This window comes from Gopherus evgoodei, chromosome 13, assembly GCF_007399415.2.
Source record: "Gopherus evgoodei ecotype Sinaloan lineage chromosome 13, rGopEvg1_v1.p, whole genome shotgun sequence".
Classification (NCBI taxonomy): domain Eukaryota; kingdom Metazoa; phylum Chordata; order Testudines; family Testudinidae; genus Gopherus; species Gopherus evgoodei.
The window spans coordinates 6,726,991-6,974,482 of NC_044334.1; the positions used below are offsets into that span (position 1 = coordinate 6,726,991).

Genomic DNA, 247,492 nt, shown 5'->3' on the forward strand with positions numbered 1-247,492 from the left:
GAATGGAACACTTTTTAAGGGGCTACATGATTATGCAAAGACCTATTGGTGCTGAGGGGCACTGTAAAGAAGGAAATGAGTTCAACAACTCACTGATCTTTCTACAGCAACTTGCGTTGGCACCATTCCGCTGTTTATACAAACACTGAGTAAGACACTCTCCCATGGGCATTACCATACTAATTGGAATTAACACTCTCAAAAAAGAAATATAAAGTTGTTAGGAGCAAAATGGAAGCCCAATTTTTAATCCATCACAAAATAGAATGCTCCCTTCAGTAGGATTCATCCCTGTGGTATATTCAGATATAGTACTTAATTTTAATTGCTATTTTACTGTAAAGTTTTTGTTAATAAACTTTTCCATAATATGCTAAAAGTGGACTATATTAGCGCAGCTTTGCATTACACCGTTAGTGTAAACCTGCCCTAAAGCTAATGTTACCGGTCACAGGAGGATTCCTCCCAGGACAGGGGATTATGGATGGCATAGAGCTACTATGCCAGCTCATATTTCACTCTTCTCCCTGCCTCCTTATGCCATGGTGATTCCTGATTGTCCTAATGGCCCACTGGACCATTAGATGGATTTAGAGCAAAACCATAATGTTGCACTCTGAAGAGACCTCTTCAGGGCAGAATTTGTGATTGATACCATGATGTCAGTCTTAGCAGCAAGTTTACTTAACCCAATCCTGTGTTTAGTGCATTCATTGAGGAGGTCATTGATCAGCAACACATGGTGTCCTTAGGGACAGAGTAAGCTGCTTCCTCTTGAGCTCCAAACTCAGAACTCCCTCGTGGTTGCTGCTTGACTATTGGCCCAGACTTTGTGAAGTGTTTTAATCCTATGGCTTTATGACACGCTGTCATAGAGTTTCAGGTATGTTTAAGTTTATGTTATCTTTATTTTATAATAAATACAAAAATATAGTTTCCCAGGGGTTTGAGGAGAAAAGATGATTACAGAAAATGCATTTCTGGGTAGAAAACTACAAACTCTGTGGCAATTATGACTCTGCTGACTCTATGCTACTCGTGAGTTCATAATTTTTTTCTGTCTCTGTTCCGTCTGGTTCAGAAGTAGGTAAGCCAAGAATATCAGCAGTAAATATCTCTGCTGTGATTTCCTCTGGAATTTCTTCTTCCAACAAAGCTGCTGCACCTGGAGGGGGAAAAAAAAACAACCACCCCCAAAGCAATCAGGTTTCCAGATCAATAGGACTTGTCAGCAGCAATGTGGAATGGAATGTCTACAAAAATACGTGTAAGGGGCCTTATATAGTATCAGTTTAATACTTAATAGGTCCCCTGTCACGGAACAAAAGCACTGATCCTGTGAGGTGCAGCACACCTTCAACTCCCACTGAGAACTAGATCTAAACTAAATGATCTATAGCACTATACTTGTCCATTCCATCTCTGACTCCTCTAATCCTGCACAGCTTTTTTTCCTGTTACTTATCCATGATTTTCTTGAAGATAGTTACAAAGCCATCTTCAGCATGCTGTATTTTGAATACTGTTATTCAGATATCTGCAGACTCCACTCAATTGCTTTAATAACAATATTCATTTTCTGTTTCAAGTAATTTAGGCATAAAAGAACATATTTAGGCCCAGATCCTTATAAAAAATTACTTGGGACCTTTAACATCTCTGCAGAATGGACTGGTCCTTGGTTAATAAGATCTCATCTGTAAAACTCACACCCAGTAAACTGCACAACACTCACTGTATCTACTTCGGAAGGACAAAGTGCTGTTTCTATCCTGCTGTGATTTGATTTGAATCTAGGGTTCCAAGGAATCTAGGTATTTCAAACCTGAGGTTTACACCACTAAGCTGTTCCCTCCAGGAGATGCACCTTCAGTAGGCATACATCAGTTGTGGAAAATCCCAACTGGATGTTATTGTAGACACTTAGGGATTGGGATACTCATTTCAGAAACTGCATGAATATGGCAGAAGTCAGGGGTTCCAATTACAATGGACAACTCTGCAAGGAACTGAAAATAATTTGCATATTATAGGATTCTACTTTGCGTGTGGATCACACGAGTGAGTGAGCCCTCCAGCAAATATCTCCAGTTTCCATTCCTAGACAGGAGATAAACATAAGGTAATGTAGTCAAGGACATTGTTACATTTCACTGGCTATTTAAATATATATGAGTTTCAGTCTGCAGTAGAACTTTTCCCCAATATCAGTGGAAGTTAAGTGCATGGACCAAGGACAGTATTTGGCCCTGTGACTATATTTTGTAATCCCAGCTGAACATTTTTAACAGCTATTGGAGTAACAAGGTAAATAGGATTTGCAGTTTAATTATTATATTAAAGGAACTGAAGCAATCTTATTTCTTTGTTTCATAGAACATTCATCCTGTACCTGAGGGATCATAGATGCCCAGCTCAGATCTCCCACCCTCTGGATTCATGCCCAACAGGGTGGTAAGACACTCTGCCAGCTCCTCCTCTGTCATATGCTCCCCTACACATAAAGCAAAAACACAATCTCTAAGCTGTCTCATTAACACAAACTCAGCACAAACATATCTAGCAAGAATGGCATAAGGACAAAATAGGATGGTTTAGGTTCCTCCGGGGCTAGCCAGTACCACCATTCAGAATGCATGATCACAGTGCAAGAAATTTGATCCAAGAAAAATTTGTTCTTGTGAAAACATTAGTTTTTGGCATATAAATTAGGTTTCTGGGAGGGGGAAAGGCTACTGGATCTGACTTGTTGGGCCCAGTTGCACCTACAGCAGTTTTCACTCTTCCTTTTCATACAAATTCCCAGCTCAGATCAGTGGTCTACTGGCAGTAGCCAGCGCCACAACAATTCAGAGGAAGGTGCAAGAAAACATTTAGTCAACTGTTACAGAATAGCCTGCACATAGGAGTTTATTCCTAACCTCCATCAGTCAGTGGCTTATGCCCTGAAGCATGAGGATTTATATCCCTTTTAAAAATGTTTTATGCTATGTCATGTATTTGTGGATGCTCTCATCATCCATATGTGTGTCTAATCCCTTTTAACTTCCTGGTAAGCCCTTTACCTCGATACCATGTGGCAATGATTTCTACAGGTTGAGAATGTGTGGGTTAATACAGTATTTCCTCTTATCCATTTTAAATTTGCTGTTTTTCAGCTGACTTGGGTGCTGTCTTGTTCTTATAATAAGAGAGGGAATATAGAAGTACCTAATTTACCTTCTCTGTGCCAATGCCATTAATTTTGGATATCTTTATCATGTTCCCTCTCATTCACCTCATCTCTAAACTAAACCATCCCAATCTTTTCAATCTCTCCTCATATGAAGTCATTCCAAACGTCTAATAATTTTCATCACTCATTTCTGGATTCTCTTCAATTTCTATTACTACTTTTTTGGAGATCATGTGAGTTGAACTGAATATACTATTCATGGTGAGGGCACACAATCAATTAATATAATGGCATTATAATATTCTTTAAGATCCACCTTCTTCAGATAGCAGATGGAATATTTGGAGTGTGCAGCGATTTTCAAACAGGAGGATACAATCCAGTTGAGACAACGTATGTGGTTATTTAATTTAAAATTCTAAGACAGATGAGGTAACGTGCCACCTATCGAAACCTGTCTCCAGATAACTTTTCACTGCAATGGATACTCTTTTAAATGAAGGACAGAACAAGCAAACATAAAACTGATGTTAGGAAAACGCTCACCTCTGCACTGAAGTTGTTGCAGTAAGTCTCCTCTGTTGATAACGATTTCTCCATTCTCAGTATCATAACCAAGAACTTGGAAGGCATTTTGTATTTCTTTCATTGACAAGCCAAATGCTGGTCGATGATTTATATAAAGCTTGATAAAATCCCCTAAATTGATATTTGTAACGTGTTTTCCAGTGTGCACGTACTCACTAAATTTGACTTCATTTATCATGTCCTCAATCTAAAAGTCAAGACAAAAGACACTTATACAAGGTGGGTTTCTTTTAAAGCATTGGACCAGTTTCTGATCTCAGGGATGCCAATATAAATCCAGAATAATTCCACTGAAGTCACTGGATTTACTTTGGATTTACACCACTATAACTGTGATTAGAATCTAGCCTCAGATTAGTTGACAGTGTCTCTTTAAAGAAGTTGTTTACCACATCAAAATTACATCAACCCCAGAAGTACAATTCCTGCAATACACTGGGGTCTTTCTGTTATTCTCAGAGAAGCATTTTGTCTGGGATGTAATATACTGGGGAAATCTTTCGTTATAAGATGTATCCAACAATTGACATGAGAGTGGGAAGGAATGATTCCCCCACAGGCCATGCAGTGAAGGCAGAGCAATTCTCTGGCTGCCTCACTGCAGCCCTCATTGCAGCTGTGTCTCCACTCTGGGGACAGTGAGTCCACCAAATGGTGACTCCATCTTGCTACAAACAAGTGTGCAGGAAGTCTCCACGCATGCAGCTGGCTATGTGATATGCACATCATGAATGACCTTCCAAAAGTCTCCTCCTTCCACTCCCGCTACCAATACCCACTCATCCTGTGCAGAAGAACTGCCTCTGGGGCCCTCTGCAACTGCAGAGGACTGGACTTTGCTCGTAGGGTCCCACATCCTGCCCTTTATTTCCCTGTATCACTCATACAGCAGTCCTTCTATTGGGCAGTCAGGCAGTAACTGCCTCTTTGTCACTTGCAGTTAAACAGCTTTCCTGAAGCCTGCTGCTGTGAGTCAGAGTGGCATGCAGCCTTGCAGATGTTTGAGAGGAAAGGCAAGTTCTGTTCCATGCCTTTATTGTGCTCATGTTTAAAGAGGCAGCAGCCTCCTTACAGTTACAAATGGAGCTAAATGTTGGGAGAATTCCCAGTGCCAACACGTACCAAGCATTCTACTCCCCAGGAAGGCAGGCCAATGCAAAGCCTCCATGGGGAGGCTTTTGCATTCAGCCCTGGGCCTTTGTCCTCATGTCACAAGTTTTTCCACTGAATGGTGCTCAGAGAAGATGGAAATCATGGACTTATATTTTTGCCCTGGCAAATGCCATGCAGGGCAAGAACAGAACATTTCACTCAGCTCTAGCTGATCTGGGATTAAGTTTTATCCCGTCCTAGTGAATTACAAAAGAAAAATTCTCCAGCTCCCAAGAGCTCCTGCTAGTGGATTCCATGCTGATTTTTCCCCTCTCACTTTTTATTTAATAAAATGCTCGGGAGGAGAAGAATTTTCATTCTGTGAATTAATATTGTCCCACCTACTTTGTGAAGCAGATCATAGGTTGCCTAGTTTCAGGGTAGTTTCCTTGACTGAAATGCTGTCCTCTAATTTCTTACAGATTATTTATCAGGAGATATTCCTCATGCCTCCTTTAGCAACTGTGGATGAGAGGAATATATTCTCTTTTTCCCCACCAGCAGGAGATGCCAATGTAATGAGCCCAGGAAAACATCTAACTATATACAAAATTATAGTACCAATGCAGGACGCTGCACCAGCTCATCCTAAGATTAGACCAACTTCTGCAGCTCCAGAAGCCCCAAGAAAAGTCTGCTAAGGGAAGGCTGCATTGATGAAAAGTGCCCAGAACTTTCCTTCTGCTGGATCCCCAGAGAAAGAGTGCCACAGGGCTGGTGGGGTGGATTCCCTCAGTGCAGCCTCCATCATTGGGGTTCCTATGGAGCCCCAGCAGCAATTGAAGCTTGTTCCCTGGCAGAAAGCCTGACAGAATACAGCAGTGATGCCACTGCTTAGTCTTCTCCCTTGGAGAGAATTTCTCCTGGATGAAGGGACTAGGCCGGCCCTGAAAGTTGTAATTTACACCTCCTTGCAACAGAGTCAATAAATCTGCTCCAGGTACCTTAATTTCCTTTCTGCCAGGTTGCTGTGCTATAAATTAGGTATGTGTAAATACAAACTGCCTCAGAAATACTATTACAATAGGATAAGAATCATCAACCTTATTAAGGGATTTATCTCTAGCTACAGTACAAAGAGGATTTGAGGCTTAAAACTCCTGAGAAATTTTTGATAAAAAAAAGCCCCCCCATTGCTGCAACCTGACAAATAAAACTTTGCGAGATTTTCATAAGAATTTAAGTCAAACATTTATCAGTTAGTGAAGGATGGTGAGGTCCCTTGCAGGTGAAAGGTGCTTTCTCTATGTAAAAACATTCTCATCATTAATATAAGGCACAAAGGGAAGGAAAACAAGAGGCTTTAGACTATATGGATGAGTCAGTGTATAGAGCTGAAAGTTCCAAAGCCCCATTTGTATAAAACAACACTTAACACAAGCAGAAGAAACTCAGGGTGGGCCCCAATTTGACCTGGAGGGACCCCCTATAGCACAAGTGCTGGAACTAGGGCTGTGAGGGGTGCTGCAGCACCCCTGACTTGAAGTGGTTTCCATTATATGCAGGGTTTACAGTTTGGTTCAATGGCTTTCAGCACCCCCACTATACACATTGTTCAAGCACCCCTGCCCTATAGGATGAAAGGAGAGTCCACTCTTCATGCTTTCAGTTTCTTTTCTGAGGCAACCAACCTCTCTTCTGAGGTGCCAATTATGGGTGTGATTTTTGTGTTGTGAGCACTTACTCTCTGGGAACTGGACTGAGGCCACCAAACACCTGACAGATGAAACTTTTGAACTCCATTTACTTGGGATGGATTTGTCCATCCAATCTAAAGGTGAAAGGTTCCTTTTACCAAGCCTGAGAGTAGGGCAGGGGTGGCCAGCCTGTGGCTCCAGAGCCGCATGCGGCTCTTCAGAAGTTAATATGCGGCTCCTTGAATAGGGTGCTGACTCTGGGGCTGGAGCTCCAGGCACCAACTTTCCCCTGCTCAACCCCAGGCCCTGCCCCCACTCCACCCCTTACTCCAAGGCCCCCACTCCTTCCTGCCCCCTCTCCTGAGCCTGCTGCACCCTTGCTCCTCCCCCCTCCATCCCAGAGCCTCCTGTACACTGTGAAACAGCTGATCGCAGGGAGCAGGAGGCACGGGGAGGGAGGGGGGAGGTGCTGATTGGCAGGGCTGCTGGTGGGCAGGAGGTGCTGAGGGTGGTGGGGCATGGGGGCTGATGGGGGCTGCTGATATATTACTGTGGCTCTTTGGCAATGTACATTGGTAAATTCTGGCTTCTTCTCAGGCTCAGGTTGGCCACCCCTGCCCTAGAACAATCCAGTCCCCTAGTGGTCCTGAATCTTTACTTTATCTCTTACATTTTTTATAAAAGATACAGAGTCAGATTTTGATCAAAGTTACACTAATGTAGTTCTAGACTAAATACATTTAAAATCCATGGATTTATTGCAGATCTAGCCCGTCTGACTGAGATCAGAAATTGGCCGATCGCATACCCTGTAAACACAATCATTCTCTTTGGTAAAAAACAAACCTTTTCCTCTGATGGATAAAACCCCATTGCTCTCATTACAAATGGAACTTCCTCCAAGGGAATATGTGTTGACACCTGTCTGGTCTTCATTGAATCAATACCCTGACTGCGCAGCTGTGCATAGTAAAAATAGTCCTCCAGTTCCTGAGAGAAAATCAAATGAAGTACAACGAAGTTCAGTTTCTCAACATGCATGGCACATAAACCTCTCTGAAGATATACTAAAAGGCATATCAATGAAATTATTGTTAAAGCAGATTTGGACCTCCACAATTTGTCAGACCCGTATAAATTAATTCTAACATATTAACCAGCTGTTACCACACAATGTTTACTGTGACTGTAATTACCCTGAAGAATTCACCATCTCTGCCGCCATCCAAAAGGTTGTAAAATGGGATCAAATCCTCACCGCCCAGAGAAACAGCAGCCTCCAAAGCACTATGGTAATAACAAAAAGATAGCTCAGAAAGGGTTCGTGTAAGGAAAAATGTTCTGTTTCCCTTTCCAGTCATTGCTGCCAGCCACACAGAAACTTATAACAAACAAACAAATAAAATCCGCTCAAAACTCAGAACAAACAGGGAAAGGTATAGTTCTAAGTTGAAACTTATGCTACTCTATTAACAGTCAGCACTTCTACAGCACTTTCTAGCCCAGGATTTCCCAGTGTTTTACATACAATAGCCTAGTATAGTAGGTAATTATTATTGTGTGTGTCTCTGGTCTAATGGAATGAGCACAGGGCTAGGAACCAGGAGATGGGTTTTAATCCTGGCTTTGCCACTGACTTGGTGTGTAGTCTTTGTGTGACGTTTAACTTTTCTGTGTCCTGGTTTCCCCATTTATAAAGTGTGTTACTTCACAGGAATGTTGTGGGCATTAATTAGCTTATGTCAGGCCAGCACAGGTAATGGGCTAGTGCGCAGAGCTTTCCATAGAACAATCAAACTTTAGCTCCTAGTTCCCGGACTCTAACAATTACACACACTCCTTCCCGGTAAGATATTAGGCTCTGTCACTCAGGCGCTCTATTCTCCACAGTGGAAGACAATGTCCTAGATGCATTGTACATGTAAAAATTCCGCTCTAGCTCCATGAGCTGTCATCTAAATTTCAGTTTCATAGGCGGTAGAGACAAAAGAGCCAGATGTGTTAGTCAGGATGCAGAAAAGTAACAGCTCCCACAATGAAAACAGCCCAAGACACTACAATAGCCTGCTATTGCAATAACATCAGCAACATCCCGGTGCATTCATGACAGCATGGCATCAGCTCTGATCTGCACCTTTGGTGTGCTGTTCTCCATTGTGCTATCTGCAAGTTTTATGATTTTTTATAATTAAGTTATTTGACATTAAACATAGTGGAGAGACAGAAAATACCAGAAGCAGCAGTAAAGTGTTAATTAGCTCATAAAGAGCCTTGCTCCAAGAGCAAATTACATACAAATTCAGTGATGCCAGGACCATGGCCAACCATTATAAAGAAGGAGCATTTACATCCTATTGCCCACTCCGACCCCCACCTGATTAAGCCAGATGAAATGGAAAAAGAAAATACATAAATCCACTGCTCTCCCACCAGGGCTTCCTTTGCTGTGGCAGCTCAGAAGTTGCTCTGTGCCCTCACTGCTCTGCAACTGGCTGGTATTACTAGGGAATCATCAGGAGGAGCTCTGTTCATAGTGTGCAGTGTCTGAACTGAATTCTTTGCAGAGTGAGCGTGTTTGAGGAATAAAGCCCTAGGTGCACTCCAAAGGGCAACAAGGTGTTCTTCAGCAATATCTTAAAGCCAGCCCCAGCAGGGATGATGTAGCAGAAATCAAAGAGAGGATGAATTCCCACCTTACATCCGATGGCGAAAGATACTATGGAAAACCCTAAGGCAGACAGATATATAGCTAACCCTCTAACCTAAACCATCCTTCAGTTCTAGCTCTGAGAGTGAGTAAGCACCATCTCCTCCTTTTTCAAACATGAAGTTACGCTGCACTGAAAAGGCTGGTGTCAGAGCATTTGCAGCTGCTTGCTTCAGGTTGCTGTTTGCATCTATCTATCCAGGCATTCATAGCGCGCTTGGCACTGTGGTAGCCTCACCCCACCTTTTGCTCACATCAGAATGAATAGCCCAGACATTAAAGGCAACAAACATGGCCTCTCTTTCTGGCGTCTTTACCAAGGGACGTATAAAAAGGCTTTTGGAGGAGGTGTCCCCTTCTCAGATATCGATGGCACAGCTTTTTGGCACAGCTCTTCAGTTGGAAGCTGACAAAGGAAAGTTCCACGCTTGCTGCCAGAGCAGCACAAAACTGGCACATACAAGCAGTCCTTACTCACAGGAGCAGTCCCAGTTACTTCAGATTACCTACTCATGGGCAAGGCATTAGAGTTGTTCGTCCTAAATCCATTCTGCAAATGCATGGGGGATTTCCTAGACAATACCAGACCATTCCATTTGGAAACTGGATAGTCTATATCAACACTTCTCTATTGTTTTTCATCCTGCGGGGCATTTTGTAAGAAACAGATGCTCCTGTAGACCCACCTCCCTGCCCAAATGTCAAAATCCCCACTGCCTGGCTCTAGAACGATCCCAGACTGTGGCCTCTCAGGCAGGGATCTTAAAATCCATGTTTTATAAATGATTTAGCACATACATAGAACCTTTCATATTCAAAGCACTTTAAAAATACTCATTTATTAATGAAGAAGCCTATGAAGTAGGTAGGTCAGAATGATCAGCCCCTTTTAACAGATGATGAAGCCAAGAGGATAAGAGATATTCCAAAGCTCCCAGAGGGAGTCAGTATCCAACCCAGGATTAGCACTTATGAGTTTTTGATTCCCACTCCTGTGCTCAGGTCACAAGAGCACATCGGTGTTTGCATTCACCGTGGGTGAGATCCTGCAAAGTACTGAGTACCCTAAACTCCCATTGACTTCCATGTGACATAAGGGTGTTCAGTGTCTCACAGGATCTGGCCCTTGGCTGGCGGTGCAGAAGCCTAGGAAATACCAGGATTCTAATAACTTAGTCCAAAAACAGGATCCTTAATTATAAATTGGTGGGAGAGGGAATTGTGGATTCCATTGCCAATCCTCTTGGATGACGTGATGGGTAACTGGACACTTGGGATGAGATTTTCAAGAGTTCAGCATCCTTAGTGATTCCACTTGAGAACACCTTTGAAAATCTGCCCACCTCGGTTAGGTGCCTAAATGGGAGCTGAGCCCTTTTTGAAAATCTTGCTCCAGTTGTGGGTCCGGAGCACGTGTGAAGATCTAGCCCTCTCTGTTTTAACTGCAGCCCTTCTAGCAAACCAACGCTGGATTAGGTAACATTTTAAACAAAGCTGAATGCAGGTGTCAGTGCTGCACAGGATGGTATTAAAGTCACGCTTGCACCAGGGTACCTATATTAATGCTTCTTGTCTGAATGAGTTTTAGGGGCTTCAATGTTAAGCCTTTCTGAAGCGGAATGGTATCCTTTGGGATGAATGTCCCTATATAAGCATAAGTTCATTGCCAGCAGGACATATGCTTTAGCTGTGTTGGTCACAGTTGTGTAAAGGGACAGAGCACATCGCGAGCAATGAGAACAGCATGCTCTGCTTTTCCCTGGTGTTTACTCACTTGACATTAATTTCCCATTTCATCACGATGCAATCGTTCCCCCCAGCTGTAAAGACATGGCATCCGTCGTAGGAACTAGCAAGGTTGGAGACACCTCCTGGATGGCAAATGAAAGCCGAGGACTTGTGGGGGTTACCATCAATGGGCAAAATCTGCAAGCCAACCTACCAAGAAAAAGGGTAACTCCATGGTGATTGGCACTTTTATACAGATTCAGCTCTTTTAGTATTAGACAGTGTTGGTGGCCTGTGTTATACAGGTGGTGAGACTATATGATCTGTAGTTCCTTCTAGCCTTATGCTCTATGACCTATGTGACACAGAGGGGTAAACTCTACCCCCTCGTAGGCCGGCTAGGAATCTGGTCTGTCCATTGTGGAGGGTTCTGTAGTGACAGGAACCCACTCTCAGCCTGCTCTGCAAATACTCCTGCAGCACTGAGACTGCAAGAGCTCATGAGGCTGTGTCCTGAATCTGCATCTTCTGCATGGGGTTCTCAAATCCTGTCCATTCTAGTGCCATGGAAATGCACCGGTTCTGGGGTGCACAGAGACCTCCATGGTAATGAAAATGAGACAAGATTTACCCCAGAAATATTCCAGTGTGGACGAAAAGGCTGACTACGGAAGGGCCCATCAATATGTAAATCTAAAGTTTTACCACACTGTTCCACGAGTCAGTGTGAATTTCAGAGGCGCAAGCTGTGCTGGCCCTAATGACAGCCTTCTACAGATCATCCAACCTCTATGCTATGCATGTAGGGGCCACGTTCTGCTTTCGGATGTAATCACACTGTCTCCATTTGTGTTAATGGATTTCAGGTGCCCATATCAGGGAAGAATTTGCCACCTGAAAATCCAAATCAACAACCCAGGAAGGAATAACTGACATGGCTCTTTCGAGATAATCAAATCCCCAGAGCTGAATTCAGATCTGAGTGGAACCAGGAACCACCTAGTGACTTCACTGGAGTTATATCTGCTCACAGTAGGTCTGAACATGGGCCTGAAGCATTTGCAGCACCTAAGAAGCAGCTTTTTTTTTTTTTAAGTCACTAGTGTGTTATTCTACACTGTTCACCACTTCCGTACAGTAACCACACAGGGAGCTCAGCATAAACTGGTGGGAAACGCATCCATGGATGACAGGGTCTTTCCTCTAGGGAGAGCATGTCTAACAAAAAAACAGAATACACGCAGAAAAGGAAACAGCAAACTCCTGGCTTCGAGTTCAGTCCAGCTCCATAACCCCTGGGCTTGAAGCCAGCCCATCCCAAAAGCATTCTCACCCAGCTGTCTGCCAAGATCAAGCTTATAGCCCCTCCCCTGAGGAGCTGAGTGCAGAGGGGATGCTGAGCTGAGGTTAACTCCTTCTTCACCAGGGACAGGTAATGTTCATATATGGGGAAAGGGGTGGGTGTCAAAATTCAATACCATAGTTATTGACTATTCAAAGTACAGAGAAATACTGTGGTACCTGTGGGGAAATACTGATTTTTTTAAATGGTGACCACTGTGCATAGAAAGCAGTACAACTGACTCCCAAGTGAACTACAACAGAAAGGCTAAACAACTCCTCTGCACAATTCCCACCTCCCATTTCCCTTATCTCCTACTCCCAATTTCTCAGCTTCCAATACCTCTGGTCTCACCCAGCCCCACATCTTTCATTTAATCCCCCTCAATACCTCAGCTTCAGACCTGCACTCTCTTTCCACTTGTTTTGTTACTTGCCTTGCTGAACACATGCAGGACTAGATTACCTGAAACTCAGAACCTCCCACGTTTACGGTGAAACCTCCACTAAGGACCTGCATGTTTAGCAGGCAAACCTTTCTTCTAAGCAAGCACTTTAAAGTATTCCAGAGACTGAATTTTTCTCTCATGCTGCGTAGTTGCTATGGGCAGGTTTCACTATATGCACACACAGGTAGAGGATATGGCGAGGAGCACTATAGAAATATTTGATAGTATAAAAAACAATAAATACTATAACAGAATAATACCTACCTCTTAATAGCACTTTTCATTGGTAAATCTCAATGCAGGTCAATATCATTAGTCGCATTTGACCAATGAGAAAATTGATGCACAGAGACGGGAAGTAACTTGCCCAAGTTCACCCAGCAAGGCTATGGCAGAGCCAGGGATAGAATCTAAGTGTCCCTCATTATAGTCCAGTGCTCTATCCAGTTGGTAACACTGCCTCCTTTTAAATATCTCGTGTGTTTCTCCCTTAGGTACAACTGTACCTAAGGTTGTTCGCAATGTTATGCAAAACAATCCAAAAAGCATATCTGACATAAATATATGGGAACTCTGTACCTTATCTTTTGTAATATAGGCCAGATATCGTTTCTGTGGATCCTGACTGTTTGTTGCTGGAAGGATTTGTATCTTCTCAAGAGGGGACCCATAGGTTGGCCCCAGAAGTGTCTTTCTAAAGGAAAACAACATTTTCATTTATTCTATTCATCTTATCCATTTTTTCACACAAATGTTGCTGTGCACAAGAATGGGATTGGGCATGTGTGTGTGTATAGGGGTGTGAGAGTGTGAATTTAGTGCTGGTGAAAGGTGTCAAGATGACAGCTGTAGAGACCAAAATCTTCTACTCCAATTACCCTGTCTCTCTCCTTGGAAGAGCCACCATTGGGAGTGAGAGAAGAGTTTGGTCTCCATGGCTCAGTCAGTTATTGGTCTTCACTAAGGCCAGGTCCACACTACAGCGTTAAATCAATTTAAACAGCGTTAAATCGATTTAACGCTGTAACCGTCCACACTACAAGGCACTTAAAATCGATTTTAAGGGGTCTTAAAATCGATTTCTGTACTCCAGCTAAACGAAAGGAGTAACCCTAAAATCGATATTACTAAATCGATTTAGGGTTAGTGTGGACGGATATCGAAGTTATTGGTCCTATTCTCTTACTGAGCTACCCAGAGTGCACCACTCCGGAAATCGATGGTACCCTGGGACCATGGACGCACACCACCAAAGTAATGTGCCCTAGTGTGGACGCGTAAAATCGATTTTATAAAACCTGTTTTATAAAATCGATTTTACTAATATCGATTTAAAGCTGTAGTGTGGACGTAGGCTGAAGCAGCCTGGCTCCCACTAGATCAAATATCGGCTTCCCCTTGGGACTCTGCACTTTTGGTTGAAGAACGAACTGCTCAGCTTCCAAAACATCCAGCTCTTTAGACTCTGACAACAATTACACATCATTAAATAATCTCAGAGGGTTAGCATTCAGGGCAAGCTGGCAAAAGGAGCTTTTAAAGAACCATTCTCTTGGATCACTTCTGCAAACACTGTGATTAATTTAGTCACTAACATCCTCGATGGATGGTTAGTGTGTCCTCTGTGAGAGTGCTGGCTTCCATTCCATTAACTTGTGTTATCCAGTGATTAGTCATTTCTACAGGAAACTTAGGGAAAGCTAAGAGCTGAATTCTGCCCTCAGTTACATCCATCCAGGAAAATCTATCTCCAGGTATTTGATGTGCTCCATTAAGAACCTGGACTATTTCGGCTTCTGGTAAAAGGATATTTGGGCAGCTGTAGCAGTGAGACAGGAAAGGTGGATCCCATCAGTCTGGCTCGGAGAGCAGAGCAGAGAGAGGACTTGAGCTGGACTGGATGCTGGCTTCACATTCAGGTTTTCTTTATCTGAAAACCAATACAAGGTCCATCTGGGTTTAAAGACTGCTAGTTAGCTTTGTTGGCCAGGGTCAGATTCCTGTTGTAACTAGGGAAAACCTTCTGAACGGATATTTTGGTAGCTAGCACAGTCCAAGTTGAGGTACAGTGGCCTGATAACACAAGCAGCTTTATAGATGAAATCTGTGAAGCTATGCAGGACTCTATCACAATCACAATTTCCCTCCTCTTTTAGTAAAGAACATTGGGTCCAGTGGTTTGAACAGAGCGCAGGCACTCGGGACTCTGAGCTTCTATTCTCAGTTCTGACTCTCTGCATGTCCATTAGGCCAAATTCTTCAATAGTGTCCACTGATCTTGGGTGCACACCGAGAGGAGAAGATTGGGGGAAAGGGGAACAAGGTTTGACTCACTGTGAAAATAAACCAGGGTTTGAGTTTCCCAGTTACCTGCACATTTTGGTCGTAGCATTATAAAGCTTCATTTTGTACCGATTATTGGCAGTGAGAATAAAAGCTTCTGGAGTGAAGGGAGGGTACCAGGCCAAACACATTGGGATTGCGTTCTGTTCAATGCGGTCTCTTCGCAGGACGGCCAGGTATTCTTTACTGCTGCTGCCTAGATCATACTCCACCTGAATAGAACACAATGAACAAGATCCACGTGAAACAGCTGCACAGACTTGCCAGCAGTCAGGGTAGTCTGCTCCTCCCTAGTACCTTTTGTTTACACTACTGATCTGAATTCACATCCCCAAAAGCCCTGCATGGTAGGAGAGGAGATTTTCTGAGGTTTGTAAAATGTTACTGTTGCAACCTCTGCTCATGTATTCATAATTATTAAAGCTCACACGGATTATAACCTCACTGAGCTGATGCAATGTCAGGTACAGGGAACACAATAAGAACTCCACAGCAAAAGAAACTCAGCTCCCTGCTGACATGCTAAACCCTCAGCCAAAGCTGGAGGTGTGAATCCCCTAGCTGTGGAGGGTCCTGACTGCAGTGGAATTGGTGTTAGTTCACTGGGGGAACGAGTGTGGGAAGAATGTGGGGAACCTGTGTAGGGGTATATGGCCCCCTACACATCACAGGGACGCTGTTCCTTCACAGTAGGCTTTGGAATCCTGTGCTGGTGTATCCGCTGCTACATGCATCAGCTGGCCATTGCCTCTCATTGAGAAGGGTGCAACAAGACCTTGGGTCCATTGCACTCCACCCTTTGCTGCTCTGCAGCTTGGGGGCAAAGGGGGATAAGTCTTGCCCTATTGAAACTTCACAGCTCCAAAGGCAACTGGTATGGAGCCTGGGGGAAGGCTTTTCACCCCCAGTACCTAGACAGGTCTTGCAATATGAGGTGAAGCTCAAAGTGAGAGTCTACCTGGCTAAGAGAGGGAGCAGGTGACAGAGTCAAGGGCCCTTCACTGAGAATGCCCAGCTGCCAACTCCAGACATGTAAAGGGACAAGCCCACTGACTATCAACGATAGGGGCATAGTTGTTCTCAAATGGTGGGATGAAGAGTTGTCTCTCACACAGCCAGGACCTAAGACACACACGATTTCATACATGAAACCCAGCACCTGCAGTGTTATCTGGAAATGTTCAGGCTATGGATGACTAATCTGAGACCCAGAGGAGCTAAAGTAACTTACCCAAGGTCAAACAGCAAGTTGAGTCTGAACTGGGAATAGAACCTAGGAGTCCTGCCACTAAGCCCCTGCTCTAACCAGTAAACTGTACTGCCTTGCATGCTTTTAAGCAGACTTACCAACAGCCTGTCCTCCCCAAGGCTTAAGAGCCTTGGTTGATCGCTGTCTAAAAGGACTCCAAATATTATACTTCGAATTGGTTTATAATGTGAATGAAGCCCTGCTAGGTGCTCCCAGGATCTTTCACCATTTTTCCATATTCTTTTGTAAACAGTCACTGCATATTTTTCATCCTAAAATGACAATACAAATATTTTAGTTTATCTTCAGCCTGCATTTCTATTGTGTTCCCCCAGCTGTCAAGGACATTCTTAGCATTTTTAGCTCATCAGTCTGGCCTACATGCCTTTCTAACTATGTGCTGTAGAAGCCACAAGGAAAATGAGGTAAATAGAATGACAATAATAACAACAACAAACCTGATTGGGAGAAAGGATCTGAACAGAACCAACAAACACTAAAATGTGTTCAGGTTACAAACAAAAAGATATTTTTCTTAATTTCCAGTCCCCATGGGATGTATCATCATCAGTAATTAAGATTCTGCATTCCAAATGCAACCTCATTGCCTTCAGATACTGCCAGTTACATCGGTGCACCAAAATATGAAAATGAATTCACAATCCTTTTGATGATACGTGAGCCAGACCAGACTCCATCTGACTCTCCCATCACTCATACTGCAGGGATCAGAGGAGTAGAGATGTCAACACTTATTTTTGTCACTAGAATCAGCTGGTAGGGCTCTATATAGAGACAGGGAGCAGGTACACTGAGGAGGAAGGTGCCATTTTTACAAAGTCACAGCTTTGAGAGAGCTTTACGAGAGGGCGAGCGTTCCTGCCTGTTCTTCTTTCAGGATCATATCATGGCACAGGCTGTAAGTTCCAGTCCCACCAAAAGGTGCTGCAAGGAGAATACACATATATCTTGAGAAAAACTTACAGCAGTTGCAAGATACTGGGAATCATGAGAGAAGCTTATTTGAGTTACTGGGCCTCTTGAGTATTTGAACTCTTTGCAATCATCTTCTAATGAAATAGAATCAAGGATGTAAACGGTTCCATCAGTAAAACCAGCCGCCAGAAAAGAACCTAAAATAAACATCAGAGAACAATTATTGTACAGATCACTCATCTCAGGAAACCAGATGCTCAATCTTCAGTGAGATCTCAAGGTAAAAATACCTGCAGGGTCATAGGAGAGGCACTGGATACTGGCCCCCATAAAGATTCGGCTAATGAGGTACTTTGTCTGCATATAGTCCCACACCTTTAGCAGCCCACAGTGACTTCCTATGGCAATGAGAGGCTGGCTAGGGTGGCAAGCAATGGCATTAACAGCTTCCTTGGCCTCCTCCATTAATTTTTCCAGTTTTGTCCCCTCTGCTGTAATGTGAAGCACTGTTGCGTCCAACGTGGAGAGAATAAAATTCCTGTTAACATGAAGAAACAAACCCAATTTGATGAATTAGGCAGGTGGACTCTTTTCCCTCCCACTTACACAGCAGGCTAATTTCTTGTCAGTAATGTGGGGAATGATTGCTCCCTAAAACAATGGAAAGAATGGCTGCTCATCCATTCATTCATCTGTGTCTTTCGTGTATCTGGACTTCAGTTTCTGCACATACATAAGCAAAGATATATAAACCAAACAACTGACAATGCATATATGTTACTAAACTCTTATCGGGAAGTGGTTATCAACCATCCTGCAAAGTGAGAGACTGGCCCCAATGAAAGTGCCAAATCGTGAAGTCCTTTCTCAGAGCTCAGTTCTGTCACCCTTTACTGTACTTCCCAGGAATCACTCACTGACAACACACGGATTCTCTGTGGAGTCAGGAACTACTTAGCAAGCCTAAAGCCATGAACTGTGTTTGAAAAAGAGTTGGCATTAGAAACCAGTGGTTCCTGGGCCTCAGTCCTGTGCTCAGACCACACCTCCTCTCTCTAGCATTTGTAAGCCTGCTCTGACTTCCGCTGTGGGGCACGAGAGACTTTCAGTCACTTGTCCTGGCGTGAAGGTTGGTGTGCCAGAGCTGGTGGGGGTGTGTGTATCTGCCTGGCCAAAAGAAGCTGCTGCAATTCCTGGTTAGGCAGAAGGTCTGCAGAGGTTGCTAGCTGCAATCTCCATCTATACATTTAATGATGGGACCCTAAGAGTAAGAGCGTCTTTTAACCTTTCCCTTTGCTTTTCCACCACTTCTTATTCCCAGAGGGGCTGCCAGTGCCAGGAAACTACAGCAATTACTCAGGAGGAGGAACCAGACAGAGGAGATCGATAGGGAAAATACCTATTCCCTGAGGCAGAACTCAGGTTTACAGAGGAGTCTATCTATGCCCCACAGCTCCCTGGAGAACATGTGAAATTTAAAACTGTTGCCGTAAGAGTCTAAAAACTCTGCATAAGGAAGCTCTGTTTCAGGCTGCAGGCAACTGAGGAAGCAAAAATGAACTAGCAGGGGGACAGCCCCTTGCCCCTGGTCTGTGATAGACAGGTTTGATTTTGCATCAAGATGACCAATGTGAAGATCTGCAGCCCTTCCTGCAGAGAAGACAGTACAATGGCAACCTCACCTACCCATCGTATTGTATATTAACATCTGAACCACGTGCACTGACAATTTCACACATAACTAGATTTAGGATTTAAAAACAACAACAAAGAAAATCTGTCGGCTACAAGTTGAACATTTCAACAGTTTCTTATTAATCAGTTGATTAGATCCATCACTGAAGGACTCTCACCTGATAATAAATGGCTGACCATGTATAGTACAAGAACTGGAGTAGTCTGAGTTGTTGTTGGCCAGACTGGAAGGGTTTTTTGAAAAGGAAATGGATTGGATGGGTCCCAGTTTAAAGTGGCTGTACCAGTTCACAAGCTGCAGCTGGCCATCATAGAATTTAGTATGCCCTTTGACATCACAAGTTACAAAATAGCTAAAAGAAAGGACAAGAATCAGTTAATCAAAAAACGTTTTTAAAGTGCTCCAGAAGAACCAAGGGCATGGCTACACGTTTAGTTCACGGCAAGCGAGGGTGTAAATCTACACTGCACTAGTGTGCTGTGCACTGTGTCCCTGTCAACCCTGCTGCTGCACACGAACCGTTCCCTGATGCACGTTGATCTACTCCTGTTTCAAAGCAGATGTCTATCAAAGCACACTACTAAGCAGGGTCCACACAGACACTTGTATGGGGTAGATTTACACTCCAGCTTGCCTCAAACTCTTTGTTTAGACAAGCCCTAATGCTCTGCACTTCTCTAGGGAGTTTTATGAAAGAATACGCTTCACAAGGCCTGATCCTGCTCTCATTTACACTGGTGTAAGTCAAGAGCAACTACACATTGTAATCAGTGGTGTTACACTGGTGCAGAACTAGTGTGAGATCAGAATCAGGCTTTTATATCTCAGAATACCAGGGTGGGGCATTTTCATCCCCATTTTATAGATGAGAAAATGAAGCTGAGAGAGATTACATGAATTCCCAAAAATCACACAATGTGTCAATGACACAGCCAGGAATAGAGCCCAAGAGTCTTGACTCCCCGTCCTTTGCATTAACCTCTAGACACAAGGCCTTGGGAAAAAGAATTAGTATCTAAAGACTCCATAGTAGTATAGCAGCAGCTAAACACATGCTTAACCTACAAACGAATTTCATTACATAAGGTAGTGGCATTGTCTAGAGATCTAAGCATGGGACTAGGAACCAAGAACTCCTGAGTACTAATTCTGACTCTGCCATAGACTTGATGGGCAAATCACGGAACCTCTCTGTGCTTCAGTCCTTCCATCTGTAAAACAAGGATAATGATCCTTAACTCACCTCACTCACAGGGGATGATGTGAGGGTCAGTTAATGTCTGGACAGCACTTTCAAAGTGGAAACAATTAAGTGCTAGGTATTTATTTAGGATAAGTATTAACTTCCAGTTAGCAAGCCTTAAAAAGTACATAGATGGTTGATACATTACTGCAGTTAGAGCTAAGCATCTAGTGGTATCGCTGCATGGCTTGCCAACAAATATTTTAAAGTTGGCAAAACATCCTCTGTGACGTCAGTGTGTATCAGTTCCCTCTACTGGTTGAGATAGGGAAGCTGCTCTTATAATTCACCCGATAGCCCAAATTAATCCATTCTCTGAACCTATGCAATTAGTGAACAACTGTGGAGCCTGTTGATTAGGTATGGGGTGGGAGATTTCACAGATTTTGATAGTGTATAGTAAGTAAGACCTTTATTTTTATTATTCAACACAGTGAATTATGAATTTCTTTTTCATTTAATTTTAGACCATTGATGGTTTTAGGTCTGGTACCTTGTGACTGTTAGGGCAACAAATGTCTCCCTTATCCCACTAGGGGGCAAAGATTTTCAGCTTTCAGGTAATAAGGAGCATTTTGGCCAAATTTACTGCCAGTTAAAACTGACACAACTCAACTGAAGTCAGTGGAGTTTTCCTTCTTACACCAGCAGTGAATTTGACCCTTTTCATCCAGTCCCAGAAGTATGCAAAGCATTGAACCTCAAAACTGCAACACTGGGATGTACATAAAATATAAGTTATATGTTTTTATTTTTAATGATAACATGTCTGTGGCCTCAAGTTCTATACCCAGTCACTTGTTTGAGGTGAGCCACATAACTCGCCATGTATGAGTAATGTGAGAATCTCAAACACATGCCACTAGAACCTTTATACTAGAGAGCCCACACCATCATTTGGCCTCACTAACTAACATGGATATCCCTGATCCTGTGATGTGTCGATCGCCCTGATTTGCCACTGCCTTGCATCTTGTGTCATCACTGATGCTTCTGAAAAGTGGGTGCAGAATATATCACAACAGGTGACAGTACTTGCTTTGCACAGGTGTGATGGCTGCGGAACGTGCAAAGTAGTGGAGAATCGGGTTCTATACATTGCAGGAGAATCCTGTTTTCATTCCAGTTCAATATCCTGAATACATTAAAAGATAACAAGGCCCTTACTCAATTTTTACCTATTCTTTACTCAGGCAAACTACCATTGACTGCAACTGAATGTTTGCTTTGGTGAAGACTTCTGGATTTGGTTCAGTATAAATATATGCAGAACAAACAATGCAAAAACCAGTTTAAACATTGATTTTTCATTTCAGCCATACACATTGGCTTTTTAAATGCCCACATTAGCTCAAGAACAGGAAAGTATTTTATCCATTACCTGTCAGATGCAGTAAGCACAGTGAGGGCATCTTTCTGCACATACATCAGCTTAATAGCCTTCCTATTATGTGGTTTTACACACAAGCTGGCAGACATGGACGGTGGGCAGACTGCATCCCACACCACCAACTTCCCTCCCGATGTGGCCGTAAGAGCTTGCAAATTGCCAAAATGAAAAACTGACTGACTAAAGAGTCCCACCGTCTTGTTGAAAGTCTGCAAAGGAAGCAAAGAGACCCCGTATGGCATTCTCTGTAAAGTATAAACTAACCAACCCTTGCAAATTTTTCACAAATTAATTGAAACTAACAGAGGGAAAAAAATAATCTCACAAATCTGACTGTGGGAAACAAACTGTCTCCAAACAAACTCCTGGTGTTAGAGGCAGTAACATGTCTTGTAGAATGACAGCTCCATTTGCCCTCAAATATCGACAGAGTTCCTACTACATGCTGGTATTCTGGAGGGTTTTGCTGGGTGAAGAAGGAAAACTTCCCCTCATCTACTGGGCTTTGGGTCTTTCCCACATTTTGTTTCCCTCCACACTGCGATGGAGAGAGGAGCATCAAACCCTATGTAACTAATGACTGCAGGTGTGAAGCTCTCTGTTCGTGCCAGGTATTACCGCAGTCGCCTCAGCAGGCTATTGGCAGCACATGCCTCTTCAGTACCAAACGGCTCCCCAGCTCCATGCACATTAGGAAGTGACTGTCCCCACCCCATGGCGGGACCCAGCAGAGGCAAGTCTGCCATGCTGGCAGGAGGAGGAAGGTCCTGCAGCAGGAGATGCAACAGGACCAGCTCTTTCTGGGAGTCCCATCCTGATCTCTCCTCTCAGCAACCACAGACTGTCCCCTCCAGTAGCCACAGAGTTCCCTAGAGAGCCGTGCAGCCTCTCACAATCAACCAATGTCCAAAATGTTACTTTGCAATAACAACCACAAAGTACCATAAACTAGAGACCGGGGGATAGACTGTGATGTGGAGGGACGTAGCAAGGTCACTCCATTCAGGACATTGTGCTTGTTTAGTAAGACAGACTGGTCATCACTGCCAGAAGAAAAGCAAACTAGCTAAAGCAGTGGTGTCCATTTGCAATACTCACTCTGTCAGTTAGATGAGGAGCGCTGTGCTGCAACCCGGTACTGTCCTGAGGAGAAATACAGAGAACTTGTTCCACATAAAGACGATAATTTTTAAAATGGACTTTGATCAAAAAAGAGGCTCTAACATGCCCATCACTGTGTTATCTGGGCACTAACATTACATTATTATTTATTATTACAGTAGCACCTGGTCGCCACACCCAAGATTGGGGCGTCATTGAGGTAGGCACTGTGCAAATAGTAAAAAAGAAATCTTCTGCCCTGAAGATCTTACAGTAAGCAGACAGACAACAGGTGGGAGGGGAAACAGAAAGGTTAAGTGATTTGCCCGAGGTCACACAACTGGCAGAACCAGGCATAGAAAGTAGGACTTCTGAGCCCTCATCCAGTGCCCTTTCCATTAGGCCATGCTGCTTCTCTAGAACACAGAGCCACAATACGTCTCCATCGCTCCATAAGCTCAGTATGCTCAGCTTTTCTCTTTTATGTATTAAAGTAGTGTAATTAGACTGTTGGGATAATTTTTTCCCTCCCAGAATTATCTTATTCTTGTGGCACAAGAACTACAAAATCACATTAACTCCTATGTCTACTTACCCATAGATAAAATATCACTTGAGTTTTACTGTTGCTGACTAGTTCCTTGTGATTTTTTGGATTAAAAACAATGTAGTTCTGAAATTAAAAAACGTTAAAGTTAGGTTAAAATTCACATTGGCCCATCTATGGCATTTACACATCTCAATTTTAATGCTTGGTGGGGTTCTGTGCTTCACAACATCCATTCTTATCAGAAATGTATTGTGTTAATCTGCAGAGAATTTGAACCATAGGGCCTGATGATCAGTTTCACTAAGGCCTTCTTATGTCATTCTGGCAGTGTAATGGAGCCTTAAAGTGGGTACAAAAGGCCTTGTGAGTTGACCCTATGAGTAGGGTGACCAGATGTCCCGATTTTATAGAGACAGTCCCAATATTTGGGGCTTTTTCTTATATAGGCTCCTATTACCCCCCACCCCCGTCCCGATTTTTCACACTTGCTGTCTCATCACCCTACCGATGAGGGATGCCACCTGGCTGTTGTAAAGCTGGCATCAGGGCTCTACTTTGTACCTGCTGCTGAGAGGTCACTACAGCTGGTGCAGAAGGTCATAGGCATGACTGAAGTGCACTGCTCTATTGCTATTCTCAGGGCCTATAGAAGGTCATGGCCAGAAGCAGAATGTAAGTTATAGTGTCCCTGGGGCTGCTCTAACATATACCTGGGGCTGCACAGGGCCCTGCACAACCTCAGAATACAAGAATGCTACAATATTCTTGTCCTCCACCCAGCCCTGTTCCTGCCCCAAGGGCAGGAATGACTTAACACAGGCACACTGTTTAACAACGGTTTGTTTCCACTCTCCTAAGCTCCTTTAACAATTAGAATCACTCACCTGATAACCAAATGCAGGTTGCAATTCTACACTACACATAGGTTTCTTTTCAGGTGAAGTCCACTTCCAAATGCAAACTCTCTGGCCGACAGGGGAAAGCAAAGTGACATCAGTGTGACATTCTACACACTATTGAATTCAGTGAGCCTAATCCTGCTCATTCGAACTGGAGCGACTCCAGTAAAGTCAGTGGGGTTGCATGGGGGAACATGGGAGCAGAACTGAGCCCAGTAGGGTCTTGCTGGTTAGTATGGAATTTTTAAAAATTGATTATATGAGATATTGATCATCTGTAAAGTCACAAATTAATATCCAGCATGGTCAGGCCTGCAGTCAGGCATCCTTTTTGAACTGGAGATCAACAGTTTGGGCTCTGCTTCCCACAGATTGTTCAAAACCATGTTAAAAATCAGTCTTGCTGCAGCTAGATTTGAACCATGTTTAAACCTGGCTCTTTGCCAGTGAAGATTGGCCTGAGGGTGAAGAATAATGCAAGAAGTTATGGCATTAGCTTTTCACTTCTGCAGGCCTGGGTTCTAATCCTGACTCAGGTGAACTCAAGCAAACATGAGTTTGAAGGTTTTCAGTAGTGTACATGGAGAATGGGGAGGCAGTATTAGCATATAGTATGACTTCCCACTAGCTTCAGCCCTGGCATAATTTTGGCATTGATGTTGGATGTGAATTGCATAGCAAAACTGACTTTGCTGGGAACTCTCTTTATAGTGCTGCTAGCTAGGCCTCACATTATACCACTACTCACATACTGGAGCAGATTGACAATACGTTCAGAAACTAACAAAAAAAATTAATGTTATTTTTCTGCCTGAAATGTAAGGTGATGGCACTGGATATTGCTAGCTACTGTAATCAGGTTAACTAAAGATCTGTCAAAGTCAGAATCGTTTATCCTGATTTCTGAACTTTGTTAGCTATAAGATAAATGAAATCCAGATCTGAACTACCTCTGAATTAGTAAAACTAAAACCCAGTTGACATGATTTTGCAAAAGCAACCTCCAACCTGCCCAATTTTACCCAACTCCGGTGCATATCCTCCTCTTAGTTACACGGGTGCAAGTTTGCAAGGTTCAATCTCTACAGGCTGCAACAGAGAAAATATGTTCTTTACCTGTATTTTGCCAGCACTAAGTGTTACCAAATACTTAGCATCCTGGGAAATAGCAATAGCACCAACCCCATCTTCTGGGTGACTATCAAATATCGTATGGACAGGAATCCTGCAGAACAAGACATACACAGTCACTAAGTACAGTAACAACTATTTGCAATATCATTTTTAGCTCTCATCACTGCCCTGAAACCCCCCCACAGCCCATTTCACAAAATTCTATGACCTGTCATTTTGGAAGCTTCCTTTTACCATAGCTGAGGGGTGGGGGAGGTGGAACAACAACCCTGGGCTGTTACAAACTAATTCAAATAAGATTCCAGACACTGCAAGATTAGGAATTGCTTCTATAGTACAGATAAAGCAGGGGAAATTATCTATCATGCTTCTTTTTTGAAAGTATCATCGCACAGGAGTCCCACCCACTCCCCTCTGAATCTGGGGTCCTCTTCTAAGCTGTGGTGTTGCTTTCAAGCCCTGGTTTAGCTTCTTATTTGAGAGGCTTTTCTGACTGTAATTTCTGGACAATTCTCATTGATGGTTGCATGTTTCTAGGATTTAATTGATGTTTCTAGCGTAGCTCCTGCTTCTTGCATATTTGGGGTCTGATTGAGACTGTTCTGGAGGGAGCTGCAGCAGTGGCAGCTGGGAATGTGGGGAAGGGGCTTACAGCCAACAGCCAATGTTGCCGAGCACTCAGAAATCTAAGAACTAGGGCCAAGATACAACAAATAGGTGAGTAAAATTAGGTGCCTAATTATGAATGTAGGAACCTAACCTTAGGCAGAGAAGTTTGAAAATCATGGCCTAGGGGAGCTCTGACAGATCTTACGTTGCCCTATCTGCACTGGAGTGATTTGAAACTGAAGCCATTACTCCACCGTGGGTGCCTTGTCTGCTTGGTCTATTTTTCCTTCCTGCACTCTTGAACTATGTAATTATTTTTGTCTAAACTAAAAGCTGAAATTGCCTAATAACTGTTATATTGGCTCAAGAAGTTTTCCTATGTCTTGTTCTGTGAGTCTAAATTTTGGTTTTTGCTAATACTGCCATGAGAAGGTTACTTGTTGATTACCCAGAATGCTGAGAAAGTGAGCAATCAGGAACATTTGCTACAAGAAAGAAAGAAGGTTCTCAAACAGGGGCTTTCTAAACACCTAGGAACTTACCCTGAGAAGGCATCCCACACAATGATTAGATTATCAGGTCCCTGGTCAGCTGTTGCAATCCATCGCCTGTCTTCACTTACACATAGACAAGAAATAGAATTAGAGTGACCCTAGAGAGTCAAAATAAGAAATGTGCCTTGAAAGATCTAGGAAGAACATTTATTTAAAGCCATCATTCAGCAAAGGCCTAATTAAACTGCACATACTGTACATTGCACCTGTGACAGTCTCCATGTCCATATCTGTCAAGGTCCTTCCTCTCTCTCCCCTTTCAAACCCACCTTATCTAGGAGTACTTCCTTCTTTACCCCATCTATAATTCCCTCAGTCCCTCTCTCTGAATTTGTTGCCCTGTATCTTGTCTTGCCATATTGACACTGTAAGGCGCCTAGGGAAGGAAACAGAACATGACTTCTCTGAATGCATAAAGCGGAGAGTAAATGTACAGTGCTATATACATGTTTTATAATTCATAACAGAATAATACAAATCTTTGAAAGGGCTCTATCTCAGTGCAGATACAATTCACAGTTCAAGTATAAGGTATATGATTATAAAGTGTATTATAGGATTATTTATTACTTATACAGAGCCCAAGAATGCGCAGAGCACTCTGCAGCCATATACACAATTTATAAATACTTCTCTGTTAAGTACAGTGTCATTCTATCAGAAACGTCTGAAGAGCTGTATAACACCAAGTTACAGTAAGGAACCAAGTCAGCTGAAGGTAAACAGAGATTCATTAAAGCTCTCTTGGCTGGCAGAACAGTGAAAATGTAGCTGAAGCTGGGTAGATGTGATAGACAAAAAGGTCACCCGAATGTTTTTTAGATTCCAGTATGAGTCTTCTACTTCCCTTGCTGTAGGTGGAGTTCTGCACCTTGAAGAACAGGGTTCTGAACCTGCAGATAATGCAGCGGGATTCTGGGCCTGTAGGACAGGGTTCTCTAGCAATGGGGTTCACTACCTGTGGGAAGAGTGCTCTCTGGGAATGGGTTTCTGTACCTGTAGATGATATTGCCGGTTTCTGAGTATGTCGTGGATCACAGCAGTGTGAGAGGAAACATATAGGATCACCCTGTGCTCTTCATCAAGCAGGCTGTAAACAGGGAGGTGGCTATTGTAACCAAATGCCCAAGACAAACTCTGTAAGGAACACAGTTACTTTTTTATGCCAAGCATTAACAGAATTATCATAAAACATAATCTCTCTTACTTTTAGCATCTGTGATCCTAAAGGAGCCCAATATGCATCAGTTACAACCCCCTCCATCCCCACTGATATCCTGCCACCCTTCAGGAGAAGGACAGCAACACACAACACCACACTTGGCCAAGAACACTGGAGCAAAACCCTTCTCATAATAAGTTGCCCTATGACTCTTTAAAGCTGTTTTGATTGGCAGAAGACTGAAAAGGCAGCTAATGCTGGTTAGATGTGACAGAGCAAAAGGCCATCATAATAACCTTTGACACTAATTTCAACCTCCTACAGATGCATTATTCTTTTTAGTCGAAAAATAAACTTTAAAATCAAAACTGTGTCTCTCATGAAGCTAAAAGATTACTTCATTTGTGATGAGCTGGTCTTTTTCACTAGCATGAAATTTCCCATTCCCTAGGCCCTGCTTTGAACTCTGTAAAATACTCACAATTGGATGTGTTTTGATGTGCTCATCCTCTTCAAACAACAAGCCAGGTGTGGCTGAGGACACTAGTGACTCCTCCTCAGCTGCAGCTGAGCTGGCAGTGATTGGTGCTTCTAAGGATCCTGCCTCTTCTTGGCTCATTTCAACACCTGCTTCTATGCTCCGGCTTTCCTGATCTGCTAAACTCTCTTTGTCCCTCAGATTTTTCCAGTCACTTTCTTGTGCTTCTTGGCCTATTTGCTGCATGTCCTGCTCCACCTTGGTGGAGCTTGGTAGTCTAGCAGGAACCTCACTCTCCCATTGCGGCACTGTGGGTACCTGCTGTTCATCTTGTCCAATATCTTCTAATGTTCCTGTTATTGCTGCAGTTTCTTCTCTTTCCTCTGATGGCCCTTCAGTGACATCAGCCACCAGTTCCTTAAAACAAATAAAGGCTTCAGTTGTCAGAGGGGTAGCCGTGTTAGTCTGGATCTGTAAAAAGCAACAAAGAGTCCTGCGGCACCTTATAGACTAACAGACATATTGGAGCATAAGTTTTCGTGGGTGAATACCCACTTCGTCAGATGCATGCGTCAGACTCACGAAAGCTCATGCTCCAATACGCCTGTTAGTCTATAAAGGTGTAGGCAACCTATGGCACGAGTGCCGAAGGCGGCACGAAAGCTGATTTTCAGTGGCACTCACACTGCCCAGGTCCTGGCCACCAGCCCGGGGGGCTCTGCATTTTAATTTAATTTTAAATGAAGCTTCTTAAACATTTTAAAAACTTTATTTACTTTACATACAACAATAGTTTAGTTATATATTATAGACTTATAGAAAGAGACCTTCTAAAAACATTAAAATGTATGACTGGCACACGGAACCTTAAATTACAGTGAATAAATGGAGACTCGGCACATCACTTCTGAAAGGTGGCCAACCCCTGGTCTATACGGTGCCACAGGACTCTTTGTTGCTTTTTACAAAAGCTTCAATGTATACTTTGCAGAATGAAAAATGTATTTAATCTCTTCTGTGCTGCATTGTCTCCCTTACCAACTCTGTAACTCATCCAACCTTCAGGCAGTGGATTGACATTCATCTACATGCTTCAGTTCTATTGGTTATTAAAATGTGATCAATTCTATCTTGGATTCCAGCCACACCATAAAATCAGAACCTATTTTAGGGCTGTGGCATCAATCAATTCCTCTGCGTGTTTTTAAAACCCTCCTTGAATTTGCTCTAGATAACCTGATAGAAAATGTCTCTCTTCTCCCCTCTGTGGTCCTTCTGTTCATGCAGTCCTGGCCTCCTCTAGGTCCCTTCATTCAATCTCACTGGTGTTAGTGAAAGAGACTTCTTCTCTGCAGCACCAGTAATCTAGACTAGCTTTCTGAATTCCTGAACAACTCCCTATATCATTTTCAAACTCAGATGAACACACATTTTGCTTTCTGCCCCAGACATTTTATGTTACATGCAGAAACATTATCGATCATGTTTACAGTGTCATAGGTGGCCCCGGTGCTTTGCAGGTAACAAATATCACTCCATGCTAAGGTTGGGAAATAAAATGAAATAAAATTAAAAAATCAGGAAATGCAAAGGCTAAGGATTTGCCAGTAATTTTAACCCGGCTACATTGCATATCCTCTGCACTGCATGCTACACATTTAACAACAGGAAATCTAATATAGTCACATATACATTATTTAACAGGGAAAACAAGAAAAGAAATTTTGCTACCTCACTACTTACCCCCCTTTCTAGAGCATTAAGAAATATATTCAATAGCACTGGATCTAGTTCCGACGCTTGATGGACCCTACCATTAACTTGTTGCCAGGATGAATATTGACCATCTAATTCTACCCTTTGTTTTCTGTTTCCTACAGTTTCTGATCTATGACAATACTTTGTCTCTCACCCAACAACAACTTAAACTGCTTTAGGAGCTTCTTGTGCAGGACCTTGCCACAGAAACATGCCTAGTTTGGAGTTTCTAGCCTCCCCTGTTTTTGAGCTACATGAATGTCAAAAGTTCATGGAAGCATATGGAATAATCTAGGTTTCCCTCACTCATAACTAAAATACAGTATATTCATGACTGGACTGACATGAAGCAGAGGAAGCTTTGGCCTGAAAAGGAATTTGTTTAAGAATATTATGAGTGATTGTAAATGGGGACTGAATGGAAACTCCTCCTTAGCTATAGAATTTCATCTGAACTATAGAATTTTCTACTGGAAACAATCATGTCTCCCTTTACTGTTATTTTCCATTGAACTCTGTGAGCCAGACTCTGTGGAATTGTATGGATGGAGGAGAATACAATCTGACCCTGCTGAGGCTTTAGTTAATTCCATACGAGGGCAGTGTGATTCAGTGAGCATGAAAGACACCATAGAAAATATCACTAATAAAAAGGTGCACTGAATGGAATACACCCTTCTTGTGACATCATAGGGATCCAAGCTGGGGAGCTGGCAATAGGAAGTCTGTTATAGGATATCCATACTCACATGGGGACTTGTCATGCTCAGTTCGTTCTCTTGTGTCTCAGGGGTGGCAGCGTCCACTGAGAAATTGTCTGCTGTGGTTGTTGGGGCCTGGGTCTCCATTTCCAAAATGTCCGTAGATTCTGTATCACCTGCTAGCACATCAGCTGGCATTTCGGTGACCTGCTTGGGTAATTCAGTCTCCTGAGCCCCTTGTTCGTTTTGTGGAGTTTCTTCTGAAGCTTCATCTCCTTCTATACTTCCTCCTGCTAGTTCCTCCAGTGGGGTTTCATTAGAATCATCAGCCATCTTCTCCTACAAGCTTCCTTCCAAAATACACATTATTAGATTTTCTTCCCTGCTATCCTCGGCATTTACCACAAAGGCCCTTTAGATCAGAGGCCATTCCCCTGGAAGGGTGGGGGTATAGTCTCCTAACTGGAGGTATATCAGATGGGAAACCAATAGTACCTTTGATCTTGGGCAAAATCCCCAAGCGAAAGGAGCTGATGATGTAAAATTGGTCCAAAGTATTAAAATTACCCTTACAGTTTGCCATAATTGGCCAGGAAGGGTGGCAGAACTGTGTGTAGGAAGATAGGGGCCTGCTCTACATTAGTCGTGGCATCCTAGCCAAAACCATTCAACCCTTCTCACTTCTATGAGCACTAAAATTCCTTTAAAGTGGAAGACAAAAATGGATACAGAAACACCAGGTTAGATTTCCAAGTCAGCCACATAAACATTTAGAATCCCAGAAGTAGTTCTATAGCATGTGAACAATCACTTGTTCCAGCTTGAATTACCATATGTCCCTCCATCCAGTCCTGCATGTATCTAAAGCCCCTGTAGTTCCTTGGGGCAGAGATGTTCCCTCTTAGATATGTACCTCTGTCACAGTGTCTAATTTAGAGAAAGGGAGATAAAGCTAGAGATCGGCACTTTGTTCAGACCCAGATTAGTTTTAGGCTGACTTTGGGGTCTGGATTCATGGCCAAACAAGGGCTGAGGTTCAGTTCAAAAGCACAGAAACCTTGTAAGCAGAGAGCTTTTGAAGATGGCTGTTCTCATGAGATTTTGGTTGCATCCGCACTAGAACCAGAAAACAGGTCCCTTATGCTTGTACATACCACCTGGACCTCAACCCTTAGAGACAAGTTTATATCCAAGCCTTCAAATCAGAGCCCCATGGCTCACCTCAAAATGAAAAAATGAGGTCTGGTTTTGACCCCTTCCCTAGATAAAACTCTCCCATTAGCGACTGGCATGCAAGGAGTGGGGGATCTCTTCCCTTGGGAAATTTTTTTGAAAATACACATCATTCAGTACAGACTAACGGACAAAATATTTGCTCTACAGACAATGCTGTTGCTGTGTGAAGGATTGGGAGCCATCAGTTAGCCATGTCCACAGCGAGACATTAACCCCACCAGAAGCAGGGAATCCCTCCCCCTTCCCCACCAGAGGCAGGGAATCCCCTGTCACCCTCCTTCAGTTCAAACATCATATTGTACATATACCGAGTTTGGGCACCTACACATGCCCTGTGATGCACGCTGCCTACTTTAGCTCATACCTAAATCTCTGGTTGGTATCTGAGGGCACAAACGTTTTTCTTCCTTTTTTCAGCTCACCACACATTTTTGCACCAGCAAAAACACATTTATCTCCAGCGAGGGTCATTACTGACCAGGACATTAAAGATTTAACTCCCTCTCTGTGCCAGAAGTCAGGATCTGTCTCGTCCTGCCTGTCCCTGAGACAGGAATGGACTTGGGAAGATCAGCTCCAAAATACACCTGCCGTGCACCTCTGTCATTCCAACTGCTCGTGGCCACTAGGGAATATTGTTGAAGAACCTCCCACCTGTTCCTACTGCCTTATCCAGACCCCCCCATCTCTCCTAGGACTGCTGCTGCTCGTTCTTCCCATCCCTCTAACCTCCTCTGACTCTCCAAAACCTTTCCATTCCCTAGGCCAGGCTCCCCCAAACCTTGCTCCCTCCGACACTTACCCACAACCCCCCTTTCCTCAGGCCTTGCCCAAATCACTCTCAGTAGGACCCCCCCCATCCCTCTCAAACCCCCCTCAGCCTCACCTGCTGCAGCAGCCTCAGCCCCAGCTCGGCAGCCTGGAGCTCCCCTGTTCTGTTTGTATCTGAAGCCTGTTCCCATAGTAACTGCTGCTGGTGCTGCAGGCAGTGAGAGACAGGCTGGAAAGAGCAGTTGCAGAGGAGCTTGCTGTGTCGGGGTGAGAGGAGGGGAGAAGTGGTGGACACTAAGGCACTACCTGGCTCTGGGGTATTCCTCAGGGGCCGGGGGATAGGAGGTACTTCCTTTCTTCCACTGGCTGCTCCTGAGTTCATGGTACACCGGCCATCCCCAATCCCCACTGCAGGACACTGGCTAACAGGACCCAAGCAGCTGCTCATCCCTTCACCCTCCTCTGCCCACAGCCAGATCCCATTCATGCCTACAAGAGGTACCCCTGTTGTGAGTTCCTGTACAACATGAACCCAGCCTCTAAAGATTCCCCTGGAACAGATGGACTCACCTTGTAGCAGAAGCAGCATGAGGGATGGTAGTGCATGGCCTATGAGTACCACAAGGCCCCATTTAATTCATTATGTCAAGTTTTCTGTGCCATATCACTGCCTTTCAGAATCACCTGTAATCACAACTCCAGGAGCTGCGGCTTCGAGAAAAAGTTCAAAAACCCTACTACATCCTCCTCCCTCATTTCCCCTTCTCTCTTCTCCCACATCTTCCAACCACTAACACAGCTCTTTGTACCTCCTGAGTGGAGCAAATGGAGCAGAGCAAGCTAGAGAATCTGCCCCAAAGTATTGACTTTTCACTGTTTTACCTGTTGGAAATAAGGTATTTGGTCCTCAGGTTGGTCAGCACTTGCATAAACAATCCACTAAAGGGTCTGTGGAGGGTAATGCTTCTTTTAAAACACGTTTGCAGACATATAGTTTAAAATATCTTACCTTAAAGATAATGAACTTTAAACTCTTTTGACTACGTAGAAATAACAATTTCTAAATCTAAGTTGTTTTCCTTGTGCATGATATGCGTGATAAAGTGAAAAAGAAAGTAAATTTTGCTATCCTTTGAAACACTAAGTTTTTTTTCAAGCTCAGGAGGTACTTGTCTGTGTGAGGTGTGAAGCTACTACTGTATGAGACCCATGAAGCAAAAAGTATAAACGACTCTTGGGTGTGTATTTATGTATTACATGGAATGGGCATCCTATCTCAACTCCTTATAAGAGATAAAATGACTGATGAAAGCACATACAAACAGGAACTGCTGCCTTTAATTTAAGCACACCTGGACACTTGCAGGGCCGGGACCTTGACTAAAATTCAAAGTGAAGCCAGTTTTAGGCTCTATTGAAAGGTTATAGCCGAGATTCTATGCTGTGCCCCCCACAGATGCAAATGGGAGAGGAATTAAAGGTGGCTTTAAGCTACCTCTTCCCCATCCTGCTTCTGGTCTGTTTCAGGAGGAAAAATAGCCTAATTATGCCAGAGATTAGCCAATGGCCTTCTCTAGATTCCCTCGGATATCCTCTGGCTTACAGAACAAGTATGAATATAGTGGTTTGCAGTCAGTCCTGCCTCTTCCCACCCCTGGCACCCCTACTCTAGTCTCTAGCTTCTCTCTCATACCCACTAGCCTGGGGCTTCTACAAGGGCTAGCGTAAGTCCACTTACGGAAAGCCAATGCACTGATTCCACCCTGCACTTTGTAAGTAGTTTATACATCTATACACCACCAGAGAAGGGAGATGAAACCCATTTTATATTTCTAGTGGTCATTTAGTTTTGGTATTTATTAAAATCCATTCAGTTTAGTATTTATTAAAGCCCATTTTATCTCGTTTCAGAAAGCATTATTTTGCACTACATTGGCAGCTTAAAGTAAAAGTTAGTTCAAAACCTGCTGATTATAGGTTGTTATATACTCCCAGCAACATTCATTCCATCATTTCCTACCTTGATCTCATTAGGCAGCAGGGCCAAATTCCACTCTCACTTACACTAGTACAAAAACACTCATTTACACCGGTGTAACAGGTTGGTATAAGGTCCTACTTCTGTTCAGTTCCTCCTCGCTGGTCCCTTGTTTGTGCTTTAAGCAGGGACTTTAGGCCTCTCCCCCTGCACACTATATCTGATTCTGCAAGAAGGATAACCTAGACTTTGTTGATTACACTGGCTGGAATGTATCAATATCTCTGACTGAAGACGTCAGGAAACACCAGCAAGCAGGAAGAATATAGCTGAAAAGCAAATGAGCCTACCACATATGAAGGGTTAATTAATAGGTGTTTTAATAATTAATTGGCATGGAGCCTAACAGATCAATAGGCTACTTATAGCCATGGCTTAAAATCATCTGTAACAGCTTCTACACCAGTGCTTATAATCATACATAATATACTATCCATGTCTGTAATATACTTATAAGATGCATAATTTATTACTCCATTATAGCCTATGGTACCTCAATATTAAAAGGTGTGACCAGCTGATCTCTAGATACCAGTGTTGATCTGCTTCTGTCAGGTCCAAGTTTGCTCAAAATTGAGATTTTGTAAAAATAACCTTTTCCAAAAATTATGACAGCTACAATAAAATCAAGTATGCGTCTTTTTTTTTTTTAAAGAATTCCAATAGAAATTGGTTTAAAAAACAAACCAAGCCAATAAAAGTTCCCTTGCAGTGTATGCAACCCAAAAACTACAGCACAGAAAATAAAATTAACAAGAAACTCAATATAAACCAAATTAGAACTATATTATAGTCCAAGCTATGAGAAAGCATCAAAGCACCCCTTCAATCTCACCAATTTAAGATGGAATAAATTAAACAATTAAAAAAAACAACCTTTCAGATATAGTGACCACAAACGTTTTTGTAACACAATGTTCAAAATCATATTTGTACATTTCTTGAGTGTGTACTTGTATTTCATTGACAATATAAAATGCAATCCAGAAATTGGAGTAATACTTAGAACATTTGTACAATGTGCTGACCTGTTCAGGAAGACTTTAGATTAAAAATGAATGTAAATTATCACCAAAACACCAAAACAAAAAAACCCAGCTTAACTCTTTATTGGTAAATGTTACTTCCCATGAACAAAACAGAAAAAAACACATTCACTAAATGTTACAGAATAATTTGGCATGGATTCTAACTAAACAAAAAGCATGGACCTCACTTTGATCTCACGCCTGATTTACATCAGTGCAAGTGAAGTCAAAATTAGGTCCTATGACTCTACAATCTATTCCCTATGAATCAGTACAATTACTAATCATGACCACGCACAGGTCTGTTGAAAGCAATTCAGGTGCAGTATATCCGGCAGGCTGGAGGTCGGAGCCTCGGAACCCATTATAAACTCTCCACTGTCACCAAGTAGATGTAGGTTGCAAAGTGAACTTTTCAAACCAGGCTGGAGTTCAGAAAGTACAGACTTTGATCTTATTGTTTTCCAAGCCAGTTATCTTTGCAAGGGGAGAATATTGCATCTGAAAAAAATGTAAAGGAATAAATTAGGTCTTCTGCATTCAATCCAGAGTAAGGAAATAGGGGAAAAGATATTCATTTTTTCCTGGCCCCTTTGTAATCTTTGAGCTTACTACGTAAAGAGCTCCATAGCCAGACCCTTCCCCTCCTGTTAACCAAACAGAGCCCCCTTCACCTTCTTAGCCTCCCCAGTGGGGCAGCGGGCTGCTAGACTAAGTCTTCCCCATTCCCAACTTGATCTCTTGATATGATGCACCAACTCCACACTGCTGCAGCTAAACCTTTAACAACTGACTTTTAGATCATGTCTTTCACTGAAGGATCTAAAAGTGATCATCAAATCTGAAAGGGTGATCACAGCAGACTGAACCATGACCAACACCACATGGCAAATTAGTCCTGTCCTTAATGCAGAATCCATGGTTCTGATCCTGTGTGAAAGCCCTATCCACTCTGTTAAGTGGAGAAGAATACTGCACCCAGCTGAACCTGCAGAGGGAAGAGCCTGTCTACACTATAATTCCAACAATTTTGTGAGCCTCAAAGATTGTTTTCCCTGGGTAGACTGAAAAACTAGGTTATAACAGCATTAGAGGATCCAATCTACATTCTGAAAACATATGGGGCCCTATTTCCCTCAGGCACACACATGGTACAAGTAATGCCCACTGAAGTCGGTTCCTGCAGTGAAGGAATTATACTCCAGGGCTGTAACATGACACTGTAGCATGGTTATAACTAGATGGTTTGGGCCAGTCTACACAGGAAAACCAAACCATATTATAAAGTAGGTGGGGCACAACAGGGTGCAACTGCAATGTGTACAGCGCTAGCACTGGCCCCCCTAGCTAGGCAGGTCAGAAGTACCCACTTGATAATGAGCAAGGTGGCACTCAAAGACTTTGGTACTGAGATAGATTCCCAGGGGAGGGCAGAAGGCTCAGGCTCCATTCCGCTCAGCAATGCGTTTTCCAGTTTAAGGCTGGTTAATGACATGACAATTCATGCACTTCGCCAACCTGAACTCAGAGGCTGTGGTAGGAATTGGCATGCCTACCCCAGCAGTCCTTTCCCAGCCCAGTGCTTTGGCGTGAGCCCGAGGTGTAATTTCTTGCCGCCACGGATCACAGTCACACTCAGTGGTTTCTGAAATGCAAAAAAATAAACAGCACCGTCTCTTGTCAAGTTGGCTCTGCTCTCATTTCCCTCTCCCCCTAAGAACATAAGAATGGCCATACTGGATCAGACAAATGGTCCCTCTAGCCCAGTATCCCATCTTCTAACAACGGACAGTACCAATTGCTTCAGAGGGAGTGAAAAGAACAGGACTATTTATAGAGTGATCCACCCCTTCACAATCCCAGCATCTAGTACTCAAGAGGTTTAGGAACACCCAGAGCACGGGGTTGCATCCCTGACCATCTTTTTAAACTCCCCTCATACGGAAGCTGTTCCGTAACCTTAATAATTTTTGTTGCCCTTCACTGTACTTTTTCCAATTCTGATATTTTATTAGATGGGCCACCCAGAACTTCACGCAGTATTCAAGGCACGGATATACCACAGGTTTATATAGTGGTGTTTTGATATTTTCTGTTTTATACATATGCATCCCTTTCCTAATGGTTCCTACCCCGTTAGCTTTTTTGACTGCTGCTGCACATTGAGTGGATGTTTTCAAAGAACTATCCACAACTCCAAGATCTCTTTCTTGAATGGTAACAGCCAATTTAGATCCCATCATTTTGTATGTATAGTTGGGATTATGTTTTCCAATGTGCATTACTTCGCTTTTATCAACATTGCATTTTAAGGCCATGTGGCAGGATACCTCTTCTTCTTACGGAGGAGAGTCAAAAGCAGCTCTTTCTGAAGCTTATCACCATTATTCCTTGATCAGTCAGCAGCAGGCACTCTCAGTAGGACAAAGCATGATGCCTACACACCCTTCCAACTCTGTCAGCCCAGGAAAGAACTCAAATTCTTAACTGTTCTCCACTGGACCCAGTTGGTCTCAGGAATAGTACTGAGCAGTATAGCTACAGGATCAACATTCACGTCAAAAGCAGCAGCAGGATAAGCCTAATGTTTGGTTTCCCAAGTAGGAACCCAAGACCAATGATCTCTTCCAACTATCACAAAAGAAAAAATATGTAACCTTCTGTTCAAAGACTGAAAATAGAACTCAGCCGAAGCTGGTAACCTGCTCACCCCTTCACTGTGCTGCACCACGGTGGCAATATTCTGCAGCGTCTGGAAGTTGTGTGTGTCGACAGAGCCAAACTCAATGATCTCATCATCAACCTGTAATCCCTTTACAAAGAAGCAACAGGAAACTAAGCATCATTTGCCCTCACATACACACAACACTTTGTGTTTATATAACATCTTTCGTCCAAGGACCTTAAAGCACCTGATGAACATTCATCTAGGTCAGGGGTGGGTTACCTATGGCCCATGGGCCGGATTCGGCCTGTTGCTTAATTTCATCCAGCCTGCGCACGGGCAGCAGGTCCCTTAGGCCCCTTAGGAAAGGCTGTGCCTCCCCAAACAGCCAGACATGGACTGACCACGCTCCACTCTGCCCAGCCCCACCCCTCCTGTTTACCACCGCACAGTGTGCGGCTCCTCCAGTCCCCCTATGCTACAGCCAGCGGTCCAGCACTCCAGGGCCACCTGCCTTCCCAGTGCTTCTCTGGGGCTGGGGCCATGTGCCCAGCCCTCCCGGCACTCCTCTGGGACTGGGGGGGCTAGCCTGGGCCGGGCTCAGGGCCACAGTGGGGGGAGGCCTTGGGGCTCCAGCAGGGGGGCAGAAGGCTTTTGATCAGACCCTTGCTTTTAACTTGTGTATGGCCCGCAATTGATTTTTTTCTGTGGGCCACTGGCCCATGACAGAAAAAAGGTTCCCCACCCCTCATCTAAGTAGTGCCTCCATTTAAGAGTCTCAAAGTACTTCTCAAAATTGAGTAGATTAAGCCTCACAACCCCCCAGGGAAATATGGGAGTGGTATTTATTATTCCTTCTATGGAGATGGGGAAACGGAGGCACATAGTGGTGACATGGCCTTACCCAAGGTCATATTGTGTGTCAACTGGTGAGCTGGGAAAAAAACCCATTTCTGATTCCCACACCCATGGCCAACCCATTAGCTAGGTGTTCAAACACGGCTACGGCTCTACAGGTTACAGCAACGCACAGTTTACACTGTGCGGGCTAACGGGAATAATTATGTCCACCAGAAACGTTACAAGCAGCTGGCAAGAATCTGGTTTAAAAACAGCTCAAACCCTGCTCCTGATTGCAGGTGAGTGGGGAGGGCCACCTGCCATATCTGGGGCCCAACTGGCAGAGTTTGCACCATTGGAAGCAAGATGATTGAACTTGCCGAGATGCTGGCAGGAGAACCTGGGGTGACAGCATTCACTCTTGCGAAGGGCTGCGGCAGACTCTGGTTCTGATTCATTGCCTCGGCCTGAGCTTCTGCCTCATCCTTTGCCTGCTTCGCCTTCTCTCGGGCATGCAGCTGGTGGAGAGCTTTTTCCACTTGCAGCATTAGGGCCTTGTGGTCATTCTGCAAACCTAAGGGTGAGAGACGTTAGTGCCGAGAAATCATGTTTTCATTTAAAGTCCTTACCTAACAGATGCATTTCTCTCTCTGGATGAGATTCCTAGCTTTCAATTAAAAGTATTTTGTTCCTCTTGGGCCTACACCGTGAGTGAAACTGTGCTATCAACAAACATGTGTAGCTAGCATAGCTGTTCCTAGCTCAGGTTCCCCGACCGGTGTGGCCACCTGAGAACCATATTAAATCTATGTTAGTAACCCATGCTCCTGACTATCTATCTATGGGAGTTAATCAGTGTTCCCAAATACACTACAGGATCCACTGCATAAGGCTAGCCAGTTACAACAGTCATCACCTAACAGTGCCATGGTTACAGACTGAGAGCTGTTTCACAGCCTTGCTCATGAGCAGTAGCGATATACAGTACACATACACAGCTGTGCGTTCACGCAAGTTGTGAAGAAACAGCCATGTTACAAATTCAGTAAAAAAAATTCATAGACTAGACAGAGAATATGGACTAGGGAGATCGGTTGCTTAGTGTTTATGTGGACATCGAATCACCCCCTACATGCAACACATTGCTAAACAATGACTATTATAATACAAAGCAAGCACTAAATTTAAAAGGCACAATGTCAACTAGTTTTATTTATTTTATAAAAAACACAGGAAGATTTTACAATATGACTGTTCTCATTAATCATTAGTAGGTGCATTAATAATACTGCACACTGCATTTTAAGAGATTCAATTTTATGACTGAGCCAGTCCTCTGGCACTTTTGTAGTACCTGACCAGAGAGCAAAACTGCTTAGAAACACAATTCAAACTGACCCCACTATTTTTATTTTCCAGACTGAGTGAAATGAAAATATTAGGGCTGTCAATTAATCGCAGTTAACGCACGTGATTAGCACACACAAAAATAATCGTGATTAATCGCACAGTTAAACAATAGAATACCAATTGAAATTTATTACATATTTTTGGATGTTTTCCTAAATTTTAAAATATATTGATTTCAATCACAACACAGAATACAAAGTGTACACTGTTCACTTTGTTATTTTTATTACAAATATTTGCATTGTAAAAATGATAAACAAAATAAATAGTATTTTTCAATTCACCTCATACAAGTACCCTAATGCAATCTCTTTATTGTGAATCTGCAACTTACAAATTTAGATTTTTTTTTTGGTTACATAACTGAACTCAAAAACAAAACAAAGTAAAATTTTAGAGCCTACAAGCCCACTCAGTCCTACTTCTTGTTCAGCCAATCACTAAGACAAACAAGTCTGTTTACATTTATGGGAGATAATGCTTCTGGCTTCTTACTTATGTCCCCAAAAGTGAGAACAGGAGTTCGCATGGGACTTTTGTAGCAGCACTGCAAGGTATTTATGTGCAAGATATGCTAAACATTCATATGCCCCTTCAGGTTTCAGCCACCACTCATCAGAGGCCATGCTTCCATACCAATGACGCTCGTTAAAAAAATAATGCATTAATTACACTTTTGCCTGAACTCCTTGGAGGAGAATAGTATGTCTTCTGCTCTGTTTCTCCCGCATTCTGTCATATATTTCATGTTATAGCAGTCTTGGATGATGACCCAGCACATTTTCATTTTAAGAACACTTTCACGCAGATTTGACAAAACGCAAAGAAGGCACCAATGTGAGATTTCTAAGGATAGCTATAGCACTCAACCCAAAGTTTAAGAATCTGAAGCGCAGTCCAAAATCTGAGAGGGACGAGGTGTGAAGAATGCTTTCAGAAGTCTTAAAAGAGCAACACTCCCATGTGGAAACTACAGAACCCGAACCACCAAAAAAGAAAACCAACCTTCTGATGGTGGCATATGATGAAAATTAACATGTTGGTCCACATTGCTTTGGATTGTTATCAAACAGAACCAGTCATCAGCATGGACGCATGGTGGGTGAATCTTTAGTGCAGCTGACATGTAAATATATTGTGATGCCAGCTACAACCGTGCCATGTGAATGCCTGATCTCTCTTTCAGGTGATACTGTAAATAAAAAGCAGGCATTATCTCCTGCAACTGTAAACAAACTTGTTTGTCTGAATGACTGGCTGAATAAGGAGTAGGACTGAGTGCACTTGTAGGCTCTAAGATTTTACATTGTTTTATTTTTGAATGCAGGTTTTTTTGTACATAATTCTATATTTGTAAATTCAACTTTCATGATAAAGAGACTGAACTACAGTACTTGTATGAGGTGAACTGAAGAATACTATTTCTTTTGTTTTTTACAGCACAAATATTTGTAATAAAAAAGTGAGCACTGTACACTTTGTGTTCTGTGTTGTAACTGAAATAAATTTGAAAATGTAGAAAACATCCAAAATATTTAAATAAATGGTATTCCACTATTGTTTAACAGTGCAATTAATCATGGTTAATCTTTTTAATTGCACAATTCATCACGATTAATTTTGCTAATCACTTGACAGCCCTAAAAAATATTAAACAGCACTAGGAGGTTATCACTATAAAAATGGTTGCAATTCTTTGAGTTTTAGTAATCTCTGTTGTTTATTAATAAACTAAAGAAACTCATCCTTTTAAACAGATGAGTTTCCCATCCATAATGTCCCTTTGTGTACAGTTGCCAAGAGAAAAACCAAACCAAACCAGATGTTTGTAAAACAAAGAACCAAACTTCTGAGAAGTGCTGTCTGTTTAATTTAGCTCAGCCCCCGTGAAAGATGACCTTTTAGGACAGAATTGCTTACAGATGATGTTATGCCTGGCTGCACGGACTTGGTACACATCAACATCTGCACGTGGATACCCTTCAGCATCAACCAGCGGCTCGTTCATCCCGACTCCCTTTTGCTGCAGGGCAGAAACACTTTTCATAAAGTGTCAAGTTGCTCCGGTCTCAACAAATTGTTGATTAGGCTGAACTAGCGCGTTAGGAACTGCGTATGTGACGCTGCATTGCAGACACCCCCCCCCCGGCTGACACACATCACACACAGCACAGCTCTTTGCACAGAACCCCCCCCCCCCCGCCCCCGGCAGTGAGCCCTGTGCACGTGAACCGGACAGATCCCCCCGCCCGCAGCCCGCAGCGCTGCACAGACACCCCCGAGCCCGGCGTGCGAGCGGGGGGGGGGGCAGCAAGGTCCGGGTGCCCCCCGCAGCGCCCCGCGCGCGCACTCACCCCCTCCAGCACCGCGTAACAGGCTTTGATCTGGGCCTCGAGCTCGTCCTTCCTGCGGACCAGCTGCTGCACCTCGCGCACGCTCAGCGCGTCGGCCCAGGCCTCCTCCTCCGCCATCGCCCCGGACCTGCAACAGCGCCCGCGCGCGGGTCACGTGCCGCGCAGCAGGATGGGCGGAGCAACGCGGGGAAGCGCCCCGCCTCCCGGGGCTGTGGGCGGGGCTGGTGGGGGTGGGTGGAGCCGGGTGGAGCAGGCCCCGCCTTCCCTGAGCCTGACAGACACATGGGGCAGGTGGGGCGTGCAGGGGGGTCAGTCCCCAGAAATGATGCCTCTGCCACAGGGCACAGAGCTGCCGTGCCTGGAGAAGATACATCTATGCAGAGAGGGTGCCGTGCCCAGACAGAGAGTATCTGCTAAAATGCACCCATGGGGGGCACAAACCAGCCCACCCCACCCCACCCCATCAAGCCTCTCCCTTGTGAGGGTTTCTGAACGGAAGAACTTTGCAGTCATTTGCAAGTGCTTTAAAGGAGCTGTAGTCACCCGGTCACTGCCTCTTGTTATATCATTACAGCACTTTCCGGGCCAGGTGTGTGAACATTTGGAGAGAAAAATCACCTGGAAAAATGCTGCAGAGTTTCACCTTTGAATTGTACTGCTGAATGTTCTATTCCCCTTGCAAGAGAAATTTTATAATGGAAACAGACTTCAGGGCAGCAGGCCCTGTATGTGCTACTGTAGTTCATCATCATGTAGTGCAAACTGAAGAGGCAAATGCCTTCTCAAGATCACACGTACACACAGTTTCACTGAAGCTATTTACATGTTTTAAAAGTGTTTCCTGATCAGCTTTTCCTAGTTTTGTTGCCTGTGAATGTTTGCAGATAGCTTTTGAACTGAAGAGTTCTGCAGTGCTGGCTTAAATCAATACCACGTGGAGGGCTGGAGTGGGGGAGGATGTGCAGGGATTCTTATCTTTTCAGCAAACATGTTTTTAACCAGTTTCATGAGAGAAACACTGCACTTTTGTATGTTCCCAACATCAGCTCCTGCAATAGCTGAAAAAGTGACCAAATGCCATTATGCCATATGTTGTCAAACTTTTAGACCCTGGCTGCTCTGTAGATTTCCACTGTCTAGATTTTGGAATGATGGAGGCTCTTGGGAGCATGTATTTTTGTTTTGTCAAGGTTTTTTATTTGCAAGAAATCTCATAACAAGTATGAATGGAGCTTCAAATACTTCCTTGTTGGACGGAGGAGAGAATGCTTGAATTGATTTGACTTTGAACTGAAAAGGAAAATGGGATTTCAGCCAAATATAATAAATACAATCAGAGATGACAATTTTTTCTTGCTTGTCTGGACAGAAAAAAACATGCTAGAGAAGTGTACTTGAACTCTGGCAGACAGCTAGGCTAAACCATAGTCTGATAGGCCTCTCCTCCCTCTCCAGCTGGGTTGCTGGTGAGCAGGGGTGGCTCCAGGCACCAGCACACCAAGCACGTGCCTGGGGTGGCAAGCCACAGGGGGCACTCTGCTGGTTGCGGCGAGGGCGGCAAGCAGGTTGTTTTCGGTGGCATGCCTGTGGAGGGTCCGCTGGTCACATGGCTTTGGCGGCCTTCCCGCAGGCTGCCGCTGAATCTGCGGGACCAGGGACCTCCCGCAGGCAAGCCGCCGAAGGCAGCCTGCCTGCCATGCTTGGGGCGGCAAAATACCTAGAGCCGCTCCTGCTGGTGAGTGTGGTTTGAGGGAGGGTGGGCAATGAAGAAAAAAGAAAATGTTTTCTTAGGGCATGCCTGACACCAGCTCCAGTGCTCTCACAGGCACAGCTGTGGGACAGTTCTTCTTGTTGGGCTTGAACAATCTGGTCCCTGAGGAGACAACAGTGTGAACTGGTGGAAGGACTCAGCAGAAAAAAACAAACTCAGCTGCAGTCAACTGGGTCTTTCCCTTACAAACAAATCAAACTAAATTAACAAGCAAAAGTGAGAAAACAGAAAACTCCTTAGCTGGGGTTCAGTGGAGTCCTATGACCCCAGCCCTGTCCTTGCTGAAAGCATTCTCTCCTTGTCTCCCAAGCAGCCACTCAGCTCCTGTGTCAAAGGAGGGGACCCATTTTGCTGGGGCCCAAGTTGACTGCCTGCAACCTGTCACATCTTGGTTGTAGTAAGATGAGGCCCTGAAACATAAACCCTTGTATCAGAGGCCTGGTATGAGGTCTAAGGCCTGAACTAAAGTAAATGGTCAAGACTTTGCTAGCATAAAGCAAAGTTAAGCTGTAAGCCAGAGGCAGGCCCTGCTCACAGAAGCTGGCAAGGAAAGAGCTGATGTTGCAAAAATACCCATGTCTAAAAGGTACTGGACACTAGAGATACCAGAACACTCTGATACTTGCACATTCCACACAGATAACAGGAACAGGGGCAAAAGGGTAATATGATGGACAGAGTTGTTTTGTTTGAACCAACATGGACAAGATGAGAAGTGGCACCTTACTGCATAGAGGGTTGTACCTTACTACATAGAGTTGCACCTCAATATGTCAGGAGTGATGTGTAACTTGTTTGCACCTGTGTATAAGAATGCACCCCTGAGTGGATATCTTTGTCCGGTCTAGGGGGCAGTGGGGTGTCCTGCCACTGACTGAGCTGTGTCCATTGTCAGGGAGCACGTATGTACTAGCAAAACTGTAGACATCTGATCCAGGGAGCTAGAGACTGTGTTTGGTTTGGCAATAAACCTAGCTGGGTGCCTTCATACCTTAGCTGAGTCTGTGGTCTTTGGGGGTTCTCTCAGGGTCTGCACACAAAGGGAACATGCACACAGCTGACTGTTATCAACATTGGATAGAGTAGAGCACCACACCAGTGGCGTCTGATGACATGATAACATGTTTGTTTCTGTCCACACAGGGAAGAAGAAACCATATTATAACAGGGTTTCCCGGTTCCATGAGGGTCCTGCTTTTCCTCTAATTGGTGTCAATCAGACATAATGGTGGAAACCATAGGCGTACACTGCACAGCCATCAAGTAATAGATTTTGATCACTGCTATTCTATTCTAGATTTGAAGCAGCAATCTAGAGCCGAAAAGCACCCTTTCCCACTGCCAATTCCTTGAACAATCCATGGCCACTCTCAAATAAGGTTTCTGTTTTAAAAATCTCTCTGCAGCAAACATCTGTAGATTCTGGTACTGCCAGAGCCCTGCTTCAAGGAGATGGTACCTGATGCGTGGTCCACAGACTAAGCTCAGTGAAATCTGGTGTTAATCAGAGTATGGAGTTACTCTAGGTTTACACCACAGTCTATGAGAATCTGGCTCCTTCTTTTAGGCTTTCCTTAAATAATCTGACTCACAGATATGCTGCAGCGTATATGAACTCCAGATATTATCCCTTCCACAGCTCATTTTATCATGTCTTACCCTATGGGCAGAATGATTCAAATCAACTAAAACAATTAAACCAAGTAAATCATTTAGTTTACAATCTAGAGAAGGTGGAGTCAGGAAGGGGCTTTCCCTCCTCCTGTTGCTATAGTAAATGCATTGAAATAGTCTGACTTTCTCTTGGTGCTTTCACAGTCAATCAGGTTACAAAAATGGTGAGGTTGAGAAATTTTTTTTTTAAATTTGCTGCCAACACATTATGGGGGTAAAAGAGTAAATCTCCCACTGTGCTTGTATAGATTACTTTCTGCGTAATTACTCACAGTACTGTTTATGCTTTGAAAAGCTGGTCTTATTAATTTATATGTTTAAAGTAGTTCAGAAAACTTGTTTTCTAAAAACTGACCTGATGGATTACAGTTTTCTGGTGATTAGTGTACATTTTTTAAATGTGAATTTTTCTCTTTTTTTTTTTAATTCTCTCTCCTTAGACAACTTACACAGACAAAGGAGAAAAGGTAAGAATACAATTGCTTGGATTGGGTTTATATTCCCCCCAGCAAAAGACTGGGACTGTTACTGCAACATTGATAATATTAATGTCTTATTAATTGATTGCCAGGTAGGATCAAAAGCAAAAAGGGACTCCAGTTTTATAGTGCTGAAACACTGCTTATATTTATAGTTTTCCTTCTCTGTAAACTGCAGTTAATGACGCAAATCCTTTTTCTTCACTTTTTTGGGGAGGGAGGAAGGAGAAATGTAAGATTAGTGACATTTACCAAGGAAAATCTAACTCTTCCAAGTCTAAACATAAGCATGATTTATTTTATTATTTCTCACTAATGATTCTAAATATATTTTCAAAACTTTTCTCAAATGTAAAGCATTTTTTAAAAATACTGATACATACAGCAAAATTATGTTTAGTTGCTAACTACTATACCATATAACACAGATTTACTTTATGTAACTTTTATGCAAAGTACGTGCACAAATAATTAACGGCGATGAAAAATGACAATACAGAACACAGTAGATGTCAAATCATAGGTAAAGAAGAAAAGCAGTTTATTAAAGTCGTGTTTCACCCAATAATGTTATGAAATACTCCAAATAAATTTGTTAAACTCCCAAAGTGTAATTTGGACCCACATTTGAAGTTGGGTAAGAGCTTTCCTCGGTGAGAATTAATCTTTAATTTAACGAGGTTAACAAACTCATATTGGAGCCAAACAATTGTGAAGATTGTTTGAACAGTGGCACCAATTCTATTTTCCATTATTCTCTGCAACCCATCCCCATTACTGTAACTGAGAGCAGAATTTGACCCATTGGCTTGATTCTGTTCTCATTTGAACTGATTTTACATGTGACTTAATTTACTAAAGTGAAAGTGCTCCTGATTTACAAGAATCTGATCCTTTGTGTCCAGCAGTGACAGATAAAGCAATGACTGAATGGATTGACTGCTGTGTGGTCTTCACTCCACAGGGGACCCCCAAAATATTGTTTTCCAGAATCATGAGGGAAAGAACCCCACTGTAAATTATTCATAGAATTATTTCCCAGCTTTGCTCCTTCCTGGCTTGTGAATATTTTAGTAGCACCTCCCTCACCCACACTGATATTTTTCCTCTAGAGCATGGTTTTAGCCAGGCTGCATTTACTCTGATGACTGGCACCCAGACATTATAAATAAGCTTTTGGTGACTTTGTTTTTAGACAAATTACTGTTAAATGTTTAGAAGAAAAATTAATTGTTTTGCTTCAAATGTATAACACCCACCCTCCCCCGGCCTGTTCAAAGTCCAGCGTTCTGGGGGTCAGCGCCCTGTGACCATCAGAGCTCTGTATGGACTCCTCAGAAAACCTGTGAAGTGGCAGTGCCTCAAATTATTTTCAACCCTGCAAAACTGGTGAATTTCAGATATCCCGCATGTATATTTTATAAAATCCTAGTCTCAGGTTTGTGCTTTCGCTGGTTTTATTATTTCAGATGATAAAGGTGCAACCACACCATGTTTCTCTAACTCAGTGGTTCTCAAACTGTGGGTTGGGACCCCAAAGTGGGCCCTGACCCCATTTTAATGGGTTCACCAGGGCTGGCCTTAGACTTGTTGGGGCCCGGGGCTGAACCCGAGCCCCACTGCCTGGGGCCAAAGCTGAAGCCCGAGGGCATTACCCTGCATGGTGGGGCTCAGGTTATAGGCCCCCCACCTGGGGCTAAAGCCCTTGGGCTTTGCTCCCCCCCAGCCTGGGATGGTGGGGCATGGCGCAATGAAGTTTGAGAACCCTCGATCTAAACCAATCTAAGGATGGCTTAGGTGTAATCATTGCTTCTTGTTAAAATAGAGACAGAGTCAGCTTGAAAGTGTTGCATGAAGATGGCATTAAAGTGAGACCCAAAACCCAGCAGATTAATATTAACTCTTCTTCATTCCATTTAGCCCGAAGGAGGCAAATTTCTGCACTTCCACTCTCTCACATTCTGGGTTGGAAATGCTAAGCAGGTATGTGGATAAAAGTCACATGTGTGACTGTGCTTGTGAGATCTCGGGGTTGGATCATTCTTGTGCACTATCACTGTTTGAAGAACAGGGGCATATTGTAATCTGCCTTTGCTACTGGCTGTCAGGAGGGGAGGGTCTGCCATGTGATATCTGGATGGTCCTAGGGATCTGCATTAAATTAAAATTCCATCCGTGGCTGGCTCTGGTGATCTTGCCAGATGGAGGTGTTTCAGCACTTTTGCTCAATGGAATGTTCTTCAAGGATGGTCTTTGGACCATTATCATGCAACGGTGCTGTTTACATTGCAGACAGGGCACCGATGAGTGTATTTGTGTGGACATGCATGTAAACATTTATCTTCCTAAGTTAGTGGCCATTCAGAAAATCCAAAATAAATGACAATATGAAATCCCAGAAGAGATTTGCAGTGGCACATGTTTAATATGAAAAAAATAAAATAAAGTTCCTGCTGCTTCCCTGACCATGTCCCCATCTCCAGGCCTTTGTGAGTCATTTAGATGGAGGTAGTAGGTATCAATCTTGTTTGCAGAGAGATAAGATATCAGTCAGTTGATTGGACCGGCAGATATAGCATTCCATGTTAAAAGGACACTGGCAAGTTAAAATCCCTCTATTTTAAAAACCTGATTCTTTTCCTCAGTGACATCTTAGAGCAATGGAAAGAATATGTAAAAAGTTCACTTAAATTTCATCATTCATTGTGTTCACTTTTTCACTTACATTCAGTTTGGAAAAGGGTAGTCAATTTCACTCACATTTACACTCAGCTACTAATCCGTTTCTCTCTCTAATTCTCCTACATTAGTCTGATGTTGCAATGCTTGGGTTGCAACTAAAAGGGAAAACATTCCTTGCAGAATAAGCGATTCCCCTTTTAAAAATGGCACGGAACCTTTTCTTTGCTGTTAGACTTTGTAAGAACACATTATAGCCTGCCATTTTGCTGCCAGACCCCTTTTCATGTCAGTTACAGCAAGGTTTGCAGTGTGGGGTTGATTCTTTTGTCTTCCAGCAAAGTGAGCAAGCTCATGTAGCAGGTGCAGGAAAGTATTAAAAAAGGCAATGAATCACTACAAACTGTTGGAAAGACTCAGCAGAAAACCACAGCCACCGTCAGCAGGATCCTTCCCTCAGGGGAGATTGTTTATAGCAGAGCTTTTCAACATTTTCACTTCTGATCCCCCTCCCCCAATGCTATAAAAACTCCATGGCCCACCTGTACCACAATAAGTGGTTTTCTGCATATAAAAGCCAGGGCGGGTGTTACAGGGCAGCAAGCAGGGCAGGTGTCCGGGGCCCCACTCCACAGGGGCCGTGTGAAGGTACATTGCTCAGGCTTCAGCTTCATCCCCAGGTGGCAGGACTCAGGGCCCTGGGCTTCAGACCTATGTAGTGGGGCTTTGGCTTTCTGCCCTGGGCCTCAGTGAGTCTAAAGCCGGCCCTGCTGGGTGGACCCCCCTGAAACCTGGTCACAGTCCCCTGCGAGGGCCCCAGACCCACTGGTTTATAGCAAGAAAAAAGAACAAGTTAACATAAGCAGAAAAAGAATCCCAAACCCAACTGAGACCTGTGATTGCTGCCTATGGAGCCCAAGATTCTGCCTCTCAGATAGTCACTGTTGTGCAAGGGAAGTGGGATACTGAGCTTGATTGAATCCCTTGTTCACCAGGGACCAGGTAGTGCCCTTGTCTTCTGATACATGCTACGGGCCACATTTTCAAAGGGACCTCTAATTCATAATGCACACATACAAAGGGCCACCTGGCAGTCTGGGACATCAGCCCCTTACCAGTCTCTGTGTGCAAGTGCTTGTTTGTGAGTGACTGAGGATTGTGCAGGTGACTGGAGGGTGCAGAAGGAGCATCCCCAAGGCTATCCAGTGTTACGCAGCACTGTCTGGATAGTTGCTCAACCTCTTGTGAGTTAGCTGGAGGCTCTTGCCTCCCTGGGACTCAGCACTGGCCATCCTCCCACCCTGCAGGAGAAGCAACAATTCTGAACAGAAACAGCTGCTGCGCACTCAGGCTGTGCTCTGCTGCCCCAGTCACACTCACAACTCTGCCCCATCCGCCCCTGGCCCCCTCCACCTCGTCCTTGCTCGTGGCTGCTGGCCCAGACTAGCTGTGCTGGGCATGACACAGCCCACGGCAGCTGCCATCTCATCTGCTGCGCTTGGTGTGTGCCCAGCTGAACTGGTTCTCTGACCTCAGCACCACCCACTGCCCCATAAGGGTTTGTAGGGTCAGGCTTTTAGTCATGTAAATGTTCATGGTGCCAAGTCACCTATCAGCCACTGTATCCTGTGACGTGCCATCACATTATCTAGCTGGAGACCCAGCCACTGGGGGGCAGCCTGATGCTCTGACAGCCTAAGTCAGGCCCTGAAAAGCAACATGGTGAATGGGGCTGTGTCTAGCATGGTGGAGCTTTGCACAGGATAGAAACATTTGATTTGACCCTGTGAAAGAGCTGGGTTCATTGGCAGACCCCCTAGACATTTTCAAATGGAGGTGTTGACCTCTTTGGAAATCTTAGACATAGTCTGCAGCCCCCCTGGGAGTCTGCAGGCCACAGGCTGAAAACCACTGTGGTCTCCCCTTCAGATGCACAAACAAGGATTTGCTTGTGCACTAGTAGAGGTCCATATGAAGAGGGAAGTTTGATTTCTTTTAGGTCCATATTTCAAATCATTCAACAGCTGGATCATACTGTACACTAGCTGTTTGCTAGAGACTGGGGCCAGGAGGTGACGCTAAAAAGCTGTCTGTGCTTTGGGGAGTGCTAGTGTGGAAATGAGTGTTACCGGAAAACCAACCTTTCCTTTAACTCAAACATGTTTTCATGTATTTCAAAGGCTGCCTCGTTTTATTGTAACAAAATGGGATTTGAAGAACTGGCCTATAAGGGCCTGGAAACTGGCAGCAGAGAAGTGGTGTCTCATGTAATACAGCAGGATAAGGTAAGCTTGCTGAAGAACACTTTAAGGTACTAGCTAAAGAATAATGTCACTAGTCTGGTAGTGCATCGGGGATAATAAAGTGTTGTTTTCAGTCAGTTAAATCAGAGGAGAGAAGAGGTGAGGTCTAGTGGTCTCAGCACCAGACTAGCAACCAGGAACTCCAATCCTGGCTTTCGCATTGACTCCCTATTAGTTTGGGCACGTGATGTAACCCAGGTGCCCCAGTGATGTCACATGGCCAGCTGAGGAGGTGAACACCCAGGTTCATTTTCTTGCGATGCTTGGTCTTTTTGTCTGGGCAAAGGTAGACGGGTCACATCTGAATTCCAGCTTGTCACATTTTGTGGCATTAAAATAAACTGCATCAGAGTCCTTGAAGCCATTTGGAATAGCCCATTAGTATGGTGATGTCCTGTGAGGCAATGCACCTGTTGCTTCTGCTTCCTCAGCTGGAACTGAGGCAAAAGGCTCCATTTCTGGTCCAGGAACTGACATTTTTACAATGTTCTGATCCTTGGCCCAAAATAAAGGAGAACAAAAAGGGACTTTCTAATCTCCAGTTTCTCCGAGGCCAGTCCTGCATCCTTTCCTTGCCTGTCCTCAGACAAAACTAGGGATTTCAATGGGAATTTTGCTTGAGTCAGGACTGCAGGACTGGTCAGTAACAGAGCAATGCAAAACATTCTGGGCTTTTTTAAACTAGTGCTCGATGAATATTGCATAAAAGCATTCACTAGCATTTATACAAATAAAACATAGACATGGCTTTAATTTACCTATTAGGGTCCAATCCTGCAAGCCCTCCTCTGCACAGATCTCCCACTGACCTTATCTGACAGTAAATAACGTATAATATTCTGCTTAATTTTCAGATCATATTTGTCCTCTCATCTGCTCTCAATCCTGAAAACGAAGGTAAATGAAAATGATCATCAGGGATGACAAAGGACTGCAGGCAGCTGAACCTCCTGGAGTGTAATCTGCACAGGGAACACTACTAAAGGCTACAGCGACTAGACTTCCCTCTTCTTTCCTATTTTGCTATCACGGGGCTATTTATTATCCTATCCTGCAGGAGCTGTGTGTGGAAAGTAAACAGGGGGCAGGAGCTATTTTCTCCTGCCCATTGTCTACAAATCCCTGTTCTCTAGACCCTAAGGAACCCAGCCACCAGCAACAGCTACCTTTGGAGCAGATTCAGGCTGTTAGGGAAGGGGAGGAGTCCTAACTTGTGTGGCTGGAAATGCTCCCTTTCTGAAGCAGTCTCTTCTCAGGCCCTGGGTTACCGGGGGAGGCATTTTTTGCCTACCCTGGTTTAGGAAGGATACAGTGTGATCTTTACCTGATAGACAGGGTGAGCTAGCTCTGAGCAGGCCTTTAAGTGACCGTTCAAGCTCATATGGTATCTTACAAATGGCACCATGGCTGTGAATGGGGATAGAATTTTGTCATTTCACAAATCCAGCTGATACTTTTACTGGGTTACCACTTCTTTAGTCTTCGGATCGGCTCTGATCCTCCCTGAAATCCAAGATGATCCTCTTGTGGAAAGCACTCGCCCCCTCCCCAGCACACCCACAACAAGGGAACAGTGCTGGCTGGTATTTAGCATGATTATTTTACAGACCCTACAGCTCTGCTGGCATCAGATGGTCCAGCTAAGAGGACAAGGTCTCTGCCCCCAAAGGGTTTACACGTGGCTTTCAGTAACAAAGCAGACAAGAGGATAGGGTGGGGGCAGTGAGAAGGAAGGTCAGGGAATTGATTGCTACAATAAACTGATTTGGCCACTGAGGCAAAAGTGTGTGCTCCTGCTGCTGCCCAGCCAGGCGTCCCCATCCTGAACCTCTGAGTTTCCTGTAACCTGAAATTGCTGCTTCCCTGTGAGGGACTGTTGAATTCTCAAGTGAAGTAGGGATAGGGAGTGCTGCAAAGCTGGGAAGCTCGGCCCTGGGCCGGGAGTCATTGTGACTGTGGCTGAACCTGCTCAAGACTAACCCATGCCAAGCCATTACCCGTTCCCTCCCTTTGCGTACATGTGCAATTCTCACACCTACCAAATCAATGGGAAACTTTGGAAACTGTTTCTCACGTTGCTGCATCTAATCAGGAGGAAGGAGCCATTGATGCAAGGCAGAGCAGCGAGCCAGCGACAAGCCGTCCAGCTGCACTGAGATCCATGCCTGCTCTGTCAGGCACTGCGAACAAGAAGTCCCTCGGGTCTCTCTCTCTCTCTCTCTCAACACACTGTCTTTCTCTTTGCACAGAAATGGGAAAGCACTTGGTGAAGCATGGAGATGGCGTAAAAGACATTGCATTTGAAGTCGAGGATTGCGACTTCATTGTGCAGGTAAATGATGTAATCAAAGAACCATAAAAAGGCAGGGCTGCCCAGAGTGTGGGGCAAATGGGACAATATGCCCCAGACCTCGGGCCCCACAGGGGCCCCGCGAGCCGCTTCAGGTTTTTGGCAGCACTTTGGCCAGAGGCAGGTCTAGGTATTTTGCCGCCCCAAGCACGGCAGGCAGGCTGCTGTTGGCGGCTTGCCTGCGCGAGGTCCCTGGTCCCGCAGATTCGGCGGCACGCCTGCGGGAGGTCCACCGAAGCCGCGGGACCAGCGGACCCTCCGCAGGCATGCCGCCGAAGGCAACCTGCCTGCCACCCTCGCGGCAACTGGCAGAGCGCCCCCCGTGGCTTGCCGCCCCAGGCACGCGCTTGGCATGCTGGTGCCTGGAGCCGCCCCTGACTTTGGCAGTGGGTGCTGCCCGGTGAGTACAAGCACCGCAAGCGGTGGGAAAAAAAAGCAAAACAAACAAATGAAAAAAGCTGCAATCGGCAGCATTTACGTTGCTCTACTGCCACCGCTTCATTCTTCGGCAGCAATTTGGTGGCGGGTCCTTCCCTCCGAGAGGGACCCGCCGCCAAAGACCCGGCCCTGCCCCCGGCCCCTTGAATCCTCTGGGCAGCCCTGTAAAAAGGTAGGGCTGGAAGGGACCTCAGGAAGTCATCTACTCCCTCTGTGCTGAGGCAGGACCAAGTACTGAAGTGGCCAAGCCAGGTCAGTTTAACATCTCCAAGGCTTGCAGGGTTAAGTACGCCATGTAGAACACAATGTCACTTTAACCACTTATAAAGGGTGAGAGGATCTCTGGCCCATGTGCAAAAGTGCAGCGACTGCACTGAAGCAAATGTTGACACTGGGGAAACACAGAACATGATGCACCATAGTTTCCATCTACTGGGACGTGAACTTGCCTCCAAGTGTGGTTCTGCTCTGAAAAGTGACTCCATGGAGACAGCCTTGGGAGGTTCCATGAGTGCTGTGTCTCAATTGCTCCATATGAAATTCACGTCATTTACTATAAAGGATGTTTTTTTTTCCTAACTCCCAGCCTTGCAACCACCCCATGGGATTGGACAGTCAATCCAGGGTCTTTCTGGTTCGTGCATTGTCCCCATCAATATTGTAGAATTAGATGTTGTATGTCTTCTCCTGAAGCATCCATCATTGGCCAGTACTGGAGACAGATGAACAGGCTTGATAGGTCTGCTCTAGCATGGCAATTCTTACATCCGTCTGTTCTCTTTCACAGAAAGCTAAAGAGCGTGGGGCAGTGATAGTGAAAGAGCCCTGGGTAGAGGAAGACAAATATGGAAAAGTGAAATTTGCAGTCATCCAGACGGTAAGCCTGAGGAAAGAGTTGTCTGTGTTCCATCGACTGTAATGTTGTGGGCTGCAGGAGTCGGTGCTGCAAGATCACTAATCACACTCACAAGTGGAAAGGGAAATTGATCGGCTGCATGGGCACTTTCTATCAAATGCTGCAGAGCTGAGCTTTTGGGCCCCAATTCCAGGCTCCAGTGCTGTCCCTCTGTGGTGGCTCAAATTGAGTGGCTGGTGTGCTTCAACTATTGTGGGCTTTATGGCAGCCCATTGGTGCCTATAGATAGCTGCTGTAAGTTAGAGCAGCCCTGGGGCTGCTCTAGTTTATGGTGAGGCTATGCCAGCCCCTGGAGCAGGCCAGAATCCTGAAGGTGGCACAAATCCACCTTTGTCTGCCCCCTTTCAGCAGAAGATCCGGTTCTCTCACTCTTCTGAATATATGACTAACCTGAGGCAAAGTGCAGGCTTAACCGAGTTCCCCAGCTACAGTCAATGGAGGCCCTATAGTTGCCCACATCTCCGCTCTGGAAATATCCGCTACAGGACCCTAGTGACACATGGGAAATTTCAAAATACGCAATGACTTCTTTGGAACCTGCACAGTGAATATTTAGCAAAGATCTGCAGTATCTGCAGCCAGCACCTGGAGTTAGCATAGGCTTTTCTAGCACTCTAAAATCCGTGGGCTACTTACTGCTCAGACCCAGTACCACATTCCCTATTACATGTAGGGGAGTCAAAATTGGACCCCTACTCCTGAAAGCAACAGGTGCTGGTAAGCTCTTGGGCATCAGAGGCTTCTGCCTCTCGCATCGCCCTACAGTGAGCCAGTAGTCAGGCTTGGTGAACCTGAAAGGGTTCCAAATACACGTTGGGTTTGATAAGAATCCAGTAGCTTGGAAGCTCTTCTAAACTTCTTGGGTCTGCAAATTGGATTGGCTGCCTTGTCAGATTTGCAGCCCTTGTGTTTCCCATCCTGGCCAGAAACAGCATCTGAATGGCCTCTCTCACTAGGAGCTCCTGGCAGTGGGGAGTTGGGAGGGAAAGAAGCTCATTGGAACACTTCCAACCCACAGCAAGGTGCAAGTTACGTTTTTGAACTAGGCGCAGGTCAAGGTGCTTATTGAACAGTTATTGGATTATCAGAATCCTTGGAGAGGAACAATATTTGTAATAGCAGCAAAGTATCCTGTGCATCCAACAAAGTGGGTATTCACCCACGAAAGCTCATGCTCCAATACGTCTGTTAGTCTATAAGGTGCCACAAGACTCTTTGCTGCTTTTACAGATCCAGACTAACACGGCTACCCTCTGATACTTGACAATATTTGTAATGTTACCCATTTTCTCCCCTCCTAGTATGGAGACACGACGCACACGTTAATAGAAAATCTTAACTACAAAGGTCTCTTCTTACCTGGCTTTGAGCCGCCTCTCTTCAAAGACCCACTGTTGCCAAAGCTGTAAGTATATTGTACAGGGCCTAATCTAGCAGTTCTTACTCATACAAAACTCCCACTGGCTTTGCTGAGTAAGGCATTCATGGTCAGGTCCTCAGAACATAGTTATTTAGCTTCTGTATGGTCCAGTGAAATGTTCAGAGGCTGGGCTGTCTGTATGCAACAGATGTGAGCTCTAGCTAGACCTGTGCTGAAGTCAGGCATTGTGTTTTGCATGGTCTCTTGCAAACGTCTTCTGTTTTTCCTCTCTTTGGGGTCCATCACCTCCCGGTTATGCTTGCAGTTTCAGGCTCCCATGCACCTGAAAACTCAAAAGCGAAACTTGCTCAAAACGTAAGATGGGCCTTGGAATGGAATACCCGTTCAGACACTAGATGGAGCCACCACAACACCTTAACATAAGCTAACACCAGCCATTCCTGGCAGTACATTAAAGCAGGGGTTCTCAACCTTTTACTTTCTGAGCCTCCCCCCCCCCCTGTAAAAACTCCACGGCCCACCTGTGTCACAACAACAATATAAAAGCCAGGGCTGGCATTAAGGGTAGCAAGCAGGGTAATTGCCCAGGGCCCCATGACACAGGGGCCCATAAAAAGCAAAGTTGCTCAGGCTTCTGCTTCAGCCCCAGGTAGTGGGGGGTCAGGGTCCCAGGCTTCAGCCCCATGTGGCAGGGCTCAGGGTTTCTGCCCTGGGTCCCAGTGAGTCTAACGCTGGTCCTGCTTGTGGCCTCCCAGGGGCCTCGGACCTCTGGTTGAGAACCACTGTATTAAAGGATCTTCTGAATGACACAGCTCTGGTGTACAGCCCGGAAAAGGCAGCTCTGTAGCCAGGCTAAATCTGGTACAGGAGTCTGATCTGCTAGCAGTAGCCCTGCAACCTACCCTGTACAAGGTGTGCATGGCAGGCCTGACCCACACAATTCCCATCTGGGTCTGGATCACAACCCCAACTAAATGTGCAGGATGACTAGAGTAAGGGTTTGGTTTGACTCATTTAAGAGACAGGGAACAGATGCAAAATTCAGAACCTAATTTGACTGCTGGACCCTTCCCCCAAAGCTCAGCCACTAGGGGGTGACATGATCACACATGTGAGCAACCAACCAGCAGTGACGCATACACAGGACAATACATTACACTGTGAGCAGTTGTGCTTGTACCCAAATATGGGGCCTGGAGGGAAGGTTCCCCAGGAATTATTGGCAGAGAGTTTTAGTTGTGCTTTATCTCTTTGGCATGGAGTGGGAGTTGTGTGTTAGGAGCAGATGAGCATCCCTCCATGAGACCCTGGTTCCTTCTCACTGGTGACTGTTTTGATGGCACTGGTTATATTTTAAGAGCTGTGTCACTACATGCATCAATGCCAGACACTTTTTGAATGAAAACTGACCTGGTATTTCTTTCCCAGACCAAGTGGCAAGCTGAGTTTCATTGACCACGTGGTGGGGAACCAGCCGGATCTTCAGATGGTCCCTGTGGCAGAATGGTGAGAACTGTAGCAGTTAGAAAAAGCCGCTCAAGCAATTCTCTCTGTTAACAACAGCGTTCAGTAATTTATGTTGATGTTTAACATTCTATTTATTTTATTTACACTGCTGTCTTGCTGACAGGACACTTCACACAATGTTCAGTTAGCTTAGGAAAGTATACTCTGGCTTCCCTGGGAGCAGGGCTGTATTCCAACACAGCGCCCCAGAGGGCACGGGCCAGCCAGTGTGCTGTGGGATTTAGGAGCGTGCTATCCGCTGGCTAGGGTCACGACCAGCCTGCCCACATGTCTGCAGCATGCACGGGTCTGGAACATACATGGATCTCTTTCAGAGGAACACCAGTGAACATCTGCTGCTGCTCCTCCATTCCCCTCTCCTGGGACCCTATTTGGGCAGACAGGATTTGGGCAGCAGAAGAGGCATTTGGCAGCTTCCTTGACCTCACCCAGTGATGGCCAGGGCGGAATTTGATCCTTGGTCAGAACTAGTATAGCAGCTGCCTGCTTTGGGTCTGGTTGATTTTAGGACGATTGGCTCATATCCGATACTGCAGCCACTGTACGTATGCAACCCCTGTCAACGATAGTGACTACAGGATCCCTAATACAAATACAAGGAGAAAAATACACTTTACATGCATATAGCTCAAGTCAACTATGTTTTGAAACATTAGCTTGTTTAACGCAGACTAAGCAGTATTTAATTATTACTAGGGTGGTGGTAGCAATAACATCTGGGATGGGAGGAGTTAAAAACATGACTCTGGATATACTGCACTACATTACATGCCTACTGGCTGACAGTGCTGCACATTATGGAAAAACTGTCATCACCACGTCAGTTTAAATGCTACAAAATCTGAAGTCTACATAATACCTCTCATTTGTATAGTGTGCGTAGATCTCAGAGTGCTTCACAATCTTTAATGTATATATCTTCACAATGCCTGTGTGAGGCAGGGCAGTGCTAGCGTCTCCATTGTACAGATGGGAAATGGAAACACAAAAGGACCTTAAGGGCCTGATCTACACAGCGCTGGCAAAGCACGCTGGAGAGGTGTGATTTGTAAAGCGCTCGAACTGCCCTGTGTAGACCCAGCTGGTGTGGCCTAAAAGGAACCAGTTCGTGTTAACGTACTCCTATGTTAATGCTTGAACTAGGCATGCCAGCAGAATCTATAGGGGACCATGGAGTGCAACACTTTAGTGCGTTTACAAATCACACCCCTCTGGCATGCTCTGCTGCACTGTGTAGACAAACACTAAGGGCGTTGCCTGTAGTCATGCAGGAAGCCTGAAGTTAGTAGAGTTACAGCAGTGAAAGGCAGATTGAGTGTAAATGAAAGTTATTTTGAGTGGGTCCAATTCAGCTCTGCCAGATGATGATGAACTGCCCATTAATTTCAACAGATGAGATGACGTGGTGGCAAGGATGTGTTGTCCTGTGAATCTGCAGGCATTCAACTGCTCACGCCCTGTTAAAGCGGAAGAGAGTTTCATGGGTTAACCCTGACAAATGAGGGTGAAACTATCTTCTTTACTTTATTAATCTAGTGACAGAAACTCACCAGCGCTGAAGTCCACAGTTCTCAGAAGCTATGAGTTGGTTTAAGGGGGAATGAAATCTGCCTTTTCTGTTCCCGGTCAGGTACCAGAAGAACCTTCTGTTTCATCGGTTCTGGTCTGTGGATGATAAACAACTGCACACACAGTTCAGTGCCCTGCGTTCCATTGTGGTCGCCAACTATGAAGAGACCATAAAAATGCCCATAAACGAGCCAGCAATGGGCAAGAAAAAATCCCAGATTCAGGTAAATACTCATGAAACTTGGGTATTGACATCAAGATGGTTATTTCCCCGTAGGGCTGTGGTCATGCATGGCGCTTCCCACAGAAATAACAGATACAAGCTGCTCAGGGCCAGGACCTAATTTCAGGATTCAGGAGGTCTCACGAGTCAGTGCCTACTTATTGCACTAGATGGCGATGCCCCACTGAAGTGACCCTCTGCAGTTATGGTCCGAAAAGTGACTCTGGGAAAAGAGCCTTTTCTTTTTCAACAGAGCTGTTGTAACAGAGCGAGGCACCGGCAGACAAATAGGGGAGCTGCTTGCACTCATTGAGTTTGCTGTCCTAACACTCACAAGCTAGCCCTCTTATTTCACTAGTAAAACACCTGTGAGTTTAATTTCCCATTTTGTAGCTGGGCTGGAGGCAAGACCTTGGTCTGAGCTGCGACTGCTTTTGCTTCTTTTGTTTTTAAGCAGAAAGCCACTTAGAAAATGCACAACAGTTGCAGAGCCAAAAAAATTCCTGCACTAATAGTGTGTGTTTGTTTCTTGATAGGAATATGTTGAATACTATGGAGGAGCTGGAGTCCAGCACATTGCTCTGAATACCCCTGACATTATTACTGCTGTAAGTCTGGCAATTTAATGCTGCTAATGAGTAAAAAGAAAAATGAAAAGAAATCCAGTATGTTGCACAAACTTTTTAAGTCGCTGTATGTAGCAGAGCCCTTAATTTTCTCTGAGCCACTGCATAGTGAGCAAAACAGGCCAGTTCACTTACACAGAGCTGACTTTTTTAAAGCTGTTTCCAAGGGGTTTGCTTAATTGCTTCAGCAATGGTGGCTCACAGAACAACCCACTAACTCTCCTTTGTCGTATGGCTGCAGAGATGTCAACCATCCACTGCACATTGAATTGTCTCTTGCAACATGTGTTAACTCCTTATGCTTAACAATCTGTTCCACGTTCCGTTTAGCTGTGACACTCTGAGGACCTTTCCCAGACCTGATGAAGCTTGTCTCTTTCACCAATGGAAGTTGGTCCAATAAAAGATATTACCTCACCCATCTCCTCTGTCCAATTATTTTGCATGATTTTTGTGCATTCTCCTACTCCAACCAGTACAAGAGAGACACCCATTTCTTCAGTGGCTCTATATGTAAGAAGTTTGGTGGGTCTCAGTTTAGTGTCGACATCACAAAAAACCCACCACAATTGACATTACCTGTCCCCCTTGTCAGCAGCCACAGCAGAGACACCAAAAACTGACTAGGCCACGAGGATTTGCCCTTCGAGGTGATACATCCAGCTCAAGATTAAGGCAGATTGGCAGGGAGCTTTGTGGAGGATGTTCATGTTACCACTGCACATGCTGTACTTGTCGGTTTATACACATAGAATTAGAAACTCCAGGCCTGTCAATCTGACCTATTTCACCAGCACTACGTTCTCTCTCGCTGTCTCTTACACACACAGTTGTTGGGATATTGAGCACTCGTACCCACAGAACCTTGTTGGAAGACTACAGGCTAACTCCTGATGCCAGCTGTCCTGTCCATCTAGGACTCAAATCAGATGGGCTAGAGCAGAGGAGTCTTAGCGTAACCCACATGCCTCCTGGGTGAGGTGTTCTGTCCCATCTACTTGCACAGAGACCGCGTAACGAGAGATTAATGAGTCTGCTACAGCCTTAGCTAACAGCCATGTGGCTTTTATCTCATGCCTTAGAGGCTCATACACTCAGCTGCAGAGGTCCCAGGTTCTATCCCACCCACTGACAACTGGGGTCTGTCAGGGTTACATTAGCATCAGTTAATTTCTTGGAGTGTCTCTCTCTCTCTGTTTCCAGGAATTCAGCAGACTTCTATTGTGACCCTTTAATTCCTTCCCTTTTAGAACGGGTCTGGCTTTTCCCGTTCATTTTTAATGACGTGGAAGTGCTGCTATAAGGGTAGGTTCTGTTACAGCAGCCATGCAGGAAGCCGGATAGGCACTGGTTGTTTATGGCTTGAATGAGTGCTAGCCTAGGAGGGTTGCACATGGACTGGTTTGCATCAGGAGCTGCCATCTGGCTCGCTATGCTGCATGGGCTCCGCTTGACCAGCTACTGGCATTTCCAGAACCTAAGCCCTGACCCAGCAGCGACTGGCCATGTTTTAGCCAGTAGGGTGTGGAAAAGGGTGAGCAAAAGAACCACTTGAATGGATCTCACTCTTGTGTTACAGGTTACCAACCTGAAACAACGGGGCATGGAGTTTATCAGGGTTCCAGCCACTTACTACCAGCAACTGCGAGAGAAGCTGAAATCTGCCAAAATCAAGGTTAAGGAAAACATCGACAAACTGGAGGTCAGCCTGGTTCTCAAGGCATATGCAGACAAAACAATGCAAGCTCTGGCATTTCAATAACACTTTCCAATCCGGAGAATCCCAAAGAGCTCTGCAGAATGCCATCTCCTCCCTCACCACTCGAGCTGGGTGGGACTTTATCAATTGTTGGAACATGCCGATGTGCCAAAACTGAAACTGTTCATGAAAATTAATCGGTTTCATTGATAAATTTGTCAGGAATTTCTCAGGTCCAGGATGGGTGGAGGGAGAGACAGACCCACCCCGTTTGGAACAGGGATTTGAGCATCGGTCTCCCCGATCCCATGTGAATGCCCTAATCACTAGATATTGGCTATTCTGGGGTATGGAGTGTCTCAAACGCACCTTCTCCCCAAAAACAAGCTTAAAACCTCTAAATTTTTCATGAAAACAAATTTTTGTTTTCTGTACTCATCGCTAGAATCCAGCCACGCCTGGGGACAGACTGTGACAGTTATTTTAACAACCCAGTGACATGACAATCATTTAGGAAGGAAGGAAGGAAGTAGAGAGTAATGCATCCACCTGAAACTGCAGATGGAATTTTAGATAACCACAACATAACTCCACAGGTTGCCATTTGACCAGAACATGATTGTGTTTAAATCATAATTTCTAAAAATCCTAATGCCACAGAATTCCAGATATTCCAACTCAACCAGCTCTGATGCAGACCAGACATCTAAAAACTTTTCACGATATAGTTGAAAGATTCAAGTGGGTTATTTAGCACCAGTGTCCAACTTCTCAACAATTCTCCGAACAATCGGTTTTACTGTTTTTCTTTTCAAGGAACTGAAAATCTTAGTTGACTTTGATGAGAAAGGATACCTGCTTCAGATCTTCACTAAACCCGTTCAGGATAGACCCACTGTCTTTCTGGAAGTCATACAACGCCACAACCACCAGGTTTGTTGAGTGTTTGGGGCTTGAGAGTTTCTTTCCTGGCTGATTTAATGGAAAATGTTAAGAGTTTTCATTATAATTTAAAAAAATGAAGCTATGCCAAAAAGCACTGGTAGGCAGGAGCAATGAGCTTCTGGCCCCATTTTGGCTCTGTTTAATGTCCCTGCAACCACACAGGGATTTTGCTTTGAGATTCTTAAAGTTAAAGTTTTGAAAAATGAAAAAGCTGCTGTAGAGACTTGGTTCCTTAGACCAACCAACCCAAAATGGCAGCTGCAAGCAGCATGGTGGAATTTCTCATGGGACCTGTGAGGTGCTGTGCTTTTTAAACCACTGCTAAGCCGTTTTTACAAAAGAAACATTAGAAATCCATGTTGGTCTTGGATCACATCCTAAAGGGACCTTGGCCTGCTCGGGCTATCTCCATGCTGCTGATGAAAAGCCTGATGTTTGGCAGTTCCGGACCATGATTGTAATGGTATGAAATTCCAAAGGGTACTTACCCACTAACTTCCTTCCTTCAGCCAATGATCAGTGTCTTACTCCTTCAGAGCACCGTGTAAGACAGCCGACTGGGGAGACTTCCTCCCAACAGAGAAAATGGCCTGTTTCTGGGCCTCAATGGAGAATTCTCTTTATTGCTCTATTTAGTGCCTATGCACGCTGAGTGGATACACCAGAAATAGAAAGATAGAACCAGATCCAGACCTAGCTAAGAGACTCTCCTGAGTTTGCCTGCTCTATTCCCTTGTCACGCCAGAAGGATGTGCTTAATTTTATTATTATTCTGAGGTGGGAAGGAAAGGGGAGGCATTTTAATATGTATGTCATAAAGTTGTACTCTCGATGGAGCCTTTGGTATGGCTCTGACACTATAAATAATGATTAGCAGCTTGCGTAGCATGTTCCACTATCAAACTTCAATTAATTAATCCTCACAAGATTCCTGGGAGCTGCAATAGGTAAGCAGTAGCCTCCTCAATCTCTACATGAGAGAAACTGAGGCAGAAGTTCGTGGCTTCAAGTCCCATTCCTACTCCACCAGGACACACTAATATTCTGTGTCCTTAGGGAAGGAAGTTCCACTGTATGTAAGTAAACCTCTTGTGACTGCTTGGTTTACTCCTGAGACTCTTGATATAACAAATTCACTTGTCATGTCCATGTGCCAGTTAATGTTCTTTTCTTCTCATATGTAGGGATTTGGTGCTGGAAATTTCAAGTCTTTGTTTCAAGCTATAGAAGATGATCAGGATGCAAGAGGAAACCTTACCATACTGACAGCAAATGGAGAAACTAATTTCATCTAGAGCCTCTCAGCAAGAAATAGGCAGCAGGCACAATTAGTTTCATATATGAAAGTTCCTATACAATTTTTTTAAAAATCCCCAATAAGTTGGGTAATTAGCCCAACACTAAGCATATAAACCAAGGAAATGCACAGTTAAGCATGGGTGGCAGGTATAATAGGCCAGAGGTGGCTAAGCCTCCCCTAACCCAGGCCATGGCCCCACACATGCTCCGCCCTGATGACCTGCCTCTCTCTCCCCCCCACCCCAGATGCTGGTGGGGCTCAGCTCAGACTGGCCCAGGTTTTGGGCCGGCTTGGCGGTCTGTTTGGGCCGGGCTGATTCGGGCTGGGCCGTCAAGTCAGTTTGGGCTGGGTTGGGCCAGTGGGTCAGGTAGGTTTGGGCCAGGCTGGTGTGTTGGGCTGGGTTGGGTCAGGGTGGCATGTTGGGTTGGGTCGGGCTGGCGCGTTGGATCAGGTCAGGCTGGCACATCAGGTCGGGCTGGCATGTTGGGTCAGGTCGGGCTGGCGCTTCGGGTCAGTTCAGGTCGGGCTGGCGCATCAGGTCAGTTTGGTCTGGGCTGCCATGTCCAGTCGGTTCGGGCAGGTACGTTGGGTTGGGGTGGGCCAGAACGTTGGGTCAGTTCTGGTCGGGCTGGCATGTTGGGTCAATTTGGGCTGGCACGTCGCATCAGGCTGGTGAGTTGGGTCGGATCGGGCTGGCACGCTGGGTCGGGTCAGGCTGGCAGGTCGGGTCAGTTCGGGCTGGCATGTCGGGTCAGTTTGGGCTGGCACGTCGGGTTGGTTCAGGTCAGGCTGGCACGTCGGGTCAGTTCGGGCCGGCGTGTCGGGTCGGTTCGGTTTAGACTGGCGCATCAGGTCATGCCAGCACTTGGGGTCGGGCTGGTCAGTGTGTGAGGTCAGTTTGGGCTGGCATGTCGGGTTGGTTTGGGTCAGGCTGCCACGTCGGGTCAGTTCAGGCTGGCACGTTGGTTGGTTCAGGTCTGGCCAGTACGTCAGGTCGGGCTGGGCCAGCGTGTCAGGTCGGGCTGAGCCGGCACATCAGTTCTGGTTGGACTGGCACGTCAGGTCAGTTCAGGTAGGGCCGGTTCGTCAGGTTGGCGCGTCGGGTTGGTTCAGGTCTGGCTGACGCGTCAGGTCGGACTGGGCCGGCACGTCGATTCGGGTCGGACTGGCGTGTCAGGTTGGATTGGGCCAGCATGTCGGCTTGCTTCGGTCCGGGCTAGTGCATCGGTTCGGGCCGGGCCGGCACATTGGGTCACGTTGGGTCGGTTCAGGCCAGGCTGGCACGTCGGGTCAGCCAGCGGTTTGAAGCAGCTGGGGCGGGAAAGCCAGTGCTTGGAGCAGTTCAGCCAGGGCTCCTACGGCAACGGTGTGGGCCCTTGGGACTTCAGTGGGTAAAAGGGGCAGGGCCTTGGGCATAAGGGGCGGGGCCAGGTGGCTATGGTCCCCGAAGGGGGGGATTCACTTGCTACCATTGCAGTTAAATTTAAACTTAAAAGGAATCCAAATGTGACATGGTCTGGCAGTATAATTAGGGCATTCCAACAACCGTAACTCTATCCTTTACTGACATAGGGGGCGGGATTTAAAAATAATCAAATGTCTTTAAAATCAGTTTAATCCAGTCTGGGCTGCTAAATACTAAAATGCCTTAATCAGCACTATAGTGTAGTGTTCAGGTTTCTGCTGAAGGAGGAATTTCAGTTATGAAGAATAACAGGGAGAAACAACCATTAACCCTAGTGAACTATTTGCATGTTGCATACTCACAAGATTTCAGTGAATTTTAGCTATATGAGAAATGCAAAGAGGGCAGAGTTAAGGTTTGGTGCCCTAACTGCATGTCATACCTTAAAATGTTTGGATTTCTTTTACATTTAATCTTACCTGTGAATTTCCTGGGTTTCTAACACTTGGTTTTGGGATAATTACAACGTCCCTGTAATGTGGTTTAACCTGAACTGCCACTTTAATGTAGTTATTGTCTAATTCATTTTAATTCCTAAGCTAATTAACATGTACAGTCTCAGAAAATGTGTTCTGTACTCAAAGAGTATGTGTGGTAACTTCGGGGAGGATGCAATGTATTGTCCATACATTATAAAGGGGTTGAGTCCTATGGCACCTAATAGACTAACAGACGTATTGGAGTATGAGCTTTCGTGGGTGAATACCCACTTCGTTGGATGCATCTGACTAAATGGGTATTCACCCACGAAAGCTCATATTCCAAAACATCTGTTAGTCTATAAGGTGCCACAGGACCTTTGCTGCTTTTGCAGATCCAGACCAACATGGCTACCCCTCTGATACTATATAGGGGTTGAATTCCTGCTTTAGGTGCAAAATTTAACTCAGCCTTTGTGGCAGAAATATTTTTTGAAGTGTCAATGTTCTGATGGGGATAAGAGCTAGGGAATGGGAAGGTGAGGGTTGGAATTAAAGAGAGCAATTGCCTTTTCTCCTAGCTCTCAATCAGCCCCTGGCTGCAATTAAACTTCATGCTCATAAAAGTGGATCCCTGTAACCAGATCTGCAGTTAGTGTCCCCAGCTTCTCAGCCTCTGTCACACACATTCAAAGAAATACTGATGAGAAACAGAGGCCTGCCACTGATGTAGACATATACCGGAGTAATAGCGCACAGATGGCGATACACACACATGGCCAAAAGAGCAGAACAAAGCCCATCTGTTTGCTAAAGAAACATCAAAAAATAAAACATCCCAGAATAAATTTGGCTCTGCCGCCTCCTGGTCTGAAAGACTTAAAAGCAGCAAAGAGAGAGAGAGAGAGGTCGGTTCTCACTCTGCCTTAGGGGAGAGAGCACAACCCTGGGTAAAATTTTCAAAAGTGCCCAGGTGCCTTAGAAACTGACGTCCCATTGACTTTCAATGAGACGTAGGCTTCCAAGTACCTATCGCTTATGAAAATGTTACCGTGTGTGTTGTGATACCAGGCCTCTGGCAAACCAGGTACAGCCAAGAACAGAGTAAGAGTCATGACTATGGGTGTTGTTTTTCTGCAGGAAAAAAATCTGGTCTGGGGACACCCGCCCCCCCCCATGCTTGGAGATCCCGTCCTTAAAGCATGGCTGGGTTAAAGGAAGAGGCAGATAGCCTAAGAGGGGGAAGGGACTCAGGAAATGGTAGAGATGGGTGACTGACTTGGTTAACTAGAGGGAAGGGGCACCAGTTTCTCACAAAGAAGAAGAAAACATCACTGACAGTTTATACTATACACCAGTTCCTAAGATTGCGTTCAGTAGAGATGCTTAAACCATTGTCAGTATCATATAACCAGGACAGTCTACGTTTAAATTGCTCAACGTCATCACAGAGGGGGCCAAATTCAGCCCTAGCGTCAACTGACACAACTCTATTGAGTTCAGTGGTGTTGTGTCCATCTATGCTAGCAGAGAATTTGTGCCATAGCATCGATGTAAGAAACTCAAGGGACAGGGGACCAAATTGTTACTACAACACAAATGCCAATCAATTCCATCTGCGAGCACCTGACCTGGAAATAAAACGGATTATTAGACAATATGGCCACAGTCCTGTCACTGGTTTCCCCCAGTCAGTCCCCACTGCCCACATAACGTGTTATGTTTGGCTCTGCCTCCCCTCAAAACCACCTGCAAGAGGAGCATTGACACAGAGGAGGAGACATGGTCTTCCTGCCCCATGGGCTGGCACCAGAGAGGTGGCCAGGAAAAGTCACTGGAGGGGATTCCAGGCTCAGGCCCCTGCTGGGCAAGAGAGAGGTTAGTTGGAACTGGAACAAGTACGCACACACTCCTGCCACCATTGTCAACAAGAACCTGCAGCCCCCAAATTCCCAGCATTTAGCCCCAAACTGCATGATTTGGGGGGAAAAAAAGTTTGCATAAATAGCTGAGAGCAGAAGGGTGGAGACACCTGGAAGGAGGCAGAGAGGGAAAGGGAGAGAAGGCGACCCATCAAAGGGGGTGGACGGGCAGATGAAAAACAAGTGGCCTGAGGGGTGAAGAGGGACAAGTTATTAGAGATGGGGAAGCAGGGCGGCCAGAACTCAGTTGACTGGTGGGTAGAGGACTATAAGATGGACTATAAGTGGATAGAAAGCTGGCTAGATCTTCAGGCTCAACGGGTAGTGATCAATGGCTCCATGTCTAGTTGGCAGCCGGTATCAAGTTGAGTGCCCCAAGGGTCAGTCCTGGGGCCGGTTTTGTTCAATATCTTCATTAATGATCAGGAGGATGGTGTGGATTGCACCCCCAGAAAGTTTGTAGATGACACTAAACTGGGAGGAGTGGTAGATATACTGGAGGGTAGGGATAAGATACAGAGGGAACTAGACAAATGAGAGGATTGGGCCAAAAGAAAGCTGATGAGGTTCAACAAGGACAAGTGTAGAGTCCTGCACTTAGGACAGAAGAATCCCATGGACTGCTATAGACTAGGAACCAAGTGGCTAGGCAGCAGTTCTGCAGAAAAGGACGTAGGAGTTACAGTGGACAAGAAGCTGAATATGAGTCAACAGTGTGCTCTTGTTCCATGAAGAGTAACAGCATTTTGGGCTGTATAAGTAGGAGCATTGCCTGCAGATCGAGGGATGTGATCATTCCCTGCTATTCAGCATTGTTGAGTCCTCATCTGGAGTAGTGTGTCTGGTTTTGGGACCTACACTACGAGGAGGATGTGGAAAAATTTGTAAGAGTCCAGAGAAGGGCAACAAAAATTATAAGGGGGCTGGAGTACATGATTTATGAGGAGAGGCTGAGAGAACTGAGATTATTTAGTCTGCAGAAGAGAAGAATGAGGGAGGATTTGATAGCTGCTTTCAACTACCTGAAAGTGGGTTCCAAAGAGGATGTATCTAAACTGTTCTCAGTGGTACCAGATGACAGAAGAAGGAGTAATGGTCTCAAGTTGCAGTGGGGGAGGTTTAGGTTGGATATTAGGAAAAACTTTTTCACTAGGAGGGCAGTGAAGCATTGGAATGAGTTACCTAGGGAGGTGGTGGAATCTCCATCCTTAGATGTTTTTAAGGTCAGGCTTGACAAAGTGCTGGCTGGGATGATTTCGTTGGGGTTGGTCCTGCTTTGAGCAGGGGGTTGGACTAGATGACCTCCTGAGGTGCCTTCCAACCCTGATATTCTAGGATTCTATGAATTGATTGCCTGGGGAACTGCTTCTCTTCCCAGCCACGGGGAGAGGTCCTCCCCTTTTTTTGCATCTCTTTCTCCCATCCAGTTTCCTGTGGCTCTCTCCTGCATCTGCCACTGCCCTCACCCCAACATTTTACTGTGCCCCCCCTTTACCTTGAAGAGAAGTGTCTCCCCCCACCCTCCCTGAGTCAGAGGGCAGCCCTTCCCCTCTCAGGAGTGCATGTGTGCTGGTGGGGGAGAGGGGGAAAGGGGTTGGAGAGGAGGGCCAGCAGGCTGGGACAACACATTTTTCTACAAGAAGGGGTGGGGGAGGAATGGAAAAAGCCCACTCCTTTCCCTTCAAATGTACCTTGGGGAGGGCTGGGACAGGCTAGGCCAGCCCTTCCCCACTGAGGCAAAATTCTGAGGGGACCCAAAGCAGTTGGAACAGGGCAAGCATTGGATCCAGAGTGGGAAAGGGAGAGGTGGTTGTGTGGAGATGAAAGTCCTGCCTCCCTCTGCCACTGGTGTGGGGAGATTTGTACCTTCCTCCCCACCCCAGTTGCTTGCAATGAGGAGCACTTAGTGATCGAGAAATGTCACCCAGGGAGCTGCACACAACTTGGCAGTTATGGAGAGTGGAGCATGTTTAGTAGAACATGGAGATCAGGAGGGAAACCGAGGGGAATACAGGTGATGGGCAGATGGATGTCACGTTGTGCCTCCCTACAACTATCTCAGAAGCACATTACTGTGGGAGGAGCGACAACTTCGGACAACTTTGATAATCCACAAGCCCATCAAGTTAACCCCACCCTAGAACCATGCCTTTGGGTGGTTTATCAATGTGTCCAATCCAGCCCTTGCGCCCAAGCACCAGGCTGCTTCTGAAAAGGTCTTGTGCAGCCCCAGGAACCTTAGAAAACCCTTTTAGCCACTTAAACTGCCAGTTTCTCCCTCGGGAGCTTTTGAAAATCCAGGCCATTCTCATCAACTGAAGACTGTGGGGAGGGAGGTTTGAATAGAAACGGCATCTCACCCTAGTGATGAAATTTGCCACTGCCAACACTAGTTCACAGCATCCTTCTCTGCCACGCTGGGCTTGTTTCTTCATCTGTTTCAACTGTAAGCTCTCTGAGGCAGGGACAGCCTCTTCCTACAGACAGGACCCTAGCACATTTTGGGCACTGCCACAAGACTGCAAATAATGAATAGAGGCAGTAGCACTTTAATGGCCAAACAAGGGGTTGAGAGTAAAGACTCCAGGGTTTTATCTTCAGGTCTACCACTATCTTGATGTGTGACTGAGGCAGTGCCCCGTGGCCAAACGGAGGCAGGGGGTGCATGGCTCTGGCTCTCTCAGCTCAGCGGAGCTGTCAGTCTACTCCTGGTGTCCAGGAATCTAGAGCCCCCCAGGGGGCTGGTAGGGGATCCCAGGCTTGCCCACTCCACTCCACTGGGTTCCAGCTCCGGCCCTCAAGCTAGATAAGGAGAGTCAGGGTTGCTGACCAGGACAGAACCCTGAGCTCCTTCCTACCTTGGCAGGCTCTTCAGTCTCTGGGTTTGTTGGCCCCTTGCTGGGTGTTGTCCCTAGGGGCTCTCTAGCAGTCTGCTGACTGGAGTTCCCTTCTCACTGCTCTCTTAGCTGCCCCGCCCATCTGCTTCCCAGCCCTTTTATCCTCCCAGCTGTTGCTAGACTGCCAATCAGCAGTGGCTGGCAGGGCTTGTATTAACCCTTCGGTTGCTGGGCTAACATGGGGTACATGCACCCATGGCAGTGACCTTGGGCAAGACTCTTCACTTTGTGTTTCCCTCTACTGTAAAACGTAGACCAAGTTCATTACAGATATAGCACAATTAAAAAAAATACCCAAACTAAAAGTTCTTAGCTCCCTGCCAACCTTACAGCATAAAGAGTCACAGACAGATAATACAAACAGCCTGCAACAGTATCTCTATCTAAGGGATGTTGAGAGACATGCAGGCTAGATGATCATCATGGTTCCTTAAACTCTCTCAATGGATGTTTAAATTAGTGTGTTTTGGGATCCTGGGATAAGAGCTATAGCTGTGCAAAGTATGAGCCTAATCCCACAAATCTTATTCAAGTAAGTGATCCTTATCCATGCAAATGGTCACGGGTTTACACGTGTGACAAAGGGCGAGAGAATCGGGCTCTGTGTTTGTAGGCCCTGATCCTGCAGTAAGATTCACATGGGTATGTTAATAAAATGTAGCTTTTCAGGGTAGGGACAGTCTCTTATTGTGTGGCCATACGGGGCCTAGCACTATGGGGTCCCCAATCTCAGAGGCCTCTAGATGCCACTGTAATAGAGTAATAAGCACAATACAGTTTTTTCTGTAAGAAAAGTCAGTATATTTATGGTTTGCTTTATAAAAGTTACTATAATACAATGGTACATAGTATTCAATTCACAAAAATATGAACAAATATATACAGCATGACACATCCACAACAAAACACTTTCTTCAAAACAAGATACATACTGAGGACAGAATCTATATGCACAAAACATCCCTAAATTTATAAATTTGCTTAACAAAAGAGAAAGCAGAAATCCTAAATCTTCAAAGCAGAGATTTTTTAAAAAAGAACTTAAAAAAAAAAAGCAGAATTTTCATATATTGCAAACCATTTTACCTGCCTCCTTTTAAAGGAGGCCCTTAATCTTCACACTGTGAATTAAAACAACCTGTTTACAGAACCCATGAAACAGCAAGGAATGAGGGCAGCTTTTTGGGTTTTGTTTTTAAAACTGCCGATTGGAGTAGAGTGTCCTTTACAATGTGTTTCTTTTCACTTGTACAAATATTACAATTGCAATTAAAGAGGAAATTTATAAAAACAAAACATTAAATTGAAAAAATCCAGATGCAGATTTGCTTAAATACATTTTAGGTCGTCTATTAATAGACTGTACATATTTCCTTGCTTGAAATAAATAGATTTTGCACATTAGATTTCAGACTGGCAAAAAAAAAAAAAAGCCTCCACTTGGCATTCTTTTCTCTTCAGTTTCTTAATGCTTCTAATTTCATCTACTTGTTTGACCAAAAAAACAAAAAAAAATTTATACAGAATTTACATTATACAAAGCTTGACACAAGCTGTAAAAGCCACCAGCTCCTTTTCTATACGCATTCTTTCTCCCTCCCCCGTCTTCCTGACATGAGTTAGAGCTGGAATCTTCTTTTTAAAAAGAACTCCAAATTACAATAGTCACTTTTAATAAATTATTTACATGCTCTTGAAGTACAAAGAAATCAGCAAAAAAATTCAACATGTTTCTACAAGAAACAGTGTCTGAAGAGAAGATTCTTAAGTTTGCCTATGTACAGAAGATGCTTTTTTTTAAACTTCAAAATCCTTTTTTCCTTAAATTTTTATTTTATATAGAAATGCACTGAAATGATCCCTGAAAAAGGTCACAAAAACCAGAGCTGAATCTACTGTCTGCATTGTCAGAGTTTAAAAATGATGTTCTTGTAGAAATCAGCTGTTCTGTACAATATAAATATCTGCAAGAGGAGCCCCTTCCCACCCCTTGATAGTTACAGATTACTTATGGGACCCAACATAGTTCTGGAATTGGAAAATATTGGTTTGAAACTGACAGATAAATGAACACGGCAAGCAGGACATGCAGGTTTTTCAAGCAGAGAGGGCACCTGCTATATATGCTGATTTCGAAGGCATTTACAAACATAACTAAAGCCAGCGCATTCACGCTTGGGGACAATAATAAGGCTTGCAACTACATTTCCACAACTTTTGTGTTATTTTCTGGGATTGTTTCACGTAGCAGACACATTAAAGTGATTCAGTTTCAGGGGAGAAAATTTAACAGGGAACACATTCAGTCTATTTGTTTGTTGTTAATGTAAGCCCAAGCAGAATTAAGAATGTGGTCTTCAATTAAATACAGAAAAATACTTCTCTAAATACCCCCCCCAAAGAAGAATGCCTAGCAAGCTTTAATTTTAGTTTTTCTCCCCTCCTTGAACTACCCACATTGCAATGAGCTTTTAATGGCTATGGTAACACCCAGTTTAGCAGGGCATGAGGCTGTGCCAGCCGTGGGCTGATGTCTATACCTTCCACACTACGTTCTCTCCATTTTGCTCTACAATCTCAGATTTTGTAGGCTACCAGCCTTCGTAACTAGGGAAGAGTCATAAAATGCGTAACTGGTACGGCAGCCCAAATGCATATTTGTATCTATAGAGTGCCCAGACATTGCCCAACCAAGACCACATGAGTGACTTGCCAGGAATGAGGCAACCAAAACTAGTACGCATAAAATGGAGGCTATTGCTGCCACCCATTTAATGTCAGCTGAGACATCCTTTGGAGACTACAAGTCCCACCATCAAATACTCCATCCTGGCCCACTCAGAGGCTGCTCAATTCAAGATGGAAGCTTTGCATACTGGGCCCTGCAAGCCAAGATTCTGAAGGGAGACAAACAAACAAACAAAAAAGGAAGCATGAAGTCAGGCTTCTAAGCTCATATTTAGACTCTGAAAATACGTAACCTGGTTTTTCAAAAGTGCTGAGCACTCAGCTGCCCCCATGGAAGCAGTTGGGTGCTGAACACTTTCGGAAGTCAGGGTAGTTATTTAAAAGTCTAAATAGGGATTTAGGGATAACATTTTCAGAAGTGCCAGAGTGATGTAGAAGGTAATGGTATTTCAGCCCTTTTGAAAATTTCACCCTTGGAAACTAGTATTAGTTTCATTTTTTAAATCTTGGCCAGAGTCTCTATAGGCTGCTTCTCCTTAATAAAGACAAAGGCAATTGCATGTGGCCACCCTATCATCCCTCACAATCCACTGGGGTCATCAGTGTCATAGGAATCATATTGTACATGCAAACTGGACAATGTATTTGTAAGAATCCAATGTTGATACAGTAGCTTGAAGGGATGGAAAGGAAGAAGGCAGAGAAATGAATATGGGTTTGATATTCAGAACTTTAGTTCTGAAACACAAAGCTTTAGTGCAGTCCCCAAAGCCTTAGACATGCCAACTGGAGATACAGTATGAAAGGGAGAATCACATTAAAACAAATAAAGGGGCAGTTGGCTTAATTCCAAAATGCCCCCAACAAATCTGTAGTTATAACCAGCTCTCAAAGACAGAAACCACTTGTGCTTCTAATAAATTTACGTCTTTGGGTCACAAATACCCACTGCTGAGGAGACTTTTGGAAAGCATTTACTGGGGGGGAAAAAAAAATCACAAAAACAAAATAAAAAGGAGAGACTATTGCATGTCCAATCTCAGGGACAATGTAACTATCCTCAGCTAGAAACGCAGATAATATTAAGGCAGCTTGTATCAGTCATATATTCCAGCTCCGCTAGGCCTTTTGCTTGAAAATGAAATGAAATATAGAAGTCGACCCCATATTACATGCTACATACTGTAATACAGTCCTGGCAAATACATATGCAGTATAAATAACTCCTAAAAAACTCATTTCCAAGATTCCAACTTCTGATCATTGAAGCATGATCAGGCAGTAATCGTCACTAGACGGAAGAGACCATGAACTCCGTTGTCCAAGTTACTCTAAAGGGAAAAGATTTTTAGTTACTGGGATAACAGTACCAATTTCCCCTCTACAAACTATTTTTTTTTTTAAATGGCTTAGTACAACTAAGTTCCACTTGTAAGCAGGAGGAATTGAATACGGTTTGAAAGACTGATCTGCTTACCAAATAAATATTTCAGATCAAAATAAATACTTGCACTGGATTCTGGCTCATTTGAAATGGAACCCCTAGTATAAAACCGAGGATTTCATTACAACCTACGCTTACAGTGATCAAATATTTTCTAAAAGGAAAATAATGTTTTTATTTGGAAGTTAAACGTCTTAAAAAACCAATTTTCATACTGTACACAGTTTGGGACAGACTCCGATACCCTCACGCACTTTGAGCAGTGCCCTACTCCATAATTAGTCCTATTGAAATGAATGGGACTAATTTCAGGTACTGCTCAGTGTGAGAGAGTGGCAGAACATAGCCCTTTAGTAGTTGAACAAGAATCTCACCTATACAAGCACAGAGCAAACAGTCTGAATGAAAAGTCATGGAAGGGAGGGAAAAGAGGCTGCGTGTCAGGAGGCGAAGTTGGAAATAAACAACAAAAGAAACCCAGCCGCTGGTTTCTTACAGGGAAAGAAATCTCAGTGCCATCTTCTATGAACCGTTCTAGTAGTGTATGCTTAAAAGACAGTAAGATTTCTACAGCATAAACAATGACTGTACTGATCATTTAATTTCAGCTTCAGTATTTTGAATGAAAGAGAAATAGATCCACCCGAAATGAAGATACAGAACAGGCCATTTATCAAGCCACCTTTTGCGAGTAAGGACGAAGTAACTGATTAAACTTATTAATTATGCAGATTGTGGTATTAAATATTTTTTCTGTATGGTAATAGAACTATTGATCCCCCCAAAATACCAGCATGGCATGTGAAAATTAGAGGTGAGCCTAAGGCATTACGTTCAGGTCCATTACAGAGCTGAATATTCCCCTGCTTTCCAGGATGTTTGGGTCAGAGGAATTGATCAGGCCCATCTCTAAGGAAAAGGCAGGACAGTTTATTTATAGTCTCACTGTAGACACACCCAAGCATACTCACACGTGCCTACACACACGTGAGCACGCGCACACTCTCACACTCTCACACCCAAGCCTCTGGCTTGCTCTGTAACATCAACCATACATTTATTTACAGCTTACTCTGAAAAGTCTGTGCAATTTCAGCCAACCAAGCTCCCAACAACCCTTTATGGCATTTTCAGTCTCTGCTTCACATTTAAACGTTGAATGTCTTTTTCAAACAACAAACTGATGAGAAAAAGGTAGCAGCATTTATGGAAAGACAAAGGTTTACAACAACAACAACAAAGGTACCATTATCGTACGATGAGCAGTAATATAGAGACTGAACAGAGAGAAGCTAGTGTTTGGATATACTATGCCACGAAGTGGTAATCACCTTTTGTGTGTGTTGGATCTGACGAGGAAGAGCACCTGAAACGTGAAAAGTCCTAGTTATGCATGTGCGCTTTTTGCTTTCACTTGTGATCCTGACAGAAGTGCGAAACTTGCTTGGTTCTCTTCTCTCTCTTTTTTTCTTTTTTCTTTTTTTTGGCAAAGTGCAACCACACTTGGTTACTGCAGTTCTGACATGGCCGAAGGTGCAAGTCTGACGAGAAGCCTCGGGATTAGTTCAGGGTCCCCCTGCAGTTCTCAGAGCCGCACAGACATGGGATCTTTACATCCTCGATCGGAAACTTGTAGTCGTAAGTAATTTCCTCATTCACGTTGATGTGCTGCTTGGAGTAGATGACAATCTTCTTCTGAGACTCCACGGTGATGACTTTAGCATAACAATTTGGCTGCAGGGGTGACAAATCGGGAAAGGAGTTAATTTTCTGAAAGTTTTAGATTTGCAGGCTTCTTTTGCAGTTATTTAAATCAGCTGAGTTGTTGCAATTATTTTTACAGAGGGGCACAGGTACTTTTCCTGGGGCTGGGGTGTGGGGCTTTCACCTTCTCCTGCCATACTCAATTCCTCATAGCAATGAGAAGATTTATTGGGGGAATTAAGACAGAAAACAAAGTTCAGCCTTCACTATACTTCTTCCAAGGTACAAATAATGACAGTTTGTACAGTCAGCATGAACGGCTCCTACAGGCTTTGGAATCTCAGGTGGGCGGCAGTAATGACTCAGACACCCAAATTATTATTACTTATTGAGTGCACACAGTCTGCCCAGTACTGTACAGAACACAGGTGAAGGCAGAGTCCCTGCCTGGAAGAGACAGACAACCCTGTTCCTACGTGAACACCATTTGGAGGCTGTTTCCGTAGCAGTGCTGTTTTGTTTTAAATACACTTTCTCCAAACCCCGTGCAATAGTGTCTCTCCAGGACCCTTAGATACAGTCGGGTTTCTGGGGCCAAATTCAGAGCTGACTCTAAATTGGTGTAACTTACATCTTCCAGTCCCCTCATACCAGTTCTTGAGCCACATCAGCTTATCAATATGTTGATTACAACTCCTATTAAACATCATCATCTCTGAGTAAAACTGAGTGTCTGGCTGGTTTATCTGTAAGTACAAGCCAACTCTCGGAAGCATAAGCAAAGTGATACTTACATTGCAGCTATGATTAATAAACCTGGCAAAGTTTCCACATTTTGTTGCATCAATGATGGTGTCATGGTCGACCCTGAACATGTAACTGCTCCCAATGCCTTCATCTTCGTATCGTTTCTCTCGCATGTCTGCAATGACCTACCGGGCAAACCAATTGTCGAGTCAGCGTGTGCCATAGAGACAGGCAGTAAAGTACAACGGATTTATATGCAGTCAATTTAAAAGGCTCAAACCAAAACTCCCATTCAGGATTTTAAAAGATATTTACGACCCCAAATTATTCAAGAGAAGATAGGCTTAGAATTCAAAGGACAGGCATTTAGGATGGGATTTTCAAAGATCAGGCACTGAATTTCAAATGGGATTCAGCACCTAATTCCCCTGGACTTTGGAAAAGCCTGCTTTACATTTTAAATCCACACACCACTGAAACCTATATGGAGGACAACACTCGGCAAGGCCCCTTGCTCTACACTGAAAAAGATTGTAAGACTCCAAAAATGCTATGACCAGCTCATGTGAGAAGGAACGTGTATCTAAGAACCCACGTCCCAGTCGCTTGTATTCCTTTCATCACATCCCGCTCAATTTCTGCCTTGACAATACTTCTAAAGTAAAATCGGACTCTGCATGTGGATTTTAGAGAACTTTAAAATTACGCTCTTAAACCAGAAATTTGGTCAAGGCAAAATTTCCAAAAAGAGCCCCTGCACGATACAGGCAGAGAACAGCTTCTGTGAACAATGCACAGCTCTGAAATCTGCCAAGGGTAGGGCTTGAACTCACAGTGCATCGGTGCAGCTGAGGCTCAATGAGTATAACGTGTAACCCTGAGCTGCCTGCACCCCCAGGAGCAGCTCCAGGCACCAGCGCACCAAGCGTGTGCCTGGGGCAGCAAGCCGTGGGGGGCGGCCTGCCGGTCGCTGTGAGGGCGGCAGTCAGACTGCCTTTGGTGGCATGCCTGGGGGAGGTCTGCCGGTCCCGCAGCTTCGGGGGGCAAGTATGCGGAAGGCGCAGGACTGGCGGACCTCCCGCAGGCATGCCGCCGAATCCGTGTTACCTGCACTTGGGGCAGCAAAATACATAGAACCGCCCCTGTGCACACCCTATGGCTTCAACAGAACTCAAGTCTTGCCACACGTGCAATTTCTCTGGTTTAGACACACCAGCTTAGCTTATGCTGACCTGGAGTTCCAAACTTTACTCTCAATAATTTATTCAGCAGTGCTTCCCCACTGCACAAGCTGAGAACAATCCCATGGGACTGTATCATCTGGGGGAAGATCAGAGCATTAGTTTGAGTCCCAGATGTGGGCAACAAAATGTCAAGAGAATCGTGTGATTTTTTTGTAAACAGCTGATGTTTATGGGGTGGGAGGAGCTGTATCTCAGGAACCCAATTGCTCAAATGACCCCAAATTTGGATTTTAGAGCCCTTACAATAATCATCTTTCAAAAAGTAGGTTACTCTCAGCCTTATCTATAGCACAGCTTCTTCATGTCTGTGTCTCATTTGACTTAGAGATTGTATGTTTGTCCAGAGCAGTCAATGGGTAGCTAAAAGGCTGTGTAAATTTATGGCACTCTATTAAAAATAAAAAAAAGACAAAAATTCTGAGAATAAGTCTGGATTTAATCCTGTTTCAAGAAATTCTGCTTCAGACTACATTTATTGGGGATTCTAAACAACTTTTTTTTTTTTTTTTTTTAAAGCACACGGAGGGTTTGCCACTCAGCACTAAAGAGACCATCCAGTTCATCATGGGAACAAAAGTATTTTAAACTTGTCTTATCAAAAATCATAAATTGGAGTCTTCTATCTTACTCTCATTTCCAAACAGATGTGACATAACATCATCAATAGGATTCTCCACAATGATTTTGCCTTACATATGTTACTCTCTGAAATGGTTTCCAGAGAACAGGCAGGAGGAAACAGAGCAAGAGAACTGACCCATGCACAAAAACCCCAGAAGAAACACTCAAGATGTATGCATTATGTGGTATTGAAAGCCTCAAGGAATCTTTAGTGTTTGTGAATTTACAAGCGGGATGGAGAAGATGAATAAAACCAGGTAGGTATGAAGAGCGATGCTACTGAGGACAGATACATGTGGCCTTCCACACTTCATGAAGTAGAGGTCTTCCACTCTGACTGAGTCATGGCAAAGGCCCTGTGGTCACCCATGGGGAAATACAGCTCACCTGTCTGATGTTCTGACCCACATATTCAATCACCATCTCGTCAGCTGCAATGGGCTCCATAGCAAAAAGGCCCCAGTCATGAATGTGACTCTTGCAGAATTTTAGCTTTTTCTTCCGGAACTGCGTACAAAACAACCCCAAACCATCATGAGCAAAAAAGGAAACAGCAATCCGCACAGTACACAACACATACGAAAGAGCATCTGCAGTGTGTTCTATGCCACAAGTGGGACATTTCAGCATGTGGCACCTGACTCTATAGTTAAATCAGACTATTAATTACCTCCACATTAGCTGTGAAAAGGAGCATAGTCTAGTGGTTAGAGAAGGGAAGACGTCTTGATTCTTGGGTTCTACTCCCAGCCCCGCCCCGATTCACTGCGTGTTCTTGTGCAAGTTGGTAGAACAGGCCCTTTTGGGCTATATCTCCTTTGCACTAGTGTCTAATGGGCTGTAGTAAGCACACACTTTTGGTCTGGGGCTCAGCTCCATTTGGTCATTGATTGCCTGGTTCCTGTTTTACTGTCACTGCCTATCATGTGTTAAACCCCCCAGGTTATATACACTGATCTCTGCCCCATGGATTTCCCTTTGATTTGCTCCTTTCCATTCCATGTAGGTGTTCGAACATTAGATCAAAGAGATCTAGCAATTGTATTGTTTGGAATTTGAAGTGCATTTAGTGCTCCCAAAAGTCAGTAATACCCCAGGCCAAAGTACCTCAAACTACCTGCTGTTCTGAAGAGACAGTGCTACTAAGGGGCGAGAAGACAGTTCAGTCTGGAAATCCCTTCCAAACCCTCACTGAGACGACAAACAAGGGTGCCCAAATGTGGAGGAGGTTTTTGTGATGTGAATACCTGTCCACTAGGAACTGGACTGAGATCACCATCTAATTTCACACAGGCTACACAGCCATCAGATGGTAACTGCTTCTGGTTACTACTGACCTGAACTAGATTGGAACCCACCATTTACAGATGAGTCTCTTTGTCCCATTATCAACCCCCTTGTTCATGCAGTTGGACATATTGTACTAAGTAGCTCTTGCTACCAGACATACTGCTAAGGCGTAATACACAGTTTAATGTCATAAGAAAATATATGGCATCACAGCTAGATTTATAAACCACATGTTTTGTCATCGATCTGTGGCTTTTAACGGGCCTGGCCTTAGCTTATTCCTAACCAGCACCCGACCTGTGCTCTCCAATTCACAGAATAAAAATCTGGATGCGTGACCTACCTTCAGTTGGTTAAATTTGAGTAGGTCGCTGTCACAGCTACCAGTGAAGGATGAGAGAAGCCGGCGTTGCTCTGACCTCCTCTCAGAGCCAGCACGGGTGGAAGCATGAGGTTGGGCAGGAATGCTCATTCCCTGCAAACAAGGAAGAACAGTTTAGGAGTTGCAATTTTAAAAGATCTGGGGAAACCCATCTGTACATTTCCCAGAGACAAGTGAGAGATGAAAGTCGAGCCAGTGAGGACTTTGATGCACATCCTCACACATGCAGTACATATCTCATCACAGAATCAGAGTAGAAAACAGAGTAGAAACTATTGGATTAGTTAACACAGTCTGCCCTGGCTAGTGAAAAACCCCTCCCGACAGTATATTTGCAGCATGGTCTACTAAGTAAAGCAGGTTTCAGAGCGTCTGGACTCCTGGGTTCTACTTCCAACTCTGCCACAGAACACAGAAATAGTAAGACTTGATCAACTGGTCAGTTGCCAGTGGTCTATGTAGCCCAGTATTTGGTTTCTGACAGTGGCAACTACCAGATGCTTTAGAAGAAGGTGCAAAACCCTCATAATGGACACATACTGACTAATTTGCTTTTAGAGGTAAGTTTCTTCCTAATCCTAGTCAGTCAGTGGTTGGCTGTTCCCTTGCAGCAGGAGGTCTTGTATCCCTTCTAACGAGATTTTTTTTAATCCTACCTAATACAATTGTGGAGTTTCTCATTATTCATATAAAGTCTAATCCCATCTTGAATACTACACTAAACTCTTGGCCTTACTGACACCTTCTGGAAATTACTTCAGTAAGTTAGTTATGCTTTGTGTAAAAGAATATTTCATTTGATCAGTTTTAGACTCAATAACTTTCAATTTCACAGAATGTCCCCTTGTTCTTTCATTATGAGAAAAGGTAAATAGGAGCACTTGATTTGCCTACTCTCTGTCACTGATCAATTTGATTACCTTTATCACCTCCCCTCTCTAACGAAACAGTCACAGTTTCTGAAGTAATGGGTCTATTACAGGAGAGGGTGGGGAAGGTTCTGTGCCCTGCAATGTGCAGGAGGTCAAGTTAGATAATTGTGATGGTCTCTTTCTGACCTTAGAGTCTATGAGTCTTCAGTATCTCTTCATATACAAATCTTTCCATTCCTCTAATCACTCTATAACACCTCCTTGCCCTGCATCATGATACTTTGGTACATGCAGCCCCAATAAAGTATTTTAGATCTATATTGAAAACCAGATTCCTCAATTCCCAAAGGACTTCCAGAATGATAAACTATACATATACATAAGGATCGCTTCACTTCTGCCACCGTGGAAATACCCCTGCAATAGGGTGCAATGCAGCAGTCACTGAGAAAACACCAGTGACAATGCAGAACAGTTTAGGGGAGGAGATGAAGGACACCATATATAGCTCTACCAGCAGGGACATTTACGTAGCAGAATGCGTTTCCTCATATTGGAATTTGGCCAGGACACAGGGGGAAGACACCCCCACTCTTACAGAAAATAGCCTGAGACCTTTGATGACCTTGAATCAATAGAATCTCTGTTTTATTTCTCATCTGAAAGGCAATACTTCCAACAGGGAAAGCCATACTGGGGCACTGGCTTAATTCCATCTCAGAAAGGAGAGTTACTAACACATTTCAAGACAAATCCAGTTAATACAAGGAAGCAGTCAGCAATGAGAGTCTCCTTACTTGTGTATCAGCTGGTGGCTCCTCTGCAAATGCACGACTATTGTTGAGGTATTTAAGTTTGTCCTTCTTATCAATTTTGTAATAGCCTTCACTTCGTGCACAACCGGTAACATGTTCCCGCATGCCATCATCCCGCTTCTTCTTCTTCGGGGTAGAAAAGCTAGTAGGTGGAACTAAGTTAAGGAGAAACCCAGCTACACATGGAAATCAGACAACAAAACACTCTGCTTGGTATTTGGTTCTTACAGCCATGTAGGCAATTTCAATGCTATTTAAAAAAAAGAAGAAAGAAAGAAGGAAATTAAGACCATTTGCCAGAACAAGCTGCTAGAGAAGTGGAAATCTAACTGTCAGGCAACTGGACACTGGAAAGGTTTGCACGTTTGCTTTTACAGGTTTTAGGATTCGTCAAATGAAAGTGGTTTCCATCTAATGGTTCTGTGGTGACCATGTCAAGTGAGTTTGGGCATCTCAGTCTACTTCTCTGTAGACAAAGGACATCATCACTATTGGCACTAGTTGATAGTCTCCACAAAGAGGCCAGGGATTGTATGGGCAACAAAGACCAAACTAATTGCTCACCCCAAGAGTTGGGTCCCTTAAGGTAAAGGATGGGGCAGAGTGGTAGTGGGACAAGTTAGCACTGCTATTTTCCATGCTATACGTGATCAATAGCTACTGAAAGAACTTCAGCCTCCAGGGCCAACAATCTGGTACCTTCCATGAGCTCAGAAAACTAAATAGTTTTTAGGGCAACCCCACATCCCTACACGAGAAACGGACATTTCTTTATTTGTCACTATAATGCTCTGGGACAGCAAAATACATTAAAACACAGAATAATGAAGAAATCTAATGAAATGGAAGAGAGGAATGGGCCCATCTGTCAAGAAAAGGCTGTTTGGAAGAGGACTTCTGCAAAGTACATGACCATGGACAGAGAGAGAGGAGCCAGCTGAGCACCTGGCTAAGCAGTTTGCTCTGTTTTTATGACATTTCCCACCCACATGTATTGTTCCTAGAACTTCCTCACAACATCTCAGACTTTGGTCAAGACACCACGAACATATCACGGCAGCAAAGAATCATCACTTGATATAGTGCTAGAGAAGGCAAGGAGACACTCCCTCTCTCAAAGCTAGCTCCTGATTAGCCTTAATAGCACAGCTCCCCGGACTTTCACAGGAGCAGAACCAGGTCAAGCAGATATTCCAAACCCCATTCTGCACTCCTAATTGGCCAAGCAAAATTTAGGACTCGTTTGGTTATAATATTAAATGTTCACCCACACCCTTCCTCTCCCTAATATGGACCTATATAGAAAACAGCACTGTGCAGTGGTTGGAGCTGCGGACGGGAACAAAAGATTATATTCTCTGCTCTGCCACCAATCCCAGCTGACTCTGGGTGACAAAATTCACTTCTCTGTGCTTCAGTTTCCACAACTGTGCAATTCCAATGATAATGATTTTTCTCCCCATACAAGGGTATGACAAGGATTCATGAATGTTTGTTAAGTGCTTTGAGGTTCCAGGTCAAGGCAATACAGGAAGACAGAGTATTATTATATCACATTATATTGCAAGACTATTAAAACAGTTACGACACCAACTTTCATTTTCACCAGATGGCCCTAAAACAAGCTCTTCAGTTCAGTAAACCTTGCCTACAAGGATTTATTGTCACTATAATAAAATAGGGAAAGAACAAGTTAAAAATTACTTTGATAAGTTAGATGTCTTCAAGTCACCAGGGCCTGATGAAATGCCTCCCAGAATGCTCAAGGAGCTGACTAAACCATTAGTGATTATCTTTGAAAAGTCATGGAAGACGGAAGAGATTCCAGAAGACTGGAAAAAGGCAAATATAGTGTAATCGATAAAAAGGGAAATAAGGACAACTTGGGGAATTACAGACCAGTCAGCTTAACTTTTGTACCTGGAAAGATAATGAAGCAAATAATTAAGTAATCAATTTGCAAACATCTAGAAAATAATAAGATGATAAATAACAGTCAGTATGGATTTGTCAAGAACAAATCATGTCAAACCAACCTGATAGCTTTCTTTGACAGGGTAACAAGCCTTGCGGAGGTGGGAAGCGGTAGACATGATATATCTTGAGTATAGTAAAGCTTTTGATTCTGTCTCTCATGACCTTCTCATAAACAAACTAGGGAAATGCAACCTAGATGGAGCTACAATAAGGTGGGTACCTAACTGGTTGGAAAACCGTTCCCAGAGAGTAATTATCAGTGGTTCACAGACATCCTGGAAAGGCATAACAAGTGGGGTCCAGCAAGGATCAGGTCTGGGACCGGTTATGTTCAATATCTTCATCAATGATTTAGATAATGATGTAGAGGGTACATTTATAAAGTTTGCAGATGATACCAAGCTGGGAGAGGTTGCAAGTGCTTTGAGAATAGGCTTATAATTAAAAATGATCTGCACAAACTGGAAAAATGGGCTAAAGTAAATAGAATGAAATTCAATAAGGACAAATGCAAAATACTTGACTTAGGAAGGAACAATCAGTTGCATACATACAAAACGCGAAATGACTGCCTAGGAAGAAGTACTGCAGAAAGGAATCTGCGAGTCATAGCAGACCACAAGCTAAATGAGCGTCAACAGGGTTACGCTGTTGCAAAAAAAAAAAAAAAAAAAAAAAAAAGCAGCGGACATCATTCTGGGATGTAGTAGCAGGAGTGTGGTAAGCAAGACACAAGCAGCAATTCTTCTGCTCTACTCTGCGCTGATTAGGCCTCAACTGGAGTAGTGTGTCCAGTTCTGGATGCCACATTTCAGGGATGTGGACAAATTGGAGAAAGTCCAGAGAAGAGCAACAAAAATGATGAAAGCTCTAGAAAACATGAACTAGACTGAAGAAGATTGAAAAAATTGGGCTTGTTTAGTCTGGAAAAGAGAAGACTGAGGGGGGACATGATAACAGTGTTCAATTACATAAAAAGTTGTTACAAGGAGGAGGGAGAAAAATTGTTCTTAACCTCTGAGGATAGGACAAGAAGCAATAGGCTTAAATTGCAACAAGGGAGGTTTAGGTTGGATATCAGGAAAAACTTCCAAATTGTCAGGGTGGTTAAGCACTGGAATAAATTGCCTAGGGAGGTTGTGGAATCTCCATCATTGGAGATTTTTAAGAGCAGATTAGACAAACACCTGTCAGGGATGGTCTAGATAATACTTAGTCCTGTCATGAGTGCAGGGGACTGGACTAGATGACCTCTCGAGGTCTCTTCCAGTCCTATGATTAGTAAGCATTTGAAATAACCACTGAAAACAGGTTACTGTACACATCACTATTTTATGTCTAAAAATTAACAAAAATTATCTTCTATATTTGCAAACTGGGTTAGTTAAAAAAAAAAGTGAAAAATGAAACTGACTGGTCCTAAAGTGTAGCTAACTAGCACAGTTTAATTGTCTAAGCTGAGAATGCAAAAATAAACAAAAGATTAAATTAACAAATTTTCATTTACTATCTACAGCTTGGATTACTAACATAGGTAAGTTTTTTTGCCCCAAAACAATGTAACTTGTCAGTATCCTGTCAAGACATAACGGCCTTCATAAACCTTGATAATGGAGTTTTCTTGTAATAAAATCACCATCAGCCAAATGAAGCATCCTCCCGACGGGTACACATTTATAATGTACTTCAAAAGCAGCATTAACATACAACTGTATTTAGATTGTAGCAGTTATACACATGATTATGTGCACTTCTGGAAGAAGGAATCTGTGTAAAAGTAGAATTCTGTTGTCTGATTGGAAGCATATGTTCATAAACATGTGCATGAAACTCACAACCCTTTAGCTCGATCCAGGAATGCACCCTGCCCTTATATGACCTCCTTCTAATACTACAGGATTGAAGCAGAAGGTCTGGAATTAGCAAAAACAAATGGCCTTGAAAGTGCCCTTCAACCCTGTATTTGATACCTTGTTATAAGAAATCCAAGTCCTGTAGAGTTACTTTTATAAAGTCACCTTATAATGAAATAGGATTGGATACACTGATGGGAAGTTACAATCAAGTTTTTAAACTGTATTAGACAGTGGCCTCAAGGGAGTGTGTTAGAACAGGAATGGGCAAACTATGGCCTGGGGCTGCATCTGGCCCTCCAGACGTTTTAATCCAGCCCTCAAGCTCCCGCCGGGGAGTGGGGTCTAGGGCTTGCCCCACTCTGCGCAGCTCCCAGAAGCAGCTGCATGTCCCCCCTCTGGCTCCTACGTGTAGAGGCAGCCAAGGGGCTCCATGCGCCGCCCCTGCCCCAAGTGCCACCCCTGAAGCTCCCATTGGCCAGGAACCGCGACCAATGGGAGCTGCAAGGGTGGCGCCTGCGCACAAGGCAGTGCGCAGACCCACCTGGCTGTGCCTCCACATATGAGTCAGAGGGGGGGACATGCCGCTGTTTCTGGGAGATGCTTGAGGTAAGTGCTACCTGGAGCCTGCACCCCTGACCCCCTCCTGAACCTCAACCCGCTGCCCCAACCCTGATCCCCCTCCCACCCTCCAAACCCCTTGATCCCAGCCCAGAGCATCCTCCTGCATCCCCAATCCCTCATCCCCAGTTCCACCCCAGAGCCCTCACACACACACCCCCCAGCACCCCAACCCTCTGGCCCAGCCTAGAGCCCCCTCCTTCACCCTGAACTCCTCATTTCTGGTCCTACTCCAGAGCCCTCACCCCCTCCCGCACTCCAACCCCCAATTTCGTGAGCATTCATGGCCCACCATACAATTTTCATACCCAGATGTGGCCCTTGAGCCAAAGAGTTTGCCCACCCCTGTGGTAGAATAACATTTGTTAACGGAAGGAATTTATCTCAAATGTCGCCATTATGCGAATTACCAAATACATCATACACGCACTCACAAAACCTTCCTTTCCAGGACCATCATTCCTACCCTCAGCTGTCCAGTTCTCCTCTTCTTATCCCAGTCTTCCCTAGCAAGTAATGTACTATTAATTTAGATGTCAATTACTTAAATCTTATAATATTTATTTTTTGCAAATGAGTTTTCAAATAAGGAAGACAAATGGTATTCAATAAAGTGGATTTTGTAAAGACTTCATCCCAAAAACTAAAAGGGGTGTGGGGTGCAGTTAATTTTGTCTCCTTCTTGGATATTTTCTATCAATTAAAAAAAATGCATTTTAAGGCTATTATGCAAGCCATAAAAAGGCAGAAAATTAAAAGTTTAAGCCAACACGCTGCCCTTAAGTCATGTCCTTTGGAATGGAAAAAAATAATGAAGAATGAAAAATGCAGTGTCAGCCTGAACCTTGAACTTCCTACCTTTTGTTACTCTGAGTCACATGAACATTTTTAAATGAAGAGGAAACCATGTTTTACATGGAATCAGAAGAGATGGGATATTTTACCCTACTGACTGTATCCATACGTAGTCCTATGAGGGGAAAATTATGATTAAAACAATAACCAATACACTGCCTCTTCCAAGGCAAACATTATGCTTTAGGTTCAATCCAGAATCTCGGTGTGAAAGGATATAAGGATGGTATACCCAAAGGGTATCGTTGAGCCAGTCCATACCATTATCTTGCTGTAACAAGCGATCATACGTGATACACATGAACTTGATATCTTCCTCATCTATTCCTCCATTCCAGATATCATACAAAATGGTCATCTCCTCGAACTCAGAGCGGGGCCTAAAGTGGGGCCGATGGGGAGAATATTCAGGGGAAGGAATCACTGGGATGTCCTCAGGTGCCTTTTTCTGCCTCCGCCATTGTCTTTTAGGTTTCACGTGAATCTCCTCTTCTTTGAAGTCCTCATTCCACTGATTCTCTAGTTCCTTAAATGGAAGTTTCTCTGCTATGGCCTCCGGGATTACCTTCTCATGGAAGCTGTCATTCCTGAAGTCTAGGGTGACTGCTTCAGGATCTTTCAATCCATAAAAAGCATCAGGATGCCCACCCAACAACTCTTTGCTTGCAGCACTTTCAGTCAAAGCAACTGGGACAGGAGGATGTTCTGAAGTTTTGCTGGGGTAGGCCTCCAATGAGAGGACCGAAGGAGGTGATCGTTTCGGCCGGCCTGGTTTCCTTTTGGTGGGCAGAGAGGAAGGAGTAGGAGGGAGAGGAAGAGACACAGTAGGCGCTTCTGGGGAGAGCAAAATGGATTTCACGGCTACCTTGCTCTCCTCTATGGATGTCTTTCCATCCACTGGCACACATGGCAGGGCTGCTACAGATACTGGCTCGTCAGGTGGCAAATCTATGTCTGTGTGGAAATCAGTTTCTGGAGGGCTAGCAAAGGGAATTGGGGAGGGAACACTGTTCATGCTGACCGTTCGGGAAGCACTATGAGGTTCTTTAAAACATTTCTCCTCTGGCTCATCTTCTGATGGTTTCTTGCCAGACAAAAGGCAAGGAAGGTTTGCACCAGGCTCTGGGAAAGTAGGCGTGAAATTAAAATCCCTCCCAGGAGTCCGAGGAATGCCACTATTAATCCCAGGAGACTGGGATGGATATGAAAAAGGGCTGCCTGGGACTTGAGGGGAACTTAAAGTCAAGCTGCTTCCCGTAAGGGGAGCATCACTTCCAGGGGTGGCTGGAATAGTGTCCGTACTCTGTGACTTTGCAAAGCCATGTGAAGACTTGGCCATAATATCCCGCCCTGGAGTCCTAGGAAGCTCCTCTTCCAGAGCTGTTTTGGTCACAGTTAACTGTTCAGGGAAATTTTCTGGAGGGAGTAACGGTTCCTCTTTACTAGGTGTTGTTGGAAGGGGAAGTGTAGAGGGTGGCATCTTATGAGCTGGAAGTATGGGAGTATCAGAATCCGAATGGACCACTATGTCCCGTCCAGGAGTCCAAGGCAGTCTCTCCTCCTCCTCCTCTGCTGTGAGTAGAAGCTTTCCTGTAACTCGGGCTTCGAAGTCACTATCATCAGACTTACTGAAGAAGCGGCTCTTACTGGGTAGAGGTTCTTCAAATACCCCCACTGGTGCTGAGAGACAGTGATTCTCTTCTTCATCTTGAGAGTCAGGCTTTGGACCCTCTAATATCTTAGGCTCCAACTCGATATCCAGTTCAGACTCTTCCACTGGAGAGAAAAACAAAATGAGCTCCATTCAGTTCTTAGTAATTTCCCAGCGTGGGCATGTTAAAGATGCTGCAATTACAAAACCAGCTCATATCCACTGGGAGGCTTTAAAAACTGCCACTTTTCCCATTTTGGAAGTGTAGAGAGGAGAGTAATTAGGACCCAGAAGTGACCACAGTTATCCCGAATGGACCATCAGAAAACATACTTTTAATTTGGGGACTAGCTTCTCTAGAGGCTAGAACCAAGGTTTGCAGCTTACAAAACACTTGGCTTACAAAAAACTTGGCTGGCTTCTTACTTCCATAAAAAACATGAGTGAATTATTGGGGAAAGGCTGTTAGTAAGTAGGCTGTAAGAGCCTTAAGATGTCCTTAGTTTTGTTTTTTTCCAGGAGGTAGTAAATTAACTGGAGAGCCAGCAAGAATGGCAACGGAGCAAAGGGGAAGTGTAATGCTCTTGAACGTAACATGGAAGAAATGGGAGACCCCTGTAATGAAATGTGGATACACTCGGTTGGTATCACTGAGGCAATTTATATGCTGCTCTAGCTGTAACACTCTCATTTGCTTATATTTTATATACCTCCGTAGGGCCTAGGGCCAAAAGGAACTAACACTCCATCTATGAGGCAGTTTGAAATAACCTTTTCAAGAGGAAAAAGGAAGGCGTGTGGAAATGTCTGGCCAGTCAGAGGGTTCTCTCAGGTCTATGCTAAGGAGCTAATGTGAAACCGGAATTACTGACCTTTGCAGGGAGCTCGGACTCATTTCACTCTTAAGCAACTGCATTGGGATGTCTTGATAGGAAGCACCAATGCTATAGATTTCTCCTGCATTCTAATATGCCACCTCTAATGAAGATTCCCTACATTAGCGCAACCTTCCCTGTGGCTGTGTCCAGAATGTATCATAGACTCTCCCTGTGTCCTCTAAGGACAAGAGATTGTTCCAAAAAGTAGTTCCTTCTTTGTCCCCAAGTGGTGAGCCTATGGCCAGCACAGAGCTTCTAGGTCGCACGGCAGCCCAGGAGAGAATGGCTGAGCAGGGAGCAGAATCCAGTCCCCCGCATGGTGGTATTTTGCACAGCCTGTAGATTGTCAAGCTTTACCCACCTCGCTCCTATTTTAATAACAATTAAAAAAAAATCTCCTGGAGATTGTCTTCACACATAACAAACAACTCTGTGAATTTAAGGAAGACACCAGAAGACCAATTTCCTTCTCCTGGCAATGCTGGGACAAATGTTAATTTACACGGGAGCTAAGTGAAAAACCCCTAATGTAGGTCTGCAATTCCACCCCCCTCAAGCCCTATTAAGTGTCTCTTTCCATTCCCCAGCCACACAGCCCCTTTAGAACCAAAGCACTAAAGAAGCCATTTCATGGCTGTCGTTAAATTTAGAGTCCTAGTGCTCATCTACAAAGCACTTCATAGACTAATTCTATGGTACCTCATAGGCCACTTATTCATTCTATACTGTGATAAAACACTCACAGCACTGCGTCTTAGAGCCTGGGTCAGCGGCCTCGGGCTCATGCTGTGGGACTAACAATAGCAGTTTAGATGTTCAGGCTCATGCTGGAGCCTGGGCTCTGACATACAACCCCACTCCCAGCCCCCTTCGTAGGGTCTCAGAGACCAGGCTCCAGCCTGAATCTGAACGTCCACATGGCAAATTTACAGTCCTCCTGCCCAAGCCCACTGATTTAGGCTCTGAGATTCAGTGCCACGGGTTTTTTATTACTGTGTAGACATGCCTTAAGACAGTTATGCTCCAGAAGGACACTGCCACTAACCTGGCTAGAATAAGACTCTTGGGTGCAATGCACAGAGCATTTTCAGCAGCAGAACTCCAGCTGCAGAACACCTTTACCAGATGATCAAAAGCTCAATCCAGACCTCCTTCCCCAGTGAGGACATCTCCAGGATCAATCAATTATTGGGGAGATAAGGAGGAGGAAAGGACAAGAGGGGCACCGAAAATATGCTGTGAGAATACTGTACTTTGATACTACAGCAACAGATGACAAAATACATTAACACACTGTACCTGCTACACATATAGGAGACGGCACTAGGTTTACTTCCTGGTCTCTCTCCGTGACCACCAAACCTTCAGCAGCAGTAGATTCCTCTGGCACTTCACCACTTTCATCTTCCCGTTGCTTGGTTTCTTCCATCTCTTCCTCTTTTACTGTCATAGTTGGTGCCTCTAGTGCCAGGCTTGTTGCTTCCATATAGTCATCCACTGGAAACAGCTCCAGGATGGTCTCTTTTTCTTCATCTGCTAGTTCATGACTAGCAGACTCAAGCTCTATTTCAGCAGCCATGGCTTCTCTATCTTGGTCTTCAGCCGTCACCTCTTCTTCCTCCTCCTCCTCCTCCTCATCCGAGTCAGAACTTGACTCAAATTCTGAGGAGTCCTCACTTTCATCAGATGATTCAGCTTCAGCTTTGGAAGATGTGGGACTCACTACATCTTCTGCAAGGATAAGATGTTATTATTATTACTGTCCTATTATGACCTCATTAAACAATCATGTGAAACTACAGAAATTAATCCCCTTGACAGGGTTTTTGGGGGATTTCTCTTGATTTTCAAGGGTTTCCTTAGACAAAAATATAGCTCACTTTTAGAAGAAAAATCAGTGTGGGAAAATATTTTTTCCTTGAATGAAATAAAACAAAACTGTCTTCCTCTGAAGCTCTGTGCTCCCAGAGAAGAGCTTCTAGATAGCATGGGAAACATTGGTGTCTGCTTGTACCCTGGTAGTGAATATGGATGAGAGCACGTGGGGAAACTATTCTCTGCACTGTTAAAAGTGGCAATTTGCGAGCTGGAGAGGAAAATGGGGGATTTACAGTATATTTTAAAATCAAATTTTATTCTCAATTTTTGATTTGGTGGGATGTTATTGTTATAACCCAGTGCTGTAAACTCCAATACGCACAAACTTAGAATCAGTTCAAGGATAGCAATCCTATTATAGATACTTAAGTGGGAATACAAGCTTAAGAATTAGCCTAGAGGTGAGCAATTCTACTGGAACAAAAGTGTGGACCTGACCAGAAGCTAAAGTTTACTTTGTTTCTAGTAAGACTGCATACCTTCTTCAGAGTCCTGCTCATCTTCCTTTTCGCTTGTTTCTACTCCCGTTTCTTCATCTTCATCCTCTTCCTCCTCTTCGTCAGCATCTTCCTCCTCCTCTTCCTCATCTTCCTCCCCCTCCTCCTCGTCTTCCTCCTTTGGCAGTAAATATTTTAATATTTTAATGACACCTTTAGAAAAATATGTTCATTTTCTGTATTGGCTTTAATAAATACACCAAAATCTCAAATACCACAGCAACAGTAAACAAACCTACACAGACAACAATTCTGGACGCACAATTCAATGAGTATCAGTGCAGACTCTCAAAAGACGTGTCCCAATAAAATCAAATAAAAGGCAAATTAAAAGACAGAGGTGTTTGCCCACCTCTGAAAAACATTTACACATGTTTGCCCACCTCTGTAAAATAAAAGGCAAATTAAAAGACAGAGGTGTTTGCCCACCTCTGTAAAACATTTAAGTTTGTAATATTATACAATGGGGATGGGAAGAGGAATCTCAGGAAAAGTAGCCCATATAATTGTATCTAAGCTACTCTAACTACACTAATTCATAAGTGTAGTGCAGCAATTTAGAGCTGGAGACTTGGGGTTATAATGTGATGCACGGGGGAGGGGCAGGAGAGAAATACCTTGGCAGGTGCTGCTTTCACCAATCCTCCCTCTTCCTCCTGCTCGTCTTCCTTTTCAGAACAGGATTCTTCTTCTTTACCTGAAGTCTCATCTCCTTCCTCCCCCTCACTGTCTAGCTCCAATGGTCTTGCTGGTCTCCTTCGGAGGCCTACTGCTTCTGCATCCTTCTTAGACAGGTCTGAAGTAACATCAGACATGTCTCTGTCCCTTTCTGATTCTGATGGGGGGGAAGAAGAGATGAGAATTGTAATCAAAACATCATGATCTCAAGGATTCAACTATCATGAGTAAACTCAGAACGTTATTAACAACAGTTTTATAGCAGTGGTCAAAGGTTCCAGTCAGGATCAAAACCCTACTCTACTATGCAAGAGATAGTCCCTACCCCAAAGAATTTACAGTCTGATTTAAGGCAAGGCACAACAAGGGGCTGTAAGAAATAAGAGGAGAAAATGGGGAAGGTGAACAAGAAATATTGAGGATCTCAGTCATACCTAGTGACCATCCACATAGCCATTATTAGTTGGCAATTTATCACAGGCTTTCTGTCAGAAGTGTGTCTTGAGGAGTGATTTGTTGGAGGACAGGGGAGTGGCTTTATGAACGGGTTTGGGGCAGACGTTCCATGCGTAGGTGGCAGCGCGGAAGAGAGAGAAGACGCTTGTGGAGAAAAGGGTGGTCACAGCTGACAAACCTGGCACAGCAGATTGGGTGAAGTGATACAAATAAGAGACAGGAGCAGTAAGCGGAAAGGGGACTGTGTTGTAAAGAGCCCTAAAGGTAAGGGAAGAAAAGGGCGGTGGAGAAGAAGGAGCCGCAGAGGGAATCAAAGAGATGAGGGACATGGTCAGAGTGATGAACAGGTGGATATCTGAAGGGACTTAGAGAGGACAAGGTGGAGCACAAAGACCAGAGAGGAGGCAGCTGCAGTAGGGAAGACAGGAGATTGCAAGAGCTGGAACAAGTGTTTTAGGAATGCGAATACAGAACAAAGGCAGGATTCTGACATGTGATGGAAGCAGCAGCAAGATCTGGATAAGACCTAGGAGTTTGGGATTTCAGAGGCCAGAGTCAGTGGCAGCATTCACATCAGCGACTTGTTGAGTAACTGGGAGGGTGCTGGTGCCGTCAACCATGTCAGAGGAAGGGGAGAGAAAAAGGAAAGAGGGCGGAAGAGCATAGTTTTGGCCCTGTTAATTTTACGTGTAGTGGCAAGACACCCACGAGGAGACGTCAGCCAGTTGGAGAGAGTGAAGCAGGTTGGGGAAGAAAAGCAGATCTGAGAGTCGTCAGCATGAAGGTGGTAACTGAAGCCAAGATCACTTCCTGTGGTGAAGGTGTATCAGGGGAAAGAGGGTGGTGGCAAGGACAGCAACGAGAGAGGAGCGGAATAGGAATACCACCATCCATCAAATGAAACCCTGAAGGAAGCCCAGAATTTTGACATTTCCCCCTCCCCAGACACCCTGACCAGCTGTATGTTAAATATAGGAGCTGGGATTTTTTCTTTCACAAGGGTACCATGATCGAAGGGGCCCAAAGCCACCAAAACTCAAAATTTGGCTTCAATAAACATCAGCCTGCTTAATGGCCCACACTCAACCAGACTTTTCTTCCACATTACTTTGTCAACCTTACCCCACTTATCGACTGGATTCCTCATTGAATACAACTGCTGCTGTATTGAATCCATGAGGATCCATGGGCCCTTTGTGCACTGTGCATATAATGTGCATATAATGTTAACCCTTTGTAGGCTGCAGACTGACAACCAGCCTTCTAACCTTTCTTTGGTCTGAAATTTGGAAAATGGAAGCAATGATAGGGTTAAATGCGGGTGCAGCTGATGAACAATACATTGCCACACACAGGGGTTGGGGTTCTGTACAGGGGAAGCCAGAAGGGTCCGTAAAAGGAGGGTTGAAAGCTGCTATCATCGGTAGCAGCAACCTCCTCTGGGTTCCTTGTATTTTTATTGCAAGCATTTGCAGGAGTGCAACTGGAAGAGCACCCTAAAACCAAGCACAAAGCCCCCGTTATTCAGCGAGAACAGAAAACGATGTCTAGAAAAAGCAGGGCCTGTGTTTGTAGGATTGCTGGGAGGCTCCACTCTGTGCAGCAGGGTCTTGCCAAAACTCCCGTTCAATAGGAAGGTCCTTGCGCTAGAGCTAGGGGGTTTATTCTGTCTAGTTCTGACCTGGTTTGCTCCTGCTGCTAAGCTCAGAAAGGGATTAAAGTTTGCTGTGTGCTTCAGAATAAGACCCAGCAGAGGTAAAGGGGTAAAAATAAGGTCTACTATCAAGGGAGGAGTAAAGGTGATAAAGCCCTTTTCATTATGTTAGGGTTAAATACAAGCTTACTGGGGCTTGGAGAGCCTTAAAATGTTTAGCCCTTTAGCTGCCGATGGCTGCAATCTCAATGGTGCTTGAAGGTCCAGCGTTACACTAGAGCACTGGCCACTTATGTACCTGGTGTATGGGGCAGCACACATACTTTGTGTTAAGTAACAGAAGGGTAGCCGTGTTAGTCTGCATCTGTAAAAAGCAACAATGAGTCCTGTGGCACCTTAAAGACTAACAGATGTATTGGAGCACAAATCAGATAGGGAAGGAAGAACCCAAGGATTAATATTTTGAGGGAGTCCTTCCTGTGCCCCTCCCCCACCATCACACGCTAACTGGTGTGAACACATCAAGAACTGGGTGTTTGTTTTAAACTTTAGACTGCATGATGGAATTCTTTGTTTACTGAAACTAAGCATCTGTCCTCACAGGCACCTCTAAAGTACATTCTGGTTCTTAAATGTTTAGAACTACTTAAATAAGCTTGGTTTATAAACCCTCTTCTTTACTTTGGCTGCATGAGCAGCTGTTAGGATCAAGGACCAAGTTTACATGGGCAAGTAAACTGTACATTAGTCTTAAAGAGATCCTCAACTGACCTTTATTTATCATCTTATTTTTACTCTGCACTGTTTGGAGTAAACTTTTAAAAAAAAGTTAAAATATTTTAAAATAGACTTTCCCCTCCAAATTTAACAAAATTACTTTTTTTTAAAAATGAAATCCAAACCAAATTGGCTTTCCCTTACTTACTTCCATAATGGCTTTCATATCGGTAAGATAAACACAGCTCTGGAATGTGCTTGGTAAACTAACCTGAGCTCCCTCTGCTGGCTGACTAGTTCTGCAGCAGTGGAACAAAAATATGGTAAAGTTATGCATAAACTCTGGGTCTTACATTTCCTTGTCACAGTACATTTAAAGGAGCACAATCCAGAGCAGGTCACCAAGCTGATCAGAGTTTCAAGGTCGATTGAATTTTGGCTCAAATTCTTGAATGTGTGTCTAACTGGGAGTTAATGTGCTGCTGAGAAGTTGAAAGGAATTCAGTTTTTGTATGGTTTGCATTCACACTTGTGTATCAATTAAATGTGGATTGCAAACCTTCATCTTCATCATCAACAGACGTGGAGGGCCTGATTCTCTTCTGATCTCCGGCTGAGGCAGCTTCAGGTGGCTCCTTTCTCTTCACCTGAACAAAGAACAGGATTAGCATTTCTAAAAAGGTAGTAGAATTGAAGAAACCAACTTCTCAAGCAGATCCCAGCTGCTTTACTTTGCTAGCATAACTAAGGGCTAGTCTACACTAGAAGTGCTGCAGCTGCATCACTGCAGAGTAGCTGGTGAAGATGCTCTATGCCAAGGGGAGAGCGCTCTCCAGTCAGCACAATAAATCCACCTCTGTGGGTATGTCCACACTACCAGCCCGATTGGCAGGTAGCGATCGATCTATCGGGGATCGATTTATCACGTCTCACCTAGATGCGATAAATCGATCCCCACTGTGCTCCCCGTGGACTCTGGAACTCCACAAAGGTGAGAGGCAGCAGCGGAGTCGACGGGGGAGCTGCGGCCATCGACTCCACGCCGTGAGGACGGGAGGTGTGTCGAACTAAGAGACGTCGACTTCAGCTATGCTATTCTCGTAGCTGAAGTTGCATAACTTACATTGACACCCCCCCCCCCACAGTGTAGACCAGCCTTGTGAGTGGCAGTAGCTATGTCGACAGGAGAAGCTCTCCCATCAGCACAGACAGCACTATGCTGGAGGTTAGCTCAGTAAAACTATGTCACTCAGGGATTTCCCATACGCCCAAGCAACACAGTTAAACTGACATAAATTGGTTGCTAAAGCAGGGAAGTTGAAACAGCTAAAGAAATTTCAAAGCAAGGTTAGCTTTAAATTAGGACTTGAAGACACCCTTGACTCTTTACTTAAAAGTATTGCAGAGCCAAACTGAGTTCAGAAAAGTGAATTACACTCCACTCCTCTCACCAAACCACTGTCCATTTTCCCATGCTTCTGCCTCTTGACTGGTGGCAGAAATGCCATGATTCTTTTGGAAAAGACTTCCTGTCCAGTTTGGTTAACTCAAAGAGGGGCAGTGAAACCTTCCAGGCATTAAGGTTCAGCCACCATAACTACAAAGCATCAAAGGAAATTTAAGAGTTTCAAACTTCAGGAACTTAGGTATGCTCCACTCACTCCATTGCTTTCATCTCTCTTTCTTCTAACATAAGATAGAAATAATAATCTAATAAGATAACCAGCTTGGTCTCACACTCTCTGGCTTCACAGGGGACTGTGCATTTTTCATACTTTGCATATTGCTTGCAGCATTTAATATCCAGACTTGCTTAATCAGAGACGCAGTGGGGCCAGCATATTTTGCAAGTAGTCTTCTAACTCAACTCCTCCACCCCCAGCCACACTTTAAAATTGACACATGTAAGATCCAAAATTGTTTCTGCTAACATGAATTAAAAGCCATTTGCCTGGCAAAAAATGCTTGAACGGTGTTAGAAAGGGACCTAGGCCCAAATTCCACTCTTATGTAAATGGGTTACAACCCACTGAAGTAAACAGTTACATTCTCAACACCTGTGCCAAGTCCACCTCCTGATCTAACGTGATTTAAAGCTGCATTGTCTCTTCCATGCTGACTGGTAACTGCATATAACCCAACCTAGCAGAAACTCTGTTTTTTCCAGCAGTGCTGAAACTTTGTTTCCTAATACAGGTCACTGTCAAAAGGTTAGAGAAACTGACACTAAGGAGTAGGGGTCCCCCTTCCCAAAGATTACAGGTTACGTTAAAAGCAAGGGAGGTTGTTACACAAGAAACAGTAGAAAAGTCAGAGTGTCGGTGGGTGGGGATCTGGATGGAAAAAGGAAGGCGGCATCTATACTCTGATTGCTCAGCCAGGGAAGACTGCTACTGTTTTCTAACTCATACCTTGAAAGATGGCAGCCGAATGGCCCCTCGTAACCCAATGCCCAAGCCAATTCCCTCGTAGCCTAGCCCTTCTCCTTTGTTCCAGTTCTCCAGGAGGCAGGATGTAATTCGATCCTTTGGCTTTGGTTTTTCCTCATCTTTATTTTCGCCAGACTTCACTGGAGTGAGCGATGCCTGCATAAAAGAAACAATATTTAAAGAGGCAACATCACCCTGGTGAGTACGCAAACATTGGAAATGCCTTGAATACCTCAGGGAAGAACCATCACCTATTCAGGCTTTAGCTTCTCGAAAGACAGCATCTTCTGAAAGATGCACCATTATGTCACACATGCTTAAAGCGTGTGTGCGTGTATAGGAATACCATTATGTCACACATGCTTAAAGCGTGTGTGCGTGTATAGGAATACCATTATGTCACACATGCTTAAAGCGTGTGTGCGTGTATAGAAATCCTTTAGAAAATTTGAGCTTTTGTTTACGCTTCCCCGGCATACCAATGCTGAGGCCTATCGATGACAAATACAGAACATACTTGTTCTAGTTTCCATTGGTCAAGCTTGACCCAGATGAATCAGGGATAAGACTTGTATTAAGTCATCTAAGCCACTTCTCTACCAATGCCCCAACCATCAAAGAGTTAAACAAAACAGTGACAGGATCCATCTAAGAGAAACTTTAGGACAACCAACATCACAGTCCAAAACAAGAAAGATAAGACAAGATGCAGAGGAGAGGGGGAATTAGGGGGAATCAGTCTTTGGGAAATTGGGATCGCACGCAAGTGCTCTCAGAACTTCCATCACAACCAGACACTTTAGCATAGATGAATCTCTGATGCTTGTGCAAGGAGTTGCATTCTGAACTGGAAGAATGTCTACCTAAGTTCAAAATCCTTCCTTGGTGGGATGGATGCAGTCATAGACCGGTTAAACGATCTGAGTAGAGGTTTTCCCCATTTGCCATTTGTTATAATTGCTTGACACTGGTTGTCCTGATCCTCTTGTAATGGCATTCCACGCCCCCTCCAATTTATGTATGTGCGTGGACATGGATATGCTGGGTTCATATTGTAAGTTTCCCTCATGCACATTGGGATACACAGTGATTTATTACTGTAGGGCTACTTATGAGAATTAGCATCAAAAGTGATTTAAAAAAATTATATGGATTTACAAACAAAAGGGAAAGAAAAAAAATCAAGCAAATCAGCCCAAAATTTGATTATCAATGTTGATAGTGTCTTTTCAAATTGTCTCTTGCAGATGGACTATATGTTATACACCCAAGAGGATACAGTTTGACATCTGGGAACCATCAAGGCCTTAAAGACTTACAGGAGGGGATTTTTCTTTTCAAAAAGTGATCCACTTGTCAAGGATGTAGAGGCAAGCAACGGTCCATTGCCATTTGGCTGTCTACATCAGCTTCAAGATCCTGTCCAACAGACCGTAACAGACCGTAACACTGATAATATAACCAAATAACCCATGCTAGGCTTCTGGTATGTCTGGGGAGCACTCATGTTTAAAAGGGGTGGAAAAATGACCTGGCTACTCTTCACATGAAGAGAAGTTTTCTTCCATCTTGGCAATTAAGAAGCTATTTCTCTGCACAAGAGGCACTAGCTGCTCTGAGCAATAATGATAGTGGAGCCTGCTGAAAAGCACTCAAGCCACACACGCCTTTTTGGGACTGACCAGGCACCCGATGCCGTACTATCTTCACTCTGCAGCATCTTGCTTCTGGAAGCCACAACATCAGTTCTGATGAAGGAAAGCAGTGAACATTCTCAAGCCTTGTTCCACATACTGTGCCAGATTGAGCCATGCTTTCTAAACCCTGAGTGCAGCTTAAAACAGCAGGAGGCTCCAAGTCTTGACAAGTCGAATGGGCAGTACTACCAAGTTAAGAGCCCATTTTAGGTCTCCCTAATGCCAAGTGCTGGATCCACAGCTCCCATCTTTAGAGAAACTAAGAAGTCAGTACCCACATTCAAATAAAATTGGAAACGCATGTGCAGGAGGAACTTGTGAGTAAAATACACAGCCTAACAAGAGAATACTTTTCTACTACTGAGCCAGAATCTACGATACTCCAAATCATACTCTCTCCGTCAGAAGTCAACAAGCAAGCTAACGTTCAAGCTGCCTGAATGGCTCCTGACCCTGAACAGAACCGCATATGGACCACCCAGGAGGATACTACTCACCTTTTGGAGACAGTTCCATTCTCGAAACAGATTCACTTTCACAGCCCAGAAACCCACAACTGTTGATCTTACTGAGCTGTGTGAAACTACATGAAGTAACTGAGTTACACGTGTACCCGTGAAGGACCAATGTTGCATTGCACAACACTAATGAATTTTAGATGGGTTAGAGAAACCAATGGCCTTTATAACCTAAACCCATTTTATTAGACTTCATTCATTAGCAGACAGAACTAATAAGTGACTTTGGAACTTTTAATTAAAGATTTTCTTTTTTAATTTAAGGCACAATATTATAGTGCAAGGATGATGAGAGTCAAAGAAAAGCTAAGTGTTCATTTTTACTTAGTTGGGTCAAGGCCCAGACTGATAAAAAGCCTCAGAGGCTTCCAAGCCCAGATAATATAGAAACAGCGAAATCTTTAAAATGAAACATATTAGGCACTCAGAGACTAGATAGACAAATCTACAGCCTCACTTTGAAAAACCCAGCTGCAGCAAAGCACAGCTCATCCAAGGTAGGTGTGGATGGGAAAACTCAATCCAACAGGTGGAGAAGAGAATTCAAACCTTTCCAAGGCTGGAGCTCTAGACCTTGTGGGTTGGAAGGGGTCAGGATCAATGTGCAGCTGTCAAAAAGCAGTGACTCTTGACAGCTTTTAAGTGAAGGATGATATAATTTACTTCTGATTGTCTCTTCAGGAATGTGTTTCTAAAATTCACTCTGACCCATTCCATGATGAGGCTTCACAAGCATTACCAGAAGATCAATTCCTTCTACTGCTGTGTTCATTGACTAAACTGGTCAAAGTTCATTGTCCTCATTGAACACAAAATACAAGTTCAGCTCATATCTGCTAATACCAGGAAAGCCTGAGGAGGATATCAAGCAAGCAATACAGGTCATACTAGATTAACTGTAATAGGCCCAAGCTACATCATCAAAATGGCTTGTCTAGATCACTACACCTTGCTGGACAGAAGTTGGCAGGCTGGCTTTGGAGTTCTGGCATAGCATCAGGTTATTAATTAATTATTATTATTTATATTACTGTGGTACTTAGGAACCCCAATGTGTTATATGGAGGCCAGTACAAACACAGAACAAAAGACTGCCCAGGTGAACTAGTCAAATGGACTTCTCTGATAGAATTCAATGTCACTACATAGTAACTGTTACACTGCAACAGAATGCTACTGGTTCATCCAGGGTGGTATCCTGCACTGGCCAGCACTTGAGAGGACGGTTTGAACACCCCATAATTCACCTACCTGTATAATATTTATAGGGAGCAAAGTGCCAACAAAGATTTCTCAGATCCTAACTGATGTCCAGCTCACACCCTGCAGCATCAACAGCCCTGCTCCGTCTGATCCTCGTTAGCGTAACTGCAATTCTATTTTCCTAAGAGTGTAATTTTATTAATTTTACTAGACTATTCAACTTTTCCTTAACCTGTGGCAGTGAGTCTACGCAGATTGTGTTTAGAAATATTTCCTGTGCTGAATCAGGCTGTAAGTTCCAGGACAGAGAAGAGAACACAAGAGCTAGCAGCGGCAGAAGCGTATAAAATAGACCGAGTTGCCACTGAAGAGCTCTGCCACCAGTTGCTTATGTTTGGTCATTTCAGGGTCTCGTTTAAACCAACTTCTCAAATTATCACATTTCCCTTTATGCACCCACTAGCTAGCTTTGTGCTGAACTCGCTCTTTTGTTAACATGAGGGACCTTGTCAAGAAGTGAATGTCTTGAGTATTAATCAAGGAGAAAGGTGTAGTTCTGAATGCAAGACATTTAACCCAGCACTAAAATGCAGCAAATGTCTGGAGTGGAACACGGCAGCTGGAAAGGAAGTGAAGAATACCGTGCCCAGCTCCAAGTAGAGGACGACTCCCTGATGGCAGAATTAACGCCTCTCATCTTACATCCGAAAGTCTAATTTGCAGAATGTATCTGCTGCTATTTTAGTGCAAGTCAACTAGAGCCAAATCCTGGTCCTACTCAAGTCAAATGAGAGTTTTCCTCACTGATTTCACTGGGTCAAGATTTAGTCTAGGATTCATCCCCTCCAATTTAATTTTAATGGGACATCTACCTCTTTCCTTGGAAAGCTATTCCACAGTCTCACTGCTCACCCTTCAGGACCTTTTCCTGATATTCCTCCTTAAGTTTCCTCTAATCTGATTCCCTGCATTTTCGCTTGTTCACATCCTACCTTGGAACACCTTAAGCCCTTCTTCTCCAGATCCATCTGCACAGCTCTAATGTATGAAACGTTAAGAGTTCCTACCTTTGCTAGACGTTCTTTCTTGTCCCACCAGTCATCGAAGGCTCTGAATGCTACCACCTCGACCATTTTCCGGTTCAAGTCCCTTTTCATAATTGCTTTTAATTCCTTCACAATCACCAAGAGGACACCATCCACAGTAGCCTTGTGCGGATCCTCCTTCTTCGGCACATAACCCGGTGGTGGGACTGAGGGGTCAAACTTGGGCAGCGGCGGCCATTGCTGCCCCCGGCCAATAGCTGCCCCCATTGAGAAGGGACGGTAGGGAGGAAGATTCACAAACTGCATCCGGCTTCCCATAAAAGGTGGGTACTGGTACGTGTTCTGCCCCTGCATCATGCGGCTCAGCATCTGAGTTTGCATCTGGAAGGACATTGGCATGCCGCCCCACTGGTTGCCCAGGACATTTATCATATCCACTTGCATGACAGGAAACAAGCCAGGATGGAATGGAGGAAGTGGAGGCAAGATATGAGGCGGTGGGACCCCAGGTGGTGCAGGAAGGGGAGGTGGCGGGACGGTGACAGCTGGATGAGTTGGTGGAGGCGGTGGCGGTAGAGGTGGTGGCATTGGAAAGCCTGGTTGGGGTGGGGGTGGGGGTGGAAGTGGAGGGAACCCTGGTGGGGGCATGGGTATCGACTGAGTCATCACAGCAGAGTTGCTAACAGAGGAGTTCACCACAATGGTTTTGGCACATTCTGCACTGGTGATTGGTGAAGAATTCATTTCGTCGTCAGATATTTCCATGTCCTCCCCTGAAGAATGCTGACCCTGGAAGAAAGGGAAAGAGAAACACATTCCTTTAATATAAGTTACCTTTATACTGGTTGTTTGGAGCAAGAGTCACGTTACTGACATTTTAATCATAACTGGATAAAGGAAAGTGATGTACAGGAAGGTGTGTCCCACTGAGCACATGGAGTTTCATTTAAGCCATTCTGTTTCATGTCAGACTACACATGAAACCTCCAGGAAGGGATAAGCTAAAAGCTTTCTAACAGTGAAACGGCACTAGCCAGCTGAATAGCAAAAATAGGCTTCTATGCAACATAGTAAATGCTGCCCCCATATTTTGTTAAGTACCTACAATCCCACTTCGGTGTGCAACGCAATGTCTTGCTGACACATAGTACTGATAGAGAATACAATTTAAAAGAGTAACTAATCAACCTTACACTCTCCAGCAAGTTAGTGTTTCCATTTTTTAAAATCATAATCCCCAGACTTTGGCAGCTAAATATTGACTCTAAGTAACAGTCAGAAGAAAGATGTGAGTTTCATATTAATGTTTGCAACTATTACAATTATGCCTTATGACAAAGCGCTTCAGACTGAGAAAGGAGCTCTGTATCTAGTTTTCCATTATCTTTGATCCTCACAGATTGAATCCAAAATTCTCAGAGTTGGGGAATGGGGAGAGGCACTGACCCAGGGTATGTCTACACTTGGAGCCAGGGATGTGGAGTCCTAGCTTAAGTAGACATACTGAACTAGTTCTCATCAAGCTCGTGCACTAAAAACAAGTAGTGTAGCCACAGGAGAAAAGGCAGCAGCAAATGTGGGCACTGGGTACCTCCCTCAAGGGCAAACCCACTCAGGTCTCATGGGTCCCTGCCACTGCCTGTCCAACTTTGGCTACGCTGTTATTTTCATCACATTAGCTCAATGAGAGCTAGCGCGAGTATGTCTACTTGAGAAGAGAATCACAACCCTATGTCCAAGTGTAGACAGAGCCCAAGTTTCTGAACAGACACTCTGCACAACCATATGGAATATGGATATAGATATTTTGTATAAAATGCAAAACCTACGTCTCACCCCTTCCCAAACAAACAAACAAACAAACAAACAAAACAAACAAACAAACAAACTCCCCAAACAAAAACAAAACAAAAAAAATCATTCAAAGTCAATGGTGCTATGATGTAAATGGATTAACACATCCAAGGGCACCTGCCTGCTCTGAGGCCTGGGCTACACTAGCGGGGGGGGTTCGAACTAAGATACGCAACTTCAGCTATGCTATTGGCGTAGCTGATGTCGAAGTACCTTAGTTTGACTTACCTGGCCGTCCTCACAGCGGCGAGTCGAATGCCGCGGCTCCCCCGTTGACTATGCTTACTCCTCCTGCCGAGGTGGAGTACGGGAGTCAATTAGCAGATCAATTTATCACGTCCAGACGAGAAGCGATAAATTGATCCCAAATACATTGAACACTACCCGCCGATCCGGCGGGTAGTATAGACGTACCCTGAGATTCATAGAGTACCAAGAACTGCCTCCTAAACTGCATACAGCACAACAGCAACTGATCAGCTAGATCCATTCTAGATAGAGTTGCACTTAGCAAACAAGGTCTCAGCTGCCTATTATATTGGAAAGGCATTTTAGGCTTGGAGTCACACAGGAAGCTGATGTATGCTGTCCCATCTCTCAGATGATTAAAAAAAAATAAAAATAAAAATAAAAATAAAAATTCCAGCAGCTAAATATAGGAAACGGAAGAGACACCCAAATACTCAGAGGCAGTTTTTCTGGTATACTTGATCATGACAAAGCTGCTTATTAACTGGATCTGTTAGGGCCAGTGTGACAGCACCTTGTCACTGGCCCTAAGGGAAGGGAAAAAAAAAGACTTCAGTCTTCATTTTTCCAGCTAGCAGCACTGAATAGTGGGAGCACAACTGATTACCTAATTCCCCTCTGCATCCCCTGCTTGAACACAACTGGACTCACTGGCTTATTATTTCTTGCAAGCAGTTCCTTCTCCCCAACCGCAGTGCATAAAAAGGCAAAACAAACAGCTTGCACATTGCCACAAGCTAGATCAACTACAGAAACCACCCCACAAATCCAAAGACACGGTACCTGCTGAAGACAGTAGTTGTGGCTGGATTTTTGCCACAATAGTCAAGAGATACATGGGTTCTGTGATTTTTGTGGGTTTATTTTTTATTTTTTTTAAACTGGGATATTTGCGCATGGGTGGATGAGCATGTTGGCGAAAAAGCTGAACCGACTGCACTGTGACTACACGGTACTCGCCAACAAACACTATAAAAACATGAATCATTAATCAGAGGACACTTCTGGTACAGCAACTACCACCAGAGAGCAGGCTAAGCACAGGACTTGCAACCGCATGTTCGTGCACCTCTTTTGTCAGGGCCTTCCCTTACCTCATAAACTGCAAAATGATCACACCAGCCAGTGCCAACCCCCAGAACTGAAGCTCTCCATAGCTTGAAAGCTTCTCTCTCTCATCTGGTCCAATAGAAAAGATTGCCTCACCCACCTCATCTCTCTAAGCTAGACCCAACCACTCAAAAGTAAGTGGTTTATAAAAATGGCAAAAAAAACCTGGCCCTTTTTCCTGAAAAATCATCAACATACATGTACTAATACCTATGGTGGGTGCCTTAGAAACAGAGCAAATAATTGATATGTCACTGGCTCACCTGTAACAGCTGAACAAAAAATAAATTTAGGTTCAAACAAAACATTTCATTCAACCAGAAACTTCGGGGGGGGGGGGGGGAGTTAGAGGGGCGGGAGGAGGGTATTTTTTCTTTTAGAACAGGTTTTTGGGTGTTTTTCACCATTTTGTTTATTTAACAGATCGAGCTAAATTATGAAATGAAACACTGATTTTCATTTAGACTTTTCAAAGCCCCTCCCCCATTTTTTATTTGGCTGAAATTTTTTGCCACATTCAACCCAAATTTGCAAATAGATTTGTTTGATGCATTTTTCGGCAAACAAGCTATTAGCCAAAAGAAATGTGCCCAGCTCTGCTTTGAAATGCTTTGTCTCTGCCCACTGTTAGTAGGTTTGCCAATTTTGGTTGGATGTACTTCTGGAGATTTCAGCACGACATAATCTTTAATTAAAGATTAATCTTTAATTCTGGGAGACTCCAGGCCAATCCTGGAAGGTTGGCAACCCTAACTGTTAGCAGAGCTCTACAGAGTGATAGTGACAAGGGAATAATTCTGAAAGTGCTCAGCGTCCTGTGTTAGTAACTCTCTACCTTCACACAGGCACTCTGCGACAGATGCATTTTAAAAATCCGAAAATGACTGGCTAAAATAGAAAAATAAAGTGCGTCTGGGGTCCAAAACAATTACCCAAAGCACTGGACTTTCAGTATAAGTATGATTTCTGCCCTCTTCATCCTGAGCACCTCGTGACTTGCCATCTAAAATTTCCAATTATATTTAATACACTTTACAATCTTTCCCACTGGTCCACTCTGGCAGCTCAGGGAGCTGCAGATGTCTCAGGGACCAGGAAAGCTATGAATGAGGAGAAACCCTGCAGCTTCAACAATGCTTCAGCGAAAGGGGGCAGAGGAAGGGAATGAATAGACAGCTTGTGTCAGGTGTAAGGAAGGTTACTTGAAACTAGACTCATTTTTCAACAAGCTAAGCATGAAAGGTGTTGTTAAAAAGCACCCAGATCCAACACAGGAGGTGCTCAATGTAAAATATCCATTACTGGTTATGAAACCCAAGGGAATCTGGTGTGTTCAGATAACTGAGCAAAGAAAGAAGTGACTTTAAATTAAATTCTGCTGGCTGAGCAATGCTGAGATCTGTAGGGAAAGTCACTTCATCTCCTTCTGGTGGAGGAACAGTACAAGGCAGAGAGACAGAATATGAAGATCCATGGTAAGTGTTGGGGCCCAGATCCACCTAAATTTTCTGTGTGCTCTAGACAGACTGTCTCCCAGTCCTCTCCTTCCACAGGGGAGGCAGCCTAAGCCCACCATAGCAGTTGGACAGCTTGTACTTCACTGGTTCCTGCTTCTCCACCTCTGATATACTGCGCCACCATTATGTGACATTAATCCCAATGATCCTGCTTGAGTCAGCGCCTTCTTTCTGGACACAGGTAATGCTGAGACACCAAGATCAGCAGCACCTCCCTTGGAAAACCTCCACCAGAAGGCAGCCTATTTACCTTATAACTCATAAGACCCACTCATGTGAACAACCGCTACCCAGAATTTCCAAACACTCTTAGAGGGTCGTTCTAGGCAGCTGTCTCAGTGCTGGGCAATCCTGCACAGAGGATGAGGAGGGAAGACTTCCTCTTCAAGGAATGATCTAGCAGAAAGGTGTTCAAAATTATAGATAACAGAAGCCAGCAGGCCTAACCTGACTTCTTTTAAAACTTAATAAAGTGCTTTGGCTACAAATGAGCTTTTCTTTATTCTTTTATTTGGCTTACTTGCACTGAATGGGAACTGCAAATACACACGGACTAAAGTCCAGTGTAAGACTGGAAAGCTGTTGTAAATTATTCTGAGAGACAAGGTGGATGGGTGGGTCTGGCCAGATCTGAAGAAGAGCTCTGCATAAGCTTAAAAGCCTGTTTCTCACACCAACAGAAGTTGGTCCACTAAAACATATTGCCTCACTCACCTTGTCTCTCTAATATTTTGGGACCAACATGGCTACAAAAATACTGCATACAACAATGTAAATTCTTCTGACATTTATGGGGTTGTGTATGGAAGGTCGCAATATTTGCCTATCCTTCCTAAAACATCAGGGGTTGCAATTCACCAGTATCTGGAGAGCAAACAAGATTTGAGGTCCAGTTTTCATCCCATAGGGAGATAGAGAAGACAGGTAAAAGGTAACAGTAGGGGGAGACTGGGCAGAAAGGAAGAGGAAAAAAACAACACACAAGATCAAAAGCTTGGGTTTCAGCTTGGCATCCCCCGCCCAGGTCAGGGGGGCTCGGGCGGGCTCAGGCTTCTGTCCCCCAACTCCTTGGGCCATGTAGTAATTTTTCTGGTCAGAAGGGGGTCGCAGTGCAATGCAGTTTGAGAACCCCTACCCTAGATCATCTGCCCATCCCTCATTTTCTTCCTGAAAAAAAGTGAGTAGGCTTTGTTCACTTGGGAACTCCATTTCCACAAAACTGGGTTAAATCACAGTCCTTGATATTATACCAAAACCAATGAGTCCTGGATTTCAAAAGGATAGTTTATCAAGTGAGTTCAGAGAAAGCCAATCCTGCCACAGGAAAAGGCACTTCTAACTGTATTAATCCGTGTGGCACTTCTGAGCCATCAGTGCTGCCATCTTCACTTTGCACCAATGTGTTTAAGAATTGGCACAACAGGTATTTAATTATATGCATGCCACATTTTTCAAAGGTGTTCTAGAATGCAAATCTGTTTGGATAGACCGGCATAACTGGTTTTAAATGGCCTAATTTCTTGTCAGTCCAAAACGCTAAGTGCCCCATTTGATACTGGTACAGTCAGTTGTCAGCACTGAGACTTCTACAGCAAAGAAAACAGAACGCCACATCCTGAGATCCCACGGCTGATTAGGCTGGATAGCGATGGAATTTGGAGCCCCCCACATCTAGAATAGCAGTCCTAATCCAGGTCAATAATGACCAAAATTAGACACTATTTGTGACCTAAATCTTAATCCAATCTAGTCTCAGTTCAGAAAGGTTCCACATTAGAAAATTCATTAGCACAATCAGTTTCCTTTTCAGTAGTTTCAAGCATTGAGATGAAGCCAGAGAGATTGATCTCTCCTCTGAGCTGTAGGAGTGATCTCATGAACAGGGACGAGGTCTGTGTTTGGAAGTCTGCACATGCTGTATCTGTCCTGCCCCAGGAGAATTTTATAAGCACTAATTTCACTTTAAAATAAATAAGTCTTATCACATCGGTGTGTCTAGATTTCAGCTAGATGTTATCAGAATTTGACAACTGCCTGACACTTTTACTCAAACCTTCTGTTTATCATCAAGTCACACATTTGTGTTAGGCAGCCTGTATCACCAAATGCAAGAGATTACTCCAGTATATCCCCACAGTAAATAGTACTGGGTCAGCAATCCCAGTTGAACCATCAAGAATGAATATAATGAAAAGCAGGTTAAATAGCAGTCAGTGTGATGCAGGAGGCGGCCGTTAATATTAATGAAGAAACAATGAAGAAACATTGCTTGCAAAATGTGGAAACTCCGTTGCGCCTGTCCTAGCTAATGCTCAAAACAAAAAGAGGAGGGAACAAATTTACTTTCCCTTTCTCCCTCCAGCAAAACATGTCCTCAGAAAAGAAAATGTAGCATTAAGTTTTACTTTTCTCGCGATACCTCAGGAAAAGGGAGAAAAAACAGACTCATTACAATTTTAAAAAGAGTGCTCACAGTCAGCACCTAGGTGCATATACAATATAAACAAACAACAATTTCAATTATGCTATATTTATCAACTTGAATGCTCTGTGAGATATTTAAGCCCCAAATCTTCCCTCCTACACACCGGCCAACGAATGGGAACTGTGGAGGCAGAATTTGGCCCTTAAAGCTATGACTAAAAATCTGAGTAGTCCACATTTAAATACCAAAATCTAGCAATTTGAAATGCTGAGAGGGAGCCTGGCAAGAGAGCTAGAAAAGAAGCCAGTCCCGCTTCTCAAAATAAAACATTACTTTATCATAACCTCACTGAATGACAAAATACTGAGCACTTAAACTACTTCACTGAGTTTTAGATCAGGCCCATCCAAAGAGGTTCACAAAAAGGAGCAAGTATCATTAATCTCTTTTAAAAAAACCAACACTCCACTGCCTGTGAAACTGAGGCACCAGAGAAGTTAATGGACTTAACAAAGGCAAATGGCAAGGCAGTGACAGAGTCAAGAATAGAACCCAGGTCCCTCTAACTTCCTAGCTACTAGACTATTGCTGTCATTTATTGCAGGAAGAAGAACAGGAGTACTTGTGGACGTTAGAGACTAACAAATTTATTTCAGCATAAGCTTTCGTGGGCTACAGCTCACTTCTTTGGATGCACAGAATGGAACAGACAGACAGGAGATATTTATACATTAAAAGGTGGAGGTATGCATACCAACTGGAAGAGTCCAATCAATTGACATGATCTATCATCAGCAGAAGAAAAAAAAACCCTTTGAAGTGATAATCAAGATGACCCATAGAAGGTGTGAGGAGAACTTAACATAGGGAAATAGATTCAATTAGTGTAATGACCCAACCATTCCCAGTCTCTGTTTAAACCTAAGTTAATTGTATCTAATTTGCATATTAATTCGAGTTCAGCAGTCTCTCTTTGGAGTCTGTTTTTGAAGTTTTTTTGTTGCAAAATTGCCACCTTCAAGCAGGGGCGGCTCTAGGTATTTTGCTGCCCCAAGCATGGCAGGCAGGCTGCCTTCGGTGGCTTGCCTGTGGGAGGTCCCCGGTCCCGCGGATTCGGCGGCGTGCCTGCAGGAGGTCTGCCGAAGCTGCGGGACCAGCGGACCCTCCACAGGCATGCCGCCAAAGGCAGCCTGCCTGCCACCCTCGCGGCGACCGGCAGAGCGCCCCCCATGGCTTGCTGCCCCAGGCACGCACTTGGTGTGCCGGTGCCTGGAGCCGCCCCTGCCTTCAAGTCTGCCATTGAGCAGTTAGAGAGGTTGAAGTTCAGGGTACATGTAGGGCTCTCTCCTACCACCAGCATGACAGTGTGGTGGTATTCTATACAGAAAATAGCCCAAGGTCAATATGCCCACCATTAGAAGAAAACAATGGCCCATGAATCTATTACATACAAATCTCCTTGAGCAATTTCCTGAGCTGCTTCTCCTGGAAATCTGAAAGAGAACTGAACATTTTAAATTTGTCACTAGATTTCTTACTACGGTGTCCAAAACAAAAAAACCCTCCAAGACTGAGAATGCAGCCTAGTCACATGCAACAGTTCCTCAAAAACACGATATTGCACTGAGAAACATTTTTCTTTTCTTTAAACACAAACAGATTCAAACCCAGCATAGAGATCCTGCTCCAGACACAGGTGGCATAGACGAACACGTCATTATTTTGCTGTCCACCATTAGATGCCAGGGCAGAAGTGCTGTTTTTAAGGGATTTTTTTGTTTTCAATGATGCATTTTGCCTTTCAGAAGTGGAATGATCAAGCAGTAAGTCATGAGAGAGTGGATGCTATCAGTAATTATCTTTTGCCTGGTAGTGTCAGGCACGAGGCTGAAACACTCAAGAGCATATTTATGACAAACTCCTCCTACATTTTTAATTGAGATTATAAAACAGATCTTTCTTTCAATGATGCACATATTGTAAAACAGTGGTTTTCAACAAGTGGTCCGTGGATTCCTGAGGGTCTGCAGACTATGTCTAAGGGGTCTGCGAAAGGTTGGTACTACTATAGAACAGTGGCTTTCAACCTGTGGTCTATGGGCCCCTGGCAGTCCTCCTACTATGTCTAAGATTTCCAAATGAGTTCACACCTCCATTAGAAATTTTTTAGAAGTCTGAAAATGAAAAAAAGGTTGAAAACCACTGCATTAGAAGTTATCTGGACCAAACATGCAAATAGAAGCTACAATTGTTTGTTTACTGTCTCTTCCCCAGAACTTTCACATCAATTAGTCTTGTCCTTCATCTTATTGTAGACAGTGTCAGGGACTCTAACCCCGACGGCAAAGTTCGTTGTCTGACCGCGAGAGAGACAGGCAACACCAGCAAGGTCCGATCAAAAGCTCTTTATTGACAAGTGCACGCATCAATAGAGAGCAGCTCGTCTCCAGAGAGAACCAGCCCCCTCTTTACATCTTAGTATAAGCCTATATAGACAGTTCCATTGCGTCATAAATTATTCACTGGAGCAACCCACCCCTTCTTCTAACAACTAGAAACTAGACACCTTTAGTATACATGCATGCCTAAAGTTAGAAATGTAGGGGAGTTAAAAACAAACAAAGAACAAAACCAGGGAGTGAAAACAAGGAGGCTGGGAAACTAGGGTTCTTATCAGTTCTTCAACAGCAAACACCTGCATGCATAAAGAATGAGGCATCTAGAGACTAACAAAAGTATTTGAGCATAAGCTTTCGTGGGCTAAACCCCATTTCATCGGATGCATGCAGTGGAAAATGCAGTAGGAAGATATATACACACACAGAGGACATGAAAAAATGGGTGTTGCCATACTAACTATAACAAGAGTAATCAATTAAGGTGGGCTATTATCAGCATGAGAAAAAAACCTTTTCTAGTGATAATCAGGATGGCTCATTTCCAACAGTTGACAAGAAAGTGTGAGTAACAGTAGGGGGAAAAATTTAGCATGGGGAAATAGGTTTTACTTTGTGTAATGACCCATCCGCTCCCAGTCTTTATTCAAGCCTAATTTAATGGTGTCCAGTTTGCAACTTAATTCCAATTCTGCAGTTTCTCCGAGTCTGTTTTTGAAGTTTTGTTGTTGGAGTATTGCAACTTTAAGGTCTGTAGAAGTGGGTTTTAGCCCACGAAAGCTTATGTTCAAATAAATTTGTTAGTCTCTAAGGTGCCACAAGTACTCCTCATTTTTTTTTGCTGATACAGACTAACACAGCTACCACTCTGAAACCTAGCAGCATGCATGCGTCTGCAGCTATACAAAAAAATTATTATGATTTATATCAGACTCCTTATCTTCTACTAAACTTCTCCTTCTAGGAGATCCTTTTGCCTCATTTGTCCACATCATCCATTCTTCCATGACACAACTTACTCACAGAACAGCTTCCTGAATCAACATTTGCCATTCCACAAAAAAGGGTTTGTTTTGCAAAGCCAGTGTGCAATATCAGACTAAAACTCCACAACACGCCATTTGCAGTGATTGTTTGTATGGCCTCATTGTGGGTTCAGATTGTCAGCTCTTTGGAGCACGGACTACTGGAAAGTGCCATGTATATCTACAAGCAAGTTATAAGATTACAACATCATGTAATGTAAGTAAATGACTGTTAATACTCTTCAAAACAAAAGTGTTTAATTAGAGAATGGAAGACTGTAAATAACCAAATTTACTTCCACAGTTTTGACACAGCACCTTTCAAATCAAATCATTGGGCAAAGGTTACAAAAAGAAATTCTGCAAGAAGAGAAAGGGAGATTACATCAACAACCAGCCCCAATGCATATGCTGGTAGTGTGATACAAAAGGTAGGATTTCAATGCACTAGAGTTTTTGTTTGTTCATTTTTTAACTGCTCAGTATAAGACTTTGGGTTTCTTTTTATTTTACTAACAATAATAATTATAAGCAATGGCAACACCTCACTCAATGCATGCTGTGTCTTGGCTTGTTTTTGATTGTGTGTTGTTAAACTGGCAGCAATTTGGAGCAAGGACACGTTATTTGTTTGGCACAGACCACCCTCCACTCAGAAAAGTGTAAAACCTACACTGCTCTACAAACAGAGAGACAAAAGCAATTGTAAAGTTAAAGTACTCATCAAAAACAAAGCATCTTATTGGAAAAAAAATCAAACATCACCCCCTAATTTATACTGCTTTGTTAAACGCTCGGAGGAAGCCTTAAGATGATACCGCAAAACACAAAGGAATAGAGGGAGCAATTCCCCAGAAAACGACGGCTCTCTCCTAGGACTATCTGGTGTGTAAAGAAATGCCACTACAGTGCATGTTTGTGTCGCACAATGTGCCAGGCTCAGGTGTTGGTTCCTAATTAGACTGTGCTTCATGCAGAGAGAAACCACAGAAGGGCAATTGAGAATATCTGAGGAAGTCAACTACCTCAGCTCACCTGGGCATTTTAATAAGCAGTGGACTAGCTCTCTCATAGCAGAGAAATGCCTCAGGCTAGTACTGGCAAAAAGGAAGAAAAATCCCCTTAAGAGTCACATTCAGCTTCTTTTTCAACTTGGAGCACCAGTAAATCAGCTCCTGTTTTAACGCCTATGTAGGATCTGGAATCCAGGCCACTGGTCCTCTCCACAGAGTAAGACCCAATAAATTAAGATGAAGGAACCTAAGAAGGTCACAGTACTGTAGACAGAAGAGCCTGAGGCAGAATCAGGTTTCTGGTATTGAACTGCTAGAGGTATGCGTAGATAAGCTTCCTGTGGGTTCACAGATGAACACTGGGACAACCATGAGTGTGCTGTGTGACTCTTTTGGGCACAACGTGACCTTGGTCAAACTATTTCAAGCTCAAAATGGGACAAACCTCTACTTGTTCTCTTCTCCAGAGAATCTCTTGTCAGGAGGAAATGGAACAACAGGGTCAATTCTTGTATTGGCCTATGGCTAATACCTTGATCTTTTGTTCAGGAATTGAGGCAGCCTGTGGGGGACAACGCTGTTCTGAGCATGGGGGATAGATATAGGCAGTAACCTTGGGATGCTGCAGACAGCTCAGTGGTCTGAGGTGATCAGGTCTCCACTGGTCTAGAAAGGTGAGAAGTCTGCCCTTTAGCTCCAGGTCTCTTGAAAGGGAGAGAGGAGGACTCCAGAACAGACAGAACAGGAAGCCTTGAGCTCCCTCTCAGGAAGGGTTAGGGACAAAGAAATAGTTCCTCTGGAAGCTTCTTTCCTTTACTGCCAGGGCCATAAAAGTTAAAACTTGGTCTGTTATAAAAGTTAAATATTTGGGGTTGGCTCTTCACAAGCTCTCGGCATTGATCTAACTGCTGCCATTGGTTCCCACTGAGCACTTCTGAAAACCCCATCCTTAGGCTTTTCCTGACTAGCCACAGCATCTGATCCCTGTTTTCCAAAAAGGCCTTAAGAGTGTGATGGAAGAGGTTCCTAAAGAGACAGCTGTCAACTGAGGCAGAACTATACATTGGACTTGGAAGAAAACTCCTGCCAGATTTGCTCCAATAGGAAGCTTGGAGAGCTTAGCTGAGTTGGTGAAAGGACATACTTTGTAGTGTGTGGGGGCAAGGGTATTTCACCTCATGTGTTGTTACTGATTGTGTTAACTGCCAGGTGAGGGTATGATTTAGTCAAATCTTTCCCTCCTTCACAACTGGGGGATTTCCACCTAAGTAACAGCTGCACCGTAGGCTTGATTTAAAGTGACTTAGTGATACCACTATCAAGAAAGATAAGTTCTCTAAAAGGGAGAATTTAGAGGATCCAGACTCTTCCTCTGAGACATCTTCAGACATAGCTGTCTGCAGGGACAACCCCCACAGGAGAAGACAAGAGAGCTTCCCCAAAGCTCTTTCCCAGCGATTACCTGTTTATTGTGAGATTTGTCAAGAAGGTTTAAGCCAGCTTTATCAGGGTGAGTAGGAGATGCAGGGGTGTGTGTGTCCTGCCCGTGGGCAGCTATTTAACAAGGCAGCCAGTCTCTGCAGACATACTGTTCTGGTTTCCCTATTTAGGGTGGGGAAAGGAAAGGGATATTTTAAGGAGCCATTTGCACTCTTCACTTCAAAGGCTTTAGCCAACAGGGAAGCTAAATCAAGTGGCAAGAGAATACCCCCTACTGACAAAAGAGTCAGGGAATATTCTCTACTTCTCCCAAAGACTTCTATGCAGATCAGCCAGACCTGCTGGAGGTGGAAGATCCAGGTAAACCTCTTGTCCATCACCTCCTGATTCAACAGTTCAGAGTCTCTGGAAACAGAATAACGCAAATCCAGCTGATAGAGGGCCTGCAAAAAGAACATTTAATTGGCTTGCTCTTTGAAGTTTTCTGCCATCTCAGACACTACCAGTGGATTTTATTCTAAGGTTTTGCAGGCTGGAAAGAGCAGGGATTTGAGGCTGCATCTTACTCTCTAAAGAGGCAGAGAAAGACCAAGGAATTTGGGGCTGATGAGAAGAGACCTAAAGTCCTCAGTACCAAAACTGTTATAGATAGGATTGGTGCTACTGCCTCTCATGTGCACTCACAGATCCATTCAGCATTTCACAGTGACACCTTAGGGTCAAAGTTAAAGAAAGGAACTAACTATATTAGATCAAAGTCCATCTGCAAGCAAAAAGGACACAATACCCTAGTAGAGGTCACAGATAGCATACAGTACCAGGCAGCAGCTCAGAAAGCCACTTCCCAAACTCTGCAATTTCCTCTCATATACAAAACTATTAAGTCAAACTAACTCATGAATTCAGTTCTTGCTACTCAGCGCAAGGAATAATAAAGTAGATAAGCCCACAAAACAGCAAGTAACTATCAAGCCAGTTTATTTTTATACAGACACTGTATTCAAACAACTTTTCACCAGTAGATCTAGACTGATTTGACTTTCTTCCTTCACACCTCTCTACTACCACCAAAAATGGATGCAAACATGTGACTATTATTATTACTGCTACTACTATGATGTAATTAGGGAAGCACTGTCTTTGTTCCAGCTGGGAATTTCTGCAGATTTCCCACAGTCAGTAATAGAAGGAGTTCAGTATGTAATAATATATTACTAACTAAGAGAAATGCAGCCCTTGCAGTATGGGGTTTCCTCAGCGAGAATATAATAATACAGGGAGATGGTGGTTTGAGGGCAGTGGGCAAAAAGTAGTATTTATCAAGTCACCTTTCAATTCTACCCTTCTCTTTAAAACTAATGATCCTTCTTTCACATCAGTTTTCTCTTGGAACGGATGCTGTCACAGTTACAGGTGAGTTGCCTTTTAGACACCTCTGCAGTGCCTCTTGAGTGCACCCCTCAAGTAACTGCCTGGCTCTCTTCACCTCTCTCAAGGTTGGAATGCCATAGTTCAAGCACTCTTTGACTGGGACTCCGGGTTGCAGCCCCCATTTCCCAACTGTGTAAAACGACAGGATCAACTGTATTTGGCATCTGCATGAAAATTTCTTGCCAGAAACTTGTGAAATGCACCCGATAAAAGTGAATGAAAACAAAAGTATTGTTTATTTACCCAAAGGTACATAAGAAGAGAAAAGTGTTAAAACACCAAAAGCCTCATACGTCTGGCTCCTACCGAAAACGTATCTTACCTTGCAAGTTTTTGGTAAATTCCACTCAGACCAGGGTGCTTACTTCTGACCTGGGAGGGACAGACAGATCTGCTGCTGTTTCTCTCTCTCCCCCTGTCAGCATCTCTCCCCAAGCAGCTGCTGCCTGGTCCCCCCCATTCCTTTCTCTCCAGGCAGGTTTTAACAGTTTATGATCCTTTTCAACTTAGGGTCCCAGATGGAAAAACAAACTTGTTAACTTGGCTTGAACCAGTCAAGTAGGCATTTCCCAATTAACAGTTCTTCACTGTTCTCATTAGGTCCCTTGGTATTCTCTCTGGAGATACCTTATGTCTGTCATTGCTTCATTTTTCCAACTTCATAAAGGCAGGCAGAATAATATCAAGCCAGTAAACTGACATACATATAATATTCATAACAATAATACAGCTAACTCCCTCAATCCCCATCAATGTCTATAGCAATATCCAGTCAGGAGCATCAGAAAGCTTTTCCTTTTCAAACCTGCCCAACGAACAAGAGCTCTGTAACAGAAGGGAACTTCCTCCTTGGTATTATTCCTCTCCAGATGGTGGGGAGCAGTGCAGGAGGAAGGCTCGAAGTAGAAAAACTTTGTACAATTGTAGCAGGAGATTCTTGGCTAAACTTGTAGCTAAAAGAACCCAAATGAAGGACAACAGGCTTCCCCTTAGCTCTCTGCAGATATTATACTTGCTCAGTTACCTTAATACAGATGAGAAGCAGCACATAAATTACGGTAAGCAGCAGCAAATGTCACAAACTAATGCTGTTTTCAATACATCCCTCAACTGGGGTGGTGTTTCCATTGGCATTTGGATTTGATGACAAACATTTATAAGGACAGCACTGCAGTTCGTTTGTAAAATAGGTAGAGAAGGAAACTTGAATAACTGAATTCAGAGATGGAAAAGGCAGACTAGGCCATCTTATTCTCGCCTGCTGAGAACTTCCATAGCCAGTCTTTGCCCTCTCTTTGCTGATTTGTGCTTGGATAGGCCCAGATTCTTCACTTATTCTCTCCCACAGAAAGTCGCAATCCTGGGATAGTTATTTTCAATGACCACCGTGAAAGTAAGCAAGTCACTGCAAATAGGCAGGTTGTTTATTAATTAGAACAAAAGACTAAAAGTTAGGAAACCTGTGTTCTGGTTCCTGACTGAATTTTGGTTCCCTTTCCTAACTTGCTGTGAGACTTTGGGCCTCTTTGTGCCTCAGTTACGCCATCTGTAAAATGGGAATGATAATACATAAAGGACTTTGCTTAAATTATTGAGATTCTTGACTGAAAATCATTAAAAGAGTGCACAGTAACGTTATTAGCATTACAATTCCAGTCCAGGATCCAAAGAGGATGGGCTGGGAAGGACCTAAAGCTCGTTTCCCTCCTATTAAAATCTCTCTCTGAACAACGCTTTTGTGTGTTCAATATATCAGTTTTAAACATGTTTGAGTGTACATTCCGCAGGCCATAAGAACGGCTGTACTGGGTCAGACCAAAGGTCCATCTAGCCAAGAATCATGTCTTCCAACAGTGGCCAATATCTTCTCCTTCGCCAATATCTTCTCCTTCGCCCAATAAAATCGTCATTCACGTTAATAGAACTATAGATTTTTAGCAGCTAAAATCTTTTAAATCTTTTACAGTTTACGCTTTATGCCACCCCAAGGTTGTATTTTTCTAATGACAATGAAAACCGATTGCTGTGAGCCCTTCAGAACAGGTACTGTCATCTTTGAGTGAGTATGTGCCCAGTACCTAGAATGTCATGGGCAGGACTGGAAAACAAACATCCAGTAGTGAGAAAGATCATTTTGGTTTACAGCAAGTTTCACTTTCTGGTTCTCCTGCACTAGGCTATGCTGCTTGGGTTGCAGACAACGCAGTGGGGTTTTTGTTGAAACAAAAAACTGTTTCCATTGGAATTTAAAAGCAAAAATCTGTTAGACCTCTGTCCTGCGACGGGGCTCTGCATGGGCACTGGCATCCACATACATGATGCTTTTGGAGAATCAGGCATAAGGGTGAGACATTCACACAGTACTTATTTCTGGAAACATTTCTAACAGTCTTAGGTTTTGTAAAAGATTTTTGTATGACAACTTATTTTTTAATCTAAAGTTGTGGCCATCTCTGACTGGATACATCCCTTTAAAAAAACAAACAAAAATAATGTTTGAACAAATTCAAAAATGGATCCCTAGTCAAAATATAGTATTTTAACCACATTTTCCTATTACTACAATGTATGACTCTGTGTAACTTTTCCTTACATTTCACTTGAATTTAAAGGTTTTGGTTCAGTACTAAAGATCTTTGTATTTTCAGAGTTATTTATGTTTTAGGCACAGTAAGAAGCTCATATCACGATAACAGGTTTCTGTGTTTTTGCCCATATTAACTTCATGTTCCCACCAAAACATGCAGTTGGACCCCCCATCCACAACATTCTCAAGCTGAAATGGATATATTTAGTGACTGCACAGCCATAGGAGATGAATGGTGCACAACCCTACAAACTATTTTCCAAACATTAACTTAAACCTGACCTGATCGAGTCTAAAGCCTGCAGCAATATCACGGGTGTGCTCTGGATTAAAATTTAGTGGCTGGAAAAAAACACCAACCACCTGGAATAATAGTCTCTACAAAAGACTCTGGGAGAAGGGGAAGCTGTGAGGAATCTGGTTACCAATGGAAAAAAAAATCAGTCTGTTTGTTCTAAAGGAGTCTTTCTTCATTACTGTATTAACTACATTTCGATCCCAAACAGTCATGTGAAAATAACATATTTCTTGAACAAAAACACAGTTATGCGATCCTTGCCTGAACTTATAAGCTTTCTCCAGAAAGAAGTGTAAGAAATGTCTGACTGTCTCTCACTCCCAGGCTACTGGTTAAAGCTGCAAGACTCAGGACTCCTGGGTTCTTCTCTAGCTCTGCATCAACCTACTTCATGGATAGTAGGTAAATGAGGAGAGCTGCTGGTCAAAGAATCATGCTAAATTGTATTTATCATACGTTCATCACCTCCACAGGAGGTATAAATCTACATTCCATCAAAATCTGCAAATTAAACCTAAATCCCACCAACAAAATGCATGTCAAAATACCAGAATCATAAAATGTGAAAATTGGCAATTTTATTTCAGCAGTATGACCCTTTTGTAAACAAGCCTCCAAACCAGGAGAAACTCTGCCAGCTCCAGGTTCAAAAAGAGAAATGAAACCTAATGGTTTCATTTCTTCTCTCTTCCTGTCTCTGTGCATTGTTCATGCTGTCCTTTATGCTAGAATGATCTCAGGATCCCAACCCACTAACTTCCCTTAACTGAAATCACTCCTAAAAATTCACTTTAGCAAAACCTGTAAGAAGTGATTTTACTATAAGTTAGGGGAGGAGAACATTAAACAATCCAACTCACCATCTCCAGATTTCCTAGTGCATCTTTGTTTTCATGTGCCAGTGTTCTACACTGTAATCTTTTCAGAACAGGGACGTCTTTATTTTTGTAAATTCTAAAATACAATCACATTGCCAAGGCTAAACAAATACAATTTTACAAATACTAAAACTCTTTTTTAGGCCTCCCAATCTTTTATAGACACCTAACGCAAAAACTTATCCCTGGATGGGCACAACATTTACAAAAGACCAACTGGTAGCTTTATAACAAAACCTGAGACAGCAGTCTGGATCAAATGAGTTCTTGTGCACGGGTATGTCACGCACAGGGTTTAATGAACTCACTGGTTTCATTTTGGGTTTTGTCTTTGCTGCACTTGGTACAAACTAAGCCCCAAACCGAAAACCAAATTAATGGGCACAGTCACGACCTGCAGCTGACGGTACATAATTCCTACTCATTAACTGTTTTTTCTAAGGGAACATCATGGAAGGCACTGCAACTGAACATTTGAATATGCGCTAGTCATCTATTGCTCTGTGTGTGACTGACAGACAGGGCACTCTAAACACAGAGGCTATTGGTTTTCTTAAAAATCACTGAGAAATTAATGCTGGCAGCAGGCAGCATAGCACAATATGTCAACGGCAATTATTTCTCAATATTCTATAGATACCTAATACACTGGCATGATTTTTCAATGCCATTCATTTTGCCACACACTTTTACCAAGTAATTTGTTTGCTTTCACTTGGTCACTTTCCACAGCCACCAAGCGCTGAGGACAATTGGGGCATATAACAAATTGGAGAACTGAAGGAATTCTTGGGTAAGGTCTAGATTATTATAATGAAACGTCCCCACTTGCATCTGTGAGACTCAATATCCAATAACATCACAACTAATGGTTGGACTTGATGGAAACAAAGGTCTAGAGAAAGTACTATTTACAACAAGAAGAAATTAAAATGCCAAAAAAACCAGGAGAGCATTTTTAATAAGCCCCTAAGCTACTCTGGGGCTAAGACATATCCAAACTCTGCACAGGAGCACAAGAGGAAAGGGAGGAGAAGGCAGCACGAGTCTCCCCCACTAACCTCCTTGTACGGGAGTTGGTGATAAGGATCAGCAAGGTGTGCTGGGCACAGTCCTCCTCTGGCCCCCTTTACTGGCAGGCTGATTCTGGTACCAGAAGCACAGCTTGCAATGCTTTGCATCTATGCATGGTCACATATGTGAAAAGCAGGATTTAGACATATGTAAAACAGGGACCATTCACCAGCTATTGTGTTGGTCATAAATCCTTGAGGAGCAAGTCTCTGCTTCCTGATATTGTCCCCTATGGGCCATGGGTATTTGAGAATGCAGGGCCACAGCCTCAAACCTCTATACCAACAAGCAGCTCTAGCTGGGCGGTGAAGGACTGCATGTTGCCATCCCCCAGAAAGAGTGACATTTGGGGCATGCTTCTCTAGGAGGAATGCTGGTGGATGGGGACTTGCACTGTATAATGGTGCACCCCCACTCTGTCTCTCTCTCTCACACACACACAGCTAGGGTGACCAGACAGCAAATGTGAAAAATCAGGATGGGGGTAGGTGGCAATAGGAGCCTATATAAGAAAAAGACTCAAAAATTGGGACTGTCCCTATAAAATCGGGACTTCTGGTCACCCTACACACAGCCTTAAAAGCTGCAGTTATGACCTTAGAGTATCAGAACTTCTACAGATTTCACAATGCAAATTCTGAGCAGTATTCTTACATATTATTTAAATAGGAATAATATATAGCCATTTCTTTAAGTGACTGAAAATGCTAAGAAAACCACATACGGTAAAACTGTGAGAAAATTGAATTAAAAGAGGATATATAACCAGCAACAGTGATTTATAAAAGGGTATGAAAATGTCACATATTAGATATGCAAACTTTAAAAGCCTCAAAGTCCTAGCATGACACCAGACAGTGAAAGAAGCACTGGACCTCTCAACCACAACATGCTTTCTATTTTTCAGTTAGACTCAAAAGCATTTCACCATTTCTAGATTTGTTACTAACAAGACACGTGTTTCTTTGTTCTTCTGTTTCACTATCAGGGCTATGAATAAAAATCTAGTGAAATATTTCTACATTTAAAAACATGTTTATTGATGCATATATGTATGTATGAACGCAATACAGTACTTACATAACCAAACTGAAGTTCTGACCAGTCCTATGTAGTTCTACTCTGAAAAGTGATTGTAAAAAAATGCAATTCTGTGTTTGCCATCTCCCTTCAACTCCATATCCGATGTGCTCTGTTCATAAGCAAGTTACTATTTTCCTAACTACCCCCCCTGCAAATGCAACCATGTATGTGAGAACCAAGTTGGTCTCTCTCTCACACCATCACAATAATATGGATTCTACAGAGCAAATTATGACAGAAGGTAACAATTGTGCAACTCCTTTGCTTTCAATGAAGTTTCATAGAAGGGACAAACTGGACATTAGAAAACAAATCCAAGCCTGTACAAGGAAGAGAGCCCGTCCATTTCACTCTCTTAGCCGTACTGGCTCTGCAGGTGTATGAACCAGTAACAGCCCATTTTCGTTACTCAGAGCAGCAGATAGGACACCAAATCCACAAAAGGTTGAAATCCTGTGTGGGGCCTCCAGGAGGCTCTGGGGGAAAGAAAAGGTGGCTTTCCTTTAAACAATTTTTGCACCCTCAGAATTCTGCACTGTTTCAGGAGCCAGTGCAGCCCCCAATTTACAACAGCCTCATGAGGGCGGCCTCTGGTTTGCTCTGCAGCCTGGAGCAGTCCAAAATCCACCCCAGCACTTGGGGGCATGATCCTGCCCCTAGCATGCTCTCTACTCTGAGGTTTAAAGGGTGGTCAGGGTACTGAGTGCCTGTGCCAGGATGGGGGTGGGAATTCTCCTACACCCTTTGTGGTTCCTATATGCTGCTGCTGTGGCTCCTATCCACATGTGGTAGGGTGACCACATGTCTCAATAGTAGGGGCTTTGTCTGATACAGGCAACTATGCGCACAAACACCCCGAGAAAATAGTGCCCCGATTTGTCACACTTGTTATCTGGTCACCCTCTACATAAGAGCAGAACCTGTCCCAAGGAGCACATTCAAATAAAATGATTACACATAGTCTGTTTTCACAGTAGACCCACACTTGGAAATGAACAGGCCTCTGAGGATTTGAAAGAGACAAATTAATGTCCTGTTTAAATAATCTTTTAATGGATTTGGTCATTTGCCTTCCCTTCAGTAACCTTATACTCTTAGGGTCCAATCCTCCAGTAACAATATCTTCTAGGAGACGCTTTCTTTGAGTAAAAAATGGCAGAACGGAATCCATAACTTAAGTAGTTCTCTCTCACTGCTTACATTGCACAAGGCATAAGTGACATAATCCATACATACAACAGAGCTACTGTGCCAGACTCTGCTACACTGACATCGGCTGGCTGCATAGATGGAAATTAATGGTCACAACACGTACCTATTTCTTGAATTTCGATTATGAGCAGGTTCTGTGAAGCATGATTGCAATCTAGAGCCCTCAGAGCTCAGGAAAACGCCTGCTTTATTTGAATCACACAAGGTGTGTTTATGAGACTGGGCAATAAGTTGCAGCTCTCAGGGTTTTTTCATCTTTAATTAACACAAAAATTCAGTGCAACTTTCCCACACAACTACCTGGTCCAGAGATGATGGTTCCTATTCTAGCTGTAAATGGGGTTCCAGGTGCGCATACAAATAATGCACATCCATAACAGTTCACACCCCTGCTTATGGGCAGGAGGGCTGAAATACTGCTACTGTGGAAACCATAGTTCTGAATTTCCTGGCTCTTAGGTTTTAAATTCTCAGCCTCAATGTGCGTTTACATTGCTTTTTGCCTTGAATTAAAACTTCTGTGCCTTACAGAAAAGGATATGTCCAGCCTCAACAAATATGAACCGAATCATCATTTGAATTCTTTTATATGGCACTGTGTATTTAAAGGATCCCCAAGCAGTGAACATATGATGAGCCAGATCATGCCCTGGGTTGAGTGGGAATGAGAATGGGGAAAAGATGACTGGGGCGGGGGGGGTGTCCTCTTCCACCCCACTCAGCAGCACTTAAGGATCTTAACCTTTTGAACCATAGGCAGGGGCACTGGTTCTTGCCTGCACAGTGCAGCCTAGCTCCAAGAAGGTATGGGCCACACTCCCTGATCAAGAGACAGCTTCCCAGGCAGCTCATGCATCCTTTTACAAAGGAGCAGCAAGGCATAGCTGGCTATGAGTGCCCCGTGGCACGATGGTTCTAGTACTAGAAGCACAGATGGCATTGCTCTGCTCCCCCGAACAGTCACGACTGTGAAAGGCAAATTTAGATGGACGTTTAATAGGAATCCATTCAACAGCTACTGAAATGCAACCAACTCTAGGGTGCAATATGGCTGCTGTCTGACATCACATAACTCTCTGCAGTACTTTAGAACAGGAGGGGAGGAAGAATGCCATATCCAGTTAAAACCACGGAGGGGAATTAGGGAGGTAGAATGGAACTGGCCTGTCTGATATTTTGACAACGACAAGATGAGTGAGGTGAAAGAGACACGTTTTCGAGCACACACAGCTCTTCTTCAGGTCAGCTCCACAGGAAATTTTCCAAAGTCTAGGCATAACTATGGAGGAACAAAAGCTCAAATGCATTTAAACACGTAGGGCAAATTCATCCTGGATGGAACTCCAGTGACTTCAGTGGAGCTTAAGTAGGGATGAATTTGGCTCATTTCAATTTATGCTGATCTGTAATTTTAGATGTAGAAAGACTCTACAAAAAAAATTATAAAATAAAGGAACTGCGATCCTGTGACAACACATCTCAGCATCAACTGACAAAGAAAAACTGTGCTACCGCATAGAAACAAACTTTGCTCTTGGAGCTGGTTTCATCAGCAGTTTTTAGGTGTCCTCAGGACAACTGCATATTGTGTAATCTCCATTTGTGTCACAAAACCCTTTACTAAAACTCACAGCAAGTAAAGTACAGAGCAGAGCAATAGCCTCCTCATTATTATTTCAGAGGAGTCAGATTTTCATCATCATCTTAGGCATTTATAAGGCACCCGTCACTCTGGTATCTAGGTGCATAGGCAATTTACAAGGACGGTTGGTAGGCTGTTGATCATCAACATAAAAGTATTTCCTTATAAGTGAAGTGCTAATCAGATGACATTCTTATCATAAAAAAAAAGCTGCTCTTAAAAAAAAAAAAAAAAGCGCCCAAAGTCTTCATAGGCTGGAACACAAAAGGCACCATCAATATAAAACAAAGTGATTGTTCTGATCCTACCATCCTCCCCAATATGCACATGCAGGGCCTCTTCCTGTAGCAGGCCCCAAGCAAAAACAAGACCTGGCTCAATTGGGATGTCAAAACATCAAATGTTACATATTTAACTCTTGTGCTTCTGAAACCCCAGGCACCGAAGGATTTTTTTTTTTTTTTGTAAAGAGCTTGATATGATTACACCTTCCTCGCTGTCGCTCAGTTAGGCAGGACAAAATGTTTTGCTCAGCGTTACCTATGGAACCTTGCTAAAATAAAATTTTAACTAAACTCTATTTCATGCCCCCAAGTTTTTATTCCCAAACTCGAGACTACTTTGAATGTGCTCTACAGGTTCTTAAATTCTTGCATGTGCTTTTTGTAAAGGATCCCTTCCTCCTGCCCCCACCCCCTTCCCTACAGCCCACATTTCATCTCCACTTTAGGCTCTGCCTCTTAGCTGCTTTCTTTCAGCCAAGGGAAGCTTAACAGGAGCCCATAATCACTATCCTGAGATTAGCCAGGGGTAGGTGTTGCAGACAGAAGCATGGCATTCCCTTTCTCAGAGCCAAACACACTGCCAAGCAGAAAACGAGTCAGGCCAGATCTTGGAATCCAACTTGGGTGTCTTGCAGAGTTAATGCGGGACCAGCCTCACTCTCTTCATTTTAACCTCTGCAATTGTAACTCTGGGTTTCCTGCCTTTATGCAGGGTACATAGTGCTTTCCCTAGAGAACAAGAGTTACCGCATATCAGCAATTCTGAGGTAGAGCCAAACCCTGCTCCCGCCGAGAAAACTCCCATTCATTTTGATGGAAGCATGATTGGGCCGTGCTACCTTTTTTGGGGGTATTATTATTACAAGTATTGAGACATCACAGTCTGCGTGCGCACAGACAGAGCGTGCATTCAGGCTGTATAGCAATACACAATTGGGCACTTTAAAAGTGAATTATGAAGGAAACAGAGCTTCCAAGTATCTGCCCTTGATTGCTTCTTTAAGACACAAAGATGGCGATCACGGGCCCCTCCCCACCCAAATATTAATGTTGGCTCTGCTCTTCCCCCTCACACATTAGAAACATTAGGTCCTGGCTTCCCTGTTTGCTGAAGGGTTCTTTGAAGGACTGGAGCTGAACAGTAACATCACAATAGGCTGATGCCTGAGCTGCAGCTTTCCCAGCCCAAGACTCAGTCCTCCTTTCTGACTCACTTGAAGTTTGGAAAGCTACAGCTCAAATTTCAGCCTCTGGTGGAGTTGCTATTCAACTCCAGTCCTTCAAAGAATCCTTCAGCAAAAGGGAGGGTAGCCAGGACCTAGTTTGTGGAAAACTGGGAGGGGGGCGGTCACTGGGGGGCAGACAGAAGCAAAAAAGCACCCAGCCCACACTTCATAAAGGAGCAGTGAAAGGCACATATATTTATTTAAATGCACTGGAATAGTTTTAGGGTGATTTGTAAATAATAGGAAGTTCTGAACAAACAGCTCTAAGAAGAAAAAAAAAATAGAATGCCTCTTTGTAAGAAGACTACAACAGCAGGGAGTATAGGTTTCGAGATACTGTTAACACTGTTTTTGACTTTTAAATAGGCTTTTAGAATGTATTCCTTTTTGTGCAACAGAACCGTGAAGACGAACTTCTGACACTGGTAACTCATTAAGGGAAGACTAAGATTAATCACAGGCTTCAACTTCTGCACACTGTTGTCCCATGTTACAATCTGTTAATATACTGGGAACTCCTCTGAGGCCAGTAAGGGATGTTAACATTGCAGTTGTAGAAAGTCCCTGACCCCAAATTATCACAGTGGCATTTGTCCAATTTTTAAAATGTGCTGAAATGCTCGTTGTTAGAAGAAAGCAGATTCAAGCCCATAGTGCCCAACAGATCATGCAGAGTTTCCATCTGTGAAAAAGCTAGTCACAAAACATGGGTTTTTCAAAAATATCCTCTCTCAATCCTGCAGGACCAGTCTTCTGGTTTAAAAACCACTTTCCAACCAAGATTGGGACCTCAAAGGATACATGTATTAGAGAGTTTTCTCCTCTCCAGTCATGTTACCAGAGGGGTGGAGACTGGGTCAGCCTATAAAAAGAATAGGGGCACACCAAGTGGTTGAGCTGCTTCTAAAGCAGGACCACCACTGCCGTCCCAGTTCAAAAATATTTGAACATGTACTTACTTTGTGTGCGTTTTGTAAGTATCGGTCATCATTTAGGCATAAAAATAGATCTGAGGAGAATGTTCCTATTAGCCTTATTTAACATTTTAAAATGTGTGATTTGATTGTAGTGCCTTTCATCCAAACAATCCCAAAGCATTTTGCAAACCACAGATGCACAGGAATGCTGCACCTGCTGCTGAAATGCAGCCACTTCTAAGGTGGAAACACAGCAACTGTTTAGCAGAGCATGGAAATATTTTCTGTCAGTTTAATTACAGCAATGTTTTATAAATAAACCGAATTATCTTTTCCACTGTGTTCACTTATTAGACAGAACCAATCGAGAATACTAGATGTCTCCCTGAATGTGGTTTTTTCTTGTACTCAAATTATAATAATTTCATCTGCTTGAGATCCTGTTATAAAAAGTATTGAATAAAAGGGTCAGGCACTTGTGAAGATATATATTTTGACTGTCAGTGACATGTTATACTGGGACCCAAATGTACATTACAGTATGTTACTCACATTTGTTTCAATTGAAATACCAAATAAAACACCCACTGCAATGCACTCTCTGTCTGCTGGCAGCATTCCATATAGTTAAGCTCCTGATGTCCTTCATCCCCAAATGCTCCATTAGAAGCAGCAGGCTGTTCTGTATTGTTGGGAGACTTAGTGGAACACATCCCCAGGAGGTCAGTTACCTCTCGTCTAAATTGCTTAAGGAAAGAGTATGTTAGAACCCAACAACTGTTTCCTGTTCACACCTGATGGAATAAACAATTTGACAACTACCAAAGTACATGTATTTTTTAAAAGGGACATCAGAGCTGGCAAGCGGTATTGGACTGACAGCTCTGGTGACTCAAGAGTCTGTTGATCCACAGGACAGTAACTGCATGAGCAGTGGTAATGCAAATTTCCACACAGTCTCACCAATAAGCCTCAACCCTAAGTTGGAATGAGCACCTCCAAGGTGGAATTCAGTTTTTATGGCCTATTCAATCCTAGAGCTTCCTACATGAAACTACCAATTACAGGGGTTGTTCTTGAAAAAGAGATGCCTGTTAACCAGGAGCCAGACTAAGACCATCAGTTCATGTCACATCTACCCCATTACCAACTCCCTGAGTCAAACCTGGCTAAAACCACCCTGGTTCAAAAAAACACAGCAGTTTCTAAAGACCACTTTTTGAATAGAGTACATGCTCTACCTTGTTCTAGTCACATAGACATTCACGTAGCTTATCTAAATTCTCTCTCTTACCTCATCCATTTTTTCTGATGTTGGCGTCTGGTCACCAGGCAGCATTTCTTTAGTCTCAGAAGTCTCAGCTTTGGATGTCCTACTCAGCTGATCAATAGGAGTCATACTGGCCTCTGATGTTCCTCTTGAATTCTGACTCAGAGGAGCTGTCCCAGGGATTGGCTCGTCGTCATCAGAATCTGGTAACGGTGTTGGACTAATGTCCTCCAAGCCAGTGCTGGAGGGACGTGAGGATGGGGTTTGAGCCCTATAACTGGGCTGAGAGTTAGAGCCATACAATGGGATAGGAGAAAGCTGGGAAGAGGAGGAAGAGATAGGGCTACCTTCCATTCGGATCTCATTGTCCGAATCATGTTCATTGAGAAAAGGTAACTTTGTTCTCTGCTCTTTCAAGAGCATCTCAATCCTTGAGTCTAAACTGTTATGCTGCATTTCAGACTCCATGGTTGGAGTGCCAGGTGTCTCACTCCTTTCTGGAGTCTGAGAGAAGGATGCTGTACTTTGTTCGGTAAGACAGTTTGACTGTGGCAAGGATGGGAGTTCCTCCTGTTTTTCTTTCACAGGAACAAAATCAATATTAGTAGCAGCATTACTTTCTACTAAGATCTCAGCTGAAGGTGGTGCAGGTCTCCGGTACTCAGTGTCTCTGGAAGTTTGAGGATACTGCTGTTCATCAGATGGGGGAAATACAGCTGCTGCTTGGTATGGGGAGAAGGCAGATTTATAACTTGAAGAACCAGAGTGGCTCAAGGGAGGAGTGTGAGAATATTGTACTGGCTCTTGCTGATGAGACTTGAACGTGCTAAACTGATGTTCTGACCCTCTGTAAACACCCGCCGAGTTATGGACATAGTGATGTCCTGGTCGTCTATTGTAGGCATCTGTAAATTTTGTTTCATGTCTCCTGGGTTTATACCCAGAGTCCTGTCCGTAATGGTAAGCTGGTGTTGTTTGACGACTGGAATAGGTTGAATCTTGGGAAAAAGGAGTCCCCAGTCGTGGGGTGAGCGGGGTTCCTTGGGACTGTGGGGTATACTGGCTATACGAATTTGGGGTGTCTTGCCGACTGCTGGAATAGGCTGTATCATGGGAAAACGGGGTGCTACTGTTTGGGGTAATGGATGATCCCGCAGAAGAAAGGTTACTGTCTTTCAGACGTTTTACAGAATCAGTCAACTATAAAAAATAAAATAAAAGTAAATAATAGATATAGACACACACACACATAAAAAAACTATTTGTCTGATTTTCTGAGAAGCTGAGCACCAAGACTTCCCATTGACTTCCATGGCAGTAGTGGGTGCTTGCAGCTCTGAAAACCAAGTCATGCACAAATAATTATCCATTAAAACATGTAGGCAGTTATTTTGGTTTTTAAGAAGTGTGTAGGAGAGGAAGTGAAGGAAATGGGCAAATACTATTTATTCTTTGGCAGCAATGTTAAGGTCAAGAGAATCAGGTGAACATGAGACATCAAGGATACTGAAAATAAAATACAAAATTCTGCCAACAGTTTTTGAATGTAACTAGAGAAGAGAATGAAAGAGCACCATTGAAACCAAAAGATTAAGAATTATTTACAAAGTATGAAGGGACCCAAGTAGCTAGTTTACATATCAGACCATATACATATACACAATGGCCCCACACTTGCAATCAGATCCACATAGTAGACCCGTATGCAAGCACTGAACCTGTGGAAGTCAATGGGGCTTTGTGTTGGTCTGATTGTCGGCTCAGACCCCCGATCTGCCCACTTGCCAGACGTTAAGCTCTAGCGGAAGAGTCAATCTATCTACTATATGTAAAGAGGTTGTGTCTGAACTGCAAACAAACAAAAATTAAACAGAAACTTCACAAAGACACATGATCAGGTAGAATGTTTCCAACTATGGAATCTAAAAACTGAAAAACGTGAACCTGCAGAACAGCCAAATAACCAATCTCAATGAAATTTACTTCGAAGGCACATTGAGGAGTTTATCTAAACAACCCAATTAAAGTTTGAAGCCAATAACAAAAAAGAAAGAAAGAAAAAAAACCCTCAAACAATGATGAGTCATGTCAGCATCATGCCAAAATCAATGTTCAGTAATGTAGAGAGGTAGCAGAGAGTTACCCAGTCCAAATCCCTTTCACATCAGCAGGATAGGGCCTAAGCTCTAACACAGCAACAACAAAAAACAGAAACAACCAACCAAAAAACATAGAAGATTTTACTGAGGCCGCAGTGAACTAATCATTTTTAAAGTTCCTATTTAAAAGTTATCTGCTACTTTTTTTTAATTAAAATTCACATGCCAGTGGCTCCAGAGAATCATCACCACTGTCAGGTTTCGTGCAGCACCCAACTGTCTGATACACTGACACAAACACACTTACAGACAGAGTTATTTTTTGCATGGTATGGCTGTTGCAGACCATAAAGATTTGGCAGTTAAACTTTCTCTTCCTCACTCCACCCCCTCCTCCAAAGGTTACAAAGACAGCTTAGGTCATATTTACTCCGCCTATAATTAATTTATGTATCAACTCCCTGGGTATTTGACTGCCTGCAGGTGAGAGCCAAGAACGCACTCCCAGCCAAAGGCAACGTAAGAGCTAGATCCAAAGCCCACTGAAGTCAATGGGAGTTTTTCCATTGACTTTAATAGGCTTTGGATCAGGCCCTCAGAGGGAGGGCTCTAAGGAGGGAGCAGGCAGACCAGCTGACCTTCAGGGCTGAAACAGGTGGAGAGGAGGCAAATCAAAAAATTTCAAGCTACTCTACTGGAATGACTACAGCACATTAGCAGTGTCTTGGCAGAATCTGGTAGACATTAACTGAAGGAATCACCAGAATTCTTGTTCTGTGGGTCACCCCACAAAAATTCAGTTCAGGGTAATATTGTATAATAAATTGCAAGACCTTTAATCAACAATAATGGTGGTGACTGATGTAAACAAAAAATGATGAAGCAATTAGAGGTCTCATTAATAACTGAAAACCAACCCATAATAGTAGACGTGTAACACATTCATTTTGGATCCTCTGAAACGAGGCAATAAGTACAACCCTGTGAAGTGCTGAGCACCATCCACTCCTTCTGAAGTCACTGAGAGTGGAAGGTGCCCAACAGGAGACGTTCAGCATGCTGGAGGACTGGGCTATCTAGTCAAATCACAACCTCTTTCAGCTCCACTCTTCCACATTTAAGGGTGACCTGCTGAGGAGAAAATGAGGCCTCTTTATGATGGAGAAAGATGACCTGAAAGGTTTTGTTTTGAGGGAGTTTGGAGATAGGTTTTTTTTCCTCCAGTTTGGTGTTCACATTCAGTATTCAAGACTTGTCTATCTGGAGAACTAGTGAAATGAGGCTATTATAAGAATCAAAGAGAGAAAGAGGTGAGCAACTGGGGGGGGGGGGGAGATTTACAACTACAATGTATAAAACTATTAAAGCCAAAACTTCCAAACCTGGATGCCTCAAGTCAGGCTCCTAAATCCATAAACAGATTCCAACATAAAAGTGGACAGAAATCCATGGGAGGGCAGGGTGCTCAAGACCACTGAAAAGTCAGGCCACTTTTATTTGGAAGTCTATGGCTCCAAACCAGCAAGTGATTCCACACAGAACGTGGGCCCATAAAGAGTCTCTCTAATTTAAATGGAGGTCTGTGAAGAAGCAGGTGACTGCCTGTCAGTCAGTTGCAAGAGAGTTGTTTACACAGACTACTGCATAAAAGCCCAACTTCAGACACCCCAGTTCAGAACTTCTGGGCTCTGTTTTTGTTAACGAAGTGATTCCAATGAGCATTTTGGAGAACTGATGTCATCGTTGAAGACACAACACCTCCACTTCTCATTTTAAAAGGTGTGGGGAAAAAAACGTCAAATGCATGAGACAACCTCCTGAAAAACTATGGAGGAACCAGGATGGACATTCCTGATATTTTTAAGAGAAAAAAAGGAGAAAAGATATCCTAACCTTTAAAATTCAAAACACACATCTTTCCCTTCTTCTAGCAAAAACCTAAAATAACCTTTAAAGTGAAGGAAAAGAGGACAAGTTTATCCTTGCAAGTCACTCCGTTGACTTCAACGGGGGGGACCCGATGGATGGATTTGGCCCGGCATCCTTAATTACAGAAATTACCAAAGTTACTAGGATGCAGTCAGTTAGTTCTGTATATTAATAACAGGACATAGATCACTCACGATATTCACTTAGGCACAGCGAGAATTTGCGCATGACACTTACAAAGAATTAAATTTGCTCTGGCAAGTTCCAGTTATTAAATTCAATATATTTATTTAAATACAGATAATGAATTTTAAAGTAATTTTTACAATGTACTGACAAAACTACCCCAGGATGGAATAAAACAATACCACATGTTACTTGTTATAGGAGAATCTATCTGAATTAACCACTGTCTGCTTGTAAGTTTTTAGAAATGTACTATTAAAATACACCCAAGCAAACTGTACCTGCTGAGTTTCATTCACAGTTGGCGAGACATCCTGCTCATTGCCTACAGGAAGGGTCTGCGGAGTGTAAAGACCATTAATCAGCAGTTCATAGAACCGCATACGGGTTTCACCTGCACAAACCACAATGAAAGTTTATTAAAAAAGCCACACACTGTACATCGAAAGTCTCTTTATTAAGCCTTCCCCAGACCCAGTTAGCCCTCTGAATAGCCCCCATTTCAGCCAACATCTTTCCACCAAAGGAGGCCAGGGCAGTACTTAAGGTAAGTGCCATCGTTTCTTAAAAATCTGCCAGACAAGTGATGCAAGGCACTCCCTTCTCTGATAATGGGAGAGACCACATCTTCAACCACAGCATCTGAAAAAATGCATTAACAACAGGCCACCTCTCTTTGAGATGAATGGGAAAGGGTACCAGAAAGCATTAAAAAAATTAGCCAGAGCAGAATCCAGCAGTAGTAGTTACACTTCAAACTTGATGTATATAATTAAGGATACTGTAGTCTCTGTTAATATGCTCCCTTGAGAGAGAGGTTTCTAAGTAGTCTTTTTCCTTCTTATTCTATTTGGCTGCTCTGTTTCTGTGTCATGCTTTCTGGAGAGCAGTAATCTCTTTTCTTTGCAGAAGTATCAAATGGTTTACATGTGTCAGAATTGCTTCATCTCACTAAATGCAACACCAATTCTGCCAATCCCTGTATCCAGTTTAGAAGCCTTTTCCACATAAACCTTTCCAATAGAATATGAGGTGTTATTAATACAAATGAGATGCAATTGAACACAATGGAAAAAATAATTCCCACTTCTTTTCCAAGAAGGTACTGGCTAACCTGTGTTTTGATGTGATGCATATATAGCGTTTTCCTAGCATGACCATTCTAAAGCAGTGGTTTGCAAACTGCGGGTTGCAACCCAGTACTGGGTCATGGAATGTAAGGCACTGGGTCAGCACCGCCAACCAGGCTGTTAAAAGTCCTGCTGGCGGTGCTGCCCAGTTAAGGCAGGCTAGTTCCTACCTGTTCTGACAGCTGTGATCCCCTCCTGCACCTCAACCCCCTGCACTAGCCCACAGTCCCCTCCCACACCCTGAGCCCCTCATTCCTGGCTCCACCCCCACAGCCCTCAACCCTGCACCCCAGCCCTCTCATTCCCCAGCTCTGTTGGGTCAGGGGCATCAACAATTTTCTTCAACTGGGTCGCCAGAAAAGAAGGTTGAAAACCACTGTTCTAAAGAATGCTAACCCTCATGCAATACTGATACCTATGTTTAAAATTCTTATTTTCAGGCTGCTGAATTCTAGTGAAGACACAGTTTCTTAATATTAGACAAGTTTGTTTACTTTGAGCCTGAACTTGCTTATTTTGCAGTCAGTAATTTTGTCACGGATTTCAGAAGAAACTGGATCAGACCCTTTGAGATATTTTCAGTTTTGCTTACAGGAGGGGTGGGTTCTTTGTTTTTTAGAATGTGAGAATATTTTTTTTAAATTGAAAATTCAGTTTAAGTCAACACAGCAGAAGATGTTTCTTACCCAGGGGTTTTATCTTTTTCTTTTCAATTACAAATAAAAAAAACACGTAATGTATAACTGAAAAAGAAGTAAAATATAGTAAAAATGCACAAACCCAACACCTGAACCTGCAGTTCACCACACATAGTATGTATTCATATGAGTGAGCACTCCCACCTAACAGGACTACATGAGTAAGTGCTGCAGGATCAAACACCCAATTCTCGTACATAATTGTCCATAATTAGTATCTACAAATGCACTTCTCTAAAGAATCTGCTCCAGATTAAGACCTTGGTACTGCATTATTCAAATAAAACGCCCATTATATAAATACTGTCTATCAGTCTCCAATAATGTTTGGTTTTACAACATTGCTTCACATATATAAACATTGGGCCAGATTTTCAGCTTGTGTAAACTGTCATCGCCCAGTTAAAGTCCATGCAGCTATGACAATTTGCAGCTGGAGATCTGGCCCAGAGCATTTGAAATATTGAATTCATATGAAATTATAGCACCTGCCATCAATGTTGTAAACTAGAAGCAAGTTTAAAATTAGTGTTTTTAAATAGCACATATACCTTAGCTTCCTCCTTCCCCTTTTCCTTTGGTAAAACAATAAATACTTAGTATTTATATTTTCATTTTCACCAAGCTTTGAATTACCCTCATAGAGGTAATGAGGTAATTAACTCTTATATCCATTCTACAGATGGAGAAATGGAAGAAGATAAATTAACTGAATTGTCTTAAGCTACAAAGGAAGTCTATCTCAGAACTGGGAACTGAACTCATGAATTCCAAATTCCTAATCCTGTGCTCTGACTACATGATCATTAAATACACAGATAAAACACTTCTTGCACACCTTTTTATATTTATTTATTTTACTAAAATTTGGAATCCAATATTGAATTTTTATAAAAGTACATTTTACGACCTTCTTGAAAAGCTGAATATTGCGAATAAATGGATATGTAAAATAAAAATTATAGACTGCGTAGCCAAAGATGTCATAAGCTGCAACTGCTATTTTTAGCATTATATTTTAACTGATCTTGCCATACCACAAAGCATTGCTGGTATTATTGCATCTTTTAAAAGAACCAAAGTACCCACAAGTTTTAAAAAAGTTAAAATTAGAGGCATAGAGAGAGTTTATGAGTTATATGTAAAAAGGAAAGTGCAATTTAAAATTAACGTCTTAATGTTTTCACCAAAGTGATTAAAATATGCAAAACCACGAACTTCTTAACATGCAGTTAACTTTCCTAGCTCTTAAACGACCACCTGTTCTAGGATTACAAAAGTTAAATATAAAATCATCAAAAAACAGAGGAAAACTCTCCAATCAGCTTGCTCAAAAAGTCTCTTAATACCTACTTTCACCCCCTGTGAATCCACTTTAATTCCCATCATTAAAACTGAGAGTGGCTTTTGCTCCAGTTTCAATGTATATGTTAATCTTCCTCAAATTAACAGGGTATATATCAATTTAAGATGAATTAGTGCTAAAAATATTAAATCCCAAAATCAAAGCATATGCATTTCACAGTCACGGTTTATTTATAATGGCAAATGATTTAAAAAACTTTTCTGCGTGTTCTTTTAATATTTAGGCAGTAATGTCAAAAATTATTCCATTATACTCACATAATGTGTGTTACATACCCAATGTTATGTAAACACTGCACTTGAAAGTTGTTGAAACTTTTTTTTTTTTTATACTTTGTATGGTTAACTGAGCAAACACAGCACTTTCTTTCTTTGAGAGAAAGGTGTTCATGGGCTCTTCCTCTTTCTTAAAGAAAAACAGTTTAACACACGTGCTTCAAACTCAAATCATCATGCTTACAATGCAAGTGATAATAAATAATAATAATAATAATAATAATAATAAAAATTACAAATAAATGCCTGTAACGTTTTGCGTACTTCACAGCACTAGCTTTTAGCCAGATGTTTAGAAAGGTCCTTCACTAGCATGCTTGGGGAAAAACAACACACATAAAATAACAATAATAAGCAGAATTTTAATATTTTCAGTACTTGAATAGTTACTGCACTGTTAATTCCTGTAGTAGTAGCATTGTGGCTCAGTCACGCTGAGGATTAAAACTGTTACTGTCCCTTTAAGAGTGAGAGAGAAGAGACACACACACACACACTCGCTCACTCTCATACAGTGTCAAGTGCTGTACACTTTTTACTGCCAGACTTGGGTTTGTTGCTGAGTACCAGTGAAACGCCAGGATTTAAGAAAAATAGGATCCTGCTGCAGTTCACTGTTTTGCGGTTTTTTTTCCTTTTAATATAGTAGTTTTTAAGACAGGAAAAAACTTTACAACCATATTTCAAAGTGTATTTCTAAGCCTCTGAAAACGGTCACCAGTTTAGATCAAGGCATTTGTAAAGAGATTTTGAAAAAAGGGATGAGGGCGATGGCAAGGGCAGAGTTTGCCAAACCGGGTGTCAATGTGAGTGAATGAAATGGACAGGATGGCAGCATTTTGTAAATTACAGGACTGTCTCCTAGCAACAGACAACACATTCAGCTCCACGTGACTTCCAATGGCCCAGAGGAAAGGAGAGACAGACAGAGGGGGAAGGAGCAACATTCATTAGTATTTTTAATCATCAAGTCGCTCCAGTCTGGAAAAGCATCTCACTTTAAGAGGGGAGAGGGGATGCAGGGGTTTCAACTAGCCAGACCATGGAGCTAAAACCTGCTTCCCACCTTTTGTATCCAGTTCCACGTGGATGATGTTGCCCATGACTGATGTGTTGTGCAGGTGCTGGACGGCTTCCCTGGCACCCTTCACCGTGGCAAAGATCACTTTGGCAATGCCCAAGTGCTTCTTATTCTTGGGGTTGTAGAGAATCTCTACTTCTTCCACTTCACCATATTTCTTGCACATGTCAGTCAGAAAGTTTTCGCGGATGTTGTCATTCAACTTGGCAAAGGTTACCTGCTTGGGAGGCACTGGCCCCACGTAAAACTCATCAATCTGGAGATTTATACAAACACAAAATTAAATACAAAATAATTAAAAACCAGGAGGGAGACTGACAGCAGAAAATCAAATTATTTGGAACAGACAGACAGAGTTAGTCTCCTTAGAACTCTGGGGAAAGTAACTGTCTACAAACAATGTCACACCAGTCTGAAGAGAAATCCAGCCTGTACACTCTCAGAAAGTCATATGGAAAAGGTTACTGTTTCATCTTAAAAACATATTTTCAGCAGCTATATCAAGAATCAGAGCTGTAACTCGAAACAGGTAAACTGATCCCATCAGACAGATGTATTGATTTTTTTACGGAATAGGATTATTGTTAAACGGTTTGCCAGATAATATTAATAAGACTCTGCCATTTAAATGGCCCATTACATTATTTCAAACTCAAGCTCAGTTGACAGATAACAAGAATCCAAACTAAACCTAAAGGGTAGGAGGGGTACCTTGAATTTGGGAACAGAAAGCTCCAACTCCTTGGTTTTGGTCCATATTCTTCCTATCCTGGGATCTCTGACACAATCCACCGGAGCAATTCCCGAGTTCTACGGGGGGGGGGGGGAATAGAACACACAAAAAACATCAATAATATTGCTAGAAATTTCGGGGGGGGGGGGAACATATCACAAGGAAGCAGGGGAAGTCTCGGGGGGGAGAGAAAAGCACATATACACAAGTGTCAAATTGCAATACTGCTGGGAAATAGACAGATTGGAAACACAGAATAATAAAGCTCCAGGTTTTAGCTCCTTCTTGGGATCCTGACAGTTGAATACATTGTGTCAGGTGGCAGTAACTTTCGTGCCTTTTCCTCCCCTCACCCTCCAACATTTGTTACAACATGAATTATTACAGCATTAAAAAATCCCTTTCCCCCACCACACGTCCCCTACAGAAGGACTGCTGGGGCGGGCGAGGTAGGGGTTTGTGGGGGGGTATATAATTTATTTAAAAAACAAAACACTTACAGGCATGCTAAAATTTTGCCCATCATAACGATAGAGTTTATGCTGCCCTTTTTTCAGAGCTGGGTCAATAATCAATTTGTAACTTCTCCAGTGGTGATTTCTTTTCTCGACAGAAGTGCTGGCTTGTGTGCTGTTCTCCATTCCGTTGATCCAACCTGGGGGGGAAAAACATAAAGTTTTTAAAAAACGTAATAAAGATCCCATTTTAGGAATCGCTCATTAAACACATCAAAGCTGGGGGGAAATACACACACGGGAAGACTCTAAAATGGGGGAATTCTTAGACAACCCCTCCACCCCCGTGAGACAAGAGACAGAAAGGGGGGAAAAAAGACCCAATCTCACTTGAACTCTGCTTTTTGCCATGATCTTCTGGGTGCTTGGCTTTTTCCCCTGCCTTGATCTCCTTGAAAGACATTGTGTGAGGTGGCCGATCGTCTCCTTGCAGCGAAAGGCGAGCTCCTTTTCACATTGGGCTGGTTACATTACATTGCTTTTGAAAGGCTCCTGCCTCCTTTTTTTGCGAGCCAACACATATTGTGTGTGTGCTTTCTGCCTGCTTCTCAGGCATCCCACAATACACCACTATGGAGCTCGGCTAATGGCTAACCGCCCTCAACCGAAGGCACATTCACAGCAGCTGCAGCGCGCCGCGAAGCCCCCAGCCTCGCCGAGCCGTGGCACCTCCCCACCCGAAATAAAGGGCCAGGCATTTTCCCGAGCCGAGCCGGCCTCGGGAGGGGATTTTCCCCCGGGTTAATTGCATGCAGGCAATTCCTTGGAATCTGCGGGCTGCGTTTACCTTAGCGCAAACTGTTTCTAAACAAGATGGACAGAGGTGGGAGAAGTTTGGGGGCACTCATTGAGCCTCGCAGGGACCTCCGGGGAGCAGCCCCGGGCACGGGGCGAATAGCTGGGTGTCTGCTGCCCTGCTACAGTGTTGCCCCGCAGCCACACCGAGCCCCGCTGGCTCGCGAGCCGCCTTGTTACAATGTGTCCATTGCACAGGACGGGAACAAGGGGGAGAACGTAGCAGTTTTGCTTATTAAAGGTCCTGGGGTTGCAACAGCCAATCAGCGTGGAGCTTCCATTTTGTTTGAGCGGTGGAAGGCAGCCGGGGATCTCTCGTTTTGCCTCTTTTCCTGGGCGAGGAGCGTCTCGCCTGGCTTTGGGCTTCATGTTGTTTTAGCTCATCTTGTGCTTTTGGTTTGTAATTTGGCCGTGGTTAGGTAATTGGCTGGTTAAAGGCACCAGGAGCCCGCAGCCAATCAGCGCGCAGCTTCCATTTGGCTTGAGTTATTAGACGCTGATCTAAAAACATCCTTCACCAGACAGCTAAGGAGAGGCCAACAGATCAGGCAGCCATTTTTCTGCAATGGAATTAAATGGCCAACTGGGTTTTCCTTTGTTCCAAAAGGGGATACTTTATTTGAATCCACACCATCCATTTCAGGACTTCTCAGTGTTGTATTAATGTCTGACAACATTTTAAAGGACTCAATGAAGAAGGAAGATAAAAAAGATTTGGATTTTTCCTTATGATTTGGAATCCATCTTTGTCTTGTGTAACTAGGTCATGGCACACCCTTATGTCAGCAGTAACAATTTTGAATTCAAAAATAAGTAAATACATATTTTTGTTTGGGTTTTTTAAGCTTTAGAACTATATTATGACTGAACAATAAATTTTAAAAAAAAGTTCCTGTATTAAACACTTAATTCCTGGCCATTTTTATTAACTCCTTTGGTGCTTATAAGGTAACGTTTTAAATATAGACTTAGGAATAGTGAATTCTGGCATAAAAATTTAATATGATAAACTTTTTTTTCTTTTACATTGTAAGTACCCAATCCATTCTGTCCTTACTAAAGTGTAGTTTTCATGTTAATGTTACTGGAGTTGTCCTTATTTCTGAGCCTTCATTTGCATGTCTTATGTTTTTTTGTCTGTTTTAGCTAAAACAATTTTATGCTTTTAAAATATTTTAGTTATAAAGCAAAATATCTGGCGAGAGATGTTTTTAAAATGTTTACATACAGTAAATGTTAACCAGGTGTATTCACACTAACATGTACAGACTAAAATATTTGGGGGGAACATTTTTGAGTTTGTGTAGTCTGGAGAGCCAGTGGCTGTTCTTTTAATGTAGAGTAAATCTGTCACAGGAACCTAGATTTAAGCCTCGAGTTCTAAGGATACTGTCAGTTACCATAACTGGACAACATTTTCTATAGCTTTTTGATGCTACACCATTGCCAGATAAAGATCTCTAAATGTCTTAACAAGATACGTTTTGGCTTGCAAATGTACCAGAGAAGTGGGGATACAGATTATATAGCTCTATATTTATAAATCTGTTTTTTAAAAAGCTAAACAACACAACTTCACCTTCAGAACTGCATTCATCAGTGGTGAGCGGGTAAGTAAACCCTTTTGCCCTTGCAGAGAAACAGATAGCCCAGGCCTGTTCGACAAATGTTATTGTCCTGGACAGAGAGAGCCTAATGATCGTCTGTAAAACGGTAGCTATCTTGTTCTTGTGTCACCGATACATATACAGACTATATTAATATATATTTTTCAGAGGGTGTTTTCTTTTTTTCTCCACACAACGCTTGTTAGCAGCTCTGCTTTTTGTGGAGGGAGACTGCGGATCCATGCTGGCATTACATGGCTGTTAAATTGTTCCACCCCCACCCCCCCCAGCTCCAAACAGAAAGATTATGAAGGAGGCTTTTAGAAGACGAATAGACCAAAGGGAACCCCCTTACGTGTTTATCCATCTAATTACTGAAGAATCTGGCTCGCGAAAAACAAAGAGGGACTGTTTTCAGAACGGTGACCACGAGCCTGTAAAGGTCTCACTAAAATGCGCTGCAAAATCCTTCCCCAGGAGAGGCAGCTACCTTCGAAACGGTCTGAAAATAGATCCACAGTGAGGGAGGCTGCCTCCAAAGGAGGGAGACTTTGCAGCCTGGATTGTTACAGTCGGGAAGAAGTGACGCAGTTGATGTTCACAGCAGTTCTGTGCTTTCATGCAGCTACTGAGCCCATGCAACTAACTCCCAGCTGATTTTTATTTTAAAATCTGCTAATGCACCAAGCGTGTAATGCCTTTGCAGCCCAGTGCCACGAGAAAAACCGGGAGGCTGTCTGGCATTTCAGCATGCAGCTCCAGGTTGTACTCCATATTGTTTGTGAGAGGGGGTGGGGTAGTGGCTCGTAATGGCTTCTTCTTTGTAATGCTGTAGTCTTGTCAGGTTGGGGGGCAGCAGCACGTCTGTGTCTCCCAGTGTCTAGCGTTGTTTCTATTTCCGATCATTGCAGGGAGATGACTGGCCGCCCCCCCTTTGTGAGGCTCGTGGAAAGTGAAGAAGAGAAGTAAGAGGGGGGTTTGTTTTTAAGGCTCAGGGAAAAAAATGGTTGCCATTTCGTGAAAGCACTTTGCAGCAGCAGAAGGAAGCGAGCAGGGGCTTGTAATCGGAGATCCTGGCAGAGCTCCAGCTATTGCCTGCTGTTCTGCTAGGCACTCCCAGGGGGGCTAGGGGGACCGAGCGGGGGAGGGAGAGAGGAGGGGAGGCCAGGGCTAGGCTGGCAGCTCTCTTAAAGAAACAGGACACTAGCTTGGGGAAGACAAAGCAGTATCGAGTAATGCAGGCAAAGCCCTCATGGCTATAAATAACACGATTGTTGCTATGAAGATCCTCCAGGTCACTTTTTAAAAAACTTTAAAAAACAAAAATTACCGTAGCCTAGCGCAGCACAGGCATTCGAAAAGCGAGTGCAATGCGGAATTAGCCAAATGGCCAGGAAATGGCATGAGGCACCCTTAGCGCTCTAGATGGTGGTGTCTGCTTTAAACAGATCGGACGACGGGCTCGCTGTCTGGCGTTCAGATGAATGTAATGGGTTTATGCTGCTAGAAACGTGTAGAGCTGTGTAGAGATCGAGACAAGCCGTGTGATCTTTAGTTCAGTCTTTTAAACCGTCCCCTAGCTCTTAGCGCATTCTTTTTCAAAGTAGGTTTCACTGCATGTTGCTAAGCTTCCTCTGTCCTCTTCGGCCCACAAACAGGGTGGGTCCAACATTGAGATGGGAGGGAGGAGCAGCTGACAGCAGAGTGCATGGCCTGTGCCAGATCAGGTTGCTGGCTGCCCCTGCCTCTCTGCTGACTGCAGGGATCTGTCTGTTCATTGTAGATCCTGCGGCCATTGTATTACTTATGGTCTCTGCACCACTCTGTGTACGTGCAGGGGGATCCTTGCCTTTCCAAAAGGAGTTTGAGAGGCCTCTCTCCCTCACTTCTTCCCTATTGTCAGGCTCAACGTTTAGTAAATGGAGGGTCATGTTAGTCCATTGATCCATTTATATCTCCTTACAGAAAGGATCAAGGCCAGAGGCCAGCTCATATTCTGTATTTCTAGAAAAAAAAAATCTAGGGCACGACTGAAACTAGTGTAGGAGGTTCACTCACAAGGAGAATTAACATGTCCGTTTTCAATTCAGTTAAATCCATTCTGGGTGGTTTTGAAATGCAAAATTTGTCAGATTAAATAGCTAGATGTAGGAAAATCTAAGTATGAGGGTATTATGGTTGTTTCGGAGTTTATAAAATGCTCATTTTGCTCTTTGGGGAGTTGTTCACTCTACTCCACACTAAAATTAGATCAGATAGTGCAGCCTGCCTTAATCAACCATCCAAAGGGCCAGCAAACCCAGTTGTAGAGGTGGCCTTTTCTTAAGGGTAGAAGAAAATCATACCTTTTTCCCTCCCATAAAGATTCACAGTAAGTGGCTACTTAAGACAAATGCTTGCCTCTTGGAGGTGGGATGTATAGTGCAGGGTTCACTGTACCAGTTTGTGTGTAAAGTTAGTTATTTTCTTGTTTTTTGTAAAAGCTTTGGTTTGGTATGTGATGAGAGGGTTACGGGAGGGTAGGGTTGTGCAAATAAATCATTGCATTTTCATCTTTTTCACCATAAATATAAGGGTTTATTTTACTCTTAACAGTTGACTATATTTTCATCCATAATCCTTCCACAACCTGAATCAAGCTGTTATACTAGAACAAGCAATGAACCTGTATGCATGTGTCTATATGGGATACACAAACATAAATTCCCACATGAAAATGCCTCTAAAATACAAGACTTACTATTAAAATTAGAAAACTGGCTCCCCTGCCTTTTAACCAGCCACCTCTCCTCTCTAATTGGGATGCAGTGGTTCAAACACATTACTTTTTTTTTTTTTTCCCCTCTTCCCCTGCTTTTCTAGAATCTCTTTGGAGCCATTATGCACTCGAGCATTCTTGTCCTTTGTATAGTGAAACAGGAAACTATCTGAGCTAATTTCAGAAAGTGAAGTGCATATTTGTATTCAGTAAAATATCTCTGTTAGCAACATGTAGAACTCACTGAGCGCCCTAACCCATGAAGTCACATTCATGTGCATGGCTCTTGCTTGTGCCTGTAGTTCTGATTACTTTAAATGATAAAAAGTAAAGATATTTGCATAAACTATAGTTTTTCTTTACCATAAATCCTTGTTAAGATGTTCCTTGACTATTTTTTATTAAACTAGAAGTCAAACCCATTTTAATTTACTGAAAGATAGTGAAAATCAAATAGCATCCAAATCAAAACAGTGCTGCAGATTATTTTTTACTATAGTAAAACAGTTCTAGGTCTTGCACTATATTGTGCAAGCTGAACATATAAGTGATGAATGAGGAAGTGGTCAGTTAATTTTAAGCAACATCTCTCAACTTTCTGGTGCTTGTTTTTTTTATTTTTAAATGCATGTTAAACTATGTGTTCAATATTTTAACAAATGTTAAAACTCAAATTATCACCTCTTTCTCCCCTCATCCCTCCAAAATGGTTTAATACTGAAGTTCTGTTCTTCACTTAACTGGTTATACCCAACTGTGATTATGGTTTCCAAATAGTGGGTGATCTTATGTATCAAGGCCCTACTTTTGTGTGTGTTCACACAATCTGTCCAAGCACACATCTGTGTAGTTACTTTTCCAGTGCTAATTCCTTTGTGTGCAATTAACCACTTTGCAGAATGCAAAACCATCACCTGTGTCCTCAGGCAATGGAATCTTACAATCGATGAATTGCCCTAGCAAGTGTTAGGGTTAGAAAAGTATGTGTAGAGAGTTGCACATATGTGCAAGTGAAAGCCAGTGTGATGGAGCACTGAAAACCTGGGCCCAAATGTGCTGCAGTAAGTACCATAAAGTGGGTTGAGGCAGAGATTAGTGGCCTATTTCTCAGAAGTGCTGAGCACCTGCAGCTCTTGATGAATAAGAGGCTACCTAGCACCCTTGAAAATCACGTCATGTCTGAACTAGGAATTTCCTTGCTTTTGTAAGGTTGTTAAATAGTGTTTTAAATGTAGTCTAAAAGTTGACAGAATCTGAGAGCAGCTATAACTGTAGAATGGATGGCTTAGTGACCAAGCATTAGGTCTGAAACACTGGGCTATCGCTGCATTTTAAATGCCAGAAAGATCAACCGAGACTTTCTTTGTGTTAGACTGACTCAGTTTTAGTCCTGAAATTTCTGCTCTTATGTGCTCCCTAATGATTCAATAATGCTCCATCTCATAGGAACAGGATTTGTTCTTGCCCAATGTATCCCACTGCTTCATTATTGAGCAGCATGCTCTGTGCCAGTCATCCAAGTGGTGGCTGCATTTCTGTGACAAAGTGTTATATCTGACACACTCTAGGATGAGAGACGCTATAGAAGCAGATATATATAATAATAATTTTTGTAGCTACCCTGGTAGACCATTAATTTTGACAATATTCAGTTTCACAGCTCTTTTATGTTGAGGGTCCTGTACCTTTTTTTTACAATAGTGAATTTAGAAACTAATATAGTAGTGCAGTGTCTGTGCAGGCATGTGTAGCTACTCTCATGCGGCTTTGGACACTAGATTAATAGAAGGACAGATGGTATCATTGTGATCATCTAGTTTGACTTCCTGCATTACACAGTCTGTAGGACTTCCTGCAGTTAATGACTGCATCAGGTCCAATAGCTGTGGTTGAACTAGAGTATATCTTTTAGAAAAATATCAAGTCTTGGTTTTAACCTTTCTGGCGTGGAGAAGCCATCATACTCCTTGTTAAATTGTTTCAGTGATTAATTACCCTCATTTAAAAACAATGTAATAGCCCTATGTTATCAAACTTCTGTTTGTAGATACTTCTAGACTATGATCACATTACCCCTTAACCTTCTTCTGATCACCTAAATGGATTGAGCTCCTTAAGTGTCTCGCTATAAGGCATGATTACCAATCCTTTAATCAGTCTCATGGCTCTTCTCTGAATCTTCTCCAATTTTTCAACCTCCTTCTTGAAATATACACACATGAATTGCTCACAGTATTCCAGTAACAGTGTCAGCAGTGCCAAATACGAAGGTAATATGACTTCTCTACTCCTACTTAATATTCCCATGTTTATGAATCCATGGATCACATTAGCTCCTTTTGACCACAGCATTGCACTGCAAGCTCATATTCAGATTATCCACAATGCTGCCAAGTTCTTTGAGTTACTGCGTCTCAGAATCTCCATCTTGGAGGCATGGCCTGGATTTTTTGTTCCCAGATGTTTTATTATGGCCAAACGTAAAGACATACACTTGGCTATATTAAAAATATTGTTTGCTTGAGCCCAGTTTACCAAGCAATCCAGATCACTCTATCAATGACCTGTCCTCTGCATTATTTACCCACTACTCCATTCTTTGTCATCTGCATACTTTGTCCGTAACCATTTTATATTTTCTTCCAGGTCATTGATAAACAAATATTTAATAACATAGGGTGAGGAACCGGTCCCTGCAGGATCCCACTAGGAACATTCCCACTTATTGGTGATTTCCAGTTAACAATTTACATTTTGAGATCTATCAGACAGTTTTGAATTCATGTTGATTTTATATCGTTCTAGTTTCTTAATCAAAATGTTGTACGGAGTCAAGTCAAATGCCTTACAGAAGTCTATTACATCAACACTGTTACCTTTATCGACCAAACTTGTAATTTCATCAAAACATTATATAATTTACACTAGAACCTAAAATAGTAAGAATGGGAATGTTGACCAAGGAAGATGGTTTTCCTTTGTTTTTTTTGTGCCATACAATTTTTAACCTCTGCCAGAGTGGGGCAGAAAAGATGTCTGTAATTTCTCATGCCATCTCTAGATAGGGCTGCCTTTTACCTCTGTCCTACCCTGCAGTATACTCACTGGGAATATACATATGATCTAGCACAGGGTTTCTCAACCCATGGGTCAGGATCCAAAATTGGGTCACCAGAATGGAGAGGGATAGCACAGTGGTTTGAGCGTTGGCCTGCTGAATCCAGGGTTGTGAGTTCAATCCTTGAGAGGGCCACTTAGGGATCTGGGGCAAAAATCAGTACTTGGTCCCGCTAGTGAAGGCAGGGGGCTGGACTTGATGACCTTTCAAGGTCCCTTCCAGTTCTAGGAGATGGGTATATCTCCAATTAAAAAAAAATTATTATTATTATTAGAATGTTTCAAAGGATTGTCTTGGCAACTTCTGTGACTCCTGTCCGATGGGGCTGACGGGGATTGCCTCCCTCTTCCAGGCACTGCACCCTCTGAGGTCCTAGCACCGCTCAGGTTTGGCCAGCTGTCACGAGGATGAGAGTCTGGGTGGGCCAAATTTGAATGAGTGGCACTGGAACCCCATGAGCCAGGTCATAATTCCACTCTCACAGATCTGGTCCAGTCAGGGAGCCGGGGCCAAACCTGAGTGGTGCTGCAACCACGGAGGTTGAAACACCTGGAGTGGAGAGCCAAGCCCAGCAAGCCCCACAGCACAAGAGCTGCAGGAGCTCCCATTGTGGGGTGAGTGCTGGGCAGGCAGGATTCAGCCCCCTCCAGGGATAGGATCTGACTGAAACCACCCCAGGGCCTCCACCCCTCTAGTCTATTTGCTGGGTTGCAACAGGCATGAACATTTGCAAATGGGTCCTGAGCCCAAAAAGGTTGAGAACCACTGATCTAGCATGAGACTTGGAACCTTTATCTGTTGTATTGTTTTCACGGTCTTGATATAAGAAGATCCGTGTCCATAGCTAATCACATATGATGGAAAGAACACATCTGTCATCAGAAAAAATCCATATGACATTTGATGCACACGATTTTTGTAACCTCAATATATTGGTTATTCATTATACTTTTTGTAATACTAAGCAGGAGCAGCACATCAAGACAGTTTTTGAATGCTTTAAAAATATAATAATTTTTGAGCTATAAAAGAATAACAAAGCAAATTCAATTCCTGTCATACACTAGCTTCTGCATCTCATTTCATTCACAATTTAAATAGAGCTACTGCTGAAGTGAAATGTATTTACAGCAGGTAATTCTGAAAGTACTTTGAAACTTTAAAAAGTTGTTATAAATCAACCAAGCTTGAAACTGATCAATACTTAGAAGTCATTACATCATTTCAAAATTTTAGCTTAATGCTTCCTGGCCTAAAACTGTCAAATTTTAAACAGAAATTACTTCAGTAGTTATGAATTTTGGCATTCATTGAGGTTGTGTTGTTATAGATAGCAAATGAAAGCATACACTGTGAGTGGTAAACTACAAACATATATGGATCAAAATACTTGTGTATTGAGACTTCAATCACTCAGACTGTCTAGAGACACTATTGAACTTGAGCTGTTTTAACAAGTGTGAATGCAGAGCATGTGATAATAACTGGCTGATGGAAAATGCTGTTAGAGTTATTTTTAAAAAAAAGTTGTGAGCTGTTCTCTTTTTTTTTCCTCTTGTGATGACTTTCAAATTTGTTCAGCTTATAAGTGAAACAGTTGTTTTTTTTTTTTTCTAACTACTGCATTGCAAGCTCCACTTATGATATGAAATCAAGCTGAGTTCTTTCTCCCCTTTGTTATCGCTGTTACTGATGGTATCCCAGTTTGGATTTTTTTTGGACACGGCTGTTTGAGTGCTCCAGCTGGTTTATTAAGCCAGGGTTTTTCAGTAGAACTGGCTTGGATATGTGTACTGCCTAATATTGGCTGGTCCACTATAGCCCTATTCTGCTGCATAGCACAGCAGCTTACAGTTGCTAAGCAGCTGCAGATTCTTCTTTACCTTAGCTACCAATAAGCTGTTCAGTGCAAGAAACATCAGTTCCCTTTGATCCATTAAGAAGCATAAGCAGCATGAAAACATGAGCAGTGTATTTTTGACCCAAGCCTATTTCCAAAAATTTGTTTTTATTTTTAACCCTTTCAGACTTCCAGATTGCAAGACAGCTCTAATCCCCGAACTCGAGTAAGCTCTCTCCACACCTCCAGAGAGCTGCGGCCTGCTCATTTTCTCCACTCCCTCTGAGAGGAGTCGGTGATGATGAGCAGAGCTCACTTTACTTCCCAACACCTTCCTTGCCGGTGAAGTCCTTCCTTTTCTGTGACTCCTCTCTCTCAACTGATCAATAATATGCTGAGGTAAGACTAGCCGCTATTGGGGTGGGATGAGGTTCCTGGAACAGGGAAAGTATTGCATAAGAACGGCCATACTGGGTCAGACCAAATGTCCATCTAGCCCAGTATCATGTCTTCTCACAGTGGCCAATGCCAGGTGCCCCAGAGGGAATGAACAGAACAGGGAATCATCAAGTGATCCATCCCCTGTTGCCCATTCTCCGCTTCTGGCAAACAGAGGTTAGGGACACCATCCCTGGCCATCCTGACTAAGAGTCATTGATGGATCTATCCTCCATGAACTTACCTAGTTCTTTTTTGAAGTCTGTTGTAGTCTTGGCCTTCATAAATTCTCTGGCAAGGAGTTCCACAGGTTGACTGTGTTGTGTGGGTGGGCGGGTGGGAAATCACTTGCTTTTGTTTGTCTTTGAAACTGCTGCCTATTAATTTCATTTGATGACCCCTAGTTACTGTGTTATGAGGAGTAAATAACCCTTCCTTATTTACCTTCTCCACACCAGTCATGATTTTATAGACCTCTATCACATCCCCCCTTAGTTGTCTCTTTTCCACGATGAAAAGTCCCAGTCTTATTAATCTCTCCTCGTACAGCAGCCGTTCCATACCCCTAATAATGTTTGTTCCCTTTTTCTGAACCTCTTCCAATTCCAGTATATATATTTTGAGATGGGGCAAATGTATCTGCATGCAGTATTGCCTGTGCTCCTCCTATTCCAGGTCTCTTTCTCCTGAGAGGGCTCTGTAAACCAGCCTCCTGAGAGAGATGCTCTCAAGGACCAGGTATTGGACTACAGGAGGGGGCTGGTGCCACAAAGGACTGGGGGAATCAGTCTGTAGTGCCCCAAAATTATTCCTATTCGACAGCTGTTCAGTTATCCATATTAAATAAGCTGATGATTTGAGCCCATCTCCTAGTGTGTAGTTGTTCACATCATAGGAAAAAAAACCATGGCTGGCATTTGTTGGCAGAGAAGTAAGGACTGAATGGAGAGTAGGGATGTAAATGGTTAACTGGTAAGCATTAGGCTTACCATTAAACGACCTTAACCATTAACCTTGGCGGCCCCACACCAGCTGGAGCAACCTGAGCCCCAGCTGCCTTGTGCCTGCCAGCCAGAGGGACCCCAGCTGTGCCAGGCCGACCGGAGCAACCTTGGTTAACCAGTTAAAGGATATAATTTTAATTGGTTAACCTTTTTAACTGATATTTACATCCCTAATGGAGAGGTAGCTTGTACTCTCCTCTGTTCAACGCCTCCAGGGCAGGGTTGAGGGACATATTCTGGGGGAGCGTGAAAGGAGGAGAAGCTTCCACAGCTGCTGCCTACAGTGTGCCTTCTCGGTGGACAGTGCTCTTCAGGTTCTAGGGCTGTGAGCACCACACCTTTCACCAGTGCTAATTCACTCAACGCTGAGATTTGGAAAGTCATGTCAGCCACATAGATATTCTGGCCCACATGATTGATACCCCTGATTTAAGGGATACCAGAGAAAATAACCTGAAGAGGAACAGTATGCCTTCTCTATGAATAGCTGCTTTCTAGGTAGAAGACAATCTGTGGTTTATGAACCAGATCTGTCCCATCTACATAAGAGTTGCTGAACGTTCCCTGCCCTTTTTTGCTGAGTTGTGCTTCTAGTTTGGCTGTCAGTTCCATTTTTCTGCCACAGACTGTTGTCCAGTTTTCCCTTTTTTAGCCCTTTGAACATTATGGTAGCATTTGGATGGTTTATATGCATAGTTTGCCTAAGCGTTTTGTACTGGGTTAGTGCATGAGCCACTTTGAGCCAGATTAAACAGGAACTCTGTTTCCAAGACATGGAAACGAGTATTTTCTCATTGAAATTTCCTTTTTCCACATTACTTAATATTCTAGAAAATTGTTTTAGCAGCTCTTTCTGCTGAAAAGAATTGGACAGTGTATTTCCTATTTGGCCAAGTAACAATTTAATAATGTTCTGGTTTGGGCTAAACATTATTTAAACTGATGCATGTAACAGCCACCTTTCATTCTGGATAAATGTAAAAAAGCAATTGAGCTCCTTTATGGAACCAAAACAAGCAAACAAAAAAACAACCACCAATGAGGAGTCCTCGTGGCACCTTAGAGACTAACAACTGTATTTGGGCATAAGCTTTTGTGGGCTAAATCCACTTCATCAGATGCACAAAGTGAAAAATACAGGAGCAGGTATAAATACATGAAGGATGGGGGGTTACTTTACCAAGTGTGAGGTCAGTCTAACAAGATAAATAAATTAACAGCAGGATACCAAGGGAGGAAAAATCTCCTTTGAAGTGGTAAGAGAGTAGCCAGTTACAGATAGTTGACAGGAAGGTGTGAGTAAAAGTAGGGAGAAATTAGTATCGGGGAAATTAAATTTAGGTTTTGTAATGACCCAACCACTCCGTCATTATTCAGGCCTAATCTGATGGTATCCAGTTTGCAAATTAATTCCAGTTATGCAGCTTCACGTTGAAGCCTATTTTTGTTGTTTTTTGTTGTTGAAGAATTGCCACTTTTAGGTCTGTTATGGAGTGACCAGAGAGACTGAAGTGTTCTCCTACTGGTTTTTGAATGTTATGATTCCTGATGTCAGATTTGTGTGTATTTATTCTTTTGCATAGAAACTGTTGGGTTTGGCCAACGTACATGGTAGAAGGGCATTGCTGGCACATGATGGCATATATCACATTGGCAGATGTGCAGATGAACGAGCCCCAGATGGTGTGGCTGATGCTGTCCCTTGAATAGATATGTGGACAGAGTTGGCACCAGGGTTTATAGCAGGGTTTGGTTCCTGGGTTGGTGTTTTTGTTGTGTGATGTGTAGTTGCTGGTGAGTATTTGCTTCAGGTTGGGAGGCTGTCTGTAGACAAGGACTGGCCTGTCTCTCAAGGTCTATGAGAGTGAGGGACTGTCCTTCAGGATAGGTTGTAGATCCTTGATGATGCGCTGGAGAGATTTTAGTTGGGGGCTGTAGGTGACGGCTAATGGGATTCTGTTATTTCCTTTGTTGGGCCTGTCTTGTGACTTCTCGGTACCCTTCTGGCTCTGTCAGTCTGTTTTTTCACTTCACCGGGTGGGTATTGCCATTTTAAGAATGCTTGATAGAGATTCTGTAGCTGTTTATCTCTGTCTGAGGGATCAGAGCAAATGCAGTTGTATCTTAGAGCTTGGCTGTAGACAATGGATCATGTGATGTGGTCTGGATGAAAACTGAAGGCATGTAGGTAAGTATAGCAGTCAGTAGGTTTCCGGTATAGGGTGGTATACTGTTTAGGAAATGGACCTCTCGTGTGGACTGGTCCAGGCTGAGGTTGATGGTAGGGTGGAAATTTGTTGAAATCTTGGTGGAATTCCTCAAGGGTCTCCTTCCCATGGGTCCAGGTGATGAAGATGTCATCAGTGTAGCGCAAGTAGAGTAGGGGCATAAGGGGACAAGAGCTGAGGAAGCGGCGTTCTAAGTCAGCCATAAAAATGTTGGCATACTGTGGGGCCATGCGGGTACCCATAGCAGTGCTGCTGACTTGAAGATATATATTGTCCCCAAGTCTGAAATAGTTGTGAGGACAAAGTCAAAGTTCAGCCACCAGGTTTGCCGTGGTGGTATCAGGGATGCTAATCCTGATGGCTTGTAGGCCAGTTTTGTGTGGAATGTTGGTGTAGAGAGCTGCTACATCCATAGTGGCTAGGATGGTGTTTTCTGGAAGATCACCAAAGGATTGTAGTTTCGTCAGGAAGTCAGTGGTGTCTCGAAGATAGCTGGGAGTGCTATAGTGTAGGTCCCGAGGAGAGAGTCTACATGGAGTACTACCCAAACCATAGGCTCAAGGGAGGGCTTCAGTAAAAGCTGAACAATGTGGCCCAAGAGGTTTCCCTGTGGACTGATATAGCAAAGGCAGAGGGTAGGGCAGTGACTGATTAAGCTGGTTGTGAGAGAAGCAGAAAGAGACAACACAAAAACAGACTTAGCCCTCGTCCAGACTAACCCGCGGCATCGGCGGGTTAAAATCGATTGCTCGGGGATTGATATATCGCGTCTCGTCTGGACGCGGTGTATCGATCCCCGAGCACGCTTACATCGATTCCGGAACTCCATCAATCCGAACGGAGTTCCGGAATCGACACGGAGAGCCGCGGACATCGATGCAGCGCCGTCCAGACTGGTGAGTACCTCGATTTTAGAAATTCGACTTCAGCTACGTTATTCTCGTAGCTGAAGTTGCGTATCTAAAATCGATTTTAATTCCTAGTCTGGACGTGGCCATAGAGAAGGCAGAACGAGCTTGAGGAGCATGGCCCTGAGACAAAACTTAGAGAACTTTTTGGCTGAGCGATGGTTGAAAGAGGCTTGGAACTGTGAGCAAAGAAACTCTCTCCTGTTTGATTCCTACTGTGCTGAGGGAAACAAGACTTTGACCATTCTTTGTAAATAAACAGGACTGCATACCAAAAACAAAGAAACAAAAACCCCAAAACCTGTCTCCGTCGTCAGTTTCTTCTCCTAACTGAAACAACCTGCAGGACTCTGGAAATTAGCTAACCACTTGGGAGAAAAAGAGGTAACAATAACTTGTACTGATAGTGCTTTGCACTGACATAGTGCCTTTCATGGGTGGAGCTTGAACTGCTTTACAAACATTACAATACATAGTATCCCATTGACCTATTTTTGTATGCACTTTACAGGTAGCACAAAAGTTAAATGACTTAACCAAATTCCTATAGGCCTAGTTTATACAAATCTGCACTTTTACTGGTATAGCTAACTTCATTTGTAGTGGGTGGCTTTACTATACCAGTACAAAGCAGAGTTTCCCCATTATAGCTGCATCCACACTAGGAATGCTTTGCTGGAATAGCATTCTGATATTCCAAAATCAGTAAGTGCTTAGCGTAGAGACAGCCTAGGTGGTTTTTGCTAGTTTAGCTATACTGGTTGGTATAACTATCTTGGGAAAATATTTGTAGTGTAGACAGGGCCATAGAGTGGTGGTGATGCTGACAAAAAAAAAAATTGACGCTGCTCCTGTGCAGAGACCACAGCCTACCATGCTGACCAATACTGTCTCACTGTTTTACTTATATTCCCCCTATATGCATCTGTGGTCTCTTATGTTATATTTAGATTGTAAACTGTTTGGGACTGGGACTGTCTCTCTGTTCTGTGTTTTTACAGCACCTTGAACAGTGAAGTCCTGGTCCATGACAAGGGCTCCTGGGCGCTATGGTCATACAAATAATAACAGTAGAGCAGGGAAATGAATTCAGTATCCAAACTTCGGCTCCCTCACTCTGAACACTAGCTCACACTTCCTGAATGGCATGTGGGAAAGATGTTAAATATAATACACTATTATCTTTCCTAAACAGGCTTCCTCGCTAAAATTAATGTGAAAATATAGCCTACCTTGATGAGAGAACATTCTGTGTGGTAATACAGAAACTAGTTTGCTTTGCCACTCATTGGCAGAAAGCATATCAACTTGTCATTTCCCTGGAAGTATAGGATTTGAGGGAAATATTAAGAAACTGTTAAGTTCTTAAGTGTTGCTCAATTACTGAGTCAGCAGTGTAGCACGATATTAATATATTCCATGATTAGATTTTTTTTTTAAGACAATGCAAAAATCTGTAAAGTGAAAATTGTAGTCCTGAGGCAGGAGCTTCAGGATTAAATTAGCAATTCAAATTAAAAACAAGTTGAGCTATTTACAGGATCAGATTTTTTTTTTTTAATTTGAAGATTATATGAATCAAAATATACATTTTTTAGCATATTGTTACACAGAAGAAGAAAATTCTGCCTCAGGACTGGTTGAAAAGAGTTTTGACTGTTTACTAAGTTTCTGTTTACCTTTTTAGCACCAGATTTCATTACTGTTGAACTATCAGATTTCAGTGAAGCTCTGCACTTAAGACAGGGCTATGCCTGACTGCATCACATCACAGGGTATTGACATGTATGGGAATTATATGTTCCTGTGTGTGATATATATCACACACCATGCTCTAAAACATATTTTAATTATATTATTAAAGAGTTGTGCCTGAATATAAAAAAAAAAGACTATTTGGCATCTAATTTCTGGGATAGAATGCTTCCAGTTTCCTCTGCCTTGGCTTGATACCTGCAACAATTATAAGATGAATTTCAAGTGCTGCAGGGTGGGATTTACAGATTGCTCATGTTAATTCCAACCTAAATTCTCCTCCTGGGCCTTCAGAGTAAAGTGGATACAAATAAATGTTTTTAATCAGATTTTATTTAAATTTGTTTTTATTTAAGTGTATTTTTATTTTTAAATATAAACATGCTTAAATTCAATTTGAAATTGACAACCTATGTTAAGAGCTAAATTTATGTAAACTATTAAAATAAAATTTAAAAAATATGCTGCATCAATGACCCATCTTTTGAATTTTAATGAATTAAAGGATGTTACTTTTTAAATTTATATACAGAATTAGGGCTAAACATCTTTAACTTTTGAGATCAACTCAAGCTTTATAAATACGTCACAATATCATGCATCTAATTAAATCTGTCTGTCTCTCTCTGGATATAGATATATATTACTTTCAGTCTTTACAATGGAGAGAATGCTGCTATTTACATTTTTCCAAATGTAAGTTATTTCAGTTTCTGTTGCACAGAAAAGATTTTGCCTTAATTACTTTTTGTTTTCAGTTTAACTAGCAGGTGGAGAGAGAGTTAAGCACCTAAACTCCTGCAAATCTCACTAGGCACCTGTCTGGATCTTTAGGTACATATCCATGGTGACAGGAAACGATCCATCAGTTCACTATTTACTGTTCATTCTTCCATTGTGTTTTGCATTTAAAACTGATTTATTAAACATGTTTTGATAAACTTACTTTTTCTTGTTATAATCCAGCACATTTAAGGAAGTTTTATTTAATAAATAGATGCGTCTGACAAAGTGTGAATTCACCCATGAAAGCTTATGCTCCAATACATCTGTTAGCCTGTAAGGTGCTACAGGACTCCTTGTTGTTTGTTTAATAAAAACATTTTTAAAATGTCATTTTTGTATATTTTAAGCAAATTTCTATTTCTGTTCAAATGCAGCTTGATACAAATAGCAAGTAAAAAAAAATCTAATAAGAAATGAATCATTCACCATTCTCTAATATAAAATAAAAATTAAAACTCTGAATAAATGTATATTAAGCAACATAATTAATTAAGTATATATGTAAAGATATAGTGCTGTCCTTGCTAGTGCAAAAAACAAACAAAAAAACACACCAAATTTGGTGCATAGGCAATCAAATGTGTTTTAATTATTATACCAACCAATGAAAGAGGTTTATTCTTTAGAAAAATTAAAAGTACAAATGCAAAACAAGATTAAATTCAGTTATGTAAATCAGTTTCCTGTTTGCTGATCTGATTTTTAAATCACTTTTATTAACATCAGTCCATGCCATTTGAGTGTATTTACCCTCTGAATTTAGGCAGACTCTGCCAGCTCAGTGTATGAAAGCACAAGGTCTTTGTCAGACTGCATTTTGCTGTTGTATGAAAGCACAAGGTCTTTCATACAACAGCAAAATGCAGTCTGACAAATCAAACCTGCAAATTTTGAATTAAAAAAACTGCAGTCATGTGTAGCTTTTTATTTTTCGAAACTTAATACTAATAACTGGTAGGTTTTTTGTTGATGTATTTTAATTTTTTTAGTGACTTCAGTACTGCTGAAAAGTATGGGATTGACAGCTCCTGACCACTGAGTTCTCTTATTGATCTACTGTAAAGCAATGTCCTTGGCACTGGCATTACAAACTTCCCCATGGGGTCCTAATCATTTGCCTCAACCTTAACATGATGTGCTTTCACTACATCTAGGGGCAGAGGAGTTCAGTCTTTATGCCCCATCAATCCCTGTCCTCTGCTGAAACTGTCAATTAGTGCCAATTGTGATGAGGGCAGCAATCACTGAATACTGCTCTAAGACCACTAAACATCTTTCATTGTGTACCCAAGATTATATAATGACTCTCAGTAGCTACCAGTCTGGGCTAGATTTGAACTGGCAACCCATAAGTGAAAGGCTCTATATCCCAATTCAAAGAACCAAATATCTGTTTAAAGCAAAAATCTATTCCTTATTGCCTTTTTATATTAATTACAACAGAATTTTTAAGTGCAATCCCAGCATCCCCTTCCCACTTAGAATGGTAATACACAAAATTTCTCTCTTCTTCCACTGTTTTCATGTCACATTATCTACCTAAAAAAAATGCTGATTTTTCTTTCCAAGAAAAAGACAATAATTCAGGTGGATTGCTGTGTAGTAATACCTGCTTAACTGTTTGACTTTAACTTCAGTTTGTAAAGTAGATAAAACATTTTAAAATGATAGGGTTCCAGCATGGTTTTTGTGGAAGTGTGGACACTGTTTTCTCTTTTCCTCCTGATAACTGTCACCAAATCACAATAGACAGTTCCCCTCCACTAAATACACTACAGCATGGTTTTATGACACCATCAGGCAAAAAATCCTTCTCCACCTTTGTTAAAGAACCCCTCTTCTAATATTAATTTTTAAACATGGCTATACCTATCATCATTTTGCTTCTAGTGTAAACAGGACCCCAATTTAATGTACAGTCTGTTTCATTTGTATCTTGTGGCAAACATAAACCGCGTATCAATTGATAAAGTGGTGAGGAGTGTACATTTAATTTGGTAACCGATATTAGTGGTAACAAAAATGCAATATAGACAAAACATTTTACATACCACTGATCAGCAGATTCTTGTTTTTCCGAGTCTCTGCATGTGTTTATAGGGTTAGTGCTTCACAGTATGTAGTGGATAAGAGTTGAGCTGTAAGGTACTGGTGGTAGACTTGTTATATCTGCAATAAATAAATAAATGGGATAAACACAGGTTTTAAAAATCATATTTGCAGTTTGTTAATAAAGGGCTAGGCCCTGCTTCCACTGAAGTCAGTGGAAAAACTTCCACTCAGGATCAGACTCATAATACAAGTGTGTGCATTTATCACAACTAGAAAAAATACTTAGCATTTATATACTACTTTATGTGCAAAACATTTTGCAAACATTAATTTAAAATAATGAGTGTAACCAAAATATTTAAGAGTTACATTTTTCAAATGTCAGGTTGACTATTTAAAATACTATATCTATCAAGTTTAGAGTAGACTAAATTGCTCACTTGTATTATATTGAGTCCTGAATCTAAAATGCTTCCCCTAAAACAAAATATAAGAAGTTTAGATGTGGTTTTTGTAAACAATCAAACAAATCCTACCTTGAATGAGTTATTGAATTACAACTCTATGAATTACAGTAATTCATTCAAGGGACATGAAGCAGCATATTTATGGGTTATATCTGTTGATTTTTGAGATGGGTATAAAGGCCTGATCTAGCAAAGTGCTGAGCTGTTCCTGGGCAGTGCTGAGTTCCTTCAACTGAAGTCCATACAAGTTGAGCCCCTTACCATCTTGCAGGATCAGACTTTAAGAGCATGTTTAGGTCTGGAATGTTCATAAGGTTTTGTATTCTCTTTTGACAGATCTATATACTCTAAATGTTCATGTTATGTTTTCTCAAAAATAAAATGTTAACATCATATAGGAGTGAACTCAGATGCTCATTGTCTTTTTAAATTTTGATTTTACAGCTCCTACCTGGGTACTTATATGGCCCCACCACCACTGTAATATCACCTCCTTTTCCCTGTTCAGTTCTCTGTATATGAACCGATGTCTTCCTTGAAACATCACTGACTCCAAGGGCATGAGATAATTCACTGGTAGTGAAAGTGGTTTTTGCATGCAGTCTCGAAGGCCATCTAGTGACACAACTATGCAAGAAGAAATGTCAGACCCCATGTGAACTGTAATTTAAAAAAAAAAAAAAAGTAAAATTGGGGAATGATAAACTCAACAGTTCTGTTGGTGGATTGTTACCCCTTACACAGGTAATATTTCAGAAAGTTTTAGGGGTGAGCAAAATTTCCCAAGGAATTTAGATTTGCATAGTAAATGGGAGAAGAGTTGAGACACTTCACTCCAGGGAGCAAGTGGTTCATCTATGCTAGGTATAGGACTTAGTCCCTACAGAGAATGGGGCTCAATTTTGATCTCAATTACTACATTGTAAATGCAGAGTAACTCCAGTGAAATGCAAGATCAGGGCCATATTTATCATCTTATCCCTTTGGTTCTTACCTTTAAACAGATGCTACTTATGTGTGTATAATTAAGTCTGTGCATAAACGTTAACAGGGTTTGGTCTATGTAACTGAAATAAACACAATATTAGAGCTAAATTTGATGACAGTAAGGTTAGTATTGTACCAATAACTTTGAACACAGTTGATGTTTCTTAATTTAAGACTAGGGCACCTAAGTACCATGGTGATAGATGCATTAGAAATTAATAAAGTGAGCCACATGAATCTCTGGTGAAATACTGAAGTAATCTGGAATTTCATCAAGGATGAACTTGACAAATCAGTATGTTACCTTCATTGTCCTAACAGCTATTCTTTTCACCTGTGATATCGCATCCTGAAGAGGTGTGTCAGATATAAATATTTTTGGCTGCTTTTATTTCTGGAGAGAGTAAAAACCATGTTGCTTCTCGAACAAGTGTTTCCTGCAGCTGCCAGAGACTTTAAACAAATAAAATACATGTTTAAAGGCCAAGGAAATGCTCTTGAGAAGAGGTGAGGATGCCAGAACAGTTAGGGGGAGGGCAGGGCTTAGGAACAGCGCAGTGGAGCTCCTGTAAAGGGATGGATATGACAGGGGGCTTGTCAATTCACCAGGGGCTGCTGGGTGTAAGCAGTATCTATGTACAAGGCTGTCGTGCACTGGACGTTCCTATATAAATGGAGCTGATCTCAGTGCAGTGTGAGGGGTCTGCATGAAGGTTTCCAAATAGAAGTCCGTGCGCGGGGGAGGGGCTGTCTTAACGCACCCTCCTGTGTGTGCAAAGGGGTCTCAGTGCCAAGGAAGCCCCCGTGCGTGTAGGGGAGGGGGGGTCTCAGTGCCCTAGGGCCGCTGGGTGTAGGGGGGGGGGTCTCAGTTCCATAGGCCCCTGGGTGTAGGAGGCTGGGGGGGCGGGGGTGTCTCAGTGCCCTAGGGCCCCTGGGTGTAGGGGGGGTCTCAGTGCCCTAGGGCCGCTGGGTGTAGGGGGGGTCTCAGTTCCATAGGCCCCTGGGTGTAGGAGGCTCGGGGGGGGGCTGGGGTGTCTCAGTGCCCACGCGGCCCCTGTGCGTGGGGTGTCTCAGTGTCCGCATTGAAGGCTGCCTACGCGCCGTGAGGCGGGAGCGGGTCTACGGGCAATGGCGCCGCCTCGGGGCGGGGGCGGGATCCGGCTGTGCGGTGTGTGGGGCACCTCCAGGGCGCGGAGCCGGGGCCGGCGCAGGCGGCTCGAGCCGAGCCTGTTCCCCTCAGCCAATCCCCGGCGGAGCCGGGAGCCGGGCAGCTCGGCCCCTTCCCCGCCCTCCTCAGCCCGGAGAGCAGCGCCCCCCGGGCGCACAGGGAGCCGGGCTGACAGAGATGCCGCCTGCTCCCGCGGGGCTGCTGCTGCTCTAGAGCCGGGACCCCCCCCCCGCACTCCGGGGCCCGCCCGCCCGCGCCCCCCAGATGGCGGTGCCGAACGGGTCCGTCCCCGGCGGGGAGCCCGGGGAGAGCGAGAGCCCGCCCGCCCCCTCCGGGCAGAAGGAGCTGAAGATCGTGATCGTGGGGGATGGAGGCTGCGGGAAAACGTCTCTGCTCATGGTGTACGCGAAGGGAGCCTTCCCCGAGGTGAGTGCGGGGCCGGACCCCCTGCCGCAGCCCTCGCGCCGCAGCATCTCCAGGAGCCCCCCTGCACCTCTCGACAAGAGGGGGCTCTGCCCACCTCCACCAGGGCTAGCCTAGCCCTCCCTAGGGCCACCAGACAGCAAATGTGAAAAGTCCGGACGGGGTGGGGGGTAATAGGAGCCTATATAAGAAAAAAAACCCCAAAATCGGGACTGTCCCTATAAAATCGGAACATCTGGTCACCCTAGCTGCCCCTGAGCAGTCCTGGAAGAAATTCCTCACTGGCCAGAGCTGTAAGAGCGACAGCAGGCGCCAGCCCGCGCTGGGCTCCGCACTAGCCAAGGCAGAGGTGCGCACTGCTGGCGCTAGCACCAGGCTGGGAAGGTTTGTCATGGGGTGAAGGGGGTTTCCAGGAAGGGGCTTTCTGGAGGCTGTTCAACTCATCGCTAAACCAAGTCGTGGCAGGATGTGCAGGCGACGGGTTTGTACCTGAGAGAAGCAACTGCCAGGCGGTGGCCGAGCTAGTCTGAGTAAATTTAAGAGTTGGTTTTAGACACTTCGCTTGCCTTTTGTGCCTTCAATTTTTTAAGTTCAAGAATGACTTTTCCTCTAGGCATTTGTAAACAGCCTTATTTCTAGAGAAGTTTCTGTATTGAAACCTGTAATGTGAAGATTTGGTTGGGGCTTTCCAGTAACACAAAAGGTTTAGGAGGGAGAGTACCAGGTATCTGGCTCAAAAACCCATCTGTACCTAGAATATTGGTAGTGAGGTTCAAATAAAGCTTGAAACCTGTAACAGCTGAATCATTCCTTTCTCTTTGTATAATTGCATTTCAGAGAATTAAAACTTGTTGTTAGAGTACATACACCAAATATATGGGAACATAGCCTACAGGAGATGTGAGTGCTGTTCCTAGCCCTTCTGCTCTTTCCCATGTGAAAGTGGACAAGTCATTTTAACCTGTCTGTGTCACCTTCCCCATCAGTAAAATGGGGATAATATCTGTCTACCAGAGTTTCTGTAAGGCTTTATTCATTCATGCTTATAAAGTGCTTTGAGATCCCTGGAGGGAAGGGATTACTGAACTGCAAAATAATATTATTATCATTTAACTAGAATTGTATTTCCTTTTTTTGACAGAAATATGCACCTTCTGTATTTGAAAAGTATACGACCAGTATTACTGTTGGCAACAAAGAAGTAATTCTGAATTTGTATGACACTGCAGGTAAATCACTTTAACCAAGATGCTTATTTGAAAAATAAATAAGTAAACAAGCACAGCCAATTTTTCTGCAGCACCTTGTAAGGGATTACACAGGGGGACTGGCCTTAGGCAAGTAGGAAGCTGGCTGAAAAATTTTTGTGGTATTAATAGCAATACAGCAGATCAATTTTTGTACTACAGAAATGATTTTGTTGAATGTGCTTTTTTGTTTAATATATCAACTATTCTTTAATATTTCAGACATTTGAGGGGATGTTATTTATGTGACCACTTTTACCACCAAAATACTAGACATTCACCAAACTAGATTGTTCTTGTTCTCTTTTGGATGTACAGTTGGCTGATATTGGAAAGATAGTAAAACCAAACAAATTTTCTTTTTGCTTTCTGTTAAGGTATTTTTATTGGTTGTGTTAAAGTTAAAACTATAAGAGGTCAAAACCCTTAAAGTCATGCCTATGTGACTGCCAGCGAGAAGAACGTCACTAGTCCTAATGAATTTACAGTTTTAGTCATGGGTTTGTTCTTAATAGTGAAGAAGACTATTAAGAAAGTCACCAACTAGCATGCATATCTTGAAGGTATTAAATATCAGGTGCCCAGAAGCAAAATGTAATGTAATCAACCAGGAAGATACTTTCATCTCCCACCATGTGTGATCAAAACAGTAAAAGGGATTTTTAAAAAAGCCTGTTAGTGTTCAAAATAGAAAGCCCACAATGCTAAAAGTATGTTAGAACATTGACAGTTTTGATGGTTTCTTCCCAGGGATGAATGGAATGGTTTGTGTTCAGCTTTGTTTGTTATAGTTTCTATAGCAATGACTCTCAATTATCCATTTGTGTTCCAAAAGAGAACCCTAATATTAAGATACACTGTGTCAAATTCTGCTCTGTTACACCAGTTTGAACCAGGAGCAGTTCTATTTGGTAAATCAGGTCACTGATTCAAAGCGATCTGGATTGCTTGGTAAACTGGGCGCAAGCAAACAATATGTATTTTAATATGGCTAATTGTAAACATTTACCTCTAGGAACAAAGAATGCAGGCCACACTTACACGATAGGAGACTCTAGCCTGGGAAGCAGTGACTCTGAAAAAGATTTGGGTGTTGTGAGAAATAATCTACTGACCATAATCTTCCAGTGTGTCCAAAATAATGACCCTGTGGCCAAAAGAGCTAATGCAGTCCTGGTGTGCATAAACAGGAAAATCTCAAGTAGGACTAGAGAGGATATTTTACCTCTGTGTTTGGCGCTGGTGCATCCGCTGCTGGAATACTGTGTCTTGTGCTGGTGTCCACAATTCAAGAAGGATGTAGATAAATTGGAGAGGGTTCAGAGAAGAGCCACAAAAATGATTAAAAGATTAGAAAACATGCCTTATAGTGATAGACCCAAAGAGCTCAATATATTTAGTTTAACAAAGAGAAGGTTAAAGGGTGACCTGGTTACTGTCTATAAGTATCTGCATGGGCAACAAATAGTTCATAATGGGCTCTTTAATCTAGCAAAGAACTGTATAACATGATACTGGCTGGAAGTTGAACCTAGACAAACTCAGAGTGCAAATAAGGCGTACATTTTTAAAGGTGAGAGTAATTAACCACTAGAACAATTTACCAAAGGTTGTAGTAGGTTTACCACCACTGACAATTTTGGATTGGATGTTTGTCTAAAAGGTATGCTCTAGGAATTATTTTGGGGAAGTTCTATGGCCTGTATTATACTTGAAGTCAGCCTAGATGATCCAGTGTCCCTTCTGGTTGTGGAATCTATAAATCTATGAACGCAGTGCAGTTACTCCAAATTTACATCAGTTTAACTTGCAGCCGAATTTGGCTAATTAAGCAATTTTTTAATTTTGATATTCAAAAAAATACAATTGGCCTTTTAAATCCATTGTAGGACATCAGAGTAATCATCTTTCAGCACTATTTTTTATATTAAGTGATCTTTGCGGTGAACCTTTTATCCAGTGCAGTAGGATCTTGATTACCCACATTTTTCTAATAAATTGCCAGTATGTCTCTCTCTTTTTTTGACACACTTGCTCTTGAATCCAGTGATACAGATAATCTGGATCCTACCATACACTAGTTTGGGGTTTTTTTTAGTTCAGGAAAGAACAGTGTGAAATCTACTATGCATAACCAATAGCTGGAACTTGTTAATGTAGAATTTTGGGGTGCAAATACTGTGTCACTTATTTTTTTGTAAACTTGCTGGGTCATATTGACTGTCCTCTGTCAGTGCAAGGTTTTATCTATTAGACAGTTTCTAGTGTTTTGTCAAGTCTGATTTTAAAAGACTCAGTGATGTGTTTTCCACCACGTGTCTTGCGAGATCATTCCAGTATCTTATGGACTATGTGGCCATGCCCACAATACACTGTAGTTAAAACTTATGATTGTTGCTAGCACAGTTTCCCAATTCTTTACTGGGATCTGCTAGTGTGGATCCTTATCCCAATATGGAGTCCCATTAAAGTCAATGGGACCTTTTTTGGCGGTTTGGGTCCACACTAGCAGATCTCAGTGTTGGACTGGGTTCACACTGTAAAGAATAGATCCTCTTAAATTCACCTTTTTTTGAAGTTGGTAGTTTACTCAGAGTAAAAGTTTATAATACGAGTACATCTTCTGAGGTCCAAACCTGCTCCAATAGGCTAAATTCCAATTGACTTCTTTGGTTGCAGGATTAGGGCCAAGAATTGTGTTCTTTCTTGTAAATCTTAATGATGCAGTACTAGAAGTGGGCTTAAGAGAGCATTTAACTGGAACAGAACACTATCAAAGGATGGGGTTTGTCATTCTGCTACATAAGTGCTGAAGAATTCATTTTCAGGATACGAGATGTTTTAGGATCGATATTCCAGTACAATGACTTTATTTCTATCATATCACATGACTTAGGTATATTAAATCACTTTGTCAGATGAATGTTGATGCACTAATGTGGCAGTTACGTATGGTAGTATTACTGAATTACTGCATTCCCATTGGTCTAGAGAAAAGCCCTAGTGGGTGCTATAGCCTAATAGAGACCAGTTTTGTCATAAAAGTAACTACACCTCTACCTCGATATAATGCTGTCCTCGGGAGCCAAAAAATCTTACCGCGTTATATCGAACTTGCTTTGATCCACTGGAGTGTGCAGGGCCTCCCCCCCCCGGGAGCACTGCTTTACCACGGTTCTATCCAAATTCATGTTATATTGGGTCGCATTATATCAGGGTAGAAGTGTATCTTAAAAGCACATTATATTGGCTGCAGTTTATTAATAAATTTCTGATTAGCTTAAATGTTTGGGGGTTTGTTTTATTTATTTTTTTTAAAGATAAGTCATGCAGCCATCTGACTAGGTGACCCTGTTTCCACTAGCATAATGGCCTACATTTCCAAAAGTATCTAATGACTTTGGATGCCTCAGTTTTTCAGTACCCATCATGAGACACCTTATTGCACCAATCACTATGAATTCCTGGTCTATTACTGGGGCCCCTAGGCACTACTGTAGTACAGATAGCAGTAGTAGTACTACTACTATTACTACTAAAAAATGAAGTCTCACATGACATTATCATGAGCAAACTAGGGAAATGTGGTCTAGACAAAATTACTGTAAGGTGGGTGCAAATCTGGTTGAAAGACCCTATTCAAAGATTAGTTTTCAATGATTCACCATCGAATTGGAGGCATATCTAGTGGGATCCTGCAGCAGTCTGTCCTGTGTCCAGTACTATTCATATTTTCATTCTTGACTTAGATAATGGAGTGGAGAACGTGCTTATAAAATTTGCAGATGACAAGCTGGGAGGTGTTGCTAGGAAAGAACAGTGTGAAATCTACTATGCATAGTAGATGCAGTTTTGAAGGACAGGATTAGAATTCAAAATGACTTTGAGAAAATGGAGAATAGGTCTGAAATCATCAAGCTGAAATTCAATAAAGACAAATGCAAAGCATGACACCTTGGAAGAAAAAAATCACGCACAACTATAAAATGAGGAATAACCGGATAGGCAGTAATACTGCTGCAAAATATTTGGGGGTCATAGTGGATCAGAAACTGAATGAGTCTACAATGTGATGCAGTTGCAAAGAGCTAATGTTGTGGGATGTAATAACAGGAGTGTTATAAGGTAATAGTCCCAACTACTCAGCGCTGGTGAGGCGTCAGCTGGAGTACAGTGTCCAGTTCTGGGTGTCACTTTAGAAAAGATGTGGACAAATTGGAGAGAGTCCAGAGGGGAGTAACAAAAACAATAAATGTTTTAGAGAAGCTGACCTATGAGGAAAGATTTAAAAAATGGGGGATATTTAGTCTTGAGAAAAGAAGGCTATTGGGGGACCTGATAGCAGTCTTCAAATATGTTAAGGGCTGTTAAAAGAGGACAGTGATCAATTGTTCTCCATATCCGGAATGATATTAGCCCAAGAAGTGATCAGCTGAATCTGTAACAAGGGAGATTTAAGTTAGATACAGTTAGAAAGTTTTTCCTAATAAGAATAGTTAAGCACTGGAACAGGCTTACAAGGGAGGTTATGGAATCCTCCTCATTGGATGTTTTTAAGAACAGGTTGGACAAACACCTGTCAGGGGTGGTTTAGGTATACTAGGTCTGGCCTCAGCACCAGGGAATGGATAAGATGACCTCTCAAGGTCCCTCTCAGCCCTTCATTTTTATGATTCAGGGGCCTAATTTTCAAAGAGAAGATGCTCTGTATATCTTCAGCATGCTAAGGTATCTCAAGTTGGGCATCCAAAATCACTGGTCACTTTTGCAAATGTAGTCCACTATATTTTACAGTGTCCAGAGCCAATGAAGTTATTCAGTTGTTTTAGATGCTGTGACCCAGGAATCTCTTAGTGCCAACTTGCAAGGGACACACGGGGTGAATAGGAACTACAGGAATCTCCTGGGTCTGATATATATATTCTGGTTTACCAAAGAGTGTCATGTGTGGTCTCAGAAAAATCCTAGTATTACAGTGGTCATCAGTATCATTGCAAAACACACATACAAATGTTGTGTAAGAAGTTACATATGTATGCTGAAAATTATGTTCTTAAGAGCTGTGCATAGGGCCTGGTCACCAGCAATGGTGAAAAACAGGTTTTCTGTCAGACAAGATACGTTTATCTAGGTGTCTGTTTATATGTAAATTATGTGTTGCATCATTTCCAGTGGGGCTCCTCCCACTGGTCTGAACCAAATGCTAATGAAGGATTGTGAAAACTTCAAAGAGAAAAATAACCAGAGGAAGTCAGGAGTGGGGATGGGGGATGACCTTAGTTTGATGTGCCCATGAACGGTTAGCTGTAGTACATTTGGGGGACAAAGACGACATCCTGGCATCCTTCGCCTAGGAAGGACAATGAGTTTGCTTGGCGAGGGGTTGCCAGGCTTGGTTGAAAACACTGGAGAGAACTTTGGGTGAAATAAGCTTCTTTAGACAAGTGGTAAACTTGTTAAGTTTAGTCTCTAGAAAGTGTGTTGTGGTGTGTGTTTTGTTAATATATGTAACCATTTGTTTCCATTACTCTTACTCACTGTCACTTCAACCTTGTTCTTTGGTAATAAACTTATTCTTGTTTTCACTATAAATATATCCAAGTGCTGTGGTGTTAAGCAAAATAATCCTAAGCTGAATCTTACAAGCTGGTGTGTACTGTTCTTTGGGAACAGCAGGCCTGGTAATTCTGTGAGTGTTCAGGGGAAAAAGAGCTGAACTCTACAGGGAATTTGGAGCTCTCCGGGGTTGGTGTGTGCCTATCACTATCCTGTATAGAGAGCGCAAGGCCTGCGGTGGCCTGGAAGGCAGTGCTCATGTTGCCAAGAGCCTGGTGGTTTCAAGGAGCTGATCCACAGCATTTCCTCACACCTAGGGCAGGTGGTAGTGAGGTGCCTTGCAACGCTAGGTGTCCTGGGGAGCATCATAGATGCTTCAGATAATAGCAGCAGTTAAATTATTTTAGCTACTTATATGGCCATTGTTACAATAGTATCTTAGTTTCTCACAATTTTTAATGCACTTTTCCTCAGAACACCCCTGTGAGGCAGGGCAGTATTTCCATTTTCCCATCTGTAAAGTGGAGATAAGACACAGAGAGACTAAGGCCCAGATCCTGAAAGATATTAGGCTCCTAACTTTCATAAATCAATAGAATTGAGGAGCCTAAGTACCTTTGTGGATCTGGGCCAAGTGACTTGCCCAAGGTCACATAGGAATTTGACCTAATTATTGGATCATGCTTTCTCTCTGACTGTCTCAAAGCCAGCTGGAAAGCCCTTTCAATTACTGATTTGACTCGCAGTAGATTGAATTAATGCCACTTGAGGTTTACATACTCAAATGTATATATTCTTGCTTTTTCCCCCATTTAGCTCATATAGCTGTGACATAAAGAATATCAGTGAGTATTAAATTATTCTTCTGATGTCAAACTGGGGTTTGTTCAGAATATGAGTCCATGAGAAAATGGAAGTGCTGATATAAAAAAGGCATGAAGAATGAATTTTATTAATATTTAAAACATTTGAGACATTTTCCATTTCTATTAAAATTGTAATAAAGCAACTGGTAACTATTTTATGTTCTGTACTAATAGAAACATTTCTGAAAATGTATTACTATATTTCACATTTTTTATTGCAATAGAACATAGAAGTCCAAACAAGTTAAAGGCCCCATTGTGTATATAGTTAAAATTTTTGTCATCAGGGAAGCAGTTGAAACTTAAAGCTGAGATTGTCAACTAGTGAGTGTTGTCTCATTGCAAAAGCATAGTAAGTGTTATAAAATTAGCATGACTTATCTGAAGGCAAAATAACATTGTTTAAAATATGATTTCTGTAAAATAAACTTAACTAAAGTCGGAAAATCTTGACCAAAAAGAATCATATAGTTACAAGTATATGGCATTTATAAACCCAAGATCCCCCAGATTCTTCTGTTGACAAGAAAATAACGAAGTCTGAAACCTTAATATTGCAAACTGTAATAGGATTGTAGTATGAGATTTCTGACCAGCAAAGTGAAAAGGAAGATAAACTGAGCAGCTGAAGTAATAATTTTAAACATGTTGGAGCTGTTTCATTCCCCAGCAATCTATTTAAACACAAAACAATTGAAACTGCTTCCAGTGAAACAAATCTTTGAGTCTCTAAGAAAGTTATTACATAAATATCGAGGTAGTTTTGGACATTTCTCTTTCACTCTTCATGTATAAACAATAGGAGATCAAGCTCTGGAAGCTATTTTGTCAAGTACAGAGTAGTGACCTATATGCAAAACTAGAAAGAAACTCTAATAAAAGAGTTTACATTTCTATAGTGCTTTTCATTCTGGAGGATCCCAGAACATTTCACAAACTATAAATCTACAATACCACAGCAATGCAGACATCTCTAGGGTGAAGGGCTTCAACCAACTGGCACACCTGACAATAATGTCAGAGGGGAAACTTTGGCATAGGATACGGAGTCAAATCTCCATTCTTCAAGAAAGTGCTGTTGGGTCTTCAGTATCCACATGGAGCAAAGAGGACTTCAGAGTTGTTTAAGGTCTTGTCCAAGACACCCCCACATATTCAAATTTATATAACTCAATGTATTACCTCAGTAGGATGAAGAAATGAGTTGGCCCTGCCATGTGTTAAACCTGTAGTTTCAAGGACTCTATTTTAAACCTGACATCTAGGTCTCTAAGCCATTCCCTTGAGGACATGAACAAGGAGACTGAAGAAATATTAAAAATAAAAATGGAGAATTTTAATATTTCACAGATTTAATTCAAGTTGGGGAAAAGTTTCATTATATATGATCAGTTTAGCAACAACTGGAAATCATGAATTAGAATAAAAGTAGACAGAATAAGAATTTTTCACAGTAGATCTTTTGTATTATTGTGTGCTACTTTCTCTATAATCTTCCTTATCGGAAATCTCTCTTGCTGTAGCAGGAAGTTGGTGGTCTGTGTGCTGCAACCCACAAAGAGTTTGCAATATATTGTTTTGCCTGCAAATACATGTTGCATCTGCTTATTCAATTAAAATGCCTCATTGTAAAGTGAAGTAAAGGAATTGAGAGGTAAATTAACTCCTTTCATTTAGCATGTAAAGAATTACAGTTCACTGGTGGTGATGCTTTATGTTGTAATTCAGGAGATGTGGGTCTAATTTCTGGTGCTGGTTTCTCCCTCCACTGCCATCTCGGGAGGATAGGTAAGTGTGTATTCTGCTCCGGAGGGACTCATGGGAGGGGAGGTAATGCCTTTTGTCACACACACTGCTCACTGTGACTGATTAAAAAGTAACATTGACAATCTCTAGCTAGAGTCCTTCCAGTCCTACGTGACCACAAAGATGGTTGCCACTAAGATCCAAAACCTTCTGATGAGGAGTTTAGAAAAGTGTGTGTATGATCCAAGAACCTCTTAATGGCAACTGGAAACAGGGTTACAAGAGTATCTTGATTCTGGCATGTACATTCTAGTTTATCAGAGAATGTAATGTCAGATCTTAAATGAATAGCAGGGTCACACTGGTCATCAATATTGTGAAAGATATGTACAGATGCTATGTAAGGAGTTATGTGTATATATACTGAAAATATGTTTTTAATGTCTGTATCAAGGCAGAAGTGGTTTCCTCCGGACAGGAGGTAAGAAGTTTGTCTGTCAGGATGTAAATTAAACATTGTAAGCTAACACAATGGATGCCAATTTACAAACAAAGTCAAGTTAGCAAGGAGATCTGAAGTCAACAGAGAAGCAGCACACAGGAAAAATAAGTCTCGGATGGTTATCCTGGCCAGTGTACAAAGCCAATGAACTTCGGGGCATATTTGAGGCAAAGACGACACCCCATTATCTACACCTAGGAAGTAAATGAGCAGTGCATTTACATTCATGAACATGGGATCTCAGCCAATCTTGGTTGAAGATGCTGTAAAATATTTTGGGGGTGAGAAACGTAGCTGTCAGATGAATGTCCTTTCTAATGAAGTTTAGTCTCTAGAAAGGATGTTATGATTTTGTTTTATATGTAACCATTTGTTTCCAGTATCCTTACTCATTATCTCCTGAATCTTTAGTCTGTAATAATAAAAACAAAAGAAAGCTTTTATCATCGGTATAAAATGGTGTGATCCTGAGCTGGATCATACAAGCTGGTGTGTATATTGTTCCTTTGGAATAGTGAACTTGGTAGTTCTGTGAGTAACCAGTGTCAGGGGCTGGCTATCACAGGGGAATGCTTCAAAGGGCCTGCGGGGCACATATTGTTAACCTGCAAGACAGAGTAAAGGGTAGGACTGCACAGAGGAGATTGTTTGAGTGGGTCACAGTCTGGTGGAGTTAGGGAGCTGACATCCAGCCAAGCATAAGTAAGACTCCCTCATGCTGGAGCGGGGGGTAACAAGGTGACTCACAGGGCCCTCCTGGGAAAAAATGTAAGGCTGTAAATATGGTGTCATATTTAATTTTTTATTCATTTCTGCCAGGAAGAAAGTAAGTTTCCCCAAGTTTTCTAAACTGAGTTCTGAAAGTATAGCCTTAGCTAACATACCACAGACTAAACAAAAGATAATTCAGAATTTTTCTTTAACTATAGGGGTTCTCAGTTATATAATTGAAATGTTCATTTTAAGAGGAAATATACCTAATTTGAGGCAGCATGTTGGCATGACCTGTGAAGTGGTATACAGGATCTTAACTCCATGAAGATAATCCCCTTTCCAGCCTAGCAGCTGGTGGCAGTTGATAGTGCTATGAAGGGCATGTCTACTTTGCATTCGGAGGTGAGACTGCAGCTCAGATAGGCATATCTTAACAGCTTTAATCTAGCGACCACAGCTAAATATGGTGGCATGTGCTTGCAATACAAGTGTGTACCCAGAGTCCCAGGTGAGCTTGTACAGCCCATGCAGCCCCATCTTCACTGATATTTTTAGTCATGCTAGCTAAATTAAAGCTAGTACATTTGTGGCTACCCATGCTGCAGTCCCATCTTCAACTGCCATGTAGACCAGGGGTCGGCCACCTTTCAGAAATGGTGTGCCGAGTCTTCATTTATTCACTCTAATTTATGGTTTTGCGTGCAGTAATACATTAATGTTTTTAGAAGGTCTTTCTATAAGATTATAATATATAACTAAACTATTGTTGTAAGTAAAGTAAATAAGGTTTTTAAAATGTTTAAGAAGCCTAATTTAAAATTAAATTAAAATGCAGAGCCCCCCGGACCAGTCCCCAGGACCAGGACAGTGTGAGCGCCACTGAAAATCAGCTTGTGTGCCGCCTTTGATACGCGTGCCATAGGCTGCCTACCCAGAGAGAGGAGCACTCTTGCTGGTCAGTTCGTAGGATGCCACTGACATTTAGTTTTAAATAAATACTTTTCCCTTCTCTGTCAATTGTAGTCCCATGGGACCTTTTCTATCAAGAGAATATATTCTAGAAGTAAATAATTAAAATATTTGGAAAAATCTAAAAATAAGTGTAAAGTCCATTATACTGATGGCTTGCATTTTTTCAACATTATGATGAAGTACACAGGCAATACATTTAAAACTGATTAACAAATATTTTATCAGACAATATATAATTAATTCATAAAACTCACTGCCACAAGAAATAAATGGAGAAATGATCTTAGATTAAAAGATAATCCTATTTATTTAAATAAATTACAGTAACACCAGCTAGGATTATAATTTATAAGAGATATAAACTTTCATACTTCAGAACAGAATCTAGACATGAATTGACAGGGGTTAGGAAGAAGCATCTTTTGTGGGTAGGCTATTGTATAATTGTCTGTTACACGAGTTTAATGCCTTCCTTTAAAGTCATGTTCTGAGACCTGGTCTAAGAATTCTTAAGTCCTCTTTGCATGGTCAGCATGTTATAGAATAAAGAAATAGTTCATTTGTAGGAACCTATTGAATAACTACAACAAAGCACAATGGTCATTAAGCTGATTGAAAGTATCATGATATATTCCCAAGGATCTTGGATGCATGAGAGAATTTTAATTATGTCCCTGTGCAGGGTGGGTATTATATGCAAGCAATCCAAGCTGCTTAGGGCCTCATGCAGGCTGAGAAACTCAAACTAGCCCAATTTTCCCTTCTGGCAGTGAGACTGGAGAGAGTGCAACTCCTGGCCTAATTTCCTCCTCTCTTCCTGTCCCCCATCAGACTGAAGCCCCACCTGTTCTTAAGGCCAAGCTGTGACAGCATGGGCTAGTTGCCATTTCAGGTGAAGGAGCGAGTATATGGTCTTTGGCAAGGAATTAAGCATCTCATGTGAAATTAGCTGTACCAAGTGAAGAGCTGTGCGGGTAGCTTGTTAAAGGCACACAGATGCAGGGAATTAATGCTAAATAGCAATTCTTTTACAATGCTGTGGGAAGAGAAAGATTGAAAATTTTGAAAGAAAAAAAATCTTATAAAAAAGAATCTTAATGAAATTTTCATACACCAATTTTGACAACACAACAGAGAGAGAATTAAAACTGAGACCGAACACTAGTAATCAAAAGGTTTTGTGAGAGCTCAGTGGGCCCTTCTGTTCAGTCCTGCAACTTTTGTTTTATCTCATCTTGCAGAATTTTTGTTTTAAAGCCACAGTGAAGAAAAGTTCTGACCACAGCCTGAGTAACCTTACTGAGAAGAGGGTGTTCTCACACCCCTGTTCTTGCATGTCATCATCCGGATGCAATGGTGAAAGCTGTGAAAGGGCAATTCTTTGAAAAGGTTTTGGATTGTGTGTGGCTGGATGATGAGAATTTGATGCATCTGCCATTTTGACAATTCTTATCACTGTGTTTGAGGGCAAGAAGAAAGGCATGTATAGCTTAGTTTTTGGATCTAACTGGACCCAGATTAATTAAGGCACCATGATCTGGTCTCTCAAAATGTTATGTAATGTAATAGCTTCCTGTCAAACCTGGGGCATTGCAAACAGGTTGAAATTTACAATCATCTGATTGGTTTGAGTAGCAGCTGTGTTAGTCTCTATCTGCAAAAAGAACAAGGGTACTTGTGGCACCTTAGAGACTAACAAATTAATTTGAGCATAAGCGTTCGTAGGCCTAAAGAGATTTTACTCCACTTCCTAGAAGACAGTTGTCCATATTACATAGACCACCACCACCACAACTGACATTTAATTAGCCCTTCTGTTGACCATCTCAGTAGGAGGACCAAGGAATGAAAGGGGATTGACTAGGAAAATAGAATCTGCCATCCAGAGTTAGATGAAGCAAATTGGTTTAGTTCAATGTCCTTTTCCTGTTCCTAAAATGTCAGGTTTTGTTTGTTTGTTTGTTTTGGTTAATTAACATTTCCATAATATTTAAAAAATGTTATTCAGGATGCAAAGTCATATTGTTGTCTGACAAAAGCTTTCAAATATGGAATTACTGGGCCTTGCAGCACCAAGGGATCTGATGATGTAATCACTAAACCAAGGTATCTCAATGAGTGATGCCAGGGAGGTGTTGGCATGGATCCTTTCTGCAGCCAGCTTTCAGGTTGCTGCCTTCAACCTGCTGCACACACAGGATCTTTCCTGAGCCTGATCCTCTGTGCCTCCTGACATTTCTTTTGATTGGTCACTCTGGGTAATATGGTGCCCTCTATTAGCTAGATATTAATTTGGGTTGCTGCCCCTCCCAGAGGGCTGTGTGGCCCAACCCTTTCCCTCACCCTTGTGCTGGGGATGGAAGTCAGCCAGCAGCTTAGTTACAATATGCACATCTCTGACCTCCTCCTCCAACTTCTTTATGGCAGTTAAACGCTAAAATGTTTGGGATATGTGTATACTCTACTCATAGGGTGTGATTACAGCTTGAGTAGACATACCTAAGCTAAACCTGTACAAGCCCACTGAGAAACCTGGGTAATTGTTTACAGGGCTACTCTGTGCTGAAGCACACACTGCTATAGCTTCAACTTAGAGCTAGCTCGGGTATGTCTACTCAAACTGCAATCGCATCCTGCAAATACAGTATAAACAAACCCTTAGTTCCATCATTCCTTCTTTCACACAGGTTTTGTTATTTTGCTTTTTACAAAAAAGAGAAAGCACCATAGCTCAGACAATAGGATTTCACATACGGGCAAACATTTCCTATTGCACTGTACTATGTATACCTCTACCACAATATAAGTGCTAAAGTATCTATAGTTGCAATACAGAGAACTTGAAAGTATCTGCCTTCCAGTGTTGTTTAAGAAGATCAGTTTCAGCCTGCTAAAGTTATAACACAGCTATTTTTAAGAACAACTCTGTAGCTGTTAATTTTGGCAGAGTTGAAGAGAAACAAATAAGCACTCTCTGGAATCAGATCATGTTATATTTCCATAAACCATGTCCTTTCTAGCCTTCCTATTATGGTGTACGTATTTTAGCTTTTGCTATGCTCTGTATTTGCCATTCCTAAGGTGTATGAAATATGTAAGAAAAAACATGTTATGCCTGCATAAATGTAGATTTCCTCATGTCTTTATCTGATTATCTTAGTCTACAATTAAAAATAAATACCTGGTTCATCTCAACCCACCCTCAACTTTGACTGTGAAGATGAAGCCATGTGATGTCACATCTGTCTGTTCTGTTTCTCATTATGGCACATCAGTTTCATTTACACCATCAAAAGCAGCTCTTTTGAGATCCCTGGCTAGTTCATGTTTTTGCTTTATTCCAACTTGGGCCAGGTCATCATGACTTTGTAAAGTGGAACATCCATCAATCTGCTTCACCAGTCACAAGTGTTATGGCAAAGTAGCAGCAAATGAGTTGAGAAGCTGGAGTGGTTACAGTGGGTAATTTTGTAACTGACTGCTAGAGGATAGCTTGATTTCATAAAGTTGCCTTTGTAGAGGCTAAGAGTAATAAACGTGAGTGAAAAAAGCACGTGTACAAACACACACATCCCAGCCATATTGCTTTACAACTAATTTCCTTCTCATTTTTTTTCTCCTGAAATTTAATACAACTTCGGATGATCACCTAAGCAAAGCATTACATTACCAAAAAAAAAAAAAAAAAAGTAGTGCAAACAAGTAGGTGCTTTTCAGACAATGAGAAGGATTAGAAATACAGTTGTTGCATGTTATATAAACACTGCAGAACACAAATTCCTTTATTGTCTTATTCTGGGATTAAAAGTTTAAGGGCCCAATTCTGCACTGTTTTGGAGTGTCTCCTTTGAAATATTAAATGCTCTTAACTCCACTGAAATGAAGGGCTCTTGGTACTATGTAAGAATTGGGTCCTAACCCACCACCATCTCTTTATGCAAATAGTTGGGAATCCTGTTACCAGCAGGGGTTAAATTTTCAGGTGAAAGATTTGAATGTTCTGTAGCGATATTGTTCTTTCTGTATCCATGCCCTTCTTGATAGCACCATACTTTGGAGTCAAGCATTTTGAGTACAGTAAGAAGTGCAGGGCTTTGTGTTGAATGCCATGATACAACAGCTGTATATTAGGAAGTATGTTGAGATAATGGTTAGCAGAGAGGTACGCTATACGTAATGCTGATGCAAAGATTTTATTTGTGATCTCCTTTGGGCAGGAATTGCCTCTGTGGTTCTGTATAGTATCAGGCACACATGGTGCTCAGTAAATATATGAAAATAATAATGCACAAAGGATTGGCATCCCTGACTCACTTCTTGGAAACTCAAACTTCCTTCTGACATACCTGACACATGGGACAGCACTCAAGCGGTCATCAAAGTCTTCACTGTCTTCTTAAACATCTGCTGGTGCCTTCTGGAAAACTTTGAAAAACATCCTATTGAAATATTGGCCTTTGATGAAACAGGATCTTTGATTTCTTAGTTCAACTGCCTCTGGTGCTGATTGGCCACCTCCAGACGTTTGCTCAGTGTGACATCACAGTGCTCTGTTTGAAAGTGACTGGTATGTCATAAATACAGGGAAATAAGCAGACCAGCTTTCTCATGTGAATAGTAAAATGAATTCCCCACGTCAAATTATTCTTAAAAAGAAATTTTTACAAACATTGCCAGATGACATCAGCAGCTCTGAAGGCCCATTTGAGAGATCGTTAAGACTGGCTCATGTTGCTGTGTATCTTGTAAAATCGTCTAGCAGCTGGTAGTAGCACTCTTCAGAATTGGGCATGCTGCACGATGTAGCTTTGTGAGGCTGTGCAATCACTAATGTATCACAATCCATCTGAGGGTGGCAGTTGTCATGCTCATTACCTCTCTCGGTTCACTGATGTCAGCAAGAGAGAGGAGAATTTTGTTATTTAAGCCTTTTTATTACACTGCATTCACATCTGGCAAAAAGTAGGCATGTTTCCTGCCTATTGAACCCTGTATGTCAATAAGACCCTTGCCAATTCTACAGTTTTAAAATCAGTAATCAGCTACCAGTCTAGACTCATGCATTTGTGTCTCTGCTAGTGAATGACAATCCAGCCTTCATGTTTCAGATCCTGCACCATACGGATTTGTGTCTTGCTTAGTATCAACTTGCAAAATATTGAATATTTAGACAAAAAGAATCCTTTTTTGCTTCATACTGAGATTTCACAAGAACTCAATTTTTATAGACTTTTTACTATCAAGTTGGTGCTCTTAAACATATCATCTTATACATTTTCAAACAAGGAACTCTTCCTATTAAGGTCAATGATCTATTAAAAATGTTTACAATCTATGGAATTACTGTTTTTAAGACAAGACATATGGGAATGCATTTTAAAATATCTGTATTGTAATATTGTATAGAATGAGATTTCTTTTATCCAAAGCATTATCACTTTTTCCACCCCCTGTGTTTCAGGGCAGGAGGATTATGATCGACTACGACCACTTTCATACCAGAATACAAACATGGTCTTAATTTGTTATGATGTTATGAACCCTACTAGCTATGATAACGTTTTAATTAAGGTAAGAGACTTCATAATTACTTGGCTCATTCATGTTCAATTTACTATGCTATATGGATGTCAATTACTGATTTGTAACAATGCTTTTGGCAGCCCCACTCCTTAAGATTGTAACTAATAAATGCACTGTTCATTTATCACCACACATCTAGCAATGAGCCTGAGACACAGTGCTGAGATCTGGATAAGAGTTTCTCCAACATTTATGAGTGTTCAGATTTTGGGATTGGGTTTCTGGCCCTCCTGGTTTCTCCATAGTTTTTATATTGTATTGAAACTAAAAGAGCAAAATCTAATTCTCCAGGAGTACCTCATATAAAGCTTGTCTTCTCTCCCTCTCTTTTTATTCATATATTTTTGTTCTATTGTTATTTGCCCCAAAGAACTCTTATACCTGGCATTTAACAACAAGTAATCCTATTTGTGACTCCCTGCTGCAAGGTTGACTGGGACCCCAGATCCAGAAGGCAGAAAGTTCCATGTCAATCCCCTTGCTCGAGTTACTAAGAGAAATTTTTTTTACTATAACTTAGTTTCAGTTCTGTGATTGATTACAGATCTTTAGGCTGAAACATCTAAAGGGAGACGATTGCACACTTACAAAATGTGACCTGCAGCACCTGAAAGTGGTTGTACTCTTATGGAGAATGTTGGCTGGATCATAAATCTTTTTGTTAGTTAATAGCCACAGTTCCACCACTGCCTTAAAAAGAAATAGTATTTTTTTTTTTTACAGAATTTGTGTTTAAAAAAAAAAAAGTGTTCCACTCTCTTGGTTTTCATTCTGTTCTCTTCATCAACGCTGTTGGTGTGTGCAGCTATTCTTGCTGCCACAGTCTGTATAAATTAGAACAAAATTCTTATTTTTAAGATGGTATTAAACATTGAAGAGTAAAGCGCAAAGAAAACCCAAAAACCACCTCTCAGTATAATAGCTGTCAGTGTCCCTCTAATCTCTCTAAGTAGCATATACTCCATCTGTTTCAGAATATACGATGAGCTAGCCCTTCACTCTTTTAAACGGTTTGAAATTTTTTAGTCTGTTTTCTAAGCAATTCTGAAATCAACAGTGAGATAACATTAGTTTTGAGTGTAATGGAGGTGAATTTGATTCTCAAGTTAGTGATGTATGGTATTGGGTACAGGGGAGACAGAGGTAGGTACCTCTTTATATCTTTGAATTTAGTATTTCTGCTCAGTCTTTGTGATGCTCCAAAGTGAAAGCTTAAGACTAAAAGCAGATAAATGAAACAAAGTGCGACTGGTCTGGATTCTGATCTTGTACCTGACTTTAGAGGATTTATTCTGGATTTACACTAGTGTGAGTGAGCTCTTTGGGGGCAGGGACCATATCTTACCTATATGATTGTACAGTACCTGATGTTGATTGGGGCTTTTAGGTGCTTTCATTATATAAATAATAAAATCTGTCTAGATGCGGCAGCTGCTCAGCTCTCAAAAAAATTACTTCAATTGGCTATTTTATTGAAAGCGTGCTCGTTATGGGGCTAATCCTGCTTTCTTGAAGTCAGTAGCAATATTTCATCGCCCAGGATAGAAATTTTGGGTGTGCAAGGAATGCAAGTTCATGTCCTAAAGAAACTACCAGCTTTTCCAAACTATCTCAATCTTTACTCCTGTCCTAAGACACAATGTAGGAGATAGCAGTGGTTTTCAACCTATTTACCACTGTGTTCTGTGGGCCGCATCCAATACTACCTGTATGACCTAGAGGATGTCACATGGGCTGCAGCTGTGTGCTGACTGGGCTTGAGAACCACTGAGATATAGGAAGGCCCATGCAGAGTTAGCCCTCCATGAGCAGAGCACAATTTACTTCTGAATACTTTAAGGAAAGGAGGGGCCCCAGATATTTACAGGTCAGGTTGCAGTATATCTATAAATACTCATTTAAACAAAGAATATCCTACCCTGTTCCTAACACTGGATATGTTCTACAATTTTGTTGGAAACGGAATGCTGATTTTGTTCCTAGGCAGTGTCATTTGGATTTTTTTTAAAAGCTTACCTAAATGTTTCATTTTCCACCATCAGTGGTATCCTGAAGTAAGTCACTTCTGCCGGGGAGTTCCTCTAATACTCATCGGCTGCAAAACAGACCTTCGAAAGGACAAAGAACATTTACGTAAGCTCATGTCTTCTGAGCAGGAACCAATCACATATAACCAGGTAAAGATGATTGCATTTAAGAGTTCTGTCCTTTGCACGAGCAATAGGCACATTTCCTGTAATATGGTATTATTACTCAGGAATAGTAAGCACTGCCATGAACATCTTGACACAAAAAGGAGCATCTTACCTCAAAGGTTACTATTGCTTATTGACGCAAAATTTACCATTCAAGCACCACTTTACAAACATTAACCAAGCCTCACAACACGCCATGTTATGTAGGCAAGTATTGCTATCCCCACTTTACAAATGGGGATGATTAGTCAGTGCTGGAATGACTTGTTCCTTGTTGCACAGGAAGCTTCCACAGAAATGAAACTAGAACCTAGGTCTGCTGCCTCCCTGTTCTTTCCTATAACCTATGGTCATCCCACCTGTTACAGGTCACTAAGACAGCAGCAAAATTTAAGTATTCTGTATACAAGCTTGGGCAACAGCTTGACATGTACCAGAATTTTGCAATATTAAAAAAGGAACTATTGCTGCATCAGTGTCAGAAATTACTGTGTTATTTCCAGTCAGTCAGAAATGAAAATGTTTATCACCTTGTGAAATTCTGCATACTGCCTCCATTGCACTTAGCGACTCTCTTCACCAATGTCAGGCATATGATATTTTATTTAGGTCAGCTCAGGTGCTGCCAGGAGCCTGATACTGTTATTCCAAGAAATTGTGGACATTTATGAAAGCTCCTTTCTAAGAAAAATCTAATCAGTATGGTTTAAAAGAACTGAGGGCTGGTCTGCACTCTAGGAAGATCGACGCTCCTGCAATCGATGCAGCAGGGGTCAATTTAGCAGAATGCAGAGCGCTCTCTGGTTGACCTGGTACTCCAACTCCTCAAGAAGATTAAAGTAAGTCGATGGGAGAGCGTCTCCCGTCAATGCAGCGCAGTGAAGACACTGGGATAAGTCAGCCTAAGCTATGTTGACTCCAGCTACATTATTCACGTAGCTGGAGTAGCGTAACTTAGGTCAATTTACCCTGATAGTGAAGGCAAGCCCCTAGTTCACAAACTTTTCAGACCCTTTACAACAATGTGGCAAACTAAAACTTTCCTATAGGAGAGATCTTCCTTCAGCTCAAGATATGGAACTGCTGCTTTGGTCCCTAAATACCTTGGCTTCAGTCCCAGCTTTGAGTGGATTCTTCACAGGCTCCTCTGACATACGTAGATACAGTATACATTTCCAGATAGAGGTCAATCACCAAATGGATAACAGGCATATACCATCAGTTTGTGTTGTAGAAATGTAAATAATATACAGAATTCTTATGGCTATCAGTTATTAAGAAGCTTCTTTTGGGAGCAGTGTGCTTCAGGATTTCTTGTCTCTTATGCTCCATTTCCTCCTCCTTATTGAATACCTACCTAAAACTGACCCAATTCTTCTGGTTGAGTCATCTTCTGAAACTCATCCACTCTGTTCCTGGCTCAAGCAGAAGGGGCCACTCATGCAACACGAGATATTTCTAATGCTAAGAACTGAGTTTGGGATTCAAACACTGATCCCTCTACCTCTGGAGCCTGCTGACATCTGAAAATGGAGAAATTTTATGTAAAATTGTGGTTGGGGTCAATTTGATTGTACTGTAGGCCCAATTTTCAAATATGGGTCCTGACAGACTGGATACACACCTTATTGCTAACTTGAGCATTCAAGTTTGGGTTTTTGAGGTTCTGTTTAGAGCCCAAACTTTAAAAAAGTTGGGCTTTAACACACAAGGTAGGCAAAGCCTACACCAAGGAGTCTCTACTGCATTGCACTTCCAAGCTGGCTTTTAGATTAAACTTTTAAAAATCAATAAAGTTGTTCTATAAGTGGAGCCTATTAATTTATCATTAAGTGTGTGTTTTACGGTAGCGGTTAGGACCAATACTACTTATTCCTTAACTCTACAAACAAAAGCATCTGCCTTCTTTTGCCTGACCCCATTGTATAAAGATCTCTTCAGAATTATTCACTTCTTCTCACTGTAAGTCCAACAACACTTATGTTTGGTACCTTCCTTTCTCCTAGGGCGAAGCAGCTTGTCAGCAGATGAAGGCACAAGCCTATTTGGAGTGCTCAGCCAAGTGTCGAGAAAACATAGAGGATATTTTTAAAGAAGCAACAAACATTGCATTGAATGCCATGAAAAAAGCTAAGCGCCGAAAAAAGAGGAAACGGTGTTCAATATTATGATGATCCAGACCACTGGGACTATAGAAGAGCTTGTTAAAATCTTGATACGTTTATTACCAATAGTTTATTTTTATAATTTGTCTTTTTCAGTACATTTTTATTCCTACTTTGATTTTTAAAATTTGATTTTGTAATAGTGTGCTTTTTGTTGTACCTCAGATGAAGATTTCAAAGTGCTTTATCAATATTCGTTTGTGGTAGATAGCTACGTATATCTGGATTTTGTTCCTGACCATAAATGACTTAGCCAGGTTCCAAATCCACTCTCTTTTATTTACACTGACAGTGACTGGCAGTCTTTATTACTCATAGTTTTATTCTAGCGCACAGGTGCTGGTAGTTCTGGCTCTGATTTATTGGTCTTTTTCACTGCTGAATTAACATGGAAAGGCTAGAAATGGCTAGTTCAATCAGAGCAGACGGTCAGATTCAGAGAGGGTACAAATCAAAGTTCTATATTGATGAGTTCTAATTAGAATTAAAAAGCAACGGCTCTGTTAACCATTCTTCTCAGAGTAACCTCAAGCAACTGCCCCAAACTATGTACTATTCTGCTGCACCTTTATTAGAATGTGCACTTCATAAAGCAGCTGTTTGGAAATAGATTGTGTGGTCTCTCCAGATTGGATTTATGATAACAGAAAATGTTTTACATCCTTCATTATAGTCTACTCAAAAAGCCAGTCAGCGCAGATATGATGCATCTTGCTAAATGCTTTACCTCTGGCAGTAACAGCAGCCACTATTTTGATACCCAGAGAGAGGATCTAATGTGCAATATAAGCAAACCTTACTTTAAAATAAACAGAAGTGCAATTTATTCAACACCGTGTGCTTGTATGATGTGTGGCAAATTGAGCTATGCTACTTACATCTGTATTAAGAATTACATGGTGAAATCATCCCTACTGCCCCACAATGACTATTTTACCTTCAAGGACAATGCATGCAGGTGTCCTAGTTGCTTCCCATTTAAGTGAGAGGAACCATCCCATTCAAATTAGTACCTGCACTCCAAGATTTTAAAGCCATGAGAAATTTCTCTGTACATGAGGTTACTACAGCTGAAGATCTTTTTCACAATAATGTTGCATTACAGAAATGGCTTATTTTAAAACGATATTTTGCAGCAGAGGTGTTTTTTCTGAAATATGCCATGGTTTGGGCTGTAATAGCAGTCCATCCTAGGGGAGAGCAGGTTGTGTTCACAGCATGTCAGCCAAGTTATTTCTCTGTCTGAGAGGCTTCCATTTGCGGTTTTTGCCAGGATTCTTGCTAACAGCCTGAAAAGTTCTGAAGGTCAGGTTATTAGGTTAGAAACAGTACGTTTCCAGTCTTATCTTCATTTGGTTGTGAATACAGCTGATAGAGAAATCCACCTTGAAATGATCTATTTCCTTTGTGTTGTATGCTAGTGGGATGCAGAGGTTTTGTTAACTTGGAACTGACCCCAAAATAAGCGTGCAAAAAATGCAAGGACCATTAAGATCTATGGAGGTCTTCACGTACCTCCAAGCTTAAAATGGAATAATTTGTAAATCCAAAACAAGCTTTGGACATTCTACGTATCTCCAGAGGCAGTATGCTCAGACTAAACATGAAGGGAAAGAGGGAAAACCTTCACTGCTCTATAGAGAAAGCTCTGATTCAGGAGCTACGCAGCCCTCATTAGGTGGAAAAACATAGTAAGATGTAGATGTGTGTTTTCTTAGCAAAGAGGGATACAATTTTTTTCACTGCACAGCAAGCTATAGCATATAGGCAAAAATTCAGTATACAATATTCTCAAAAATGCCTGAGACTGACAAATACAGTGGTACTAATTCTATTTACCTCATCCAGTGCACTAAGTGACCCATAAACAACTATGTAGGTGAAACCAGACACACAGTCGCTATGCTCTCAAATGAATTGCACACAGGAAAATAATAAGACAAAACACTATATCACAAATGAAATTAGGAGAAGGAGAAAATTAAACTACAGTAATTAAAGGGCCAAATGCTGCAATTTCAGCCTTCGGTCAGAGCCATTTTCAGAAGAACATGGTTTTGGAAAACAATGGTAAAAGTAACATTTAAAAGAAGGTCTTGAAACAGCTCTGTGTTGTATTATTTATTTTGTGCGTTTTTCAGGGTTGACCAGATTACCTGATCTCTAGCTGAATATCACCAGGCTTCCTGCAAACAAAGTCAATGACAAAACATAACATTTAAACCATTAACTTAAAGTTTGTTCTTTAAATAGTTTTTAAAAAGTGTGCATAGCAGCATGGTACAAATATGGGCAAGTTTCACAGTACACACAGTTTAGCATAGGCCACTGAAAAATGTAGTGTTTTAATCAACAGTTTTAGAAATAAATGTTAGGTCTGCATTACTGGTTGACCTAAAACATTTTTAAAGTTTTACTAATGTAGTACCTGGAATTTCAGAAATAAAACAATGCTGGATCAAAAAACCCAGCCCAAAAACAGAACAAGAGATGAAGGAACAGAATTACAGTAAATATCACTTTCTCCCAAGACTGGTGTTTTTTCTGGCAGGTGCATGCCATATTACTGTTGTATATACAAAGGAAAAACACCAAATGTGTTTTGTATTAAATACACTTAAATAATAGGGCTGCAGGCTGGAGAGCAGTGCTTGCATAATACTGTACAGCAGTCTGTGCTGGGAGAGTTCACATTCTTAGCATAACACGAACAGGATTTCTTCCAAGGTTTATTTGCAATATAGCTGTAGTTTACCAGGTTCAGTCTGAAATTATTTGCTGAGAGTGGAAAGAAGAGAGATGCCACATTTTAGTGTCCACCATTGCAACCCAGTTTCACAGTTTCTTCATTTCATCTTTGTTTTTCTGAAGCTTAGTGTGCACCACTTTTAAAGTGGTAAGAAAGTTTCCAAGGAAGAGCAGTAGAAATGTGAGAGCGAGTACAAAAACCTGGAAGTGGGAGGAAAAACACAAAAAAATGATGATCCATTTGTTAAAAAATCTTCCAATTATGACAGCAGTTAGATTTGAAAGGGTTTTTTAAAATAAGGAGGTCCTGGCCATAAGTAACACCCCCTCACCCCACCCCAGGCAAACTGTATACTTGCTTTAAAAAGTGAATCACTATATGTGAAAGTTGTATACAAAATGACAGATCTTCCCTTCGACATGAGTTCTATGGAAGGGGGTTTACAGTCTTTCCATGCAATAGGACAAAGTCTGATATACTGGGTGTTTTTGCAGCTCTGATGTCTATCGTCCTATTTTATAACCAACAACATTTGTCCTTAAGTAAGTAAAGACAAGGAGGTAACCAAATCTCATGTCTCACATTGTACATAGAATTTGGGAAGGACTGTCCTGGTCTCTGCCCCACCACCAGACCTACGATTCTGTTAGCAGTAGTCGGAGCAATGGGCACATATAGAAGGAGAAGATCCTAGTCCAATATATAGAACTCACATGGATTATTCAGTTAATAAGTGTACACTTTTATCATGATCATTTAAATGGGATTTTACAGCCTTTAACAAAAAGTTTACTACATTTATACACAGATTATTTTTAAACTACTTCACTGTCTGGGAGATGTCATGGTCCAGTTCAACTACTCTGAAGAAAGTGGGGTTGTTCATGCTTATGCCAGGGCTATTTTAGTCCCAAGCCTCAGCATATGTAGGAACGTCCATTTATATGAGAGGAATTACATGCATAAGAAGAAGAAATCAAGCTAACATTGGAGGGTGCATCCCTCCTCTTTTACTGGGAAACAAAATCTGAATGCTAGATTGTGTGATGGAGCTGGGGCCTAGGGCCTGCTGAATTTAAAAAAACACAGCCCATCACATGAGATTCCCTGCCCTACTGGGTGTGCAATGACTCTAAATTTCATTTGGATTCACAGATTCAAAGGCCAGAAGGTATCAGAAGGTCTGACCTCCCTGTAGAACAGACCAAAGAACTCCCCAAATATTCCTTTTGAAGAAGAATATATCTTATAGAAGAGTCCAATCTTGATTTAAGGGTTGTTAATGATGGAAAATCCACCATGACTCTTGGCAAATTGCTCCAGTGGTTAATTGTCACTTAAGAATGTATACCTTATTTCCAATTTCTCTATTTTCAACTTCCAGACAGTGGATCATGTGAGACTTTTCTCTGCTAGACTGAAGAGCCAATCATCAAATATTTGTTCCCCATGTAAGTACTTATAATCAAATCATGCCCCCTCAACCTCCTTTCTGTTAAACTAAATATATTGAGCTCTTTGAGTCTATCACTACAAGGCATGTTTTCTAATCCTTTAATTGTTCTCATGGCTCGTCTCTGAACCCGCTCTAATTTATCAACATCCTTCTTGAATTGTGGGCACCAGAACTGGACATAGCCTTCCAGCAGTGGTCACACCAGGGCCAAATACAGAGGTAAAATATCCTCTCTACACCTATTTGAGATTGCCCTGTTTATACTCCCAAGATTGCATTAGCTTTTTTGGCCACAGAGTCACACTGGGAGTTCATGTTCAGCCAATTATCCACCACGATCCCCACATCTTTCAGAGTCACTACTTCCCAGGACAGAGTCCCCCTCATGTAAGTATGGCTTACATTCTTTGTTCCTAGGATGTATACATTTCTATTTAGCCATATCACAATACATATTGTTTGCTTGAGCCCATCTTACTAAGTAATTCACATCATTCTATATCAAGATCAATACAAGCAACTGAATTCTAGAAAACATGTACGTGTTGTTGGCAATGAGGAACACTAAGTAGAAGAGTGTCAGCACCCGTAAAGTTATAGTAATAAAGTGGATACTGCCATATTCTCTATACCTACTTTCTGTTTGGTACTGTATTCAACTGATACAAAGGAAGTTATTCTGACAAATTCTATGTCAATTTTCAGACTAAGGCATTTGGATCAATATGATAAGAGTTCTTGTTTATTGTAAATAGAGTTACCTACCTGCCATTCTTTGCATTCCGTATGCCTAGACAGTTCAAAGAGTGTGATTGCATTATAGAGCTGCCAAAACTAAGAGACGAGAGAGAGACCACTTCATTAAAAATATAATAAAAATTATTGTTAAACGGTTTAGGCTGCTGTCAAATAGTAATTAGCACAGCAAGGGAAGCTACTTGACATGCTGGCGTCCCCTTTGGCAAGAGAAAAAAAAATCTATTGAATTTTGGAAGCCACAGCTATGTATGAGGTACAGGTAAGATACTTATTGCTGACCATGAAGGATTATGTAAAACATTGCATAGATATTTATATTTAAGTCTGGTTCTTCAACAAGTCAGCACATTAACGTGACTCAGGCTTTTCACACACAAGTGCATCCTATTGTAGGATGTTCATTTACAGGTGCAATCCCTGTGGGTGAGAGGGCTGATGAATCTTATCTTAAAAAATAAAATTTAAAAAAAGTATCAAAAGAATTAAAATGTTTTAAAGAGTTTGAGTTTGTTGTAGGAATTAGTCTTGAATGAACCACAGCAGCAAAGCAACAGAGAGCCTCCCTCTTAAAACAGATCAAGAATAATCAATTTCTCCCAGGTAGATTTTCCAACTGTAGTTTTGTCTACAAGAAGGGAGGAATAGTTCTATATTTTTAGTCCCTTTTCTTATTTAAAATTTTATACTGCACCCAGTATCACCATGTTATTACGTATGTATCCATGGCACATCTTTTGTACCAGCTGGCATAGAGGCAAGGGGATATTTGACCTATGACCCACAACCATTGTGGAAGTAAATAAATACCTCCAATGTCCCCAACCACCAAATAAAAATGAAGCCGGGGGGGGAGGGGGGAAATTTGTCCTCAAAGTAATAAAAGTGGATTCAGGGAGACTGAAAAACTGCACAGCTGATCAAGAAACCAGGTGACCTGTCACCAAGAGGGACTGAAACTGTTCCTTACAGTTTTCAGGCAATTTGTTCAAGAACTGAGACACTGCCTTCCAATCTGAATAGTTACACCAGGCCAAGAGGGCCTGGTGGTCAGCAATATGAAGATGTAACCTCCACCCCCACATACACCTTGAATAAACCTCTCTCCCTAAAAGATTTAACTGCTTTGCATCCTTCTCTGGGGGGAGGCGAACGGAGGCCAAACAGGGGGCATAGCCTTAGCTTGACCTTGACAGTGCCTTTCATTTACCATGGCCACCACCAATGAGCATGGTGCAGGGTGTGAATAAACCTGGTATTTGTGCTCTAGTACACAGTGACTTGATGGTCTGCATTATCATCTCATGTACAGGAAAGGCTGAAGCAGCTGGGTGCAAAACATCTATCAGCTTGTGAGGATTCTCCTCCGCCAGCTCCACTGAATGCCAAGAGATGTGTCCATTCTTTTCAGTAACTTAATAGTCACCCAGAACTAAGGAGGAAGCTTCTGGTGGGAGCACGTCGTCCGGCGATGAGGATGACATATTCAGAGGAGGCAAGGCAGAACCCTCCCAGGGCTGATCGTGCACTGCTGAGGCAGACTGCTGGCACAAGGCTGGTTGGGGAAGGTCCAGCCATTCTGTGTCTGGAGGCTGTTTTGCACCAACCATTAGTGGTCCCTTGGTATCAAGTGGGAAGCCTCCCTTCTTGACGATCTGCTTCTATGAAGAAGCAGAGATGTTCGATGCTGGTGGCATTCCCCAAGGCATCCAATATGGCCAGTGAGGTGGCTGACAGTATCAGAAGCCAGTTATGCCTAGGTCAGGGTTCCCTGTCCCTTGATCTGCCCTTGACAGAGCAATTTCTGTGAGAGCAGGAGGTGGCCCTGTACTCTTTGAAGTGGGAAACCTGACTTTGACTATGAGTAAAAATACTCCCAAGTCCTAGGTGGTATGGTACCAAGAGGAGTCCTCAGAGTCCAGGATCTATGTCAAGACTGCAGAACCAGTGGCAGCATTGAAGGCTTCCTAGACAGTGGTACCATGAGATGAGGTGAAGGTGCCATATCCTGGGCCTACTGAGAACGCCAATGAGTGCGGTACCTGGCCTGAGACCGATGGGGACATAACAGACCCTGACGTTGGTGCTGATGGCCACCACACCTGTGATGGTGTCAGAAGATGATCTTTGCCCTGAATCAGTGGCAATGAAAAGAATGGCACTGAAATGGACAGCTGCCCCACCATAAGCAGTGACAACTCATCTACTGCCATCAGTCATGAGATGACTCCTGTATGCACCCCTGGACTATTGAGATGGGCCAACAGCTTAGCCCTGTGAGAGGTACTGCGAGCTAGTACAAGAAATGGCAAGCTGAAGGGCACGCACTATATCATAGGTACCAAAGTGGCCTTCCACTGCAGAGGAGACCCGTACCAGGACTTCAAAGAAGTCAGTGCGTTCTTATGCTTCAAAGGATGGGAGTGGTCTGCAGTCTTGCGCCTTGAAAATGATGGCCCTGGTGAAGGGGATCTCCTATAGTCTGTCTGCTGGAGAGACCACAGAAGCACTCCTACAGGAGGTGGTCAATAAGCTCCCTTGTGCCAAATGAGGGGGTTCCCTGATGCCAGACAAAGAGCCATGATAAGTTAGCTAAGGCTCTCTTCTCTCTGCTTCTTGTTCTGGATTGGAAGCCACAGAAGATCAGACACCTGTCTCTAATGTGACCCTCACCCAAGCATTTTAAATAGCAAGTCCTCAGGTCACTAATAGGCATTAGTTCATGGCAGTGGAAGCAGGGCTTAAAACCTGGAGACCTTGACATAAGTTCTCACAGTACTGGGCAAGGCCCAGAGTCCTGCTGTAGCCAAAGAAAATTAAAAAGTTAAAAAGAAAAAGGATGTCCAAAGACTAAAAACAGTGAGTACCACTAAATGAAAAAAAAAAAAAAAAGCTAATTAGACGGGTACGTCTACACTACCCGCCAGATCAGCAGGTAGCGATTGATCCATAGGGGATCGATTTATCGCATGTAGTGTAGACGTGATAAATCGATCCCTGATCGCTCTCCCGTTGACTACTGAACTCCAGCTCGGCAAGAGGTGGAAGCAAAGTCAACAGGGGAGCCACGGCAATCGACCCCGCGCCGTGAGGACGCAAGGTCGATGTATCTTAGTTCGACTTACTTCAGCTACAAGAATAGTGTAGCTGAAGTTGACATATCTTAGGTTGATCCCCCGCCCCACACCAGTGTAGATCAGGCCTAAGTAACTGTTCAGAGGGGAATGAGGCTGTAAAGCCCAGGAGACCTCCGACTACCAGCCTCAGAAGGTAAGAAGAACAAAAGGATGGGTGGGGTGAGTCGTGATTTACCCCCTGGGCTCAGGGCATGAGGAAGCCAGTGGACATGTGGGGCTGCCTCTAAGGTAACCACTAGGAAAACTCTCTGGCACCGATGCATGAGACATGCATACATCTACACAGCGTAAGGGACATATGCAATCACTAAAAGAAAAAGAGAGGGGTGCCAGGTAACCAAACAGAAGAACTCCAGTGGCGAACTCCTCTAATTACAAAGGTTGAAAGTCTTCTTCATGATCTCATATGGAAAAAACAACCAGATGTATTTTCATGAAAAGAAAGCAAAATCCAGTGACTACAGATTTCTGGAATAATCTGTGTTACACTATTCTTCCTACTTTCAACCATTTCTTAACTTCTTTCTAAAAGGGATATTCAATTCCCAGCTCTGGAACACAGTTACCATATGCACTATGTGATCCAAGAGGCAACTTTGCGTTTTGTGACAATTACAGCACTAAGAACTCTGAAAATCCCTGGTCTTTGTGTTCAAATAAAACAAATCAGTGCAGGAGCCAGGTTCTCCAACTTACATGCCCGAAGAACAGGAAGGGAAGAAGGAAGGTCAGCCCTCGCCACATCCAAGACTGAAATCCTTCTGTAAAACCAGAACAACAGGAGACACAAATAAATTAGTACCTACAGGCCCCACCACTCTCCTGCACCATCATCTGTTTTTACTTTCTATGGGTATGTCTACACTATGGGATTAGTCCGATTTTACATAAACAGGTTTTGTAAAACAGATTGTATAAAGTCGAGTGCACGCGGCCACGCTAAGCACATTAATTCGGTGGTGTGAGTCCATGGTCCGAGGCTAGCATCGATTTCCGGAGCGTTGCATTGTGGGTAGCTTTTCCATAGCTATCCCATAGTTTCCGCAGCCTCCCCCGCCCATTGGAATTCTGGGTTGAGATCCCAGTGCCTGATGGGGCAAAAATCATTGTCACGGGTGGTTCTGGGTAAATGTCGTCACACGTTCCTTCCTCCGGGAAAACAAGGGCAGAAAATCATTTCACGCCCTTTTTCCCTGGATTGCCCTGGCAGACGCCATAGCACGGCAACCATGGAGCCCGTTCGGCGTTTTCTTCTCTTTTTTTTTTTTTTTTTTTTTTTTTTACTGTCACCATATGTGTACTGGATGCCGCTGACAGAGGCGTTACTGCAGCGCTACACAGCAGCATTCGTTTGCTTTTGCATGATAGCAAAGACAGTTATCAGTCGTTCTGTACCATCTGCTGCTATCATGGGTGCCCGTGGCTGAGGTCGGCCGGAGACACAAAGGCAAAAATGGGAATGACTCCCCGAGTCAATCCCTCCTTTATGGTTTCTAAAAATAGAGTAAGTCCTGCCTAGAATATGGGGCAAGTGTACTAGAGAACCAGTGTATCAGAGAACCAGAGAGCACAGCCACTCCGTGTCAGATCCCGCAGAAATGATGAGCTGCATGCCATTCACGGGGGGTGCCCCTGCAACAACCCCACCCGTTGCTTCCCTCCTCCCCCAACCTTCCTGGGCTACTGTGGCAGTGTCCCCCCATTTGTGTCATGAAGTTATAAAGAATGCAGGAATAAGAAACAGTGACTTGTTAGTGAGATAAAATGAGTGGGAGGCAGCCTCCCCATGCTATGACAGTCCAGGCAGGACATAAAATGGTGTGGGGGAGAGAAGCCCAGCATGCCGCTGCTATTATAGTCCAGGCAGTACAGAATCTTTTCTTTACACATGAAAGGGAAGGGGCGGATGGAGCTCAGCCCCCAGTTGCTATGATGAGGACGATTACCAGCCATTCTGTCCCATCTACTGGGAATGACCAGGAATCATTCCTATTTTTACCCAGGCGCCCCCAGCCAGCCTCACCTGAGGCCAGCCAGGAGCACTCACGGGCTGATGATGACGATGGATAGCAGTCATATTGTACCGTCTGCCACTGGGGAGGGGAGAAGAGCAGATACTGCTCTTCAGTGCTGCAGCATCGCGTCTACCAGCAGCATTCAGTAGACATAGGGTGACACTGAACAAAGTCAAGAAACGATTTCTTTCCCTTTTCTTTCACGTGGTGGGGGGGAGGGAGTAAATTGACGAGCTATACCCTGAACCACGCCAGACAATGTGTTTGAACCTACAGGCATTGGGAGCTCAGCCAAGAATGCAAATACTTTTCGGAGACTGCTGTGGACTATGGGATAGCTGGAGTCCTCAGTACCCCCTCCCTCCCTCCATGAGTGTCCATTTGATTCTTTGGCTTTCCATTACGCTTGTCACGCAGCACTGTGTAGCCTGGAGATTTTTTTCAAATGCTTTGGCATTTTGTCTTCTGTAATGGAGCTGTGATAGAACAGATTTGTCTCCCCATACAGCGATCAGATCTAGTATCTCCCGTATGGCCCATGCTGGAGCTCTTTTTGGATTTGGGACTGCAGCGCCACCCGTGCTGATCAGAGCTCCACACTGGGCAAACAAGAAAAGAAATTCAAAAGTTCATGAGGCTTTTGCTGTTTACTTGGCCACTGCATCTGAGTTCAGATGGCTGTCCAGAGCGGTCACAGTGGAGCACTGTGGGATACCGCCCAGAGGCCAATACCGTCGATTTGCGGCCACACTAACCCTAATCCGATATGATAATACCGATTTCAGCACTACTCCTCTCGTTGGGGAGGAGTACAGAAACTGATTTAAAGAGCCCTTTATACCAATATAAAGGGCCTTGTAGTGTGGATGGGTGAGCCGTTAAATCGGTTTAACGCTGCTAAAATCAGTTTAAACGCGTAGCGTAGACCAGGCCTATGTCTTCTTCAGATAAGATGTTCAGGACAAGGAGCTCTGCATTTATGTAAACCACCCTGGATGCCTGTGGCTCTATATAAGAAGACAAATGACAAAGATGTAATTTTTACATTTAAGATTACAAAGCCTTCAATATATCAGTTAATACTATCCTTTTTGTCCAACATAAGGAAAGGGTCATAAATCATTTAGTTTTAGTCTCCTGTTGCTAACACCTACATACCCAAAATGAGCTGGGCAGGATAGTGGAATGATGCTAGGAAGGCTTTGAGATAGCCTGTTTTCACTTCCACAGAGTTTTTGAGAAATCACATTTAAAACTTTAAGTCAATTAGCTGCTGAATGTAACTTAAACGGTTTTTGTAAAGCTAAGTTAGGGGTTACAAAAACACCCACCTACTGTAAGATCCAAGTGGTTTCTTTTCCCTAGTGCACAGAGTCTGTAAAGGCAGCCACTTTGATAATAATATTGTAGGAACTGCACACAGCCTGGAAACCAAAGGAATTATTCATTTTAGTCGGAACTGGGCGAGAGAAAACAAAATCATGTTGCACTGGCAACTCTAACATGAACAGTAAGAAGAGTTAATTCATTGCTATCAGCTAACTTAGGCCTGGTCCACACTAAAAAGTTAGGTCGACCCACCTACATGGCTCAGAGGTGTGAAAAATCCATACCCCTGTGCCATGTAGTTAAGCTGGTCTAACACTCCACTCCCCCTGCCCCGATTAAATAGAAGAATTCTTCAACTGACCACAGGCGGCGGGTTATATGGGCTTGAGGTGCCCGGGCTCCAGGAATATTCAGGGCCGGGTACCCTGCTCCAGCAATACTTGGAGCTGGGTCTCTCCCCCGGCCCTGCCTGGATTGGGTCCCGGCCCCCGCGGGTCTCACCCCACCGCCCTGCCGTGTCCCTGCCTGGAGCAGGTCCCGGTCTCCGCCTTCCACCCCTCCCCCTGCGTCCTCCCTCCGCCGTGTCCCTGCCTGCTCTGCTCATGCTGCCAGAGAACAGCTGCAGAACTGCTGTCTGCTGCCCCAGGCTCCTAGCGCCTGCCATCCACTAATGGCAGGGCAGGCTGCCCTTACCCTGTTCTTCTGCCCTAGCCCTGAGCCTCTCCAACGCCCCAAACCCCTCATCCCCAGCCAGAGCCCTCATCCCCCTGCACCCTAATCCTCATCCCCAGCCAGAGCCCTCATCCCCCTGCACCCTAATCCTCTGCCCCAGCCCTGAGCCCTCCCCGCAGCACGAACCCCTCCTCAGCCCCAACCCTCATTCCCCTGCAGCCTGAGCCTCTGCCCCAGCGTGCACCACCTCCCCCTTCCTACACCCCCAGCACCAGAGCCTGCACCCAAACTCCGTCCCAAAGCCTGCAGCCCTCACCCCCTCCTGCACACACACCCCTGCCCCAGCCCGGAGCCTGCACCCAGCACCCAAACTCCTTCCCAAAGCCTGCACCCCTCCTGCACCCTAATCCCCAACCCAGGACCTGCACGCCAGACCTCCCCCCTGAAACCCCGCTCAGAACCTTAGGCAGGTGGAAGTGGAGTTTGAGGGGGCGGAGCTGGGGGGTGGGTTCTGGGCACCACCAAAATTTCTACAAACTTGCCTCCCATGCAACTGACCTAGTGCTATCAGCATAGCTACTGCCTCTCGGCGGCACAGGTAGTATCTATAATGAAGCACTATAACAGTGCCCCTGAAGTGTTTCAACTGTAGACAAGCCCTTAGTTTAATACTAATGATCCTCTAGGAACCTCAGTATTTAAGCAGCAGAAGTGCAGAGAATCCATATTTCATTCAAGAACTAACAAGGTAAGATATACTTACTCTGAAAAATTGAAAATGCTAAAAATTGATTCCGAAACATTTGGTACATGAGTCCATCCGGCCTGATTTGGGGGGGGGGGGGGAGGTAAAAATCAAAAAAGAAAGATTCAGACTTTTGGTTTAATAAGAAAATACAAAAACTAATATAAAGTTCCTTCTCCTTTTTTCAGTCAAGTCTGATGCCATCAGTGAATGACATAAAGCAGTTATTCTTGTTATCCAGTGTGGCCCACTAGGCTGCAGATCTCAGCTTGTACCAAAGCATATGGCAAAGTTTATGATGTCAGTAAATGTCTAAATCACAACAACTCTGGGTTGCAGGCAATTTATCTCATTGGGTTTCCCTGGGTTCTTTTCTCTAACTGGGAATGTTGCCTTTTCTTGTTAATTAAATGGCAATATTCTATAGCCAGTGATCAAATCATTAAGCAATATTTGCAAAAAACCAAATCAAAATAGGTGTGTGCACTTGACGGGAGAAGTAATTTTTTTATTGTTTTAATAAAAACTATTTCTGTTCCTGTGGTTTTAATAAAGAAGTTAAATAGTGACTGAAATGAAAAGTATTTTTTTATTAAACACATATACAAAAAGATTGTAAATGAGACTATTTTAATCAAGGTTTTGTTAAATTACACAAAACATTCAAATTGTTTGCACACAATCACCCTAACTAGGAGATAAAAATTAAACCCAAAACAAAACCACAAGTTTAAATGTTACTTTCATTTTGCTGAACCCAGATTATAAACAAGTAAAAAAAAACCCAAAAATGTATTGAATATAATTCATGTCACTTATTGTCTATATATAGAGAGAGATTTATCTGCTTGCTCTTTAATATACATTTCTTAGCTCTTTATATAGAGCACAAATCAGGGAGATTCAGACATTTTGCTGTCCCCATTACAGCTACTGAGCTGTTGTTTTAATGGAGCTGTAACTGAACTCTCCAGTAGTTCTATATTAAACACTCCAAATGTCACACCAGAGAAAACATAAGGCACAAAGCTACAGCAAGTACCTGGGAAGACACGTTTATACCAGGTCACTTTAGGTGCATCTAAGGGGGGTTTAAAATCGTTTATGAAAATCTGTCAGCAGAGAACTTACCATGTTAACATTACTCCAGATAGAAATGTGGAGACATAATGATGAGACACCCACCAGCCCTTAATCCTTAAAACAAACAAAACAAAACACAGTTAATTAAGAAGGAGAGTGGGCAGGAAAGTCACAAATATGCGCCCTAAATATAAAACCAGTCTTTCAATATTGAGATGGAATGTGACTGGCATAAACTGGAGAAAGTTATCAGTCTGAGCAGAATGTGCTAAAATAGTCTGGTCAGGTCAGTACAAACCATTTCTTGAGCTAGGATGAAAATCAATCAGTATAAAATAAGTGAGGTTTGGGAAAAAAAAAAAAAAAAAAAACAGGAACACCACACAGTCTTGAGTCAAAACAATCTACCACTGTGAGATTAAATACATAGTCTATTCAGTGTTACTGGGAGGCAAAAGCAGCCATTGTTTCATCTTTACAGTTCACAAATGTAACTGTCAACAAAATTGCAAGAAATACCAAGAAAGCCCACAGTTCCCATTCATTCTCAGTCATAAAAAAAAACCACCAGCGAGCAGCAGACTTATCCTCCCCAACCAGATCCCATCAGGAACAACATTCCAATCGCTCTCAATTCTGGGTTCAGACCATTGGCCTCTCCATTTTCCTCAGCATACATAATAGATATATTTTGTCGGTGATGCTCTCAGAGGTGACTGAACCCCACCCCACATTTTAATTATGTAATAATAGCAGAGAGTCATTTGAAGTCTGAGTAAGCACCATTACCTCTCTCTCTCACCCCCACACCCACCAGCCTAGAAAGAGAGAGAGAGAGGGAGAGGGAGAGGGAGAGGGGGAGAGAGAGAGAGAAAATGCCCTCTTCTGGGCACCACCTGCCTGCCTAACCAGCAACATCCATGCACACCTTAGGCCTGCAAGCTACTTTATTTTAGAGGATGTGACAGAAGTGACTGTGATAGAAGTGACTGTGTGCAGCAGGAAATGGAGTGATATTCTGCTGAACCCACACATGCAGGAAAGGGATGTGATGTTCAGAGGCAGCACACACACACACACACACACACACACACACACAGGAAAGGGATGTGATGTTCAGAGGCAGAACCCACACACACCCCCATACACCCCTTATTTTCTAACTGATATTGCACAAGTTGCATCAGCAACACACTAAGGGAACTCAGGTGAGTGAGAGAGAGGGCATAGCTACACTACACTTTGCTGACAAATCTTACGGTGGTCTACATGGCTACTACACATGCATACTTGGCACCTTGCACTGGCGCTGCAAGTACTCACCAGGAGTGCTTGTGTCAATGCACGGCACAGTGCACCATGAATAAGTATCCCAGCATGCAACTCACCACCATCCACCGCACTGTCTTTTGGGAAGTTTTGGCAATGCATGGTGGGGCAGAAACAAGTTACACAGGAGACTGTGAGCAAGAGGTCAACTTCCCAGGATCCAACTTTCTCCACCCCACATCATCACTATCACATAATTTGTACCACTTTTGAAAGTCTCACAAACACACACAGGACTTATTGCTGTCCACCATGTGTGACAGAAGCATGGAGCCTGCACAGCTCTGCACTCGTCATGAGCACTGCAAGCACAAGCAGCACAATCCTCCAGTATTTGCAGAACGACAAGAACCACCGCGAGGAACAGGACAAAGTCCTGGACGTCAGATTGCTGTGGGGTACAGTAAGAACCAATTCAAGATTGTTGGTGGCATTCACAGAACAGGTGTAAATGGTGGAGCACTGCTTCTGGGCCCAAAGAATAAGTACTAAATGGTGGAATCACACCATTATGAAGATTTGGGATGATGAGCAGTGGCTTCAAAACTTTCGGAAGCACAAGAGCACATTCCTGGATCTGTGCTCTGAGCTCAGCCCAGCCCTCCAGTGCAGGGACACCACAATGAGAATTGCACTGACAATGGAAAACCAAGTGGTGATCACACTATAGAAACTTGCAACGCTGGATTGCTGCTGTGAGAAATCATTTTGGAGTCGGAAAATCCACTCTGGGAAGGGGAAGTCATGCAAGCGGGAAGGGCCATTAATAGTCTTCTGCTACACATGACTGTGACTCTTGGCAACATGCAGGACAAAAATGAATGGATTTTCAGCAATGAGATTCCCGAACTGTGGTGGAGCAATAGACAGCATGCATATCCCCATTCTGGCACCACACTCCTTTGCCACAACCCCTTTTTCTGTGGTTATGCAAGCTCTCATGGATCACTGGGGACACTTCACTGACATCAGTGTTGGCTGATCAGGAAAGGCACATGATGTTTGCACCGCTAAGCTACAGGCAGGGACTTTCCCCACCAGCGGATCACCTTTGCTGATGCTGAAATGCCAACAGTGATCCTGGGGGTCTCAGCCTACCGCTTACTCCCCTAGCTCATGAAGCCATACACCTCGACAACACGAAGGAAAGATTCAACTACTGGCTCAAGCAGGCGCAAAATGACAGCCAAATATGCTTTTGGTAGACTGAAGTGATGCTGGTGTTGTTTACTTACAAGATTGAATCTCAGTGAGAAAAATATCACAATGGTTACAGCTGCCCGCTGTGTCCTGCATGATGTCTGAATTTGAACAGCCAGATACAAGGCTATCAAAAAAGCTCAACATGGAGCTACACAGCTCAGGGAGGCTTTGAAAGAGCACTTAACAAGAGTCACAATAATATATGTTGTGGTGTACTGTGCTCTGCCTTGCCCTGAAGTTCAAGAACCTGTTAAGAACTGTGTGGCACTTGGTGCATTATCAGTGTTGTATTCATAGATGCACACCGATTACTTTTGTGGATCATGCTGTACATTTATGATTATTACACTGTGTTTGAAGTATCTCATAGGATCAATGACAAAGCGTACAATCACAATAAGTGGGTGCTTTCAGTACTGCCAGCCATTCTCCAGGAATTATTTTCCAAATAATAATTTTATTAAGTAACAACACTTCAGAAAAAGATCTGAGAAATTTAAAAGCAAATATATTACAACCTTAATACATTTATGAAACAGAGCATAAAGAATGGGATGGAACATTCATGTCGATGTTCGCTATACATACAGCAACTATAGCTGAAGTTGTGTTGGTCCACGATGTCTCCCGTGTGGAGGGCTAGGGATGCGTCCCTGATGCCACGTAGAATGTTGACGGGGTGTAGGGAGTTGCTATACTGGAGTTCTCCATGGACTGCAAAGGGAGATGAACCTGGGATTGTGGACCCTGTAGGTCCACTAGTGTCTGCAGCATCTGTGTTTGCTGTCGGAGATGCTCCATTTTGTCCTGGTGTTTCTCCCTAGTGTCTGCAATATTCATCCTCCAGGCCTCTGTTCACGGTCTGATGCAGCTCTAGCTTCCAGAATCTCGCTGAAATTGTCATCCTGGGTTCTCTACTCCTCCTTCTGCCCTTAAGCAGCTACAGATAAAACAGACAGAGGTGACTATACTGAAACAGTACAACAGAAAGCAAAAGTTAAAGTTCAGAACTCCCTTCTCTTGCTCTCCTAAAGTTTTAAACAAGACATGCTTACTGACACTTCTGCTTCAGAGTGCCTGTGCATGGCCCCACTCACATGGTGAGTATGGCTGGCCAAGGCTGAGGGAAATGAGGTGGGAATTGCATGAAACTGAGTATTTGGCAATGGCACTGAACACTGTCACAAGTTTCCACAGGTGGTGGTGATTTTAGCTGATCTCTCACTTCTGAGAGAAACAAAGGCACAGACAACACAGTTGCTGCTGGCGTTCCAAAGTCGCCTGAGCCAGTATGCTGCTAACCTGTTTATGAAATGCTGCCTGCCAAAGTTATCGCTGACTGGCATGGAAAAGAGTCCTTCCTCAGAGGAAGAAATAAGGCTGCCATCCCTAGAAACCTTTCGGAGAAGACTGAAGAGTATCTCAGTGGAAGTTTCACTGAGATCTCTCAGGAGAATTCATGGGACAACCCCAGGTACATAAACTGCTCCATAAGGAGTCCCCTGCTTAACTCCACAGGGGAATGAAAAGCAGGTGTGACCTGTTGTACCATTAGCTCTTTTAGTACAAATAAAAGAAAGGAAAGTCGATAGCTATGTCCTGCTAAGTTGGGGGCACCATCACTGTAATGGGAAATACATTTACACACTTACCCAAGGTTCTTCCCCTTGTATCAGGTTCACCTGTACTTGACTGTCAGGACTGACTAGACCGTGGAGTCTCAAACAGGTCCTGGCTCACAGCACAGCTCAACCATCTCCCCGCTCACGGTCACACGTCCCCGATCCTCCCTCTTCTCCTCCTCCTTGCTATTCACACCAGGAGCCAATGACTCAGACTCCTTGGAGACGTGCAAGATGCTGGTGGGGTTTCCTCCAAGTACAGCATGCAGTTCTTTGTAAAAGTGGTAGATCTGTGGCTCAGCATCAAGTTGACTGTTGGCCTCCCTGACTTTCTGGTATGCCTGCCACAATTCCTTCGCTTTCGCACAGCACTGCTGCTGCTCCCTGTCAGACCCCTTCTCCTGCATCCCCCATTCAATCTGCTCATAGACGTCCATGTTTCTATGGCCGATTTGTGGCTGTGCCTTGTTTGCTTCTTTACGGTGCATAACAAAGGCCTGACATGGTTTGGGGTTTTTCGTTTTTTTTTTTAAATTAAAAATACAGAAGCCAACAGCAGAAATCCAGGTCACGTCTGACATTTTCCCTAGAAGACTATAGACAACTGGGGAACTGGTAGGATGACATCAGATATGTCATCAAAGTGAAACCTAGTTCAAAAGAAGTTAAACAATATTTATTCAGATTGTTATAAAACTCTGAATTAAACAGCCAAACAGTCTTGGGAGGAAAGATCTGTGGTAAAGATTTAACATCTCTGCTTCAATTAAAGGCAGGTAAAATTCACAATCCCACATCTGAGACCTCCAGTGATTGCCCATCCAACCAGGGAACACCAAACTTATGTTCTTGAAATTTAAGACAAAATGCAAGCAGAAATACAAAGAACTACCCAAAAAAACCCTTTCTGAAATTCTTTATTAGAAAGATGCCCCATTCCCTCAACCACCATGTGCAGCTAATATTTAAATGGTTAAACCTCTTAATGTAAACCACATGCCACTTGATATCATTAATGGTCTAGAGCAGTGGGTTTCAAATTTTTTTTGGTGACCCAGTTGAAGAAAATTATTGGTGCCCATGACCTAATGGAGCTAGGGATGAGGGGTCTGGGGTATGGGAGGGGCTTAGGGCTGGGGCAGAGGGTTGGGGTGCAGTAGTGAGGACTGCGGGGATGATGAGAAGGGTCAGGGCTCTGGACTGGGGGTGCGGGTTCTGGGTTAGGGCCAGGGATGAGCGTTTTGGGATGCAGGAAGGGCTCCGGGTTTGGGGGGCTCAGGGCTGGGGCAGGAGATTGGGGTGCATGGTTGGGGTCCAGTCTTACCTCAAGTGACTCTTGGTCAGCAGCACAGAGGGGGTGCTGAGGCAGGCTTCTTGTCTGTCCTGGCACCACAGACCACGCTGCGCCCTGGAAGCAGCCAGCAGCAGGTCTGGCTCCTAGGTGAAGGCACGCGAGCAGCTCCACGCGACTCTCGTCGCAGGGGCACACACACACCCACCACCACCAGATCCCACTGGCCAGGAACGAGCCAATGGGAGTGCAAAGCAGGTGCTCAGGGGAGGGGCAGCATGCAGAGCCCCGTGACGGCCACTCACCACCACCTAGGAGCCAGACCTGCTGCTGGCCACTTCCGGGGTGCAGCACAGTGTCAGAACAGGTAGGGACTAGCCTACCTTAGCCAGGCAGCACTGCAGTCTGGACTTTTAAAGGGCCTCGTCAGCGGTGCTAACCAGATCCACCACGACCCAGTGCCTTACATTCCATGACCCAGTACTGGGTCGTGACCTGCAGTTTGAAAACCACTAGTCTAGAGACAACTGCTTTCCTGAAATTAAACTAGAAGCAAAATAGAAGGTTTTTAAAAAACAGTACTGTGGCTACATTTGTTAATTTTATGCCAGTACGCTGGTACTTGTAAAAAAATTGTTGCTACAATCCTGTGATTATATTCAGTTTTGTAGCTTCATCTATAATACGGATTAATTTAGATGAATCATCTCTGAAGACTGCAAGCAATTGTATTAGCTAATTAGGCATGAGTTTCCCCAGAAATGTTTTGTTCACGCATCCTTCAACCACCACTCCATATGGAGGTTTCCTGCCTCTCCATTTTCAGTATGTAACAGGAGAAATGACTTTAATACAAGGCTTTGGAAAAGTGACTGATTGAGATAACTGGACAAACTCCTCCCAGTTCGTCATTAAAGCCCAGTAAACATTCTGCACCTCATTTATTACTGCTTAATTATATGTATGCTGTGCTGTCAACACAAGTCTTCTACCACCACCATTTTAGTTGGTTTACTCATGTATTAAGTTCAATTAAGAGGGAGTTTATAAGCCATTTAGTTCCCCAGGGTGGTGTTTATTGGACAAGGATGCACACGTGAAGTTGAAGTAAAGTGGTTTTGCTTATTCAAAGTGTGCAAACAAGCCAAACTGGAGAGAGAACTAATTAATACAGCAGCAGCAGCAGCAGGGGTGTGTGTGTGTGTGTACGAGCGCGCACGTTTATTCATTATCAAGATTGTGTGCGTTTTCCCTTTCCCTAGTGAGGGTCAATCTACAATGGATGAGTAGCAAAACAGCAGGGGGCCATAAGATCTGACTTCACAAGCAATAATGTGTCTCTCTTACACCAGTGTACATAAGAAATAATGAAGTTAGAGTGACACCAGTGTAAAACTGGTGTGAGAAGAACGCGGCGACCCAATTATTGTCCTTTCTAGCCAGGCACTTGAGGAATGTGAGTTGGCTGACTACTAGGACATTGGGAAGAGGTCCTGAAATGGCACTAGGTATAACCACTGCTACAAGTGTATGCAGCATAGCACATCTCAGCATTTGCAGTGGTTTATTACAGATGTCCTGTGGAATATACACAACGCTTAAACAACAAAATCAGGCAAAAAGTCATCTGGCAGAGTGTTGTTTCCTGTCTCATGGAGTGAGTTTGTTTTTTAATGGCTATATATCCAGCCATAAGAAGGGGAATGAAGGACATCCCTAGTTCAAAGCCACTATTAGTAATGCTTCTTTGGAATATTGTAGGACTCTGAGGATGCAACTACACTCAGACTAGGGAATCTGAACATTGAGGGGGAAGGGTCATGGACGTCACGTCCCCTGGAAGTGCAAGGTTATTCCCTAATATGGTTTGACTGAAAGGATGCTGTCAACTTGATTTATCTCAAATTTACTGACTGTCACCTGTTTTTGTTTTTTTAGGAGGGGGACGAGAGTGGATTCTGTTTTGTTTTTTTAATTCACTGCTCTAAATACTATGAAATTATTTTTTAAATTCCTTTGAAATAAGATTCAAGAGATTTTTCTGCTCCTCTATTAATGTTTATAAAAGGCTCTTCAGCAAGAGAGAGACTGACTGACTATAAGGGGAACAGTGAAACTGGCTACTCACAAAGTGCTGTCATATGCATTAAATAACTGAATTGAAAAAACAAAAATTTTCATGCATTTTTTCAGTTATAGTAATGTTCCAGTTATTAGTACCATCTAGCACTACAGACAGTCACACCTAAGTATATATTTTGGGGAACGTTAGCAGTTTTCATGTTGATGATGTAACTTGAATTGGCAACACTGGAAACTTCCTAAGAGCAACTCCAGCTATAAATGAATCTGAAAATAATTTACAATATTTATATTGAAAGCATACATTTTAAAAGAGGAAACATTAGATAAAAACCAGTTTAGACTATGAGGTTAAAGAAATAGTATTTGGGGGGCTTTTGTTTATTTTTAATTTCTAACAGGTGTGTACTATTTTGACCTATTATATCCACTTTAACATCTGATTCCCCCCACCCTTGTAGTTTAGATGCATGTTTTGCTATATGGTATATTTACCTCTATCAAGAAGTGGAAATGTGCTCTTTATCTATTTCTGCAACCAGATAAATCACATTACATAATCTAGATCACAGTTAGGCTTCTCTGCATTCTTTTTAGTATGGAATCAGAGTTTCTACTGTGATTTTAAAAGAAGGGCGAGCGATATTAATGCAGTTCCAAAATTACAAGGATTCTGGAAAGTTACAAAAATATAGTCTTTTGTAGGCTTTTCACTAAGATCAAGTGTCGTCTCAGAGAATGTATACATTATTAAATTATGCGGGAGGCATCTAACATCTGCAGGGAGATGGAATCAGTGATGCAGATGATCTTCAGCTATGTCTTATGCTTACAATAGCGTCACCTTAGACTAGGGGTGGGCAAACTTTTTGGCCTGAGGGCCACATCTAGGTATGGAAATGTATGGCAAGGCATGAATGCTCATGAAATTGAGGGTTGGAAATGAGGGGTTAGAGGTGCAGTAGGGTGCTCTTGTCTGGGACCAAGGGGTTCGGAGGGTGGGAGGGGGATCAGGATTGGGGCAGGGGTTCAAGAAGGGGGTCAGGAGAGCAGGCTCCGGGCAGCTTACCTCAAGCAGCTCCCAGAAGCCGCAGCATGTCCCCCCTCTGGCTCCTACGCAGAGGCGTGGCCAGGCAGCTCTGCGCGCTGCCCTGGCTGCGGGCTACGCCCCTGCCGCTCCCATTGGGCACGGTTCCTGGCTAATGGGAGCTGCGGGGACGGTACTTGGGGTGGGGGCAACATACAGAGCCCCTTGGCTGGCCCTACACATAGGAGCCGAAGGGGGACGTGACACTGCTTCTGGGAGCCGCACAGAGCGGGACAAGCCCCCAACCCCATATCCCAGCTGACGTTATGAGCTGCCCAGAGCAGGGCAAGCCCTGGACCATGCTCCCTAGTGGAAGCTTGAGGGTCTCATTAAAATGTCTGGAGGGCCGGATGCGGCCCCTGGGCCGTAGTTTGCCCACCTCTGCCTTAGACTGAGTTAAAGGCGTGGGGAGGTAGTCAAAGGAAAGTAGAAAATTAAACCATATTTAGACTGTCAATCTTTTGCATTCACAGGAAATCCTACCAGTTCAATTTCTATAAAGACAGACTTGCTTATTATTAACTCACTAAAAACTAGATTATTAATAAAAGCACATTCACCACTCTGGTATAACGGATCAAGGCACAGTTTCTTCATAACTTGCCTTGTTTTTCTCATCCCCAAGTGGATGTGTGTGTTTGGAAATGGATGTTTAAAATGGTCAGATAAAAAGGACTGTTCAGCAGGATTTTTATCCCAACCTCACTGGGCCTTCAACAACAAACCATGTTTGCCTTTTTGTTTTAAGTGAATCCTGTGCTTTTAATTACTTTGGAATATCATACGGTACCTTGAGCCATTGCTGATGAGAATGCTTTCCCTTATTGTCAATGTGCAGTAATACCACACCAACAGGAAGTTAAACACTTCATCTGTCACCCTATTAAAAAGAGTAAACAAAAAAAACCCAACAACAAAAAAGCCTTATGATAAATATCCATTTCAAGATTATTCTCCTCCCTATCCCAAGAACAGTGTAAGTGAAAAATAGTTTGTCTGAAACCACAGACATAAAGGCCCTGATCCTGCAAACCCTTAAGTACATGCCTAATGTTACACGACTAGTCCTGCTGAAAAACCCATACACCACCTCTACACTGTGCCTTTTCTACAAGAACTATGCAAATCTGTGGGACGGGCGGGGGAGAGAAACAGACTCTGTTACTCTGGGATACTAGGAAAGTGCTATGTGATAAAAGACCTGAGATCCCAGGCTGATGAGCAGGCATGTAGAGATGACATTAATTCCATTTGAAGGAGGGAGTGCTCCATAGAAGAAGCAGATGATCCAATTTACACAGGCATTTTCAGTCTAATTCAATGAGCAGATACTATTAGATCTATATAAATCCAATCAACTATTAACACAGTAGAGCGCTGTACTCTGTTTTCAAGACCAGAAAAACTCCCCTATTTTGACATCCTAAAGTTTAAAGTCTAGATGACTCTGAGCATTTGTGCATTCCAGTTAATTATATCCTTAAATGATGGTGCATTCATGGAAGATTTAAAAGGGAACTTAGCAAAACTGGAGCCTGGCCCTCCAGTTAACAATTAAATACAAGAAGTTGTACAGTGCCAGAGACATTTTTTAAAATTTATGTTTAGAAAGGACAACATTTGCTTTGATTTGCACATTCCCCTGCAACGTTTGCAGTCCCAAAATTATAATGCTGTCATAGAGCATGACCACCAGCAAGAAAAAAAATCAATGAGTCTACCATTCTCCAAGCGGAGCTAAATACATAAACAAATAATTAAATAGTAGAACTGTCAATTAATTGCAATTAATTCACACGATAAACTCAAAATAATTAATCACAATTAATTAAAGATGCTGTTAAACAAAGAGACTACCAATTGAAATGTATTAAATATTTTGGATGTTTTGCTACATTTTCATATACATCTTGGATTTGTGTTGTAATTGAAATCAAAGTGTATATTTTTATTACAAATATTAGCATTGTAAAAATGATAAAAAACAGAAGAAATAGTGTTTTTCAATTCACCTCATATGAAGTACTGTAGTGTAATCTCTTTGCCCTGAAAGTGCAACTTACATAACTGCACTCAAAAACAAAACAATGTAAAACTTCAGAGGCTACAAGTGTACTCAGTCCTACTCCTTGTTCAGCCAATTGCTCAGACAAACAAAAACAAGGAGTCAGGTGGCACCTTAAAGGCTAATAGATTTATTGGGGCATTATTTGATGCATGTGAAGAAGTGGGTTTTTTACCCACAAAAGCTTATGCCCAAATAAATATTTTAGTCTTTAAGATGCCACTGGACTCCTCGTTGTTTTTTGTGGATACAGACCAGCACAGCTACCCCTCTGATACTCAGACAAACAAAAAGAACAAGAGTACCTGTGGCACCTTAGAGACTAACAAATTTATTTGTTTACATTTACAGGAGATAATGCTGCCCTCTTCACAAGAATGTGAGAACAAGCATTTGCACGGCACTTTTGTAGCCAGCATTGTAAGGTATTTATGTGCCAGATATGCTAAACATTCATATGCCCCTTCATGCTTTGGCCACCATTCCAAAGGACATGCTTCCTTGCTGATGCTCATTAAAAAAAGTGTGTTAATTAAATTTGACTGAACTTCTTGGATGAGAATTGTATGTCCCCTGCTCTGTTTTACCCACATTCTGCCATATACTTCAAGTAACAGCACTCTTGGACAATGACCTAGCACATGTTCATTTTAAGAACACTTTCGCTGCAGATTTGACAAAACACAAAGAAGGTACCAATGTGAGATTTGTAAAGATAGCTACAGCACTTGACCCATAATTTAAGAATCTGAAGCACCTTCCGAAATCTCAGAGGGACGAGGCGTGGATCATGCTTTCATAAGTCTTATAAGAGCAACACTTCAATGTGGAAACTATAGAACCCAAACCACCAAAAAAGAAAATCAACCGTCTGCTGTTGGAATCTGACTTAGATAATGAAAATGAACATGTGTCAGTCCATACTGCTTTGGATATTTTTTTATTTTTATTTATTTATTTATTTTTAAAAGCAGAACCCATCATCAACATGAACACATGTCCCCTGAATGGTGGTTGAAGCATGCACATCTGGCACGTAAATATCTTGCAACGCCAGCTACAACAGTGCCATGAGAACACTTCTTCTCACTTTCAGGTGACATTGTGCACAAGAAGCGGGCAGCATTATCTCCTGCAAACGTAAACAAACTTGTTTGTCTGAGTGAGTGGCTGAACAAGTAGAACTGAGTGGACTTGCAAGCTCTAAAATTTTAGATCGTTTTATTTTTGTACACAATATTTTTGTACATAATTCTATATTTGTAAGTTCAACTTTCATGATAAAGAGATTGCACTATAGTACTTGTATTAGGTGAATTGGAAAATACTATTTCCTTTATCTTGTTAGAGTGCAAACACTTGTAATAAAAAATAAATATAAAGTGAGCACTGTACACTTTGTATTCTGTGTTGTAATTAAAATCAATATATTTGAAAAATGTAGAAGACATCCAAAAATATTTAAATAAATGGTATTCTATTGTTTAACAGTGCGAATAATCACGATTATTTTTTTTAAATCACTTGACGGCCCTATTAAACAGTAAATTTAAAAATTCTTTCAGCTGTAATAATTTATGGTTCAAAGGAAAGCAAATTGGTTTTAAAAGATATGGTGCCTGATCCTCCAAATATTTCCACGTGAATAATTGTTATGTACATAATAGCTCCACTGAAGAAAATGGGACTACTCACAAGTGTTTTCAGGATCAGCACTATGATTTATCTTGACAGCACCCCTTAACTCTGTATTCTGCACTGATCACAATACAGTTAACAGTTTTGTTTAACAACTTCCGATACTGAGATGCAGAGAATATAGTGGATTCTAACTAAGCATTCAACACTATATTTTTATTTAAAATGTTTAATCAGAAATAAAAGTACTGCCTTACCTGTAATGAAGAATAAACCTGCATGCTACAGCACCAAGTAACAAGATTATTGTCAAATAAAGTTTGAACTTCTCATATTCATCTTTGTAGGCAAACCTGGGATGACAAAATAATGTAAAAACATTAATATTTCTGCCATTAAAAACAAGTAAAACATCTACATATTTGTGGTTTTCAAACTGGTTTACATTGTACAAGTAGAGTTCCCATTCTACATACGTGTAGTACACTTAACACACTATCTGTCCAAAGACAAAAAACGTCTTTAACTAATATTCATAGAGTTTTTTCTTGGGTGCTTTTCTTATCAACTGTCATGGGGGAGGCGGGGGCAGGGCACACACACAAAAACAAGCTTTAAAGTAATCCTGAAGAACATTCCTCCCACATCTGTCCCCTCACCCAAAAAACAAAACAAAAATAAAAAAAACCAACCACCACCCAAAACCACAACATAGCCCTCACTCTTCCATTTCCCCCCCACCCCCCATTGAGAAAATGCAAGCATGGTATAATAGAAGTAAGACCTTTGTACTTATATGGCACCACTGAGAGAGGCTTCACTTTAATAAAGCTCTATGTTAACATGAATTAATTCAATTTCAACATCCTGCGAGATAGTAAATATTATTAGACTACTTCCTTCTGTATGGTGATAGTGGAACAGTGAAAGCAACGATGTGACTACAGCTGGATCTTAAGGTCTCTTATTCAGTTCAGAGCAGGGTTGCCACCTGAATGGCTGTGACTCCTTCAGGATGAGCAATCATCCGATGTGATGTTGCCGACAGTTTGCACCATGCCACGGTCATAGTCTGGTGATTCCCTCACTTTCCGCCTATGGAGTAAGTATGCATATCTTCCGTGTCAGGTGCAGATATGATTTATAGCTGTGCCTACGTGCCGTGGGGAGAAGCCCAGCACTTGCACAGTTGGGGTCACGGATGAGATTTGTGTTTGGTATGTTGGCAGCCGCCCAGGCTTCAGACCATCTTCTGCAAACATCTTTATCTTCTGCTAGGAGGGCTGTGGCACAAGACCAGAAGGGTTTTCTCAACGTTAGTCAGTGGCGGGGGTGTGGGTGTGTGTGTTTTCTAAGTCATGGTGGAGCAATAGTGTGGTATTTGCCACAATCTTTATGTTCTCTCTAACTGTTGCAGCATCTTGTCAGATATTTGCTGGCATAATGTTAGCCAAGGCCAATAGCCATGAGGTTGCTGCTGATTATGCAAAGAGCAACATTAATTTCTGTGTCCTCTAAAACAGTGCACGGGCTTTGGCTCCAAATTGGGGCACAATATTCTGCTGTGGAATGGAGAAGGGCTAGTGTCAATAGTTGGTGTATGCAGGTGTTGCTTCCCCAAGATGTTCTTAAAAGTTTCTGTATGGTGTTGACCCTGGCCTTCATTTTCCTTTTGGTTTGTTCAAGGTGGCGACGGAAGCTGAATGTGCAGTCCAGGGTTATCCAGGATTATGATCATACATCAACAGTGACCCACAGAAATTGATATTTAATGTCTTCTTGGCCTGCCTATTATTCAAATGGAAAGCTGAGACCACTGTTTGAGGCATTTGGCTTTAAACACCTGGAAACAGATTTCTAAAGCTTTTAAAGTCCTGCTCTAGAACCTTTTCTGAGGTTTCAAATGAGGAAGCCTGAGTAGCCAGTGCAATGTCATCCATGTACATGAACTTGTGGGAGGATGTTGGTGAAATATTGCTGGTTGAAAAGTGCTGGAGCTAGAACAGACTCTTCAGGGAGTCTGTTCAGTCTTTGCAGGCTGCTGATAGCATCCCTGAGATACACCATGAATATTACTAATTTTATACTTCAATTAACCAAGATGAAACAGGTTGAGGTGACGACAGAACCAGAGCTTAGGTACCCCAACTGCAAACACATCACATTTCTACTCAAAACTATAATTAAACTTCCAATTCTAGGGTCATACTCTGTCCTCAGCAACACCAGTCCTTAACATGGTCGCACAACAGGGATTCACACAGCAAATACCTTGAAGACAATGGTGTTACGGATGTTTAACTGGAGGTCACAGTCTGGTCTGCAGATTCTTTATTACAGATGATTAGGTACAAGCCAGAGAGAACCCAGCTTAATTAAAATTTGAAGGGCTAGTTTCAGGACTGGCAGGTACATATATATTTTTCTTCTTTTCTATTTATAAATGGATCAAATTTTCCCTGGAAGCCATTGAGAGCCAATATAGCTGGAATCACACTGCTATTTATACAGTTCCAAAACAAGAAAAAGGCACAATTTATGCTCTTCTTCACTAGTAAGTCCATGTGCATAGCCCCCAAATATTAGACTAGTTGTTTGAAAACAAGTTGTCAGATTGCCAGATTTATCCATGGTGTAATTCCGCTGAATTCACAGTATTTTGAATAATACATAGCTCTATTGATTGATCTTGCAAGGCCAATACCCTGCTCATGCAATGGAAAAAAAAAATCACCTATACCATACTTAAACATCTGTCTTCTACTAACTGGGAAGAACTGTAAAAAAGAAGAACAAAAAAAACCACTTACTTTGCCTGATTACTTAGAAGAGTTACATTCACATTTCCCAGCACCAGATTCAAGTACAAACTGAAAGACAAAACATCCAAAAGGCAGATCAGTCCATTTAATTTTAATACAAAAGAACCACTGCCCTGCAGGCTAGATTTAGAGAGACGATCCAATTCCAATAAGCAATATTGTATATTTTGGTCTAAATTTTTAATTATAGCAAGCAAGAGATAAAACTACAGAAATTTATTTAAAATGCAGATGGTGCCCTAGGAATAATATCAGTGCTCTCTTCAAATTAATCCTCAATATTAATTGGTGATTGGTTCGCTTTTTTAAAATCAAACATTTTAATGAGTAAGACAGCTAAAAAGTTTCTGGTGGAAGGCCTCTTTACTCTCTGTAGTGTTAGGGATCAGGAGAAATTATGAATTAACAATCAAAACAATCAGGGGCGTGGAAACTGGATTAATATTTTCACAGCAAGATAGCTACATCTGCAAGAAGCAGCCCATGAATGGCATCTCAGTACTGTTAAGATAGAGTACCACAGACGAGAGCTCTCTTGGTACCAAAGAGCAATATGATTATACTGTAATACGGAAGTGTTTACATGAATATTCTGAATAACGAAGTTCCAGGTTAGTCAAGCCTTAGAGCCGATAGAGTCTCTTTCAAAAGTGAAATTTACTTCGGATTCATCTTTCCCTCTCCATTTCAATCCTCCCGCAAGCATGGATGTGATTAAACATCAGTCTATTGTGCTACCTACCATATTACCCTTCCATTTACCTTATATTTTCCTCTCATTCTTTGCAGATATATCTGTTAAATTCTTTTAGAAAAGACACATTGATCTAAAAACTTGTAACAGCTTTACATTAAGAAGATTAATAAATACATACCCATTTCTCTTTGGTAAATAGGCTTCCATGTCAAAGAAAATATTTTGCCTGTCTTTGATCTGGGCGTTAATTTGCTGTATGAGATCAGATTCTTCAGGACTAGACGTGCGTTTGCACCTGTGAGGATGGTGAAAACACAGATCCCTTTTTACAAAATGTATTTTCAAGGGAATAAAACCAGCTTAAAACACAGCAACTTTTTTTTGTTGTTGTTTAAATAAAGGTATTTCCTTACTAGCACTTCTAACAGCAAGAGCTTACCTTTAAACTTTGGTTGTTACAGATGAAAAAAAGAAATTCCTTTCCTCTGTTTACACTCTCTCTTTACTTTTACACTATATTCAGCTTAAGCAACAGAAAGACTAGTCAACGATTATAACCTAATGTGAAAAGTTCTGATCAATTTCGCTTTTTGTTTCTCAGTTCATTAGCAGGATTCTATTATGTTTCGATCCCAAAAAACTGCTAAGTAATGTTATGAATCCATTTTCAAAGGGAACTTTTCATTATCTTTAATTTTTTAAAAATATAGTCTTACAGAAGTTTTATAAAAGCTTGCTTTTAAAAATTCTAAACTGATCTGAGCATGCCTTTACATTGAAAAATCTCTATCCAGACCATAAACTTAATAAAAGGCAATCTGAAAGCGGGGGGGGGGGGGGGGGGGGAGGGACAAAAACCCCCAACAAACCCATGCTGTATAGCCTTTCAAAGTGATGACATACATCCTACAGAGCCCCAAGTGAAAGGACGTTAAACTAATTTAATCCAAGAGATCGATTTGGTCCCTACACAATTAATGGTACATTAGATGGAGGAAGGCAGGGGAAAAGGACCACCTGATCAGCTCTTCCTGCAGTGTCTCCTCTATTGACAACAGCAGCTCTGGGGACAGCAGGTGGTGCCAGTTTAAGCACTGCTGAATACAGACAATATAGAGCAATAGAAGGGCTTTTCATTAACTACTTTGTGACTCTAACTTCAATCATACTGCTGCTCAATACACAATTCTTATGGATGGATGGAAGAGATAAGTGCTGAAATAGTGCAATGGTGGATATTTAAAAAAAAAAACCTCTAAAATAGATTGTCATACGGAGCTCAATGCTTTGTACCAAAGGAGAGAGAATATGAGGGGGGGTGAGAAGGAGGGACAAATTTCATCTGTAAACTATAATAGCAAGACGACACTTCTGTGGATTTTTAAAGTTACTGCCCAGCTCTACTAAAAGACTATTCCAGTTGCAACTGCCAACGTGTGAACAGATAGGGAACAGCTTGCCAGAGCTCAAAACACAGGGGAAAAATGCAGATTCCTTTTACTCCTGGGGGAATTCTGCACCACTACGTATACACAGAATGTATGTCTCCTGTAGATGTTTTTTTGCTTCCCCACAGAAAAGTTACTTTCTGACAGGGAAACCACAAGAGCAGTCGGGCAATCCTCCCCAGCAGTGTGTTTTGGGTGCCCAGGGCAGCCGGCAGAGAGGTAAATTACTGTGGGGACATGGGGTGGGGCAGAGACCTGGCTGGTGGCTCCTATCCTATGCCAGGCTTAGCTGCTAGTCTCAGCCAGGCTGGGGAAGATGGGACTTCCTCTTCCTCTGCATAGCATCTGGGGCTGGGACAGACCCATCCCCAGATTTGTCCCCCAGTGGAAGGAAGCTCTGCAAACACCCCACCCCCACCTCCTGCACCCATCACTCCTCAGCTGCAGGGGGAGGGATCGCTGTACAGGAAGCTTCTCTTCCATCTGCCCAAACCCCATGCTTCCAGACCCCACTCATATCCTGACCCTCCTGCCGAGCCTCTCCTCCACATACACAACCCCTCCGATGAGCCCCACTGCACCTGGACTACCCCGATGAGCCACCCACACTTGGATCCCCACCCCACCAAGCCCCAACCAGCTACATCTGGATCCCCACTGAACTGAGCCCCACTCCCTCAGCATCTGGACCTCCCACTGAGCCCCCCACACCCTCAAACTGAGCCCCAACCACCTTCTCACCTGGACCCTTTGACAGAGTCCCATTACCACTGCACCCAGAACCACCCCCAACAAGCCCCTGTGCATCCAGATCCTCCCTGCAGCCAGATCCCCTGCTGAGCCACCCACATCCAGATTGCCCCACACAGAACCTTCTCAACTCACACCTGGATTCCCCCACACTAGGCCCCTCCACACTTGGGTCCTGCCTTGCTGAGCCTGCCTGCCAACACCTGATGCATCTGGCACAGAGGGAGCAGGGCCCTGGGGTGTTTCTGGGGCAGGCTGGGTCCTTGCGCTGTGTCAGGGTTGGGTGCAACCTCACCGCTGAGTCCATGTCCGGGGGTGGGGCCGCACAGTGATCTCCCACCTCTGTGCAGCCAGTGGCCTGTGCTCCCCTGTGCCATGCTGGAGCCTCCACATTTATTTGACAAATAAAATTTGCAGAATTTTTTTTTTTTTTTTGGGGGGGGGGGGATGCAGAATTTTTAATTTTCTGGCGCAGAATGCCCTCAGGAGTATTCCTTTGTAGAGGTAAAACAGAAAGAAAGGGGAGTTCCTCTTTCAACATTTGCCACTTAAGTACTTGGAAATGGGACAATAAATTGGATCACATCAGGAAATTCTGAAAAGGAAATATTAGTAGACGATAACTAGAAGTCTATGTAGTAGAACACTATCAGTTCCTCATCTCCTTCTCTATAAACATGTACCTTAGTCTAGAGGTTAATCAATGCTTACATATGATGTAACACTGACAGTACACTCAAAGATAAATATTTAATGAATTGGGAAGCAAATGTTAACCAATACAAATATTGCAATCTTCCTGTTTTAGAAGTATATTAATGTCTCTAATAAGCCAGAAGAGATGCCCCATATATTTATCTCTAAATGTTAAATCATCATAGTGTTTTTGTAAATTTGGCAAGAACATAGCTTTACCGTTGCAGGTTTTTGGGCTTAAAAATATTCCCATGCTACATGTGATTTGTCATAGCCTATAATTTATGGGAAAATGGGTAAAACAAAAATTGATGTGAAAACTGGAAATAGCCTGCAATCTTGAGAGACACTAAAGGCAATATTTTTAGCTTTGTGCCAATGGAATTAAGCACACAGGTCCTGTTGTTGGTGGGAGTTGAGTATCCAAGCACCACATTGGAAGAATACCATTGAAGATTAAAATTTACCTTTATATGCAACCACATTGCTACCAACGAATTCACATGACTTTTCCATAGTTAGAAGGAACTGAGTTTTATCTTACTAATAAAACTACAGGTAACAAGCTGATGGCACTGCAGTCCTATAGTATAAAAATATTCCTATAACAAAATATATTGTAGGGAGCAATTCTGTACTGGTTCCTGAAGGATACACTAGATGATCTAGTTGGTCTTTTCTACTTCTATTAATCTATAATGGTAATAGTTAAATTAAAATTTAGACAGCTGTGATAACCTAAGGCTGCTTGCTTTTTAGGAGACTGGACATGCAGCAAAATAATAATTATAAACCTGTATTTCAGTCACTCGGGGACTCCCTCCCCCGCCCCAAGACTATCCCATTACCGTTGGAGGCTGTATTTCAAGTCTTTTAATTTCCTCTTCTGTTTATGAATGGAGCTGCTGCATGCAGTCTGCAAGTTATTGAGTTCTTCAAGTTTCTGTCTATAGACCTTGTGAGTTTCCTACAAGAGAGCAGAGAAAACAGGCAGAAAGAAGATGCAATCTCTAAGTCAGAAAAACTTCTGGAGAAAAATACAAAACAAAAACAAGGCACATCCTGTTTTTCTGGGAGAGCAGAGGCCCAAGTTGCTTCTCCAGCTTTCTGCTGCCTGCCTAAGGAACAGGTTTGCCTGTAATTGTGGGTGCTATTTTTTAGCATACAACCTAGTTTTGATATTATTAACATCTGCATCTCCCAGTGATTTCAACTGGAGCTGTGGGTCCTCACCACCACCACCAAAAACAAAAGTAACTTTAATGATTTTGATGTCATTTCTGCTGGGGAAGGTATCTGCTGCTGAAATATGGCCAACTGCTCCATTTATCATAAATTGGTTTCATTCTATGAAAGTTTCTCAGGATACCTATGGCACACAGATGCCCAGTCCAAGTGATTATAAACTTCACTTAAAAAATAAAAAGCCTATATAAAGAGGAGGAATGTCTCCTATTTTCTTCATTTCCCTTGCTGTTACTGAGAATGTCATTTATACTTCATAATGAGCTTTTCCACTCAAAAAAAAAATCTCCTCCTCCTGTCTGATCCTTCAGTAAAGTCATAATCCTATGTTCCATCCCAATCTGTTTCTGTGAAATGGCTGGTTAAATGACAGATCAAGGACTCCAATTTCACTGTACAATAAAATGGGAGATGAAGAGCTAGGAAGAAAAGAGGAAAACAGATCTTGTTTAAAACATAAAACCTTCTTTACCACTTTTGCTAATTACACAAATGTGAATGACTAGTAACCAGTACCATATTCTGATTAACAGATATAGTTTGAATGAAGTCTGCCATTCCCTGCAGCCTGACAGGCTCTCTTTAAAGAAGAGCCTCCTCATCACAACCCGTTATGTTTTCACTTTCTGAATCCAGAAATTACTGTTTGACTGGCTTTTCCACTGCCTGTGAGCAAATCTGCATGTTCCTCACACCTACACACACCCCTCATTTTAGCTTGCAGGCTAATGTGGTAATGTCTTCACTCTTAATGTTGGTTTTATTGCCCTTGCTGAATTAGTCTGGCACAAAAGTACACATTAAAGCTGCTTCAACACTAACTGTCATTCACCACATCATGGACACACCAGCTGGCTAAAGCTAAACCCAAACAAGACAGAGGTTATGCCGGTGGACCCAGGAAAGAACTTTGAAGAGTTTGCAGCTATGGTGCAGTCTCATTTGGTTGAAGGTATACAGCCACAATCGGTCAGTTCATTCTGTACCTAAGGAATGCTCCTGGGTTCCTACTGACCCTCAGCTCTCACATTGCAGCATCCACGAATAACGCGTTCTACCATCTCCAGTTGGCTAGAAAACACCATCCAATCCTAACGAATGATAACTTGGCCTCAGTTATTCAAGTCTTCATCACCTCTCAGTTGGACTAAAGCAATGTGATATACCTGGGCATGAAGCCTTCAGCTCTTAGGACGCTCCATCTGATACAGAATGCTGCAGTATATCACCTTACCAACAAACACATCAAACCCATCCTCTACTCGCTGTGCTGGCTTCCCATAGAATATCAAATCACGTTCAAGGTCTCTGTCCTGATCTTCAAGATTGACCTGGGCCCAGGTCATCGAGTAGCTAAAAGATCAACTAAACCTCTGAGATGAGGACCACGAGTGATAGCTGGCCTCCTCTAGCACATTGTAGAAAGTTGCATTAAGGCTGAAGTTCCATGCTGCAGAAGACAGAACTTTCTCAGGGGCCAGTGAAGTGAACACCTACAGGAACTAAGGAGCATCAAAAACTTCACCAACTTCCACTCCAAGTGCAAGGCATATTTCTTTAACTTTGCCTTCTCTATCAAACATATGGGGCAACATAGATTTTTGTGAAATATTAAAAAAAAATTCCAAGGACAGGACACTACTGCAACACACTTCTCCTCCAGGGAAAGAATGGGAGGGATCACACACGACAGATGTAGTCACATCACTTAGTGCTCAGCTGCTATGGTGACGAGTGTGATAAGAACTTATACAGAACAGTTATGTCTAACAACCATCTGACATAGCTTTCTCCCAGGTCCTCCTAAGCTGGAGTGAAAGTGGTTGATCCCATCCACAACAGTCAGAAAACCAAGCTCAACACCAATCATGGCAAACCATGATACATATTGGTTAGAACGCCACACACTGTCTGCTTTGTTAAAACAAATGTTCTACTCTGCTGACTGCATCCCCACCAGCAAGACAACTGTTTTCAACACAGCCTGAAGACATGACACAACACACCCTGGACAAGCACAACTCATTTCATGGTATAGACACCAAATCTTGTCCAAACTAGGTCAGAAGCCCTTTTCAAAATACAGTTCCAGACAGACTCCATTTTCATCTATACACAGTATGATCACAAGCCAAACAGCAACTGTGCTATGAACTAGCTGAGGGAAGTTTGTCTATAAAGAGTTCTGCAAGCGTGTTTCTAAGTGTGTAAGCAACACAAAATGCCTGGACACAGAATACACAGGACACAGAAAGGGGTCGAATACTACGAAAAGGTAACTACCCATTTCTGAACAGAATCTTTATTACATACATATTTCTGTAATGCCAGTGAGCATGGCTGTTGTAGCTGGCAGAGTTCTGATTCGAACATAAAGGGTGTTCCCCTTACATTTATAATTAACCCCACCCTCTTTTTTTTTACACCTCCCACAAAAGTCAATTTAACACATTAGACAGAGCCTTACTATACACACTGTTATGGCAAATACATTGCCCAAGATTTTCAAAAAAATATTTGTGCCTACAGTTAGGCTACAAGTTCATCCTTAGGCACCAAAATAAGTGGCCTGATCTTCAGAAATGCTGAGCACCCAGCAGCGCCAACTGACTTCAAATGGCACTTCTGGATGGCCCAAGTTTCAAAAATCTTGAACACTTATTTTGGTGCCTAAATCCAATTTTATGCTGCCAATTTAAAATCTAAGTCATTGCTTTATAAGATTTTGGACTCAGGGAAGAGGAAGGGGTTAAATGTATAAATAAGATGGATCAATTGTTCTCTATGTCCACACAAGGTAGGACAAAAGTAATTGGTTTGCAACAAGGGAAATTAGGTTAGATGTTGGGGAGGGACTTTCTAACTATAAAGCATAGTTAAGCATCGGCATGGGTTATAGTTTTAAGAACAAGTTAGACAAACATCTGCCAAGGATGTCGTAGGTATACTTAATCCTGCCTCACATGAGGAGATGGACTCGATGACCTCTTAAAGTCCATTCCAGAACTACATTTCTATTATTCTATATTTGCATTGCAGGTTTATCCACTAATCACACTTCAAGTAAAGATCAAAGGGAGTTCAATTATACATTTGCCAGTTTTCTTAAGATCATTCAGCAGTATCTAGTGCAGTAAAAATACACAGAAAAAAATTTGCTTCTTTTCTCATAAGGGTTTAACACATGTTCACTATATATACACACAATCCGAATGCAACACAAATTGTACTGTATACACTGGATTTCAGTTTCAAAACCCTCTGTAAGTAGTGGCAGCAAAGCCATAAGCAAAATAACTATCTATCTCCAGGACTGGATACAGCCCCTCAAATTAATTTTTAAGAATCAGTTCTTTAACGGAAAGCAGTTTAAATATTAACTAATTCTGCTTCTCTTGAGCTTGTGCAATCAATTCTTTTGACTGTTTACATTGTCTGGTTAAAAAAAATAAAAAAAGTTAATTTCCAAAGGGAGTTAAAATGTTCTTGAATATATTACACTCTGACTCTGCCTAAACTTCCCTTAAAAGACTTTAATTAAAAACCACATAGATGTAAAAGATTGTGAGGTCCACAGCTGCAGGAAAGCAGACAATTGTTGTAAAATCCACATCAATGTCCATTAGAAATGGTTTAAAAAAAAAAAAAAGAAACTATTTACTCATTAAGAAATATATGGGGAAAGTTTACAAAAGGGTCCCTTTTTGCAGTTCAATGGGTGCATGACTCCTATTATGTTAGCTAGCATAATCCAAAGGTCAAATACGTCCCTGGACGTTTAACTTGAGTGCATAACTTTCTATGTGGAAAACTCTGTGCTGATCATTTAAGGACTTTAGCTTCTCAGGAGAAAGGCACCTGTGTGAAGCTGATAAGCTCCACAGAGTTACAAATACTGCAACTTTCCTTGAGTTCATAAGCTCTGCAGTGTCATGGGCTCAACGATTACCCATTTATACAAATGGAAGCCATCTTTCCCTACATATTTAGGAAATCAAACTTGCATTCTGAGTGTAAATTGTGACCATAATATGATAGCACATTTAAATTTGTTTTTGTTTTTTTTAATTAGGTCTGTTCTTCTACTGCACACACACTTTTGATTAATTAGGCTTGTGCATGGCACATGTACACAGATACACATATACCTACTTACCTCACAGAGCTATTGCAAGGCTTATTTAGCTGGTATATAAAGACCAGCAATATGCTGATATACTTAGTAGACAGAGATAAATTGTGTGCACATATGCACGTGTATGCACCTGCACATGATTATTTAGTCACTATGGGGAAAAATCCTTACCCCACACCTTCCATAGCTGCATGAGGCCCAACTAGGCAGTAGAACTCGTATGGCTGTGCCATGCAGGGCTGGAAGGAAGAAGGCAGGTTGCCAGGAGCACATGCCATGAGGTTCAGCATTTCCTGCGCATCAGAATTGTGCTCCTCAAGATTCTAGCGTGGAGGTGTGCCTTGGGGTCTAAAACTATATAGATCCATTGGCTCCTCCCTTCTAGTCAATTAACTCACAACACTTTACAAACGTTTAGTCTCAACATCTCTCCTACATGTACAGATTGGGAAACCAAGGCATGGTAACTAGTAATTTAGGGTGCTCAGCTTCAGACAGCTTAAAGAGGCCTCACTTCTAGAGAGCAGATGATCAGCACTTGGGGGTGGGGGGGAGCCCCTTTAAGATGTCTGAAGTATGGTACCCAAAAATCACTACTCACTTTTGAAATTAACATGTAAGTTACTTGCTCAAGGTCACCCATCAAGTCAGTAGCACACGAATAAACAGAATCCAAGAGTCTTATTAAATTATTTGTGTTACCATAGCACCACGGGGCCCTAATCAGGGCTCAGGACCATGGACCAGCCATTGTACAAACAGAACAAAAAGTCAGTCCCTTCCCCAGAGAGCTTACAATCTGAGTATAAGACAAGAGACAACAGGTGATACATTACAGACAGGGAAAAACTATGAGATAGTCTTGATCATCATAATAGGCAGAGTTTACAGGGAATTCCTCCCAAGAAGGAGGGACAGCACAAAGGTGCTTGTTTGAAAATGTAACTAGTGAATGATGGAAGCTGGCACTGTTGATGAGTCAGAGACAGAGTCAGCCTCTAAACAGCAAATGAGAGATAACAGGTAGGTTGGGGGATGTCCACGAAAGGCCTTGAGGGTAAAGTCAAAGTAGCTTGTTTGATGCGACAGAGAAGGGGGAGACAGCGGAGGGACAAAAGTGTCAAAGACCAGGCTACGGAAGTTATCCTTCCAGCAGCATTCTGAATGAGTGATGCAAGGCAGCATTTGTGAAGGCCAGAGAAAAGGGTGTTGCAGCATTAGAGCCACAAGATGATGAGAGCCTATATGGGAGCATGGATGGATTGGAAAGCCCACATCTTAGAAATGTTATGCATAAGGCCCTACTAAATCATGGTCCATTTTGGTCAATTTCACAGTCATAGGATTTTAAAAAATCATAAATTTCATGATTTCAAATATTTAAATCTGAAATTTTACAGTGTAGTAACTGTAGGGATCCTGACCCAAAAGAGGGTTATGGGGGACTCATAAGGTTATTGTAGGAGGGTCACAATATTGCCACTGTTACTTCTGTGCTGCTGCCTTCAGAGCTGGGTGGTCCAAGAGTGGCGGTTGCTGGCCAAGGGCCCAGCTCTGAAGTCAACAGCACAGAAGTAAGGGTGGCAATACCATACCATGCCATCCTTACATCTGCACAGCTACTGGCAGCAGCAGTGCCATCAGAGCTGGGTGCCCAGTCAACAGCCACTGCTCTCTGGCCACACAGCAATGCAGAAGTAAGAGCGGCAAAACTGTGACACCCCCCCACCCACGCAATAACCTTGCGACCTACCCCCGCCTGATTTTGGTCATCACCCTTAGAATTAGGAGTGTTGGGGGGAAAAGAATAGATTCTTCTTCTGCAGTAAAAGGAAACCATCTCCCAGGGAGCGGTGACCAAGTCCCCCTGCTTTAACAGAAAAGACAACACTTGTTTTTGACAGCTCTGAGAACAAGATTGATTTCTGGCCATCTCTGTATCTGGAATACATCTGGTAGAACCTAAATGTCCAGCTCTCATTTCTAGTCATAGGAGATGTGTTTACCGAGGGCACCAGCTGTGGTGTTCTGGATGCGAGGAAGTTAAGCAGCTGAAATCTGGATATGGTTAATTATGCACCACTTCCAGAGCTTTATAACTTTGGCACACAAGGAGAGGGATCTTGCTTTTCCTTGCTTGTTGATGTAAAACATGCAGGATATGTTGTCCATGATGTTGATTGCTTTGCCTTTGAAGAAGGGCAGGAAATTGAGGCACGCATTTCTGACTCTCCTAAGCTCCACCAGACTGATGTGGAGACTAGTTTCGTGGACTTTCTACCTGCCCTGAAAAGTGCAGGTGCCAAGGTGGGCTCTCCACCCTAGCAGGCATCCGTCCATCATTAGAGTCACCGATGGAGTTGGGCAGAAGAAAGGGATACCTGCACAGACATGGAGTTGCTGATTCCACCAGTTTAGGGAGTTCTTTACTCGCAAGGAGACCAACACCTGCCTGTCCAATGCATCCCTGGTCGGAGAATAGGAAGTCCTCAACGAACTTTTGAAGAAGCAGAGGTGTAGCCTTGCATGATTGGTCACAAAGGTGCACACTGCCGTATGGCCAAGGAGTTGAAGACAGTTCCTTACTGATGTCTGAGGTCTTCCCCAAATTGTCCCTACCAGACCTGACAGAGACTCAAATCTATCTAAAGAGAATATGCTCCAGCTGTCACCAAGTCCCAGTATGACCTTATGAACTGTGTTCCTAACAACTCTAAACTAACTAGACTAGAATAATTATTTATTCAGTACTGTGACTTGTAAGAAACGTGATTTGCCATAAAAGTGATTTGCCAAATTGGAATTTGGTGGAGCGCTGGGGCTCATACACTTACTCTTGCAAGTAGTACTGCAGGGACTTTAATCATCTTAGAAGCTTAGGGTGCTATCTTGATATGGGAACTAAATAACTTTTCATTTAACAAAACAACAACAACACTCAACACGCCTCCTCACCACATACAAATACAGTGCCTTTACATACATACATCCTATGGTTCCTCATGCCAGACACCGAGGCTATGTAGGAACATGTGGGCAAACTGCCCTCAGTTCCTTCTCTACACTATTGTGTAGTGTAGAGCTGGTAAATAATGAGCCTAGTTTTCACCATGTATGTAGATGCATTTAGATATAGACAGACAGAGATCCACAGCATACATAGGGCACCATTTGTAATCTATCTTGCTTAGATTACAAAAAGTGCTACAGAAACTACATATTCCATGCAATTTTCTGAGTATTACGCATTTCCCACCTCAGATACTTTACAGCAGCATCATATGAGCATAACATGTAAATTACATATCACATCTGCCTGCTCAGGCTTGCTATTTAATTGTCATTTAACGCAGGCAATAATGCACTGAGACTCCTTCCTCACCTCCTTCCCTTCACATATATTCATACACAACCCTGCATTAAAGTTTCATCATTTTAATAAAAGGTCTAGAGCCATGTTTAGCAATGGTGTTACTCCAGCATTACCCCCAAGACTAGCCACTTCTATGCTGAAGTGCTACAGGATTCCCATGCTTACATCTGCATGAAATTTCTTTCTCAGCTTTTCTCCACACAGAATACAGCTACAGTACGCAGCAGAAACAGCTTTTCTGCAATTTAAGAAATAACGTTAGAACCACAGACTAACTGGAAAGGATGTGCTAAGGTGAATGCCTCCTGTGTAGCTTGAAAGCTTGTCTCTCTCACCAACAGAAGTTGGTCCAATAAAAGATATTACCATATCCACCCTACCTCCTAATAAATTTTCAATGCCAAGAGGCAAAGTACAGCAGATTCCCTAAACAGCAACAGAAACCACAAACTGTTAGAATCTGATCTTCTGGGAACCAAAATGCACTAATAGGAGTGAATCAAATTAAATTCAAGCATAATATAACAAAGAATAAAGCAGCATCTTGAAGAGTAATCATCATCAAGTGAACATCTTTTCATGTCTTATAATGTAAATTCTGCTCCCCCAGCAAATACAGACATGAAATATTGCTATTGAGATTTACAGGTGAACTAATAGAGGGGATGCCAAAAGAGCTTTAATTTGGCTGTTGCATTAAAAAACACAGAATAATTTAATTTTAGTATGGGTAAAGAAAATACTCTCTCATAACACTGCAATAATCACTCCATAAATAAAGTTAACTAATACACTCTCCAGTGGGAACAAGTATCACGAGAAACTGAAAGGCTGACTAATGGACCCTAAAAAAGTTTAAGGATATTACCTACCACGGAAGTGTTTGTAGGCTTTTTTTAAATATTGCTTTTCAGTTAATTATTTCATCCCAAGCAGAATGAAAATACATCAAAAGGAATAAATCCAAGAGCTTGTCAGAAACTGTTCAATAAAAAAAACAAAATCAGAATTATTTTTGTACAGAAAGTAATTTTCTCTAGAAAAAATAAAATCCTTAGGCAAGTAGTTTCTCTCCTCACTGACAAGCATTGCATCCATGATCCAATGCGACTTTCTACAGCCTTTTACTTTCTCCAGAAAGTTATTAGCCACAGTGAGCAAAAGGAGGGCTACAGCTAGCGGATACACAGCATAAATCCTTCCATGCATGGCAAATCCCAAGGCTTTCCCTCCTCAGTTACCAATCACAGGCTTCCTCTAATGCAAGCCTAGGTTCATCTGATACTAGAGATAATCAGAAATGCCAGGTCTCACTCCAGCTGCAGAACGTGTCTCTCACAGGGGAAGGCCGAGGGACGAGAATTCATTTTTAGACATTTTTTAAAAAGGACACCCCCATCCCAACATACACCATTTCTATCGGTGGTGAAGCGTTTGGGATTTTTAACACGAGATTTTTCAAATCTCCTTCCCTCAGTCAGCATGACCCAGCTTGAGAGAGTCCTGCATTAGAAGCCCATTGGCTGTGATAGGGCGCGGTCCCAACCCTCTCTTAAAGCATAGCTCAGGGACACAAAGGGGTGTGGATACAGACACAGCAAAGCAAAAGCTTCCCCCATCCCAAAGCAAAGCACCGGCTGGCCTCTTTGCAAAACCCTGCCGCTTCCCATCACCTGGAGCTGCTGAAATTCCTCTTCCAGCTCTCGCCACTCTCGCTGATACCTCTCCAGCTGCAGTAACATGGTGCAAGGGCAGTCAGCCCCAGGCGCGCTCAGCCCCTCCAGGAGGCTCCAGAGACCTAGACTGATTTTCTAGCTGCTGTAGCAGCAACAGCAGCGCGAGCTTCCAGCTGGTCTTAAGGCCACGTGCACACCCTGTCCTGACGTCATCATGCGAACCCAGGGGTTGGGAGTGCTACTGAGCACGCGCGCTCCCATGCGCTGCTTCTCACCCCTCCCCCCGCCCCCATTTGGCCTATGCAAAAGAACAGCTGCGTGGTGCTGCTGTCGCCTTGTGTGAGTCTCTCTGCTGTAGCCCTGACTGTAATCTTTTGGCTAGTCTGCCAATGCACTCAGCACACAACCTGCAGACCCGGATCTTCGCTCCTGCAGGACCTCTGTAGCTTTTAGACAAACAAGGAAAAGATCTGGTTAGAGCAGCTACTGCTTCCAAGCTCTGCTAAACCTGCCGTCTTTCATTGCCAGCCCAGGTCAACTGAGATCTGCCCAAGGACACTTTGCACTTGGAGATTTATTGTTTCTTTCCCAGCAATAGATAGAAAAATGCAATTATTTCATATGATAATGATAATTAATAATTCAGTTTTATCTTCTGGAGCATAAGTGTGCATTGGCACTTCACAGATACAAGGTGAGAGATAGTGCAGACTTGTGGAAGCACCAGACTGATACTAGGTCATTCAGCCTGTTACCCAGTGTGGGATTATTCCTTTCAGCACACAATATAGTATTTTAATCATTCTGTTATTAAATGTACCAAGCAGTAGGAACTGCATCCCTTGAGAGACTGTACATATTAACAGAAGTGACCATATTTTGCTTAGATTATTCTGTTAATGCACAGATACAGTGGTGATGGGAAGAATTAAAATTCATAATGTTGCACATGGCCCAAACAACTAGCCAATATTTAGACCCTTGCTGTGTTGTTTCTGTTAAGAAAAATTGATTATATGGGTCAGGTGTTTCTTTCAGAAATCCAAGCCTGCTTGCTCAGTAAATACGGCCCAAAAAAAGCTCTCATGGCTCCCTCCCAGTGCCACAGTCACACTGCTTTTCTCCTGTTTCCCTGCTTTCTCATTCCTTTCACTCATATAGACAGCCATGTCAGTCCTGGAAAGTATGTACAATATTGCATGACCCTGTTGTTATCTTCAAAGAATAATGATCCATTTGCTAACTGTATTATTAAATTATTATTAATTATTACAAGCATTTATAAGATATCCATCACTGTAATATCTAGGCTCACTTTACCTGTCTTAGATTAAAAGTAAAATGATCTACTAGCATAGGAAGCAGCAAAGAGTCCTGTGAATACCCACTTCGTCAGATGCATGCATGTATTCACCCACGAAAGCTCATGCTCCAAAACGTGTTAGTCTATAAGGTGCCACAGGACTCTTTGCTGCTTTTACAGATCCAGACTAACACGGCTACCCTCTGATACTTAGCATAGGAAGCAAATTCCCCCAGGCTCCCACAGCTCCTCATCTTAAAGGACAGAGATGAGGAGAACACTGACAATAGGCTGAATGCTTGGGGCACTAGAGCTGGCAGTTAGCAGGAAGTCTGTACACAGTGATGAGTCTTGTAGCACTTTTTGAATGTGATCGGGCTTGGTAAATAAGGCAGGAGAGCTTCTAGCAGAAATTAATTCCCAAGGAGATGGCCTACTACCAAGAATATCCTCCCCCAGCTCCCTAAAGCCTCATCTTTGTGACAACATAGGCATTCTGGACAAACATTCGTGGCATGATTGGTTGTAGCACATTAAGTTATTGCAGATGGTGACCAGAACCTAGAATTTCACTTCAAAGTTGACTAGCAGCCAGTGCAAGGTGAGAACCTCTGGTCTTTAACACTCCCTAGTCCACCTTGTTCAGAAGGCAGGCACCTACATCTTGCACAAGTTGAAGCTTCTGAGTTGCCTACTTGATTAGTCTCAGGTAGAAGGCATTGCTGTATTCTAGTACTAGAAGGGACACAGGCATAGATGACTGCATCAAAAAGGAACAGTCACAGTCTTTTGATCAGCCAAAAGAAGGTGATGAGAAGATAAAATTCTTAGTCTCAAAACATAGCCATTGCATATAAATATGCTGTAGATATATGTTTGTTAGATTATCAGATTTATCGAGGGTCATCTGCTAGTGATACTTCAGTCTGTTCCCCTCTCATTTAATCTGTCATTGTAAAACCCATAATGATGCTGTGGAAAGGAAAGGGCATCTGGGTATTATGTCTATGGAAAGCATATGTTGCAGTTCCCTCCATCCATCCATTTGCTTTCAGAGTTTTTAATCAAACAACATCTTACATTCTCTGAGAGCAGAGCATCCAAACTCTGGATACAGATACATCTGAGGAAGAGGGAGCAATCAGCGGGCAAACAGATGACAGTGAAGGGAAGGGGAATTTGTTCAAGGCAAACCCAAGACCTTATGAATAGTGCCATGGGATCTTTTACATGGTTCAAAAAACCTGCAGTTTATACAGAGTGCTACTCTAGTATACTGTTATTGACAAATTGTATGATTTTAGAAAAGAATTGTCATATAAGGTTTGACAATCACTTTTTAGATCACAAGCACACATTAATATTTACGTGTATACAGTGCATGTTAAAAACATTCTGATTCACCATAAGGATGGAATACTCCCTACTGGCAAAAGTGGAGCACAGGATCAGGTCCAAGAGGTGAATATAGTTGGACCACTTGGTAATAGTGACCATAATATAACTAAATTAAACATCACTATGGTGGGGAAAACACCACAGCGGCCTAACACTGTAGCATTTAATTTCAGAAAGGGGAACTACACAAAAATGAGGCGGTTAGTTAAACAGAAATTAAAAGGTACAGCACCAAAAGTAAAATCCCTGCAAATTGCATGGAAACTTTTAAAAGACACCAAAATAGAGGCTCAATTTAAATGTGTACCCCAAATTAAAAAACCTTGAAAAGAGCCACCATGGCTAAACAACAAAGTAAAAGAAGCAGTGAGAGGCAAAAAGGCATCCTTTAAAAAGTGGAAGTTAAATCCTAGTAAGGAAAATAGAAAGGAGCATAAACTCTGGCAAATGAAGTATAAAAATATAATTAGGATGACCAAAAAAAGAATTTGAAGAACAGCCAACCAAAGACTCAAAAAGTAATAGCAAAAAAATGTTTAAGTACATCAGAAGCAGGAAGCCTGCTAAGCACCAATGGGACTACTGGACCAGGGCTGGCTTTAGGCTGATTCCCCCCTAAGAAGGCCCCGCGCCTAGCCAGAGTGCAGCAAGCCCACTGCCCTGGGCCGGAGCACTGGGCGGAGCGCTGGAAGCCCCGCTGCCCCACAACCCCATCTGGAGCGTAGCAAGCCCCGAGGCCCCATCTACCCCGGCCGGAGCGCAGCAGGTCCCGCTACCCCAGTCAGAGCGCAGCAAGCCCCGTGGCCCTGCTACCCCGTCCGAAACACGGCAATCCCCGTGGCCCTGCTACCCCAGCCAGAGCCCAGCAACCCCACGCCCTGGTTCCCCAGCAGAGCACAGCAATCCCCACCTCCTTGCTACCCCAGCCAGAGCACGGAAATCCCCGCTACCCCGGCTGGAGCCCAGCAACTCTGTGACCAGCTTCCCCAGCAGAGCACGGCAATCCCCATGGCCCCGCTACCCCGGCCGGAGCACGGCAATCCCCATGGCCCCGCTAGCCCGGCCAGAGCGTGGAAATCCCTGTGGCCCCGCTACCCCAGCCGGAGCCCAGCAATCCCGTGGCCCTGCTACCTCAGCTGGAGCCCAGCAACCCCACAACTCGCTTCCCCAGCGGAGCGTGGCAATCCCTGCAGCCCTGCTACCCCGGCCGGAGCATGGAAATCCCTGCGGACCCGCTACGCCAGCTGGAACGCAGCAATCCAAAGTGCCACTGAAGACTCGGAGCGCTACCCGATGAGTACAAGCCCCACAAATTGGCCCCCACACTTGCTAAAGCCGGCCCTGCACTGGACGATCAAGATGCTAAAGGTGCACTCAAGAATGATAAGGCCATTGCAGAGAAACAAAATGAATTCTTTGCATCTGTCTTCACAGTTGAGGATGTGAGGGAGAATCCCAAACCTGAGCCATTTTTTTAGGTGACAAATTTGAGGAACTGTTCCAGATTGAGGTGTCATTAGAGACAGTTTTGGAACAAATTGATAAACTAAACAGTAATGAGTCACCAGGACCAGATGGTATTCATCAAAGAGTTCTGAAGGAACTCAAATGTGAAATTGCAGAACTACTAACTGTAGTTTGTAACCTATCATTTAAATCAGCTTCTGTACCAAATGACTGGAGGATAGCTAATGTGACACCAGTTTTTTAAAAGGGGTCCAGAGATGACCCCAGCAATTACAGGCCGGTAAACCTGACTTCAGTACCGGTCAAACTGGTTGAAACTATAGTAAAGAACAAAATTGTCAGACACATAGATTAACATAATTTGTTGGGGAATAGTCAACATGGTTTTTGTAAAGGGAAATCATGCCTCACCAACCTACTAGAATTCTTTGAGGGTGGTCAACAAGCATGTGGACAAGGGGGATCCAGTGGATATAGTGTATTTAGATTTTCAGAAAGCCTTTGACAAGGTCCCTCACCAAAAGCTCTTAATCAAAGTAAGCAGTTATGGGATAAGAGGGAAGGTTCTCTCATGGATTGGTAACTGATTACAAGATAGGAAACAAAAGGTAGGAATAAATGGTCAGTTTTCAGAATGGAGAGAGGTAAATAGTGGTGTCCCCCAGGGATCTGTACTGGGCCCAGTCCTATTTAACGTGTTCATAAATGATCTGGGAAAAGGGGTGAACAGTGAGGTGGCAAAATTTGCAGATGATACAAAACTACTCAAGATAGTTAAGTCCCAGGCAGACTGCAAAGAGCTACGAAAGGATCTCTCAAAACTGGATGACTAGGCAACAAAATGGCAGATGAAATTCAGTGTTGATAAATGCAAAGTAATGCACATTGGAAAATATAATCCCAGCTATACATATAAAATGATGGAGTCTGAATTAGCTGTTACCACTCAAGAAAGAGATCTTGGAGTCATTGTGGATAGTTCTCTGAAAACATCCACTCAATGTGCAGCGGCAGTCAAAAAAGCGAACAGAATGCTGGGAATCAGTAAGAAATGGATAGATAATATGATAGAAAATATCATATTGCCCCTATATAAATCCATTTTACACCCACATCTTGAATACTGTGTGCAGATGTGATCGCCCCATCTCAAAAAAGATATATTGGAATTGCAAAAGATTCAAAAAAGGGCAACAAAAAATATTAGGGGTATGGAATGGCTGCTGTCTGAGGAGAGATTAATAAGACTGTGATTTTTCATCTTGGAAAAGAGACAACTAAGGGGAGATGTGATAGAGATCTATAAAATCATGACTGGTGTGGAGAAAGTAAATAAGGAAGTGTTATTTACTCCTCATAACAAAGAACTAGGGGTCACCAAATGAAATTAATAGGCAGCAGGTTTAAAACAAAAGGAAATTTTTTTTCACACAACACACAGTCAACCTGTGGAACTCCTTACCAGAGGATGTTGTGAAGGCCAAGACTATAATAGGGTTCAAAAAAGAACTAGATAAATTCATAGAGGATAGGTCCATCAATGGCTATTAGCCAGGATGGGCAGGGATGGTGTCGCTAGCCTCTGTTTACCAGAAGCTGGGAATGAGCAACAGGGGATGGATCACTTGATGATTCCCTGTTCTGTTAATTCCCTTTGGGGCACCTGGCATTGGCCACTGCTGGAAGACAGGATACTGGGCTAGATGGACCTTTGGTCTGACTCAGTATGGCCGTTCTTATGTTCAAAATATTTTTCTTCCCTGTGTGAGAATAATCCCTCCACCTCTGCTTATTTATCCTTCAAAGATGTCCTGTTCTCACAAGCTTAAAACCATACTGCTCCAGATAATAAAAAAACCAAACAGTCTAACAGGCTAGTGAGATCTCTTGACGTGGCATGTTAGAGGTCAGATCCCGGCTGTCTTGAATTGATGCATTGAGGGGAGCATGTGTTCCTTCCCTGCAGCGTATCTGCAGTGACAAAGCCATAATGCAATTATTTGTGCTCGCAGAGCCAGTGATGATGCATTCTCCAAAGTGTGTGTCCATGCTGTCTCAATGAGTTGGGTACATGGAGTTGGTTGGGTGTCCACAACCTCCTCTGCACTAGCTAGTGTCTGTAGTACAGTGTCTGGAGGCTAGTGTCTGGTGCTGAGTCTATCATCTACTTCCAGAACGCTTATTCTCCATTCCCAGTACTCCGGCCACCAAACCTAAAGTGCCACAACTGCTCACACATCCTCTTTATTTCTCCATCCCACTGCTCTATTAATGGTAGGAGATATAATTTAGCCTCTTGTGTGTTTTGCACACTATACTCCTTAGCAAATGTTTCAATCAATCATGGTCTGAGAGTAATACAATATTTTGTAAAATGTAAAAATATAGTCAGTGTATTTTGGGATTAACTGGTTTCATACATATTTCCTTATTTTCTTGCATGTGCAACTGTTTGTGTCTTGTTCAGTATCAGCAACTGTTTCTTATCTCTGTGGCTGTTGATAAGTTTGATACTGCATGCTCTCATCTATATATGTTTATTATGCCTTTTGCCATGGAAAGCACAATGGTATTTTTGTCTTTTAACCTGTAGAAAGACCACTCAAATAAATTGTTGGGGGATTAGTAGTTAGGCCATAGTACTTATCTCTGCTGCTGGTTGAAAAGAAAGGGTGGGGAGAGGGGGAACTTTTCAAAGGACATATTGTTTTGGAGGATACACAATTGCTTTTGCAGAGCAAAAGTTGAGGAAAATAAACTCTTTTCATGCCATTATTTTCAGTTAATTGTAACTCCAATCAGTGTATACCATGGTAGACACAATGGGACCAGTGAGAACCCTTGTTTTGTTTGCCTGCTCTCCCCTGCATCCTTGTGAGTTCAGTCATAAGGCTGTTCTGCTCTGAAAAACCAGGACCCAATCTTTCCTCAGTACCTGAGTCACAGACTGCTTACTCAAAGAATCGATTTGGAGACATTTCTGTCCCAACAACATTGTCTTCCCAAACCAGCTGGTCAAGCATAGCCACGTGGTCATACAACTGTTCAAATTCCCTGACAATTTTCATTCAATCTAAAACCTTCTCAAAGCTATCCACACAGGACCTTTCCAAAGCAAAGTCAGTGGATCTATATACCTCAGAAAGACTGTGGCATTTAGGAACTGAAATAAGTCTCCCAAACAAACTGTTGCTTTCTCTATACAGTGATTCACCCTGAGTTAACTCAATCAAATCACTTCCACACCCATCAGTTGCAGTAAATTGCTTGTAAAAACTATCCTGAAGCTATCTCTCTTCAGGAATCTTTCTAAGCAACAACCCATTTTTTACAGAAATTCTGCCTTTACCCTTTTCACCCATGGCTTTCTCTAAAGAAACATTTTCCTGAGCAACAACAGACTCTTTCTGGGTTTCCCTTAAATCCAGAATGACCTCTGTCCCATCACGAAGATTTTCACAAAACCCCCTTTCAGGTAAACTGCTAGATTTCATAGTCACAAGATTAGAAGCTTTCTCTTCCTTGTTACAAGTTTCCACACTGTCAGTGGGTAACATAGTCAAATCACCTTCATGCTTTCCTTGTGTCCTGGTTATGATATCACCCTGATCAGACAAGGTTGTCATATCTTTACCCAGCAACATACTAGCAACAGGCAAAATAGATGCGCCAGAATCGCTTGGTCTCTGGGAGCTATTTATGACATTAACTGGATGCAACCTAGTTACAATGTCAGCATCCCTAGCAGACACAAATTTAGGACAACTTCCTTCCCGGGCTTTAGGTGTATCCAGAATCAACTCTGGGTCAACTGATAAATTTTCAACCATCATGGGCTGACAGGCTTCTTCTGTCTGCTTTACAGACAGAAAAGATCTTGAGAAACATTCACCTTTAACAGACAAACAGCCTGGGATATCCTTTCCTTTGTCCCACCACACACGGCTATTCATGGACAATTGCTTGGAGATTGGAGTAGCTCCCTTCATAAGCAAGGCATTACCCCTAACAGTCACAGGAACAGTTCCTTTACTGTCACAATTCTCCACACTGGTAATAGGTAAAGTGTAGGGATACTCATGTTCCACTAACCTTGCCTTCCCAAACCGATGATTAGACAAAGCCATCAGCTCAGAAGACTGTCTATGTTCATCTAAACTTTCTTTGCCTTTCCTTCCCTTAACAGATAAACTGCTGTTTCCTACAAATAATGTCTTATTACATTGAGCTACTTTAAGCACATCACTTTACCTGGGTCAGACTTACTTTCCCAAGCTTTATTAGCGAACAACATATCATTCACCAAAATGTCCCCTTTCCTTCCTCAATCAGGACTTTAACATGATCACCAATTTTAATTTGCTCTAGAGAAACATCTTTCTGAGCCTTATCTAATGCCAAATTAACTTCTGAGATACCAGACAGGCACTCAGAAATTTCTTCCACATATGCACTGCTTCTTTGCACAGATAAACAGCTATTTTCCTCATACAAACATTTGGAGAAACCCTCCATAGGCAAATCCTTGCCCCTAGCAGACACAGGTTCAGGATTATTTCTTCCCTGTGACTGGTTTATGTCATCAAGTTGACTGAACAAAGCTTTAATATTATCCCCAATCAAAAGATCCTTAGGCAATAACTTTCTTATACCATCTATAACTTTCATGTTTAACACCATTCCATTCATGAAGGATTCTGGCTAAAGGCACACTTACAGTAAACTCATAGAGGATTACAATATTCATACTCTTATTTGATAAATAATCTTCCTCTTTGACAAGATCTGCTTTAACAAGAGTAATGTTAGAAGCTGTACTGTGCACTAACCAACTTTTACCATTGACTTTTACATTCTCTGCACAAGTTATGGGGTTATCTTCACCCGAGCTCACAGTAAAAGTATTTACATAAAAGGTGCCAGTGTTGGGGTAAATTTGTTTACACACAAACAACTGCTTAGAGTCAAACATCATACCAATGTTGTTACAAACTAGATAGATTCTATCCCCATCTTTGCTGTTGAGAAGTGTTGGTTTTTCAGGATGATACAGTTCCTGTTGTTCCTTTATAGAGTAGGAGCTTAAGTCTGTCCACGTTTGCCTTAGCTTCTAGTTCCTGCCATTGAATACAAGTCTGTCGCATCTTAGGCGGGGGTTCCGTTCCACGGTTATGGCGTAAAGCGAAAACCGTTTATAGTCAAAACCTCAAGGCCTTTAAATCCCACACGCAGCTCAGGCGACGGGGCCGGGGGGGGCATTTAAAGGGCCGGTGGAGCCCTTTAAATGCCCCCCCCGGTCCCACTGCCAGAGCTGTGGGCGGGATTTAAAGGGCTCCCTCCTCCCGCCCGGCCGCTGAGTTGCAGGCGGGATTTAAAGGGCTCCGCCAGACTTCCCGCTGCGGTGGGGAGCCCGGTGGAGCCCTTTCAATGCCCCCTGGTCCTGCCGCCGGAGCTGTGGGCGGGATTTAAAGGGCTCCACCAGGCTTCCCACCATAGTGGGAGCCCGGAGGAGTCCTTTAATTCCCGCTCACAGCTTTGGCAGCTGGGCTGGGGCTGGCATTTAAAAGGCTCGAAGCTCTATGGTGGCTGGAGCCTCGGGCCCTTTAGTTCGCCCCAGGGGCTATCAGCCACCTCTGCAGCTGGGAGCCCCCTGGGTGATTTAAAGGCCTTGGGACTCCCAGCCACAGCTGGTGCTCCAGGACCTTTAAATCTTGAGGCCACGCCTCTTCTACTTGAGGCCATGCCCCCTCCCAGACTCCAGGCCTTTCAGCATAAAGCTGAAATCGCGCATGTTAAATGCACGTAAGTTGCGAGAGACCTGTATGTGCCATTTTTTGTTCATGTTCAAAACACAAGCGCTCTCTTTCAGCAACTTCCCCTCCCATATCAGCTATTTTTTTGCTTTTGTTCAAGTTCTAGTGCTGGTTTCTCACTGCAAGCATTTTCACGGGTCTTCTTCCTTATCACTGGCAATTAACAGATTTTTCAGTTCCTGCTCTGGGACCTTTTGCTTAAAATACAACCCTCTCTGTAAGCACAATTCTTGCAGGGTTTTTCTGTCAGGATCTCAGGGCTTGTCTACATCAGAAAGTTGCAGCGCTGGTGAGGGAGTTACAGCGCTGCAACTTTGAAGGTGTACACATCTGCAGGGCATCACCAGCGCTGCAACTCCCTGTTTGCAGCGCTGGTCGTACTCCCGTTTTGTCTCGGGTGTAGAGGATCCAGCGCTGGTGATCCAGCGCTGGTAATCCAATGTAGACACTTACCAGTGCTTTTCTTGACCTCCGTGGAAGGAGGAAGCCTCTGGTAATCAAGCTGGTCTCCTTCCCCGGCTTGCTCTCGCGTTCCCGGAACCCCGAGCAAGCAGGTCTCCTTCCCTGCGGTTTGCAGGGTGGTTCGGGGAACGCGAGAGCAAACCGCGGCGAAGCTGGTCTCCTTTCCCGGTTTGCTCTCACGTTCCCGGAACCCCGAGCAAGCAGGTCTCCTTCCCTGCGGTTTGCAGGGTGGTTCGGGGAACGCGAGAGCAAACCGCGGCGAAGCTGGTCTCCTTTCCCGGTTTGCTCTCGCGTTCCCGGAACCCCGAGCAAGCAGGTCTCCTTCCCTGCGGTTTGCAGGGTGGTTCAGGGAACGCGAGAGCAAACCGCGGCGAAGCTGGTCTCCTTTCCCGGTTTGCTCTCACGTTCCCGGAACCCCGAGCAAGCAGGTCTCCTTCCCTGCGGTTTGCAGGGTGGTTCGGGGAACGCGAGAGCAAACCGCGGCGAAGCTGGTCTCCTTTCCCGGTTTGCTCTCGCGTTCCCGGAACCCCGAGCAAGCAGGTCTCCTTCCCGGCGGTTTGCAGGGTGGTTCGGGGAACGCGAGAGCAAACCGCGGCGAAGCTAGTCTCCTTTCCCGGTTTGCTCTCTCGTTCCCGGAACCCGAGCAAGCAGGTCTCCTTCCCTGCGGTTTGCAGGGTGGTTCGGGGAACGCGAGAGCAAACCGCGGCGAAGCTGGTCTCCTTTCCCGGTTTGCTCTCTCGTTCCCGGAACCCCGAGCAAGCAGGTCTCCTTCCCTGTGGTTTGCAGGGTGGTTCGGGGAACGCGAGAGCAAACCGCGGCGAAGCTGGTCTCCTTTCCCGGTTTGCTCTCGCGTTCCCGGAACCCCCCTTGAAACTGCCCAACAGCGCTGCAGTGTGGCCACATCTAACACCACTTGCAGCGCTGGTTGCTGTAAGTGTGGCCACTCTGCAGCGCTGGCCCTATACAGCTGTACTAATACAGCTGTAACAACCAGCGCTGCAAAATTTTAGATGTAGACATGGCCTCAGTCATGAGTCACTCACTGTAACTGATTTTTAACCCTTAAACTCTCCAATATCAAAATTAAATTTTTACAGGTATGTGGTCTAATCCAAAAGCCCAATTTACCTGCGGTAATGTGTATACAAGCACGACTACACCATGGTGACTGAGGTCCTAGTGGGAAGCCAGCTATGGTAACTCAGTTAGGGTGAACTGCAACGAATGGGGAAGCCAAACCCCAAAAAACTGGTGGATATTCCAATACTTAGATTTATCAAGTCAGCATAAAACAGCTTCTTTATTACCTTACTGGTTACGCAGAAGTCTAAACAACACAGTTCCCTTCAAGTGATCTAGTCTCAGGCCTCCATACAGGTACCCACGTTAAATATGATGAACATTTCTGTAAATCTTCTTTCATCATATAAAAGAAAAGGTTCTACCAATCCCAAAGAATTGGACACATTACCTCCCAGGTTAATGAATGCTTCAGATCTTACCCAAATACACGCTACAGCCAATTCTTATTAACTAAACTAAAATTTATTAAAAAAAAAGAGAGAGAGAGTATGGTTAAAAGATCAATATACATACAGACATGAGTTCAGTTCGTTGAGGTTCATATTCACAGCAGAGATGTGAGCTTTGTAGTTGCAAAGAGTTCCTTTAGAATTCAGTTCATAGATCATAGTCCAATGTCCAAATCTCATATTCAGGGTTTACCAGGATAACTGAGACCTCAGTCTTGGGACTGAAACTTCCCCTGATGAAGTCTAAGCAGATCTGAGATGACAGAATCAAGACCCAAGGATCTTTTATACAATTTCATGTCCTCTTTGACAAGTTGGGATTTCCTCATGGAACAAAAGGTAATTAGGATGATTTTGAAGGCGGTCCATCACCAGTACTTAGCTATATGAATTAACATAAGGCCATTTGCTATTTCCTCCACCATTCACAGTACATTTCAACAAGAGATGAACACCGAGATATCGCATGCTCGGATCTTCTTTTCACCTCTGAATTATCAGAATACAGCATAGACAGGGACTGTTGATTACATTGTCAACCCTACTCACCCATATGTAAATACACAAAAACACAAACATTATCTCCCCACATGTCTTCTGTGGGTTATTTATTTTTCAGGATGTTTAGCCCTTTCTAGCCATGCATCACGGGTGGTTATTACACAACTGTAAACGAGAACTTTTAAAAACTAGCTTGTTATTCACTTAACTGTGTGTGCAAAAAGAGAAGGAACACACTCTTAGCATCATTCTTGGATTTCTGCCCTGTGTCATATTTTTGGAGCCCTGTTAAATATTTGTCAGGCTGTTAGCCAGTCTTTTACTAGATCAGGCCTTTAAGGAAAAAACACACACAAAAGCAGGAAATTATGCGCTTTCCTCAACTCAGGAAGATGCAGGGAATATAATATTATTTGGGAAGTCACCAGATGGCGCTATTATTTATGATTTTTACATCTGTTACTTCTTTAACGGGAGCAGATAAATTAGGTCTTGAGGAAAGACTGAATTGTTATTATTGTGAGACAGTATTTAGTGGGGAGCTCTTAAAAAGAATAAGAAAATTTACTCTTGGTCTGAGTCTCTTGTCTGGAAGTAATTCCTATGTGTAGAAATGCCACCTACAGTGATACCCACAAAAATATTTTAAAATATATTTACACTAAAATTTGCCAATTATTAATGAGACGTATTGTTTCAAAAGACTTGCATGCTCTTAAAGAGATTCATATGAAAGAATTTCATTAAACATGTATGGTTATGTGTGTAATCTGGTTACCTGTGCAGCTATTTTAAATATATTTAATTTTGTTCTGACTACAGAAGACTTCAGAAGTATGTATAATCTTACTGTATCTACTGGAAGATTATGAGAGTTTGGATAATCATATTATTTTAACCACATCTGTGCGTATAAAAAAAAATAGGGTGGTAGATTAAACTACCAGTGATTTTTATGGTAACAGAGAACTACAGAGTTACTAATTATGTACTTTCTTACTTAATTTTAGCAAAGAGTTTGCAGTTTTATTCCCAAACTAAGATTATATATCTTTATGATTATTTGTTCTGCAAATTTTAACAGAATCATAACTTGGGGGCCAACATAATCTGATAAAAGCAAAATGGTCTTTATACTACATTATATGTGTCCTTGCGTGACCTTAACTGTTCATTTTTGAGCATTCTACATTTTAAAATTATTATTTTATATTTTTGAGAAAACAACAACATATTCCTTGGGGAATATTCTCATAAGTAATGTTAAATATTTACAATCTCTGGTTCACACTAATCACATTTTTAAACTGGGAATCTCCTTAGTATTTTAAATAGATTTTTCAAAAGTACCTGCGACACTTTGATGTGCAATGTAGGCTTCTAAAAGGGGTGTGTATTGGTCTGAACATCTGTGCGCTTATAAATGTGTTGTTGAAAATATAAGTTTGAATCAGAACTTTTCAGTCCATGGTATTCAGGAAAGAGGAGGAGATGGAAAGAAGTTAGAAGGGCAGCTGGGGCCTGACATTTATTACCCTGCATCTCTCCCATAAAGCTTGCGCCAAACGAAAAGGAGTGGGGTGGGTTCTCAAAGAATAGCTAGTTTCTAAATCTCAGACAGGTATTTGTAGATTATCTTTTCTGCCCTGATTAATATTTACCTTAAGATAACAGTGCTTCTAGATTAAAAGTCCCCTGATGATGAAGATGTATCTCAGAATAAAGTTGTTTGTGGCTTAAACTTCTTTCTCCCTCACTAAAATATACTTCAGAAAATTGTTTTTCTTTTTTGTTTTTCTTTTTTTCCTTAGCTGACCTGCAAATTGACATATACCTGATCAAAAATATCAAAGTATTGTGCTTCACCTGCTAACTACCTGACTAAAATTTACCTCAGAATCAAAGTGTTTGTGGCTTAAGTTTCCATCACCCAGCAAACATTTATCTGACGGAAAATGTCCTCCTTCTCAACCTACTGACTAAGCTTTACTTCAGAATCAATTAGTTATGGGTTTCAGCCCTCCTCTCTAACTGAACTTTACCTCAGAATAAAAATATTTTTTGGCTAAACTTCTCCCTCATTAACATTTACCACCTGAGAAAAAACATGTTTGTCGGTTAAACTGCCAACTGAATTAACATTTACCTGAGAGAAAGTGTTTTGTTGTTTAAATTCTTCCTCTGCCTTGACACAATTTACCTCATAATAAAATTGTTTGGGCTTTTTTGGGGTTTACTTGACAATTACTCATGTCAAACTAGGCCTAGGCTTAAGTGCCCCTTCTCCTCCATTTTTATTTTTAATTTTTGGTAAACTTGGCAAAATATACCAGTACAGTACAGTTCTGCTCCATGTTCTGGGATAAGACTTGGGAGTTCAGAGATTCCTGTGTGAACGTATCCCATCCAATAAAGGCATGATTAATAAAGTTCATAGTAACTTCTTTGCTCTCAGGACTCAAGTTACCAGTCAAGTGTCTGAAGCACAGAAGCCATGCTTGTCTTCCAGCAAGGAGCTTACACAGAACCCTTCTACAGCTTCTTCAAAAGCTTCTCTCTCTCACCAACGGAAGTTGGTCCAATAAAAGATATTACCTCACCCACATTGTCTCTCTCATAGTCAATGTATCTCTCTTAGGCCTGTATCAGGTACTCTTCAAAGATGAGAAACGCTGAAATTTCAAGGGCAATTCAGTGGAGTTGAAGAAATTTTCAGGAGAAAAATAACCCTTTCGTTGCACTGAACATTGGTTGTATTAGGATTTGGCAGTGGTTGAAATGAGACTGTGATTCCAGCAGACCACCACAGATATCTGTTAATATGAGGATACATTATGGTAATAGTGGAGAGAGAAGGAAGGGCCCAAAACCCTCTGCAGGGAAGGAATCAAGGGGTAGTCCACTCCACTTTATAGCAGAGAACTGCTGCACAGACTGAAATAAGAGAATGTCTATTGTGGGTTTCTATGAGTCTGAGTATGAGTCTGAACATTTATGTAGTACTGATGTGGTGTTGACAGAATAAATGTGAGTTAGAACGTTCCAATCCACTGCAATTGTTTGGGGGAGGAGGGAAGGGAGGCAGGAGAGGGACAATAGTTTGGATTGGTGTCACGGAGTCCCCAGGCAATACTCTGGAACTGCTCCCCACAAAGCCAGTCCGGACTTTGGGGAGCCTCCTCTCCCTTGGAGCAGACTATCTTCAGGGCAAGAAGCTCACACATCTTCACCTCCTGGGTCCCTCCTTGGAGCATTCAGCATCCTCTGCCCCTCCGTGCGCTTCCCACAGCGAGTCCGCCCAGGCGGGGTCCTGGGGAAGCCACCGGGTCCTGCATCCCCGCTTTGCAGTCAGACGTGACTCTCAGCCAATAAAACAGAGGTTTATTTGATGACAGGAACACGATCTAAAACAGAGCTTGTAGGAACAGAGAACCGGACCCCTCGGCCGGATCCATTCTGGGGCCCAGCGAGGCAGACCCCCACATCTGCCCTCACTCCTTGTCCCCAGCCAGCTCCCAAACTGAAAACCCCCTCCAGCCCCTCCTTCTCTGCTCAGTTCCTTTCCCGGGCCAGGAGGTCACCTGAACTCTTTGTCTCCAACACCTTCAGTTGGCACCTTTGCAGGGGAGGGGCCCAGGCCCTCAGTTGCTAGGAGACAGAGTGTCAGGCATTTAGGTGCACTGGCCCTTTGCTCTGCTAGATACTTAAGAACTGCATAGGGGACACTGAGGCACCAACACCATATTCAGAGAAAACATTAAGAACATTCCTAGTTCGTCACAATTGGCAGGTGGAGTTTGACCTGGGTCTGTGTCAATTATTGCTCTGCATATCGCCATTAAAACTTCTTGCTCTCCACAGACAAGAGAGGGGTGGGTTCTCAAAAAGCAGCCAATTTCTAAAAGCCAGACAGGTGTTTGTGCATTACATTTTCTGCTCTGATTAACATTTACCTCAGAATAACATCATTTCTACATTAAAACTCCTTGATGATGAAAATATACCTCAGAATAAAATTGCTTGTGGTTTAAATAACTGTCTCCCTCACTAAAATATACTCCAGAACACTATTTGTGTTGTTTTGTGGAGTTCTTTGCTTAACTGATCTGCTGACTGACACTGATGTGTGAAATTAAAACATTATGGTTCTCTTGCTAACTACTTGACTAAAATTTACCTCAGAGCCAAAGTGTTCATGGCTTAAACTCTCAACCCCCACCAAAAATTTACCTGAGGGGAAAAAGTCCCCCACTTCAAACTACTGACTGAATTTTACCTCAGAATAAATTATTATGGGTTTGTGCTCTCCTCTTTGACTGAAGTATACCTTGTAATAAAAGTAGTGCTTTGATAAACTTGATAAACTACTGTTAACATTTACAAGGGAATACATATTTTGTATCTAAATGTTTCACTGTCCTGACTGTCATCTGCATACAATCGAAGTTTTGTGGGTTTTCACAACCTTTAAAACACATAGAAATAACTCATCTATTTAAAGTAAAAGGTATATAATTCTGGCTGCCAGTCAGACAACAGAATTGTTCAGCATTTTTGTGCAAGATTGTAGCACCTGTCACATAATCCTTACATTGCCTATGGAATTATCGCATCATTCTAGGGCATACTATCCTGATTTGAAGGAAAGATAGGAAGAATATGAAGAGGCCAATATGGCTTCATCAGGAGCTCTTTAATGACCTGAAAATCAAAAAGGAATCCCACAAAAAGTGGAAACATGGACAAATTGCTAAAGAGAAGTACAAAAGAATAGCACGTGCATGTACAGACAAATTCAGAAACGCTAAGGCACAAAACAAGTTACACATAGCAGAGGCCATAAAAAGAAATATGAAGAGGCTCTATAAATACATTAGGAGAAGGCGAAAGATGAAGGAACATATGGATCCTCTACTTAGTGGTGAAGGAGAGCTAATGACTGATGACATCAAGAAGGCTGAGGTATTAATGACTATTTTGCTTCAGTCTTTACCAAAAGGATTAATGGTGACCAGATACTCAACACAATTAATATTAACAACAAGGGGGCAGGAATAGAAGCCAAAATAGTGAAAGAACAGATTAAAGCATATTTAAATATATTAGATGTATGCAAGTTAGCAGGTCCTGATTAAATTCATCCTTGGGTACTTAAGGAACTAGCTGAACCAATCTCAGAACCATTACCAATTATCTTTGAGAACTCCTGGAGGACGGATAACTCTCCAGAGGTCTGGAGAAGGGCAAGCACAGTACCTATCTTTAAAAAGTGGAACAAAGAGGACCCAAGGAATTATAGATCAGTCACCCTAACTTCAATACTTGGAAAGATACTCAAACTAATTATTAAACAATCAGTTTGTAAGCACCTGGAGGATAATAGAGTTATAAGAAATAGCCAGAACAAATCTTGCCAATCCAACCTAATTTCCCTTTTTGACTGGGTTATTGGCCAAGTGAATAGGCAAGAAGCAGTAGACATGATATATCTTCGTTTAATAAGATTTTTGACACAAGTATCAGAGGGGTAGCCGTGTTAGTCTGGATCTGTAAAAGCAGCAAAGAATCCTGTGGCACCTTATAGACTAACAGACGTTTTGGAGCATGAGCTTTCGTGGGTGAATACCCACTTCTTCAGATGCATGCCACATGCACCTGAAGAAGTGGGTATTCACCCACGAAAGCTCATGCTCCAAAACGTCTGTTAGTCTATAAGGTGCCACAGGATTCTTTGCTGTTTTTGACACAGTCCCACATAGCAGTCTCATAAACTAGGGAAATGTGATCTAGATTAAATTATTATAAGGTGGATGCACAACTGATTGAAAAACTGCTCAAAGAGCAACAAAGAGTCCTATGGCACCTTATAGACTAACAGATGTATTAGACCATAAGCTTTTGTGGGTGAATACCCACTTCGTTAGATGAAAGCTTATGCCCCAATACGTCTGTTAGTCTATAGATGCCACAGGACTCTTTGCCACTTTTTACAGATCTAGACTAACATGGCCTACCCCTCTGGTGCTCAAAGAGTTACCAATGGTTCACTATCAAACTGGGAGGGGGTTCCTGCAGGGATCAGTCCTGGGTTTGGTACTATTCAATATTTTAATCAATGACTTGGATAATGCAGTGGAGAGTATGCTTATAAAAGTTGCAGATGACACTAAGCTGGCAGGGATGCAAGCACCTTGGAGGACAGGATTAGAATTCCAAATGACCTTGACAAACTGGATAGTTGGTCTAAATACAAGAAGATGAAATCAATAAAGACAAGTGCAAAGTACTTTACTTAGGAGGGAAAAAATCAAATGTATACCTACAAAATGATAAATAACTGGGTAGGGGATAGTACTGCTGAAAAGGATGTAGGATGATAGTGGATCACTAATTGAAAATGAGTTAACAATATGATGCAGTTGCTAAAAAGGCTGATGGAATGAAAGGAGATATGATTTGCAGTGGTTCTTACTTCTTCTCTGAGTTTGTTCCACAGTCTGGGATCACTCCCTAAGAAAGACTATTTCTTGCACAGAGTAATCTTTATCCTTTTAGTAGAAAGTTCCATGCGGCCATGGGAATCAGAATTTGTCAACCGTAACCTTCAGCCTTTCAAAGTATAGCTCCTGGTGGATCTGTGTTGTTCCCCACATTAGTAGCATTTGCGCTTTTAATGGAAAATGAAGAAAAATTATTTAACTACCATTGTAAGCTCACCAGGGCAGCTTTTGTATGTCTGCCTCAATCAGTGACTGAGTTGGAATCAGCAGCCCCCTGTATCTGAGACAGCATTACAGGCCTAGATGGTGTCATCCATTTAAGTCATAAATCATTGTCAAGTGTGTCCAAGGGCATGGGCAGTCTTCAGTACCCTCATTTGGAATTCTTCACCATATTGTAATCACAACACTTCCCATGTGTGTCATGGGAAACGTTGACTAGATAACTGATTAGGATAACACTGTGGTATGGATATTTCTTGCACATAACAGATGCAACAGTAGCAAAAAGTGCTTTTCCATCTATGCGTTATATGTGGTGTTTTTCATTCTTAGATTCTGCCTCATCCTCTCCTATTCTATCTGAGATGACTTCCCTGTACAAATCCCTATCTCACTGCTGTTCCTCCTTTTCACACTGCAGGCCAAACAAACTATTTTACAACGTTCAAA

General features: G+C 42.8%; 6 protein-coding genes across 15 annotated transcripts; 2 read left to right on the plus strand and 4 right to left on the minus strand.

Annotated features, from left to right (window-relative positions):
- Positions 1-686: 686 nt before the first annotated feature.
- On the minus strand, positions 687-32,741 carry WDR66 (WD repeat domain 66). 3 transcript variants are annotated; one of them, XM_030583295.1, is made up of 23 exons: positions 32,703-32,741; positions 30,629-30,926; positions 28,488-28,538; positions 28,125-28,247; positions 27,478-27,618; positions 26,470-26,579; positions 25,301-25,409; positions 24,170-24,250; positions 23,331-23,408; positions 22,733-22,777; positions 21,626-21,843; positions 19,159-19,353; positions 17,596-17,843; positions 17,354-17,502; positions 16,468-16,641; positions 15,148-15,332; positions 13,357-13,471; positions 11,034-11,197; positions 7,749-7,839; positions 7,399-7,542; positions 3,722-3,950; positions 2,393-2,494; positions 688-1,165 (listed from the first exon to the last, which is right to left on the minus strand). In XM_030583295.1, exons 2-23 carry the CDS (start codon positions 30,911-30,913, stop codon positions 1,011-1,013), a joined length of 3,192 nt encoding a protein of 1,063 aa, XP_030439155.1. In that variant the 5' UTR covers positions 30,914-30,926; positions 32,703-32,741; the 3' UTR covers positions 688-1,010. The 3 variants fall into 3 exon arrangements, with proteins under 3 accessions (XP_030439153.1, XP_030439154.1, XP_030439155.1); XM_030583293.1 differs by having other exon boundaries at positions 687-1,165; positions 28,125-28,538; XM_030583294.1 differs by having other exon boundaries at positions 687-1,165; positions 28,125-28,538; positions 30,629-30,930.
- Positions 32,742-35,390: 2,649 nt separating this feature from the next.
- Positions 35,391-43,081, minus strand: PSMD9 (proteasome 26S subunit, non-ATPase 9). 2 transcript variants are annotated; one of them, XM_030583008.1, is made up of 6 exons: positions 42,923-43,081; positions 42,489-42,591; positions 39,539-39,732; positions 38,364-38,465; positions 37,210-37,298; positions 35,391-36,154 (listed from the first exon to the last, which is right to left on the minus strand). In XM_030583008.1, the coding sequence occupies exons 1-6, from the start codon at positions 43,037-43,039 to the stop codon at positions 36,127-36,129; spliced, it is 633 nt and encodes a 210-aa protein (XP_030438868.1). In that variant the 5' UTR covers positions 43,040-43,081; the 3' UTR covers positions 35,391-36,126. The 2 variants fall into 2 exon arrangements, with proteins under 2 accessions (XP_030438868.1, XP_030438869.1); XM_030583009.1 differs by having other exon boundaries at positions 37,172-37,298.
- Positions 43,082-46,812: 3,731 nt separating this feature from the next.
- HPD (4-hydroxyphenylpyruvate dioxygenase) lies at positions 46,813-64,797 on the plus strand. The gene is made up of 13 exons (XM_030582578.1): positions 46,813-46,834; positions 48,767-48,829; positions 51,706-51,810; positions 52,683-52,725; positions 54,078-54,160; positions 55,404-55,493; positions 56,834-56,937; positions 58,342-58,419; positions 60,071-60,233; positions 60,769-60,840; positions 62,438-62,560; positions 63,374-63,490; positions 64,687-64,797. The coding sequence occupies exons 3-13, from the start codon at positions 51,730-51,732 to the stop codon at positions 64,795-64,797; spliced, it is 1,065 nt and encodes a 354-aa protein (XP_030438438.1). The 5' UTR covers positions 46,813-46,834; positions 48,767-48,829; positions 51,706-51,729.
- A 7,741-nt stretch (positions 64,798-72,538) lies between these two features.
- SETD1B (SET domain containing 1B, histone lysine methyltransferase) lies at positions 72,539-141,431 on the minus strand. 2 transcript variants are annotated; one of them, XR_004002950.1, is made up of 19 exons: positions 141,194-141,431; positions 140,849-141,003; positions 140,327-140,425; positions 139,601-139,871; positions 135,347-135,459; positions 130,876-132,051; positions 103,942-104,709; positions 99,439-99,612; positions 97,587-97,674; positions 94,140-94,357; positions 93,505-93,640; positions 92,447-92,878; positions 88,838-90,394; positions 83,295-83,461; positions 81,587-81,718; positions 80,341-80,460; positions 78,136-78,273; positions 76,969-77,371; positions 72,539-75,524 (listed from the first exon to the last, which is right to left on the minus strand). XR_004002950.1 is itself a non-coding variant. In XM_030582574.1 (18 exons), exons 1-18 carry the CDS (start codon positions 141,264-141,266, stop codon positions 77,198-77,200), a joined length of 5,991 nt encoding a protein of 1,996 aa, XP_030438434.1. In that variant the 5' UTR covers positions 141,267-141,431; the 3' UTR covers positions 72,539-77,197. The 2 variants fall into 2 exon arrangements, 1 of the variants encoding a protein (XP_030438434.1); XM_030582574.1 differs by having other exon boundaries at positions 72,539-77,371.
- A 503-nt stretch (positions 141,432-141,934) lies between these two features.
- RHOF (ras homolog family member F, filopodia associated) lies at positions 141,935-185,574 on the plus strand. 6 transcript variants are annotated; one of them, XR_004002953.1, is made up of 8 exons: positions 142,613-143,268; positions 144,177-144,230; positions 151,169-151,380; positions 152,095-152,157; positions 155,822-155,943; positions 157,951-158,010; positions 161,064-162,113; positions 164,339-164,422. XR_004002953.1 is itself a non-coding variant. In XM_030582576.1 (5 exons), exons 1-5 carry the CDS (start codon positions 163,039-163,041, stop codon positions 184,747-184,749), a joined length of 660 nt encoding a protein of 219 aa, XP_030438436.1. In that variant the 5' UTR covers positions 162,929-163,038; the 3' UTR covers positions 184,750-185,574. The 6 variants fall into 6 exon arrangements, 1 of the variants encoding a protein (XP_030438436.1); XR_004002954.1 differs by lacking the exons at positions 161,064-162,113; positions 164,339-164,422 and adding an exon at positions 141,935-142,471 and having other exon boundaries at positions 143,219-143,268; positions 157,951-158,284; XR_004002952.1 differs by lacking the exons at positions 161,064-162,113; positions 164,339-164,422 and adding an exon at positions 142,478-142,606 and having other exon boundaries at positions 143,219-143,268; positions 157,951-158,284.
- A 102-nt stretch (positions 185,575-185,676) lies between these two features.
- On the minus strand, positions 185,677-228,036 carry TMEM120B (transmembrane protein 120B). The gene is made up of 12 exons (XM_030582575.1): positions 227,842-228,036; positions 218,264-218,382; positions 214,700-214,816; positions 213,813-213,872; positions 211,260-211,355; positions 208,090-208,179; positions 198,734-198,799; positions 197,621-197,682; positions 196,188-196,280; positions 193,538-193,602; positions 189,714-189,782; positions 185,677-187,692 (listed from the first exon to the last, which is right to left on the minus strand). Exons 1-12 carry the CDS (start codon positions 227,908-227,910, stop codon positions 187,579-187,581), a joined length of 1,020 nt encoding a protein of 339 aa, XP_030438435.1. The 5' UTR covers positions 227,911-228,036; the 3' UTR covers positions 185,677-187,578.
- Between the last annotated feature and the right edge of the window lie 19,456 nt (positions 228,037-247,492).

Coding starts and splice junctions, on each gene's coding strand:
- TMEM120B (XM_030582575.1), bottom strand. CDS start 227,910: ATGTTACTGCAGCTGGAGAGGTATCAGCGAGAGTGGCGAGAGCTGGAA. Junction 214,817..218,263: donor TTGAAATACAGCCTCCAACG/GTAATGGGATAG, acceptor CCATCCTCACAG/GTGCAAACGCACGTCTAGTC. Junction 193,603..196,187: donor CCACTTGGATCTTACAGTAG/GTGGGTGTTTTT, acceptor CTGGTTTTACAG/AAGGATTTCAGTCTTGGATG.
- RHOF (XM_030582576.1), top strand. CDS start 163,039: ATGGCGGTGCCGAACGGGTCCGTCCCCGGCGGGGAGCCCGGGGAGAGC. Junction 180,372..182,425: donor ATGATAACGTTTTAATTAAG/GTAAGAGACTTC, acceptor TTCCACCATCAG/TGGTATCCTGAAGTAAGTCA. Junction 182,561..184,584: donor AACCAATCACATATAACCAG/GTAAAGATGATT, acceptor CCTTTCTCCTAG/GGCGAAGCAGCTTGTCAGCA.
- HPD (XM_030582578.1), top strand. CDS start 51,730: ATGGGATTTGAAGAACTGGCCTATAAGGGCCTGGAAACTGGCAGCAGA. Junction 58,420..60,070: donor ATGGTCCCTGTGGCAGAATG/GTGAGAACTGTA, acceptor GTTCCCGGTCAG/GTACCAGAAGAACCTTCTGT. Junction 63,491..64,686: donor TACAACGCCACAACCACCAG/GTTTGTTGAGTG, acceptor TCTCATATGTAG/GGATTTGGTGCTGGAAATTT.
- PSMD9 (XM_030583008.1), bottom strand. CDS start 43,039: ATGGCGGAGGAGGAGGCCTGGGCCGACGCGCTGAGCGTGCGCGAGGTG. Junction 38,466..39,538: donor GTTCTCCTGCCAGCATCTCG/GCAAGTTCAATC, acceptor TTCTTTGTAAAG/GGATTACAGGTTGATGATGA. Junction 36,155..37,209: donor GCTGGGAAAGGACTGCTGGG/GTAGGCATGCCA, acceptor CATTTTTTTCAG/ATGCAATATTCTCCCCTTGC.
- WDR66 (XM_030583293.1), bottom strand. CDS start 30,913: ATGGCTGATGATTCTAATGAAACCCCACTGGAGGAACTAGCAGGAGGA. Junction 24,251..25,300: donor TTAGTGCTGGCAAAATACAG/GTAAAGAACATA, acceptor CCTGTCGGCCAG/AGAGTTTGCATTTGGAAGTG. Junction 21,844..22,732: donor CTCCTCATCTAACTGACAGA/GTGAGTATTGCA, acceptor CTTCCTTTGCAG/ACTTTCAACAAGACGGTGGG.
- SETD1B (XM_030582574.1), bottom strand. CDS start 141,266: ATGTCTTTCAAGGAGATCAAGGCAGGGGAAAAAGCCAAGCACCCAGAA. Junction 140,426..140,848: donor GGCAAAATTTTAGCATGCCT/GTAAGTGTTTTG, acceptor CCCCCCCCGTAG/AACTCGGGAATTGCTCCGGT. Junction 83,462..88,837: donor CCTTTGGGTATACCATCCTT/ATATCCTTTCAC, acceptor ACTTAGTTCCAC/CTACTAGCTTTTCTACCCCG.